Consider the following 218659-nt stretch of genomic DNA (forward strand, 5'->3'; position numbering starts at 1 on the left):
TCAGAAGTTGAAGTAAAATGAATGCTAAGCTTGGGACCAGTCTTTTAAGGAAAAGAGTATATACCTGAGTGCTGAAAATACAAGGGCAGAAGAAAGGGATCTGAGAGTAATTTTTTGTGTTTATACAAACTGTTCTTTTTATAGGTGATTACCATGAACTGTTTAATAAACCTTATCCTTCAAGTCACTTGTAGTGGTGAGAACTTGAGTACACTTGAGTTAACAAGCTGAGAAGAATTGGACAGTGGAAGAAAACTTGTGAGGTCCAGTTTAAATAATAACTCTCCTAAGAACTGTGATTATTATCCTTTTTGCTTTCAAACCAATGATCTCTAGCATTCAGTTGATTCCGTGCTCCCAACAGATTCCATAATCCTGATGTGATTTCTTACAGCACAGTTTGGACCATTTTCCAGGGCATGGGGAATCTTTCCCCAGTAAGAACTAAACTGTTCATGACGAACAGCTTGCAGTGTTGATTTCTCTTCAGTGCTTCCCAACAGCTTTTTAAAAGGGAATACTTTTGCATGTTGAGATCCAGTTCACCTACTTTTAAAGTAGATCAGAAGTAGGGAGGGGAACAAGCAGAGAGAATGAGATGTGTTTTTCTCAGTTGTTTCATCATTTGCCTTTTCCTCACAGGACAGGCAGTATTTTTGTAAAAATGGATTAGGTCCATAATGCCTTATCATGTGTTTGATGTGGTTTAGGGAACTGATCTCAAAAGCTTGCCTGCCAGCATAAAAGCATACGTCAAGAATAAAATTTCAAAACAGCTGAATACATTTAAAGTATCATGGGTGGGGGTTTATTATTAGTATTTTTCTTACTGTAACTTGCCTCACATTTGGCTTCTGTATTTGCCTCCTCCTCTGTTGTAAATGTGAGGCTTTGTTACTGGTTCTTCCAGCCTCCTGGCATCCTTGCTCTTCAAGCATTGTTGAGCTGACCTGTTACCATATTTAAAACCAAGCTCTTTTTTGAGCATTTCCATTTTATAGGATGACTCTGATGGCTTCTGTGTAGTTTAATAGGGGAAAGTATTTCAGCCAGATTTACTATGGAAAAACCATCACTTTATACATGTGTCTGTCCTTACTTTCCCTCAACTTTCAGAACCTACTGGCTAGTTTCAGTCACATTTATGTACTGGGGAGAGCAAGACATCTCGAAGATCAGGGTCCTAAGTAAAGAGAAGAGATAATGTAACAGACCATGCCAGAAAAGGGTGCTGCTCAGTTCTCCTTCTTGTTTTTCTCCTAAGGTTAGGGCCCCTCATTAGTTAGAAGCTTTTAGACCTCTGGTCACAGCCCTAACTCAAATATAGGATTGTCACCTGGATTTTCTTCATTCAAGCCCTGTGTCAATCAGCAGGACAGCACAACACTGATACATTGCCAGTGAGAGTATAACCAGTGGCAACTGGTCTGATCAGCAGCTAGAATCTGAGGTGCAGTTAAACAGGGTTTCCATTGTGTCCCATAGCTTTTTATGAACATAAGGCTGTGGTCTGTAGCCCTGCTGTAGGAAATATAGAGCTTGCATCTTAGAAATCAAAGCCAGTCAAGCACATGCTCCCTAGGAAATCAAATTCTATTCATTTCCCTGAACTTCTTCCTCTAAGTATGCAGTTACCAGAAAACATTTCAAAATGTGACCAGCTTGGATCAAGAGAGATGCCATGCTTTTGTGGTGACTGAAGGTTTGGCAGAGAGGACAGGAACAATAGGACAGTTCTCTTCGGGAATTATTTATATTGTGCTCACAAGTGGACCATGCTGTGCTGGTGTTGTGTAAGGCAGTCCTCAGGAAATCAGGTGGGAGTACAAACTTTCCTTTTGCTGTATAAACAGTGTGTTGCGTAACTGAATTTGTCTTTCTCCTGTTCTGGATGGTTTTTTCCATTTCAATTATTGTGTCCATATCGTCATACATATCAGCACACCCTGCACTAGCTGTTTTTTCCAGGACCTGTCTCTCCTGGGCATCCATCCCTTTGCTCCATTACATGCTGTTACTCTCCACAGGATGTCCAGGCATTGCAATGAGCCTCAGCCACCAGCAGGACCAAATGCAGCTACCCATCCTCAGGCCCCAGCTGGCTGCTGCTCCCTGTGTTGCTAATCTCACCTCTCCCAGGGACTGAATTGCTCAATCTTCCCCAAGTATTTGGCACTGGATTTTTTCCTCAGATGCCTTTGCTAGGGCAGTGTGATAAGTAAAGGATGTGCTGTCATTATGGGGGGGGTTGCCAGATGATGTACAATGAGGGCACTGCTGACCCAAAAACTTGACTTCAGGAGTCACGAGCCCCACCTTGCCCTGAAAGAGCTTCCTTTTTCCTTTCTGAAAAGAGGTTATGATTGTGTGTGTGTCTGTTAGCTTTTAGTATGTCTCTGTTGGGTGTCTAATGTTGAGAGAATCTTAGATGATGCAGGACATATACTGCTTCAGGCCTGCTTGCACAATCCGGCCTGCGTGCCGGACAGCAGGGACCTGTGTTCTCCAGCAGTAGATGTGTGTCCTTGAGCAGCAGATATCAGAAAGCTGCACAGAGGAAAACAAGGAAGGAGGTTGTTATCCAGGCTGTGAGAAACCAGAAGATGAGGGGGCCTGGAAATGTGCCTTGGCTAGTAGAACCAATAAAGTTATAGATATAGTGTGTGAAAATGAATGTAACCAATAGAAAGTTAGAATAGAGCGTGTGAACCCTGTAGGACCCTCTATAATGTGTGTATCTTTTGGAATAAAGTAGAGCATTGACTGTACCTCCATGAGGATGTGTCTTTGACTCTGGAGCTTCTTTTTTGCATCTTCTCGTTTTAGTCTAAACTACCATTTTATTCACACGCAGAGCACACAGTCAAGCCACAGCCACAACTGATGTCACACAATCAGTTCAGGTAGCAGCCATGCAATTTCAAATGCCATACTTCAGCAATTGTTCAGTATGTATCCCTGTTGTGGGAACCTCCTTATCACACGGAAATCACCTGCCAAGATTCTTACTGCTCTGCCGTAAGAGTGAAACTTAGGATCAGCTGTCATTTTGCTCATCTGTGTCAGGTTTTGGATCTGTCAGTTGCAAGCAATTGTCCACCAATGCATTTTATGTCCTTTCTCCAATAATACATGCACCTCAGCTTAGCTAGAAGATAGACAGCATTTGTGATTTTAGGTTTGCGTAGCAAATTCACTTTAGTGCCTGTCTTCACTTAATAGTTTTGCTTGATCTCTTTTTGTCTAGCCTACATATGAAAACACAGTGAACTGGGGAGAGAAAAAAAACTTTTATTGATGCTTAACTTCATCATGGACAGAATCTTTATCTTTAGATTTTGAAAGTTTTTGTTATATAAGCTTTTTCACATCACAAAAAAAAATGCATCTACACATACACATTCTCACGTACACACCCCTAACTTCCCAACATGTTTATATTTTTAGTTCCAATTTGCAACACTTCATCTCTTCCTGGGCAGTGAACATTCTTTATTTACATTCAAAATCCAAGCAAACAAAATTCCTTCAAACATCTTTCTGAATTAGAGAAGAAATGACAAGGAAAAAAAACAAAACAACTAAATTCTCCCTCACTTAAATGAAAATTTTACTGAGGCTTGTTTTGTTACATGGTGTTATAGTGAAAACAGATGATATTTGAAACTTGGCTTTGAAGCAAGCCTCTCTTCAGCCTCCACAGGCAACCAGACATTCCCCCTCTGCACATCACTTCCAACAGCTCTTTAGTGCAAAATATTTCCTTGTTTATCCTCCAGACAAGTTACAATTGCTGATCTTAAGTCATTTGAATACTAAGAAAACGATGTATTGTCAACCCCAGACCCAGCTCTTCTTTCTAAATTCTTTCTATCATAAAGAATTAAAGGAAACAAAGAGGAAATCCATTGCATTTCTTACTTTTCTTTTAAAATGTTGGGATGGCTTCAGTGGGATCAGCTCACCAGTGGACAGCACAGTGAGCAGCATATACAATTAGCCTGTGTAGCTTGTCCATTGCCCAGGCAGAGGGAGCAGAGGTTCAGCAGCACTGCTGACACTAGAAGAGCAAATCCTGGATATGCCTCCCCTTATCTGTGTTCTTTCTAAAATGACTGTGAACCATTTAGCAAAATGTTTAGCTTGTTTTGATAGCTGGACTAAATTGTAAACAAATGGTAACCACAAGTTATTCACAGAAGAATAATTTTGCTTTGTTTGGTTTTATGACAGCATTTACACAGTATTTTTTGCAACCTTAGTGACCTACATAAGATTTTTGTCTACGAGTACTACTCTTTTTCTTTAAAAACAAAGAATTAACAAAGTAGATTATGACAGGATTTGTTTTTAACCACAGCAGCTGGTAATTTGATGGAAACCCCCCAGTAAACTTCAGTGTTTTCAGAGATCTGAAACTCTCTTTCTGCTGCCCCAAGGGCCTTTAAAAATACTCAGGCTTGTTGAAGTTCATTAAGTCATGGAGTGATGGCAATACACATTGCTCTCCCTAATTTCAACTAAGTTCCCCTAATTCTTGCCATCACAAACCATTTTCTGGCTTCTCCTCACCTTGCTCTGAAGTGGTTTCTTTCTTTGGTTTATAGTGGGATTTGGGAAGAAGGGGGAACATTGTGATGAAACCTTCTTCTGTAAAGTCAGTGACACCATTACACCGCAATTACAGCTTTGGTTTATTTGCATTTAGGCACAAGCCAAGATCAGATGGTTCTAGATCAGGAAAGAAGAAATGGGGAAGGGAAAGCCACATAAAAGCTTTTCTCCTCCCTAGCACTTCCATTCAAGAGTCCCACAAGAAATCACAGATATATTAGGTCAGCCTTACAAAAATTGTTCTTTAACAACACACAAATGAAAAAATAAACAAGCCCCAAAGCACTAGGGTATTCAATATCTGAATTATTTTATAGTAAGGTTGGAAAAGTAGTAGCAGAATGGTTTTGTGGTTTGGTTGTTGTTTTCAAGACAAGACAGTTTTGTAAATTTGCATAAGAGGGAACAGAAACCTCATGGTTAGGATTTATAAATAGAAAACATCCTAAGGCTGCTGTCCCTTTCTTCTTCTCCTGGATCATTACTCTCAAGAAGGCACCTGTAATTCTCTTTGTAAATGATCTGTGCTGCATGTGAAAGGGGGAAGAAAGAAAGGGGGGGGGGGGGAAACAAAGCAAAAATAAACCAAAGATTTACTGAACAGAACATAGTAAAGTAAGTATTTTTGAAAATGTTTAGTTTTTCAAGGAGGGATTTCTCCAGTTTTTGGTTCTCTAGTGTGCGGGGAGGGGAAAGTTACAGCTGCTTTAAGCACTATCAGCTCCATTTCACTTCCAAGATGGCATATGTACATATTGAACTTATATTTGAACCACAAATATACGAAACTCCAGTGCTATTTCTCATCTCTGAGAAATCTCACCAGGGATTTCTCAGTGTTTCTCTGTGAGTTTTGTGTCTTATATGCAGATGCTTTTTCAGTGAAAGATAAAAGAATACATCATGAGCAAAGGCTTTCTTTCCCTCGTAGTTAAATCAGTCACTGAGATTAAACAAAGGCTTAAGTTCAGGAGTCTGACTTAAGAGTCCTTTTCACTTCTACTACCCTACTCAGTGTTTTGTCTTGTAGACTGTCATAATTTTCATTCCTGCTAAACCCTTTTTGTATGACATTCATTTGCACATACAGTCCCATGGCAATAGCAGGAATAATATTTAGCTCTCTAAACCAGAGTGTTCAGAGTGTTCATCCATACTTCTCAAAAGTACATCAATCAGCTCCGAGTGCAACTGGTCAAGATGCCACTTGAAATTCCTGCCTGTTCTCTTACACCGTGCTGGTGAATCCAATCTGGTTGCAGCAGCTCGAGTCAATTTTTGGTTCATGTTTCTTTCACAGGACTGACTGGAGCTCCCGCAGAGGAAAGATTGACCTGCTCCTTTTGCTTCCTCTAGCTCCTTCTCGATGCCTCACTGACTTACCTAGTACCCTCTCTCTATGTTTCTCCTCATCCCCTGCATCCATTTCTTGCAAAATGCCACAGAAGTATTTATAAAAATTTCGGACACACTTAGAGCAGATTTTTGGACCTGCCACATTCCAGCCATTGAGGCGAAATGTTCCAGACCAGGTGCCCTCTTGGGATGATTTGTTTCCTGAAACTCCTCATTCAAAATACCTTCTTGAGAAAGTTAGGGGGAGAAAATCAGTTGCTTTTTTTTTCTGTATTTTTTTAAAAATATTAGTTTTTAGAAGCTTCAGTGTTCTTTTGTTTAGATCAGAGGGAAAGCCTTTGCCAGGGAGCAGCAAGGGCAGGTTCCCTTCCCCTGAGGGAGGGCAAGACAGGAAATGAGGCTGGTGACAAGGCAGAAGCAGAGCTGGTCAGCATTGGCACAGTGCCACAGCCCCCGAGGGAGGAGAGCAGACAGGGTCCAGTGACTGGAGCCAAGTTTGACCAAAAGTCCAGGTCACAGGCAAGTCTGTAGTGGTGAGTCAGGTTTGAGGTCAGGTTGACTTTGCAATTCAGCATCCAGTCCAGAGACAAACACCAAGTCATTGCACATTCCAGTGATCACCAAGCATGTTCATAGTGTGGAGGAAAGTCTGAAGCCAAGCTAGAAAACCAGACCTGAGGATCTTCTTAAAGAGCTACAAGACTGGTGATTGTCCTCCTCAGTTGTCTCTCTCCTCCCAGTGAGGTCCAACCCCAGCAGAACTCTACAACCTTCAGTAAAATCTTTGTTAGTCCTATTTTTCCCCATGTGCAGAGTGAGGACAGTGCCCATGGTAGCACCCAGCCTTGCTCCCCTGGGAGCAAGAGGGACACAAGACCTGTGCAGCAGCCACAGCAGGGATTTCCCTGTCCATTTCTGCTACAACATTTTCTGCTGAGCTCCCCTTCAGGTTAAAAGCATTAGACTGCCATGTACAGGAATCATGGAAGTTGGTGTCCTGCACCACTGTCCAGGACAGATAATGAAATGAGAGGTTCCCTATGGAAGTACAGGGCATAACTGTAAAATTAAAACACAAATGGCAGTACACTTGCAGAGGAAGCTCAGATTGTACTATTGCACAGGTGGCTTAAAAAACTGACAATTTACACCTTGCATGTTTATGGGAAAAAAACCACATAATGGTCACAAAGCCCAGTTTTGGCTTAAAATTGTAATACGTAAATACAGCGGAGACTAAGAGAAGAGGGTTGACTCCTTCTTCTTGTGTGAGGAGGGATAGAGTGGAAAAGATACCAAATAACACCTAATAAAAAATAGGCAGTGATGCATATAAATTAAACGTTGGGAAGATGTCTGGTAAAACTTTATTTTTTGGCACTAATAACACATACCAATAGGCTCTCTGAATATTGGAGGGCTTTCTTGACAGAAAACTGAAAACTCCAATTGCAATAAAAGGAAATATTTTTCTGACAGAGCAGTAAAAAGGTGCAACAACAGATGCCCTGATAAATATATCCAGTTGCCACAGGCACCTACAACGCATCCTCTAAACACATTTTTTGGCTGGTGAAGTGGAAAAGTGGGCAAATCTAGGATTAAAGAAAATTCTATCCCACTTCTAATGTCTGGAGAATGCCCGAATGGTATAAATTGTGTATCTTGGCCATCTCCAAATATATAGGCAGGCACTTGAGGCAATGTGTTAGAACAGCATTTCCTGAGGCAAAACCCAGTCGCAGCCATCATTATACTTGTATTTTTCCATCTAACATAGTTAGTGACTTGGATTCCTAATGAGAAAAAAAGATAGTAGCAAATAATTAAACACAGAAAGGGTGACATAAGTCCCACATGGTAGCAAGTTTTCTCTAATTAGTTAGGTGGAACCATGGAGATACAGGTTTTTCCCTAAAAACAACACACACAACGAAACAAGCAATCTAGTAAAACGACTGCCAGTATGACTCTGCATCTTCTGAGCTCTACAGGGGCAGTAGCTTGAATTCCACAAATGCAAAGACGTTCATCTATGTGTAGATATTTTGTGTTCAGTGAGTTCAATTTATCTGACGAAGTGTATGTTTGAAAGATTAATGGAAATATCCAGAAAGAACACTTTTTAACCAGTTTTTTTGGTTTTGAAAGACTTCCAAGTACTTGGAAGGAGATATAATTGATTTGTATGAAACTTTAAAACAATGATTTTTGTCACAATCCCTTTGGAATATTACAAATCCTTATGGTCAGTCAGGTGTAAATCTGCTAAGATCCCTTTAATGAAGATATGATGTATTTTATTCTCTTTATGTTATACTGTGAGTTGTTTGGGCTTCCTTTTTTATCCCAATCCTGTCTTAAATTCAAAAATAGGAGTGGAGAGGCTCTTATTAGTTTTATATATGTAGCTTTTTAGATTAATTCATACTTAATCCAGAAGCATTTTATTATCAAAGAGGAATTGAATGCTCAAGACAGCCCATACTTTTTCTCATACTTAAAACATGCAAATAGGAAATATCATAGAGTCATAGAATCATAGAATTGATTAAAGATCATCTAGTTCAAACCCCTCTGCCATGGGTAGGGGTACTTTTCACTAGACCAGGTTGTTGAGAGCCTCAACCAGCCTGGCCTTGAACACTGTCAGGGATGGAAGTGTTACATTATATGTGTTATGTGATTTTCCCTATTTTAAAAGCATTGAGTCTTTCTAGTCTTTATTAACACCACCAGTATAAGATCTGCAACATCTGCTTATTGACTTCCCCAGCATCCTTGCAGTAAAGAAGGCCTGTACTTGCAAAAGGAAGGATTGCATTGCACACTGGAAGTCATTTCTAATTGACAAAGTTCTACTGATTATTGCATTCATTCCTTTTCTTGTCTTGTAGAAGATGATTTGTCACGTAAGGGAGAAAGACTCAAGATAAAAATGGGACTATGTACCCATGTTGCAGGTATGAACTTTTTCATTCTTGACATCACTTGCTCTGGTTGTATACACATCATGGCAAGACAGAAAGAGAGAAGACAACCTAGACCAGCATGATAAATGTCCTTAAGGTCCCCAATAGGTATGGGTAGAGCAGAAAGTATGACTTCCAGCTGAGAAAACCTTTGTCCTACATCAGCACAGGTGTACGTGTGGCCAAAGGGTGACTGCTCCAAAAATTTGCTTGGCATCACCTGTTTTAAAATAGCAAGTATAATAATGCCTAAGCTGTTGCAAAAGTGCAGACCTACCTAAACAGAAATTATTGTGTCTGAGTGTTTCAATATAGTTAGGTGAATATATGACAAAATATGAAATTCTAAATATCATGTGAGGCAGGGGCTTTCCTGCTGTCAGGAAACTTTAAAAAGATTTAACATTAAATTTTCACTTTTGTTTTCCTTAGATGTCCTAACTGGGCAGCATTCAGTTCCAAAAGTGTCTGGTTTTGGTACAAATGACTCATAAATAAAAACTTACTGTAGAAGTTTTAAAGCTGGCGTGTAGTTTTCCACTAAGCAAAATCATAAGGAGCTTACTCTCAAAATGGTACTGCAAATACTGGAGTAAATGCACAGGGTGACTGAGGGCAGTAGGATGAAAGACCACTTCAGGCCAGAAAGCTAAATTTAAAAGGTGGGAGGGGTTTTATTTATTTATTTATTTATTTATTTATTTGCTTCTATATTGCTTCTTTTAAAGGCAATCTGTCCAAAAGTGCTCAAAAATCACATTCAATTTAAACAAATTCCAATTTAAAATATTTACATTCCTTTGTTCCTGTTTGAATCACAGATACAAACCTTGGATCAAGGACACCTGTGGTGAAAGGTGCAAGCAGAAATGTGGCAGACTAGTCAATGAGAAAACTTTAGCGATAGGGAGAGAATGAGATTTTGCTGCTTTATGATAATAACTGAGGACTGGAAGCAAGCCTTTGTATAATTTCAGATTTTCCACATTTCAGACTTTTCCAGCCAGTTTATGGTTCCTGTACTCTGTGTTCTGCTAAAAATAACAATAATTACCTCCCACTGATTTTAATCCACCAAAGGCAGGAGAAGCTGGACTCCTCCTGCAGGCAGACTGCAGGGAGTTGCCAGATTTTTAGCTGCCATTTGGTCTAACTTGCAGAGAATAGAGCTATACCTGAGATTTATGGAGGAGTTGTGCTTCTTAACCAAGCTAAGCATTGTCATCAAGACACTGAAAACAGCAACAAGAATGGGAGGTTATAGGAGAAATAATGCCATGTGCTGCACTACAACAGTCTTTCACGCAAGTGATGAATTGAAGTTAGGATGAGAGCAGCAGTAAAGAAGACTGGTCTTTTTTTTTTTTTGTGGCCCCTCTTTGGGATTTTGTCCTTCTTGTGCTCAGCTTTCACAAATGACATGAACCTTTCTGACAGCTGGGAGCCCGCAGGTGTCTGTCCCAGCCACAATTTATGGAGCCCACTGGAGACAACCCCACGTAGCCCTCTGTCTGTCTCACAGGGGGCTGCCCTCTGCTCTGGTTCTCATTAGCTGCTGCTGCCAGCCATTCATGTTTTCTGCTTCTTTAAAACCACAGCTGAAACCTTGTTTTGGTGAACTAAGATAAAGTCAATGTAGCGTGGTTCCATCCTTCCTGCCACTGTTAGTCTGGCCAGACTAAATGGAGCGAATTACTCAAATTCTCAGCTTTTATATTTACTGATCTTTCAGCATAGTAACATTTCGAAAATACACTATGTAAACTTCCACCCATTCTTTGAAAGAAATTATGTACACAGTGCAAAATAAAGCCTGTTTCTCCAGGTAAAACATCAGTCGCCCATGAAAAACCTGTCTTATTCCTAAATTTCCTGCGGGCAATTTGCAATAGTCAATGACATAGTAAGGACAAAAAAACTGTGCTTCCGAAACGACATGCACTGGACCAAACTCAGTGAAATACTGAAGTGACTGCAGAGAAAAAATTGCTTTTGTGAAAAAGAATTGAGAAAAAATATTCTATAATTTAATAATTTAAAAATTAAAGCGATGTCAACCTGCAGATTTTGTCTGTCAGGAGTCTGGACAGTCTGTGGTTCTGAGGGTTGCTGTAGGTGACTAGTGGTCCACAAACTCTTCTTGGGAATCACTTTTCCAAACTGTAATTGAAATTATCATAGAATCATAGAACCATAGAATCATAGAATCATAGAATCATAGAATCAGCTGGGTTGGAAGAGACCTCTGAGATCATCAAGTCCAACCCTTAATTATGACAACTTATAACTCCAATTTGGCTTCTGTATGAAAGGCAGAAATATGATATTATTATGCAATTATTCTCGTGTTGTTTGGTTGGTTTCATTGGGGTTTTTTTATGTCTAAGGGCAACTGACATTCTGGTTTTTGTCCTGATGAAGGAGTGCAAATGAGAGCAATGTCTGCAGCTAAGATTAGGTATGGGTTTACTCGGGTATGGAAATACTGATGGGCTTGACTTTCCTTTGAAACCTGAAGAATGCTAAGTCAGCATTGTGACAGCTGTGCCTCTGCTCACGTTTTGAACAAACTTTGTTTTGGATTCCTGGGCCTGACTGCTTCTTAGCTTTATATTTATTTTACACTTTAAAGTTCATGTTACAAGATAGGTGCTCCTGCCTCTTTTTTCTCCGTTTTGTTATAAATAAACAATTCTCAGCATCATACAAAGTTCACTGAGGTTATAGTTCGGTTTTCTTCAGAAAAGTTCTTGGGTTTAGGTGTATTCTTTCAGAATGAATGGACTTTCCTGCCCAGACTGACGCCATTTGTTCCTCAAAAAGCCCAAAGTGAGTCCTGTAAGGACATCTTTCCTCTTTCATCTCACGAGGTGTAGCCTCGTGTTATCACCCCAAAAAACTCTCATTCCAAGGGAAGACTTTCCTTGGCTCTAGTAATAATTCTAGGGTATTTCTGTTCTAGGGTAATTAAATACTGGTGACTAAGGGTGTGGATTTTCATAAGTTTGTCACCTACCTTTCCATGCTTTTTTATGACTGCCTACAAGAACAAAAGTTGTGGTACTAAATGGTCTTGGAATTCATGTATCATAAGCAGAATTTCTTCACTGCCACTTCCACCCTTGTGCAACAAGACTGGAAGATCTGTTTTCTGAATGAGTGTATCAATTACTCTATTCATAAGTGATACCCTGTGCCTTATGAACCTTCACAACAGATGTAATCTGTTCTGAGACTGCAAGAAAGCTTATGTGCTGGGTAAGGGAGAAATGCAGCTGTACTCTTCAGGATGCCCTCCTAAACAAAGGCATGAGCTTTGAAGCCCATCTGCTTAGCAGCCTTCCAGGGCTTCTTCCACAAGAATATCAAAGCTTTGCTGTCCCAAATAGCTTTAGAAGACAAGATCTAGCAGTTTTGGTCCAGACACATGGAAGATTTTTCCCAATCTACTCTAATCACAGTATAAATCTGTAGAGTTTGGTTTTGCCATCAAATCTGATGTACACTGGATTCTGACTATCTGTTCTCTAGTTTTCTGCCTTCATCTAGTGTAATTTTAAACACAGGACTTTTTTAAAAAAAAGAAAATAAAGGGAGAAAACCATTGGAGACCATGTTATGAAACCAAGACAAACATCTACTAATTAAATAATGTCAGAAGAGGAGTATCAGCCATTACAAAGGACACCTTTGAAAATTTTCCATCCAGGAATCCTTATTGTTGAATCTGTATACACGGTCCAGAACTTATTTAGATAGTTCTGATTGGTACCTAATGAAGTAAGGTATGTTTTTAGAAGCTATTCCAACAGCCAGGTCAAATATGAAGTCACATATGCAGACTGGACTGACAAAGACAGTTGTCCAAGATTTCTGCAGCCTTATGAATGCTAAAGCCTTAACCTGCCAACTCAGCTGGGCATTTCAACACTGTTGCCACAAAGGTATCAGCAAGTTCTTTAGTGAAGCCTGTAGTTTTTGGCAGAGTGTAAATGAGCACAAAACCTTTTTTAGCTTTGCCTCTGGGTTTTCTCTCACGTAAATACTTATTTATCGGTCTTGATTTACATGAAGCACCATTTCTGGATAAGAGATTGGAAATAATGGTAGATGCAGTGCCAGCTGTAATCTGCTAATTAACCCAGTGCATCAAGGTGAACGGCCCAGGGCACATTGTGCCAGCTAACTCGATCTCTGTGATACCCTTACTATTTTGTCGTTGTATAGTACAGGTAGTTCATTCTTTTCAGGAGAAGCTCATTTTTATGTGTTGTTGCACAGCAGTGCACAGAACTCATGGCCAGTCATTCAAACATGCATAGGGTGAATGATAAGCACACATATATTTGTAGAACTGAAGACAAATTTTAGTTAATGCATTCAACTGCTTGACAGGTGACGACAAACAGAAAACAGAAATTACACAGACCAGCCTCACCAGCAACATGTGTGCACTGAGTACTTCAGGAGTCAGTAGATAAAAGTGTAAACCACTGATTACCTGCCTCATAAATTACTGTCAGCCAAAAATTAGTAAGCAGTAGGTTTTTTCTGCAAATATCTCTCGAAGGCATTGAGCAGATAGGCATGACAGGAACAGAATGTAATTTAAATTCAAGCAGAGTGGAAAGATTCCACAGGATTTTTATGCTGTTGAATGAGTCCTTTTGCAAACAGCCTTCTAAACATGGCAGATGCCATCTAGCATGGTTAGAAGGTCTTGTTTTCTTCCTTAGGATAAATTTAAGTACCCTCAGCCTCTACTCCTTCCTTCCAATGAATCCAAAAAGGGTGAGTGCTGCATAGCCCACTGCTCAGTCTGGTCCTCCATCTCTCATAATTGCACCATTATAACTCATAAGGAACCCATTAATGTGAAAGAGGTTTTGAAACCAAAGCCTCTCTTTTCAGAACCCTGATCTAGGAATGCTTTAATGGTATATGCCAGCTCAAGAATCAGATTCATTTTGGTTCTGGGAATCGAACCACAGCCTCTGAAAAACAATGGAATTCAGGAATTCGTGGCTTGTTCCAGAAAGTTAAGCAACAACCTTAGTTTTTTGCTAAAAGAAGGCTAATAAGGTTTGTTGTAACATCAGAGGAGCTAATTCAAAACTAATAACAATACTTGTTTTTTGGACACTTCAGCCTTAACACAAACAATTTCTCACTTCATAATTTTCCTTCCTAGGGCCTTCTTTTGAAATATCCTACAGGCAGATGTCCTACTTAACAGGAGACCCCTCATATTCTTCCGATTTCCAGCTATGCTTAAGTATTTACTGATTGAGAACATTTCAACCATTAGGCAAAGAATCCTCTCTTTCTGTGTGGGATGCCAGATGTCAGCTGTGATATGGTCTGCAGAGACACACACTGTCTTAAGGGTACCTGGGCAGTAGGATGATGGGCTTAGTAATTTCTGCCCTATTTGAAACAGCAATGTCCCTATTCTGAAGTAGATGTAAAGAAATAATGAGCTGTGTACAAAGTGTGTTATGTGCAGAGTTGAGTGGCAGAGGAGAACTAGTTTTCACTGTACCAGCAGAAGAATTACCACGAGCAACATGTAGAACCAAAAGCAGCAACTACCGTGACACAATCTTAAGGGAATGGACACTTCAGAATGTGACTGGATTTGTATTTCAAGTTTAATAGAATTCACTACAAAAATATTTGCTCCCATCACTGTAAATACAGATATAAGAAGTCAGAAGGTACTTTGATTTATATAAGCAGCCAGGAAATACCAGAAGCCTAAATCATTCCAGTTTGTTCTAGGATCTTACACTGCAGTCCTGATAAGGGCTGGTAGTTAAGTGCATGGGGGAAAACGATTACACCAATCCATATCCTTTAAAAAGAAGCAGGTTTAAAAACAAAGTTAAAAAAATAGTGTGGGAAAAAGTGACAAAAATTACTAGATTCCTGAAAGGAACTTGTACTGGAATTCATGTCCTGTTTGCAATATCTACTGTGAACTTCAGCCTTTATAGCTTCCTCCTTGTACCCTGCACAAGGTGTAGCTGTACACAGCCAAAACAAAGCCAACTCTGTGTGCTTCTCCATGTGCAGCATTAGAAAGAAGAACTCAAGCTGTAAATGAAGTTGTTTTAAGAACAAGTTTTGTGATTATACATTAATTACTAGTGAATCAGCTGGTCTTTGTCCAAATTTGTGTAAATCAAAAATCAGTAAGTTGGTTAAAAAAACATTTTACAATCCTAGGAAGTTAAAGGCACTGAAATGGCCATAAATAAACGTTAAACAGTAAAACTAGATGTTGAAAAACAGACTCTCCAGATATGTTGGAAAAGAGCCTATAAAAGCCTTCAAAAGAATTTTCTTCAAAACACTATGAAAGTTAACAGGAAACGCTCTATAGGAGATTTCATGATAATTATGAAGATGTTGTTTGGTACTTTCTGAATACTGTGTTCCTTTGTTAAAAAAAACAATAGTGACAGTTCGCAACAACCCAAAAAGAAATGATCAGAGTAGCAACAAATATAAGCTAAGGAGTGAGCTCAGATTAGCAATAATTTATGTTGAACAGTGGTTTAGCAGTAGACTAACATAATTGTCTCCTGCACTGAGTATTTAGTAGATGAGAACTAATTCCATAGGCTTCGCTGGATGAAGTATGACTGCACATATGATTGATCCTAATGCAGGCCAGTATAAACACTGGTAAGAAAAGCCATCTTTGCCCTTTTCTGCTGGAGCCTCTATCCTCCTGATCATCAACAGATGTTTTAAGACTTCATTATATATTATTTGGTGAGTGATCATTTACCTTGTGGCTCTTCCAGTTGCATAAGCATAGTTCTCTTCCCTTTACTTCTCCCCGGACCAGTACTGGTCCATTAGACTCACCATAGGTTTGTAGTTCTGCATCTGTTGTATTTCCAATTTCACTGTTTTTCTTTCCTGGTTTTTTTTTCTGTTTTCTTATGACTCCTTGAGATGTGTTTCAGCCATCACTTAGCTGCTGGGAGTGGAGAACCCATCCCAATCAAGCAAACCCTCCTTGCACCCACAGAGACACCAGTTTCAGAGTCTCCTACCTGACACTGGGGGCTAAAGAAGGTCACCACAAGCATCTTTCCTGTGTAGCTCATTCCTCATTGTTTCATTTTAGAGACTCTGTTCCTCTTCCTTTTGCTGTCAAAAAAATCCCCTGTGTTCCCTATAGGACTGCCAAACAAGCTGGTGTGTTCCCACCAGAAGCTGCATTGGGACCTTTACAAGTAAGCACAACCTCCTTTTAACCTAAAGTCTGAAAATCCATGGAAAGGGGAAATCCTCCTGCTGCAATCTGTGAGGAGGAACCTCTTCTCCAGGTCCTGTGACTGCAGTTACAATATAACTTTGCTCCTAAGAAACCTATCAGGGTATCGATCCTTAGTATCCAGAAAATGGAGGAAAAGTGCTTCCTGACCCAGCTATGTAATTTGTTGTCATTTGATGTAATTAATTCTTTGCAAGATAATAAAGGAGTCTTTCTGTTTTTCTTCATTTCCACTGAGGCCAGTGATAAGCAGCATGTTTAGAGGCAAATTCCTGTAGTCCTGCAGTGCTACCTTTTCCTTTCCCTCTTTTCTCGTACAGGGACTCTCCTCTTTCTTATCCAGTCTTCTCAGCTTCCAGTCTTCAGACCTGTTTCTGAGTCTGCATGCCTTGAGAGTAACTGATACAAATACAATACAAATACATGGGAACTGCTGGTTCTGAAACACGATTACATAATCTAGTATTGCAGATGATGACCCATCTCCAGCTCCTCTTGAAGAAAACTGAGACATCACTAATTCCTGTTATGTCATGCTGTTTAACTGCTAGTATGATTTATGGGATGCTTTCAATAACCCATCCATGGTATTGCTAGGATTTTGGTTTCCGAGACTTCTGTTTTTCCAAAACCCAGAGGTATGCACGAAGGCAGTGCTTCTGTTCTTCCTAGAAATCCATGAGAGACTTATCTGTCCCCAGTCCCGAGCTGAACGCTTGATGTCCAGCGCTATTTGCTCACTGAATTTAACTGAGTGGTTTGAGAGTCAATGCCCTTTCATCCTCCTACTCAAGAAGACTCAGTGGTTGGCAAGATTGCATTTTTACTTCAGAAATTGTTTTTTATTTGTCTGTTTGTGCATTTTTCCAGAGTGAATTTTTATCTGACTGTGCAATGAACAGTTTCCAATCCTGTCTTTCTTTAGTTTCCTCTCACTCCTCTTTAGTCTTAACATTGTTAAATATTTTTGCAACCAGAAGGTATTTTTGGAGTGAATATACTGCCATGACTCTCTGTTTTCAATGGCAACGCTCAGTTCTGGCTGCCACGAACAGACACAAGATGCCATGTAAAACTGCAAGTTGATTTTTAAAAAATATGATTATATAATGTTGTACCATTCCTTTTGGTTGAAATTCCAGGAAAGTAGAGATCAGGATTTTGTATTGCCTACCCTAAACAGTAAGCATGTTTTAAATTCAGTTTAAGACTAAAAACCTATACTAATACAATAATAGCGTTCAAATTTTAAAGCTTTTTGGCAAGGAGGGTACTGAAAAAATGTCAGCTTCACCCCTTGACAGCACTGGCAATCACCCTTTAAAATCTTCTATAATACTATAATTACCCCAAATATTTGGTTTAAACACTTTTAAGCTAACTAGCCATGCCAGCTGTACGCAAGATCTCAGTTGAGAGTTGATTTTGGTCTGCAGTCAGGTCAGAGAGCACCCATGACTTACTACCTGCATACGTTTAAATTCCCCAGACATCAAATTGAGACCACAAAATGGAGGAAAGTAAGGCTAATTTGTTGACTGTCACGAAGAAAGATGATTTCTGGAACAGAATCACAGAAACCACATCCTAATACTAACATACTAGGAGAACTGTTTGCCAACACAATTTGTGTGAATTGAGTATTAGGTAACACAGAAGGACAGAGGACAAAGGGAGAAATAAGAAATGGCGCCATCTCTGTGCCCCTGAAACCCATAGGAAGCCATGCCAATGGAAAGCTTCCACACTCCTGAGAAAACAAGTGCTTGCTGAAGCTTGGCTCCTGGCTCCTCAGTTGCTTCTAAGACTGTTACAGCTACTTCAAATCTTGCCACAGTGCCAGGATCTTTGCACACAATTGCGCTGAATTTCAAATTAAATGTTGTTAGAGGCTTAATCAGAACTACATCCTTTTGTAGCTGTGGTATCCATTCTGAGACCTCAAGTCTAAATACTTCACTTTGAACACTCTGTTTCTGTTTCCTCAGTAAGAAAACAAGTTGGGTTTAAGGAGCGGAAGCAGAACAAGCTGAGTCTTAGAGCTTAACGTCTCCTTCAAACTGCTTACAGGGAGATAACTTGTTTTCCAGATTCATCCCTGAGGTTATTCTGCTGACACCAGAAGCTATTCAGGAAACATCCCCAGGCTCTGTGAACAACATATGCGCTTGCTGAGCAGAGCAAGAAATACTGACAGTTAAAGCCAGTAGAAGGCTTGGAATCTGATATCAGTTAATTAAAGAAGAAGATCACTTTTCCTTCAAGTGAAGGTTCTTCTATTGAATTTGGATCTTCAAAGATCCAAATAGCTCTCTGTAAGAAAACAGGGAGGCATTTCTGAACATTACATTTTTCCCTGAAGAGCAAGACCTATGGTCAAAATCCTTTTTAAGCAGTAAAGATGAGATTTTGCGTGTAACCCTATTGAAGGTTCAAATGTGTACAAAATTATATTTATAACTTTTTAGAGGAAAAAAAAGCCCACAGATTATTGTATTATCAAAAACAGACCTTGGAAAAAGACTAGCAATTGTATAAAACAATGTTTATGGTAACCCCACAATAACAGCCTTTGTCTTTCCCAGGTCACCTATATGAATTAAATCTAGCACAGAATACTCGAAAAGACAGAGCCAGTCTAGAAATGATGGGACGTGACAAAGCCTAGCTGCATAAGACCTTGTTTCAGAACATTTGGTTGGGGCACAGTCAGTGTTTTTGAGGTATCTACACATTGGATGTTTAGGGGGGAAGCTGGTTGATTTGGACAACAAAAAATCCTCTGAATTGTAGTATTGTTCAAGAATTGTATCACCCAGTCACCCATGGACAGACAGAATATAAATAGTTCCATATTCTAGCTAAAATGAACAAAGATTTTAAAAGAGCCTTTATGCTCAAAGATAAAAGCAAAGGCATATATTATATCTCTTTAACAGTATTATTTCCTTTTTCCTGGTTAGAATTTCCCTAATCTTCCACAAGACCTTTCAAATTAACTTTAAGCTATTGACTTTTTGCACGGTTTCCACTTTTGCCAAGCAAAACAACACAAACCAAAACCCTTATAGCAGACACAATCTCCTCATACCAACCTGTCTCTTTCTGTCCATGACATTGCAAATTTTAGTGACATTTGCTGTGACCATCTTACCAAGCTGATGTTACTCTGTGCTGCCAACACTCTTCTTGCCATTGCCATAGCAAAATGCTCTCGAATAATTCAAACCAAAAGAAAAAACTCCATGCAAACTGTCTAATGTGTTTCAGTCACTTGATGCAGTTTGAAAGGCAGGAAAGATAACTCTTTGCATGGAGATCCATCAGCTGCTAATAAAAGCAGGGCTACAGAGATTGTTCCTGCAGATCTTATGATGAAATTCTAGATATTCATCAGAGAAACTTTCTTTGAAATGTACCTTCTACTTACAATGAATAAAATTATGAGTGTGTGTTGAGAGAGGACTTGTAGACTAAGAAGGTTCTACTGTGTTAAAGATGTCTGTAATAATGACATATTCTTACTTTGTCAGAGCACTTTCTATATTTTTTTTTTATCCATACAACATTTGATGGGAGTTTGTAGAGGATTATCCATGCTCAGTGTGGTTTATTTAAGACTGAGAATGCTGAGCTTGTATCGTTGCAGGTGAAATAATATTCAGAGGCCTGGATTATTGCTACACTTCACAGAGGACATGCAAAAAATGCTAATTAAATGTTTCATTAGGTAAGGAAATAAGTGGAAAAAAAAGGCATCACACATACACAAAAATGCATTTTTAAATAGATACAGCAGCTGCCTATGAATTTTTTTTACAACCTGACACATCACTCTTTCTGGGTGCAGACTGGCTGCAATTTTGAAATGTTAAAATCTTGTTCTTTTTATAGTATTGTTCCATGAAAATGCTCCATTGCAAACAGACAGAATTCTATTAAAGCACTGAATAAAATGCTCCTTGTAATAGGGTAGGAAAAACTTCCCAAGAGAAGTGGCTTAATAATGACAGTTGGATTGCAGCTTGCACCAGTGCTAACTGCAGCAAGTGGCTCCTTTGACTTAGACAAATTAAATTGAAGTTGCTATGAAACTACATGTTGCAGTAGCAAAACATATTTACTTAGATGAAGGCAGGAAGGAATGGCAAGGAAACTTAGATCTGACTTGTTTTCCACAAAGGCATAATAAAAAAATCATTTAACTGGGCCTCCAGACGACTATTAAAATCAATTAAAGCTACCTACAAAACTATTGGACTTGCCAGCCTGAACGTGGGAATAAACCCGGATCATGTGGTCTCCTAGTGCCATCTATTGTGTACAGGGAAAACTACAGATACCATGTGTAGGAGTTGCCTATTTTCTCCTTAAGATGTGAGAAATGCTCTTTCTGCATAACAATACCAATTAAAAAATGTAGCCAAAGCTCATTAAAGCCCTTCTGTTATTTATAAAATACACCAAGTATTATTATTTATGTGTATTTCAGCAGCATACAGGACTCTAACCACTGTCAGGCTTCATCATGCCAATACTGTATATATATGCATGTGTTGACCATATGAGCACATGCACATGCACAGAAATGCAGTGAAAGATGGATCCAACTGTGATGGGTTTAGTCAAAGCTTCAGAGATCTTATAAATTAAAACCTATTGTTACTTCCCTACATTATGTTGAATTTCTCCCAGATAAAGGGACCTTAGCTCATCTTCCAAGGAAATATACATTATCCCTTCTTAAAATGCTGCCTTTCACTGTTTCTTGAAGGAGAACAGCTCTTCCAGCTTCTTCCAGACAGAATATTTCTAATGGACATCGTAAACCACTAGGAACAGTTCACCAACCCCAAACACTGCCATCTTCAAGCAGGCCCTCTAAAACCTGAAGGCTTGTGAAAATGTGGTATCAATATTGAGACTAAGATTGTATTTACAGAGCAGTTTAAAATACCAAACTCTTGAATGTCTTTACAAACTTCATACCAGAATGTCAAAAATTCACTGACATGTTACCATAATCACTCTGCTCCACTTGAAACTTTTGCAACAAGTATTAGGACAAAGTAATAAATCCCCTGCCATCAAGATTATTTTACTACTGTCAAACATATGCTGCTGTCACACACAAGGCAGTGTGCAAACAGAGCAGATCAGAAATTAAAATTCAGAAGACCTCATGAGAAAAGCCAAAGGTGCAATATATGGTGATCACTGGCTTATCACACATAGGAAGGAAAAGCAGTGCCAGTAACAGCGTCCTAAGACAAAGCTGGTTTTAGGTATTTTGAGTTGACTGAGTTTCATCCTTACATGACATGATCTGGAACTGTGACAGGGACCACACCAGTGGCGTTTCATCCACAGATCAAGCTGCACAACCTAGAAAAATGAGCCTTTGCACTTTTGGAAGGGATAGAATGATTTAACATAACCACTAAAAATAACAGCAACTGTCATGTGATTTACTGTAGTTTACGCAAAAGGAATTTCTCAATCACTGCTGATGGGCTGACAAATAGAAAACACCATGCAGAGCAGATGATGAAAATATTTCTAGTATAGGTTCCAAGAAAAAATAGCTATTTATTGTTGCTAAGAAGTGGGAAAATATAGAAAAAGCAACAGAAATTTATGTGACATTATCCACACCAACCTGTAGAGATCACTTGCTTATAAAAAATGAAAGTGTATTAACTAACAAGAGTCAGCCACAGCTAAAATAGTGCACCTTGCTAGAATAATATTTTTTTGCAATTGCTTGCAACTTGTCAACTCCCCTTTCAGCTGAAAAAGTAATTAAGCTCTTGACTGAAAATCTGCCTGGAGCCAGAGAATAATCAGTGTTTTCAACAGTTGTTCACTGCACAAATAAAAAGGAAATAATCCATTGTCTCTATCTGCATGTCGATGCATGCTGATGATTTTGGCCTAACAAATTTAATAAAAGGTACACGGTTGGCAATGTATTCTTTTGGTCATGAGTATAGCTCTCATTAAAATGTATCATGATAAAGCTCAGAAAAAGGTGAAGGATTTCACAGAATCCCAGAATATGCCAAATTGGAAGGTACCCACAAGGATCATCGAGTCCAGCTCCTGGCCCTGCACAGGACTATCCCCAAGAGTTACACTACTTCATTCAGTAGTTTTTCAGTACTTGAATTAACACATTGATTTCAGCAAACAAGATTATCTTGATTCAGCCTGAACATTTTTTTCCCCCTTTAGGATATTGTAATCACTGTAAAGGTTGGTTATCATTTGCAATAAAAACTTCAAGCTTCTTATAATTTAGTTTATGAAATCTAGAAATAAAAAACAATAGAAAAACAATACATAGCGTAGTAAGAAATATTGTCTTTTCTTAACACGGCCTTCAAAATAACAGGATGTTAATTTTTATGGTTGATATACATTTTCTTTTGAGTATTTCTGATCTTCTCTTGAAAGAATGTGTGTCCCTTGCAGGATACCTAATCAGCAAGACATTGGTGCTTTATTTAGTCAGTACTAGGTTTGATTTTGAATTTGATTGTAGCTATAAACCTCTAAAAGATAACCTGATTACTATGGAAAGTAAATCTGCCAATGAAAACATTTTTACTCTTTTTATTTGGAAGAACTTATAAAGAAAACATTGACTCTTCATGTTGTGAAGCAGCTGAATTTAATACAGTTTAAAATACACATTAAAGAAATATCAACAGACAACTAATCTTAAAACATCACCGTCCAAAACACGCATCCGTTTTATTTCTTGGAAAATTAGCAACTGAAAATCATCAATATTTCTGCATAAACTGTGATAGAGCATGGCAAATGTAATTTTCAGAGAACTGAACTGACAGCCAAGTGGCTAATGCACTGAATGGAGGTAGCAGATCAGTCCACAAAAGAACTTTTTGCCTGCAGATACCTGTAACATCTGACTCCACAATTAGATCCTTTCCCAGTTTTTCATTACAGAAGTAAGTCTATAGCAGCAAATATGCCATACCTTCACTACAGTTGCTCTCCAGGGTTTTTTTTTTTCTTCAGTTTTATATATGTAATACTCATACACATAGGACCAAACACCTGAAAACTACTTGTTTTCCATTCATTTCCAAAGACTTTTTGGAGACCTTCTTCGTTCCATCATTGTAGGTTAAAACACAGGCTGGAAATTTCTGCTTTGTGTTAACCAAATTGCAGTAAGATTTCTCTTTAGTATGGCATGCATAAATGTAAATTTACTTTCTATTCCCACTTTAGTTTTAAGCTTCCTATGGCCAGCAGTGCATAAAAGGGAAAAAGGGGTAAATTTTTACATATTGCAGTGATGATCAGAAAACACCTTTTCAAGCAATATAGTTTAAACTTCTCCTAGCATTTGTATTTGTATACAATGCCCAGTATCAGAAACATGTAGCATACTGTTACCACCTACTAACTTTAAATTTCTAGTCTTGAAACAAAGATGCCCAATTCTGCTCTCAACATCTTCCATAGCCCTTGCAACTTGACAGAGTAGGAATTCAGCCTTAGTGATTTCCATTGCCTTTAGACTTTTCTAACTGTTTGCAAAATGTACATTCTCCAGTTTAATGTTACTAATTAGACTACAGCAAATTATAAAGTATGGATATGTCCAAAAGGGAAGATCTGAGGAGATCAAGTCCTTGAATGACTTTGCAGTGCTTCTAGGGATTGCTTCTATTACAGTATTTTTAATATAACAAACCGTATAAAAATTACAAAATATTACAAAAAGGCAGCAGGAACGTTGCTGTTTTTAAAGTCTTTTAGTGGATGCTGTTATGGATGTTGCAGAGTTAATGGCATGGGTTCTTAATACAATTTATCAATCCCTGTCCCTCTGCAACATTTTCTATGAGTAAAAAGAAACCTAGAATATTCATAGATATAAAATATTTTTACTTTTCACTACCAGGAGTCTTCATGTATTTCTGTTGATATCCTCAAAGAAAATCTCTAAAAAAAATAAAACAAGATCAGCTTAAGATAAATTAATTTTACGGTTCTGCAATCTAACGTACAAGGAGATAAAACAAAACAAAAGAAAAAAGTGTTTAAGTGAAATACATCCTATGGGAATTTTTTTTTAAAAAGGGGATGATTTTTCTTAATTTTTCTTATTTTTCTTAATTCCATCATTTTCTCCTATTTATTATGTTCACAATATTTATATATAGTTAAACTTTGAATGTTTAACACCATGATCAGAAGTAAAATTATCAACTGAAACTTGTTGATAGGTATTCTGAGGACTACAGCATTGTCCTATTAATATCCATCTCCAAGGGAAGAGTCTGACCCTTGATAAAAGAGATGCCATCATATATGCAGCCATCAGAGTGATGGACTAGCAATAAACACCTCCCCACAAAAGGGGGCATTAAATGATGCATGCATCTCTGAATGGTACTTCAATAATTCTGTCACTTTTAGAAGGCAATTATATACCTTTAAGATCTTGCATTGTGTAATTTTGAACAAGTACTTTTTTAAAAAAAAATGAAGCGCTTTTTTCTGATGAACTTGGGGGATTTTATTATTATTTAATGACAAAAAGCCCTACAGCTATGGTCTACTCAGTACTAAGTCAATTCTAAACAGACATAGAAATGTTTGCTGTTGGTTAGTAAAATATATGTCAACTCTGAATCCTTGGTTGCAAATTGATTTCTGTACAAAGCCATATACATATTATATAGAGGTATTAACTACTTCCATGCTGTAAGTGAAGAAGGAAGTGAATTAATTACAAAGTTTTACATGATCTGATGCCAAACTTTGGTTTTACACTAGAGGACATAGAGGGTTCTCATTATTTTTCCACCCTTCCCACCTCCACAAATTCTGGATATGTTTTCCAGCAATTTATCACAGCACCAATTTGTTCTCATATTCTACACTTAGGCACATACTTACTTGGATCTAGTTTTCAATCTTCTGGGACTTGAGTGAGGCAGTGCTATAAATGAAAGACCTACACATGGGGTATGAGACCTGCAGTGACTACGAGTGAGTCAGTTCATCTTTGTGACTGTGGTATAAAGCAGCAGTTCTCAGTAAGCAACAAGAGCTGGTGAGGCAAAGCTTGGGAAAGTAAGTTCAAGGCATGCCTTTCATAAGTCATATAAAAGTGGGTTTTTTTAACTAATCTAGTATTTTCTCTTCCTTAAATTCAGGCTTGATGCATCACCAGATCCAGCTACCCAAACCAGAATGTCTTTATGTCAAAAATTTTCCAAAAATTATTTGATATTTTTTTGGACTGTGAGGGAATGTCAAGCAAAATGTGTAATATCTAAAAAGAAAGGAAACATCCATTGTTGAAATGCATTGGATTATTATATAAAAACCCTCAGGTAGAAAGAAATGCAGTTTTAGTTGCATCATTTATTTTTTTATTACTTCAATATTATTATTATTATTCAGAGAGCCTCTTTCTCAAAAAGATTGGTAAATAAGTAGAATATATTAATTTACTGAATAATTGTCCACACCAGATACCTAATTAACTATTAAACGGAATTTTATGTTTTACAAATGAGGGGGAAAATACTCATTACATAGACAGAAATAATTTTTTACATTGGTAAAATTTGTTTTTGTATAGCTTTGGTGTATCTGTCTGACATAAAGAATGGTAATTTTCAATTGCATTTGTTATACAGTTCATAGCACTTAGTCACTAAATAATGCTAAAATATGTAGATACCAACCTGAAAATCTCTAATGAATGTTAAAAAGAAGAAGATAAAACCAAAGGCCACCGTCCATTCACAGATTGCACTCATAAAATGATAAGTGTAATCCTGATGGAATGAGACATAAAACAAATTTTCAAATGAAACAGCTAAACAGAATACATATGGAATGCTATAGACATTTCCTTCTGTAAATTCAATATAAGATTTATGACTCATCATTTCAATGTCCTGTTGTACAAAAGTCAATTCAGATTTTGTTTTTACAGAATGGTAAGTGCATCTCAAGTAAAAAAAAAAAAACCAAACCAAACCTCAAGGTCAAGGTATTACTAAGATTGTCTAACTTGTAAAGACTTATCTCACGGCTGCCTTGCCACTGTTTGGTTGAAGTACATCTGCCAAGTTTGCTTTTATCAAGCTTTTCAAGCAGAATACACTCTCTGCATTATTTTACCTGTTTTTTTAATACTTCGTTGTGGCAAAATTTGTCCAAAAATAAAAATTATTTTTCATAGTTATCATTCAACTAAAAGACCTAATATTGACTTAAGTGTGCTTCAGGTCAGACCCCAAATATTTATGGCAATAATAAAGACTATTTAATAAAGAATGGCAAAAAAGCTGAGAAAACCAATGTTGTAAAAAAACCTCAGAAACTTCAGAATCAAACTGGTCCGTTTTTGTTTCATGTGTAAAGTTCATTTTCAAGAAATTGAGGAAGTAGAACAACTAATTTCCAGAATATTTTTTTTTTTTTTTTTTACAGTGGGAAAGTTTCAAATGCTTGGTTAAAACGAAAATCTAACTCTCTAAAGACTGAACCATCCATTGCAAGTTTCCTTACCCAAGCCACATACACTTTTCTAATGAAAAGTAACCAGCATTGCACAAATCTGTTCATGATAATGCACTATTTAAAGTCTCTAAAATGTTTCTAGTGCTAGACACTTTCAGATAAATATAACAGCATTCCCAAAATAATATGATAGAGGGTGAGTTGGCTACCTACTAAGATTTTACCTTTTCACCTGGAGTCCAATCAATTTTTGTCATGGAAACCTGAGAAGCGAACACAATCACTGGGAAAAACAGTGTAAAGGAAAATTTTAGTGAGTAATACTGAAAATGTTTGCTAACAAAAAAAACACCCCCTCTTCCCCTTCCATAAAACAGCAGAACCTGAACAACCAGAATATCAAATCAAGATATTAAGAAAACAAGTAAATGAAACACATTATTACAAGGTAACTGATAGCAGCAATCAAAACACATTTCTGTTGGTTCTTTCAAAATACAGACGATAAGGAGAGACACTCCAAAACTTAGATCATATTTGTGATCAAGAACTGTGGGAGCATAGTCCTTCATTGTTGGAAGGGGAACTATGTTGGTTTCCACTGGTCCACAATAGGTGCTTGATGTATTTGTACAACTTCCTCTCAGGAACTGGGGGCATCTTTAAAAACACTTTCCCACCTGCTGAAACCAAAACCAGGCTATATCTGGCTGACTGGTGTGATGAATCTGCTGTGACCAGTTTTCAACACTGGCAGATCATCCAAAGCCAATGAAATTAATGGAATGGCCCTAAATTTCAGCATGCCATAGGAAAAGCCAGTAAGTGTGTTGAGTGTGTCTTTAGGGGAGGCAACTAATGAAGACTAGCACCAACCAACATGATCAAAATCACCTGCTTAGGCTTGAAGGAAATCTTGCCACCTGTATTTTATACATCTGTGTGTTTGGTTCATTGTAGAAGCAGTGCCTTCCTTTTGCAGGCCTTTCTTCCTTCTCTCCTTCAAATGAAGGAGGTTGGAAAGTTGGTCTAGCTTTATTAGTGTATGATCCTGTGAAGAACACTGGGGCATTGGTTTGAAATATACCGCTGAAATAAGAGATAAAGCTTTTTAGAAGACCCCAAACCTCATCTTTATGCTATTAATGGTGTCTCAACATGCTATATTATATGCATTAAAGAGCCCTAAGCAAAGAGTGTAACTTCATTTTCATCCTTTATCAACAATGTTTTAACTTAAAAGGAAAGTCATGAATGCATAAAGGGAAAACTGTGGGATACACCATAAAGGATACTGGGAACGAAAGCAATGCATGATATTGCAGATATAGCCATCCTTATGTGACACACAAAGTAAGAGTTCCATCGTGGACAGGACTTGTAAGAGATTATAGACTGAAGTGTAATGTATACAACACCCGAGCCAAATGCCACCAAAGCTCCTATGTCATGGACACTGGGAACAGCCAGCTCCTGGAAACAGAATCAGCATAATGGTTAGCTGCTACTATCTGAGTAGTGGTAGGAATCAATGAGGTATGAGGAGACAGCAGCCACATTGTGTTGGGCACACACAAGAAATGGGAAACAGTCCCTTTTCCAAACAGTCTACACAGGGAAGACAAAAGAAAATAGGAAAAGTGTAGCTCAGAGAAGTAAACTAACTGTGTCCAAAGTCACTGGGTCAGTCCTTTCCCATGTTCATGTAAAAGTTTAGATCAGTTTTAGTTCTGTTCAACAGTTGCTCTAATACCAATTAATGTTTTCACAAACAGGAACTGGCTTGTGCTTTTCTTGAAAGGTTCTTATACTTCCTCCTTCCCCATACCTTGACAGATTTTAACCCCATATTGAAATTCTAATCTGCATTTGTGTGGCCAGACTCTAATGGTAAAATTTCAAGGGAGCTGTTCTAAATAGTGACTCCTATAGCTCCATCTCCCACCCTCCAGTGGCCAATCACAAGGCTCCAAGAAATAAGTCAGGAGAAAATTAGTTATACATATATATATAAAAAATACCACTATATGTGGCCTATATTTTTGCAATACCCTGCCTATGGAAAATTCTCTCCTTTATAACAAAAACAAGTAGAATATCCAGTAGCAAAAGAGATTAAGATTCCAGAGAAATTACTGTATTCTAAATGTTTCAAAAACTTTTACAAAACCAAAGATATGGCACATTGGAATCCAGTATCAGTCAGGTAAGTTATGTTTAAAGCTCCTTTCTGTCACCAGAGCGTAACCAAACAGGTGCTATGAACCTATGAACTGACCTACTACAGATCTGTTTTCTTGATTCATGAAAACATATCTATACCCTTTCCTTACATATCTGAACATCTTTCCTGCCTGGAGGCCACTGTTTTCTTTGTCTTGTAATGGTGGTTATGTCCACATGGTCTCTTAAATTCTTTTTCCCCCGGCTTTTCTTTATACTCATTCATTTCTATCTCTCTGTATTTAGTTCTACCAGAATTTAAAGCATGTTCCTTACACAGATATTTAAGTGGCAGCTCATCTATACTTGCATTTTCTTCTCCTCTGTCCCAATTTTTGCCTCCCATATATACAGGAATGGCAGGATTTGGTATGGAAAGCATTAAACAAGCATTGCTTTTAGCCCTATACACAATATAGAGAGCTTTGCTAACATGGCTGTCGTGATTGCTCCTATCAAACTGTCACAGTTTCCTTTAAAAAGACCATCACGCCCAATCCCTACAGAAGCTGAGACCTGTTGCTACATGTGCTACAGCAAGCCTCCAAAGTTTTCCAGGCAAAGGCAGGAAGATCACTCTTTAATCATGTGTAATGTCTAACAAGCAAAACCAGAGCTGCTACGACCTGGGATTTCACTTTGCCTTGTTCATTAAGGACTACAGGGTTTTGCCTTCCACATCCAATTATCTTCTTAAAGCTAACCCTCCATTGTCTTTCATTTCTGTGTTTCAAGCATTGTGTTATTTAAAACAGAAAACAAACATTCACAACCATTTCCTATTTTCTCAGAAAATCATTTGCTTTTAAGGGAAACATTCTTAGTGTTTTGTCCCACCTTGTTCTTCACTTTACTAAGTGTTCAGACACCAATACCATTAAACCTCCATGCTACCTTCCCTGTCTCACCTTGAGGCAAAAAGGGTTAAAAAAATTTCTTTACAATTAATTATACCACTTAAAAGACTCACCACAAGTGGCACTAGATTGAGTAAATAAAAGCAAACCTCAAGTATTTCAAGTATAATTTCACACTGAAGCCTTTTTAGCAGACTAGGTATTTTGCTCTGGAGAAAGAGAAAATGAACTGATGCCCAGTAGTGTCAATCAACTCTACTACAGTACTCAGGTATGGTGTGAACTCACCTGCTGGGGAAAAATGAGTGTTAAGAAACTAACAGGTAGTGCACATGAACATAAATTTCCTGCATGACACAATGATTAGAGGGACTGAATACTAAAGAAATAACTTCTAATTCCAGCTTTGCTTTGATCTCCTGACCTGAAACAATCACCTTGAGCAAATCTCACGTCCTCTTCATGTCTCAGTTATTCTACTAAATGGGTAAATGGGGATAGGAATGTACTGTTCACTGGTTGTACACTATACAGTTAAAAGACTAAAGACTTGCGAGCCGCCATTTGCAGCTTCCTGGGCAAGTAAGCATCCTCAAAAATCAGCTAGGGAGATGCTTAGCGAGATTAGATCCTTACTGTGTTCTGAGCCCTTTCTACAAACTGCACTTAGCATGGAAAGCAAGGTCAAAGCAGAAAAAACAGAAATTAGGTAAGGAAGGAGTTTAAAACTGGCAATGAGAGAAAACAGAGATGAGATAAGAACGAATGTTATAACTGTCAAGGGACCCCCTTGGGAACATTAGCATCAAAGTTTCTGCTTCCCTGACTGTCACAATTATTTTGCATTCTTGAATTTGTCTTTTTCTTATTGAAGCTGAGGCTGTTTTCTATTTCAGTCAAGCAACGCTGTTCCCCATCATCTAACTTTTCTTTGTGTCACATATAAATCTTCTTGATAAGAGTACAGATTTTTAAAAGTAAAACAGTGTGCTTAGAATAGACTGCAGTGCCTGTGGTGTTTGCAATCCACACATACTACCAGGATATAAAACTAAAAAGGGTAAGGTATCAGTCTAAGGCAGCATTTTTGTCTGAAAATACCATGTCCACTACATGTGAGACTGTACTGGCTGCTGAAGCCCTGACAATCTTTATTTTCAATTCCTCTGTAGGTTGTCAGGTCACTGTATGAGCACACCAGTATTTACCAAACTGTTCCAAGGTAGGCCATCCTTTAAAAGAAATAATATAGCTGTTTCCACAGATTTAAAGGCAGTGTCTCAAACTACCTGCCAATTAGATTTTACTTGATTCTAAGCTGAACCTTTCAGTGCAATTGTCCTAATACTTCTTTGTGTCAGAATCTACCCTATTACACACTTCCTCACTAGAAAAGGTGAAATTAATAATCTGTTTCAGTATTTTTTGTCTCTATTGAATTTTCTTTCAGACACTGAGGAGTGGATTTTGATTTTTAATGAGATGTCAAATTCTTTCTGGCAAAGTAAGCAGTAATTCTACATGTCTCTATAAATAAAGACTTAATATGTTGTTATGCCATCTCCCACAGACTCAAAACAACAGGCTGATATTGTGCTCAATGTTCTCACCTGTCAGGTAAGTCTAGTTTATTCTGTAGAAAGTTCTGCTAGCTAGTGTGCCATCATTCAGGCAAAAATGCAGGTGCATTTGTTAGTCTGACTTACTTTGCCCTCCCTAACTGGAAGCAAACTAAACTTTGAATAGCAAAGCTTTTCACAGTCCAATTCTCATAGTAAAATATTTACAGCAAAAGCATCCATATTAAGTTGTTTTATAGTACAGACCTTTTACAAGACAAGCACACAGAAAACCCCTTATTGACATAACTGAACAAGCAAAAAATCTAGTATATAGGGAGAAAACAAATCTGTCTCTTTAAAGCTACTGAATAAAGGCAAGAGCAAGAAAGGCATTCCTACTTCATTTTCCAATTATCCACCTTGGGATAGTGTTAATTACTCTTACCTATTTGAAATTTTAACTGGTAAAACAACTTTAGTTTCATTTATAATATGAAATTTACGGTCATACCTGAAAAGTTGCAACTATGCCCATTCCAATACAGCCCATCAATCCAATACATAATGAAAACACGTTGCATGAAGACCTAACAAAGCGCGATGACTCATTTTGCTTCTCTATTAATAAATACCTGATGTACATTGTAATTACACCTGAAAAAAGAACAACCAAAAATACGTATTTTGTTCACTGATCATGTATTGTTTACATTTTAACATCTTTTCCTGTAACAAATGAGCATGCAGAATGAAATTATAACATAATACAGTAACTAATATTGCCTTTATATCTACTGGGATGAAGAAAAAAGGTAGTGAATTTCAGATATATTAATTTCAGATAAAACTTTAACATTATCTTAGTCTTAACATCACACATTACTGCTATCTAGAAATAACTGTACATCACTTCAAGAAAAACACCAATTTAAATCCCATTCTCCTGGGTATTTTGGGCAGAGGCATTGCCATTCTGCATTAGGAACAGATGTCACAGGGAGATGAACTATAAGATGTAAGTGGGAGGTTTTATTCTGCTCTGATACACAGTCTTTTATGAGAACTACATCTCCTTATAATGGATGGTCTGTAGAATCAATTCGTTTTTGCAGTCCTACATATGTGACCCCAATATGCAGTTCACTCCTGACAAACACCTGTACTGGATACGAAAATTATTCCATATAACACAGAACATAGTTTTAGTCTATCTACAGTTGGAAAAATACATCAGGTAGCTTTGTCCAGGCACTGTGAGGTTACATGAAAGATGCCAAGATAGTGTGATTGAATGAGGCTCTTAGAGAAGGTAAAATATGTGATTTTTACTTTGCCTTAAGGCCATGCTAGACTATACAGCTATCGATCCTCCATCCCCTAGAAGTGACTAGAAAATGCCAAACTTCCTGATTCCCATCAGTCATTTTGAAGAGAAGGAGGCATGTTGTGGAGAAAACCAGGTGTTGCTTCAACACAGTTCTTCCCTTTGCTGCATCATATTAGAAACTAAAGTGTCCCCATATTAGAGACAGAGTTTTTGCACAGTAATTATACCATCTTTCTTCCTCTTATATTTCCAGCCGTGTTGACTACTTTGCACTGATGAGGTGCTCTTAAGAGACATAAGTGCCTCTAAGCCTGCACTCACTAAGGACCTGGCCCTCTGGCTATTACATCTATCTGATACCATCATTTGACTGTGGAGTAGTTTTTCTGCAGAATACTGAATGGACTGCAATGTAAGCAGACAGCTTTTGCTAATTCTCATTTCTTCATTCTGGTCAAACCAAGTACTTTATACATACCTAAAAGAGCTGAAATATTAATCATAAAACCAAAGACACCGCTTTCTGGAGGTTTTGTTCCAGTGTCACTAAAGCAGGAAGAGAAAGAAATTAACAGTTAACTGAGATCTGTGAAACATAAATGAGATGTACACATGAAATCCCAAGAAAAATGTAACTTGTGTGAACTCTGTTCTGGGGATAAGGCATTTAAACATTTCTGCTGAACATGTAGCCTCCATTTGTAGTAGTGAATCTTTCTTTTCATAAAGTGTATTTTGAGAGCATACTGTTTGAACTGTATTTCTTCCTTTTCTGTATTCAACGTGCAGAGCTGTGACAGAGCAATACTTTGTTCATGAATGACATGATTACATAAATGACATTTTAGAAATGGCGTTTCTTTTATCCACTGAATTAACACTGTGATAGAGTAAAACATATCTAATGGCATCTCACATCTTAAGATGTGAGAGAATTTGGCTTAATTGCCTGATTGTCTCAAAAGGATCTTACCCCATGAGAGTAATTGTGTTCCAATGCCCAGGAATGTTCCTAGGAGGGGTTTAATTTGCTAATGTAGATGCAGCTTAAGAGTAGTCTACACCCAAGGTGTTGTAAGTCTCTTCTGCTGAAGCAATTCACCCTTATAGTGGATAATTAGAAATTCACTGGGATAGAAAGAGGGAGCATGAGTGTGAGAATATCTACAGAATTTATATACTTTTGTACGTGCACAGACATATATATGAAAAACACCACATATACAAAATATTTGTTGTGTAGAAAATGGAACACATTGATCACAGAATCCTTTTCTCTCTTTTCCCTACATATGTAAAAACACCCACCCCAAAGAATGTCCTTTCTTCACAAGATGAACATATGCTTGGGAGTATGTGGGCTCAAGTTCCCTCAAGCAGGACTCTTCTATAGAGGGTGAGTGCTCTGTTGAAGGAACAATACTGTGATGCTGTCACCTCTTTACACTATGTTTCTTGTCCAATGTCTATTTTTTCTTGTCCAACATACAATCAGTTGATATCTATTTGATCAGGCTCTGTCAGTCAAGCCAATGGAAAACATCTAGTTCTTAAATCTTTACATAATTTGGGTGTGAGCTGAGTTTTCAGTTACTGGGCAGCACCAGGAGGCACAATTGTGTGTGTGTAAACAGAGGCACCCAATGAACTCTACCATCAGAAATGTAAACATGTAAGGGATTCAGTTAATGTCAAAGTTTATTGGAAACTGAGCGAAGATTCTGAGACTTAACTGTTCTCTGAGGGTGGGAGTGTCAACCTGCTGGAGGGTAGGAAGGCTCTGCAAAGGGATCTGGACAGGCTGGATTGATGGGCTGAGGCCAATTGTACGAGGTTCAATTAGACCAAGCACTGGGTCCTGCACTGTGGCCACAACAACCCCGTGCAGTGCTACAGGCTGGGGGAAGAGCAGCTGGAAAACCGCTGAGCAGAAAAGGATCTGAGGGTGTTGGTGAACAGCAGCTGAAAATGAGCCAGCAGTGTGCCCAGGTGGCCAAGAAAGCCAATGGCATCCAGGCCCATATCAGAAATATCTCTATTTCTGATACAGACTAGCAGGACAAGGGAAAGCGATTCTCCCCCTGTACTCAGCACTGGTGAGGCCACACCTCGAGTGCTGTGTCCAGTTCTGGGCCCCTCACTACCAGAAAGACATTGAAGTGCTGGAGTGTGTCCAGAGAAGGGCAGCAAAGTGAAGGGTCTGGAGCACAAGTGCTATGAGGAGCAGCTGAGGGAGCTGGTGTTGTTTAGCCTGGAGAAAAGAAGGCTCGGGGGAGATCTTATCACTCTCTACAACTACCTGAAAGGAGGTTGTAGCCGGGTGGGGATCAGGCTCTTCTCCCAAGCAACCAGCGACAGGACAAGAAGATATAATCTTAAGCTGCACCAGGGGAGGTTTAGGTTGCACATTAGGAGGAAAGGGTGATAGACACTGGAATGGACTGCCCAGGGAGGTGGTGGAGTCCCACCATCCTGGGAGGTGTTTAAGGAAAGCCTGGGTGTGGCACCTCATGCCGTGGTCTAATTGATATGGTGGTGTTTGGTCCTAGCTTGGACTTGATGATCTCAGAAGTCTTTTCCAACCTAACTGATTCTGTGATTCTGTGTATGATGGGACAAGTAGGTACTAGCAAGATGTGGGGGTTTTATGTGATTCAAGAAGATGAATATTCTTCTTTCCAACAGTGAGGCTGGATTAGGTTTCAGTGCTAAGCTTCTGAACCTACCGCTGAGTGCAGCCAAAATGACAGCTGCTCAGCAGGAATGCTTGTGCTCTCAACATCCAAAAGAGAAAGCGATATCTATTTAAGCAATCATTCTTAAAGATTTTGACAATTTCGTTAAGTTCAAGACAGAAGGGTATGACTATCTCAAAAGACTTGATTTTCTTTAGGAATTAATATTTGCTCTCAAACCCCTTCTATGTACAGAAGGATTTGTGTAACCAGTTGCTAAGATGATTTACCAACAACAGGAGGAAGTTTAGGATAAAGGAAGGATCCTTTTCTATGAAAAACTGATGCAACAAATAGAGAAAATTAAAGCATTTATTTTTACTAGTTTGGTTCTTGTTGTAGTGCTTTCAGAAGACTTGTTTCAGCTTGTACTCTGTACTAGTCTTGTTCCTCTTTGATAGTGGAATTGATGAAAACGGTAAACTAGCTCTTTTTTTGTTTGTTTGACACATCTGAAAATCATTTTAATCCATGTTTCACTTAGCCCATTTTTTAACCTTCAACTTCACATCTTTTCCTCGTGTTTCTGGAGTGTTTTCATTAATATGACAAAGGACTCCATTTAAAAAGTCAGCCACTTGTGACAATCTTCAAGGACTTTTTCAAATCAGAAACCGCTCTGTGGTAAGTACAGGACTGTAATCACTTCAAAGCTTTTGAAGGACTTTAGGTGAGAAGAGAATGGAATTGGCACATGCATAGAAAGCCATGTGAAGTTCTTGGAACACATCATAAGAGCAATCCAAATAACCTAAAATTGCACTGGTCTCCATTTTTTAATTAAAACTTTTTTCAAGCTAAAGCTTTATAGGTGAATTTTGCTATTGTCGATTTTTAAACTCAATAGATGTACGCTTTCAAGAAATTTCATACCAAGAATACTATATTACATCTACAATCTATTTACAAAGTACTGCACTGGACCTTTAAGGACACAATCTTTTTAATGTCATATTTTCCACTGAAAAATCCCTGAAGCTAAATGAAGACTTAGGTTCATTTTCGTTTTGCTTCTGGTCTGTTGCTATGGAAAAAAAAAGATTAGAAAAAAAAGTATGGGTGACAGTCCTTTTCTTATTATGAAAAAGACAAAAAGCAAATGGCATATTTGAAACAAAAATGTGCTCACTTATTTGGAGTGGTGCATAGGTGAGCTCTGCCACCACTGAAAAGATGAGGAATCCTCTACTTGTGTCACCATCTCATGCAATAGAATTCTAAAACCAAACAATATTCTGAAGAGTGGAAAGACAAGAAGGTGGAGGAGACAAGTAATAAATATTTTAGGGCCAAAAGACTCATTGTCATCTAATTACTACATAGCCATCATAAACTATTTCTCTCCAAACTTTAAGTCCCAAATTTTTAAAATAGGAAAATTCTATTCTCCCTACAGGGATTCTTATTGATCCAGAGGTACACCTGATAGCAAATACCTTTAGGAAAATTCCCTTTATGCTTTCACTGAGAATTCAAACCATGAAACAGCCACCCCAGCACATCCAAATTAATTTGGATTTTGAGTATATTAGCAAAAGAACTAGTTTGGCCATAACCTAATTTTAGGACTCACCTGCTAGAAAACACAAAATCATGTTCATTTTATCTACCCAGAAATGTATTGACTTTACTTGATGAGACATTAGCACAGTTTCAATGACAAATTCAGGTGTGGTCTCTCACTGTGACAGCTGTTACATGGTAAACAAATAAAACTAATAAGTTACCTCAAGGCATACACAGGGTACCTGAGGAACATATATAAGAATTACAGAAATGTTGAACTAAAGTTTGTCCATATTCTTGTCCTTTTTGTAACTGGAATTTTCCCATACGAGCTCTATTTAATTTTTAAAGCTCATTTTAAGATATTGCACAACTTATATGTTGCAACATTCTTCCTCTTTTTTATGATTCTAATCTTTACTAAATCACATTCTTAATCACATGATTCAGATTCTTAGGCTAAAGCAATGACCTGCAAAACAAAATATGAACTATGGTATGACTATTGGCCTGAGTACTTAAAAGGAAATATCATATTACTCCCAAGTGCACCTTCTACAAAGATCTTATGCTTACACCATGTGCCTTTAGAATTATTACAGATTCTTCAAGAATAGCCAATGTATATCTTTAATCCAAATGTGGTGTTAAATGGATGTAAAATAAAAAAGACTTTTAAAAAACTTTACTAGTAAATGCAGAGGGCCTGAAATGTGACTGGCTATCACTGATGCAGCCTCTCAAGTCTTTGCTTTGTTTGGGTTCTTTTAGGGTATACTGACATACATTGTGATTCCGTACTAAAGGATAAGAGTGATTTTTTCTCTGTGATCTATTCTGTTAGACTGATGTAACTATGGCAGCTGCAATACAGTCATCAGAGTTATAGAGCTGTGACTTAAAGGTTTGGTCTATCTCTTTAAAAAGAAGACACAATTAAGATATTTGGACTGTCAAAAACTTAACTGAAAACACAATTATACAGAAAAAACCACATCCTGTTTTCTCATAACATTTTATTCTATGACATAGCTTAACATAAGAAACGTAATTTTGCCAAATTTCTCACTACAGGACCTCAAAATCCTTCTGAGCACAAACCATATACTGAGAATGAACAGTTATATCAAATGGGTTTTTTTCCCTTGGTTAATAATAGATAAATTACACTTATCAGAAGCGCTTTTGTGTCAGTAAAACTGTGTATGTAATCAAGGACGAGCCGTAAGGTATTTGTTCAAGTACAAGAACGAGGCTTTCCAAGAGTTGAGCCCAAATTTGTGCAGATAATCTTAAAAAGTTTTGCTAACATAAGCATGTGGCCCAAGTTTCTTTGGCTCAATTTGAATGAAGCTCAGCTTTCTTGTGGGCTGTGGTGTCATTTGCACTTGCCTATGATGACAAACCCTAATTTTCAATCAAATTTGCTTGTATGTGCCAATCAGGTTAGCAGTCTTCTGAAATTATGAATGTCCGTGAAGTCTTTCAAGGAATTAGGTCTAGATGTATCTTGAAAGATGTATTTGAAAATCTTGTTTAGATCTTCTGTATATCAGAAACACTCTTGGATATCTGGCTAAGCTTTAATTTATTAAGAGATAAAATCTAGCAATTTCATAGTGTATATTTAAATGTTAACATAAATCACAAGCAATGATTTATACAGAACTGCACTTAAGTGACTAAGGTTTTAGAAAAGAGATGCCAGCCACCTCTTGGGAAGTCTTTTACACTCATTGGTCCTATGCTGAAATTTTAAATATGCGTGTTTGTGGGGATGCATGTACTGCAAAAACCATCATAGGGTTTCAAGTCATCTGGTGCACTTTGGCCCAGTTCTGGAGTTATACAAACAAAGCTACATTTCCACCACTTGATTGTAAAGTTTTGCTATGATCAGGCCTTCAGGACACTTTGGCTCCAGCAGAAAACTGTTTCAGGTCCTTTCCACTGCGTCTGCCAGCGTTTGGGTCCTGTGGCTCTTGGAGAGGCCCGGGCGCTGGAGGTGTGATGGGTGCCGGGAGGGCAGAGCGTGCGCCCCCATCACAGGGAGGCCCTGCCAACACTGCCTCTCCTCCTCTGGGGATCCCACACCCGACTGGGAACCCCTCGGAACCGCCGCCTGTGTGTCACACACACACACACACGCACACACACACACACAGCTCCCCCTGCTCCTCGGGCGCTCCCACCGCGCTCCCGCCTCACCTGATGTAGGGGACGAGGGGCTCGACGTGCCCCTCCAGCACGGCGATCGCATAGGAGATGATGAAGGCGGCCGAGGACCAGCTGACGAGCAAAGCGGGGACGAAAGCCACGCCGGGCATGCAGCACAGCATCGCCGGCGACTGCCCTGCCCGGGGCACGAGCGGCAGGGCGGCAGCGCCCGGACGGGCTCCGTGGCGGCGCCCCGAAGTCACGGACCGTGACCGAGGACCCGGGGGACGCACACACGAGCACTCACACGTGTCTTTTCCCGCCAGGCAGGGGCGCTGCCGCCTCCAGCGGCCCCGGGGATCCCCCGCCGCCCGATGACTTCCCTTCACTTTCGGTTCTCCTCAGCGGTGCCCCGGGACAGCGCCCGCCCCGCCCGCGGGCGGCCCCGAGGGCGGCGGGGGCCGGGGACCGCAGTGAGGCCTTTCGCCTTTCACCCCTGCCCACACCTGGAAGCAGCGCTTCGGAGAGTTTCTGACCCCAGAAATCCTCCCCACAGCCCCGGCTCCGGCGGCTGCCGCCTCTCGGGGCCTCTCACGCCCTGTCGGGGCAGGGAGCGGGCGGTGCGATGCTGCCGGGCAGTGCTCGGCGGGGGCTGCGGGACACGCCGGCTTGTGCCTTCTTTAAAAGGGCTAAAAGAGTGGTCCAGTGTGCGCGTTTAGCGGCTCTTCGCCTCTTGCCGGCCGAGGGGCAGCAGGTCCTCACCGGGGCGCGGAACGGGAGGTGCAAACCTGTTCAGAAACCCCGGGGTCTGGAGGTCCCATTGTGGAGCCCTGCATGGTACACACCTCATCCGCCTGGGACTGTCATTTCAAGCACATAATGTAGCCTTGATTTGCAAATCTTCCGTGAGATTCACTTTTTCACATGCTTAGAGGGAAACCATTGTTTAACTCAAAACCATGCCATGTTCAGCATTTTTGCTTTGGCTTAACCTGAAGCCATGGACAACCTGTCAAGGTTGTTTATGTTTCCTTTGACTGTTCACAGTTATCTGCCTTCCAAACTAACATGTAAACGCAAGGTCACCATTCTGCAACAAAGACGTACATGTGCACACTCTGCTTCTCTCCCTGAAAATGTATTGGGAACCTTGCTTTAGGTACACATCCCCTGTGGTGGATGCAAATAAGGTGAGTACTTGGCAGGCCTTTGAAGGTATTAGGAAGGGAGATAGAAATTTAATAAAAGGACTTGCTTGGAACTGTATATCTTGGTGAAAGTACAGAAAAGTAATAAAACAAATTATTGTACCACTAAGACTGGAGGTACTCTATACCCTATGCCTTTTGGCAGTAGCATGTTGCTCGTATTCTTTACATACAACTTTAGTGTAATAATTCACTGATACTTCATATTTACAGCTGATTACTTAAAAAAAAAGGTCAGCCCCTTTTCATATCTGTACTACTCAGAAAGAGAGTATTTTATATATAGCAAAAGAAAGAGTTTGGGCAAAAAAATCAACACCAAAACACAAAATCATACTTAATATTTCCATAGCTAGTCTGTCTTCTAGTAATTTTGAGTGACAGAAATTTCTAGCTGAAAGAACAGGTTTACTTCTTTTTAAGTTAGAGGTGCAAAAATAATTGAATTAAACTAATACTTGAGATGTCTTAATATATGCTGGTTTAAAAATTCTTCTTTAATTAAGCCTCAGTATCAGGTATCTTTGTTTTTTTTTTTCCTTTGAAACAGAAAATCAAAGAAATACTATACAGGCACTATGTCTAGTGTCTTTTGTAAATAAATGAACTGCAGAAATGTCCTGATGTTTATTTTATGCATAGAAGTAGAATTTTACATTTAAGTATCAGTAATTTAGTATTCTGGTTTGGTTTCCTGCAGAAAGAGGAAGGGATTCACTTTATTTTACTGCATCAACATTTAAGTCACATTGTTGGAAAAATGTTTCATCCACAGTTCTGCAAAATCATTATACTAACTTTGGTTTTGTAAGTAGTAAATAAATCTCTCTTAAGTGTGAGTTGAGTATTTTAGTTCTTCACATGACTTTTTGAAATGCCTGAACAGTATTTGGAGTGAAAGAAAGACACACGTTTGGCTCAAGCAGGTGGCAAGTTACTCTTTGGTGATCACTAGGAAAGGCACTTGGTTGCTATGTAAATATTTATTAGAGCTCATGTGATGTTTCTTTTTCTTTATAATTTTATTGTAGAAGGTAGTCAGTAACAATATATAATTTGAGTGGTAATCTTTAATTGCTTGCTTTGGCTGTCATACACAGGCGTTCAAAACCCTAATAAAATTGAAAGTACAATTTTTATTCTAGCTGGTTACTTCCCTGTTCTCCAAAAACTTTTACCCCTTTTTTAAACTTGAAAGTTCTTCCAGTGTAGAACAGAAAACCTAAACATCTGTGACAAGTTTACATTTAGAATATAAAAACATAAGGTCTGCAGGTTTTGCACTCACAGATTGCTTGTTGAATTTATTTACATGTAACCAGACCTGGATATTCAGGGAACTTCACTATAATGACATACCCCTTGGAATGCACAGACTTACAACTGCTCATAAGCAGAACTTGGTCTTCCCAGGGAATAAAGTGAGAGAGAAGAGGAAGAATTTGTTGCTTGTAAAGAGAAAAGCAGCATATGGTGAAATAAGGGAAAGAGTGTGAGGGCTGTGCAGCAGCTGGCGATTGCTGTGGTAAAGACAGTATTGGCTGGAAAGAAGGAAACAGTTTCCAGACACAGGTTGTACCAGGAGTACATTTACAGAAGAAATCAAATACGCTACCTGTAACTTCTTCAGATTGCTGTGTGAAGAGTTCAAGATGGTTTGTGGTATCTCTTCCCTTCCTCTTTGCTCACATGCCAATGTCTTTAACCTCTCGGTAACAAAAGCATGTGTAAACTATTCCCACCTATGACATGAAGTTTGGAATGGCAGTACTAACAATCTACAACGTCTGTGAAGTCCTATGCTGTGAGGCATTCATGGCATGATGTTAATATTTCTAAAAAGAAATGTGATTTAATTATAAAGTAGTTGTCACATGTTACTGTTTAAAAGATGGTTTATTTTGCTCTGTTTGTTTTGGGTCCCTCTATAGCTATCTAGATTATAATATCTATCTAAATGTCTAACCAAAATGCAGGTAAAGAAAAAGATTGGACAATTCAAAAATGTCAAGTCAAATGACATGTAAAATATTGACAAAATCCTTAAGAATGAATAGAGGTAACTACTGGGTTGAAATTGTTTAACTTTCTCTCAAAAAAAAAAAATAGAAGCTTCTTGTGGTGCAAGACAGATTTGAATCAATCTCTCCCAATAATAACGAGATGTGAAAAGGTTTATTCCAGAATTTCTAGAGAAGATTAGCTCTCAAAATATATTTTTTGACTACTCTACTCTCTATTTTTACTTACTTTTTGGGTGGGTTTTTTTTCAAGTGTTTATTGGGAGAAATCTTTGTTTCCAGGGTGCATGAGCTGTAGACTAATGTGGGCTATAAAGGGCAAGGAAGAAACTGTTTAGCTGCAGATGAACCATTCTTCGGTGGCTTCGTTCTGCTTCACTCTAAATGAGTTAGGCAACATGTTGAAGCAATTAGTGGGAGAATCTGGCTTTAGGATTTTAATAAAGTTTGATGGTGCATTTTTGCAGAAGCACATTTTTAGTGAAAAGGAAATCATTCAAAGCGAAATGGGAGTTTTTATGTGGCCTTGCCATCTGAGAGAAGTACCTTTGCAGATTTCTTAGTGGAATACAGTAGCTGACACTAAGTTGCTTGCTGAAGAGTAAGAGGAAATAATGAAATCCATGATCAAAGGTACTAAAGCACTCAGAGCCTGAACTGAGAGAAATCAATCAGTCTTAGGATAAGCTATCAGAAATATCAGAAAGCAGAAGTGGCTAATGATGTGTTACATCCAACATAAAACCTCCCACAAATGGGGAGTACTCACTTCTGAAAAATCAGATCCTATTTCCATATGTTGATCTAGATCTGTCACAGCAATTTGGGGATGTTGGTTTGTCTACCTTTACCACATCGCTTTGCTAAATATAGGGCACTCAACTTTTTCGTCCTGTGTATACCGTGCTTTGCACATTGGGGACATGTAATTACTATTTGCTTCTTTCATAAACTTCCTTTTGTGCCTGGACACAGCTGACACCAAGTTCTAACAAGGCCAAAGAGTTTCATGTGCTTCAGGGTAATATTATGAAATCTCTTCATGTAGAAACTGCTTGATTCAAGCTGATACAAATGTAAAAAAATAGACTTAATTAGTAAAATGTAATTTTACAAAACCTAAATATTGTGTCCAATTTCATTGTTTCAGTTTTAACAAATTGTGCTTTCCATCCTTTCTTGGCCTTTGTCCATGTCCTTCATAGTTATTCTATTTCAAAGGTTTGTGCTGCATAGCAAATCTGTTAAGACCACAAATGGTATGGAAAAAAGGCAGAGGGATTGCTCTTATTCAGTAAAAATGCAGTGAAATCAGTATTATGAGGCATAAGCAAATGCTCAGCTTTGTAGCTTATCATGAGCACTGCGATAGCCTATTGGAGCATCACTGCTTCTTACTTGTTTGAGGAGGTTTGGATTGAGGAAAAGGTGGTGCAACTTGAGAATCCCAGAGAAAAGACCATGTGTCTTGCCCGTACCAGCCCCTTCACACTCAGGAATGGCAGTGACAGACAGAGGCATCAGGTTCTCCAGTGGTTTGAGTTGTGCATCTTTGTAGTCCACTATCAGGGTTCAGTGGGAGATGGGAAGTGGTGCCTTAGGCAGCAGCAGCCAGAGGCTGCCCATTAGAGCCCACCTGAGTGGGTCGCTTCATCTCATGGGGCCACCTGTCATCACCCCGTTAGAGAAAACCTCCTTGGTTGTTCCTTGGAGGCTCATGGGGCAGGAATTCCAGGTCTAGTTTTTCTGGGAATAGCCGAATAATTCACTGCAGATGTAGGGTGCATGAAAATAAAGAAATCGTGATGAATACCCATCACACATGTAAAGTTTAGTATGGGGGAATACCAACTAACAATAAAGTGAAAGAGGCACAGTATTGGTCAATAGGATGCACTGAGATTCTGGAGATATCCCTGGAGGTATTTAAAAGATAAGTAGATGAGGCACTCAGGGACATGGTTGGTGGAATTGTCAGTGCTGGGTTAATGGTTGGACTTGATTGTCTTAAAGGCATTTTCCAGCCTGAACAATTCTATGATTGTGTTCTGAAATAAAATAGATATGAAGAACAGTTAATATGGCTTTTCTAAAAGATCTTGTAGTAATTTTTTCCACTCTACTCTCTTTGTAGTCTCTTAAGCATTTTTAAACATAGAAAGTATATTTCTAAGCAACAAAAGAAATTGTTCATCCTAAAGAGATCCTTTATGTATTTCATCCTTCTATCCGATACTGTGATCCATTTCAGATGATTGAGATATAACTAACCGAAATTAGGTGTTCTTTTAATGTTCTGAGTCTCCATCTTACTTACGTAAAAAGTACCTGCTATTTGATACAGCCACAAAATTTTATTGACCACTGCTCATCACTAAAGGCACCTCCATTTGTTTCTGCTGTGTGCTGCTGAGTGGATTTAAAAGACCACTCTGCCTGTTCTAACCATCTAATCTATACAGTCTGTTCTCTGTGCTAATACAACTTGGCAGGATTAACAAAATCCAGCACTATGCTGTAACAATGGCCTCAGTGTACTGGAAACCCTGTGTTTCTAGTGTTAAAATAAAAAAATAACACATTTTTACTCTTTAGAATAATCAAACATTTCAGAGAACTAGACTTTACTGTGAGAAATTCTATTCTGTTATACTCTAGTCTAAAGTGATAATTGAATATCAAGGATAATGAGTTCTAATTGTTTATTTTCCAAAAGCATGATGAAATCTAATATTTAAAAAATAAGATTATATTTATAGAACATATAATTCTTAATATATATTTTATATATATCAAGTCATGGCCTGGGGAGACCGTCCAGGATCTTTCATCCACTTCATTAGGAACTTTAGAAACAGACATACAGATATGATTTGGCTTGAAGGCCACAGTCTATTTAAATTGTTGTTGACCATTGCTAACTGTATATCTCTTTAAAAAGCAAGGACTTACTGTAAAGGAAACCAAGGACAATAAATAAACCCCCACAACAACAACAACAATAAAACTCCCCAAAACCAACCAAAACCAAGAGCAGATGCCAGATTCCGCAGTTTCAAAAGGTTTCTTCTGGCTTTCTGCAAGCATTTGTTATTTTAGTTTGAAGTGCTCGGGAAATAACAGATCTTTAAGGGTAAAATGTTGGTGAATATTATGCTTAGAAAATATGATTGTGCTGCCAGGTGCACATGCTGCCTCAGCTCCATCTAGATGTTCACTTGCAGAGATTTTTGAAATGGCATTGTTCCAGTCCTTTGCTCTCTAGACACTGCTTTCTTGTCTAAGATATTACTGTTTTCCTTTTTTCTTTAGTTGTACCTCATGCTTACCAGCCATGATCTTCAATTTTTTGTAAATATTCTTTCTAGTACCTGCACAAATAAAAAAGAAGTGGAAAGAGTAGGAACTGATTGATGTTTAAGAGATAATAAATTTTTATTTCCTGTAGAGAAACAGGGTCTGAAGAAAAAAAAAGATTCTATATTCTGTCAACAAAATTTTCAAGTAACAAGTCATAAATGTTCCTTGCATACCTGTCCAGAGGCCTGGGAGCTAAACATCTGAGGATTTTCAAAAGTACTGAAGTATTGAGCACAATTTTAAAATTTCCACTTTTGCTGCAGTACTAAGTGAAGACTCTCACTAGCTGCATATAATTAGAATACATTTGCTCATGAGGCTAAAATTACTGCAGACTGATTAAGAGATAATCCATTACAAGCCAAGGCATCAAAGTCTAACACCATCTCTCAGAAACTAATCACTTGTATTCAATCTCTATTTTAGAGGTAATGTCAGTGGCATTGAGTCTTATCAAAGACTAAGAGCTCTATAACTGGTGAGTCAAAATGAGATTATGTTTTGAAGGATAGAATACTGCTCGGTCACTGTCTTTTTATCTTCTGAGTGACTAATGTGATTTAATTATTGTATTTGATAGATAGGGGTACTACCAAATTCACAGTGCTGTACCAAGCTATTAATTCCAATATGCCCAAGGCTACTGCTTTCAATTTTAGAAGCGTGGATGTTATAGGGTTTTGGGGGTGGAGGGGCAGGGAGAGAAGTCCTAGAAGGCTCTATTGTCTCCCATTTTCTTTCCATAGAAAGTGCTCATGCAGCTCTTCAAAATACTGACGAGCACACCAGCCTGTTTTGACTGCTGTTTAGGGCCTAGCCCTCTATGACGTCCTCTGTTGGCTCCTTCTGTGCACAGAAAATACAACACATTACAAGAGCGAGTGGGGAAATAATTGGCTGCTTTTTTCTCGTCTCCATTCTTCAATTCACGGGGGAAACCTGTTCATAGCTGTGTAGAAGAACTTCTAGGATTTAAAAAAAGTTCTTGGTACTTGTAGATCTACATAGTGAATAGGGCAGGAATAGAAATGACGGCTGCATCATTACAATAAGTAAATATAAAGTGGCCCTTATCTCAGCTGCAAAAGTTGTCTGATGATGGCCAAGTTACTTCAAACAAATTCTCCACAGGCAAGTCATTACTTCTCTGTTCTTAACTTTTTCTTGTCTGACTTGAAACACCTCTGAATGCTCTGAAGTTCAGAGCATTCACAAATGGAACCAAAGTCCTTAAGAGCAAACTGCTGAGCCTTCAGAGTACTACCAGTTAGCTCCTGTACTGAGAAAACTCAGCCCTAAAGTGGAAGCAGGCATCAGACTTGCTGAATTTTGTCTTTACCTTTGTGGTCAGTAATATTTGCTTTGCAGAGGTACTACAAGATTAATTCATGTTTGTGAAAAAGACCATGCAGCAATGAACACAGGAAACCTATGATGATGATGATAGTTCTCTTTGCTTTAGTGCAAGATTCATGCAATGTGCAGTGAATATTATTCTTGGCTAACAGGGAAGCTTGAGATACTATGTTGATTACTTCTGGTCTTCTACCTCAAACAAAGATAATTACATTATTGCCTCGTACATTTAGTTCTTAGCATTCTCCCTTCCCAGCAAATTAGAATGTGAAAGATTTGGAAAGAGCTGCTACTGGACAAGTCTACCATATCCAGTAGCAAATTCTGCCTTCCTCAAGCTTTTGAACATTACAGGATCTCCATTCCCATTGAGAGAAAGTAGATATTTCTTTCCTTTTTAAAGTAGCTTCAATCCCCTCTTAGAAAGGTCTAACTGTAGGGAGAAAAATATCACAAATTCAGTTTTCTAAGACCTAAGAGAAAGTGTGGGTGAAGACAACTTGTAGAAAATCAGGATCAAGATAGAGTGTGTTTATAACTATTTGACTGCTTATTTAGATTACATCATAATCCACAGAAGTCATGCCTTTGCATTAAGTGCTGCTACATCCATCTTTGAGTTAATACAAATACAAGTACAGTCAAGTAGATTATTCCAAGAGCCCAGTGGTTTACATGAATAATGACTTGGCAAGGCCCTTAAGTATATGCTGGATTGAAATGGCAGGGTCTAATTTTTAGATATCCTGACATGTAGTGGAATTTATTGCTTCAAGCAGAATATCTGGGTTCATCTGTATCTACAATGACTGGGGGAAATGGAGAAAGTTAAGTATCCCATTCTTGGATACAACAGCAAGGTTCTCACCTGCAGAACTGCCTAAGCAGTGCATTTGATAAAATGTGAAAAAAGAATTGGCCTGAGCCTGCCCCTTTCAGAGACATGCTTACAAAGTCAGCTGCAAAGTGATGCAAGGTCCCTGATCTGATTTCTGGTTTTGAGCTTGAAAATAATTTCTAGTGACAGCCATAGAAGAATCCAAGCAACTTGGAAAGATTGTCTCTAAAGGGATTTGAATCTGCACCTACTACGTGTACCTTAAGAGTTTGCAATTAATTAGCAAGTTGAGGATGGCTTTGTTTTCATCCATTTTCCATGCCTTGCACAGAATCACAGAATCATCAAGGTTGGAAGAGGCCTTAAAGATCATCTAGTCCAATTGCCAAACCAGCACCACCATAATCACCCCTAAACTGTATATTCCCAAGTGTTACGTCCAGACACCTCTTGAACACTTCCAGAGATGGTGATTCTAACACTTCCCCGTGCAACTTATTTCAGTGTCTGACCACTCTTTCAGTGAAATTCTTTTCTAATATCTAATCTGTACCTTCTCTGGCACAACTTGAACCCATTTTCTCTTGTCCTTTCACTTGAGATATGGCAGAAGAGGCTGACCCCCACCTCACTACAACTTCCTTTCAGATCGTTGTAGAGAGTATTGAGATCCCTCCTGAGTGTCCTCTTCTCCAAACTGAACAACCCTCTTTCTCTGTTGCATGAAATAACTAAGCCTTTGATGGACTGAAGATGGCAAGAGTACATGGGCCTATGGCAAAATGGGAATATAGGGGAACATCTGGAATATAGAGTCCTGTCTCCTATCACAAGCTGGCTCAGCTGTCTCTCAAAGCTTGATAGGTATTCCTGCTTTTCCTATTTCAAATATATTACAGAACTTGTTTTTCTCTCCTTTTGTTTTGGGTTTTGTTTTGTTTTAGATTTTGTTTTGTTTTCTTTTGAGTTTTCCTTTGTTTTGTTTTAACCTGGTGACAGTATTGCATTGTTTAAATACGTTTCTGATCTTCATTCCTGTGATGTGAACAAGTCAAAATCTTTTAGCATCTTTTCAGAAGGAAAGATCTAGTTGTTCCTTTCCATGCACCTATTTCAGTTTAAATATATATTTGTTGAACATGAGTGTTCTACAAACAAGGACAGATATAGTCCCATCATGATTTGTTCAGAGCTTTTTATATCTCTGTATCTACTGGAACACTTTGGTTGATACCTTATAAAATAACTTGAAGAATATGTGAATTTTAATGGCTTTATCACACCGGTATCATATGGGAGTGTTTGTTAGTCTGTGTAAATGTATCATCCCACACTTTGCACTAATTATTAATCTAGGTCTTGAAGTAATTCAGTTTCCCCTGACTGATTTTCTGCTTTACTTTGATGTTATGTCTCTCAGCTTCATCTCTTCAGCATATTCTACTCAATTTCTGCATTTATGCTGTGTTGTTGACCAGAAATTATATTTTTGTCATAATTTGCATATACACTGTACTTCAGTTCTCAATGAAAACCTCGCTCTGCTGATTCAGAATGCTAGGCCATTGCTAGTACTGCAGCCACAGTGCTGTAGGTGGTGGTAAAGAGATGCTGCAGTGTAGTAATAATAGCTGAGTAATAATAGTTCAATAATAATAGCACATTGCTTGAGCAGGAGAGGCAGGTAAGGGAAGTACCAGCAAATATGTACAGATTATATTCCCCCAGGGTAGTACTTTGGCACCTTGCTGAAGCCTGTGAAGGAAGAAGACGTGAGGAGAAAGTGCTGACTGTGAAAAAAGCTTAGCTGAGGCTTCTGCACAGTGAGACTGGAAGGCTGGGTTATTATGAAGGGCCAAATAAGTATAATCAGGCTGATACCACACAATAAGGAGGAGGAACACAGCACTGTGTGGTGGGCTCTGAGACTCTACAGGTAGCCCCTAATGAAATTGCCATCCTGTCCAATGGCCCATGGAGAAAGGAAAAATACTGTGACACCCAAAAAGTAAATCGGAGTGGGGCTCAGTGGCCTGGGAGGGCTGTGCTAAAGAGCCGAAAACTCTTGGACGTTTCTTAAAGTACAGCCAGGTGTAGTCCTCTCACACAACCAACTATATGTATATGTGTAAATATACTAGGACAAACTTCTGGAAGTGGTCAAGTACTGTTACTTCACATAGGGAAAAATAAGATCACAAGGGTGATGTTTGTTACTCAGAAAAGCCACTGCAGGGACTTTTAAGAAATACTCAGAACTTCTGGTGCAGGGATAGACTACCAAGATAGGTGCTACTGTCTTTAGGCCCCTCATGACACCACATCATTCTGCTCTGGTAACAAGAAGTGCCTCTGCCTGATGCAATATTTGTCAGTGGTGATACCAGCAGTGTCCTATGTAGATGGCTGAACTTCACGGCAGAAAGCAGATGGATGCAGATTAAGGATTTACAGAGTGTGCTGTCAGCTAGTGACTGCTAACTGGTTTCTTGATATCATGTTCTTTCCTCAAGAGCTGCTTTTGAAGAAGTCCACAAATAACCCTCTTTAGCCTACTCATTCCCATTCCATGAAGCCATCCCTGCACTTTATTTCTGTGCCAAAACATACAATTGAACATTTAAATTAAACCTCAGACTGTAGCTTGACTGTATCTTTATGAAATCCAAGAGTCACAGAGTCACAGAATTGCCAGGGTTGGAAGGTGACACAAGAACACATCAGGTGGGTTTGGAATGTCTCCAGAGAGGGGAAACTCCGTTAACCTCCCTGGGCAGCCTGTTCCAGTGCCCTGCCTCAATGCTGAGGTCAAACTCCTTGTGCTTTAGTTTATGGACATTGCTGCTCGTCCTGTCGCTGGGTACGACCAAAAAGAGTCTAGCACCATCCCCTTGGCCTTTGAGATATTTATATACATTAGTGAAATCCCTTTTCAGTTTTCTCTTCTCTACACTAAACAGGCCCTGGTCTCCCAGTCTCTCCTCGTAGGAGAGATGCTCCAGATCCCTCATCCTTTTGTGGCCCTCCGCTGGTCCCTCTCCAGCAGCTCCTTGTCTTCCTTGTGCTGAGGAGCCCAGAACTGGACACAGCACTGCAGCTGTGGCCTCACTAGGGCCGAGCGGGAGAATCGATCTGGTCCCGTCGATCCCTCTCAGCTCCAGACCCGTGTGCTCGGCAGCGGGTGCCGCTCAGAGCGGCGGGGCCGTGAGGGGCGGGCGCGCCGCTCCCTCGGTGCGGGGCCGGGCCGGCGGCACCGCCCCCAGGCCGCCGCCAGGGGGCGCCGCGGCGCTGCCGGAAGCGGGGCGGGCGCGCTGTGGGCGGGGCTCGTCCCCGGCCCGCGCAGGGCACGGGGGGAGCGGGGCCGGGCCGGGCCGTGCGGGGTGGCGGCCGCCGGCGGGCCATGCTGCTGAAGCTCCTGCAGCGCCAGACCTATACCTGCCTGTCGCACAGGTATGGGCCCTGCCTCTGCCTCGGCGGGCTCGTCCTCATGATCGTCTCCGCCCTGCAGTTCGGGGAGGTCAGTACGGCGTGGCTGCCCCGCTTCCCCTCCGTCCCTCCGTGCAGAGCCGAGCGGTGCCGGCGGGGGAGGCGCAGCCCCGCGGCTGCACGGCCCGGGGGGCGCGGGGGCGCTCGGTTCGGGGCTGGTTTTCCTCTGGGGAGCCGGGCGGTGGCGGTGTCTGTGAGCAGCGGGGTCCCCCGGCGGGCACCCTGTGGCCCGTGCGGTGACAGTCCCGCGCCCCGCCCGCCGGGCGCTGTTCGCACTGTGCGGGCGGCGCCGGCCGCGGGCAGGGAACGGCTCCATCCTGCATCCCGGAGGGAGCGCAGCCCCGCGGCAGCTCCCGCTCCCCGGGCCGCCGTGTTCCCACCTGTTGGGCAGCGGGGCCGCTCTCCCGGTGGGTGCCCCAAGGGGTTGTTAGGTGGGGTCTGACAGGTTCGGTGGGCCCCAGCGGAGCAGAGGTGACACAAACCAGCTGCTCTTGCCTGGTCTTGTGCAATTTTTTCCGCTTCCCTTATCAAGTGATTTATTAGTGTTGCGTTTTTGTTTGAGTCTCGTAAAACCTGTGCTGGATGTAACCTTCACACGGCGACTGGGAGTGACAGAATCTTTCCCCCTTCCGGAGTTTAAGTGGTTAAATGTATCCTCCCTCCAAGCTGCCTGCAGCTCATATGGGTCTACCTTACTTTGCTCGCTACTTGTTACTCAGTTTGTCCGCGTTCTTTTGTAAATGATGCAATGTAACTTACCCTTTTTCTATATATGATTTTATGCAGATGTAGATTTTAAAGCTTCGTTTTGTGTTGCCCTATGTCTTTGGGAAGTTATCAGTGAAAGAATGTGGAGAGGAAAGAACCCATTCCTACTTCAGTGCAGTGTTTGAGAATATAATAAGGTTTCAGGGAATTCAAGTATTTTTGTCAGTCTAAAAGGATGGCAGTGTTAAATGCAGATAGACTGGAATTTTTGATTCCTAAGTTGTTCTCTCTTATTTTTTCTTTTTTCTCTCCTTCTTCTTTTATTCTCTGTTCTATTTTGATGGGCTCTTTCAGATAGAGAGGGAAAAAAGAAGAGCCATAAAGAGTATTATCTGAAACTCTTGAGTGTGCCACAATCAAAACTTTATTTTTTTTATCAGTACATCTTCTTTGCATAAAGTACTTCATCTCTGCTTTCTTGCAGGGTTCACAAGTTCCCGGGACACTTCAAAGCCATCAGCAAATTAAGTAATTATGTAGTACTCTTAGGCACCTGTTCGTACATGATTATCAACTTAGATTGGTATAGACTTGTTGGTGCTGTGAAACTGAGCATAGTTTTGCATTTCTTCAGAATGGGGACTTAAACCCAACTTTAGGATACCATAGAACTTTGAAGGTTTTTAAAAATACTTCAGTAGTTGTCCAAGTTTTTGTTGATTTTGGTGAGAATCAATTGAAATCGCTGCTCAGAATTATTTTCTTACTAACTTTTACTTTGATGCTTCCAACCCTTTTAAAGCTATTTGGAAAGCTTAGATACTGTTTAGACAGTGAGCAAAAGAACTGGTAAATTCTTGTAGATTTTCCAAATTATATGTTAAGAAAAAAGGAAAGTGACTAGCAATGTTTAAAACAAACCAACCAACCAACCAAAACCAAGCTAAACCACCAACAAAACCTTCACCCTTTATAGAATGGCCATACAGGAATATATAAAACTCTCTTTCCCCCCCCCCCCCCATCCCAGTGATGCTAAATTAGCCTGGTAAAATATGTTTGAATGCATTTTGCTTTTTGCCTTTGTATATTGGTAAACAGTGGTAGTTTACCAATTTAAGGGAGATTAGGCTTGTGAGAACGAACACTGTTCACATCTTCTGACAACTGTAGTGGGAATGGAAAACACTTCTCCAGTACAGTCTGTAAGGCAGCAGCTAATAAAAAATATAAAACTGTTTGGAAAATGAAACCAAGAAGTCTTTCTAGAAATTAACAGCTCAACCATTTTTTAGCCATCTGTGGTGAACTCAAGCAATAAAAAGCAGTGTGAGGCACTGCTTATCAGACCCTGGTGTCTGAGCAGCATCTTCAGTTCTGCTTTTCCCCCACTCCCAGAGCCAGCTTTTTGTCATAGTAGGCAATATTAGATCTGATTTCTTAGATTCATGCTAATATCAGTAATATTGGTGAAGTAAAAATGGATGGTTAGGGCAAATAATCTGAGATTTGTAATGATGTCTTCGCAGCCAGAAACTGAAAATGAGCTTCCTTTCAAGGAAGAACTTGAGCTCAATAAAATACCAGGGTATTGAGCGTGATTCAGAAATATTTCTGCAAAAACATACAGGGTAGCCAGGTTGTAAGATGTGCTTTAAGTTTTAGGACAGTTTGGTTATAAAAACTCTTCTTGGCCATCCTTCTAAAGGTTGATCAGCTTTGTAAAAAGTTTTATAACCGGAACATGCCTGAGCCACTGTTATCACGTATCTGATACAGTATCTCCTAATAGACAGTGTCTCTCACTTTGTTTTTTAGTGTTCCCCTTGTGGTTTTATAATATCAGTATTTAAAATTAAGGCAGCATCCAGGCATTGTTTGAAGACAAATAACATGTCAGGAGGAAACAGTTGGAGGGGAAAAAAATGTATCAGGTAGGAAGAACTTAACTTTGTAATGTGTTTCTAAGAGATCTATCTTCTGTCCTTGAAGTTTGTAGTTACAATTACACAAATACCAAAGGCAAAGGCTTGAATGTTAATTTTTTTCTTCTGGAGAGCCATATTATTCATATAATATATTACAGTCTTACTCAAATACTTCTGTATTTCTTCTAGAAGCAGATCAGTGTGTGCCAATTCATCATTGTCAGTAGTAGCAAAAGTTTCCACGTGGATATGATCTTTCAGTGTGTGCTGTATTAAACCAGGTATTTGGCAGAAGGACGTAATGACTTGTGCATAAAAAAAGTGTAATAGTATGTTTTTAAGACAATTCTCGACCTTGGTATTTAAGGGAGGAGATTTATATGCCTTCCTGGGAAATATATGTGCTTTGTGTGAGGAGAATGGAAGTGTACTGATGTGATCTTGGTTACAGAGACTGTTCGCAGCTCTGGCAGGAATTGCATGTGCACTTGTCACCCAGGCACATGATGGAGCTTCTCTGCTCTCTAGAAGGCTTTAATTTGCTTTGCTGTCAATCAGGGTAAAGAGGAAGGTTTATGTTATGGCTTTGAACCCTACCTTAGAGAAATAGTATGTTTCGTAGTTCCTATAATACAAGAAATAAGCATTAGTAAAATTGATATCTAAGAAGAGTGGTGTAAATAACTATTATCCTTTGCTGGTTTGTAGATTTGGGTTTTTGTGTTGTTTTGGGGGGTTTGTTTGTTTGTTTGGGGTTTTGTTTTTGTTTACTCTCCACTATATACAAATATGTACTTACCCCGGTAAAATTAGTCACTGCGCTTTCTTCTCTAAAACAGCGCAAGATGCTTATATAGTTTTTAAGGTTGGGCTTTCACTTTAAAAGATACTAGCTGTGTGTTTGTCACCACCATTTGTCATCTGCTCCAACAACCAAGCAGAGGAAGATCAAGCGCTCCAGTTTTTGGAGGTTCATCTTTCTGTTGATTTAGCCACGACTTGGCTCACTGCGGGGTCAGGCAAACTCGTGTCAAGCTAAAGGGGGATGGCAGGAGTGCCAGGGGATGGAGGAGAGGCTGCAGCCTGCAGAAATACTGTGCTGTTGGGTTAGTTGGGATGCAACCTCTGTTGGAAAGAGCTGTTGTGTTTTAAGTCTGTAGCTGGGTGAATTCACATAATTTGATATGCCCTGGTCTGGCTGTTTGTTTGCAATGCTCAGGTTTCAGAGATGTGTATATTTCAATATGTCTTTTATGAGAATAGAAAGGAAGATGAGCAAAACTTTGCAGGTCTGTGTCTGTCTTATGGGTTTTCTGCTTGTATTGAAATATATTTGATTTAGGTCTCAGTTTTGGGAAAACATTCCTGAATTTTTAGAGACAACGGGGAGGTAACCTAAATAAATAGTAGTTTAAAACATGTTAGTAAATCATGAAATCTTTTCATGCAGAGCAAAACAAAGTTTGTTTAAATTAAGTGGGCTCTTCAGTTCTAAGTCTGATTACTGACTCAGTGTAACAACTTATTTAGGATTATGGTCTGGTCAGTTGTACATTAATGCATAGATCAATTAAAATTAAATTCATAGTGGTTAAACATTTCAAAAGGAGAAATTAATGTCTAACTTTAGAAGGTGGTGACATTAAGTTGTTTTGTTTGGGTTTTTTTTTTTCCTTTGCAGGTTGTCTTGGAGTGGAGTAGAGACCAGTATCATGTTATGTTTGATTCATACAGAGACAACGTTGCTGGCAAATCATTTCAGAATCGGTGAGCTTTACCTGCACTTGACATATCGCACAGTTTACTGTTCAATAAATTTTTAAACACTCAAGTAAAGTATTTGAGATGAAATAACATACTGTTGAGTGGGACCTTAATGTATGGGCTCTAAATCCTCCGCAAATTTTAAAGTTAATGGTTTAAAATTAGTGCACAGTTAGTGCATAATCTCCTATTTTGGAAGATGTTTGACATTTGGAAGCTGTAGTCATATAATGGAGTTTACGCTTTAAATGCATTTTAATCATCCAGTCTCTAATGAAACATCAGAATGGTGACAATGCTAACAATAAAGGGAGGACATGACATGTTTTCTATATTAAGACAGGAAAACATAAGTACTGTTCCTGTGTGCTTAAAATTCCAACTTACAGTGTTCTGAAAAGTTATTTTTCATTTACGTTAAGTTTTCTGTGGCATCTCGTGAGGAACGTTATTTAGTAGAGAATTCACAAAGCTAGTAAGAAGCTTTTAAAAGCTGAGTGCATGGAAAAAGTCTCTCACAGCAAGTTGGGAACCAAGTCATAAGGGTCATTTGTTTCAGTTGTGTTAACTGCTACACGACTTCCTGTGGCTTCATCATTTGTGTCTGAATAGCCTGGGGTCTGTTGCTCAGGAAGTCAGTGGACTGTGAAGTGGTAGGTGGAAGAAAGCTACTAAGGAGATATCTGACTCTTAACATTGATACACTTGACTGGGGAAAAAACCCAACCCTGAAAGCAGATGCTTTAATCTGCCTTGAGGTTTGTTGAGTCACGGGACAGTAGAAATCGTCAGATCAATTTGTCACGCTTTAGTTCGTGTGAGATAACTCCGTAAAAGTACGTTGTGTGGTGTCATTGAATACTATACACTTTTATAATCTCATCTCGTACCCCTCTCCCCTTTTTCCAAAGGATGACAGATGAAAGCAGAGTGATACAGCTCATGTGGATGATTAACTGCATATTTACATGTTTCAGTGGTACTGAAGTGAAAACATGGCAGTTTGTTCCTGTCAGGACTAAAATACCTAACTTTGTGATAATTAAACCGCAGTATTTTTATAAAATAGTGGACTTTGTCCAAAACAAAATCACAAATCCTACTGTTGCAGTGTAGGTATAGTCAGTTCCCATTTCTGCACTGTGTTTCCTTACTTCATTTGGGTTGTGTAAAGCACTCCTTTGCTACTCTTCACTTCTGTGGATTGTGAGCAAAACATCCAGTGCCTAGGAAGGAACTATCGGCTGCCTGAGCAAAAGCTTTAGGTTTTCTTGATGGGTGCTTATGTTATTTCAGTTCACCCATATGCCTTTAATACTCATATATCAGGCGTGACACAGAAGTTTTTTGGGATATTTGTGTGCAAATATCAACTTCCTGAAAAAATTAATATCAACAAAAAAACCTTTGTGGATACATACTTTTATGCATCTGTTAACTAATAGATGTCCCTTGTCAGGGGTTCACTTTATTTTTATTATGCAACTGCACAAATGCAGTAGTGGACCCTGTGCTGCAGTATGCATTTGTATCATGGTGCTTTGGTGAAGTTTTTAAGTCTGGTATCGATGCAGCATGTAGGGCTGTGCATAAACTGGGGACTGTGGACTTCCAGTTTTGAATCTACCTTATCCATTGATTTTAATCAGTTCTTATTTTAGCGTTAGAGAAAATTATTCAGAATTGAATAACAGGAAGATTGTTGGGTGGGAAGTAAAGCAGATCCACTGCTTCGCACAAAGTAGAAGCTGCATGGCCTTTAGGAAATATTAATGGATCTTCAACTGAATTTAAATAGCATTATTTTCTAGGAGCTTTGCAGGTAAACATTTGTGTGTAACTGTTGTGTTATAAACTTTTGTAGAGAACCTCAGTGTAAAATGTAGACAGATTTGTGTGTGTGGGCAAGCTCCTTATGATTATAAACTCAAAAAACTTGTCACATAAAAAGAGAGATGTTGAGAGCATCATTACTAACACCTGTTGAATGCTCTTCTCTACCAGACCAAGGAAGATTTCTTCTTTTGCCCTGAAGTTTAGCCATTGTTTTGGTTTGCTTTTCCCTCCTGTTGCCCACCCTTGGCATGTCAACTGCTGCACTTTCCAGGTAGTCACATCAGCTGCTAAACTTGCTACTTACACTGCCAGGCTCTTACACAGCTTGAGACAGTGGAGGAGAAATTCCAAGGCTTTTTACCCAGTCACCTCATCCAAAACCATTTTCGAAGACTTAGGTTTGATATGAAAACAAAAAGGGAGAGAAGGAAACTAAATAATGGAGTTGTGTGTACAAGTGTCTTGGATGCAAATCTCTACATGCAAATCCTGTATTTTAGTAAATGCTGAAGTGTAACTTTGCTATTCCAGGACGTGACCAAGTCATATATAAAACTCCAAAATATGTACGGAAAGAAAATGTGAAGGAAAAATCCTCAGCTTTTAAAATGTACAGACTGATTTCAGTATGTTCCAGCAAGTGAGAGCTCTCAGTGGTTGGCCAGCCATTAATTGTTGAGCTGAGTGAGGCTGGAGAGAGGAAAAGATGCACAAATTAGGGAGCAGGAATACCAACGGAACAGGTGAGTTGCTGTTGGTGCGTAGTTACAGAGCTGTAACAGGCAGGAGGGCTGGGAGATTTACAGTGAGGAGCTTAGACTTACCTTGTTCATAAAGAGGCTCAGCAAGGACCATATGGTAGCTTGGAGGAGATCCAGAACCTGCTGTAATCCTTCAGCAGCAGTGGGTGTTGAGACAATGAGGCTTGTCTTCTAGCTGCAATCTTGGCTGTAAGCATGGTTCTCGTGTGTAAACACATCATGGGTATGGAAAATATTTCCCAGCAGGTGTGTGTCCTGTCCCATCTGGGGGAGCTGGTGGCTCTGGCTCTGTCTTCAAGCAGGATCCTATTGATGTTTTTAGATTTGCAAGTAAGAAATGGGTACGTCTTTGAAAGAGAGAAATGTAAAAGACTATCCACAGCAAGCCTCAACTCAGTTAATTGTCTGGGAGTCTCCAAGGAAGTTTCCAAAGTCCACGTTTGCTGAAATTACAATCAGTAGCAAATGGAAAAACTGATGATTTTCTCTAGAAAGGTGTTAAGATAATTCCCACTTGAATCAAAGAGTGCCTTGATTTGCATCTATTGATGAACCAGAAGCTAGTCATCTCAAAAAGGGTAAATAGCTGATTGGAAGGGTAGTTGTATTTAGTAAATTGACTCAGCTCATATTGGGCTTAACCTGTTTGCCAGATTGGTGTTTGTGATTAAAACCAAATGTATAAATCCACATGAGGGAGAAACACAGCTACAGAATTTGAGGGAGAAAGTTTTTGATCTTTTCTGACCTTCAAAAGTTTGCAAAAGACTCTACATGTTAAAATAGTGTTTGAGAACCATACTACTGAAGTGGCTCTCCTGTTCCTTTTCATTTTAAATCAAAATTCCACTACATACCTGTCAAAATATAAACTCTCCATACTCTTTAAGAAGGCATGAAACCATCCAGAAAGCTTTGACAAAGCCCAAAAAGGTGAAGTCTTAATAGTGTTACTTAGCCTAATTGGAAGCAATAAATTGAATTTTGCAATATATGTTTTTTATTATTCTGTTTGATAAACTTTCTGAAACAATGTATGCTGTAAAAATGCATTAAGAAAATTTATTTGGGTAAATTTGAAGCAGTTGGACTAGTGGATCTGCAAACAGTTCACTTGTATTTTACTGGTCTATCTCTATTGCCACTGGTAATGAATAATGAGCTTGCCGTGCCAGAGTTAATTCAGAGTTGGGATACCTGCATCTGACCAAAAATGCCTTTCCTCTGGAATTCATTAGCGTTTGACTGTATGTGACAATAGCATAGCACATTATGTAGTTATATGTGCTGTTGCATAGACACACTTATAACAAATTATAAATTGGAGAGAGGCTTCACAGAAGTCAGAATTGCCTCATACCATTGAAAGACTTGGAGTTCAGGCTTTTATTTTGGACGCTATATTCTTCAGTGAAACCTACATTAATAAACTCTGCACTTTACCTAGAAGACTGAGGGTTGGGCATTTTTGAAATCTGCTGACTTGAGTCAGGTGCTTCCACCTGAAACACTCCTTTCCTAGCTGTAGCATTCCAGTGACTGTCAAACCAATAATTTAACTGATCACAAATGTAGAAAAGCTGGAAGAACTACTGCCACTGAATTTCTACTCCTGTGGAGAACTTTTTAGTTCAAAACATGCCTTATTAATGGACAAGAAGCTAGTCATTTCTGGGGAAAGAGGTGAAACAACTGATTAGAGGGGTATTGTATTCAGTAAATTGACTTTTTTTTTTCTTGCCAGTTGAGAGGGTAGCCTTCTGCACACTGTTACAGGTCAGAGGTGAGAGAGACTTTCTGGGTGGTGCTGCTGGGGAAGGCAGTGCTGTTGCTTAGATGTTCAAACTGTCCCAGAATGACCCATCATTATTCTTTAAGTGTCATAGCTCAGTTTGGAACAGTGGTAAATCGAGGACGAAATGTTCCTGTCTATTGTGCTGTGACCAGCTACTGGCTGACCTTTTACCAAATTTTGTGCTTCAGTTACTGAATCTGAGCCAGTAGAAAATGAAGCTGGGTGGAAGCTGTCTGCCTGGTGTGCTGTGCTGGGGAATGTGGGTGAAATATTGCTTGTAAGCTCTGTCTCGATTTGAATGCTTTTTGAAGGACACAGTGGGTGGAGAGGGAACACCTCTGGAAAACATCACTGCATGACCCCATGGATCTCAGCATTAGAGAAGTGTTCAGTGTTTGCTAGGCCATCTACAGTTTAGGAAGATATTAAATAGCTTGACACTGGAACTTTTGAAAATAATATTTGGAGCAGCCTCCTGCTTTCTGGGACTGAGAGGTTCATCTATGGCAGCAACCTGGAGTACCTGCTGACACAAAGCAGTGGGCCTTGGAGAGGAGACTATCATAAAAAAATAAAAAAAAGATACCCAAACCCCTTTCTTCTGCCTCGGGTATGTTAGGAAATCTGTAACTCTCCAGAAACAGTTCCAGGATATTCAGTTGTGTCAAGAACTAATTTGTCTGCTGTGTCTAGAGTCTGAATTCTTGTACCCAAATTAAGTTGTTGGTTTATGGAACACCCTGTTAATGATAACTAAGAGACATTCCTAGGATAGAGACCTGGTCCTGCTGAGATCTTATTGGCTCTGTGCAATTAAATAACAGCAAGTATGATTTAAGTCATTATGCTTCACGCTGTCCAATCTTATGTAGTTGGTGAATTAAGAATGTGCCTGGATGCTGGTGCTGACTTGTAAAATATTTGATGGGTTTGAAGGAATTGGGTTATAGGTTTCTGTAGGTGAAATTTGGAGCATAAAGCTAAGATTTTCTTTAGTTACTGAACTGTTACAGCCAGTTGGTGTCCTTTTTGGTTTATGTCTGCTGTTTTGTCAAAGGATTATGTATAATTAAGACTTGATATATATAGCTAAAGAGAGGCTTTTTGCTTGTTGTCTTGTTTGTCTTGTTTGCATCCCAGACACCAAGTATTTCTGTTGTTAGACAGAAATTGCTATTGTAGGATGCCAGGAACACTTGTAATGTAATATTAAACAGCTCATGTAGCTTTCCTTTGAATTATGTAGGCTGTGTTTGCCCATGCCAATTGACGTGGTCTACACCTGGGTGAACGGCACAGATGTTGAACTGATCAAAGAATTGCAACAGGTCAGGGAACAGATGGAGGAAGAACAGAAAATAATGAGGTAATGATCTTATGTATTTTTTCTCTTTAACCAACAGCAGCAATCTAATGCAGTACTAGTTCCCTTTGTTGTTATTTTTTCCTATGTTACTCAACATGAAAATTCAAAGCACATTTTCTCACTTCTTCATTTGATTATTCTCAAAGCCTTGTTTCAGTTCTACTTTTAGCTGTGAAGTACTGTGTAATAAGAAAACTGTTTAGATATAAAGCATAATAATTAGGGCTGTTCTGTCATGAATTTCTAAAATGCCATCCAAAGAACCGTGCGTTGTATATGTAATTTTGTATTGATTTCTCTAACTCAATTTGTAAACAATAATAATAATAATAATAAAACTATATCTCAAATGTATAACCTCTCTTCATCCCCCTTTTCTCCCCCCATCCCCTGCCCCAGTATTTCTTTTTATAATGGGCTTAATAAAATGCTAAGCATATGTTTCTTAAAGGCTTTTTTTTTTTAAGGTAGATTTCTTGTCTCCAAACACTGAAACTGATAAATAGGAAAATAATTTATTCATGTTATAATGGTATGAGTTGTGCTTTAATTAAGGAGCAAAGACCTGTGTTACTGCATTTGGTGTTGTAGATGGTGACATACAGTTCTGCATAATTACTGATCTAAGCCTTCAAACACAGGCTGCTGCAGACACCTTGGATTATGTCTTGCAACCATTGATTTGGTTCTTACTAATCAGCTTTGTTCACATGATCTGTTTTGGGCAGAAAATATGCTGAATGGAAGAACAACTTCATATTTTAAGGGTTGTAATAGTTTAATTCAGAATAATCAGAAATTCACAAGTAAGCGTGTTGATCTGATTTTTGGCCGATGTTATATTTTGCAATTTAGGTACCACTGATAATATGATCATAAGGGAAATTCTGGAATTTTTCTTTGCTACCTAAACAATGAAAATATTAGTAGAACTTTAAATCCATTGACCTTAAACATAGGCACGGTCTCTGCTCTGAAAAACTTTCAAAATTTGTGCTAATATTTCCTTAACAGTTCATATAGCTAATATTAGTGGGTTTAGCTTTGTCATCCCTCATGCTGTGATTCCCATTTTGGAAAGGGAAAAACACGTATTGTTTTCTTCCACAACTGATTTGGAAAGTTGATATCAAGCTTATGAGTAAGACTCAAATCCACGTCACATTCACTATCTACAGGGGCACCTGGTTCTTTCACTTGTAGGTAACTTTTTTCATGTACTTTGGAATCAGTGAGCACTGTTGCAGAAAGAGCTTTTCATAGACCTTATCAGAATATTTATGTTTGGCAAAACAATCAAACCAACCTAGTTTCAGGTCACTTCATCCTGGTTTCTTACCGGTGTTTTTCATATCAATATCAGTTTTGTTAAGTAATCTAATAATAAGCCCATAAAATCCTGTTAGCAAAAAGAGTCCTGCTGCCACAGCTGTCAGCACAACCATGAATTTATGAGCTCCACACTGCACCAGGGTGAGCAGTGAAGGGGACTTGTGTCAGCTTGTGCTTGCCGTGGCAAGGCCAATGGCAAGGCCTTGGCAGCTTTATAACTGGGTTATCAGTGCTTTTGCAATGTGTCACTGACTCAATTAACAATCTAAAATTAGACTAAATTCCTTACTATCAACTCAATGTTATTAAATATAGTTGTTTTAACTTTGTAATAGGGAAATCCTTGGAAAGAACGCAACAGAACCAACAAAGAAGAGGTGAGTTTTTTGTGGCTTTGGGCATAAATTGGAATAAGCGATAACCTGTTCATTGTTAGCTGAAAGCAGATGCTGGTTGGGGTGGTGGTTTGGTCTTCTGTGGTCTATGCATGCTTTCCTATGTCACCTCAAGAAAAGGTGACAGCATGATAATATATATATATGTTGAATAAAAGTAAAGATATTTTGACATTGTGCGAATGACCTTCTTATAACAATTTCTGGAGTTTGAAAAGCATATCCTTGTCACTGTTTAGGCACAGTCCCTCTTCCTAATATGAGTTTTTAAAGTGTATGTACCTGAAGTTTTATGATTCAAAAGCATGAACGTTTTTTCAGTGTTGCTTTCACCTGCCATTTGTATACATGTGATTGCCTGTGAAGGGTCAGGGCCACTTGTGGCTCTGCCGCCAGGAAGTGGCAGGACCTGGTCTGTCCCATTCATTTGGCTTGGTCCTTCTGTTATTTAGAGATTTTTATAAGGGCTTCTGTGTGGGCAGACTTTGAAATCTTGGAAACTTCTGAAAAAAACAGTTATGGCAATGAAATAAACACTGACAGTCAAATATTCCCCTTCTGCAGCAAAATAAGCGTGATTTCAGCAATGTCCCCCTGCCACAGCAAGCATTACAAACAATTGATCTGATTTTATAAAAACATCTCTGATTGCATCTGACATTGATTTTTGTCCTAAACTTTCTACTAGTGTTAAATATACCTTTGGTATTTTGCTGTAGCGAGAAGCAACTGGAGTGTTTGCTGACACACTGCATCAAAGTGCCAATGCTTGTCCTGGATCCTGCACTGCCTATCAACGTCACACTGAAGGACCTGCTGTCCATTCATCCTGCTTTACAAGCTGCTAACAATATGTTCTTTGTAGCAAAACCAAAAAATCCTTCTACCAATGTGACAGTAATTGTTTTTGATAGCCCTAAGGATGGTAAGAACCTCTTTGTCTGTTTTCTAGAGGAAGCTTTTTTGGTAAGCTGCTGTGAATTAGTTTTGGGTTTGTTTTTTTTTCTCCAATTACTGACGCTGCAGCTAATTTTCTGTTTGACTTTGGCAAGTCATTCTGTGTCTCTAGTCCTCAATCTGTTCCTCTAAATGATAACATTAATGATACCATTTGCTTACCTCCCAGACAACTGATTACAGATGATTAGAGTTCCATGCTTTAAAAGACTATTGCAAAACAGGTTTGATATCTGAGTATCTGTCTTGCACTGATAATCTCAGAAGGCTGAGGTTTAGAATGAGGAAGAATAGTTTTAGAAGTCCTCCCTTAATTGCTGTGAAGTCTAGTTTAAATATTGCACAATAAGTTCTGCCCTTGCTCAAAGGATTGCATACTGTGAAACAAAATTATTCATGTGTTAAGCATATATAAGCAGGGTCTTAGGGCAGGTATGAACTTCCTATTTTGTTTAACATGTAATGCCCAACCACTACCACCCACTAGCCCAACCACTGGTGTTTATTTTACTACCAAGAGTTATTTACTACTTACAAAGATAACTCTTCACACCATAAATATTGAAATCTTTTTACTTTGCAAAAATATATCTTGGTTAATAGAATATCAAAAAGAAATGACTTTCAGTTTTTGATACATTTTATGTATTCTATACAATACATTGATACGATACATTTTATGTATTGTAGTTGAAGCTGCCCATTCTGGAATGATGAAAGACAACAGCAAACAGATAGTATGGAGGGCTTACTTGGTATGTTCTTTTAAAATCTGCTGATTAGCTTTTGTATGTGTTAAACATTCTGTCTATTTTAAGAAAGTTTCTGGACTATCCTTTTTCCCTAACTCGCATGTAGTAAATAGCGAAAACTTTTAAAACAAACCTCATTGTAAGTGTAAAAAGATCTTCATACCCTATATTCTTCTTTTTAGACTACAGACAAAGAAGTTCCAGGTCTGGTATTAATGCAAGACTTGGCCTTCCTTAGTGGATTTCCAGCTACATTCAAAGAAACAAATCAGCTACGAACAAAACTACCAGAGAGCCTGGCCTCTAAAGTAAAACTGGTAAGGGTCTGGAAAAAACAGTACCTTACTTGTCTTGGTCTTTTGGAATGGCTTACATATGGTATCTCACTCACTGAGGAGACTTGGGGTGTTTCTGATAGTAATCTGGTTTTTTTGTTTGACTTTCCTGAGTAGTGAAGAGTAGCAAATAATGTCTCAAAGAGTTGCCTTTAGAAGACCAGTTGTTCATTCTGTGACTGCAAGTTATTGGGCATTAGATTTGCTAGCTTGCAACTGGTTAAAAGGTACCAGCCTTATCAGTTTCTCTCAGCCATTTGCTATAGGCTGTTGTCTTGCTGTAGGATTCTAGATCACTGACTTGTTTAATGTGACAGCAATTTGTTTAACATGTAATGTTAAACATTACATGTTAAACTTAGCTTTTTTTCTTCCCTCTTTGCTTTTAGAGGAATTCTCGTAATAGTGACAGCACCGAACACTGCATTTCTCTCTGCCACGTACTCTGTAGAGTCTTGAGCAAGTTGCACTTCAGTTTACCCACATGCAAGGCAGCAGATCACACAACTTGTGCGACTGTCATCCACTGACATTTAGCACCTCCTGTTCTTGAGTTACGCCAGGTTTAACAGATAGGTAAAAGTTTAAGAAGTTTGTTACAGTCATTGGTTTATGTATTGAAGAGAGATGTGATTCGTGGTGTGAAAAGGACTGAGGCCAAGGAGTTTGTGGAAGAGAAGGAGGTAGCAGAGATAAAGGAGATGGCAACCCATAGGTAATTTGTCTTCATTAATCTAATGTCCACCTGTACCATGTGCTAATTTACTTTATGGCTTGTTCTTTGTGCTCAAATGAGCACAAGTTCCTTTTCTTTTCTTTGGCAAGCTGGACTAACAACTCGTGTATTCTATTGCAGAAATTGTCTTGTGTAATCCCCTTCCTAGGCTGATCACACTGCAATATAATGCAAGCTGAATTTCTTCTTTCTTGTCTCAACTTGTGTTAGCTGACTGTGTTAGTCTTGCTTATGGTAGAAACCTTGCAAAGTAAACACATTTGTACCTCTCTTCCTACATTCCTACATTCATCTTCCTACTAAAACAGCTTAATAGAGCTTTTAAACAGCCATTTAAGCTTGAATAGCTTTTTTTTGCCTTTGTTTATATCTCTAGTGTCACAGGGTTAGACAACAGTGGATATTCATATGGCCAGTCTGCTAGTCTCTGCTTGTTTCATAAGCTGTGGGTATTTTTTTTAATCACTTTAAAGAAATGGTGTTTCTGTAGAGAAATGAGATTACTATCCAACAGAAGATGGTACTTCAGTTGCTAGGTTCTTCATTTCAAGTTTACATGAGGAACATTGCTAGTTAAATCCTTCCTGTCTTTGAGCCATCTGAAGAATCTTATTTGAGCACAGGCTCATCTCTTTGAGTTTCAAGCCTATTCTAGTTCCTCACCACAGCTTAAGTTACAGGTTCCTGGTAGTTTTAACACATTTGACTTAATGTATCTGAAGAGTTCGGAATGTCTTTGTATCAGCTCTTTACATTTGCTAAAATTGTGCTTTTAGCATTCAAGAAATCTAGTAACATGACATTCCTTAGTTATGTTTTTTGTGTTTCAATTTAAAAACTATTAGCTTATGTTTTCCTGACATGGGGTTATTTTCTAGGAGGAGCTCTTCTGTAATGTTCTCATTAATTACCAAATTGGTATATGAAATGATATTCCCTCTCTCAGTTCACAGATTATTTTGGGGGAAAGAAATCTGTCTGCTGCCACATCTGGGAATATATTGGAGCATCATCCCAGGCAATGTTTGTTGTCTGACTGAACATCATAGACATAGGCTCTCATAGTAACGTATGAGAAGAATGTTCTCCCTGCAAACAATATTTGGAATTTCATTTTCTGTCCTTCAGCAGGTGTTGCTTTATGCTCTTTTCTAAACTGATTTTGACTTAAATCAGTTTTTATCCATAGTACCCACTTTTTTATTTTTTATTTCTGGTGTCTTGTATCATTAACACTTGGTGTTCCTCTGTCAGAGTAACTTTTCATGTGTTTTTCTTGGACCCTTCAGTGTCTTTCTGTCCTTGATATTTTACCACCTTCTCTTCTTTCCTGTGATGTCTGTTGTCATGGCTCGTACTAATATTTTTGCTGCTAAAACACAGTACTTTTAGTATACGAATACCTCCTGTTGAGGGTGGGTTTTTTCTGGTTTTTTTTTCCTTGTTTCCCAACTCTCTGCAGATAATTTCTGTCTTCATTCGTTGTAGTTATTTCTCTAATTGCATTATCTGACTATTGTTAAAGTCAGTGTTGGTAGTTTTTTTTCCTTAATACTCCTGTATGGACTTTTCACTTCCAGCATTGAGAAGTTCATAATTGTCTCCAGGATTTCTGCTGTAAATGTGTCAAGCAGAGACCTTAGGCTAGCCCATGTGCTAGAATGGAGACACTTCATCTTCCATGGACACCTTTGAAGAATGAAATACCTGGATTTCTCCTAATTACCTTTGAGCTATCTGCTGATTTTATTATTTTCGTGTGGTCTTAAGACTTGTGGAACAATTCTGCCTGGACCTTAGTTTTTTGATTACAGTATTATTTTTTTTCATTTGATCAGCTGATTGCTTTTGTCATCGCTTTTTCCATTTCAGTAGGCTCTCCTCACAGTATTAGTCCAACAGAAAACATGACAGATTAATTCTTCCTGTGTTTCAATTGTACTACTTGTATCCAAGCAGCTGGTTAATCTGTTGTCTGTGCCCAGGCTGATCACCAGGTTAGCTCTTCAGTAAATCTTAGAAATACTATAGTTTCTCTGTGTTTTTTTCACTGCTGTCCAGATGAACATAAAGGCTGTATCTCTGGGTTGTCTTAGGTATATTTTTCCGTATCCATGTCTGGTTTTATGGAAGTGGCATCCCATGCCTATCATGTTTCTACATGATTTTTCCCTATGCTGTCTTGATTGTGTTTTTTTTCCTTGTCATCAGTCATGTGTCATCTATTTGTACTGGTTCCCTTTTCCTTACTGTGTTCTTATCTTTGCAGGAACAGTGCCATTGTGATCAACTCATTATCTGTTCCTAAGAATTCTCTTCTGCAATTTGGCTAGGCATATCTCTGTGTAAACACAGTCTTTTGTCAGGTATCCACAGCATTCTGCAGTTTCTCTTTCCAGTCATCCTTGCTTTCTGTGTTTCTTTTACTGGTGGTGGATGCTTTAGAACAATTAATTTGGGATTATTGTACCCCATGTGGCCATAGCAGTGAGTTCTTTCTCAACCAGTTCCCTACTCTTGAAAGCAGCAATTTTTGTATGTTATACTTCAAAAGAAATATATTTATATAAATGTAAGAAATGTTTTATTTGCATGCATAACATTTTTACACATGAAGCGTGGATGAAGTGTGTTGTTTCTATAGAAGCCTTTGCTAAGATCCAAGCTCAGACTCCATTCTTTCAATGGGTATTATAGGTAGGCAGTTATGGTAAACACAGCCAACTGTGGTTTTCTTCTTATCAAAGAGACATGCTAGGTTAATGCTACAGTTAAGTAGAAGAAAGGTTGGTTGTTGACAGTTTTCACTGAAATCTGAAGCAATTCCTCTGTGGTTATCATATCTGTTAATCTAAGATCTCTGAAGTGGTGTGAGATGCCTGGTGGAGAGGAAGAAAGTTGCGCCTGAGTTTAAGCCAGACTTATGTCTCATAGATGCCTTCTGATGCTTAATGGGTTTCTGCATGCTTTAAGTGGCTGTTTCTTAGTGCAGTGCTGGAAGTAAAGAAATTATGAAAAACACTTCCACCAATGCTGCTATTAGAAGGGAAGAGAAGTGAGAAAAGGAGGAGTATAGCTGTTGGTGAGTAGGAGGAGCGTAGCTGTTGGTGAACTTGTGTTGAATGTTGAAAATGCTGGTTTAGTTGGATTGCTTTAGTTTGATTCAAATCCCTTTTGAATCCAAAGAGGACCAAAAATTGTTCAGACATCTGGGCCAGGTGTTTCTTTTAAAAATATGAGAAAAACAGCTGAGCTCAACTAGAAGTGGTAAAAAGGTGAAGATTTATGATATAATGGTTTCATTTCCAAGGTGAATTATGTCTGTTATGGTCTACTGAATTTTTGTACTTATGGCCTACGCTGTAATGTAATGATATGGAATTTTATTTCCAAATGAAAGTTAATCAGCAGTGTGTCTGTTGGTCATAGTTGTTGTTTTACATTGTGAGTGTTATGACCGATGAGGTTGAAAATTATATTTGGCTGCTTTTTATTGTCTGTGCTTTCTTAACCGAGCGTTAACAAGCCACTAGATGGAGGTCTTTCTCTGGTTGTGCAGCTGATGGCTGCTGAGCTGTTTAAAAGACATTATGTTGGACCTCTACATGAAGAACAACTGAACATTTTGTTTTCACTTTCCCACCCCTTAGCTACATTTCTACAGAAAACTATTATTCAGTTTAAAGAGACAGTTGTGACTTAATTTTTAAGTCGTGATGTAAAGACTGACAAGGGAAGGACTGACTGGGCAAGGGAATTTTATCTGTTTGATTTTGGTTTTTTGAGGCTGTCATGCTAAAGATTTTTCACTGAGATTGTATATAGAAGTGAAAATTTTTGGAGAAAGTTGATTTTCTTTCAAGATTTGATATCCTGGTTGCCTCAAGGACAACTGAGATCTCCCTCTTTGCAAAACATTATCTCCTTTAATCCATATGCGCACACATATACACAAATATGAACAAGGTATTTTAGAAACTAAGGGCTATCTTAGTGACTTTGTTTTACTAATGGAAGAAAATCCACCTGGGAACCTGCAGGCACGGTGATGCTGGGTGTTTGCTGTCCACACTGCCTTGAGGATGAGGGGTCTGGGATTCTTACTGCAGCTTGTCAGTGTTGTTGGAGCAGGCAGGTGGCTTTAGGAGTTGGTGTTGTATGATCACACAGATGGAGTAAGTAAGCTTGGTGGAAAAAAACTTAAGACATTGCATTAGTTTTGGCTTAGAGATGAGCCTCCTACTGTATCACCTTATAAAGGGAACTTGTAAAGACATTAGTGTTTCATATTCATTAAGCTGTTTGTAACTCTTTAATACAACACATGGCCCCCTTGCCTTGCTATGTGGGCATATGAATTTTCCCAATATCCATATTGCAGTGTGAAAAAAGGAGCATCTCATTTCTTTAAAAATCAACTTTGATCATTAAGAAGATAAAGCAACCTAACTTAAAGACTGGTTAAGAGCCTAAGCCCTACCTCAGAAAAAAAGTGCTCAAGGCCTCTTACCTTGAGAAAATGGAAATGAAGGTGTTTACTTCCACATGGGATGTCTGAGCTCATCTAGCCTTTCTCCTAGTAAGCATTGCCAAACATGCTGGCTCCAAAGGAGAACCTGCATTTAAAGCTACCTGATGGAGAAAATGCAGTTTTCCTGTCTCGTTTTCAGGTGTGTGATAGAAATGTGCATTGGTGGTGTGGGCGTGTGCCTGCATAGTGTGTTTTCAGCCCACTTGTGTTAGCAGAGCCTTGCCTGGTTACACTGACCATCTACCTGCTGGTTTTTCTGTTCTATCTTTACAATACCTTTCGATCTGCTGACCTGCTTTGGCAGAATGATGATGTTCTGTAGAAGGTAATATTCCAAGGGAATGGACATCCCTACTGAGAGGAGGTTAATACCTGTGAGACATTAGAAAATCTTCCAGGAGAAAATTCCATTTTGAATATACCAGCAACAAAATGCTCAGATCAGAGCCTGCAATTTATTAGAATCTAGTTAGTTATGTCACCAGATGACTTCATTGAAATCCAGCTTTATTGATAGGTCTGCTTAGGAAAAGACTGGTTTCTTAAAAAAAGTATCACTGGAAAAAAAACACATAGATGTAATAAAAATAATCTATATATTTTAGTGTTTAGGTTAACTGATGCTGAGCAGTGGAGTGTTTTTCCACTACTTCTTGTTTGTGCTTGGACTATTACAAATTAAAAAAACTACAGCATATATGCTGTATTTGTGGGGGGAAGGGGAAGTGTTTGTAATAAGTCTAGTTAGGAGTCTGTAGTACAGGTTTGCTGAGTTTGGTGGGAACAAGTTAAAGAGAAACTGAATGTTCTCAAATGCTTTCAAAGCTTTAGAATGGTAATATTTTTGGTTTGTTATATGTATGTTTTAAATAACAGATTCTAGGGGACTGTGTGACGCTGTTGTATTCCTAAATAAAGCACATACCCAGTGATGGCAGCTTTGTAATCTGTAGCATTTCGATCCCGATATTTTTGGAGGTTGCTGGCTGCAGTCCGTAACTATACCTCAGCCATTTAGCTACTGAAGCCATCCTTTCCACCCATAGGTTCAGATGATTCCCTGGAAGGTCTGAGATTTATCAGATTTTTCTGATGGCAGGCCTCATAAGTCAGATTGAAAGATCTCAAATAGCATATGAGTCAAAGCATCAACAGCTTTGAAATGTCACAAGTGGAACAGCTGGTCTTACTAAGGGAAGGGCTGCTAACTCTGGGACAAGTGGTGGTTTAAAATGAGCAGAAAGGGTCACATTTAATAAAAAATAAAGAAATAAAACCACTTAAGGTTATTATGAAAGAAACTGATGGATTTGCTTTTTTTGAACTTGACATTATTCAAATTTTGATAACTTATGAATTGCATTTACAGATCTTATGCAACTGAAAACCTGGTTGATGTGGTTATTTGTCTTATGTTGCCTGAAGGAACAAAAATTAAGCATAGGCTCAAATGAATATTGTTAATGATTAACTGCATTTATTCTCAATCAGGCATGCACTTGGAAAATCAAAGTGCAGTTCTACTTTTAGCTTGATGGTATCTGCTAATGCTACTTCATATGGTAAACTCAGCATTTTATTGGGTTATGCCATATTACTAGGGAGATGCTTTGGTGCCCTGTCATTTGTAAGCCTCTATTAGCTGCTAGAGAAAGGGTGAGCGGGTGTGTAGTGCAAGCCCCTCATCCTGTGCATTATGAAATCTGATATACAGACTTACTGATGGCAAGAGATAAAACCAGCAAACAGATCAAACAGTCCACAACTAAGAAATGACCTTAACAGCATATTGGCAACCATCATTAAGGACTTGGAGAACCACATGGATTAGCTCTGGAGCCCTTTGTATCTCAGATTTCGGAGCTGTAGGTTGAACTAACTGTAAACCATCCTGAAAATTTCACACGTCTGACAGCGACGATACCTTGGTGCCCTTAATTTTCTGGGAAGATCATTGCTTGATTGAGATGGAAAAAAAAGGGATGATTCTTTCAGTCATATAATAAAGTTTTCATAAAACATGAATTTTGTTACTAGGGTGGGAGAGAATGGATGGGGACTTAGTATTCACTTGTTCCAGAAATATTTATAACATGAACAGCTTTACTGCTGACTGGATCATTGTGTAAAGAGAAATTTTCTTTGTAAAGTGAAAATTAAGCATCTAGAAATGTTCTGTATCTTTAAATGTTTTTCATTTCCCAGTTTACTACTACTTTTTGTGTTCTTACAAAATTATAGTTCTTTAAAAACAGTACTTAGCAGTCATTCTTATTAGTAACTAGTAAGAAAAATACAATAAAAATATGGAATTGGCAAAGAAAGAGTGCTGCTGGGCTGCCTGCCAGAAATTGTTTTCTCTGCTTGTACAGTTACAGCTCTATTCAGAAGCCAGCGTGGCTCTCTTGCAACTGAATAACCCTAAGGGTTTCCAAGAACTGAACAAGCAAGCAAAGAAGAACATGACTATAGATGGGAAAGAACTGATGCTTAATCCTGCTTATTTATTATGGGACCTCAGCTCTGTCAGTCAGGTAGGTGAATTCTGTTACAGCACATAAAGGTTACAGCATTTAAAAATTGCAAGTAGAGGCTAACTAGTCAATGACAAGGAACATGGGTTTTCTTCCAGAAGCTTGGAAGTATTAAGAATCAAGTACTTATGAGGTTGTGAGAAACATCACAAGAACACTGTCCAATTCTCAAGTCAGGGAGGGGGAAGAATCAAGCAGTGTGACATTTAATTGAAATTTTCATGTTCTCCACTAAGTGAAAAATTTTGCCCTCTGCACATGTTCTGATAAAGTTGGGTGCAGTCAAGTCCTGAAAAGCTTAACTGATACTGACTAACAGATAAGCAGGTTTCCTGTGTGGGGCAGATAAAGGCTTTTATTAGCAAACATGATTATCTCATTCCCAATATGTTTCTTAGTAATTTTTTGCTTTGCAGCATCATTTATGCTGAGCAAATGCTAATTACTTCTCTTCTGAAAACGTTGAAGTCCTGAAATACAGATAGATGTCGGTAAGGAAAGGAGGCTTACTATGAATGTTTTTGATACAGAAAGGATGGTTTGTTTAGAAACAGGAAATGAAATAACAAGGTGTCTATTCCAAAATAAGATTCTCTAAAATCTTGGGTTTTTTTCTCCTGCTGGAATTTAATTTTACAGTAAATGTCAAGTGGCATGGGTAAAGTAAATGTGCCCAACCTAGAAAAGCTTGCAGTGTCTTTATATCCTGTGAACAGGGCTTTTGGGGAACTCTTCCTACCAACCCTGAACTCAAACTTTATATTTCCCCATGTTGAAATTATGCATTATTTTGGGAATGGATACCTAGCCAATGGCTGCTGGTGTTGCTGAAATGTTTTCAGGTATTAAGCTTTTGATGATGTGAAAGCTGTGTTACTGTACATATCAGAATAGAAGGCTCATTTTGTGTCTAGCATCTGCAGTGAAAATGGTAATTGTTAGATATTTTCTTAAGTTTCCTGTTTCATTTGGACTTTAGAAATGTTCCTGTTAAGCAGCCTTAATTGTAGGTTTTAGAAGAGGTCATTAAGTTCTTATGAAAGGGAAAAGAAACGTGTTACTGTGCCATGTGACCTAATTTTGTTACTTAACTAATGAGTTTCTAATTGAAAAAAATTCTCTTTAATAGAAACATATGGAAACATTTAACTATTTGATAGTGAGTATTAGGCTAAGTTTTGTTTATTTTCTCCTGCTTAAATTCTTTAAAATAATAGAGCAGGGGGAAATTGCAGAGCTGCTACGTCATGACACTTCCAGTATACCTATATTAGGTGACCTTTAAACACAGTTTGTGATGCAATGTACTTGGAAGGTCCCAGCCTCTTGGAACTGGATTTCTGAAAGGTAATGTTACTGATTTGAAATGCAGGGGGGTGTTTTTTTTATTGGACTTCTTTCTATAAGAACTAGTATCACACAAGGCAGTGTCACCTTGCAGTGTGGTCAGCAGACATCCTAATGATACCAGGTGGTCAGCTAATGATGTCAGAAGACTGTATTGTTCATCCTGATAATTCAGAAGAATATGATCCTTTATAAGAATAACTGTTATTGATCAATGTACTTTTTATTTTTGAATGGCTAAGTCCTGAAGTGCTTATGCACCCGTGTGCTCAAGCACACTATCCTTACCTGGATCAGAACTTGAATGTTCTGTGTAGAATCTAAGGAAGGATTTCTTCTTTTTATAGTCCAAACAAGATGAAGATATTTCTGCCAGCCGTTTTGAAGATAACGAAGAGCTGAGATACTCCTTACGCTCAATAGAGAGGCATGCCCCTTGGGTGCGGCATATTTTCATCGTCACCAATGGGCAGATTCCTTCCTGGCTTAACCTGGATAATCCTCGGATAACTATAGTGACGCATCAGGTAAAACCCAAACAAAAGCCAATCGAAAAACCCCAAACAAAAATATCAGTATGATGCTGTGTTTGCTTTGAAATGGAGTTATCCACTTTCAGCTAAAGGCTGCATTTATTTGGAAGAATAAATTCCCTGTCTCATCCATGATTTTGTGTTTTAGCTAACCAGATAACTCAATATATGTCAAGCCTTTATTTAGTCCACTTTTCCAAATATTAAGGCTTCAGCTAATGTATACCCATGTCTAATTTCCTTATAGAGTCTATTTATAAAAAAACCTGGGGAGAAGAAAATGTAATCTGAATCCACAGACACTCTCTCAGAACCAGTAATAACCTAATAAGCTTGTGTTGAGACAGGATGGATTGCAATTACTGGAACTGAGAAAGTGGCTACAAAAAAAAGTATCTATGCATTCTAAAAGTGTTATTTAAAAAGAGAAATTCAAGCTTCCTGAATAAGTTAAACGAAAATACTCTAGTAGCTTATTATGAATTTGGGAGTAATTTTGGTATCTGGACATGCAATAGGAGCTCTGAGCAACCAGAGTGGTAATAAGATACTAATTCAACTTCTGTCACTGTCTGCTTATGAAGTTACTTGAAAGAGATGGAACGATCCTGATTCTTTGAATGCTGGAAGAGGTTCAGTTTGCTGGAAATTTTGTGCAGCCTGTACTTCATGAGAATTATAAATGTGTACACTGGGCCTGATCCAGTACCCAATGAAAGAGGCGTGTGTGAAAGTTTGTGTCTTTGTAACAAACCAGGTACAGTTTCTTAGTTAAGCAGCAGACTTGAAAATGGTTTTGTGTGGGAAAAATGAGATATTGAAGTCTTTATTTTGCTAAAATACTTTTGCTTGTTTCATCTCTCTTTGTTCTTTATAATTTTTTTAGTAGATAAGTATCAAATATCTGGTGTGCCTGACCTTTTATGGCTTGGGGTTTTTTGTTTATTTGTTTCAGCGTTGTTTTGGTTTTTTGCCTTCTGAAACTGTTTTTTGTTGTTGGTGACTTTCTTGTTTTAGGAAATATTTCAGAATGTGAGTCACTTGCCTACTTTCAGTTCACCAGCTATTGAAAGTCATATTCATCGTATCAGTGGCCTTTCTCAGAAGTTTATTTATCTCAATGATGATGTTATGTTTGGGAAGGATGTTTGGCCTGATGATTTTTACAGTCACTCTAAAGGTCAAAAGGTAAGCCATTATGAAAAGATATCTTACCAGAAGTAGATGTAGAACTTTCCTATGGTAATATAATAAAAATCACAGAAATGGTACTTTAAAAGGGAGAGCAAATATAAGATTATTTCCCTCTGCTCTCCACTCCCCCTTTTGTCTCAAAAGGTTCATTATTCTTAACTACACAACTGTTAGCAAAAGTGCAGAATGGGGAAGGCTCTTGTCTGTGATGGTATGTGTGGTGTGTTGATGTTGGGGTTGCAGAATTACTTTTTTTCATATTCACTGGTAGGTTTCAGGGGGTATAATGGTTCCTCTGTCAGGCTTCATGCTTTAGTTTCAGTGTTCTTCTCTAATTCTCCCACATTCTATTAGAGCACTGGTAAGACTGATGCGGTGTTTGGCAGCTATCAGTCTTCCCTCCTTTGAATATTCCTTTTGTTTTGTGGGAAATACTCAAACCAGAATCAATTCTTCTGTGGGAACACTGAGGTCAGGTGACATTTAAACTGGTCTAGTATTTAAATTTACCATTACCTCTGTTCCAGACACCAGGAATATCTTGCTCAATCTGTATATAATCATATATATAATTATTTACTGAAGTAGATATTGTTCCATGTTCATGAACACAAAGTAAATTAGTCTTTCAACAAACCTATTATCAACAACTGGAGTTAAGCAAGGAGAGCAGCCTGAGGAAACATTAGCAGTAGTTGTGCATAAAAAGCTCTGGTTGCTAAGAGAGTTTTCATCCATTAGCTTGATCTACAAGAGTGGTATGGAGGAAAAAGGTAAATATTTTTATATATTATTTATATTAAAGCAGTGAGTACACAAGGCACTGAGACCATTGAATTAAACATTTCATGCAGGCAGATCTGCACACTTGTGGACAAACACAGAAGGGTTGCACAAAATTAGTTTAAGCTACACTAAAATAGCTGTTTCAGTACTTGAGGATGTTAGGAAGCTTTTAGTTGTTTTAAATCTCTGAAGATGTAGGCATATAACTGCAAAATATATTGTTACTGCATTTGTATTGTTCTTCAGTTATTCATCCCAGTTATGATGGAGTCAGCGTAGGTGCAGCATTGTTTGTGATAACCTGATCAGCACGTGTTTCAGTAGGAAATGTGCTGCTAAAATCTTGAAACCATAAGGCCTCAAGGAAAATATGTGTGGTTTTTAATGGCTCCCCAGTTGAAAATATACACACCTACACACCTTTTTTTATCGTGGCAATTCTTAGAATTATTTAAGTCACAGGGTCAGATGCTTCAGGGATTATGTTCAACATGTGCTGCTTATCTCATGACTGGTTAGTAATGAGGAAACATTTTGAGTCAGGAGAACAAGTGAACTGCGGAGCTATTTCAGAGTTAAGTTCACCCTTCCTATCTGGCAAACGAGAAAATACTAGTTTTCGTTGATCTGTGGTTTGCAGAAGTAGATTTGGGAAGTCCTGCTTTCTATTTCTGGCCATTTCTGCTTGGCTGTGTGGCCTTGGGAAGTCTTCAATTCTTCCTTCTGTTTGAAACTGCTGCCATTTATTTCACATGTGATAGGGTTTAAATACTGTTTGTAAAGCTTTATGAAATCTTAAGGTACAGCACACAGGGAGGCATTATTTGAAGTCTCCATATTCCAAGAAACAAGCTCAATTGACTTCAGTTTTGCCAGTCCTTGTCTCAGACTGTAATATTGTTCCAGGTTTACTTGACTTGGCCTGTGCCAAACTGTGCTGAGGGATGTCCTGGCTCATGGATTAAAGATGGTTACTGTGATAAAGCCTGTAATAACTCAGCATGTGATTGGGATGGAGGTGATTGCATTGGTAAGACAGCAATGTTAAATTTAGAAAAAGTGAACTGTTTGTTTTTCCTTACAAGAATAATTCTGTAATTTGTCATTTTCCTGTAACTATAAAATTTGCCTCCTTTAATAATAATAAAAGAGTTGACTTAACGGTGAAAACCTTATTTCTTGCAAACTACAAATTTCTATGGAAAATGACAGGAAATAGTAGGGCATAGGAAAATCCTTATTTAGGTACCAAATTTGACTAGCTGAAAGGAAGGGGTTTGAAATTTATTATGTATTATTGTATAATGAATATACAGTTTTATATATTGTTTGGCCCCTTTTTAATTTCACTGATGACTGTTGAGTCTTCAGTCTAGATTTAACAATGTGGCTTAAAATGTGCCTTTCTTCAGTCGTTTGAAGTTCTTATTTCTGGTGGGGTTTTTTTCCTCCTTTTTCTCTAGGTAACAGTGGGGGTAGTCGCTATGTTGCTGGTGGAGGTGCAGTTGGAGGTATTGGGAATGGACCACCATGGCAGTTTGGTGCAGGAATAAGTGGTGTTTCATACTGTAACCAAGGCTGTGCTAATTCCTGGCTGGCAGACAAATTCTGTGATCAGGCCTGCAACGTCCTCTCATGTGGATTTGATGCTGGTGACTGTGGCCAGGGTATGTAAAATTCATCACTGATAAACTTTCTGTAGGGATTCTCTTGAGTTGCCTGACCTTTTTGGTTCAACATTACTCTCAGATTGTGCTAAGATGCCCTGGTAGCTGGTAGCAGCTGAAAAAGAAGTCAGGTGATTCTTGTACTCACTAATCCAAACCTGGATCAATATTATATACTGTTTTATTTAATAGTGACCAAGCGTGGGTGGAGGCTTGATACCTTAGAGAGCAGCAAGCATTGAACTGCCTGCCCCAAGAGACTTACATTTTAAGTGGAGAAATGACATTTCAGTAATGCAAAGTGTCTTTACCTGAATAAGGACAGTTGAATTGATGATGCCTATAGCAGTTAAAAAAATTAAAGAACCTCTCTGATGCTGACAGTGTGAGTTCAAGTCTGTCTCTGGGCTCCTGCCAAAGGCTACTCTCAGTCACCTGTGCACTTGTCAGAAGTTTATTTGGTTATGAAAGGCTAGCAGGAATGTGATTGAAGGTGCTATCTGTTATAGTCGGCGAAGAATTTGGCCTCTTTGGAAGAGTAGAGGCTCCTCTACATCTCAGCTCAGACAAATGTGTTACTGGCAATTCTCTTGCCGGCAGCGAGGTTTTGTTCATATGAGAGTTGACAGAATTTGTTCTGTTGTGCTGTGGGAGGGAGAACTTCCATTCAACCTATCTGACTTTGGAAGTTTCAAATCAAGATGCAGTGTAGCAGTGAAATCCAGTAACATTAGTCTCCTAAAATGTGGCAAAAATGTAATATGGGCAAGCTACTTATGACTGATACAGAATTTTAAGTGGCATGTGATTACAGGCCACTAAGGCTCTTCAGGTAGAGACTGAAAAGAATGATAAATTATACTGTGTTTTAGCATTAGCATAGGAATGTCTGATAGCTTTATATATCTGAGTATGTTCTAGTCATCCATTATTGAAGATAACCGAGCAAGAAACTGGAAGCTAGAGTAAGTGTTCTTTCAAAGAGCTATCTCCCTGCTAATACAGTGAATTTAGCTGGGCATGTTACAATTTAAAAAAGAGTGAAAGATAAATGTCATGCTGGAAATTGACAGAACTTTGTTTTGGTTTATGTTTTTGTTTCTTTTCCAGATCACTTTGAAGAGATGTATAAGGTGACACTTCAGCTTAATCAGACCTATTATGTTATTCCCAAAGGTGAATGTCTGCCCTACTTCAGCTTCAGTGAAATAGCCAAGAAAGGACTTGAGGGTTCATATAGTGATAATCCAATTATCCGTCATGCTTCAGTTGCTAACAAGTGGAAGACTATCCACCTGATAATGCACAGTGGCATGAATGCAACTGTGATCTATTTTAACCTTACGTTCCTAAATAAAAATGATGAAGAGTTTAAAATGCAAGTAGCTGTTGAAGTTGATACTAGAGAGGAACCAAAACTGAACACAACTTCCACACAAAAATCCAACTCTGATTTTAAAAGTATAACTTCAGTACCAGAAGCTGAAATGATATTTGAGGATATTCCTGAAGAAAAACGCTTCCCAAGAGTCAGGAGACGTCAAAATGGAACAAAAGAGAGTCTGCGTGAAGAGGTGATAATACCATCAGTAAATGTGTCTCTTCTTCCTGAAAATGTTCAGCTGGAACTGCAGAACCTGGACTTAAAACTACTAAATGGTGATATCACTCAGAAAGGATTTAATCTATCCAAGGCTGCTCTCCTGAGACCTTTCCAGTTCTTAGCTACAGTGAAGAACATTATAGGCCTGGAAAAGAAGGGTGTGCATAATCATTCAGAAGATCAGAAGAACCATACCAGCTGGAAGAAGCCTTATAAAGATGTAAATAATGGCAAAATAAAAAATGTGAAAGCAAATGAAGTTCCTTCAAGGCCTGTGGGAACGAAAGGGACTCTTGTGACAATGAATACAAATGAATCTATTTATAAAGAAAAGCCTAAAGCCACACTTCCCTCCCAGAGCATGGGGAAAAAAAATGAAACTCGAGAAAAAGTATTGAATGCACTCATATTAAGGGAAACACAGAAATCAAAACATACTGGGAATTTAGATACTGGAGAAGACGCACAGGGAATCGAAGGAGGAAAAGAGCAGGAGCAGGTGGATACAAATAAAAGGGAGGGGCTAGTGGGAAGAAAATTACAGTCTTATGCTGGAAGTTACCAAGGCTTTTTGCCATGGGAGAAAAAGAAGTATTTCCAGGACCTTCTTGATGTGAGTTTCTTAATGTCATTGCTTATTGGAATAGTTGCATCTTTCTGCATTTAGTGGAATACTGTTAATATGATCTATATATTTGGAATGTGTTTTGCCTTTGATGCAAATGCTGATATTTTTTGAAAGCTACTTTTGACTTTTCACATAAAATCTAATTTGTTCATGATCTGGGCCTCTCTTAGCTAGGGTTAAACCAAATAGCCATTTCTGTTCCCTTTCTACTGCCTTTCTTTTGGTGAAATTCACTTTTTATTCATTGTATGTTGGCTCAGTGCTATTATTCAGACATATCTAGCGCTATAAGAGAAAGCATAAATTTTGTTTTGATAGCACTTATGCAAATTTGGATCCAGTTTATGTTTTAAAAATGTAGAAAATAGGTATAATAATAAATAGTTATGTTCTAGTAGTGAAATTGAAAGCCTGTGAAGAAGCTGCATATCTCAACTCTGTCAAGGAAATGTGTAGGAAATTTCCTCTGCTTCCAGCCAAAGCATTTTGGCAGTTTTGAAAACCTCTAGAAGAGAAGACAGTCTGTGCTTCATTTGGTAGCAACTGCTTTGCCCTTTTCCAAATAGCAAAGGGGCTATGCTTTTAAAATATTATCTCTTTCTGTTCATCTGAGATTGAATTTTGCATGAGAAATCTTTATATTCATAGGATTTCAGTTTATCAAATATGGATGAATAATCAGCAAAAAAAAAGGGCAATATTACAAATAAATCTGATGACAAACAGGGACTTAGTTGTGTGTGAGGTGTTGGAGCATAAATATTAAGGACACCTTTTATAAAGTAGTTTTCCTCAAAGCATGAAAGCTTTAAGGAAAAGGTTCCCTTTTATCTTCTCTTTAAAAAGAGAGAACTAAGGAATGTGAAGAAAAATATTCAGAAGTTCTCTTCCCATTTTCACGTGTTGCAAAGAGTTGACACCTGGCTGAAATGTCATTTTTCCTGTGCATTTAATGTTTTCTGCCTTTTCCAGTAATGTAACCTTGATTTATGCCTGCCCTGCTCTTTAGGAAGAAGAGTCATTACTCAAACAAATGTCGTACTTTACTGAAGGGAAGCATTTTGGAAGGCAGCTGAAAGATACATTTGCTGATTCCCTTCGATATGTAAATAAGCTTTTAAACAGCAAGTTTGGATTTACATCTCGTAAAGTCCCTGCTCATATGCCTCACATGATTGACCGCACTGTTATGCAAGAGCTGCAGGATATGTGAGTATGGCTTTGTTTGGAATAATGTAAAACTACAAGTAATTCTACCTTTCTGTTGTTGCTTTGCTGTAGCTATTTCCAACGTGTTAATGGCCACTCGTTGCAATTATATTTTGAAAAAAGAAATAAGAAATTTGTTACCACATGATAGTTGTGCTAAAATAAGGAGACTTCTGAAGACCTTTCAAAATTGTAGATAAGAAATTATTTATAGGTAAGGAATGTTTCACGTCAAGGAACTAGAGTGCTAAATTAGTTTTTATTCTTATCTAGGTTTCCTGAGGAGTTTGACAAGACATCATTTCACAAAGTGCGGCACTCAGAAGATATGCAGTTCGCCTTTTCATACTTCTACTATCTTATGAGTGCAGTTCAACCACTGAACATCTCTCAGATCTTCGATGAGGTTGATACAGACCAGTCAGGCATCTTGTCTGACCGAGAGATTCGCACGTTGGCCACGAGAATCCATGAACTACCACTAAGTTTGCAGGTACTCTTTCCTTACCAGTTACTTTTAGAGTAATTTCAGTTTTAAAGTAAAACATTCTTAAAATAGAATGATTCAAATCTTTATTTATCCTTGCTTATAGTGTCTGTAACATTTAGCAGTTTTTAAATACTATGTGGAGCACATAACATCGTGTTCTACTTTATCATTGTTCTGTGGAGTCTGGAATTAAATTGAGTTATAGCAGCATCAGAAAAATGGCTCACTGGTATCCCAGCTCAAGAAAGCAGTGTAAGTTTGTCAGAAAAAATGTTCACTGTGAAGAGTGGGATCCTTCTGTGCTTAGTCTAGTTCCTGCACACAGTAAAAGATTGTTCTTGCCCTGAGGAACATGTGGTCTACAGAAAGAATTGAGCAAAAGGGTAGCAAAGAAGTCATGCTAGTAAACAGTATAACCATATACAAAGACTCATGCCTCTGTTTTTCTGGGAATCTGATAAACAGAGACACAGTCTTACTAAGACTTGCACTCTTAGAGATGCAGGTAAAGAATGAAATGTACTGTTTCTGCTTTACAGAGAGGAAATGGGGACAAACCAATAAGATCATCTCTTTGTGGCAGTGCACAAAATGATTGGCATAGCTGGAACACAGCCCTACTTTAGTGTGTTCCTGGCCTGTACCTTAATCAGGAAATCTTCCTGTCCTTTCAGTTTACTTTTCTGTCTGTTTGTTTAATTTGGGATTTAATATGCCAATGTTACAGTTTGGGTGTATAGGGAATCCCATGACTTAGCACTTATTGAAATAGGATCTGCTGAATATTTAGTCTTTTTGTGGAAATTTCTTATGTAGATAACCCTGGATTTTTAGAACTATGTCAGTGAGAAAACAGGATTATATATGGCTTTTTTCCTTCTCTTTCTGTTAGGATTTGACAGGTCTAGAACAAATGCTAATAAATTGCTCTAAAGCTCTTCCTGCCAACATTACTCAGATCCATGTTATTCCTCCGACTCAGGAAGCATATTATGATCCAAATCTGGTAAGAAACATTGGTCTTAAAAATACTTGTTTTCTTTGAGTATGTATTTGTTGTGCTTTAAAAGCTTGTTTGATTTCTACTTGTGTGTATATGAAGTGTTACAAAGTAAAAGTTTTACAAGCTACTTCCTAACTTAAACCCCCTTAATTTTCTTTAAAAGCAGAGAAAAACTGAGCTTTAGAATGTTATTATCATTGGGATTTAAAAAGTCCATCCTTGTTAGGAAAATTTACTGTTATGAACCAAAAAGATAAAGATCAGTAACTGATTAGAACTCTCTGATAAGTCTTTATCTGAATTATAACCTATATATATAAAACCAAAACAAAGTAAAAAAAAAAAAACCACCAAAGTACCAGCCAGACATCTGTAGAATTTGAAGACTTTAGACTCACGTGTTTTAATATCCAAAAATGGGCTGACAGGAACCTCATGAAGTTCTCCCAGGAGAGGTGCAAAATCCTGCTCTGGGAAGGAAAAGGCCCATACAGGAGTATTATACTGGGCACTACCCAGCTGGAACACAGCTTGGCAGAAAAGGGCCTGGGGATCCTGGGGGACACCAGCCTGAACACGAGCCAGCAGTGTGCCCTTGCTGCATAGAAGGCTAATGGTAGCCTGGGTTGCATTACACAAAGTGTTGCCAGCAGGTCAAGGAAGATGACCCTTCCTTTCCACTCAGCAGTGCTAAGGCCATATCTGGAGTGGTGGGTCTAGTTCCAGGCTCCTCTGTCCAAGGGTCACATGGACATACTGGATGGAGTCTCTTGTGAGAGAAGACAGGACTGAGGCTGTTGAGCCTGAGGAGTAGTCTCAAGGGGGGATCTCTTAAATGTACAAAAATATCTGAACAGAGGGCACAAAGGAGACAGAGCCAGGCTCTTCTCAGCGGTGCCCGGTAGCAGAACCAGAGTCACTGAGCATAGACTGAAACACAAGAGTTTCCCTCTGAACATCAGAAAACCTTTTTTTTTAATGTGAGGGTGACCAAGCACTGGTGCAGGTTGCTTGTTTATGGACAGTGTCCCTCCTTGGAGATATTCAGAGGCTGTCTGGGCATAGTCCTGAGTAACTGTGACCAAGTAACCCTGCATGAGCAAGGAAGTTGGACCAGATAAACTCCCAAGATCCCTTCCAACCTAAACCAGTGATTCTGTAAAAAACCGTGATTCTGTAAAAACTGAGGTCTTAGGACTAGATGTTCCTTAATGATTTAAGTTGTAAATTTCTATTTTAATGGTTAAATTCTCATCAAAACCTGCTGGAATTTAGATCTGAGCTTTAGATCTGATACTGATAGCTAAATTGCTTTTACAATGATAATTCCTGCATCAACCCATACATTTGAAAAAAGTGTGGATGTACTTTGCAAAATGGATGATCTTGTGTTTTATAGCTTCTTATAGAGCCCTTCCCAAATCTTCATTTGCAAAGCCTAGCCATGATGATCTGTCAGAAGGGTTAGAATTTCTGAATATTTTATTGAGAATGAAATCTAGAAGTTGCAATGTTTTTTGCCAAAAAATATCCATAGTTTTCATGTATTACTTGTATGCATAGGAAATTGTGATGTTATGCACCAGTATTTTTTTGTTTTTTCCCTCAACAGTTGATCAAGAAACTAATGCTTTTGATTCCTGGAGAGTAAAGCGTATGCAGGGTTATTATTTCTAACTGTAATACAAGTTTTTCTACAAAGCACATCTTTATAAGACTCTCTGGTTTTTTAGTAACCTATAATCTAAACAGTATTTTCTTGCAGCCTCCAGTAACCAAAAACCTAGTGACTAATTGCAAACCTGTGACCGACAGAATTCGTAAGGCATACAAGGACAAAAACAAATACAGGTATGTATGTTGTTGCAGTCCTATGAAAAGCTGTGTTAGGTTTTGTAAAGCCATAAGAAGAGGATAAATGCATACATAACCAAAGATTGTATGTGTATGCTAACAAATCTTAGCTTGATTTATTATAACAGTGGAACTAAAGAAATGTGGTTATTAATTTATGTATATTTCACTGTGCAGAATGATGTGGTTTGTTATTTAGTAGACTAAATATTTCCATGTTACTTGTGCGGTCGTGGGCCGTATCCTAATTTGTGTTTGTACAATAGTAAGCCAGAGTATGTCTAGATGGCTGTATAAACTGACTGTGTGTAATGAGTGAGGACAGTTAAAGCAGCATAAAAAGGAGGAAAGAGCTGGTCCTGTACCTAGAAGTTGTAAATCTACTTCATCCTTTCTTCGACTGAAGCATAAAAAAGAGAACAGAAAAAGCATTTTAGACCTAACTACCATGTTTTCCTGTCAGGAAGAGAAGCGATATGTAGGGAAGTAGATGAATGAGAAAAACTGTTCCATCCCCCTTGGAAAAGGGCAGAACAAACCACAGTCATGACCATAAGTTTGTTTGAATACTTGTATCTGCAGAGATTTGACGGAGATCAAATCTTTCAGGTTCTCTCAAATCTTTCTTCTCTGAAATGGGAAGTGGAGGGGCAAGTACCAATCTCTTTCTCGTGATCAGTGACGGGACTCAAGGAAATGGCATGAAGCTGAGTCAGAGGAGGTTTAGATTGAATATCAGGAAAAAGTTCTTCACTCAGAGGGTGATTGGGCATTGGAACACACTTGCCAGGAAAGTGGTCACAGAACCAAGCCTGTCTGATTTCAGGAAGCATTTGGACAGTGCTCTCAGGCACATGGTGTGACTCTTGGGGTGTCTGTGCAGGGCCAGGAGTTGGACTCGACCATGATGAGCCCTTTTCAACACGGCGTATTCTGTGACTCTATGAAACCTGCAAACCAGTTGCAGGCCAGTGAGGCTGTTTGCTGGCTGGAGCTTACAGCCTTGGCTCCTGTTCTCACCAGCAGCATTGGGCAGAGCCAGGTGATCTGCAACACACATGGTTGCCCCAGGAGTGGCTACAAACTCAAAACTGTAGAATGAAAGAAGGTTGCAGATGCTGCTTAGGGCAACTTTTGGACATTATTATACATTAATTTATGGAACATCCAGTTGTGCTGTAAACTTTGTAATTCATTCCCTTCCCAGAAGAGTTACCACTAAAACTGAAAAGCTGACCAACAAATGAGGTTGAAAAACATTAGGGTGGGGGCAAGGATTTGCTGTACTTAAACTGATTTATGGTAATATATTGATATCATTAGGGTATGTACTAAATGATTGTATTAATTTTGTGAGCTTTATAAATGGAGTAGATTGTCTCCATTGTCAGCAAGGTGTTTTCTTATATCAAGATAAGAAAGGTGAAAAATGTAAGTGTAGTCCCACTAGTAAGACTGTTAACCTGGGGTCAGATGCTCATAGTTTTTAAGCTTTCTGTTAGAATTCAGATCTTCAATTTATAGGTGGTTACTAATAAATCTACAGGAAAGTGATTCTGTGCAAGAGCATTGGCCAAAAAATGTAAACATACTGATAGAAAGCAAATGGCAAATTCTAATGAAGATTGGCCAGTCAGATTAGAAATGTTACTAATTTATGTTAAATTCAAGATTAATATTTATTGAACCAGACTTCAGGTTGTTTTATTAATGTATAAATATTATTTTAACATTAAGGTTTGAAATCATGGGAGAAGAGGAAATTGCCTTCAAAATGATTCGCACAAATGTTTCTCATGTAGTTGGTCAGCTGGATGACATACGAAAAAATCCCAGGTATCCTGTTTTGTGATTCATTGTGATGAAGTTGTGAGGTGGTTTTAATTTTCTCCTTTGACTGTTTAAACTTTTTGTGTGTTAAAAGAATAATTTATTGTCATATGTTTCTAAACAAAGCTAAGACCAATTTGAACCAAAAGTAATTCTGATTTTTTCTGTTTGACTGAAGCTAAGTGACTCCTCTCTCTGTTATGTTAGGGCGTATCTGCTTTGTGTAGGTATTTTATACTAAAACTTGAGTGTGTATTATTTTGTTACAAAATCAATTTTGCATATACATTGTGCTTTCATGCTCTTTTACAATATGGTAAGAAGTATTAATATTATTTTTTAATATTTGATGAGAAACAGGTAAAAGGTGAAAGGTAGTCCTCTGTTTTTCACTCTGCAGGGGTAAAAGGTTTAGGTACTCAAATCTGAGTAGAGTCTGTAGTGTTGAATTAGGCTCCTGAAATGACTGTGATAAATGGAGAAAATCTGTGTCCTGGAATAAATTGCACAGCAAGCATCTTGCAAAGCAAAGGGTGCTGTGTTTGGGACTCCAGTCTGAAACTGCTTCACAGAAGCATTTAACTGTAGACCTGAGTCTATTGCATAAAACTGGGGTTTGAGAAGACATTGTGAGATAATTTAGTAGCTAACTGTTTTAGAAGTGGGCCAGTGCCTCCACTTTTCTCCTCTCCTTCCTTCTCATGGTTCCACACTTTTATCTTGCATCTTGCTTCTGTCTTCAGAAAACCAGAGTTCTCTGCCAGTTTAACGAGTTTGGCCTCAAGAAGGGGTCTGACAAGTGTCAAAAGACAGAGCAAGGAGAAACATAGAACCAGGTACTTTGGGCCAGGGAAAGTGAAACCTGTTTTGGTCACAGCAAGTTATTGGGTAATCTCAGGTGCCTTTAACACTGCACCATTATTTGTATTTATAGATAAAGAGCTGGTTTTCACTTTCCTCTTGTACTGTACTACTTTTACCAGGTCATTCATTCAGAAAGGGAAATGCTAGTCTTGAGACATTTTTCAGCTGAAGGTGGTTTGTATCTATTGCTACGCCTTACAAGAGTGCCTTCTGGCCACATAACTCCTGCATTCCAGTTCCCACAATGACCCATTTCAAAGGAAAAGTAGGCAGTGCTCTAGCTCATCCTTCTGCTTTCTCTTTATTCTCTATTTCTTTGTCTGCTGGCTAGGAGGTTTTTTTTAAAAGTAGGTGTGATTTCAAGCCTTGTCAGGCCCAAAGAGGGCACGTGACGTGAGTTTCTCACCTTCAGTGTTCAAGTCCATGAGGTGAGGTTGAGTCAATTACTTGGGCTGTATTCCTACAAAATATAGCGCAGTACTCTAGTCATACCTTGTTAGCAAAGGAGAGCTGGCACAGTTATGTAGGCATGCCATTTCCTTCTCTTTGCTATCTTTTCCTTGCATATAAACCAATAATTACACCCAGTCTCTAAAAACAGATATTTAGTGCCTGTCTTGGAACGAACTAAAAGTATCATTCACTTACTGATCTGCTAAAATGTTTGATTTGCGTCCTTAAGGCAAAGTGAGCATTAATCATCTAGGCATTAATTCTGGAATATCCAAAGGAATGTCATGTTTGGTTTCTTTTGAATGAATTAAAACAGTCTTTCTGTTAGAAACAGGCTAATATCCTCATCACTTCCATGTACGGTGGTTTGGTTTGCTGTGTGTAGCAACCTCTCAGTCTGTAAACTGCATCTCTTTTAGATGAAGCTAAACAGGGATATATATATACTCCTGGAGTGCAGCTACTGCATTCCCAGGGCTAATGAGCTGCCAGTCCAAGGGACAAGGTCAGGGATAGTCCAGAGTGAACTCCCAAATAGCTTATAGTGTAGACATGATTGCCATAACCAGCTGCTTTGCATGGTATTACTTGATAGGGTAGATAGAGCCTGCTCACTTTTGGAGAGGCGTTTTTTGTTCTTCTCAGATGTAACAATTCGAATGACTGTTTATCCCCTGCACGTAACTGTCTAGAGCAAAGTTAACAATTATGCCAGATTCAGGACATTACCATTCACTGGTAATTCCCTGTGTGGCCTGCTACACATGCTATAGGGTTCTGCTTATATCCAGCCTCATGTAGGAAGTCTGAACTTTGCTCTTTGAAAGAGCATACCATACTATAGAGAATACAGCTGACCAGAACTACTTATTTACAAAGGTTAGCAATGACAAGGCATATGTCACCAGATATGATTTCTGCCTCTGGGGAAAATGTAGGGGTCTTGTATCTCACAATATAAATAAAGCACATAACCTTGCCCATATGTGGCAAGCGGAATTTTTGTGGTTGAGCACCAGGTCAGAGTGGCCAAGGGTACACGGCAGTCTAGCACACTAACTGCTCCTTTAGTTTCAGGTTTTTTGCAGTAACTTAAATAGTTGCATGTTTCATATGTGAGAAATAACTCTCTGCAAGAGGCATTATTGGGAATGTGCTTATTCAGTCACAGTGATTTCCATATAAATTCTATCCAGATTGTTGTTGCTTGTATTTTGGTTGATTATACAAGTCTAACTTTGGATCTATGATTCAAGCCATGTCTTCTCCAATTTATATAATGTTCTCAGTAATCCAAAGCCTGGGGACCAAGCTTTGCCCTCTCTTATACAGTCTTCTGTAGTTTTTATGTTGACTTTTTCTAAGGAATGCAGTATACACAGTAAAATATTACTAATTGAGTATGTTTACCTCCTACAGTGGAGCTCACTTTGTTATTTAAGGTACTTTACTCATGATAATTTAGAACTATAAAAATCCTTACACAAATCATAATGCTGTTTACGATGGGCATACTCTGGTGCCCATTAGATGGCAGCATTATATAACTAGAAGAGAAATGTGGCCTGTCACTGGATTCCTCAGAGGTTTTGACTTGCTGTCAACCTTACTCCTCTTAGAATTAAAATCAAATTAATTTAAAATAATGCAACAATAAAAAAATAGATCAATTTGGTTTTAAAAGGATACTTTTTAAAAAAAGGATTCTGTATTATTGGTTTGCCAATACCTTTGCCGTACTACTAAAGAAATATTCTAACAATTTCATCTTGTTTTCTAGAAAATTTGTTTGCCTAAATGACAATATTGATCACAATCATAAGGATGCTCAAACAGTGAAAGCAGTGCTTAGGGATTTTTATGAATCGATGTTTCCCATACCTTCCCAGTTTGAACTGCCAAGAGAATATCGGAATCGTTTCCTTCACATGCATGAACTCCAAGAATGGTATGTTACACAAGTTGTTTCCAAGGTGTTGTACTGCAACAGCATATAATTTGGAAGATATTGGTACAAGCCATTTTCCCCCCAGTATTGTCATGAAGGAGTTAACAGTGAAAAAGATTTGGATAGACTAAAATTTGAGGTCTGCAGGATTTGGGTTTTTCTGGTGCTTAAATAGTCATTAATGTTTTATCAATTGGCCCTAATCTACTGCAAAGAAAAAGTGTTGTTTTGTTTAAGTAATTCAGGAATTCTGGGTTTCTTTAAATGTTAAAAAATCCCAAACCATCTGGATAATAATCAGTAAAGATATATGTGTGTCTCACTTGTACATAATATGTGAAACTTTTGTGTGTTTATCTCTTGCCATTTTATAAATAACTTCAGAAATTGGGGTAGTTGACTTGAGAACACAAGCAAAAGATTGACAGATACAGTGACAGAAATGAGACAAGACTAATATAGTAAATCTGTTGCTGATCAGCACATTATGAAAAATAGCCATTAATAAGGAAAGCTAAAATATTAGAGGAACTGTAGAAGGAATCAGAAGGATTGTAGGTGACAAGAACAGGTGGGGATTGTAGTGGCAGAGGGAGCAGGGGGCAAACCCATTTCAGCAGTTAGCTTTAGAAATTTGCACTGGAGGAATAGACATATTATTGGCTCCCTTTTTGAGAACCTCCATCAAGACTTTTTGTAGCTTCAGAAAGACACTTCGAATTGCTTGTAGTCAAAGATGAACCTACCAGGATGGGTTAAAGCATGCTGAAGTGCTGGTGGAAATCAAAATGTTTTCTGAATCATAGGATAGCCCAGGTTGGAAGGGACCTCAAAAGATCATTTGGTCCAACATTTCATGGGAAACATTTCATGTGTAGATATGGCACTTGGGGACATGCGTTACTGCTGAACTTGGCAGTGTTCGCATAATGGTTGGACTTGATCTTAGAGGTCTTTTCCAACCTAACTGATTCTAAGATCTCGCACTGTGACCAGTCACATCTTGAAAACTTCCAGTGGTGCAGACTATACCATGTCCCTGGAGAGGCTGCTCCAGTGAATGATTGTTTTCACTGTAAAAAAATTTCCTCATGTCAAGACGAAACCTGTCCCAGTCCAGGTTGTACGTGTTGCCCCTTGTCCTCACCATGTGGCTCTTCGTGAAGAGAGCCTCTGTCCTCTTTTTAGTCACCCTTTAAGTCCTGGAAAAAAAACTTCCTTTGCATGTTTCGTGGAAAGTCTTTAAAGTTTGAAAATTTAAATTTATAATATATGAAGCTGTTTTTTCTCTTTCCTTCTTTCCTTGTTCAGGAGGGCATATAGAGACAAGCTCAAATTCTGGACCCATTGTGTTCTAGTAACACTTATTGTATTTACAGTCATCTCATTTTTTGCTGAACAGGTAAAGTTAATGTATTATCAAATTTATATAACACTTAACAGATTGTGGAATCTTCAGGATAACATCAGATGGATTTTTTTATATAGGTTTTGAAGAGTAGCTAGGATTTTTTCCTTCATAAAAGAAGTAAAGATGTTATATGAATAATGATTAGCTGGCTTCAATTTTTAAGTCATCATGTTGAGAGTCCTTGAAAAGAGAGTCGTATGGGGGGAAAGAGTGGTGTTCCCTTCTCAGGTGCCTTGTGACTGTCAAGTTCATCATCAGTGTGCTAAATTTGGAAGCTTAAAATCAGTATTTGTTTTTGAAATTCTTGGTCTATTAACATACATGTTGGTAAAAGTGCAAAGTAAATTAACAGGAAGGGAACTGAAGTAATAGTGATACTATAGTCCTGAAGAGAATCTTAAGGTATTTAGCGGCCTTTTCAAAATCTCTTCCCTATGTAATTGCAAAGACTCCTGTTGAATTCAAAAGGTTTTTAATCTGACTCGAAGGGAAAAAAAAAATGCCACTTCTGCAAGCTTAAAATGGCTTTCTTGAACATGATTAGTCCTGCTGAACTCAGAGGGAGTCAATGGAACAAATCATATGGGTAATTCTTTGCAGGTTGGGGCCTTAAGTAACACTTTCCGTGGTCTGATGAAGAGGGTGTAATTCTTGAAAGGTTGGCTTTTGATTATTATTTTTTTCCCACCTGTGACTTTTGCATGACTCTTTCCCTTGATTTTCAGCCTTTTGTATATATTCCATCAGTAACTTGGTTTTGGAAGGGGATACTCAACTCAGCGTTACAGTTAGGAATATAAATACTGTTTTAAGATGCCAACTTTGTGTTGATCTTTTAGAAACTGAATGGAGCCCAGTGTTAATTTAAATACACAAATTTCCTTTAAAATAACCAGAATATAGGCATACTGTCTGCTTATATTCTGATTATTAGGAAGTCCAGTGGAAATGTGCAGACCTAATAGATGAATTTGAGCAAAAAATATTTTTCCTGTGCAATGGAAAAAAAAAAGTACAGTATTGACTAAATTACTATAGATGGTACCGGTTTTATAGTTTCTAGGGTGAAAACCTGACCAGCTGTGGACCTTTAGCCCAGCAGAGAATTACATATTGTATTTTTTCTCTCCTCAGCTAATTGCACTTAAACGAAAGATTTTTCCAAGGAGAAGGATCCAAAAAGAAGCTGGTCATGAACGAATCAAAGTGTAGAAGAGCTTTATTTTGGAGATCAGTCTACCTCAAGATGTGATTAAGCATTTTAAATCTCTTTCATAAGTGTCTTTTCTGGTTTAACATTTAACTATGTTGATATGAAGAAAAAAATCATGCATCTACAGTTAGAATCTCTGCAGTACTTTCATGATATAAAAGCTGTTGGAGCTGTGACAGTGCAAAACAACAAAAAATAATTGCCGGAAACCTGTACATAGGCAGTTTTCAACAGATCTTACTTTATGACTCTTAGTTCCATGGCCATGTTATCCTTTTTTATAAAAAGGGTTACCTAAATAAATGTAACTGCATTTATTGCAGTGGATATTGCCAGTGAGGTAAAATGTTGGAAAGAAATGTTGTTTGGGATCAGCGTAACAAGTCTTTGATCTTGCATTCCAAAGCATTTTGCAAATTTCTGTCATTGCTGCTTTTTTTAGACCTCTGGGGAAATTGAGAATGATGTAACTTGTCATTTAAATTTAGTATACATTTATAGATGTTGACATTCTTTAGAGCACAGTGACAGTTCATCTCCCTATTTGTAATATTTAACTGGGATTTGGAAGAAATGTATGCTAATAAAAAAATTACACAGTAATAAAACATGTAATGGTTATTTGAAAGGTATTTTATATCTGGTGTATTCTACTCCAGCGAATACAATGATGTTATTTCTTGCCTTGATTACAAAGAGAGGGTTGTAACGCAGTGAAAATGATCAAGGAATAATATTTTACAAGCATTGTAAGTATAAAAGCAAAAGTGCCTCTCTCTATGAATGGGTAACAAACTTTTAAAGTAGAAAAGTATGGGAGCAGTATTTCACTTCGGAAAACAATATTTGTACTGATATACAAAGCTTTGGTGTTTTTAAATTTAACAGGGTTTGGCCCTGTGTTTTGCTGAGACGTCAGAGTAACGTGGTTTTATGTAGGAAAAGGTACTGAATTTTTTCAAGCAGAAACTTTTGGTGGTGTATCTTCAGTTAATTGTGTTAACAGTATTCAAAAAAGCATTAATTTTTGTAATCAGATGATGTACAAAATGTATGTGCATATGTATTGTAAGATACTTGGTTTGCTTTGAAATTAACTAAAATGTGATGAAAGTTTTGTCTGTTGTTTCTGTTTTAAAGTAAACAAAAACCCTTTTGATAAATTAGCCAGTAATGTGTATGAAACCTTATATTATTTTTCCCTTAAAAAACCCCTAACTATAGTAATTTAGTATTATTTTGAAGCATGAATCTGTTCTCAAAGTAGAATCAAGCTTTTAAGCATTATAAAAATGCAAGCACTTTTAATTATATTTCATGGTAGCAATATATATTATGCTGAAATGTAGAATATAAATAAGTAGTTTAAATCTGCAGTACTTCAGCCTAGCAGAAAATGAGACATTTCAAGAAATACAAGAAAGCTTTGATAACTTCTTACACTTGAAAATATTAGGTAGATTCGAGTTTGACTGGGATTTTTTTTTTTTTAAATTATATTTGACGTTCTAATCAAGATAGTTGGAAAATATTGTTGAAATTTTCAAGGCAGTTTTTCCTAATGAAGTTATGTATAAATAAGCAGATTGCATAGGTAGCTCATCTGTCACTGCAATTCCTTTTTGTTTAGGCAAAGCTTCTTTGTCCCAGCCATATGTCCCACCTTCCCACTGTGTTCCTGGCTGGGGGGACAGAGCAAGACTTGGGATGCTGTGCAGTCCTGCAGCACCCCCAGGACTGCTGTGAGGAGAGTCAACTCCACCCCAGGGAAAACTTAAACTTGGTCAAGGATGTACCAAGTAAAATTTCTCAAGTGGTTGGGGTTAATGAGAACACTGGAAATTGAAATAGCGTTAGGGTTCTTCTTTAATTTAGATTTGGTTTTCCTAAGTAAAAAGCAGAATACCTTAACTGGCTGAGGGCAGGAAATGAGAATCTGAAACATAAAACATGTGGCAGAAAAAATATTGCCTGTTTACAGTGATTTATGGAAAAATCCTTCTGTGATACCATACCATAGCTACATACACCAGAATACTTTCTGAAGGCATTTTGTTATCTGAATGATAAATTAAAGCTATTTCGGGCAAAACCAGGTGAAGGTAGGTGAGCCTTAAACGAGTTTAATGCCGAATGAGCACGACGTGCCCGGCCCGGCCCGTCCCGTCCCCTGCTCCTGAGGGCGCCGAGTGTGTCCCTGCCGCGCTCCGCCCGCTTTCCCGCCTTTTCCCGGGGGAGGAGGCGCTGAGGCGGCACCGCGTCCCGCCGTGCCCCTCAGCCTTTGTCGCCCGGGACAGCCTCGGGAGGAACGTGAGGGCTGCGGGGGGCGCAGAGGGGCTTGGGGCGAGCGGAGTCCCCTGCACTGCGGGAGGGTGCGAGGCGCCCTGTCCCTGCCGGCCGCGGGTGCCCTCGGGGTGAGGCGGCTGAGGGCCCGAGTCTCCGCCGCTGCCCTGAGGTGGAGACAGGTGGGTCCCCGCGGTGAAAAGCCCCACGTAGGAAATTCACAGAAGCCCCGTTTTGTTTCATGTCTTTTTTGGGGGCAGGGTGAAAAAGAGAGGTGAGTTTCTCAAAAAAAAAAAAAAAATTACACAGCTCGGGATTGAAGATCCTTGAATCGGCTAAAACAGATACACAGCATTGAACGAGGGCTGCGAGGGGGGCGAGGTCGTTTTACGCCTGTGGGGGGGACTGGGGAGTCCTGCTTTGTAAACTGCTTCTCAGGACAAAGCATCTGTATGTCAGATAAAATACGTGCTTGCAGTAAAATGTTGAAGTGTTTTGGCAGCCCAGAAACAGGCACAGCCAGATGCCGCACCAGGACTCTCCTCTTTATATCATGTTTTCAACAATCACAGTAGTTGAAAAGCAGATCGAGTGTTGAAAATTCTCTCTCATTTGAGGATAATTTTAATGCAAGGACTTTTGATTTGTCCATTTAAAGAGGTTTTGCTTTTGTTTTCCAAGACACTTGTAAGGTCTAAAAATCTTCGTACCACAGAGAGAAGTATCAACCTCAGAAAAAGCTGGGTATTACAAAGCAGTGTTCCTTAGCTTAGCGTGTTCATGTTACACAGATCCATTTAATGTGTGGTTAAAAAATATTTTCACAACTGTGGACAAATAATTAAAAAAAAACCCCACAGAAATAGGAAACTGAGGTGTGTGAGAGCTGTTAATGTTGGGGTGACTTCACAGTCATGGAAATTCAAAAGACCTTTACTGGAGTTCCCAGTTCCACTGTGTGAACTTAATTTTCAGATCCGTCTGTGCCCTGGCTTGTGGAAAACCTACGTATATTTGTAGCTGTGTTGAATTGTGTCTAGAAGGAGAAGTTTACCCACTACTGAGTCATGTCTTGCTCAGTTTGGAAAACAGGGTACTAGCAGCTGATATCTTTCCATATTCCAAGGAATTCTGTTACTTTTAAAGAATTTTTAAAAGGAAATGTCATGTGACGACTTGAAATACCTCATAGCTCTTGCTATGAGAAAAAGATAACAAGAGGAAATATTTCAGCAAGGATTCAGTAGCTTTCTATTTCCTGTTGTATTTGTGTATTATTGCTATTGCTGATAAAATGCTAAGGGAAAAAATACTTTGTCACTCATGCATCTAGTGACTACAACTATGCTCTTTCTCGTCTAAATAGATTTTTTTTCTTCTTGAATATTTATAAAAATATACAGAATATATAAAATTACTGTTACTGAAGTAAATCAATTAATATTTTTTAAGAGAGTAGCGTGTGTGTAAAACGTTTGCCAACATAGAAATGGCATTAGTTACATTACAGAGTGCAGAGGCATAATAGCTATAAAGAAAGATAATTCAGAAGCTGAAAGTTGCCCAGGACTTTTAAAAATGGCATAAGCACTTGTATATTTGTCTCTATAGTGCGGGATGGCTTGTAGAATCACGTTGTTCTTTATGGTTTACCATTTCTATATTTTGTAAAATAGAATACTGTCATAGCTTTTGGGTAATGCAGTACTGGATATGACAAAATGTATAACAAACATGGAAGGTGAGCAGGCAGGCACCTTAAGAAAATGGACAATTTACTTCTTTTTCAGCAGATTCAAGTGTGTTCCTATTAGCTCTGGCATTTTTTTGTATTGAGTTCTTAAAACACCCCTGAACACCTCAAAACTAAACCAGTTTGACTGCTTACCTATCCTTACAGGTGGAGACTGTTACAGAGGTATCCATGACAGGTCCATATAAGCATGAAAACGTATTTATCTTCAAATTAGTGTGGGGAAAGTTATGTAACAAATACAATATGCTGTTTCAGCAGGAAAAGATCTCATTATGGCACCATCAGGAAGAAAGCATGGAGGAAAAGCTGCTAAACCAGCACCGGAAGAACAGACCCTACCTGCCTATGACTTTGAGGAGGATAGAAAAGAACTGAGTGGATCAGAGGAAGATATTAGAGAAGGTGCTTATATGCCCTTTTTTAGCACATTTTTAAAATGTGAAGTTTATCACATTCCTGACTGTGAATAGAAAGACTGTGTCAGCCGGTGTCTGAGCAAGCAGGGTTTATAATGCTTAAGACAACCAACCTCCTGCTGTGTGCTTTTGATTGGTAAGAGGAGGGAACCCAACAGAATAGCTCTGTGTAGTGCACTGTTATGTCTTGAAATTACAGGTGGAGTCCTCAACAGAGTAGAACGTTGCTACATGATTATGTTACCTCATTTTAATGCCATATCCTTCTGTCACCTGGCTGCACAGAACACTGTGAGAGCGGGACAGAGCAAAGAGCTCTGCCTGCTTGTATGGAGTACTGAGTCAGATAAGGTAGTTGGGAGTCTGGCAGGTTTAAAAGCACTTCAGGAAGAATCTGAACCAAAGAAAAGAAGAAGTAGAGAAAGCTGAGGCAAAAAGAAAATAAATCAGACAAGGGATTCTTGTTTAATTTTGAGGGAGTGTCATAAAAAAGTGGACTTCCTTAAAAATACAGTTCTCATTCATCACATGCTAGTTTTTTGTAAAGTTTGGTGCAACTCCACTTCTGAATTTTTATCTTTCAGCAGTTATCTCTGTTTCTTATTAATTTCTCCCCTTCATTTGTTTAGACTAAATTCCTGTCCCACTTATCCCCGCCTTTAACAGAAATCTGGTAGCCAAGGATTTTTTTTTTCAAAATAATATAAATATATATTTGTGATTTTGCTTTTTAAAAGTTAGAGAGAATTTCAGTGCTCATTGTACAGTAAAATTCTAACAGGTTGGGCTTTTTCGATTTTTACGTTATTTTTACCTTTCTGGTGATTGTTATATTGTGGGTTGTGACTAATGGGGTAGTAGGGGACAGGGAAAGTAAAACAGGTTGGGACCAGTGTAGAGGAACTCAAGGCAGTGCCTGCTCAAATCTGGCTTTGCAGAATAATTCACCACCATCTGTCAGCTCCAGAACCAAAATTTTAGGAGCTGCATGTGTTATTGACAGGAACTGAGACCCATGAGACATGTTCAGAAAAGTGGCATTACAGAAAAGTAACTACACTTTTAATAACTCCAACCACCCGCACAAAACAGAAGGTATTGTTGTAAGTATTTCTGTAATTTTTCTAAAGGCGACACACCAGTAATGGACAAGCATGGAAAGAAAAGACCTTTGGCGCCTACTCACGTGGTTCCAGATGATGTGGGGTAAGGTTGGGTGTCTAAGGTGGGGTTTTTTTTTTCCAAAATAAGCAAGCAGATACCAATTTCAGTTATTCACTATGCTTGTTTTGCTGTGTTTGTTTTTGGTTTGGTTAGTATTCGATTCAAAATCAAGTGACAGACAATACAGCAGTGGTAGGTAAAAAAAGAAAATGTAACATTTTAAAATGAGTAATTCTGCAGTTTCTCTGTAGATATTTTTGAACGCAAATGAAAATTTGATATATTTGTGTGAGTTTTTAAAATATTTATTTCTTTTAAAAATATTTGTTTTATCCTAAATTGTTGATAATTTCATTAAATTCTGTTATTTTTTCCTCTGATTTTAGTTGCTTGAAGATATTACCAGTACTTTGAATGATCCAAATATTGCAAGAAAAATAAATTCTTTTTACAGATGAATCTTATTAAATTTAATAATTATGGGCAGTGTAAATGTCATAAGAAAGTGTATTTTCTGAAATAGTTTTGTAGGAGATTTCAGCTGTTGAGTTGAAGATACTGTTTTTACTGTATTGTACCACTGCCTCGCACACTGGTGTTATCATCTTAAAGGTGCTGTAAAAAGAACCTTGATATTATTTACCTTGGATTTTTCTTACTGTGCCCGTCATGCTATCTGGGATGGCACAGACTTGTTTCATTGGATGTTCCAAATACTATTTGTGTTTTCTTTTTGTCTAGGGAATAATCAATCTTATTTACTGAATGCCCTCACTCAAGACCCTTTAAATGCCTAATAGTGTCTTTTTACTGGAGCGTAAGTTAATAGATTCCAGTATTTTTTTTTAAACAAGCAAATCAGTCTTAAAAAGAGACCTCTCACAGGAGGAGAAAAGGAGTATAATTATATTATCTTGTAGAGCAGTAGCAGCTCTGTGACTGCTTACAAGTAATAGGCACGTGAATAAAATTAGTTTTAAGCATATAAAACAGGTCTTACTCTAATTTGCCCAGAAAATGGGCAAATAAAAATTTGAAATGCTGTTTTCTAGGGGTGAAGTACAGAATATGCTGGAAAGGTTTGGAGGTAAGTACATTTACATTCTAATAAATTTAAAAAAAAAATTGCAGAATTGGCAGTAATTTCTTACCATAACATAACTTTCAAGACTTACGTAAAATGAACAGTCTTTGTAGCATTTTTCAGCATTTCTGAATAAAGCCAGTTTTCAGGAAAAAAAAAGTTATATCTAAGTAGAGCAAAGAGAAAGAAGAAAGGGGAATAACTGCACATAAAGTAAGTATTATGTAGGTAACTACAAAGGAAAAGGGAAAGATGCATGAGTGCTTTTGATAATTCCAATTTTAAGATGAAGTTTAAGAGGTAGTGAATATAGAGAAAAGGGATGATGATAGCTCTTGTTCTCACTCATTTTTTTGTTACACTGACATGGAGGATACTGGAGATTGCGGGACTTGAGTGAGAAATAAGGGGCAGGTAAATGTGAATATAAGCAGTTAAGTAGAACAAATGGTTCTAATTCTAGACAAGCAACTTTGGAAGTAAACTTGAGCTGCAATAGAGAATGAGAGAGTAGCCTGTACTCAGCACCTTCAGAAATTTAGAGAATAGGGAATCAGCACTTAAGAGAATTTTAGAAGTCATGATGAGTATGAGTTTATAGAAGAGCCAAATAATGAGGGTAAGTAATGCCAGTCACCTAGTGATGAGAGATTTATGCATGTCACTTAGTAGGATTTAGTATAGTCATAGTCAGATCCTCAGATGGCTTTACTTACAGTTAAATTACCAGCTGAATTCTAGATAGCTGATGGGTTATAGAAAAACCACCTTTCATTTGTAAAGAATGTGTAACACCTATCACAGTGTAAGAAAACATCAAAAAGCCATGGAAGGAAGGGAAACCACCTTAATGTCAGTATTCCATACTCAATAGCTGATTAATACTTTCATTGTAGGTAATAAAAAAGCTGTACAGAGTCATTACTTGCATGTCAATCTTAAAGTGAAAGAGGAGTTAAAAGGATTCCTTAATGCACGAATTAAGACCTTTTGCTGTCACAAAATTACATATTTTGTATTATATAATAGAATACTATCGTAGGTCTGGCAATTTAGATAAGAGGAGGATGTTAAAAAGTTATGATTGCTGGTAATTTAAGACTTAAAAAAGGAAGGAAAGGAAGGAGGGATGGAAGGAAAATTAATGGATCAGAGAGAAGATGCTGTCTGCACAAAACAGTAGGTTTGGCATTAGAAGGGGCAGATGCCTCAACAAATTAGAGAGGTTTGACAGGTGTTTCCTGAAATCTATAGTGAGATGGAAAAGAAATTACTGTATTAACCTTAAACTATGACTTAGGTCTCCAAATGTAAATTAAAGTGAAACAAACACACTAACTTATATTATTAAAAACTACTGTCTCCGAAGTATAAATTACACTTTGTTGTTCATTCAGTATGTTCACAAAGATAGTAGCCACATACTACCTTTAATTTCTTTCTGAAATCCAAGTAATTTGAATATTACTCTGAAACAGGTGTGGTTTTTCTAGGAAAAATATACTTAAAGTGTCAGCATAACGAGGTCCTTCAGACCTTGAAGGTCTGGAAACTCTGAGCTAGCACCACAGTCACGCAGCTAAACTCATGAAGATTTTGATGATGTTACTAAAATATCCTGAGATACTAAAGAGGAAGTTTGTGCAAGGTATCTCTAGCTTTGAATGGAGAATTTACAGGCTGTGAGATGTCCAAATACAATGTGCCTACGCAGTGTGAATTGACTGGGTAGTGCTTCCAGTGCTCCGAGAATGTGTGTGTAGTCCCTGCGTAGGTGATACCTTGGAAGTGCATGTTGGACCACAATAATCAGTAGGGAAGGCCCCAGTCTCAGTGTACCAGAATGGAAGCACTGCAGCTGCCCTGAGTTCAAGGCACTGGAGTTTGAGTTCCCTGTGTGTGTCAGTTCAAAGCCAGTCTGACACTGGACCCACCACTGGCCTGACAGAATCAAAGCAGCTACAGCTGAGTCTCACATCACAGTGGGTCCTGTTTGGTCTGGCGTCTGAGAGAGGTGGCACTCAAAGGCAGTGCTACACTTGTTGTGGGGCTGGGCAACGTTTCTTTCCCTTAGAACACACCTCATTTGCTTCTCAGTATTTTTAATAAATGGCACAATGTATCCACTGTGCTTAATTTCTAAATATTCTTTGACTTTTAGCTGACATTAACAAGGCTCTCTTAGCTAAGAGAAAAAGATTAGAAATGTATACAAAAGCCTCACTCAAAACCAGTAACCAGAAGATTGAACACGTTTGGAAAATGCAGCAGGAGCAAAGGTAACATTTACCCTTGTTTTTCAAACCTGTGGAACCAGACTGCCTTTTTTGTCACAGCATGGATAGTTATTCTGTCTTCTTGCAATTAAATGTCAAGTACTGTATCTTCTAGTTCAATATCTGCTCAGGACCTCTGCTGCCTTCAATTGTGTCCACTTTGCAAAACTGACAGTAATAGTTTAGCATATTTTCTTTTGAGCAGAGAAACCTAAGAATTGGAATTCTGAGAGCAAGGTATGTTAAAGAGCTGGTTTTATTTTTATGGAAAGTGACCTTTGATGTTATTTTTGTCTTTTAAAACAACGAGGAGGGTTTTTTCCTCTTTGGAATTTTCTGTTTCTACCTGAAAACTTGAAAAAACATTCAGTAAAACTTTAATGCTATTCAGGTTAAGAAAGAAAATAATTTTCACCCTACATAACACTTCTCTCCCCTCCTAAGACATATTTAATTACTACATCTGATACTACAGGTAGAGCAAACTGAAAAATGAGACAGCTAAAAACTGAAAGTCAGCAATACTTACAACTGTCTTGTGTTGTTCTACATATATATGTGTATATATATATTTATCTAAAACGTCTATGGACAAAATTTAAATTTCCATAGAGAAACTTAGATCATCATAAACTCATGAATAAGCTGATCAACTTTGCGTTAAAAACCCCTTAAGTTAAAACAAAGATCTGTAATTGGGTTAGAAGAACTTGGTCAGAAAACCTGACACTGTTAGGAAGAAAAGTTGTTATATTTCTTTTTAACCTGGGTTTTGTATGTGAGTGCTGTCTCCTTATATGTATATAATCCATATTCACTCAAAGTGTGCGTGTATATGTGTGTTCAGTTTTTCAAAACACACATTATTCAATTAGGGTCAGATGTCTAAATAATCCTGTTTCTTTATCTATGTCAGCTTTTATCCTACTCCACGTGTATGCTGAATCTTAGCTTTCCTTGTAATTCTTGATAGTATTTGTCATACTTACAGATAGTGTCTGTTTATAGGCAGAAGCTCAATCATGAGTTCTCCCAGCAGTTCCTGACTTTATTTCAGCAATGGGATGTAGATGTGCAAAAAGCAGAGGAGCAGGAAGAAAAACTAGCGGTGGGTTTCCAGCGTGGCATGAGTTTCACTGTATTTTCACAAGAAGGGAGTACTGCTGTTTAGACACTCAAAAAATGTAAAAACACTTCATGTAATGTAAACAAATATATGATTATGTTTTACAAAGAGAGTTGCATTTATAAACTTTATTGAAAGTTTATAAATGGCACTAAGTGATGCCCTAGGCCAGCATATGGCTTGAGAAAGAAAGATGTGTGCCATTTATGGAGAAGAAAGATGTGTGCCATTTCTGTGCATCCACAGCCTTTTGGTTCAGGGAACAAAGGAATAATGGAAAGTAGTTTTTTCTTAAAAGTAGTTTGCTTAAAAATATGCCTGGATGTAGTAAATGTAAGAGAATTTGATAACTGAAAGGGAATAGGAACCATGCCACGGAATGTAATAAAGTGATGCTGCTGTATTTGTTCTTCCAACACATTTGCAAGTTTTGCTTTTCCCCAGGCAGCACATCTAGGCAGCACACTAAGGAGCTGCAGGGGATAGCAAAATCCTCATAGGATTTTACAAGGGTAATTCAGGTTGTAAGGGACCTTAGGAGGTGATTCGGGGCTTAATCCAGTCTTCATCTTACTTTTATTACCAAGAGCAAGGGTAGCTTTCTGGGCACAGATATTCAAGGCGCAGATTTTCCAGTGAGGGCAGAATCTCTGATTCTGGAAAATGACATTGGTGTGCTGTCCAAGTGCTTTGGTTAACAACTAATGCAATTACGTTTTCCTTTTGCTTCTACTTCAGAATATGCTTCGTCAGCAACAAAAAGTTTTTCAACAGGCAAGAATAGTTCAAAGTCAGAGACTGAAAACCATAAAGCAACTCTATGAGCAGTTCTTAAAGGTACAGTAAATTTTTTCCTTGGAAGGCAGCTGATTCTTGTCATATCACTTAAGAAAGCTGTAGTAATTTAGGTTTTTAAATTATTTGGTATTTTTGTAACAAAGTAGCTACATACTACACAGCAAGCAAAAAAATATTTTGAGTATAACTCCACAAAAATTTTACTTTTTAGTTAAAAAAAAAGGTTTTCCCCATTCATTTTACACCAAGAACAAAACACTTCATTCCCAGAATGTTCTTCCCTTGCTATTTTTCTAAGGTATTTGAGAATTAAACTGTGAGGAAAAATGAAAATACCCTAAATGATTGATTTTATAATGAATGCAAAGGCACAGCACCGTAGAATCACTGAGGGACTGAGGTTGGAAGGGACTTCTGAAGGACATCTGGTCTTGCCAGCAGACAGTATAGGAGGGCTGTCTAGAGCTGGTTGCTTGGGACTTACCTCCAAATGGTTTTTGAGGATCTCCAAGGATGGGGACTCCACAGCCCCTTGGGGCAACCTGTTCCAGTGCTCAGTTACCCTCACAGGAAAAGCATTTCTTGACACTGAGAGGGAACTTCCTTTGTTTTCAGTTTGTCTGTCCTTCCTGGTCCTGTCACTGGGCACCTCAAGAGCCTGGAACCAGACCCAGCACTCCAGGTGTGGCCTCGCCAGTGCTGAGTAGAGTGGAAAGATCACCTCCCTCGACCTGCTGGCAACACTTTTCCTAATGCAGCCTAGGAAACTGTTGGTTGCCTTGCTGCAAGGGCACATTGCTGGCTTATGTTCCATTTGGTGTTCCCCAGGACCTTTTCTGCCAAGCTGTTTTCCAGCTGCATGGCCCCCAGTATATGGGCTGGATTCAAGTCCATCAGTTTCTGATAAACTTTAATTTATTCTGTTCAAGTCATTTTCTAACTGGTCCCATTTTGAAATTTCAGTTAGTTACAATAAGCTTGGGGTTTGGTTTGGTTTGGTTTGGTTTTGGGGTTTTTTTCCAAGTCTGGTAGTTTAGGAAAATAAATCTGAAATAGAGCAACTCTTAGTTTAAGACAGTCAAAATTTATAGAGGATATTACAGAAGCATTAATAACTATTCCAAAATGTCAAAAATGTCTTCATCAAAGAGGAAAAGCTGAATAGTAGGTCAAGTATTACTTTGATTTTTCTCCTCAAAGATCAAAAGGTAGAAGTCAAGCCTCAAATATGCTTAAGTAAATGTAAGTTAAAGAACATGCAACTAGACACATACACAGAGGTAGGCATAATTGTAGGTACAAAAGGGAAGATAACCAGTGAGTTTTATTTGGGGAGAAGTGTGCAAAGACATGTAATGGGTTTTATAATCCTTACTTCAAGTCCCTCAAGGTTGCCATAATATTGAACTCCTAGCATTCCTGACAGATGTCTGCTCAAGTTCTTCTTGTGGAACTCTTAATTAAGATGCAGAATAACTACCTAAGACTTCACAGAAACTGACTGGAGGGCACCATTTCCTTCACAGGGTCCACATTGTTAAAATAGGAATGTAGGCTGGAGTGTGAAGTCCTGTATGATTCCTCTGTCAAGTCTGTGACAAAACTAATCAATTACCAGTGATCGCTGTAAAAATTAAATTGTAGTAAGAAAATGAATGATTGGTTTGTTTTAAATTAACTCTTTGAAACACTGAGGAGTTCTGAATTAAGATTATCCTTAACTTCAGAGCATGGACGAGCTGGAGAAGAGCAATGAAAATCTTCTGGCAGGTGCCCAAAATGAACTCCGCAAAGAAATGGCTATGTTGCAGAAGAAGATTATGATGGACACCGTAAGTATCAGATCTCTGAAGTTAGTTACATGCAAAAATAGAACATTCTATTAAAAGTCATTTGACATTCATTTAATTCAAAGGACTCATATTGATATGGCATTTGTTCAGTATTATCTCCTTTTCTCGTCACAGCAACAGCAGGAGATGGCAACTGTTCGCAAGTCTCTTCAGTCCATGTTATTCTGATGGCTCAATGGAGAAACAAGTTGTACCTAAGTAACATGACACAAGTACAGGCATTAGCCACAGAGAAGGATGCTGAGCTATAAATGTTTTAAGGTTCCTATTAAAGGCTTTTTCGGATTGTTCTAATCTTGTGTCTGATAATGTTGTAAGCACGTATATTATTAAATTGTATTAATGGGGGGGGCAGTATGGACCCCAAACTGTCTGTCCAATTAATTTTTAACTACTTAATATTAACTTTCAATAGCACTGGACTGTTAAAATTGTTTCACTTTTTCTAATGCCAAATTGTTACAATGGGCAGAAGTAATAAAAAACTACAATAGCCAGATTTTACATATTAACTTTAGGCCTTTAGGTAAATTGTGCAAATAGAAGCATTTTTCACAAGATGCAGATTTCTGTAGTTTCAGCATTTAGTCAGCTAACATATCAGCAGTTATAAGTTCACAGGGTATTACATAGCTCATGTAAGATTGTTTAATGATGTGTATTACAGTAAATTAAAGTAAATTTTGTTAACTCCTTTGTTACGCTAGGTATTTAAATATCCTTGTATTAGTAAGAGGTTTATGAACTGCTGTAATTTGTCCAGAAAACACTGGGGTTTTTTTAGTTGAACGATGAGCTTTATGTATCAGCTCTAGTAAGCATAATTGAACATTATGCATTTGGGGGTATATACTTCTTGTAGAGCCACTGCAAGAAGATGGGGTAGATTTACCTTATTTACTTAGTCCAAGCTATTACAAGCCTTTGAGATGGAATATTACTTTTTGCAATCCCAAATGACTAGCAGTTTAGGGAGGCCTGAATTTTAAGGGTAAAGCATTTGTCTTTCATGTATCTCATTGCAGTAAATAAGTATAAATTAAACAATTGGCTTAGTGTGCATGCAGTTTGTTTCTACAGCAAACCATTACACCTGAATATCCACTTTCACAAATTAGGTAGCTGCTCACACATTTAACACTTTGATTTCATACCACAGTAGATAAAACAAAAACCATCCACACACCCACACACACAAAAATGGGATGTTTTCATAACAATATATTTCAAAACCATATCCTTCTCCTCAGCTTACTAGCATTTTTAGTTCAGAATCAAGTCAACTGATGGTTCTTCAGTTCTGGAAGTCGGATTAGAGAAAAGTAACCTACAGAAACTTCAGCTATCAGGTTGCAACTGAAGTTGAATAAGAAACCAGTATTGAACTCCTTGTTCTGCCCCTGCTAGCATTCAGGGAAGGAGCAATTATGGAAGTTACACTGTTACAATGATGCAAAGGCAATATGGGCCTCTCTTGGGTACCAGTAACTAGGCCGATTTGTAACTATGCTGCTGGGTCTCAGCCCTCTAAGGACAATTAGATGCTATGAAATAGTTAACAGATTTTGCTTCCTATCTTCAATAGGTGGTTATTTGTTAGTATTTCCTCCTGTTTCTGGTTTTATTTGTTAGCATTGACTCACATTTCTGGTTTTCTAAGTGATTCCTGCATTGGTTTCCTGTCATCCACATGCCTCAATCATATCCTTAGAATTACTTACACCTACTATGACATGACATAGTTTTGACCATTGTGGGGAACCAAATCATCTCACTCTAAAGAAGGTGCCTGTGTCTTTTCATCAGGTGGTTGTTTACAGTATTCTTTTCTATTCACCCATGGCCTGGGTTCAGGCTAACTTCATGTGTAGATGCTGTGTCTCTCCCAGTCTCAAACAGGAGTAGTAGGATTCATTCAGAATTGATGTGAGTCACTTAAGAGTTCCAGTCCTTTGGCAGTAACTATTACAGTTATCCCTCAAGAGTATCAGTAAATTCTTGTTAGTGTGGTAGATGCTATTTTATTCTCTCCAGATTAGCAGACAGTACACCCTGAACACCTCAGGAAGTTGTTCTGAATTAGTGTGCAGCCTGGAAGCTGCAGTGGTAGAATTTTTTTAAAAAAATCACAGCATTTTTTATTGAACAGTTCAGGAAGGACTTCATGAACTCAGAGCTCAGATACATATCAACAACTGAAAGTAGTAATGGACACTTACATTCAACAGCTTTTTACATAAATCGTATTCAAATAGTACCTCTTTAAAGGAGCTTAAGGGGTTTGAGTGCAAGTCCTGATTTGTCCATGCAGATAATAAGCTACTTTTCTCCAATGACAACAGCCCCGTAGTTAGGCACATTATGTTAGCCTGTGGGTCTGGTCTTAAAGAGACAGGCTGACAGTGGGTCTGACTTCCTGGTTTGGAGTTTTACACTGTGGTTTAGTTTTGTGCTGTTTTGTTTGGATAAAGTACAGCGGTAGCTACAAGAAAATTAGATCGATTATAAGGAAGATGAACACAGTAATAGCAAAAATACCACACAGGGAAATACACACGGGTGGGTTGCATTGCTAGAGCTGCAGTCATTTAAGTCAATGACCTTTGTCATTTGCTTGCACAGTTTCACAGATACACATTAGGGTAGCTAAAGTCAGTATCCTTGAATTATCTAGTCCAGATAACGATGAAGTGTAATGAGACAAACCTTGTTATGACTACGAGACTGGCCTTGAAAGAAAGTACAAGCTACAGTTTTATGTAGTAGCAGTAATTTATGTGCTTGGATACTAGAGAATGCATGAATCCTAAAGGCACTCGTAACAGTACTCTGAAGCAGAATAAAATTTTCCTGAACTCTACCTCCTTCATCTACTGATCCAACAGTAGATTGGATCCTTAGAAATACCAGAAGAGAGACTGAGTGGTTTTACCTCATGGCTGCCTCATTTTACCAGTCTTAATACTGCAGTACTGTATTTAATTGGTACATCTGACTACCACTTCAGAGCACTTCCAAGAAAACTTTAGAAACTAATGCTACAACATTAGTCACTTGGTCTAGGGAAATGTGAAATTCCTCTTTAAATTCTGGTTGGTAGCACCTTGGTTTGCAGCCTACATTCACCAAAAGAGAAGTACAAAATTGAAGTTACCTAACAGGAAAGGGCAACATTTTCAAATGTGGTATTGATGGTCTGAAATACATCCTGGTTCAAAAGTATTGATCACAATAGCATCTGCAGAACTTTGTTATCTACTAATTCTAATATCTGGTAATGTCTGGGATACGGTGAACTTTCTCATAAAACTGTTTTCTTCAAAAGCTTAATCTGTCTTCCCAAAAACAGAGGGGCTGCTTCATTCAACATTCCCCTAAATGCTTCTTCTCTTGTCCTTGACCTATTTAATCAGTCATTATGGTTTTGAACCTGTTCAGGAGCTTGATGAGATGAAATTCTGAAGACATGTATATGAAGATGAGCAGCAATCTGTAGGCACACACCAGTGGCATATCTCAGCATATCAAACAAGGATATGAACTTCAAAAAAGCAAAACAGAACAGGTTAAAACAAAGTCCAACCTTTTTTTCAATTTTCCCTACTATAAATATGTTATACTTTAACCAGGATCTATCCATGTGACAAGTGTAACAATCATTTTAACATATGGCTACACAGTGGTCTAGTTTAGAAAAAACCAAAACCACCCCAAAACCCCAACACCCAAACAGCACTAAACACTTAGAAAGTCTGATAAACAAAGGTTAGTCTACAGTTCACAGAACAATTTAAACCCGCATGGGCTAAAGCATAATTACAGGAGAGATTTGTAACACAATTTACTTTCACATCTCTCTTCCAAGGAAAGAAAGCCAGTCAGCTCCCAAAATACATGGTACCCTGGCACTCCCTCCACAGCAACAGCTGAAATGGGAGCAGGTCAGAAATGGCAGAGCAAAATTACAGGGATAATTCTCAATCCATTCCTTTAACTATGGTCCAAATTAAAAGTATAAAACACTTACCAATGCTATCCATAGAACAATATATTCATCAATGAAACTGTTGAAGTACTGGTCCAGAAACAGAAGTCCTGGCCCAATAAACGCAGAGTCCTGAAGAGAGATTTCACTTTTTGTCATGTGAGCCACCTATGTCAAAAACAAAAGCAAACGGGTATGACCTCCTTGCACAGCCGTGTTCTCTCGTAAGTTACACCTGTACCAGCGCAGGGGTTTCCCCACTCTTTAATTTCTCAGTGTTGTATTCAAAGGGGTAAGACTGTGCAATTGTATTACTGAAAACAAATCCTATCCACTTGAAATGTTGTTTTCAAGTTTAACTTGAAAATATTGGCTTTTCCTAGCCAAAAGCTAACTAAGAAGCAGGCTTTTGCTTAGGTAACAAGACTTGTTCTCACTGTTTAGTAAAGTATGCTCAGAGACACTTTACAGACTGACCACGAGAACATTACTGAGGGCAAAGGGAAGAAATCTGTTCTCCCCATATTTAGCACTCTTAGAGACAACTTGAGCTCACCTTTAACTAAGAGTTCTTTGTAGAAACTTGGTGACCTAATAAAAGAGATATGAAGAGTTCGTACTAGGAAGCTTAAAAATGGCAAAAGGAAAGGAGTTTAAGTGCCAAGTCTGCCATAAGAAATCATCCTGTCATTCCTTAGTTCCTTCCTTGTGGATACTCGGCAAGTATGAATAAAGTATCGAGAAGCTCTACTGAACAAAGTGGTTTCTTAGCATAAGAATATATCATGTTCAACTCCATGCTGAACAGCAAAATTCACAGAAAAGCCTGTGAGTGTTCCAGTCTAAGGACAAACCAAAAACACAACCAGGGCAGAAGCTGACAAAGGCTTCCACACTAAGGCAGGCAAGGATGCATCTGTCCTGCTAGCGGGATCTGCTGAAGGGAGCAATTCCTGGCTGACATCTGGAGTGGTGTGCAAGAGCAGCCCTGCAGGGTTAGCACCCATATTGTAGCTCTGGCACATCCACAGAAACTGCACTGATCTCAGCTGGGCCTCCCACCAGGTGACACCTTCAGTTTTTACTGCAGTTTGCTCACTCCAGAAAAACCCACAAAATCCTCTCCCCACTACTGTTACAGATTTGTTCCTGGAGCAGATTGTCCTTAAAGCTACACATAAGGCATCCAGGGAAATATGGTTTGCTCAGCAGTGCCCATGAATGAGGGCACATACACACAGGGGTGACTGCTGGTTACAAGGACCCAGGGCTCCTCCGAATGAGCAAGGAACAAACAAGGCAGTTCATCTGCTTGACAGAACTGCCTCAAGTTCAGTCTTAAGGCTCAGTATTCCTATCAGCATTCTCTCTCTTGAAGAGGTGATAGCTCACTAGGTGAACACCTGTTTAGCAAAAAAGTCTGTCAAATACCTGTTTTCTAGTGCTGGAAAAATGTGATGCTGGGAGAAAAAAATGAGCTGGCTGCATTACTGTTATTAGCAAATATGTAGTAAGGCAGATTTTTTTTAAATTTTTTTTTAATCCATGATGAGATTTTTATGTATAAAAAAGAAAAAGACAGGAAAGTTTCTCTCACAATTTTAATGGTTAAAGTAAATTAAGTAAATTCCTCTTTTAGATAACTAAATCAGAAGTCACAGCACTGTTAGTAAGGTTTGAGGGACCAGAGTTAGGATGTTAAAGATAGACAGTATATTTCTAGGAGTAAATTAAACAAAACTGAAAGTTCTAATCAGTACATTCAACAGGAAGTATGCAGCAGTATCATATAGAATCTGTCTGTAGGACCCTGAGTATAGTTCAGTGTCTTGGTCATAATGAAACTGGCAGAGCAGAATGGGAAAATTTGCATGAAGCCTTCTGATCTAACAAGTGTTAAGCCGAGAACTAATTTAGTTTTAGGAGGTTAAGGACTGAAAGAAAAATTCTTACCACTAACTTCTGTGAGATTTTGGCATTCACAAACCCAAATGTTAAGACATACAGGCAAGCATGCTTTTCAAACAGCTGAGTTGTAGACTTTTTATAAATCATAATGGCCAGTGTGATAAGTAGTCCAATGTGCAGGCCTGGCGAAAGAACACTTGTTCCCTGAAATGTAAATGGACAGAAAATTTGTCTTAGACTTCAGTCACACAGTAAGGTCCAGATTTTACACATATTGCAAATCCCATTAAACAAAACCAGAGTTGCCAAAACTCGCAAAAGTCCATTAGCATTAGGCCACTGCTGTTGGTATCCTTTGCAGTGACCACTAATCAATTTTGTAAGAAAACTCATTGCTGGCTCCCACAACAGAAGAAATCTAGTAACAGGCTGAGAGAAGTTAGATAATACAGTCTTTACTTTAGCCATTCAACACTCATGTGCCTGTCTGCTTAAATGCTTAAACAAATAAAACCCTTATGATCATCATGAAATGCAATAAATTACGGGCATAAATTATTCAAACCTCATTCAGATTTTTAGAGCAACTTACTGCTATTGTGGATCCATTCTTTCCAACCCCTCCACCAAAGATGACACGGAAGTAATTGAAAAAAGAAAGTGCTGTTCCACACAGGATGCCAATAACTGCAAAGAACTTCAGTTCTAAGCCCACCAAAGGGACCTTAGCAGAACACAAAAAAACAAAAACAAAAAAACCACAACAAGACCAGAGAAAGATATCAGAGGTTAAGCACAACACCTTTTTTAAAAAGGGATTATAGAATCCACTCACACCTACTAAACAAACACATTATTTCAACTCTCACTTTCCCGGGAAAAAGCTCAGGACAACGGTGTTTGGAATTTGTCTCCTTACTAAGGAAACAAGAAATATCTTTTGTAATGTTTAAACTCAACTTTTGAGTACTTAAGTTCTGTTCTTGAGATTCAGCTAGATCTTACTCTGTTCCTCCTTACTATGTTCTTCAAACACTTTTACTACATAAGCAAAAACTTGACACAGAGTACTGCATCACCATGGTATGGGAGGGGAGAGGAGGGGAGTTCCTTCTATTTCACTGGATAACACAACACTGAACCACAGGAAACACAAACACCATCTGCCTGCTGTGTGTTTTGGTAGGTTATTTGTATGCTGTATCTTTGCATATCATGAGACTATGCTGAATAGTCTCCAGATACAAATTTTAATTAAACAGTTACCTTTTGGAATCAATTGCAGTTTCAAGGAACCTTCCAAAGGCAGCAGAGGATTAAAAAAAAAGTAGTAATAAATTGAAACCATTGACTATATTTTTGAATATAGAGTGTTTTGAGATACAGCATAACTACAACAGATTTTAATAGTGAAGGAAAAAGAAATTAATCATAATTAAAGTCTAATGCACCTACTTTATTTTCCAACATTAAAATAAGCTTTTTGAAAACAAACAAAAAATATCTTGCAGTATGGGGAAAGGAAAAACTTTAGCTAAGCATTTCTTAATTGCTGAGTAAAGTTATGAATTTATTCTAATTTCTTGGTGGTTTATATTTAGGTTAATTTGTATTGGTTATCAATAGTATGGAATGGTTTCAGCTCTTCCTTGTGCTACAGCCAAGCAGAACTATAAATTTCTGAGTAAAGACCCTAAAAAGGATGAAGATCTTAAGTTTCATATACTTCTGATACTGTCCACTAAAGTGCATCTCTAAAGATCAGAATAAAAGTCAGAGACAGAAAGCAATTCTATAAATAGAGATATTACATTTATGTGGCTGGGACGTAACTGTTACAAGTCAGTGTATCTGCATCAACACAAATATGGACTAACTAAAATCCCCCTGACTTCATCCCATGGTTTCATTAGATTAAAACATTTCCTCCTTAAATTTTAAAGTAGATCATTTAACTGAAAAGAAATGTATGTGTTACAATATCCAAAATATATCAAACCAGAACAAAACCTATTTGCTGAAGTGTAGAGTATTATTTCCAGATCAGAAGTTCATATAAATGGCAGATGGGGTCTTTTTTCCTCTGTGTGGCTCTAAATTGTGCATAGGGAGTCACACCATTATATCTAAGGTAACTACAACATCAAAACAACCTGCATTTATACAATAAGCTAAAACAGAACATTAGACAACTGGTCGGTGTCAATGGTACTTGCATAGGACAGCTTCAAATACCACAGGAACTGTGAGCACTTACAGGAGCTGAATGCTCAACAGGAACTCTGAACACTTAACACACTTACCTTATAGTCCCATATTGCTGTTCCTGCATATGCAGATATCAAGAGCAGCATTGTTATGGCTATCTGAACTTCAGTTACATCAATTCTGTGAAGCAAAAGAAGAGATTTGGTTAAAGAAAAGGACTTTTTGCTGTGTGTAAAGTGTATGCGTGTGGGGGGGAGGAGAATAAAACCCCAGTAACTATGCTTCAAATTATATCAATGTACATAAATTACTTTCCTTGATTGAGAAAAGTACTCTATATGTAGGCACACATCTCTGGCTAAGATGTAAAATTAAAGCTATACTCCTTATCTGGAGCAAGCTGCATATCATTTTAACGGAGGAAAATCTTCAATGAATACATTGTTAACTATTTGAGAATTGTGTACAAATTTACAGACTTGTTGGTAGGTAAGTGTCAAATCAAAGTTTAAGGGAAGCTTACAGGTAAATGCAATCAACCATTTCCAATAGAAGCAGAGCACATAAAAGCAGAGACTGTAAAGAGCAGGCTGGGACAGAAGGGATTTCTTTAAGCCAGCATATCATAAACATCTGACAGATACAGCCTGCAGGACATAAGGGAGGACTGAGTCAAAGGATAGCTAAGCATCTGTCCCATTTCTGAGGACATGTAATTGCTATCTTGCTTTTTCTTCATAAAAGCTGTTTTAAAAAAGGTGGCCTTGTATGCCCTATCAAGTCTAGACTTCCAACTTTTTTGTTCTCAGACAACTCTTTAGTACTGCCTTAAACTGATGAAATGTTATGAGAAGAACTCATATATAAAAAAAGTTAAGCAGAGAGGCTCAAGACAAAAAAAACCCTAAAAACTTCCAATAAAGCTTTAAAATAAATAATAATAAAAAAAAAAGTTGTGCACATCAAAGGTGCCTTTTAAGGTACCAAAGGTTTTGAGACAGGTACCTGATCTTCATACTGAAGCTACCAGCAGTGACAATAAATGTTCAAAATACAAAATATCTTTCAGCAGTTAGAATAAATTTGCTGTTTTAAGATATGACCAAAGTCAGTGTGTATTGTTACTTACTTAGCATGTGAACTGTTTGCACAGGAAACAGTGTATTTTTAAAGGGAGAGAGCAATCAACTCTTGGTGAACAGAATATTCACCTGAACTTGATAATCGTGTTAACATTAAACTCTCTTCTTTCATCAGAAAGATGGTGATAAAATATGCTAGGTTTAAACTGCAGCTAGGTAATAAGCTGAGGTGCTTGTCACTACTTAAAGCTGTTAGAATGGGGAGTCCTTGTCTTCCTACACCATTGCATTCCTCCAACTTTACCAGCTGTAGTGCTCATCAGACTCCAAGGTGAGCCAGTTCAGTTTGCCAGTCTAGTGTAGGCTTTTCATCTTCTGCCCATTTCATGAAATGGCTCGAAGTCAAATGACAGTCTGTTATGGGACAGTGGTGCTGGGAGTGGGCTCTTCCCTCTCTGCCAGGGATGAAGTGTTACATCTACCCAGTCATTGCTGAACTTGTTGGTTACATCATTCAAAAGTGTCCATGTGCAAGTGCAAGTGTTCACAGGTTGCACTCTGCACTGTTAACACTTATTTCTAATCTGTATTGGCTTTGTTGCTGCTGGTGGTGGGAGGAAGCTTGAAGCTGAATCATTATATGTGCCAAAGTTTAATACTCAGTTTTACAGAGGCTCAGACTGTTGGTTGCAACAGAGCCCAAATCAGAGTCCAAAGACTTTAATCAGACACTGTGCAGTATTCCACATAACCTGACAGTGTTACATTGTTCAGCTCTCTGATCCTTCCTGGCCATCAGCAGTAGGAATCTGTGATTCGATTTCTAAAATCAAGTGCTGCTAATTTGGGAACAGCATCAGTGAAAGCTTCCATCCATGTTATTATGTATTACCATGTTTAGAACACTATACTAATGCCTTCTTCATTTAGACTCACACCTCTGTTCTTAAGAGAAACAAAACTGCAAGCCTTGAAAAAACCTGTGACCTGTTTTCACTGAACAGAAATGAGTTATCTTGGAGAAAAGTTTTGTCTGTTTAACTTCAAACAGTAAGCATGGAACACCAGGCCATTCTGAACTGTATGTACTATGCACTATCACTGTGCTTAAGCAGAAGTAACTGAGTTTTTAATGATGTAATTTTTATGTGGTATAGGAGTCTCAGTGCCTTCCTGAGGTGAGGAAATCATTCTCACACTTTATGCAAGAACAAAAGTCACAGAAAAGCAATCATGTCTGCAAAATGCCAGGGCTCATGGCACAGTCCATCTCCCTTCAGTCACGCACAGAAACGATCCTATTTCAGCCATCACTCTAAAGCACCTATTTTTGTTTACAGCACAAGATGTCCTTTAAAAATTCAGGATGTGCAGGCAGGCAGAAGAATTATAGTTTGCGTGGTAAAATGCATTATCAGCAAACTAAAAAGAGCCCTTAGCAATATCCCAGGGACAGCCTGCATTCGACGCAGACATCGAACAGTATGCGAGGACAGCTGGTCACCAGCCTGTGTGCCCAGGGATGCTCAGATTTGCTTCTCACAGGTCAAAGCTAAGGAGGACTATGAACAGGTGACTTGGAAAGTGACTGGGATTAGCAGAAGGACAGCCTTCACCTATCAGTTATTTCCCATTTTGCTGCCATGGAAGTCTCTGATCTTTTCCTCACTGAAGTGCAGCTCATTGCTTAAAAACAGCAAAAGGCCATGGCCAGGCACCACCACAGCTACAGGAGGGTGCAGCAATCCCCACACTATTAGCAGTTAAATTGAAATCATATCTTCTACATGAAGAAGATATGACTTCTTCATGACTTTTCCTCCTATGCTGCAGCGAAACAGATGAAACTTCTATCAGGTCATCACAGCAATCTCCAGAACTGTGACCTAAAACAAAACCTAAAAGACATCAAAACCAGCATGAGCCAGATTAAAAGCAAGGCCCCCACATAAACGTAGGGTAATTTTCAAGCACCGCCATAGCTCTGTGGAGCTCCTTGCTGAAGGATGCAATGGATGCACAAAGTTTGTTCCAAGGAAGACTGAAGATGTCTATGAAAGGGAAACCCATTAGCAGGGGAATATATCTAAAAATGTATGTGGTTCAGAGTTCCCTGGGGCTGAAACTGTTCTGTGGCTGGGAGATTACAAAGGTAGGTACTGCACATGCTTGGTCTGTCCCTACTCCTACACAGAGCACTTGTCTGCAATGTAAACAAGACGTCTCTGGCCTGAGCCTGCACCCTGCACGGTGCTTTTATGGGTTCTGAGAACAAATCTGCAGACAGAAGAGCCAAATGCATGCAAACAAAGTGTATACAGCTAAAAATCAGCTGCTAAAAGAACAAGTCCTCAGTATTATGCAGAGTTTAAACTTCTTGCCAGGTAAAACACAGGAGTAGAAGGTAGATGAGAAAGAACGTGAGAGAAAGAGAAAGCAGGGAGTAAACCAAGAAGAAACTGAAAGCAGCTAGCAGCCTAGACATAAGCCACATGTGCTTCTAAAGATACCTACTTACTTTCCAAACCTTAGTATGCCTGATACATATGTCTGCCAGTGAGCAGAATAGAACATGAACAGTCCCACAAAACAACAGAAAAACAACCAGTCAGGATTTGTTCCTAGTCGGATTGCTATGCAGGATCCAAGGACAACAAAAACTGAAAAGCAGAAATGAACATGTTAGTTATATAACCTCTTTGCTTGAAATAGAGAGAAATTACAAAAAATAAAATAAAAATCACAGGGCATTTTACAATCACTCTAACAAAGTAATGCTATGACTGATACTTTACTGAGTAGCTAAGCTGCTAACCTCAGGGAGAGTCCTGGCAGGAGAGGCCAAAACACAGCACTTCTTTTCTGCCAAGTGAGGGCCCTGCCTTCTGGGGTTCTCCCTTCTCCTAGCCTTGTCATCACCGTGTTCCCTGCAACACCGGCAACTGAAGGGCTCAGCTCAGAGACTGGCAGCTGCACTCCTCTGGGAAATGAGGCATAAAGAACCTACTAACTCCCAGAGCAACTGGTTTCAGCCAGTAAGCTTTATAGAAGGCATTGGCACCAACAGCCACTAAGTTTTGGAAAGTGAAACTGAGCAAGGCTTACTTCTTAAGGACTCACAACTTCTTTAAAACTCATTCTTCTATGGAATTATCCTTCTTCCAAGTGCCAGGCTGGATGTCCTATTACCAAACTGATATTTTGGCACCTCACTCCTAAAGTTGAATCTTTAGTTTCACATGCCAGCATCAGTCTTTTATATCCTTCAAATACTTTATTTTGCATCACCTGTACCCTATGGAAAACACAGGCTACGCAAAGGAAAGAATTTGTAGGCATGCTCTTATGGAGTTCTTTGTTCACCATCTAGCTCATTCAAAGAACATTGTATGTGAAGGTGCACAGTAAATAAGACCAGAATGCATCTTACCCAACACCTGCCAAAGGAAGTTCTGAAATATCCCCCCTGATACTGGACAAGGGTGCAAAGGTCAGAGGCAGACTTGGCTGCATGGGCCAGGAGATGGAGAAGTTATACTAAAAGATGGGAATATGCTGACCCTGCTCTGAGCAGGGGTAACTTCTATAAACTAGGATGGGTAACAGTAGGTGAAGGCTACCTGTGGAAATAGAGTCGCAACCATGATCAAAGAGTTCTCCTAGAGGAGAACTAGTGTTTGTTCTTCTGGCTTGCTTCCCATCAATGGCATCCAGAGACTGGTAGATAAAAAGTCCTAATGCACCCAGGATGTATGCCCAAGAAGGTGCCTGAAAGAGATTCACATAAAAGGTCACTAGGTAGTTCCCAATTTCTTAGCTGATAATCTGTTTCATTAAAGGCAAAATGATATTATATTGTGCTATTTGTTACTTAATTAACAGGCAAACCAAACACCTTGCACTAATTTCTATGTGAATTGTAGTAACTACTGTAATGAACTACTTCAGATACACCAGTGGAACACAGGTCCTTCTATTTACTTTTAAAAAACCCAAAACTTTATGTTCTCTTCTGCATCAACTGGTTTCTTTTTCTACCTTAAAACCACCATATTTCTGTAATTATTTGCATTCTTTGTGCTGAAAAATGTTATAAAAGTAAGATTAATCTTTAAGAAAGAAAGCAGTGGCAAAGCCCTTACTAAAGCTCTCAGCGTTTTATGTGATAGACACTTAGATGATTTGCTCAGATTTACAACATATACATATAAAAACCTGTTACGTTTTTTACTAAATAAAGACTTCAGCCTCTAGGGAAAGGTATTTTTTCCAACATAGAAAAATTGACTACATAAGCACTTTGGACGGGGTTTAGAGAAATTAAGTAATTCACTAGACATGCAGGAGCAACTATCTACTTAATCTACACTATCAGAGTTTCAAAATGAGCTGTGAATTAGTTACATTAACACCAGTCTTAGGTTCAAAGGAACTGTTCTGCAGTCATTCCTTTCAAAAGAATTATTTTCATATGCACAGTCAGTATGACTTTGTCTAGGAATATGACTTTGTCTAGGAATTAAGTTTTGCTAAAAATTATTTAAAATATCTATTGAACAAAGCACAGGTAACATTTTTGCCTCAAGTAGTGTCAAGTGGTATCCTTAGCATTTAGAAGCACTGTTCATGAAAAGTCAGGTATAAATGCTGGAAATGCAACTTGCAGGTTGAATAAGTGAACACCCACAGGGCTGGATCCTTTCTGACTCCCAGGTAAGGGACAGCTGCTGTGGCACTCCACCTCTGCAATTCCTCTCCTGCAGCACACATTGACCAACACGATTTCATGTATTCCCTAAGTCCAGTAAAGGCTATTAAGCAGATTTAGACAGATCAGATCTCGCCAATATTACCGTGAAGTGCCACAAAGATAACCTGCAGTGTTTCACGAGGCGTCCCTGCTGCGACACACTTCTACCGGTTATGAAACGACTGAGATCTATCAAAACTTGTCATCCTAATCCCTGGATTTTAGCAAGTAAACAAGGTCACGCTTGGCAATTCTGCACAGGACAACACTGGCTTTTTGGTTGCATTAGGCTCCCCTCCTTTTGCAACCATACACCTCTAACTGAAATAGATTTTAGCTTGCTTTAGTTATCAGGTTCTCCACAGCACAGACGAAAGCAGACTGTATCCAGTGCTAAATATGCCAGCCAAATTCCTTAGCCACTCGGCATTCACCCCAGCGTGAGGCACATCACCAATGAAGTCAAATGCCAAAGCATGGGCACTTTCTTACTTAACTTGATCATTTCCATCACTGAAACACCACTAAGGAAGAGAAACGTGTTATGACACGTTATCATTAGCTGTAGTGCTGTATGCTGCATGCACAGCATCAGCACAGTCTTTTTAAATGAGAAATACAGCCTCAATTCTAACCAAACCAGAAGGCCTGCATGTTGGTCACTGTAGTCAGTTTATGAAAGTTTCCACAACCCACAGAACATGATGCAAGAATTTCTGTCCAAAGTAACACTGTCTACATTTATCTTGCTGCAAAACAAATGTAATACATTAAATGTAAAAATAAACAAATAAATCAGCTTTAACTCAAACTTCTCTTATTAGATCTTTTTGACAAAGAAATGGCTTTTGTCTAGTTGCAAGCTATAATACAGGTATAATCATTCAGACTGCTGATCCAAATCTGTTTGCATTAGCTTCTACTGGGACAAATCAAAGCAACAGTCCTCCTAGACTCCAAAAGTAAAGCACTCTTGATCTGGAAAGGCAGGGAGAGAGTGTTCACCTTCTTCCCAAGGATCATCTGTATCCATTAGCACCTGTAGCAGGTGTATCAGTATTCCCACAGGTGAGGAGAAGGGAAAAAAATCCTGGTTAAGAACAGGGGAACAGGTGTCAGAGAGCTTAGAAACACCATCTGGAGCATTTCATCCCCTAGCTGTCAGTTCAAATTTAACCCAAAGTGGTAATAACCAAAATTCATTTGTGATCAACTGTCATTTCGCATATTAAATGAATGCTCTAATGTTTTAATCAGTAAAAAACAGTTTTCCAAATCACCAATGGTAAACTGAGGTTTCCAAAGTTCCTAATAACGACGGATTTTCTCTGCTATTCACCCTCTCAATACAACTACAGCTGCTGTCTCCTCCGCCTTCTCACATGCCTGGCTCTCCATCCAGGGATGTCCCCTGACAGCTTCCCACGCTGGACCCAAGTAGTTCACAAATTAGACAAGTGGGAACATTTGAGAATGCTGACATGGCTGACAGACTGAGCAGAAAGGTCAGGAGGCTCCCAATAATTATCAGCTTTTCACTGATGAGGTGTTTATTATCTCTGCCCGAAGTGATATCCTGCCCAAGCAAATGTATTATTTGGCCAGAGCCAGATGCTATTCTCACAGAACTAGAAGAGAACACAAACCTGGGTGAAGGAGGCCAGCAGTGGAGGAGATGCTTCTCTACTTCAATTCAAAAGGATGTCCGAAAGACCATACGGCCCCAGAATCTTGTCACACACAGATTTGATACAGCAGGTTCGGTCATCTACTGAACCAGAGGGTGCCAAAACAATAAGCCATGTGCATGTTGTGTTTGACAGGTATGTGTGACATGCCTCTCCTTCAGAAACAATGGAGGTAGAACAGCAACCATTCTCCTGCGATTCCACCTCACAAAAGTGCACACAAAGCTGCAGAAGACTATATGTGTCAGGGAGATCCCTTACGACTTGTTTCAAGCAAAGTCCAAGTCCAGAGGGTTCAACAAGCCAAGCTCTTGCAATATTCAGAGATTCAGTTCCCCTTAACTATTCATCACATTTAGCCATAATCTCACTTCCTCAATCCACAGCTAATAGTTTTGCCCCAGTTTACATGGCCCCTCTTTGGAACAAATCCAGAACAGAGAAGGACATTTTGACTGGACTCCCTCCCTCTTCCTCCCCAACATGGATCATTTCCCTCCCTTCACTGTGTGCAACTGTACTAACAGCAGGAGAAGGGAGGGGGCTGTTCAAACCTGAACTACAGCAGGGGAAGAGGGCAGGGTTGAAAAAAATAAAAAAATCATAAAAATAATAATAAAAAAATCATACTGCAGTCCAAGTACATGCACACCAAGGACTCCCTGCATTCCTGTAGCATCCTCCTCTCTCCAACAAGCTCTCTGAAAGAGCTCATTTCCTTCAAGTGTCAGGATTCCTGGACCTTCACTGTCTTATTTCATGCCAAATAACCTCCTCCTCCCATTCTCAACTGATTGCTCTGTTCCTCACTGATTGGTATTGGATGAATTTCTCACTCCACTCAGTGCTTCACACTTCTCTACACAGTCAGGGGATTCGTCCTTTATACTCTCCCCCACTGACACACACATCCAGTTCATAGCAGCTTCTCCAGTTTGACCTCTTTTACTTCTCTATTCTCTCTCCCAAAAAGCTCAGTTGTGCCCTTGCTGTTTACATAATATCATGCCTGTGAATATCTTCCCCTCGTTTTTCCCTCTGGCAGGAAAAACTTCAAGATAATCCCTCTTTCAGTTTTAAAGGTGGTTTGTTTGTTTGGAGAAGTTTGTTGGGTTTTTTTTAAGAAAGGTTTTTAAAAAGAGAGAGAGAGAAGCAGAGACAGCACCTCACCAATGTTCCTCTCCCTCCAAGCAGTTAATCGTAGAGATAGCTGGAGTCACCTAGACCCTCCACTGCTTTTCGGTCTCCCTAGGTGTGTGGCTTTCTAAACAGCATGTTTCAGCAAGATATGACATCCTTTTATAAATTCACTACACTATTTCTTAAACAATTCTGTGGAGATAGCTATCACAAGCCTCCCTTCCTTCCCTCTGCATGAGAACCCTTGAGCCCCTGCCCCCTTTTGCTATAATTGCCTGAACTGCATATCCATAATCCATGCTTTTCTCTTCCTGTGTTCGCTCTGTTCCAAGTTGTTTGCTTACATCCTGCTGTAATTGCTACGAGATTTTTTTAATAGACATATATTCAATACAAAGTAATAATTACAGTTAGTGTGCATGTCTGTCCTAAAATTCCAGCTTCCCAAACCATTCCAAGATTCTATGACTCTATAAAAGAGGGTAGATCTAGACTAGACATAAGGATGATTTTTTTTTTTTATGATGAGGGCTGTAAAACACTGGCACAAGTTGCATAGAGAGGTTGTGGATGCCCCATTCCTGGAAATACTTACAGTGAAGCTGGATGGGGCTCTAAGCAACCCAATCTAGTTGAAGATGTCCCTGCTCATGGCAGGGGGGTTGGACAGAATGGCCTTTAAAGGTCTCTGCCACTCAACTGTTGTATGCTTTTAGAGAGACCTGTGGCTGAGCTTGAAGGATTACCAAAGTTAGGCCCCTCCATGAGCAACCATGACAGTAGAGGATCAAAGTTACCTTTCTCCCTTTTAGAAATACCGAGAATTATCTCTAGTCAGTTCTCTTTTCAGTTTTACCCAGAATGGGGAGGAGTACATGAGATTCATCTGCAAAACCTAATGAACTGACTGCAGCTACTTCAGAGAAGTCTGCTGGCAGTGGAGCAAAACAATTCACTGGCAAATGGTGAGGATAAAATGGAAATCCTCACCTACAAAGCGCTCCTCCTTGCACTCTAACACAGCAAACACACGTTGCTCATAGTTAACATCAGCAAAACTCTTCATTCCTAATATTTTATAATTAGTGTCAAAAACCCCCAAACAACCTCAAAACAAAATATAACCCAGGTTGCAGTCACAGTGAACCAGATATTTCAGCCCTCCACAGAAAATGAAATGTGCAAGTGACCTCCTCACCACCACACCTGTATATTATTTTTATAGATTACTCTCCTAAGTTACAGAGGGTAGGAAACGGGACACACTCAACAAAACCACACACACATGGATTTTGGTTACAACAGTGCTTGAAGGGTGCTAATGGCTTAGCTGCAAATAAGAAGGCTTATGTTGAAACGTGCATTTACAGGAGGCAGTGAAACAACCCATGTTCCTGCTAGACAAGAAGACATTCCTGAAGCAGACAATATTTTATAAATCCAAAACATACTGTGTTGGTCAGTAACAAACTGGCTTTTAGTGGCTACTGATGCCGATGAAGACAAAAAGAACAGTGTATAGGGAAATAATGTCTCTACATTAAGAGACCAAGGGAGCATTGTATGGTTTGAGAGATTAATTGCATTGGGGTTGGGGGTAAGCAGTACAAAATTGTGGAAATCACTGCAACATGACATAATGGAAGCTGAAAGAACAAACAGGTTCAAAACAACTAATTCAAAGGGCAAAATCATGAGGTGGAAAGTGTCCATGGGGAAACAGATCCATCAGCTGCTGTTCTAGCAAGTAACCCAAGCAGAATCCCCTGCGAAGAAACTGCTAAACCACAGTCTTGGCAGCTGGAAGGGTGTATTGGAGAAATATGTCTTTTCCAAGCATCCGTCAGCAGCTACTCTCTGAGGGATTTCAGCTACCAGTCTTACTTGTTTTGGACAGTTTGTACAAACATCAAGACTTCTGTGTTTTTAATAAAGGCCTAACAAAATGGCTCACTTAAAACTGGTTAGGGAATAAAAAACAACCACACAAACCAACTCAGAACCACCCCCTCCCCCCCAAAAAAACAAACTCAAACTGCTTGTTATTTTATCCAAGTCTTCTATCCAGTGCACCCACTCTTCCATCAAGAGAATAGAACAAGTTCTTGTTTGTCCATCAGGTAATCAAGACTTGTTCATGAATGGAAGAGTTGCCTAGGCCATATGGAGAAGTGGTGTTGAAGTTCACTATGATATGAGTTCAGTCTGTGATTTCAATCATCTTTAACATCATCTTCAGTTCCACCTACCCCCTCCAGCCTACACCTCCCAGCCAAAACTACAAAGTAGATATTACAAAAGCACGAGCACCTATTAGTGTTGCAACAGTTTTAGCTTTTTCAAAAAGCCATCCAGAAACATGACCTCACCTTAGGTGGAAGACAAGCTGAGTCATTAAACAAGCAAAGGAGAATGATGCTTCTAAAGTGATGCAGCAAGAGAAAATCAGGGCTACTCTCAGCAGTGCAGAGGCAAGAAACAAAACAACAGGATGAGTCTGGCTTCACAGTACATATTTATAAAGGATATACTGACATCTGAACAAAAAAGTGTAGTCCAAACTGTAGGTTCTTATAAAATTCAGCTTCCACAATAAAAAAAACACCCCAACACCTCAAAACCCACAAAACCAGTAAAGTTCCTGAAACCTAACCTAAGCTTTCTTGGAAGGAATAATTCCCTGGATGTCTGCAACACAACTTTTTTCTTTTGGTACAAGAGTCTTCAAGAGAAAATAACTTAAAATTTACTTTCTGCTTTTATATTTGAATAGCAAAGAGAAAAAGTTAAAATGAACATCCAGACACATAGCTGGCACTCAACTGATATTTTCATCACAAAGCTAAGCTAAAGGTAGCAGTTCCACAAATATTTTAATTCCAAAAGTGCCAGTAGAAGACAATACGTGGTTTCCAACCATTTGGTATCACCTCTGTTCTCCCTTCTCCTACTACCGAACGCCAGAGTGCCTGGTGATGTATATCAAGGCAGTGATTTGGGCAAGATCAAAGCAAAATAAATTTTGATCTGCATCAGATTCCTGATATGTCTGTCACAAACACCTCTGCTAGCACAAAGGGCAAAGCAACTAGAGAAAAAAGAAATGTTTTTCTAGCACGAACGCTCACCAAAGTAAACCTGTGTAATTAAAAAAATGAAAAAAACCAACAGTCAACCTCTGCTGTTAGGATTTAAGCCCACCAGAATACAAGGAAAACTGCCACCTTTCAAGGTATTTTACCCACATAAAACAACTTTCCCCTGATAATTGCTACCCTAACTACCATAAAGAGACTGCAACGGGAAACTTCTAACAGGCTGTGAAGCTGACAGAGCTCCTTAAATTGTCAGAAGAACTGCAGGCAACGCAGTTCAAGTGACAGCAGCCCCACGCTAACAAGCCTGTTTTCCCTCCAGAAGTTAAAGCGATTAAATATTTCCCACACGAGGACAGGAAACATTTAAGCTACTATCAGCTAACACACCTGCGACATCACCGAGCCGCAGCTGTGAACCAAGCGATGCTGAAGGGGCAGGAGCCATATCCCAGGGCCAGCTCCAGCCAGCCCTGCCCCGTTCCTGGGCACATCCCGCACTCTCTCTCTCCTGACCAGCAGCTGGTTCTGCCTCCATGGCCCCTGTGTTACAGCGTTCCCCCGAGCCCCTAGGGTTACCTTTCCTACCCAGCAAGCTGAGGCACACACGGGATATGATGGTCGGTGGAGGAGTCAGGGGTCCCACGCACCAGTGCGAACCACACCGTGCAGTGCAGGACGGTGCCCACCGAAGGCCCGGCCCCGCGGGGCCCTCTGCTCAGCGAAGGGCCGGGCAGGAGAGCGGAGCCCACTGAACCTCACAGCATTTTGGCATTCAAACCTTAACATCCATCTCCAGCTTGACCCCTGCTGCCCCGAAGTGTGAGCCTCGCACCGCCGCTCCCCTGATTTCTCAGGACAAACCCGCAGCGCTGCCTCAGCCCCCGTTCCCACGGGACGCCCGGTGCAGCCGCCAGTGACGGGGCACCGCACCCCGCGGGGCACGGCCCGGGGCCTCCGTGGGCGGCCACGACGCACCAGCGGGCACCGGGACGCGTGGGGCGGTCGGCGGGGAAGGGGTCGGGCTGTGCCGGAGAGGCGGCGGCCGCGGCTGGCGGTACCTGCTCGGCGGCGCTGGGGCAGCAGGCGATGAGCGGCAGCGCCGTCAGGCAATTCAGCAGGAGGCCGCCCATGGTGATGGCGTTGGGCGCCAGCCCCAGCGGGACCTGCTCCACCAGCCAGCCCCAGTACGGCTGCAGCCACGGCTCCAGCAGCGAGCGCCCGGCCGCGCTGTAGCGGTGCTGCTCCAGGCGCTTCAGCTGCGCCGGGCTGAGGGGCGCGGGCAGAGCCCAGGGCACGGCCATGCCGGCACCGCCGCACCGGACGGCACCGGGGTCACGGAGCCGCCGCCGCTCGGGGCGGGGCCGGGCCGGGGGCAGCGGCGGAAGAGGCCGACGCCCAGCAGCGGCCTGGCCGGAGGGCAGCGGCCGCCCCCGCCCCTGCCAGCGGAGGGCAAGCGCCCTCACCCCCGGCGCGTCTCAGGCTCCGTCGTCCCGAGGGCGCCGCGTTCTTCCACCACCGCAGCGGGCACGGCCCCGCCTCGCCGTGCTGGGATGGGGATCCCCCGGCGGCGGGGGAAGTCTTCGGTCGTGGCGGGGGTGCGCCCCGGCAGGGCCCATCCATCCCCCGGGCCGTGGGCAGTCACGGGCCGTGCTGGTCCCCGGGCTGATGCGCCCACCTGGATGCGGGCAGCGTGGGTAGAATCCCCCTTTCCCCTGTGATCTTCCTCATTCAACTTATTTTATTTTCACGCGTTTCATCGTGCAGATGGTGGCCACAGTGGGGGCACGTAGAAGGTGGCCGGCAAGGATTTTTACTGGAGTAAAGTATAAGGGCAGGAGGTGACCTCCCTGCAGCAGCAGGACAGGGCCTGCAGGGAGGTGACCCCACTGTCAGCCAAGGGTCCTTCCACCACCCAGAGGAGACTGGAGCGTGGTTTGCCTGGGGAGTTCTGGTCTTAACATGTTGTGGGACACCCAGACACGGTGTTAGCACAGGACTTAATTTACCTCCTCGGCCTGCATAGAGAAAGCGCTTCAAAACAAATACACTTTTTCAGTAGTGGCACATCAAATTATTTGAATTGGTCATGTGAAGAATTTTAGATGTATCCCTGAATCTCTAGAAGGGTGTGTGGTTTCTGAGGGAGGCTGAGGAAAGGTGAGCCCTGTGTAGCTGTGTGAGAGATGAAGTAGCAAGTGTAAAATGCATCCTGCAATGAGTATTATAAACCCAAATGGCATCTTAGTTTGGAATTCTTTTTTAAGTTACTCCATTATGAGCCAGAAGGTGCAGCTTTCTGGCCAGACAAAGCCACTTCCTGTTATTCAAAGGGAGCTGATTCACTTCAACTGATAAAGTTAATATGTTTTTGAGTAGGTTTCTTTACTGCAAGAGTCAGGCTAAAGGGTGGTTTCAAAATCCCATGAGGCAGTATGCACGTTCCAAGTGCTATGTCATTCATCAGCTGATTTAATTTACAGATCACTAAAAAACAGTATGGTACAGTATGGTACAGCAATTGTCATTAGAGGCCAAAACGTAGAAGAGAGGAACTGCTAGCAAAAGAAGAGGTAACAGCCAGCTAGAGAATGGCTAAAGGGAAATGCAACAAATTCACAACCAGACAGATCCCCAGTCCACTGGGATCACTGGGAATAATGTAAAACTGTCTTTCTTTTAGTACCCTTTGCTTTACTGTTGCCAGTGAACATAATGGTACTGGTATTTATGGAGAGGTTGCTCAAGCTCTTTGTGATACCAAGAGTTAAAGAAGAGAAACTAGGGAAAAAAGTGGAGGGGAAAGTAAGTGGCATAAAAAGCCACATGAGTAGAGGAAGAAACAGATTCCCTACTGAATTAGTCACTGGGCTTGGAGAAGGGTTTGTTTTAATTTAAAAAATATTCAGGAACTAACTATAGAACAAGAGCACATAGATTTAAAGTCCAATGTGTTTAGACTTCCACTACTTCCTCAGTATTCAGGACACATTTTACTTCCAAATGCTCTCTGCTTCAGCAAAGCAACAGCTTCACTTGTCAGTCAGGAAAGCAGGACATGAAAATCAAGTGACAGTAAGTACTCTGTGCTTAAAATAGAATGCCTTTTGCTCCAGAATCTCAAAATGCAACAAAAGATTTTCATAAAGTAAGAGTCCCTTCACAATGCTCTGTAAAAGGTAGCAATATTATACTTTTCTTTTTCCCATTATAAAGAAGTTCAGGAAGCTTGAAACATTTTTTTATAAGAGGAATATTTTTAAAAATTTCTGACTCTCCATAAAGACCTCCTTATAAACGGCATATCCCAGTTTAAATAAGCTTTACAAGTTTACATGTGTTTTTTTACTCCTTCCCTTCCTGTATTTCTGAGATTGTTTTTGGTGAGGGAAAAGTGTGCTGACAGTGGCTACAATCTTGCATTGCAATGGGTAACTACAGTGCCTGTATCAAGCTCCCCATACAGCAATTCAAGAATGGATCTGTGTTTATACAACTATAACATTTATATGCCAAATGCCCTTCCATGGGCAAGGAGAGCAAGTTAAAGGAAGACAAAATATTTTCCTCTGACTTCCTTAAAAATGACCCCCTTTTTTTAAAATTAACTTTGATTCATCTTTGTGTGTGTGTGTATCTATGTGTGTTTACATGTTTGGGTCTGCCTTCTTAGTCCAAGGATTGATGTTCCTCGGCTTATGTACACTAAGGCAGAGCTTTCAAAAATACTGAACTCCTACTAGGTACAGGAAAGTGTGCAGAAAAGAAAAATCTGATTAAAGATTCTACTGAACTATAACCTCAGCACCTACTAGTTGATGGAGACTGTACATAGCAAACAGGTAATATGAATAATGCATCTAGCTGAAGACTTAAACTGGTTTCACATATTCTGAGGCATCAGGGAACACAACATGCTGCACAAAACTACTGCTAGTTTCACTGCTTCCTTAGCTTTTGCGTTTTGTTACTTTATCTCATATGACCAGGTTTTATTTGCTGTCCTCTGTTACTCCTGTGTCTCTTTCAGGTTCACTAATTACCTGAAAATTCCATGTGACTTTGGAGAAATTTATTCTTCAGAGCATTGTGCCGCATCTTTTACAGCATGATATTCTGCTGCTTCTATTTCACCATAAGTTATTTTGTCTGTACTTGTTGTTTTTGGCACATCTTCATTCTCCTAAACTGGTATTAGCTGCAGATTTCATTAGCATTTTCTGAACTCTGTGGGTTTGGTCACTATTTCATCTATCAAACATCATCCCTGGAGAATCCCATTAAACAAATCTTCATAAATCAAAAGTTTACCTTTTCTTATTCTCTCTGTATAAGGCTCTGCAGCCTGTTTTAGATCGACTGGAAGTCCCTTTCCTGTCCCACCCCATTCAATCATTCCTGTCAAAGTCAATTAATCTTTAATCCAGAACCTTGGCTGCTCAGCGTAGTTGGTGAGACCATGAATTTATAGCACACTAATGCCCACTCATCTCAATTCCACCCACAGCTCGATACCCAGCACTTCCTGCTGCCGTGCTGCATCTCCAGCCCGAGGGATGGCCAATGGCAAATGCTGGGAAACGCAACTGGGGAGGAACTGAGGGCATCTGAGTGTAATGCTTACGTTCACATGGGGAAAAGTAGCTTAGTTCAGCTTGTTGTTTAACACTGCTGGCATCTGGTAGAAATTAGAGCAGTTAATTCCATCATCAGTGGGCCTACAGGAGCTGAGGTTTATGCTGGCTTCCACTTTATTATGTGTGTGTTTAGGAGGCAGATAGACACAAACTCGGAGCTGTAAACATCGTTGTGTACAAAGCGGAGATGGTTGTGTGCATCGTTTTTGGTGTACTGACAAGCACGAACTCACAATAACTGTAGCTTTTTGGGCTGACTATAACAGGCTGGTACTACCTTAAATGAGGGCCATGTGCTTAAATGCTTAAACCTCCATGGCATTTATTCAAACTGACCCGCTCCCGCAGCCTTCTGTGCTTCAAAATAGATGGAGTCCCAATTCACTGGTGATATACAGAATAAACAGAAATTATTAATCCTTTATTTATATCTTGTCTTACTAGATGTGTTGCTTTCTTTCATGTGTAGGCGTGAATGAATGTGTAGGAGGGTATTGATTTTGGCAGGAGCAGGGTGAAATGCAGGTTGTGTGTGGGAGGGGGTTGTCCAGGATCGCTGGAAATGCAGAATGCTTCCCTGTACAGATAGCACTACTGAAGGAGTCACAAAGATAGAAAGGACGGAGAGAAGTGAGTAAGTAAAATTCACAGAACAACATGAGAAAATCCAGATCCCCAGAGTGAAAGAAGAGCTAATTAAACTGCAAAACCACCAGTTCAGCCGTGGCGGTTCGTAGTAACACATTCTTTATTATTGCATAATTACTGACTGCTGAATGGTTGAAAATGCACTAACATCAAACAAACGTCTTGTAAGGTACTACTGGTCTAAGTAGAACTTTATCTTTCTAAACTGTAATTGGAGATCAATCATTAGCCAGTAAGCACATAACCTGCCCTGTCTGCATAGCCGGAGTGAGAACTGGTAAATAAATGACAGGGCAATAGGGGATTGACAACCCGGCCAAAATATGTGTGACCTTGTGTCTCATGTGCTTCAGAGTTTGCTGGAGACTTGGGGACAATCACCCCCACTCCTAAAATATTTGGAAGTTAATGATGCCAGAGTTGGAGAAGTAATGCAGCTGTTTTACCCTGTCTCAGGCACTTTTGCCTTGCACAGTGAACTCACTAGGGCTCTGGTCTGAGTCCCTTTTCAGATATGATACCTAAAAAGCTCCACGAATTGCTGAGGAAAGGGAGTGAATTCACAATGATGAAAGGCATTGTGATTGGTATTTATAACATTTAAAATATTGAAATATGTATATGTAAGAGGAGACCGGAAGAAAACCCATAAAAATGGTAAACAAGAACTTAGTAGATCTTGAACACTTCATATTTATTGTACATTAAATAAAACAATTTCAGTTAAGTTGAGAGACTGATGGGTTGGATTTAGGAAATCAAAACTTCTATAGGAAGATATGTTCAGCTTAAATGATCATTAAGTACATACGTATTAGTTACATTATAGTAAAACCATATTGTGTTAAACAATTCTCAGGTGAATCAGATACATTATCAAAGAGGTATGTATTCCAAGGGTCTTATTGCACAGCTACTGGCTAATCCATTTACTTCCAGTCTGAGAAAGATATTCTTTGTGCCAGCGAGTACAGGCTCCGACTGCCTCCTCATGTTTATTACACAGTTTCTCCTCTTTCCTCATTAAAAAACAGAACACAATATCAAACAGAAAATAAAGCTGAACATTGCAAAATGTGTGTTGTCTTCGGTTCATTTCATTTCAACCCCAAAGCAATCCATGCGTATTCTTTCTTTTCAGTAAGAGCAGATAGGGAAAACAAAAGAACAATTAAGGAAAACAAAAAAAAAAAAAAAAGGGGGGGCAAAAAAATAATAAAATCTCCAACCGCACTTTTTTTCTGTCATTGCAAGAACTCAAATGCTGTTACTCTGCTACCAACTTCCAGTGCAGTGGGAGAAAACACTGTGAACGGACTCTCACTTGGCTTCAGTTTTGTCTGCCTGTACTTCGCGCATATACGAATCAATGATATGCGGAGGCACTCCATCCATCAATAGTCTGAAGAATGAAAGCCCACCTACAAACAAGAAAAAAAGATAATCTTCAGGTTGAAGGTCCCTGGAGCAACTGCTTTAGTACCTTTATTTTCTGGCATAAGTGATAAGTTTTAGTCAGTCCATATTGCATACTTTGAGATGTGGTAAAATTCAACCCTGTTCAAAAGTCCAGCATAAGACTTAACCATTATTTAGTGGGTGCTATACAGGCATTTCCTGTCCTCTTGCACAGGGTGAATTTCACTTCTAGGATATCATATATTCAGTCATTTATCTCATCCCATGCAATAGTCCATGATGAGCTTCACTTCAAATGACTCTCCTGGCTTTCCATCGGGCTGAGTGGAGTAGGATCAGAGATGGAAGTCAGTGCAGGGGGAACAATATAGAAAACACCTGACTGTGGTGAGTTGTGGAAAACATGCAGAGATACTCAACTTATTCTAGTTTTGGGTCTTACAATGGTTTATATGTACTTAGCAAAATATTTACCATGCTGCTTGAAAATAACAATTGGAATGATGTATGTGAAAGAATTGTATGGGAAAAAGCCAGGATTTTAGATATAGGTGCCTTTAGCCTCCAGGGAGAGATGATGAAAGTTGAAACTTTTATCTGCTGGGAAAGTCTGAAGAATCATTTTGGGTTTGCTTTTAAATTCACCTTTGAATTTCGCTTTTTGTTGGGGTTGTTCAGCCTGGAAAAGATAAGGCTCCAGGGAGACCTTAGAGGGCTTTCCAGTGCCTAAAAGGAACTTACAAGAGAGATGGAGAGGGACTTTTCACAAGGGCATGTAGTGATAAGGCAAGGGGTGATGGCTTCAAACTGAAAAAGGGTGGGTTTAGATTACATACAAAGAAGAAATTTTTGACTGTGAGGGTGGTGAGGCACTGACACAAATTGCCCAGAGAGGTTGTGGATGCCCCATGTCATTGAAATAAAGTCACAGAAACTAAACACGGGGGTATTTCTGTTCATTTAATTGATATTAATTTCATGGTTTCCAAATGATATTTGGAAGAAACAGGGAAAGATATATATTTTGCTAAAAACTTTAGAATCTGCCCCTTCTCCAGACAAAGAGTGTCTTTATTTGCTTTATTTTTATTTGCTTTATCTTTATTTGCTTTAAAAAAAGCTAAATACCATTACAATTCCCCTTACAACTCTGCACGAATCTTGTGTTCTGTAAGTTGCAAACCACCTGCTGATAGCTGCACTTACCTTCTGAGCTTTTTCTGGAACACACCAAAAGCTTTAAAGCAAAAGTACATTGCCAGGATGAAGATAACACTGTCTCTGAGTGCTTCAGCTAAATGCAATTGAGCTGATACTTACACACAGCATTTATCCCGTGTACGGATTTTTAAGAATTTATACCCTTCATTAACGCAAGGATTATCCAATTAAAGTGCTATTAGTTACTAGTGATTATGAGACTGCACTGTCTCATTTAACACCGTCATTGTGGTAGAACTGCTCGCTCCCAACCTTAGGTAGTTGCAAAATACAGACCAAAAAAAAAAGCATGCTTTTTGGCATTCTTTCAGCTCATGGAGTGCAAGTTGTGATACAAATCATTCATTTTTAAATGAAGTTAACTGTGGAATAAATATTTTGTTCATGTAGAGGTATATTCCTATAAAAAATAACTTACTGTGAATGCAAAATGCTCTTTTATTACTTGTATTTATTCATGCTAATTAATCATGCTAACTCATGCACTGTTAAATTCCATTGAAACATGTACTGTTAGAAGATAGTGGGATGTACTGCTAAGAAGAATTACTGTAACAAGCAATTATTATAAAACCCTGAATTTATATGCATTAAAATTATCATGCTACTAACTGTAAAAAACATTTTCATTAAGTGACATAATGAAAATCATGCCATACTAGGCAGACATTGTATGACCTGTAAACAGACATAAGCTTCATATGCAAGAACCATATGAAAGCTTACCTTAGATGACAATATACATTCAAAAATCCTTACTGTGGGATTACTAAGGGAGAGAGAGAAAGAGAAGGAACAATTTAATTGCAAACACAAAAGTAGAGAGAAAAGGTTGAGTGAAATTATTATTACAATTATTTCAAGATGATAATTTAATCCTTAGTCATGTAAAATATGTAGGAATAGAAGCACATGAAGAGTAAAAGGTAGGGATCCAGTTCCACTTCAACATTATCATTAATATGTAAAAGTTATATTAATATGTACAAGTAACTATAAAACCTGTAATTAGTCTAAAGTATAGATTGGAACCAAATTATGCAAACTATATTTATGATAAAAGTTTCCAAATGTAGCTTCAAAGAAGCTAACACATATATATATATAATATTTTCCACTAGGGAAAAAGAACACACACAAAACACTGAAGGATATATATATATATATATGTTGAAACTCTGTAAGGCAAAATAATCAAGTACAGACTAATTACATATCTGTGCGCTAGAATATGTACTTTGTCATATATCCACATTTACATTACTTAAAGCATGCTATTTACTCTGTAGGAGCCCTTACCTTTAATTAAACATTTTGTATCTATAAAACAACCATATATATACATTTATGTATGTGTATGTATGTAAAGGCACTCAACTTTGTGACTACTGTAGCCTTTTAAGAAAAATACCCTAATACTTCAAAGCTACAGGAACATTATCTACTCTGATATCCTAACGTGTTTTAGGTTTGGAATTGTAAGTTTGGATGATAATATACAACAGGCTGGTTTCTGGGCATCATTATAATTTTAAAACTGCACTGTCAATATTCTGACATTTGGGCAAGGTTGCAAGAAAACACATTTCCATAGAAAGAGGAAAATCTCTGAACCCCACTGAACTTGAATGTAAAATAAGTTCTAGAAGAAATAAAATAAATGAAGTAAAATGTTCTGCTTGTAAGTAATTGAATCAAGATTTCATCCTTAAATTCAGTAGGTTAAGCTCAGGTATGGGTTATCATTCTGAGCACTAATTTGTAACCAAAAACTAATCTGTAATAAAGAATGCCTTTTAAGCGCAGCAAAGGACTTTATGATACTTCTGTTCTTTCGATAATTCTACAAACTAACTGCGAGATGGCTTTTTAAAATGCAAACTTCATTCTCCTGGGAAGGTCTAAGTGTAGTGGTCAGAGGCATTCACAGTCGTTAAATAAATTCTTTGTAGGTACAGGTAGTTCTATGAAATATGCCTAAAACCTTAGTAATTCTGGTGTCAAATACCCATATTCTTGATTAATTTAGCCTTCTTTGCTCATGTGACATAGACAATGTATGCCATGAGACACTAGCTAGTTTATTCAAAAAAGGAAATAAATACACACTTTGCATGCAGAAAATGCGTTTGCATGTGGAAAGAGAGGAAGGGAATGAAATGGAATGTCCAGAGGAGTATGCGCATTATAAACCTGATTATTCCCCGCCAAGCAGATTGGTTCTCCTGGGTTAATTACTCCATGATAGATCACTGCAGAATTAGAATATTTATAGTGGTATTTATTCGCATTTGAAAATCTTCCCAGTTGATCTTAACACCTTTTAAAAAAATATTTCTTATACAGCAACTTTGCTATAACCAACCTGTCAGAGTGATCAGCAACTTGGATTTCACTTTTAAGATAAAAGTCCTCCAAAGCCATTTTTTTTCATGATAAAAGAAGTACTGCACCTTATCTAATTCTTTTCATTGACCTCAGTGAGACTGATAAGGAATCAGTTCCTTACTGCTTCTAATGTGAGATTTAGAGCCAAATTTAGGGATCTACCTCAATAAACTCAAAAAATATATACGTTGTTTTCTGTAGTAAGATGAGTATGAAACATGCAATGAGATTCTGTTTATGCATTATCTTTCAAGATAGATGAGGTAGAGTTATTCTCTTCTCTAAGATCTATTACATTACTTTTTACAGCACACTTATATTTACAAAAAAGGCCACTGTATGTGCAATTGTACAGAGCAGCTCATATAACTGCCATCTTTAAGTTCACCCAGCAAAACTTAAAACTGAAGAACGAAATACTGTCCATCTGAAATAACATCAGTACATGCAAAACCTCTTTTGAGGACAGAATTAGCTTTTACTGTTTCAGTTGTTGTGCTTATAAGTTTCAGGAAATTAGAATTAAATTTAGCAATGACTAGGGGTCATTGCTTTTATACCTAAAATAATGTAAGCAAATGGCTAAAAATGTAGAAATATGTAGCATCCTGATAACATTCATAGCCAAAGTGTTCCTAGCTAGTCAATTATTCAAATATTATGCAAAATCAGAAATGCTAAGCTGTTCTGTGAACATTCCTGGGGCTGAGCATATATATGCATGATAACTTTCAGATCTCCAATACGTCAGAGATTGATGGCTAAAAGTAATTCTAGCCAACATAAGGAAAAATAGCTTGCTACAATATATACTGTTGCATGGCATAGAGCTCTTTAGCACGACTTACTAGTAAGTAAGTAAGTAAGTAATACCTACTATTTGTAGTAATAGCATTTACCTTGTGCATTCACCAGATAGGTAGCACAGCCTTGAGCCTGTTAGTCTTATTCAGGCAACAGTCAACTATCTCATCATCTTACAAATCCAGACCTTGATTGTTACTTGCTGGAATAAAGCTGAACCAATTTAAAGCTATACAAATGAAAACACAAACACACACACACACACACATGCTGCAATTCATTTCCAGTGAGCGAGAAATCCGCAGGTCTCTGCTCTGTATCAGTGTGATGAGCAGTCATCTGAAGAGCCCTCCTAAATGAACAAACAGGCTGGGAAACTTAAAAGAATGATAATTCAACATGTAAGTCAGTAGAAGAGAGAAATAAGATGTAATTATGTTTTTATATTCTGGTTATTTAATAGTAATTTGCTATATTTGCATAGAGCAAACCCTGAGCCTACCCTGGTTTGCTAAGCCTCAGCCGCTGTATTCAGTTAATCCTGTTCCCCTTGAATCCATCAGTTGAACCATGAGCTAGGGAAGGTGGGTTTTAGGTTAAGGAAGCAGCCCATTATATGGCTAATAAGAGATAAACAACACATTATTTTCTGAACATCATATGCAAAAAACCTCTTGGTAAAACAGAGGACGTAAATAAACATCTTGTATTTAAAATGTAGTATTTGACTGTACTACAAGCAAAGTGCTGAAGACTAAAAAGCTACAACTGAGTGTAAAGGTGCATAAGAATCTTAGGGCTTGGGAACTTAAAATGTTCAATGAAATAACAACCTAACTTGGCTTTTCAGTATAAAAAAGATAGACTAAGCAACCTTCTCAGATGATGAGGTCTTCTGTTATGCTGTGAAATAGAGAGTTTGCTTGTGATTAAGTAAAACGATCATTCACTTTACAAAGACATCACCTTTTAAACGCAGTATCTTAAAAGATAAAAACCAAGAAACATATTATGCATATTTTCATTACATTAAGTGTTTAACTTCATAGACCAAACATTTACTGAAATGTCTTCTTGTTGGCAAATTTGAGCTGTGGGACAAGATATATCAGAAAATACAGAAAAAGGAAATTGAAGTAAACACAATACAATCCATACAAATATTAAATGTGGTTGTCATTATAGACTAGCATGATGGAAGTTATATAGATAAGGCCATATTGATATAATCTAAATTCCCTCTAAATTCCTTAGTTAGACACCTCCTATTAGCTGGCTTTAGGCAGCTTTCCTTACTTATAACCTCAGATTAATTTTTTTCAGAAATACTTTGCTTATTTGACAATTGAAACTAAAGCCTTAGGTGGGAATTAGTCTAGCTAAATATGACGCTATCTTTTCCTAGGAAGTAATTTTCTGGGAAAAAAGGTCGTGAGAGTATTCATTAGTAGTCCAGTCTAGATCCATTTGCCATTCATGATATCCCAGTCAATTCTAAACTACCTGAAATTCATAAAATTTATCTGTTAATGAAAACAAAAATAGCACTTCAGTTATAGAAGGATTTTGCAAAATCCATGGGTTTGTATACTCTGTTCTTAAAGCAAATGAAGCAATATCAACTAGTTTGTGTTCTTGGGAACAATACTACTTTTTGCTACATGATTTGCAAAGTTCCTTGGAAGCAAATATCTGGTTTGTTTAATAAATAGTTTTAAAGCAGACCAATTCTACCCTGAACTAATCTTTCTTCTTTCTCTCCTTCTCCCCTTGCCATTTGCTTCAGAGAAATGCCTCTTATCTGAGATGTTTTTCTTAATGTCTTCCCAGAGAGCTCAATGACTTTTACTGAAGTGTCTCAGGTAAATGGCACAGCTCTGAGAGTTACAGTCTACCATTCTGTCACTTGTGAAGAAGTCCTTGAAATCACTGAAGATGTGAATCGGCATTGAGGAAAATGAGATATAGCATAAGCATAGTATGTTGGTCCTCAAAAATAAAACAAAGCAAACAATATAGTTTATTTTTTTCCTTAACAAAGTTATTATTTGAATACAGGAAGGTAAAAAAAGCTGTTTGAACTCCCTTTTGGATTGGCCTTATGTACTCTCAGCTCCAATTCAGACAAACAGGGCCTTTGCAATATTTTAAAGGCCTTACCTTTTACTTCCAGTTTGCACTCCACTTCTGCCTCTCCAAGTTCATTGACTGCTCGGCAGGTGTAAGTACCTCCATCATAGGGACTGGGTTTGCGGATCTCCAAGGTACACACACCTTGGTTGCTGAACATTCGGTACCTTGGGTCATTCATTATAAGGACTTTGTTTTTCAGCCAGGTTATTTTGGGCTGTGGTAAAAAAACAAACAAACAAACAAACAAAACAAAAGAAAGCCCACATGCACAAATTGTGAACTGAAATATTTTATCACTTCTTTGTGTTGTTCAGTTAAAACAATCAAGAAATGATGGAAAACAGATGAAGTAGTGATAGAAAGGAAACTGTAATTCTTTTCTCAAAGATAAACATGGGCTGCATCATACATCTGTTTATAAGCACGATTTTTTCTTCAATGCAGCTCCTATCACATAATTAAAGTCACAAATTTAAGCCTGCTATCAATACAACAAGGACTGTGTAATGATAGCAAACATCTGAGCACTAGCTTTTGACACCCAATTACTCTGAGTTAACAAGAAAAGCATGTTTTTCTGCAGTAATTTGCACAGTCAGAAACTGTGAAGGTGAAGAGTGAACAGCAAACATGTTCTTAAACACTCTGGAGTTCTCATTTTACTGGGCCAGTTCAGCTTCTCACAATAGAGAATAGATCACAAAAAGACACAGTTCAAAAGAAACCACAAGACACAATGTGCAGTGGGTCTGAGAAAAAAAATGATCCCCAAAGTATTCCTGCAATGTGCTTACTTAAAGAATAATTAGCTTTTTATAAAATAATTATGGGTTGGTTTTTTAATAACCTTTACTGATATATTAATTTTACAGCTGTTGTCAATGTAGGTCCCAGTATAGCCCAACCTTTTCCTGAGGTTCTGCCCTTTCACTGAGTTATTTGTGGATTAACTACTGTAGTGCCGATAGCACGAGTAAGTAGGTCTTTTTTTTGTATTTTTGCCTTCAGCCTGGCTTGTGAGAGAGACAAATGGCAAAAGTGGTTTTATAATTTGCACTGTCAGGTTAAACTCTCTCATGTTTTAAGTGCTGTTAGGAGCTGTGCTGTACCTTGGGGTTGCCCCGGACACTGCAGTTCAAAGTAGCGTTGTAACCAGCTATGGCAAAGGTGTTGACTAGAGGCTGAGTAAACAGCGGCCGTTCACTGAAGTCAAAATCATCGTAAACTGGATATTTGTAGACTTTACCTATGAAATGAAAATAAAACATTTTTGAAAAAGAGTGTTGGCATGTAGATAAATACCCAAGCATCTTAAAAGGCTACAAGGAGTCGGTTCTGATCTACACTGTGACTCTGGTAATTGCAGTCGTAGGGGAGACTGGAAGTGCACCTGCAAAGTGACTACAGCCCCTGCCCATGCTACAGTGTTGATGCCTGAGAGCTTCTCTTTATTTCCTGTGTAGGTTGTATACAAAATAACACATGTTTATTCCATGTCTTTGCTTGCTTTCCCTGCATGTTATAGAATAGGACAGATCATGAGTGATGTACTGCAGGATGCCTACCTTTGACAAGCCTTGTTCACTTTGTTGACAATTACTTTTCACAGTTTGTTCTGCTTACAAACTGTCTCTATATCTGGAAATCCATTTTTCTTTCTGCTTCAAACAGTATACTAATAATACAGATACCTGAGGGGATGTAGTTTCTGTACAAGGAAAACATGGTAGTAAAATGTGTTTTCTCACTGCCTCTTTATCCCTGCTCTGCAGTGGAGATTACCATCAATAAATCTTCTTCAGCCACAAACTCAGCCAGCATTTAAAACAGCTGGACAGGCAGACATCTATTCCTGTGCAGAGGTATCATCAAACATCATTGTTTCACTGAAACCTGATCCAAGCTCTCATACTGACTTCAGTGCAGTTTAGGCCTGATACTTGCTCTCATGAGAAGGGCAAGTAAGCTGTGATGAAAATCAATTTCTATAGCCATTGTTCATGACCCTATTTCTAAAAGAGAGGACCTTCAGTTCTTCAGCATGGCAGTGTGGGTTTTACAGGTTGTCTGTCCTCTGCATCATGGCAGTCATGTATTCCTTCCTTTCAGACAAACTGAGGTGATCTGGTTTGATTTTCTCCCTGTGAGCCACTTGTTTGTAGAATTCACCCTCTGTAAATGGGCAGGGTTTTTTGTCTGGTTGGGTTTTTTTAAAGTTTACAGTACCATTTCAAACTGCCAACTTCTGAAATGTCAGGATTTTTGACTGCAGGATCAGAGTTTGTCCAGCCCCACCCTCAAAAGATGTGAAGCAGGAGTTATGCTTTCCTATTGGATCCTGCCTGAAATGGAGGGAGCACTTGCACAGCTGATGCCAAGTCTCCACTGGGAGGCAGTGACCTGCTGCTTCTAACAGAACAGCTGCTTTAATCCTCTTCCAGCTCTTGTCAGCTTATGTCTTGAATCTGAGATCCAAGACCATAGGACAGAACATGGGAAAAAAGTCCCACTCCTGACTAAAACAATGCCTGTGAACTATGTGTACAAATGAAGAAGTCTTAATAGGAAGCACCCTAGCTGTTGGTGGCACCTGGTCTTGGGGCTAGGAGTGCCTCTGAAAGCTCTAGAGATATGGCCTTTACCTCTGATCAACCTCCAGCCTCTGAGCACCCCCCTTCCCTTTTGACAAGGAACGGATAATTAGCTAACCATCCTTTGCAATCAAAGCACTCTCTTTGGTCATCGTTGCATCCTCGCTGAGGCCACACATGTTCTCAGCAAAGACCCTGAAGTAGTACTCGTTTCCTATGATGAGCTCATTGATGGTGGCACTGGTGCGATGGTAGTGCTCGATCACTGTGAACCATTCCTGAAAGGCACAAACACAGAGGGTGAGCTTCCCCACAGCACCCTGCACCTCGCAGACATCAACTGGAAGAATCATCAAGCTTGTGGGAGTAGATTTTTCTTTGAAGGGAATGTTAGTGAACGCTAAAGTAGTGACGCTGACAATAATTAATGAAATGAGTGATGATGAGAACACTGCAGAGCTCAGTGATGAGCAGTGAAGGCCGAATGGAAAGTGAATTCTTCTGAATTGTTACACTCTGGTAGCTGGAAGGTTTGTTTCAGGCAATCCAGTATGACAAAGGTGGTGGTGTGTGAGCAAGGCAGGCACCCTCATTCCTAATTCATTCTGCTGACAGAGAAAGTACAGTTGCAGATAAGAAAACTTCAGCTTGGGGGCAAAGGCAGTAGCATGTGCTATTCTGCAGTAACATGTACTCACAAGAGACCGCTACACTCATCTACCCTCTCTATCACAGGCTGAGTGTTCAGGAGAAATGTAGTTTTACGCCAGTGATCCTCTGATATCTAAAGGCTCATATGGGGAAGTGGGTTTTAGTGCTTTGGTCTTGCAGCAGTAACAGGACATGTGAATTCTTTCCTAGTACACAGTGCTTAAATAACAATCTGAGATGAAAGAGGTCAATGCTAAAAATGCAATTAATATAAAGTGCAATATGACCACAGCAATGTTTTTGCTTTTCTTTACTCTGCCCTACATAGTTTTCTTGCTTTTCTCAAGATGAACTTGTGCTGAGTTCCCTGTACCACAGTTTGCACTGCTATTTGATCAACTTTAAGAGCCAAAGTTCCTTTGGAAAAACAGTTTTCCGTAGAAGGCCAGCTGTGCCAGAATTGCAAAATGCACTGTCACAGATAATGTGAGGAAACTGTGACCTGAAAGATCCATGTCACAGTGGACCCTAGATGCTGCTGTTGTTACTTTCTCCTTAACACAGTAATTTAGGGAGAGGGGACATTGTTGTGATTACTGTAGCAGAGACCATATCTTCTTACAGTCTCAAGAGAAAAAAAAAAAAAGGATGGACACAGGAAGAATGAACTGATTAGACCATGAAGCAGATAAACACATTAATGCAAGGAGTTGGGGGGGAAGACACTAGAAAATTCTCTTGGATAAGGTAACTCCCAAAATGTTCTCCTAGATTTCCAGTGTTTAAATTTACAGTAAATGTTAAATCTAAGAATCTGTCTTTTAAGGATGCGAAAAATTCCTGTTAGTTTAATGAAAATAATGAACATTTCTATATTACACTTTTCATCTGTGAATCTCAAAGCAGTATAGGCATTAATATGTACCATTTTGTCAGGGGTAGTAAGGAGTGGCAATGATTCACAGTGTGACATTACAGGTTTGAAAACAGCAGGACCAGTACAACAGTTCGTTCTAGTAGCAACGTACTGACTTTAGAATTAATAGTTTTGAGGTTTTATTTTCTCTACTGAGACAAGGGAAAAATGCAGAATTACTTCTCTCAAATCCACCTGTCCCTTTTTAGTCCTCTTCTTTGGCATAATTTTAAAACATTTTCATTTGTAGGCTTTAGTTATAGTGAACAAGAGATTTTTAGAGGTTTTAGAGATGCCTTACAGATTCTTTGAATGCTGATAAATCAATGCTTTGTCCACCTACATAATTTTAAGCATGTAATGCTTTTTGTTTTTAAAAGGGAGAATTCATGAGTACATCAAACTTTTAAACACTCATTTTTACTTACCATACTCTTCTTATCTGCTTTTTGAATAGTGTACCCAGTAATGGCAGCATTTCCATCGTCCTTTGGTGGCTTCCATGACAAATTTACATTCTCTCCCCAGACATCCTCAATAGTTACAATCTCTGGTGGGCCTGGGCGATCTGTAACAAAAATATGGCAGCTGACATTTTCTACTCTTTGCTTTCTCTATCTTTTTCCTACACACATCTTCCACTTAGTTTAATTTCTCTCTTTCCTACAACACACACATGCAAAAAACCTCAAAACCAATGTCAAAATGAAGATTGCAAAATAAAACTTTCCAAAGTTAAGACGTGAGAATTGAAATAATATCTAAAGTTGTGCTACCAGTTTTGACTACCATGTAAAGAAATAGATTGGTAAAAATGAAAAGTAAGTGTGTTTTCTTGCCTGTCTTTCCTACTTTCATGTGCTTTCAACATTTAGGATTTCTTCTACACTACAGTTGTGACAAACTTACTGTGAATTTGCTGCTATTTCTGGCTATGGGTACCACTCAACAGGAAAAAACTTGCATCCTGGATAGGCAAGAACATGAAGGGGGTGACAGTGAAAAAAGAGACTGACATGTTCCAACAAGCATCTGCTATTATTTATGGAGATTATTACTTAGAGTCCACAATTCTATAGCCAAGTAACTGGATGTGGAGAGTTACCACTATCAAGAAAGATGTTCTTTGGGATCCTTGTTTTTCCTATAGGCTTGGAATTTCCTATAGGCTGGATTTATTTCTGTTTCTCAAAACATACCGACAATCTGAATATCTATTGTAGCTTTGTCCACCAAGTTCTCTACTTCCACTTTCATATCATATTCTCCAGAGTGCCCCCTCTCTGCCTTTCGGATGAAGATGATGGTGTCGTTTTCAGTGTTGCGGATGTTGATTTCATTCTTGTCGATTGGAGAACCGTTTTTCTGCCATGATACTTTTGCCCTTGGTCTTCCCTGAAAGAAGCCAGGAAACAATTTTTATGTGAATTTTGGAGAGAAAAGGGAAGAAAAGAAAACAGGTTCATTTCCCCATTTTTCCCAAACAGGAAATAAAAACTGTCCGGAAAGAAACAAAAAATTCTTTTTTAAAAGATACAGCATTTAGAGATGCAATTATACCAATTCACCTGAAACACAGCTTTCTTTCCTTTTTTTTGCCCCGGGACATTGAAAATATTTGCACATTCTGGCTATATCGAGCAATTATCTTTCTGGCTATATTTGACAAATAACTTCCAGTTTTCTAAAATAAAAAGGAGAAAAAATAACTCACAGAAAATACAGAATAAAGTATTTCACCCTCTGGAAGTGCTTACATTCTCTCCACTGCCAGTGAAAGAGGGAAATAGTAGACTAAGGCTCTAGGGAACCTAAACTCTCTTCTTTCATTGCAAAAGAAGTTGGAATAGCTGTTAGGTAGGCTGGATGATGTCTTTTGTGTGCCATTTTTTGTATGTCTAAGTGCCCAATTTAGGTACTTAATTTAGAGTGAATTCCACCTGCTTTACCATGGGATTTGCCTTCCAGAGGCAGTGTGTAGATGCTATCTGAAAAGGGTAATTCTCACACTGCTTTGAACACCTTATCTTAGAAAATAACCATAGACTTTAATCTCTTTAATTAACCATAGATTTTAATGTTCCTTTAATTTCTCAAGAGAAGTATAGCTTGCAGTGTATTGCTGATCAAGCTTTTATAAGGTGAGTTATGCCCACCCATATCTGTAAGTGTGCAAACATGAAATAGAAATGAATTCTTCCTTAATTCTTGTATCCAGAAGAAGGACTCTGCAAGTAAAGAGACAGTCACTGTTGTAAAAGGTGTGGGAATGAAGGTTAACATGACACTGTAGGAAAATATGCTATATATTTAGAAATAGTCATATTTGTGATCACAAGGATTTAAAAGTTGCAGTCTTCCCAGTCCTCCCCTCACTTTTCCTCTCTCAAGAAAATTATTAAATGCTACTGTTCCACCCATGATAACTATATCTGACAGTGTAAGCACTTTGCATTGTGCTAGCAATTATCTCACATGTAACATCTACTGCAAGGATTAATAAGTGTCCTTTGGATGACAGATGACCAATCAGTCTGTCTGATCTAGCTACCCAATTCATTACTTGGCTGAATATAATTTCTTTGAGATGTCAAAGCAAAAGCTTTCAAACACCTCTGTGCTTCAGTGTGCTTCCACACTGCTTAAGTTACAGAGAAGTAAGTTAAAAAGCATCAGTATAAAAACAAACAAACAAACAAACCACAAAAAAAAAGCCCCCAAAAACTAACAAATGGAATCTTTTTAGCTCTTACCTGGAAAGGAATAACAAGATTCACAGTTTCTCCAACTCTTCGAGTATAAGTTTGTTTTAAGTGTCTTGGTAGACGAATCTTAGGAGGTTCTGGAAAAAAAAAAGGCTTGTGCATTACATTTATCTTCTTTTCTAACTGAGGCAGCACTGGTGGGCATCAGTATAAAATGGAGACTATGTGGTCTACAATTCCCAGAAGTGACTAATGTGTGAAGTATCTTAAATTTCTTAGTCCCACAGTGTTACATTTAGTACACCATCAGGTTTTAGAACACCAAATGCTATGGTGGTAGGAATAGGTGAGAAACTTAGTGCAACTTTAAAAAAGGCACCACCAGTTTCAAATTCTGCAGAAAAAAAGCCCTAAAAAACTGAGAAATAAAGGCTCAGAAATGAAACAAATAAAAATAATTATGACATTTTTTAAAGGTGGTTTCATAATTTCTAGCCATAACACAATGGCTTTGTGAGACGGTATCATCACTTTCCAACAACAAATAAGTATTAGCCTTAAAAAATCAGGTCTCAGTATGGAAACAGTGTATTTGTGGGTTAAGTGTAGGCAGGAGGATCTTACCTATCACTTCCTTGACTAAAATAGGCTGTGGGTGGTACCTGGGCTCACTTTCACCAGCAGCATTCACAGCTTTTACTCTCACAAGGATTTTCGAGCCAGTGGGCAGGCCATTGATTGTAAACTTCGTTTTGTCTGTCAGCTCCGGGTTAGCCACGATCCATTCCTCGGCTAGTTCAGGGAAATGGAGGGAGGAGGACAAATCGAAAGAACAGGGAATTATAAATACACCCACTGCATGGATGAGGAAAATTACAAAACAGTAATAGATACATTAGATTCTAATGAATAATTCTGGTTTGTTTTTCTAATAATGCTGTAACACAATATAGATTCACTTTCATACATAGAAATAATGTTTTAAACCTTAAGGGGTTCCTGATGATTATATATTTATATATAATGGTACAAATGTTATTAGAATATGTCTATAATTTAATTTTGGCAGAAAGAAAACTGGTTAGTTTTCTAATTCAGCTGGTAGAAAACAAGGGGGACAAAGAGTATATTTCCAAAAGCACTCATAATTTCTTTAACAGCTTCCTTGGAGAGAAATGGGGTTTGCAATTAATCTCAGCCGGTATGAGTAGCCTTGAAAGTAGAACTGAGAAATAAGAGAAACACAGAATATTTACATATTGCAATGAAATGCCATCTCTCCTTGTGCCTTTAAAAAAGGAAGGCTGTGTCAGAATTATCCACATAATTACATCATCCTTGGATTTTTAATCCTACCCCTAGGCAGTTGCATGTAAGTCATAGAGTGATCCTAACAGTACAGTCTTTCAGAAGAGCTTCAATTACAAATGACACTTTCTTATCCACTCTGTTGTCCCAACATAGGCTGCTCTAACACTGCTGGCACCTGGACATTGGAGCCAGGTTTATGAGCTAGCAAGTCAGGATCAATACTTTCCATGTAATATGAAGACAGCATTATAAAATGGGCACAGAAGACAAGAGAACTACTATAAACTAGAGAGCCCTGCAGATTCAAAGTATAATGCTATGATATTTTTTCATAACTGCGTGTCTTACTTTTAGGAATAAAGTTCTCCTTCAAGCTGCTTCTTTCAGCTTCTAGCAGAAAAGGATTGCAATCGATGACTGTTTCCCAAGAACCTCCCCCTCCCCTTATACATGTACTACAGAAAATTCTGCGGACTGTTGCCCCTAAAAATCACTCTCAGGAATTTATCTTTGCTTTTATGAAGAGAGTTTTTCTTTTGTTAAAGAAGATTTATATCCTTTGTTGAATACTGTACCTTCCAGGTTAAAAGGTGGCTCCAGCAATTCCTCAGACAGATCTGTCGATATACCTTGTGAGAATCCATCTTTAAAATTAATCAGAGACACCCACTTTCACATAGATGGAGCATTTTGTCAGTGGTTAGCAATTCCTGTTAGTAAGTATGCAAAGATAGATGCTGGGCTTTAAAGATTTAGAGGACCCATATTTAGGGAGACTGCAGGGAGAAAAGACATGGGAAGAAGGCATCTAGATCACAGCATAGTTATATATGATGCCCACAGGAAAGCTAAAGGATAAAGGAAGAGGAGGAGATAAGTTTGTATATTTTTCTTTAGGTCTGAGCACAGCCCTAGAAATATGAAAATGAAGAGACAAAAGGAACATTTGGAAGAGAGAAATGAAACAAAGTGATGATAGGAAAAAGTGTAGAAGGAGAAGAAAACAGATCATAGAAGAGATAAGAAATTCAGAGATAAATTCTGAATAAGAGAGACAGAAAAAAAAGGAGGTCTTGGAAAAAAACTTGAGGAAACAGATGAAGAGAACACATTTAGCTAAAGGCAACACAGAAGATTAAAGAAGACCAAACCCACGGATGATGACAGATATGACGTAGACCCTAAGGCTTTATTTCCTGGACGAAGCTATCACTGCCCTGGATTTCCTGTAATCCTGGAGTTGGCTATTTTCAGGATAATAAAAATATTATTCTAGTATCTGTGCATGGTCCTGGATGAGTATACTGGCAAAGATCTCAGCCAACAGACACTCTCTGAAGTGCTTATTTAGTAGCTATGAAAACAGATCATCTGCAGGTACAATAGCCCATTAAAAGCAGATAAACATAGTGTCCTAGGGAACACAGTGCCAAGCTCGTCAGGCTACCCTTGAAATGTCCCACAAGAACCAGTCATCAGCATACTTTACAAGTAACTGACTTCTCCAGTATCAACAAGATTTGGTCTACTCCACATCACCATAGCAAAAGGTTCAAGTTGGACGTTGAAAACTGGACCTGGGGAGTTCTATATTCGTGTTAGTCACAGCTATGCAATTCTGGATCCAGATACTCATGATGAGACTCTAGTTCGGTAATAAACACAGAGAGCTGTCAAAACTAGTAAGGAAGTCCAAAAGTCCACCGCAGTGATCAAGTTATGAGCTTGAGACTAAAGGGAAATACCAATTTTTGCAAAGCCAAACCAATGCTCACGATACATTATTCTTTTGAATTATCATGATATAATTTTTGTCTTTCTCTTTTCAGCTTGTGATTTTTCCTAATGATTGCTATGCTAAGGAAGACTCGAAAAAGCCCTCTTCAGAAGTATTTCAGTGACAATGAAAGAATGGAGAATGTAAAGACAAATGAGTTTACAAACAGATAACTAAGAGAACAGAATATTAGAATGAATATAGACAGTCATAAAAAGTACCTTGAAATTAAAAAGAGTTATTAAACATTACAGAAGAAATTAGTTTGAGGCAGAACAGGCAGTAAAAAGACTGAGAAAAGGAGGCACTGAGATATTGCAAGAAAGGAAAAAAGGACTTTATGGAGAGAGAAAAATTTATAATCCAATAACATGAATTAAAATTGGTATTTTCTACTTATCTTACTTCTTCCTAAACATTTTTATAACATATATACATAATGTCAATTGTGTATATATAGATGTATATGCATATGTAGGAGGCATATATAGATATACGTAAAACACTCAGAAAACTATGTAAAATACATTGTACCCATTGTATTTTAACTGAGGTGGGTTACAATAAAATGGCAGATGACTGCCATTTTGTTGTATCTTCGTATGTTTTAAGCCTATCTGAAAAAAAAGTAAAAGAATTTGTTCCATTCAACAGGTATAAAATGATCTTCTATCTAACAGTCCTTTAAAGATAGTTTAGGAAGATTCCTCTGACAGACATAGTTTGAATTAATGTATTTATATTTTTCATTCTCTCTTGTCACCTTATTTGGATATCACATACTGTAATGTCAAGGGGTTTGTGACAGTAGCATATTACAAGCACTTGTAACTTTTCCCTGGCAGTCTACCAGTGCTAAACAAAGCAGAATATAAAGTATACACTGAAGTCCTCACATTGACAATTCCCTTTATATTCCCCTACATCTGGCCTGTGAATGGAAACAATATAGGAATACTGCATCTTAATGGAAGACTGCATGCTTACTCGTTCTGAGATGTTCCCGCAGCTCCCTCCCAATACACAAGGAAAACCCTTCCTACCATTCCAGCTGTGTTTGCCTTCAGGTGCTCTTCTCGAGGTCTCTGAGCTTCTTGCAGTCTGTTTCTGCTCCTTAAAGATATTCAGCTAAATACTACAAGATGCTGAGTGCTCCTGAGAAAAGCCAGTGGTTGTTCTTCACACCCTCTCCCGCTCGCCTGAGAGAGAGCTGAGCATACTCTTATCCTGTGGGATCTGACCACTTTTATGAACTACTGTTTTCCTGGGTTGTCTGAATCTGAAACGTGACAGTGTGAATGACAATGTCCTCTACCTCTTGTCTCCAGGCTGTGGACTGCATTCGTTAAAAGGTTTCATTGAAACAAATGGCTTCATGAAAAAAGTTATGTAAATCATAACTTGATTTACAGCACAGTTGAGAGCAGCAGCTAGTGGAGCTGAAGATATCTGTGTCCCATTAATCCGCAATGTTGCTGCAGTTGATGGTGTTGGCCTACAGAGGCTGGGTATTGCACATACCACTCCTATTTTATACTTACCCACGTGCTGGTGGATTTTAGTTTTTGAGAATAAACTTCATTTGATGCCAGTTCAGAAAAAAATCTACTAGAAAATACTAAGTTTCTGCTGCTTGATCACCAAAGACAATATTTACAATGTATTAATTGTAAAATGTATTTCCCTACTCTCAAATGTTTATGCAATCTCTGGTATCTTTATCTGTCTCCTTCAGTTCTGTATCAACTTTCATCTTAGGCAGACATAGTTGAAGATCCCATATAACACTGCACTGAAACATTGGAGAAATTAAATATCTAGACACAAATTTTGCATGTCTACATGTCTACATCTCCTACAGGAAACTGTAGGAGAGGCTGTCTGTTCTTAGTATTGGAGACTTGTGCTTGAAGTAGCCAATTAGTGATATGTCAACACAGGGATTACCACACTGAGGACTTCCTGTCCCTAAAACCCACCTGAACATATTTTGGACCACACTCATTATTTTTTATACATTCATGCATCCATCCACCCTTTGCTGCCTTGACTGTCACTTAGCTTCTAAAAGAGGGTAGCTATTAACACGGTTCTTGGTACACTGCAACAGATTATATGGCTTTTGATTTGGATTTCAGATCAAATATAAGATATGTTGAACTACAATCAGTGAGTGGGATCTGGAATACAAACCAAAGGAAGCCTGAACAAAACCCTGCTGCTTGAGTTTTTCTGACTGATTAGTCTCTGCCTTACAGTGAGAGCACCTGATACCTGCAGAGAAAAAATGGAGAAAGTCTCACCTACTTTCACCATGAGTAACATACCCCAGGTGTTCCCACTTACTTCCTTCAAAGCAGTACTCTACAACATAGCCGTCTAACCCTGCCGCTCCGATCTGGTCGGGCGGCCTCCACTTCATTGTCACCGAGGTGTCAGTCACTCCGTCCACTGCCAGGAGAGTCGGTGGGCTGGTAACAGCTGAAGCAAGCAAGCAGCAGGGAGAAGGCAGAAAACTGTGTTACAATTATGGGTTTACACTTATGGTCTGTATTCCTCTAATTTAGCATCACGGGTGACTGGCTAAATCCTGCCTACCAGGATGATTTCAAATCATCCCTGGCACATCTTTCTTTCAACTAGGACCACATGAGGAGAAGCAGCTACCTCATCCCATATCTACTCACAGCCTAAGCCAGAGATAAATTCCTCCTGCTGAGGAGAGAGAAGGACAAAGAGCTGTGGAAGGTAGAGCAGAGAAGTTTGGAGCAGTGTATTCTACCATAGCAGGTGTTTTCTGTCAAGAAGGGAGCTTGCTGTAGCAATAACAGCCACCTTCTTCCCTCTCCTCTTCATTCTGGGTGTGCTGCTAAGCGAGGTGGGAACCTTTCCTGGCCTATAGAACAAGACAGCACTCTTTTACTGGGACTTGTGGTTGTCACAATAGTTTGAAAATCTGCTTCTTTATATGAAGAGGCAACGCAATTAGTCTGTCACTAGGTGAATGACAAGGCCTTCTAGCTGTTACATTAATAAAAAGCACTAAGATGACATTTAGAATAGTGTAAATCTGGATTGTCTGCAAAAGGATATTAAAAATATGTGATTCCTTTCTGGGAAAAAAGTCCCTGCTTAAGCTAATGGGGAATCCATGAGGCATAGAGTGAAATTAGGGACTATTCGAATGTATCTTATCCTGTGATTAGTTGCAAAGTTGGGCAAATTTTTTTCCCATGGGTTTCTACCTTTATGACCTGTGATTCTTTAAAAATGGAAATGTATGAATTATTTGTGACTACCTGTACATTTTAAAACGACAAGCTACTGTGTAGCAAAGCCTAAATAGTGAAATGTGAAAGAAAGCCTCATTTTCATACAGTGCAGCCTGCAAATAGCGATCTTTAGACTTCTCATTTTTCCTGACCATTTTTGGCCAAAAGCCAGTGATTGCCTGTGGTTCATCATCTTTACCTATTCTTGAAATTGCTGGTTTGACTGGCAATAATTTGACTCTATTGATTCAGGAAGTGTTTAAGATACACAAAAATGTGGAACTATTAGTTCTGGTCCTTAAAACACATTGACTGCAGTACTGACCATATCAGGCTCACCTATAGTAACACTGGTTTATTTTAGTGCACCGTTCCTCTGTCTATGCTTGTCTCTTGTTTATAAAAGACTGTAGTTCCAGGGATAGACATGTACTTTATGAAGCACCTCATAAAGACAGGTCCTGAGCAACACAAGTGCCACGAGAACTACAGTTATATAATTAGAGGACCATAATAATGTACTAATAATTGTGTTCTAAATGCATGCCTGTCTCTGTGCTCTTTATTACTTACCTAAAGGAACAAAAGACTTTGAAGGCATACTTGGTTTGGACATGCCTATTGCATTAACAGCAAATACACGGACCTCGTAAGCAACACCTTCAATCATCTTCTTTGGCTCAAAAGTTGTTTCTTTACACAGTTCAAAATTCAGCCTCATCCACCTGGAGCTTTGTTTCTTTTTCCTCTCAATGAAATATCCTATTGACCAAACAAAATTTTATTATAGTAAGTGATGGCATAAAGGTCAATCGTGAAGGGTCTGGGTTTTGACTTCCCAATGGCATTTTTTTCTGGATACACCTCCATATCCCCTTCTAGCCTCAGAGTGATTTAGGGATAATTGCTAGATTTTGCTAATTGCAAGCTATCTGACAGTCACCTGCTTTGCTTTCATGGCCACATATGAGCATTTTTTGGACTTCACATACGACGCTGCTGTGTTTAGTTCACAGCGAAAAGGGCCTGAGTCTACTGGCTTCTGGGCCTTTCCTCTTGGTACAGTGTATTAGAAGATATTCCAATTTACTCAGTAAATTGTTTCTGAAATTCCTTCTAACATTCAAACAGGCTAATAACAGTTCCAAGTTTTGTTTTATAGGAGATCGTTTTTCAAGTAGGGAGCTTGATAGTGTGGCAACATACAAAATGACAAAATGCAACTCATTAGAAAAACAAATTTCTGACAAAGTCAAAGAGAAGGTAGAACATTCTTGCAATTGGATACTCCCAGTGCAACCCTCCAGGGCCTGAGCTAAACTCTGATCCTATTGCATCCATTATTTGGAGTTTGTTTCTTTTGTCTATATTAGAACATCACCACAAGAAAAAAAAAGTACCTAAGATGGGTGATCCACCATCATTTGCTGGAGGTTCCCAGGTCATAATACACCAGTCTTCACCCACCTCAGTCACGTTTGGTGCCTGAGGAGGATCAGGGACATCTGTTGTAAACAAAGTAAATATTACTTTAAAAAATCTTCTTCTTACTGCATAGTTTGAATTAAAAATGTAAAATAAGAAACAAATATGAATAGTTTTTGATGTGCAACAGGAATTCCTAATGAAGAGAGAGAAAAAGAAAGTTTGTGAATCCTGTCTGGTGTTTGGGAATGGATAAGTGCCAAGTTCTTCATCACAGTCAAGACACTTGAGAGGCACTTGAGCACATGTGGTAAGACAGAGCCCACAGCCACAGGGAGAACGGAGAGCAAAGAGTGATAAGGGCAGTCTGAGGGAACTACAGAAGTTTGGTCCCTGCAGCCTGAGGTGACAGCAGAGTAATAATTAACTCCTACTTAAATCCCTTGCCAAGCTCCTGTGTCCTTCAGTAACACTGAGCCTTAGTACCCTTACATCTCAATTCCTCACCTGACAGTGGAGACAAAGAGGTAAATGGAAGTTTTCTGAGAATCTGTAACAGTTTGGTAGCTGGGGAGGACAGCATCTACAGAAGAGAACCTTCAGATAGGAGAATGAGAATTTGTCTCCTGTTGGAGTGCATAAAAGTGTGGGTCTTCAAGGAACATTTATTGACAATGGCTGTGATAAAAGACATGGCTCATATGCACAGTTCCACGACTTACCAACCACTTTGATGTTGATTAGAGCTGTGTCCTCTCCAGCCTCATTCTTTAAAGTTATTCTGAAAGGACCTGAATCTTCCCTCTCAGCTGTATCAATGACCAGGCAGCTGCTGTCTGGATATGTTTCTGCCCGTATTCTTCCGCTGTCCGTGATCCCCTAGGAATCAAGGTAAACAGAGGCAAAAGTCATGTTTTCTATATTTGACAATAAAAGACAAAAATCAAAATTCAAAAGTAGTACAGTACAGTTCAGAAAAATTCTTAAAGCAATTGTAAGAAAAACCACAGTAAAATTCAGAATTTTAGTCACCTAATGATGACAAAAATGACAAAATAACTAACATAAGTACAAATAAGTACAATGTGGTAACTGCTTCGTACTCAGTTCAGCCATTGCACTATAAAGGATGAGGCACTAGGCTTACTTGTCCTGTGAGCAAGAACACACTTTTTTAACACCATCTGACATTAATTTGATGGAAAAAGAATAGTGGATTCTTCCAAAAGTGAAATAAAAATTTAATTAATTCACTTTAAAGGTCAGAGTGATTGTAATGGTCAGTAGTTTGTCCTCACAGATTTCAAATGCTGTCACATATTTTGGAGTAGGAGCTCTCTTAGAATAATTCCCTATTTGGACACCACAATTAATTTTCAAATTAATATTTGAAAAATAGTTGTCACAGATTTGACCAGACAGGTCTGTTGAATGTAGTAGTAATAACGTGTTCCAGCTTCCACATACCACAATGAAAATTTATATGTGAAAAGTGACTTTTTTTGTATTTACACAGCAAGGGATTGATCTGTGCAAAAGTTCTGCATTACGGTACCAGATGCAAGATGCCAATGGCCCAGCACATTGTTTCGTTTGAGACTTGACACTCCATTAGAATTTGTCATTCATTTTCCAAAAGCAGAACATATCATAGCTTCCTGTCAAAACCTGGCAGCCATTCTGGGCAGTATGTATAGAAGAAGTAGCCATTTGGTAGATTTTTTTTCTAGGTTTTTTCTACATCTCATATATCCTTCTCCTTTACTATTTATTTATAGAAAACCCATATTTTTTCATTCATTAATTTCAGCCTTTCCTTAAAAAGACTTAAAAAATACTAAATAATATTTATCTATTTTATCCTTGAGCGAGGAGTGTTTAGATAAAGGGCATCTTCCCCTTATTTTCTTCTGATAAAATCAATGTATTCATGAGGCCAAAGGTTATTTTTTGAAGAAAAAGGCTCCTTGTTGAGCTAAAGAAATGTGTATGATGACAATGTACCTTGTCACCTCTACTCCACACGACTTTTGGAGTTGGTTCACCGGTGATAGGGATCTCAAGTCGTAGTTTGCTTCCTGCCACTACTGTAACAGTGTTATTTTCCCCAAGACCATCCAGGTGAAGTTTAGGAGGATCTGAAAAAGGAGAGATTGTCCAAATCTGTCATTCAGCTGCTGCTTTGAGAGTTCAGTGACCTGACATAGGTCTGCAACATAAAGAAACATGCTCTATGTTTCACATTTTCCTGTTTTTTCTAGGCAACTGAATTTTTATTTGGAAAAAAATTTGTGAAGAAAATATATTTAAGAAAATAGTTATCTCATGAAAAAGAAATCATGGCACCATAGAGATTTTGGAATAGTAAGACCATATAGGAAAAAAAATGTTTTCCTGCAGCAGAATTATGTATATTCAGGTAACTTCTGAGAATGATTTTCTCTAAGTGGCTCTTGAGAATTTCCATTGCAGGCTTTTTACCACACTTTTACCATGCTTCAGACTTCACTATTCTTACAGTTATAAAGTTTTCTTAACCCAAATCCTTTCCTGAAAATGAAACTATCACTCTTATTGTACCTCATGTGTATGGAGAACAACTGATGAATATCCTCTTACAATTTTTTTTAACATGTTGCAAATGTAGTGGTGGGTGTTCCCCTCTAGTACCACTTCCCTTTTCATTCTCCCTAAATTTTAGCAATACTTATTCTAACACAGAAATCCCACTTCTTTCAGCTTCAATTAAAGAACATGTTTTCTAAAACTTTGGTCATTTATATTGCTCTCCTTTTGACTTCCAAGTTGCTGGTTGCAATTAGAAGCTGGTGAGGTATTTTTGTGGGAAGAGTCAATGCCTTGTTTTATTTTTGTTTGAAGGACTGGGATCATTAATAAGCCTTCTGTTTTACTGAATGAATGAAAGCTGGCTGGAAACTTTTTTCCATTTAGATAGCATTTAATGTATTCAGTGAATAGGTAAATATGTGCTTATTCTGCTAATCTTTTACCGAACTAAATCATATTTTGCAATGTTAGTGAGACAGTTCTTCAAAGACAAAACAATATATTTGAGAAGTGAATAGCAACAGGTATTTTACACAAACTTTTAATAGTGGTTTAAATTCAGTAATTCAACATCAAGAAGCCTTCAGCTCCCCCCAGTGTGTAAACTATGAGCAGGTCCTGAGGACAGGAAAAGAACTCTCCAACCAGCTCACTTGCACTTTGCCAAAGCAGCAGGTCTGTTTTCTCTGGTAGATGCCTCCTCAGAGGATACTAACTGATTGTAATCAAGGATATTTCATGCTGCTTTTAGTTTCCAAAGTTCAGAGAAAGAGAGGTCATGTAGAAGTTGTTGTGCAATATACTTACCTACAATATGTACTTTGCATGGAATATTAATATTATAGGCATCTGGTACAAACATGTATTCACCCTCATCATCAACAGCAGAAGCTGGTATAACAAATCTGTGGATTCTGTAAAAAAATTGAAAAAGAAATCAACATAAATTATTTCTGAAGACTGCTTGAAGCTGTAAGGAAAAATTTCTGAAAAGTGTAGGAGATCTGTGCAAGTGTACAAAAATCCTTTTATGGTCACTTAGTGGTATTTTAGCTGATTAAATACTGCGTGACTTGTACGAAATGTTATTGAGACAACCACCAAATAATGTAACCAATTCTAATATTGTTTGTTTGAACAGAGAACTAGAAAAATATAGGAGTGTAATACTTTTGACACAGCGATTCTGTGCTGCTGCCATTAGATTGTAGTTTGGTTGTTCAAGAAGAAATCTGTAGGTGATCCCACTGTGGGAATAGTCTGACTTCTGTTGAACTATGTTTTGACAAATCTAATATTTGTTTGCCAGAATAAAAAATGAGTGAACAAATCATATACTGCTCTTGCTGTCTGTGTCTTCCAGCTGATGATATTTTTGTTCTCCTGTGACCTGCTGTGCCTTATCTTTGTTCAAGGTAGGACTCCACTCTTTGTCCTCCCTGCTCCCCTTTCCTTCACCTCATACTATGAGCCTGCATGAGTCGTGGGGAGCTCCTTCACCTTATGTCAATCCAAGAGGCCATTGCACAGCTGGCACTTGACACTTACTGCTACTTAGGGATTGTTAGGGAGTTGTTGCAAACATTTCAAAGCCGGTTCAGGAGTGCCTTCACAAGAGCAGTTCCCAGCTGTATGAATGGTGAAGGGTGTGTAGTTAAAGGTAGGACCTGCTTTGGCAGTTTTGAGGTTTGTTTGTTGTTTGTGGTTTCTTACTTCACATGAAAAAGGACAGCTTATAAAAGCAAAGAAACTTGACATTTCCATAAACTTTGAATGGGCAGAGTATGCCCATTCAGGGCATATAAAGGAGCTATGAGAAAAAGAGGCATTTAAAAGCTACGTGTTCTTAATAGTGTCTAACAATTATTTTACTTTACTACTTAATATCCCATGCTAACAGCAACAGCAATGTCAAGAAAAATTAATAGCTTGAACTTAGATGGATCAAGGACTTGATTATTTTCTTCCACAGCCAGAATACCCAAGATTAAAAGAAGAAAGGAGACATGGCTTTTAAGATGATAAAAATATATGTTTTGAGGGACAGAGGTTAGCTTGATTAGCAAATAATTTTCAGTGAAATAACCCACATATTGGCTCATCTCTACAGTGTCATTCCATCAAAAGCCAAATCAATACACAACAGGCTTACCTTCCTTTGTGATAAAGCTTTACACGGTCACTAGCTTCAATCAGCTGTCCATTTTTGTACCATTTCCCTTCCACGTTCTCAGATATCTCACACTTTAGGTGGATTTCCTGTCCAAGCCTCACAGTCTGATCTTCCAGTGCAAGTGATATCTTCAGTGGTCTCACTTAGGAAAACAGAAGCAGAGATATTAATGGTGATAACAAACAGCAGCTCCTGATTCTGTCACAGAGCTTATGCTAGCCAGCACAACAGACTTCAAAACAGAAAAATGCCTTCAATAATAAAGTTCTCAAGTTGAAATACCAATAATATGAACATGTAAGCACCATAAATTAACTCTCTTCATGTAGTTTGATGCTTTAGAAAAGATGATCCAAAATACCCTGACTGGGGAAAGAAACTCTGTGGATGTTGCCAGCAGAACAACTAAGCCCAGGAGCATAATTTGCATGCTGGCCCCTCTCTGATGTTTGGGTGCTGGAGGAAGGGTGTTTCTATCCCCCAGACCCATAAGAAATTTTCAAGAAGTGAATTACCTGGGTCCCCAGATCTATGCACTAGAAGGAATTACAGCCCACCTTCCCTATGATCGAACTGCAATCAAGCCTGTGGCAAAGGCTGACTGGCCAGTAAGCTTAATTTCATATACTGCTTGCTCTCATGTTTGCTGAAGTGCCTTAACTCACCCTATGAACGCCCACAGATATTACTGGCTTTTGTAAAACTTGAGTTTGAGAGCTGGTACCCTAGCACACTTCCACTTTCTGGAAGATTAGATGCTGTAGAGCAGAGTCCAGGCTGAACATACAGTACAATCTGTATGCAATAAATATCCCTGGCTATAATCTGGCATAGAAAACAAAGAGTGATGGGAAAGGCAGTGTTTTGTAGAAAGACAGTTGGAAATTCCTCAGAAGTTGCAAGAAAGGAAAGGTGATTGAGCTCAGTAGCCCTGGAGGATAATTTCCAACTTGATAATAAAATAGCATGAATTTGTTGGGGTGCCAATTTGTACAAAATAGTCAAAAGCAGCATGAGTATTAAAAAAAAAAAAAGTGTAAATTTATGCATAATTCATGATAACTTTAGAGGACAGATAGATACATTTTGTTAAAAAACACAGATATTCTAAAGAGATATTACACAAAGCTGAGGAGGCTACATAGTCATGTGTTTGTGCCTAGGTTTGGCTTTCCTGTGAAAACCTGAAAGGATTAAGGGAAAGAAGATACTTTCCTTGAAAATTTCACTTTGTTGACCTATTGTATCTTTGGATGGATTGCTTTGTTTTCCACCTTAATGGAGTGATAATAAGTTATCAAGCAGAACTAGTTCATTGCTGCTACTGCAAACAGTGTCTAAAGAGAAGTCACTGTTCTGGAAATTTGCAGCAAAGAAATTGGTGTGAAGGTTAAGTCTCTCTTTAAACCCCCAGGGAAAGGCAAGCAAATTATTTATTTCTGTATGCCAGCAAACTGTGATATATGAATTCAGGAGCAAGATGGATGATACTCACAGTCAACTGCAAGCTTGGCTTCCGATTGCCCTCCAGTTGTCATAACTGAGTATGTTGCAGTGTCATTTTTTGCAGCTTCCTCTATGATCAAAGTGTGTTTTTTACCCTCAACCTTGATTCGATACCGAGATTTAGGATCATTGGTAAGTTCTACGCCATTCCTAAACCTATGGAAAAACAAAGAATTATTCATTTTCCGATAGAAGTCCTGTACAAATAAGACTTCCATAGACTGAAACTCCCAGAGAAGACTTTACAAGACTCTAAGGCACTAGAAAAGGGTAAACAAATGCATCCATGAATATATAAGGATATTTTTACCATTGGTACATTTTTGAATAATGTTTTATTGAGATTTTCTTGACAATTTTCAGGTTTACTGGTGTAGAAAAAGCTGCCCACATTTTTGCCTACAATTAAAATTGTCTGTGTTTTATTCTCAAGGAAAACACTACGTGTGGCTTACCATTTCACATTTGCATCGTCCTCAGATACTTCACAGCTCAGTTCTACTCGTTCACCAACGTAGCTAGTGGTATCCTCCAGGCCTTTGGTCACCAAAATTGGAGGATCTTTGGAAAGATTAAGTTACAGATTTATGATTTGAGAGGGAAAACTAAGTGAGAGAGATTTCCTAAATCATGCAGTAGAAGGTGATACTACTTTAAAATTTTAATATGAGTATCAAGGCAGCTCTTTCTGTCTTAAATCAGAAAAGTGTTTGCTCATTAAGATGATAGTAGGGAATGTGCTAAACAAAAATATAATATTTGTTCCTATTAATACCTGCCTTATATCCCATTTTGTTAACAGTTTGTCCAGGCAGCTTAACATGAGAAGCTGACATTCCCCTCTTGCCTCCCACAGATCCCTCTCATAAAACTGAGTTTTTATTAGGTCCTATAGCCCATTTTGCACAATAAGATGACCTAATTGAATATCATGGTGACCTTACTGGTTTAATCCATTCCTGATGTCATAAGTCAAGTTTATTTAATAGCGAGAGACTGTACAACAGTTTTCCTATGCTGCTTATAGGTGCAATGGACTCCATTATTTTAAAAAGATGTTTGAAACATTATATGATTTTTTTTTCTCTCACTGAATTTTTCTGTTTGTTTTGTTGTACACAATGTGATTAATCAACACCATGGGAGCAAAGAGAGTGAAGATATGGCCACCCATTCACAGTTTTTGATAGTCTTCCCTTAAATTAGTGCAGGCAGAATGAAAACTAACTGCTAGAAAGCCTGAACTGAGAGTACTATTAGTTGGACTAATAGTATCAAAGTCCTCAGGTACCTAAGTGTGGTGTAAGGGAAATATTATGACACACAAGTCTCCAAAATGGCTTAAAACTAATAAGGACTCCGCAAGCCCCACTAGATCCCAATGCACAGTATAAAATCAACCATATCCCTATTTCAGGGTTTTCACTAAGTTCCTGAACGCGGGATGAGGAAAAACAAAATGTCCAGGGATCACAGAAATACAGAATAATCCTAAGGGCTGCTAATACAAATACGAAAACATACTGAACCAGATCCTCCCTGTTAATTTCTGTTGCAGCCAAAGGAGCCACATCAATTTATGGCACGTGAGAGAGCATCAGGCTGACATAGTTACCTCTCACAAACAGTTCTGTGGAGCATTTCTCATCACCAGCTGTTACGTAATAGCGAGCATCGTCTGTCATCGAACAGTTGTTGATGAATAAAATTCGCTGGTTGCCTTTGTGCTCAAAAATGTATCTGTTTGAACAAGAATGCAGCAAAGATATGTTAGCAAAACTGCTGGGCCCCTTTCGTTCTATGTAGAAAGTCCTTTAAGGATTATTAGAGGCAAAAATTCTGGAGTTTGCACAGTAATGGAAAAATTGTCCTTGGAAGCAATTTCCAAGTTTTAACAGTGCTGTCATAGACTTCTAGCAAAAAGAACTGTGGTGTAGAGTGACAGTGAGCTCCTTCTGGCTTGTTCCAAAATCCCAAGCTTGGGTGATATGAAAAAAACACAAATTAAAAAAAAAAAAAAAGGAACAGGCATGGAATGATAGCAAATAGAGTCTGAAACTCTAGATGAGTAAAGCTGAAAATAACTAGTAAGAGGACACCATCACTCATTCCAACATTTTTGTGAAGTATAATAATAGCCAAAGTTAAGAAGTTAATATTGTTGGTAGGCCAGATGGCACAAGATATCAGTAATGGGATATGGGGTTTTGGTAATGGAGCCTTTCACCTTTATGTCACTGGTTTAGATCTGCTCCAGGTTTGTAATGACCAAAGCGCATTAGCGTCTGACAGCTGCTTCAGCAGCCTGGTTGAAATGCATTGGAGCACTCAACCCAGGCCCTTCTGCTGGAGAGGTATCCATAGAGCTGCCTGAAAAACGGTTCTGAGCTGTTCGTGGCAGATAAAGGGGCTAAGAAAACAGTGCCCTCTTTATTATCCATTTTTTTTTGCCAATTATGAAGATTAATCAAAATCCTTCATTGACTTTTGCATCAAGAGAATGAAGGAAATCTGCCCTTTCTGTCAAAGAGGGCCGTTGTTATTTACTATTTTTTTTTCACAGGGCCAGAGGAAAAAGTTCCTAGGATTTTGTGCTGCTGAGAAATGTTTGAGGAGCATTACATTGTTATGCACATCATCATTCTGAGCTGTATCTGACTGTGGAATGGGGTTTTCTGCACCAGTTGTAAGAGCTGGTTGCACCCACAGGAGGGACTGTGCTCAACTTCCAGCCATTGCTCTACAGGTACTCAAATGTCTACACCTGAAAGACCACTTCTTCTAGGTAAGGTCAGAGAGTAAACCAATTGAGGTGATTACAGATGAAGAATCTTGGGTACACTAGACCTGTTGCACATGACTGATAGAGAACATTGGTGACTTCTTTGTGTTAAAGTTAACTGGATAGAAGAAGATGAGACAAATCTCACACCCTTTTTGCCAGGTGGTTTATGAGCAAGGTGTATGTGATCTCAAACATCTCTCCTCTTAGCACACAATTACTGCAGAAAGATTATGTCCACCTTTGGATGTAGGACTGAGGACCAGTTCTTTATTTACTCACAGTTCTTCCTGATTTTTAAAAAACTACTAAGTAGGAAATGGCACCATGGTTTTTTGAGGATCTCTTGAGACAAAGGAGTCAATCTGCACTACATTTAGCCTACAGTGGACTGTTCTGGGTCATGAACAATATAGCATCATTTGCATAGTCTTCACATCTAATGAAATCCAGGAATAAAATTGATGCAAGCTGAGCGAAGAGAGAGATCTAAGCAACACTCTTGTCAAGGAAGTACACGTGTATCCATTTTATTGCTTACATATGATAAAATCACTTACTTTGCACTTGGTCGTATTTCTTGGCCATTTTTATACCACTTGAGTTCCACTGTTGGGTCTGCAAGCTCCACCATGAATCTTACTTTACCTCCTTTGTCCACCTGATATGCAGGATCGAGACCTTTGGCAAAAGCTGTTATGGAAGTGTTATTATAAAATGAGATCAGAAAAAGAAGACTGAATGCTGAAATGACATTGCCTAAATCTCATCAAAGCTGTGAGAATACTTGCACACAATGTTATGCATCACTCTATATTCTTACACTAGTCTGCATAGAATCAGATTATTTTCTAGAAACACTAGAATAAGTACAAAGCTATGCAGATCTGATTATTCTAAGTTCAGGCTAGCAGCTCTTCACGACTTTGCAGTGTGACTGTATTCTAAATAGGGTGGGGTAGATGTAGCTTTAACAGCTTGCTGTAGGCCAAGTTGTTGTGGCCAAGGTAAGGCCATATGCAACTCAAATATTTCAAAACACTTTAGAATCAACATTTTGACACTGACAGACAAAAAAGTCAGGCCCAGAGAGCAGATATCTGTGAGCCCAAAATAAATAACTAAATGGTACTACAAGCAAATTGCCCACAGCTAAGTAACCAGTTTCTGCTAAGGTTTATATCATGCGTATGTTTGATTACAGGAGACAGAATGTATCAAACACAACAGGAGTAGAGTTATTAAATACGAAAAGGATTTTTTATGTATCTTGTTGCAGTATAAAAGTTTCCAATTTATAATAAATGTGGCGTGAGGGGAAAAATGCCCTGGTCTCATCCTGTCACTACTATAGGCATTTTCCCCAATATTTGGAGCCCCTCCTGTAGGGAAAACCCTGTTCACTGAAAAAAATCCTGTTTTAGCTGGCAGCTCCACCTACTCAAAAGGGAATGGGGGAGAGGGGTTGGACAGACTGGTCACAGATGCTGAGAGATGCCTCTTTCCCAGGAAAACATTCAGGCATCTCTATGTGATGCACCTGGGTAGGGAGAAGCTCTTCCTCCCAGCCACACAATTCCTGTTCCAGCCTCCGGACCCACTGACTCTCCCCTCTGCTCCAGACTCCTGGGGGAAGACAAGGTGTTTCCTTTGGCTTCATCTTTACCGGATGCATAGAGAGCTTTACCAGATACAAAAACTGCCCCAGTGGCTCAGCCAAAGCCCATTGACTCCATTCCTCTCTCCCTCAATGGGACCTGAATCAAATATACCAGCAAATGAAAAATACAAATAAAAACTAATGTGTAGTAGCATAACACGTTATGATGTGAGGTAATGGATAAGAAGAGAGCGTGTATCAGGAAGCTGAATTACAGCTGGATTTGTGGAGGACTTCACCTACTCACAAGGGACTCCTCCAGGAATCCAGTGAAACAGCAAATGTATATATTGCATCCAGTTCTGAAATGCTGTCCAGGAACAAGCAGAAGCCACAACAACATAATGGACAGTGTGTAGTATTTATATGTATGTGTAGATGTATTATGTGACATATACATATATATTTTATACACACACACATATATATACATACATAGAAACGCATATTTATATTTCTGTATATAATTACACCACTCATAGTATTCAGTAGGGTAGATGGTGAAAGACAGGCCTGAATATCCCCACCCAGTGCAGAGTGCAGGGTTTTTAGTACTGCTGGGATTTCCAAGGAATGTAGATTAAGTGCAAAATGAAACTATGAAGAGCAAACAACATGTTTGCAGTGACCTCTATTTGGAGCAGAAGATATTGATGATAGCACAAGGTCTAATTTCCATATTGTTTGATCAGATGACACCTTTCCACACAACTGAGGGACATTGCTCCAGATGGAACTAATGCTTGTCTGAGAGGGAAGGATGCTTTTGGTAAGCACTGAATGTGACAAGATGCTTATACTATCCACAGTGGAACAAAGCAACTGTCTGATTAACTCCCTGAAGTAATGAGGCTTGAGTTGTAGTTTGCAAGTTCCCTTGTGTGGAAATGAAGCATATTTGGGTTTTTAAGGTAGATGTTTGACTAATGAGCATAAGAATATTCTCCCATATCCGTACCTGCACTCTTCTTCACCTCCCTGCGCATCCGCTTGAGGCGCTTTAACATTCCTCTCAGGTCAGTGATACCGTACTGAAAAGCAATCTTCTCATATTCGCTGGGATTCGCGTTCTTCAGCAGATCCCACACGTCTACCTCAGGTTCTTCCTCTTGTTGTTTAACCTCCCTAACATCAGCAAAATAAAATTACAGGTGAAGAGTTAGTGGTTATCATGCCATAAAAATAGGTGAAGCTGAATCTATGGTGAGGCTAGAAATGTTTTGACTGAAATTTGAAGGCTGCCATCTTATTTTTTTATTTCACTCAGAATGAGTAGAATAGCTCAGAATGGCGTTCACACCTGACTTTATACTTCTTCGAGTGAGAATTTAGATATAAGTTTTAATTTGGCCTTTTCTGATACAATCAGTTATGAGGATTTTTATATTGCTTCATTGCTTCAAAAAATATATATACTTTGAAAAATGTAGTACTATAGTAGCATACAGGCTAATCCCACCTAAATCAGTTTTATCTTCTGTAACTTGAGTAACTTGAGTTACAATTTATGATGGCACCTCTGAAAGCTGAGTCTAATCTGTACATGTCATAATTATGTAAAAATGCTTTCAACCCTGAGTCCCTGTAACTGCTACTTTGAGTCACCAATGAAAGGACATTGGAATACAGGAGAATCTGTGTCTGTTTATAGTTATACCAGTGCTTCTCAGCATTACTTGAAGTTGTCATATGAATAGGAAGTGGACATTTCCACACCAGCTTGGACTTGAAGGATGGATCTGCATCTCAGTCTTAAGAACAGGAAAAGTTTTCAGAGGCATCACCTTTACAGAAGTTTCAATACTGTGTTTACTATCTGCAACTCCAGGCTAAGATGACCAATAAAGAGAAGTAGGATTATTTTCACAATGGCAACCATTAAATGAGAGAACAGTGATGATAATTTTTCAGACTTAAAGCTTAGCTCAAAAAAGTTAACTGCTAGGACAATCCAGGAATTAGAGCAGAAATCTGTATTTTTCTTCCTGTAAATTCACTAGGATCCGACCAGTATCATTCTGATTTGATCTAGCTGGTCTAGAACAGAGTGAGAAAATAAACTTTTGAGAAATAAAAAAACACTGAGCTTTGCTGTGAGACACTGTTAGAGTTGAGCTCTATTTAGTCTGGCAGAGGATTTTCTTTGACATATACAGGAATAGCACTAGGGATCCCTGAGAATCCCTGTTGGATGAGGAACTATGGAAAACCACTTTGCTGTTTAGTCCATGAGGTTTTTTAATTTTCATAATACGTCAGAGTTATTTTAAAAAGGAAGAAAGCTTCTCCCTGAGCAGTCTTCGAAATATTTTCATTGCTATCTTAGAATTATGGTTACACAACCTCAGGTATATAATTTTATATTTTGTTCCTGTCACTTTTATCTGCTTTTATCTCATGCTTTCTGGAGGGTGACTATATACAGCAAACACTGGCATTTCAGTGAGATTCCTTCTGCATGGCAGCAAGTTGAGATCAGCTTGCAAACATATATAAAAGCTGACACACCCCATGGGGGGCATTCTCCTCTCCCAGGGCTGGCCACAAGCCATGCAATGCCTGTCCATGCTAAGGAGAGGTGATCTCTGTGGGAATCGAGATAATGTACCCCTTTGAATCAGGCAGTGGTTGAGAAAAAGGATCAGTTAGAGAATCCTGATTTTTAACCAGCTTGAAACGATAATTCCAGGCTCATTTTCCTCTTGCGTTACTGGAGAACAAATTTTGACACTTTGTTCTTAGACCTCAGTAGTTTCTGCTGAGGGTAGGGGGAAAACAGTGCTTGGTATTTTCTAAGCAGACTGACCTCACAAGAACACTTTCAGATCTTTACCCTAAAAATGTGCATTTTGTTGAAAGATGTCCCTTTTTTTTAAAAAAAAAAAAAAAAAAGGGGACCCAAATGTTTGAGTGTTTTTGAGATCTTGTGCCTTTTGGAATGTTGTGCCATTACTGATGCATTGCACTGATGAAGCGTAATCAATCATAGAGTGGCTTACTGAGATAAGAACTGGGTTTTCTGCCTGCCAACTAGCACGAAATTAGAAAATATTATATCAATTCTATGCATTTAGGTTTTTTTTTTTTTTAAAAAAAACATGTTTCAAGTAGTATGCACCAAAGGTGAAAAGTTCTAGGTCCTTCCTTGGTTATATAACCCAGGGATGCACCTTGGTACAAAAGAGAAGGAATGCACCTCCAACATTGCCTGTTGAAAAAATTGGAATGAAAACATCTATTTGTCTTCATAATAATGGATGTTAATATCCACACACATGGATATTAATATCCACAGTGTGGCTTAATTAACAGTTTCATTCAATTAAGCTCAGAAATGTGAGGTTGCATTTCAGTGCCTGAAACAAGGAGGTGATGAACCAATTTGACTGATGTCAAATAATGGTGTTTAAAAACTAAACATTTGCTTTATCCATTAACCACACAATAAGTATACTATGTTTATAGGGCTATACAGTATTTATCTTACAAAACATACGAGTTACTTGTTAGTGAAGTGTTAATGCCTCTTAAATCTCATTTCTCTTTCCAGAAAAACACCAAGACTTCTTACATGCAACTCTCATGTTGCTAATAAATTACCCCACAGGCAGTCATGAGAACTGGCATGGTAAGTTGTATTAGTATGTAAAAAGTCAAACTGAAGATCCTAGTTAGGGATGAGAAGATTAAAAAACCAAAGACCTGGTGGATTGGAATTGGCTCGGGTAATTCTTTCCCTGTCCACTTTTACCTTCAGCTTTTCCTGTTTGCTTTAGTTGCTTAAATGCTATCCTCACCCTCAAAGCCAGTGGGCCTGCTGTGAACTTCTAATGTAATTAATACTGCATATTGGGTTTTCCTCTTTCAGAGTAAGTGGTAGATGAGATAAAGGATTTAGTTCCTTTTCCAGTTCTCTGTGGTTAATTGCCATTGATTTCCATGGCACATAGGATTTCTGCGATAAATTTTGAAAAATTATGAACTATTTTGTCTTAACCTGGTAAAACTCTAAAGTGGGTTTAAGATCTGAAATAGCTAGAGATACAGCTATCATAACACCAGATTTTCAAAGCAAACCAGAGAAACAAGTGCCCAGTTTTTTCTCCATCAAAGCATTTAAGTTGAATAAAACATGACTGAGCATTTGTGTGCACATATTGAAACTAAAAGCTACAAAGAATTAATACCAATGCTTATGGCTTGGAAACATGATATATGATTTTTAATATCAGGATACTTATAAAATCAAATTAAGATGTACCTAAAGATGTAAATTTAACCCTTGCAGTTTTTTATTTTTGCACCAGACTCAATTTTCTGAACTGCTCATCCCTGTGTAGGAAATTTCCCCCCGCTCCGCCTTCCATGCAAACACAAAATAAATAGCAAGTGAATTAAATGTTATTTGCCTCTTTAGGTCGTGGCTCACTTTTTTTCCCAGTGCACTTAAATCTGAAGTTTCTTTTCTGCACACTTAAAGGTAAAATTAACTGAATATTTGCATATTATAATATGAAAGTAATAGTTAGAAACATTAAAAAAAAGAAAGGTCAGAAAATTCTTAAGAAGTTATTAATGCTACACCTGACTCTTTCTGTGTGCTAACCTAATGGTTTGCAATCCACACCTGCTCACTGCATCACTTGGTTCTCACCTACGTTTCAGGAGACCACTAAAGTCAAGTTCTCCTGCATCCTCTTGTCCTTCACCGCTGTTATTAATAGAAAAAAGATCAAATCTTTGTTTAATACAGGAAGACTTAGACAACACACATTGGAAACAATCTACTGATCTCATATACTCAACACTGTCCAGACACACAAATAATTGTATAAAATCAACACAAACTTGTATCCTTTTTCACATCAATTTTGTTTCCGTAGGCACTTGTGAAAAATAACACAGAGGTTTGTATTGTTTCTTATTATATTTTGATGGCAAATTTTTGTAACTGAATACATAAATTTGCCAAGGTTTGTGTTAGATTTCAGTAACACAAACAAATGTGAGCTAGTCAACACAACCAGCTTTGTTTTTAATTTCTGTAGTGAATGCGTATAAAAACAAAGGGCTTGTGCTGAACTCTTGCTATGAATAGAAAACAAAGATTTGCATTGCTTGGTGGTGCTTTTAACAATGCATAGCTGTGTCAAATACTGATTGAAGAGCATTACTCTTTACAGCATTATATTTAGATTTAATCTTTCTCTAAATGAAGGGAGGAATCAGTGACAAAAAAGAAGAAACAGCCCGTTGTACATTTTTACAGATAGAATCACAGTTCTATGAAGGTGCATTTCTTTCTAAAATGTGACCTTAAGCAGGATTGCCTTATCATAGAGCAAATATAGACAAAAGAAATGCCCTTAATATTTGTAAAAAGGGCAAAATACTGCAAATCTTAACTGAAATGATGCCAATATTTCATCCAAATTTTGCATGCAAGATATTACTTAGAAAATCAGAAAATACTCAGATACCTCATCTGCTTGGTCAGAGTAGTTATTGCGGGTTTTTTTAAATGTGCTGAAGAAAGGAGTGCACCTTGAGTGTAATATCTCTTGCATTTTCTCTTTAAATTAAACCCCTCTAAATAGAAGTAGATACTTTGGAATCACAGCTTTACTTGTAAATTAACAAACTGCATTCATTTTCTGTTTGTAAAACATTTTCATTCTGAATATTTCTGTATATTTCTTTATATTTCTTCACATATTTCAACATATAAAGATGACATCTATACTGGTTAGAGTTGCTATTTTATCAGAAAGGTAACAAAACTTAAGACACAATGCTTTATCTTACATTCTCTGTAACATAATACATTATATTGTAGATTTTATATATATAGATGTAATATAGTAATGATGAACTTTACTGTTTATTGTAAGATAACATAAAACCAGGTCCTGTCTTCTTGAAATCAGTGTGAATTTTTTCTCTGCTTTTAATCAGTACAGGGCTGGGCCCAGGATCTTTCATATCGTAGCTGACAGCTTCCAGGAAACATTCAGTAGAATATTTTAGTGAATGAAAGCATATTTTTTAAAACTGCTAAAGAAACATATATTTAATTGCCTTAAATATGCATTCTTTCCTTAAAGCAATGACACTGTAATTTCACAGTAGAGTATTTAATATCAGATGTACTATCTATGTGTTGTGACTATTTCATTCTACCCACTATCAACTACCTTAAATCCCACTTCTTTAATCTGTATTTACAAAACAAGTTTTTTAAAGTACTTGATACAATTGTCTGATGCAAGTTCTGTCTATGCTACCAGTATCCATTACTGAGGAGCTTCACGGCATCACTGTTTGAAGTTACCTTCTTTTGAAAGCAGATCTGATGTCAATGGATTGAGCAGCTTGGGAAGATTCTATGAAATAATGGTAATTCAAGAATTAAAACCACAATTTAAAATTCGTGTAATTTATATAATCAGTGTAATTAGGAATATGAAATTTGTTCAGTTTCCTGCTAAGTGCCCCGAGTTTGTGCTTCCCGTTTAAGTTCTCACTAAGATACTAAGTTCTGATGAAGGCAAAAGTGCTCAGTGCTAAGCTAAGTGTAATTAATGTATTTCTCTAAACTACTCTCCGCAGTTCTGCATAGGAGACATTTCTCTGATGTTTCTCTCCATTCCCCTTCTTACCTTATACACAGGCTCTGATCTTTTCATCTTCCCATTTCTTATGCTTTCTCTCTTGCCTGCATCTTGTGCTTTCTCTGTACACTCAGCATCAGAGGAAAGAGTTTCTTCTACAGCTACAGACTCACATTATTTCTCAGTTCAAGGAGGAAGCCCCCTTGTGGCAATTACCCATTTGTGCCAACCTGAATCGGATTAAATGTTCTGATCCACAGCCAGTGAATGGCTGCAGCCAGGCTGCCCCTGCCTTGCTGACCTCTGAGTACATATAGGCATGTACTACACCCCTTGGGCTGTCAAGCAGATATCAAATGTCTTGTGTGCCAGAGCCCGATTTGAACTCCATATTAGTTTTGCCTGCCAGCTTTTCTGATTTTTGGATAACTGTCTCACATGTTCCAATGTCCAATCCCAATGTTAATTTAAACAATAAATTACAGACATTTAAGAAAATTCTCTGAGCTCTATGCTGAAAATGTTCACTTTAGCATTACTCCATTTAAAGGTTCTAAACAAAATGAAGTTGCACTTCAAATAAAAAAAAAAAAGAGATCTTTATAAAACTTTACAGACACAAGTGGAACCTTACCAGTGACTTCAAGGTCAAAAGAGCAGCTATCAAACTTGTCCTTGTAAGATACTTCACAGCGATAGTTCCCTGCATAGTTTTCTTTAGCTTTGATGATATGCATCTCAAATGTGTGAATCTAAAAATCAAATATAATTGTTAATTAATGTGGGGGATACATTTGTACAAAGCAAAAGTTAAAACATTAGTCTTTCAGTTCTAAACCAGGAGCAAGGAATAACACAAATAATGGATTCTGAAAAGAATCTGGAACCCAGAAATGGCAACTTTTTTTCCCCACCACTACTTGCCCTGCACTGTTAGAGCAGAAAAGTCTGCTTCTGTGCAGGTTCAGAGACCATCACTGAAATCTGTGTGGGGAAGCCAGGGTTAGAATCCACTGCTCTTGAGCTTCTACCTGTTGTCTTAAACCGACCTTTAAGCTCTCTTTGGAGCTTCACCCCCATAAGAAGGAAAAGCAAAGACATACCTTGGTGTGACGCTCAAAGGACTCTTTCAGCTGCAGGTGCTTCCCCGCTTTACTGGCCAGGTCCATCCATTTTCCTTTAAACCACTTAACATTTGGCTTTCGGAGAAGATCTTTGGCTTCCACTTTGGCTATAAATGTAATATTCCCACCTTTTAAAAAGAGGAAAGAATAATGCAGCTGTTGAGGAACATGTGGTTGGTCATTTACATCTGTACAGGTTTCTTTCACTCCTGCTCCATTCGGTCTCCATGCGCTCTACCACAACAGTACGAGTAAGCTGGAGTCACACAGACTATGAATGTACTGCAGAGATACAGACATTGGTGGTTCTGGGTCTGGAAGCTTTCTGTGCCTGTCAGTGTGGAGCTTAGGACACTGAGAAGTGGGATAAATCTGAGGTGAAGCTCCATATTCTCATGGGTGAATTGTTCCTAGTATTTGAATTTCCTTGCTCAAAAGAAGCACAGTTTCTTTTGAACCATGTAGCTGTGACACAGATAAACTCCAGTTTGGAAAAGAAAGCCTGGAGTGGTTCATGCATTTTTATCATCAATTATTTAAGCTGAGAAGGTAGAGGAGTTTTCTCTAAACAGCAAATTGGGAATAGTAAATGTTATCTCAGTTTTCAAGAGACCACTGCACAGTCCCTGATGAGTTTCCATCCTAACATTCATCCATAAGAGAATACAACCAACTCCTTATATTTATTTGTTAAATAAATCCTCCTCAAATCCCCTTTTCTACACAGAAACTGAGAAAAATAAGAGGCATAAAAGAAAAATCTCAAGATTTTCCCACATCTTTGTGCATCCAATGAAATAACAGGCATATTAAGTAACCTGCCCTGAACTTCTCATCATTACTACTAGAAGTGGCTACCTTACCATGGCAGCATGGCTCAGGAGTGCAGTTTGGAAGTGAACCTCCTAACTATCCTCATTTACTGTACTGTGGTTCGCAACACAGAAAGTCCTCAGAGTGCTTGAACTCCGAACCAAAGCCAGTCCAGAGCAAATCCCCCAGAATGGTTACAGTGGGCAGCTGCTCCAATTAGGCTACTTGCTAATTTATGCACAGCTGTAGGGTACAGAAGATGATCTGTCAGTCTCCAAGGTATGTTGCAGATCTTTGGGAGATCTTCCTCATATATCCGTAAGAGTACAGCCAACAGTGTCACAGTAACCAGCTCTCTTATCCAGAAACTATACCTCTTACCATTGTGCTCAGTAAACTAATAGATTTTGAGCTTGTCTTGAATTAAACGATTGGGGTTTGCTTCTCTCTGTGCAGTCCTTTTTTCCTTCAGAGTGGAGTTCACATCCAGCTAAAACCAGCGGCAATACTTGCAGCTGAGGGCAGAAGCTGAGTGTCACAGGAATGGCACCCACCGTTCCCAGCTCTGCCTGTCTCTCTGGGAGTTTTTTTGTTTCTAAGCACTTACCGACACTCACTGTACCGCTCTGAGGTTTTTCGACGAATAAAGTAGATCTTTGGGAGTCATCTCGTTTTTCTGACTCTTCTGGAGCTCCTTCTCCAAGAGACCATACTGAGATGCAGAGAAAGGGGGAAATATCAATCATCTGAGTTTGTTTTACTCCCTTCAAAGTACACTTACCTGAACTTACTAAACCCTCTAGCCCTATCACCTCTCTCTTCAGATGTCCTGAAAGATATGTAAGTTTTTGTTCACACTGACATCCATTGCTTGGCTGTCACATTGTGTACAGCTCCTGCAAGAACGCTACCTCTGTGGTGAGAGAAAATGAAACTATCAGGGAGGAAGAGAGGGGAACCTGATCAGCCAAGATGGGTACTGAGCAACTTGAGCATTCAACCATGAGTGCTTTACAGAGGTGATGCACAAAGGTCAGCTCTTTGTTTTTCAGAAGAGATGGAGGTTCTGAAAACACAAACAGCTACAAGAACAAAAAAACCACATACACATTGTTTCAGTGGGTTTCTATCAAACTAAGTCAATTATACAAGCTGGTTCTTCCTCTTTGTCTGCAAAATAGGGCAGGTATGAAGCTTACTTCTGAAATTTGTTCTCTTCTAATGATGTCTTAAAGCAGAATCCTCTGTATTTTAAGTAGAATTCTCTGTATTTTTAATCTTTGAGTCTTAAAGCAGATTTCGCTGTCCCTGCCCTTCCTTTGATCTCTGTTGCAGATGGAACCTGATGGTATCATTCTCACCTTTAACCCCTCTTTTGAATGTAAGAAGATGCTACCAGGAATGTTAAGCTGATGTTCGATGTTTATGAGAAGCTTTTGTATTTTACTACCTGCTTGGCAATTGTCTGAGAAGATCACATCTTTGGCACTCAACCTGGGGTTCTGTGCGTCCTGAACTGAACTTTGCTCAAAACTGAGTAGGGGCCACCTCCCCACATAACCACCAGAGACCCCTGAAGAGGCCCACGCAGGCACAGTGACACATAAGGTTGCACAAGCTAATCAATTATGCAAAAGGTAGGCGGTAACTACGTATTAGATAGGCAGGTTTATGTAGACTTCAATGTATAAATTCTCTTGCTTTTTACTCCTTGGTGTGTTCCATTTGTCGACTTGCAGTCCAAATGCCACATCTCCTTTCTGTGAGGAGTTACCCCCAGTGCACAGGGGAAACTGAGTGCTGCCATGGTGCTACTGAAGAGCAGGGCAAATGAGGAAAGGCACAGCTGTACTTAATAAGGGCCATCTGTCTCTTTCAAAACAGAGCTGCCTCTCCCTTGTTTCCCTCCAACTTCTAATTGTTTCAAAAGTGAAATCAGCTTTTTATAGTTTATATAATGCTCTTTTAGTTTTGGCTTCATAACAAAGGTAAGTGAGGAACCAGTCATACAACACTTCCCACTTAGTCAAACCCTGGTCTTGAAATTAAAAGTTCCTTTCCCTGCTCAGTGTTTTTTTGTAGAAATTCATTTGCCAGAAGTCAGAATTGTCTTTCTATTATGTAGAGATTATTGCTGTGGGAACCTTTTTAACTCATGAAAATTTCCTTCACTCACAAATACAACACAACTCATGATAACCATGAGAAAATGCAACCAAACTGTTTTTATTATCCTAAAGTCTGTTAGGAATGTTAAAGGTATAGAAATTCTAGATAGCTTTGGTATAAAATTTTTGTCCTTCAGTCCTTCAGTCAATTTTAGGTAGTGTGCCCATATGTCTACTTGTACAATATTTCTCATAGGTAAAGACATTCATGTGTATACACATGTATATGCACATATATGAAAACACACATACACATGTATGAAATCACATACACAGACATACATGAACACAAATATATATATAGATACATGTCTATATATAGTCTCTTTATAGTATAAATGTTTAGATTATGCCAGTATTACATGGTAGTATATGGAAACAACATAAGAGCAAGTGAAGGTTACTGATGGGAACAGAATGAAGTGATGATGCTCAGTACAGGACCTGGTCACGTGCAGTAACAAACCTAACACACCACTGGGTGAAATGGAAAAAGGATATTAATAAATGGAAAAAGAATATTAATGAATGGGAAAAGCATACACAGAATCATTAATTTGGTACCACATAAAAGAACACCTAAATATTATCATCACCTTTATTGTTAACATTTTCCTAATTATTAAACAAACAGAACAGAAGGCAGGTTTGACGCTGGCTGAAGGGACTGGCATAGGTGGCTATGCCAGGTCTATAACCATGGTTGAAGTACCTGCTGCTCAATTTGTTCCAGAGGCTGCAAATCCTGCCAGGGTAGGAAGAAAGAGGTTATGATTTTGCTACATTTTCCTCACTGTCCTTTTGAGGTGTGAGCAGAAGCCATTCTCTTACAGTCTCCTAGGACCCGTGTTTGGGATTCAGGTAAGCCACTGTCACCCTGTAGGCTGAGGAGGAATGAAACAGCTATGTATCTATCTATACAGAAATAGATATAGATAGATAGGTATGTATGTATGTGTGAAATACTGGTACATGTCCTGTCCTGTGCAGAAGGGCCTTCTCTCATTTCTGGTTTAGCTGCCAGAAACCTGCTTGCTCTTCTACTTAGAAACATTTGAACAGTTATAGTTTGCTACTATCTAAGCAACGAAAATAAAATAAAGTATTATCTTTAAGAAATTCGGAATAAATAATATTTTTATTATGTAATTTTGGAGTCTTTCATCGTGTTTTTCAGGAGGTCTCACCTGAATCTTTTCTTTCCGCTGGCTTAGACATCCCATCTGAAAGGGAAGAGCAATTTAGGTGATACCAGCTCAGAGATCATAGCTTAACTGACCTCAGATCATTATGGTTTCAAGAACATTGATTCTTCATGAAAGTTAGACTAAACATTTAGGACCATATCCATGAGAAACTACTTCAATACCAGAAAAAAATGAACTACTGAGAAAAAAAACCCCAGAAATCTTCCCCCTTTTTGTGTAGGAAATCTAAATTAGTATAATTCCCATTCAAGATTTCCTTTTTAGTAGTTTGTATTTAGAAGGGTTGCATGAGGCTGATGTTTTTTCCATGATTTGTGTAGTTCCAGGTAACAGATGAATTTATGTTCTTCAATATTTATCTGGGGGGCAGTGCTTTGAATTATTTAAATAGTTTATTTATTTATCTGGAATTGCTTTCAGGTCTACTAACCAATATTTTACCTTCCACTGGTAGAAATTCTACCAAAAACCTCAAGACAGAACTGGAAAGGGACTTATCTAGTATTAAAGTCTTGTACCTCTGAAGAGAGATTAATATAATGTAGGCCACTCTAAAAACCTTTTTCTCTAAGTAGTATGTTTTGAGTTCAGTCCAGTGGTTTGGACTCGTTCTTCATTAATAGTCAAGAGAAAAATACATACATACATACACACTCAAAGCACTATCACAGTCCTAACCTGCTGGTGGAGTACTAACTGAAGTGTCATCTTCATCTGTGAAAAGAAATACAAATAAAAAGGTACATAAAGAAACTGAAAGCACAGACGATCATCTGCTTTAAAACAACTACGTGAAAATGTAAAACCTGCAAAAGAAAGGGAAAGAAATCACAATATTCATAAGCATTCACAATGGAAGCTTCAAACTGATGAGGAAAGCTTTGCATAATTCAGTAGTTGAAATGATAAACCTTAATGTTTCAAGCAAGTAAAAGAAAAATGAGACGTGGACTGTGATCTGTTATTAAGTCATGAGTTTATATGAAAGCTGCAGAGTGATTCTGTTTGTTAGAGATGTAATCCACAGTAAATACAAAAGAAAAAGCCACAATGAAATGAAGGTCAATCACATATCTAACCTGAGGAAGATGCCATTTCTCTGGTGACTGTGTCTGCAATTAAAATGCGCACCATACATGCATTTAGCATTATTAAATCAAGATATGCAAACGTTAAAAATAATCCCCTGTATTTTAACTTTGTAATTTCTGTATTAGAATATAATTTTAAAATGCAAGGAATAAACGACTCATTTTTTTCCACATTATAGGAGAATAATTTAGAATAAGGAAAGAACTATTGTCATCATGCTGGACTTTCCTTTTAATCACACCAGAAGTTGACTATTATCAGGTATTAAATCACTACAAGTAATTGGTAACCATATATTTTAAAATTTTTAATCACAGAGAGTACATATTTACAGAAATCAAAAGCCTGGAAAAACATGAAACTGTCATTAAACTGAAATACTGTATTCATGATTATTAGAAAACGAGAATAAGGTAAAGACTATTTTTACAGGAGTCACCTACATATCTTTGAATTTTAGATGTTGACTAGAAAACTCAGTTTCTGATAAAAATAAGCAAAAAGTCTTAGTGTCTTAAAAGCCTAATGGTAAAAGAAAAGAAAATTACCAATGTATCCTTTGAAAGGCAAGAATAAACTAGATATATTTAGTATTTAATACATATATAAGATAAAGATAAAATGTTTTTAATACAGTATCAGAAAATAATCTGAAGAATACTTCAACATGGAGAAGAGAGCTAGAAAGGAGCAACCTCATATTTAAAGGTACTTTTTGGGGGGTCATATTTTTTTAGATTTTTAATTTGGATTTCCATAATCAAAATTTAAATCTGAAGTTATCCTTTGATTTTGACCTTTAAGTTATAACTTGTCTATATTTTCTCATGGACAAATGTAGCAACTATGACAAAAGCACAGATAAAGTATAGTTGCATTTTTATAAACACTGGTGATACTGATTTTTTGGGGTTGTTTAATTAAAGGTTAATTAAAAGTCTGTTAATAGAATTTAAGTACTTAGCCATAACATTTTACCCATTCCTTTTTTAATGATTCAGCAAACTTCATTTTAGAAATCTCTCGGGAGGAGAATGAGAGTTGTAAAAGGTATGCCTGCACATTAGGATTAATGTGTTATCTTACAAAATCTTTTCTTATTCTTAGCAAAAAACCCCACATTCTTTTAATAGAAGAGTTCTCATGACCTGCATCATCCAATGCCATAAGCAGATGTTGAAGATGTTGATTTTCAGTGAAAGCACAATAATGACAAAGTCTTGTCAGAGGTTTTAATATACTGTGCTAGCAACTAAATGAATGCAAGGATTAGTAATTCCACTGTAAATCTTTCTCCATATATCATGAGAGCATAAAGTGTACTTTCGTCTCTTTTTGTCAATAATGTCACCATTTTGATTGATGATGGATGGAAGAGCCATCTGGTTGGAAAAAAATAATTAAGAGCAGCATAAAACATTCGATGTAATGCATCCTACATGATGATGTATGATAATCATGTTATGAAAGGACCACTCTGACTTTTATTTTTATTTAATCATTTAAATTAAAATAATTTAGAGCTAAAAACCACAAAAGATATTATTAGTTTTGCAGGGGGATTGCTGGGGTTTCTCCAGGGTAACCTACCATTTTTCAAACAAAATGTTAACATTGAAGACAAACAAACTAACCCAAACAAACCTTTCAGAAGCATCAAAATGAAAGCACAATTGAATGTGTTAGAAATGCAAAGAGCATGAAAAAAATAGGATTGTTTCAACAAATGGGTAATTAACAATCCATCACTCCTTATATCTCAGGCTTCTAGGACAAAATAGACCAACTACTGGTTAAACAGCTACGACCGATTTGCTTTATGTGATGAATGATTGTTTATGTTGGCAATGAATTACATTTAAAGATAAACAATTACCAAAAATATCAAACCTCTCAGTAGAAATATGGTCATTAATTTACTATCCTTATCTTCTGCAAGTAAACTTTTAATGGAGTATATTTAGTAATATGTTTTATGCCAAGAGTCATCCATAATAGGTTGATAAATGTATTACTCTATAGAGATCTTTCTTCTTTGTCTATGGTACATTTTCATTGACAAATAGGGTATTTATAGGTTTTGCCTTGTATCTAAATGATAACATTAACTGAGGACCAGGCTGAGCTTCTGGTTGGACAAAAGAACTCTCCATATCTCAGAAGTACCTAATACAAAAACCTTTTTATACTCACAGTTAGTGTAACCTCAATATTAAAATTTCTGAACAGTGACACGTAAAATGTAGAAAAATCTGACAGAAAAAAAATGTAATTACTGATCTGTATATGAACTGCTGGTAACTAGAATTTTAGACCTACTTTCCCCTGATTTGAAACCCACCACACGAAGTGGCAGGTGTATGTATATGTGTGAAGTGATGAACAGGGGAGACACACTGTTTTGCACCTGCAGGTGACTTCAAAGCACCTTGAAATTTATCTGTGCTACTGCCCCCTGGAGCCGGTGTTCAGGGCTAAGGCAGGAGGCAGGTAAACACCACAAAGTGTGAACTTCATGGTGTGTAATAAATACAGAGTAAGTCAAACAACTAGCTGAATAATTTTGGTTTATGCTGAAATTACTGAACGCAGTAAGGCTGAGAGCTTGAAATTTAGTTGACTTCAATTACCCATCTGATTTCCAAAGATTACTCAGCAGTCCCATCAAGGGGACTTGGCACTTTGGAAATGGTAAATGAAATGCATACATATAGCAATGGAAGTTTTAGTAGAGAGATGAATGGATAATTGCAACCTGGAAAAATACAAGGGTGACACATGCAAACATTTTAGTAGATGGTTGGATGAAACCTAGAGAAAAGGTATCAGTAAAACATGCAGAAATTTTAGTAGCTCTCTTAATGGCTGGATGGGACCTAAAAAAAAAAGGAATGAGCAAATTGATATTAAAATTCTATTATTATTCCAGCAAGTGGGAACAAAATAATAACAATATTCAATCTGTAAGATAATGCTAAAATTCAAAACAAAGGCATAAACATTTAAATTGAATGAATATAAGATAACATAGTAAATTTGGAGGGATTTCTACTGAGTCATTTCTTTCTCTGAAAATAAAATGCATGATCATATAATCCTGAATTTTTACAATATTATTTCAGATATTTTTTAACTAGTTTATTCTATGAAAGAAAATTTTATGTCTAATGCTCTGAGCTACTAGTTTATACTGTAATAACCACAAGATACAAAGAATTTATTGCACTCTTTGCCATTTCTTGACTTTACAGTGAATACAAAGGAACACAAATTTGTGACTTCACACAGACAGTAGCTACCAAAAAGAAATAGAACAGCAAAACAGACACACAGACAGTTATACTCTATCTTCCTAACTTCTGATCTTAATTTTGTCTTAGTAATGAGGTGAAAATTATGGGCTGTGGGATTTACATAGACTACCAAATTTTCTTTCCTAGATATGTATATGATTTTAGACAGATTGGAAGAATGGAAACTTTTCCCATGTTGTGAATTATGCTCACCATTGAAAAGATTTTCTTCTGGCAGACAAACATGAAGAAATCACTCTAAGAAATCACTCTAATTTCAGCATATACCTTCCCTTACTAGGTGATACTCTGCAACAAAACAGGAGCTAATAGGAATAATTGCACTATAACTAACTTTTCCCAAAAAAATTACTACTGAATGCCTGACAATGACATCTACATTGCTTTGCAGAGGTGACAGTTTCACTGGAGCATGGCAGGCGGTCATCTACATACTAGTATTGAGACTTTCACTGGAATTTTTACTGAGGCAGCAGCTGCCACCATGGACTGAAACTGGAAACATTTTCCATACTAGGATCCCAAACAATTTTTTTTAGTAGTAAAATCCTCCTAGCACCAAATGGTTCCTCTTAGGAGGAACAGTTTTCCTGTTATTAAATACTTGTGTCCTTCACTAACTTCAAAACATAAACATAATAATGTAGAAGGTAATAGAAGAATTTGATAAGTTACCTACCATGTTTTCTTTTTTATTCAGTAAAACGTAGGCTCATGAGCAGTGGGGAAAACACCATCCATGTTCAGTTTGGGAGCAAACATTTCTCTCATGTCAAAGTTAAAGCAAGCAGAACTAACTGCTGGAATAGCTTGAGGCAAGACCTTCATCTGTTTTTCCTATCATTAGGCATGCAAATTATTCCTGAATTGCGTTTCAGTTACCGAGATGACAGATGTGATTACTCACACAATACTTTGTGTGTCAAAATAATTGCTCAATGCAAAGATAACTGGCAAAATAACATGCACTGAATCTTGGTTCAGCGTTTTTATTTTCAAAAGGGTACTTTAACCACACACTCTCAGTGTTTATATTTTTACTTTAGTGAAAAAAATAGCCATGCATGCCTTTGCCAAACGAATCTTCAAGTATCAGGTAGGCATCCAGTCTGTCTATAAGACAAGGTTTTGTCTGGAAGAGGCCAAAAGCCAGAACCCGTTTTCAAGCAAGACATTTATTGATTTGCCATGAAAAAGCATAACCGTGCCAAATGAAAAGCAAGCATTGCATCAGTTATAAGTATATCTTGGTCTGGTTTATCCTTTTATCAGAATGAAAGAAAAAAAAGATCATTAATTTCAAAATAAGCTGATGGGGTGTTTGATTTCTACTTTGGCGGGGTTCCTACAAAAACGAAAGGAATTTAGCGCAGTTTCCTCAAAAATTATCTTAGTAACCAGAAGAAATGACAACAGAGCTGGAGTCTAATCTTAGCAGCACAAAAATATATATTAAAACTGGAGCTGATTTTTACATGCATTGCTAGTGGAACAGTTATCTGTTTGTTCACAGCCGCCAGCCCTCAAAGACATTTTTCAGAACCTGTAATGAGCTCATCTGTTGGGTTCCTAGTGAGGACAGAAAGATGAATGTGTGATTTCTATTTTCAGATGAAAAAATCTATAGGGCTTTTTGCAAAATAAAACACACAATATCAAGTTTCTGTGATAGAACAGAAACAGCTTAGAATGACAGCAGGAGACTGTCCACTTTATTTAAAAGCCATCAATGTGCACAATATCTGAGTTTTTGCAAGCTTGGTCAGTGGCAACATCCAGGCTCATTTAAACATGGCTTTCTGCTCATGCAAATCACTTGTAATTTGATCTATTAATTAAACAATCTGTATAAATACTGTTGCTAAAGTGTCAGTCTGGTTTGCAGAATTTTTGAAAATATAAGTATCGTAATTTCCTTCTGCTGGCTAAGTCATGCAGAAAAAGGATCTAGGAAGCTTCACATCACACTTCTGAAATAAAACATCAAAATTCTGAATTAAAGCTCAAGCAATTCAGCCTCAGAATTGCATTTAGAAATGTCGCCTTTACTGCCAATTTTTAAAATATGATTTCAGACTTACCTTTACCCTTTTCATTTCCACCCTCCTGCGGTGTTGTTTGTTCTGTGTAGGAATTACAAGTATATTTTTGAGAGGATCTTAAAGTAAAAAGAAAAACTTACACAGCATTAAAAAATGCAGTCATATTCTAGCTTCTGCTAGTATTGAAAAAACAACACTATAGAATGATTGATGTATGTGTATATGTAATATACAGTTGCAATCCCCTAAAGCACTTTTCAATTGCATTTATCAATGCAATTTCCATGTTTTGAACAAGTCATGTAAGACTGATGTTCCTGGACTCCGTGGAAGAAAAATACTAGGTTTTTTAGAAGTAACAATTGTTAGTCTCTTGTTCTTGGGCTTATTTGTAAAAGCTTTTGAAATGAGTTACATCACACTGTTAATTTGAAAGGCATTGGATCAGACATGAGATACTGCCAAATACTAATGGTATCAGAGCTCCATCACACTAATCAGTTTATCCTTAAGACAAAGTACAGAGAGAGTGTACTGAGGGGTTTCTTAATTCTTTATCATCATCATCATCATCATTATCAACAGTCTTTCCTAAAATACTATTTGTATTTAGTTTTCTGAATCAGAACCTTGGACTGTACTTTCAAGAAGATAAAAATTTCTACACTTTCTCTATTTCAGGATTTGACAGGATTCCTGTTCTCTTTGGTTTCCTACCTCATTCAATTTGCATACAGGGTCATCTAGAATCTTGTCAAATCCTATGAACTGTGCTGTCTCCAAGGTATAAATACTCAATATCCGATTGCCTGTGAACAATGACTTTCTGTAGCAAACTTACTTGTCAGCTGCCTGACAGAACACGGGTTTGGGTGATGGTCAATGGACTAACATTATCAAGATGGAGCTTAGATAATATTTATTCCATGGAGGAAACATTGGCAAGAGCCAGCTGATATTGTGATTACCCTGATTTCTTGTTCACGTGTGTGTAGCCATGGTAACTATGAAAACAAAACTTGAAGTTTAGAAAGCAAATCCACATTCTGAAAGTATGACAGACTTCTGGATGTTTCTGTCCATATTTCCTAAATTTCCAAGCTCCAATTGTCAGGTTGTCCATCTTGCCTAGATGGTCAAGCCTGTTCCTTTTTAATGGGACTTTTGCCACAGTAACACTTTCTTTTTCCACCAGGAATTGGGATTAGGAGAATTCACTGTTCTTGGCAGGTGGTAGAATGTCTGCCTCTCATCTGAAAACTTCACTAGGTCTAGTTATTCCAATATCATGGCTTGACATGGAGACCTATAAGGAGCACTCACAATGGTTTCCCATTGTAAGTGGGTGCAGTTCAAGATGCTGATTATGTCCAATAAACTATTTATACGTTACAGAATTTGGATTCTTGAACAACCAACTTCCCTCTTTGTGTAATAGCACTTGGTAATCCAAGATGACAACATCTTGAGTCAGGCAGAAGAAAGCTAGAAGTGACTGACACTTCCAGCTTAGAAATATCCCAGTTTGGTCTGTGCCTAACCATAAAGGCCTGCTGACACCCTACTTACGTTACTGAAGAAGTACAGGTATGAGGAAAAGAAAGGGGGTTATAGAAATCATTTTGTATTTAATCCTGTGTTTTTAAGTAGAAACAAAGATGTTAATGATTTGAAAATGTTAATAGATGTTAATAGATGTAAAGCTTTGTATACAAAAAGCTGTTTCTTATTTCAGTTCTACTTCCAAGTTAAGATTGAGGAAAACCATGAATTCAAGTACAAAGTACAACAGCTAAGAGCCTCAGTGTGAAATTAATTACTTTAATGTTAACTGTACAAATTTGACAGTTGAGTTAAATACAACCATCATTAATGAAATGTCAATTAACTTTCCTTACAAATATATGCAGTATGAAAGAGTTCATCACATAAAAATAATACACGGATTATTGAAACATGAAACTCTTTGTGGCAAATGATACTACTACCTTTGTCACTTTTTAATGAAAGCGTGTATTGTTGAAACAAAAACATCTTGAACAGCCTCTTAAAATGCCAGTTAACAAGATTGTAAGTAAATGAAGGTTTAACACCTGTAGAGTATTTGTTCTGTTGGGAATTGCTATTTAGGTAGCTACAGAGAGAATAAAACTCACAAAGTGGATAAATTAGACATACATAATGTATATATGTATTAACCAGTATCTGGCAATATAACTCAAGTTACTCAATGCCACAAAGCAAAGGCTTCCCTACCTTTCCAGCTCCCACTAAAGAGAATGCAGCAGCTTTGCACAGATCTTCAGCTTCACCTGAAGCTCTAGTCCTTATGAGCGAGTTTCAGGTCACCTAATTTTGTCTTCCTGGAAGTTACCCACTCCGTTCCAGACAATCAGGCTTCTCAGGACAATTGCCCATATGCAGATGTCCAGTGACATTTTTGATAGGTTATCCAGGAAATGCCCATTGGATGAGCATGTATGACCCAGGATCTGCTCCACTGGTCATGGGTGGAGCACTATGGAACTACTTAGACACGACACTTTTTTTTCAAATGGCTAAAACTAAGTGAAATGAATCCCATAATTGATTCTGTCAGCTTTATTCACAGTGTACTTTTGAGGAGAAACGAAAAGGAATAATTTGGTAATTAAATGCTGTCCAGCATCAAAGAAGGCAGCATAATTTAGCCACAGAATTTAACATTTACCTGTATCCTGAAGGACCTGTGCAATATGAAGCAAACAACTAGTCTTTCACAAACAAAAATTGAGTCTGAAAAATCAACATTCAGGCAAAATGAAGTGAGAACATTTTACTTGGGCAGGCTTTCCTAGTTTCTCACTGTCCTCTTACTTTCAAAGGGACAATGGACACAAATCATATTATGGCCATGCAGTATCTAGTCTAATGCAACTGTTGTTTGGGTTACAGCTCAAATTAGTGTTTTTTACACTAACCTGGAGGTGGCGGTGCACTTTCATTTTCAGTTTCTGAAAAATGAGGAAAGAAGACAGATACTGAGCTTCAAATAAAAGCAAATATTTTTCACACACTTAATATGCGTTTGTTGACTTTGGACATAGTTTGGGTTCATTTCATATTTTCATGCAGTTGTCAAATTTTTTTTATTTTCATGCATGGAATACATGACAACTTCGGAGTGACAAGGTCAGAGGTCTAAAGCTTATGCTCTGTGAAGATAGGCTAAGGAACTTTTTCAGTATGGAGATATATAATATTCATAGAATCATAAAATTTTTTAGGTTGGAAAAGATTTTTAAGGTCATCGAGTTCAAAAATTAACCCAGTACTGACTAGTCACCACTAAACCATGACCCCAAGCACCACATCTACACATCTTGTAAATATCTCCAGGGATGCTGACTCCACTTCCAGTGCTTGACAACCCTTTCAGTGAAGATATTTTTCCTAATATCCAATCTCAGCCTCCCCTGATGCAATTTGAGGCCATTTCCTCCTGTGCTATCACTTGTTACTTGGGAGAAAGAGGCCAACCCCTACCTGTCTACAACTTCCTTTCAGGTACAGCTTTCATGTAGTTGTAGAGAGTGATAAGGTCTCTCAATTGCAAGTCAGCTACCCGCATGTATCTGTATTAATTGGGACCCAGTACATTTCAGGACCTTTTGGCAATTATAGTTAAGGACAGTTCTGGAATATCATGGAATCCAAATTGAATTTCAAGTTTGGGTTTGATTTATTTAAGTCAATTGAGCTTGAACCTATGCTTAAAGGTACAACTTACCACACCAATATGTTTCTGTCAGATAACACCTTATGTTTAAGGAAAATTTCCACCAATATAATATCTGATATGACTTTAATAGTGAAGTGTAATTGATCCATTAACTTAGGAGGATCATGCAGAGTGAATCCAGAGACCTTTATCTCATTTTCACCACACCATCAGATCTAGAGATCAATGTTCAGAGCAAAAAAAATCAGTTTATCTTCTCTGAGTAGGACCTACAGTATGTTTGGGTATTCTTTCTTTCAGTTATGGTTTTTAATATAAATCACTTCCCAATCAGATGTGTGATAAAGAAACCAGATTTTTTATCCTATTTAAATGTTATCCTTTTGGGATGACATATTCTCCCATCTAAAATATAAGAAAAACTTATATTAAAACATTAGAGGAAGCTTATTTCCAACATTTAAAAGCTTTGGGACTCTAAACTATTTGAAACCAGCAATATTTATTGGAACTAGTTCATTGACTTACTGTTTAACTACTTAGAACAAAGCAAAGATTTAAAAGGTTGAAGTCTTTAACTGTAACAGTAGGTAGCTCTTACTAACCTTTATCATGTTATAGGTATTAACCTTTGGGATCCCACCTCAGGTCATATTCAGGAAATAAACTTTCAATCTCTGTCACACAGAAATGGGGGTAAGGCTATTCCTCTACACTCAGGTCTAAATATAACTAAAACATGCTTCTCATTCTTAATAAATCCATTTAAAGTTTAAAAGAGAAGAATATTTTTAGTGCAAATATAATTTTAAGCTGATTGTGTGCATTTGATGTGATTTAGAAACTTTCAGTCACATACACAGATACAATAGCAAATCCTTGTAGAGATTCCAAAGAGAAACCCTCGCTATGGGGAAAGAGCTAGTGTTGTACATTCTGGTCACAGCACCCATCACACAGAATGAAAGGCAGAAGTATATTAAAGACCAACACACAGAGTGTGATAACAGTAAAATATCTTAGGTTCATAGCAATTTATTTTTTCTGGTCTAATTACTAACATACTAAGTGTTGTTTTGTGGCCTAGAAAAATATGAAAAATTTTCATATGAAAATATGAAAATTACAACACAAAAAGTATGCCTTGGAATATATTCACTTTGCTGCCATGACATTTCTCACTACTTCCACTGAGAATAAAATAACATCTCTATGGCGTGGAAATATATTTCTTGCATGAAAAAGTCGTAGCAGAAAATTATTGACTGCATAATTTTCCATGTGAAATTTAATAGCTAGAAACAGGGAGTATTCTTATGAACGCTGAATTAGAAAATTCTCCCTGGCTCACCAGTATAAACAAAAGCTCAACAAATAAAACACTTTCCAGACTCAGATGAAAAACTTATGAGATTTCTGAGGGACTTGCCTAGAATTTTTCTTACCTTTTGAGAGGTGTTTCATGGTTACATCAACACAGTAACGTTGCTCAGAAACAACACATCTTTCAAGTCCTGCCTTACTCAGCAGTAGGCACAGATGTTAGTCAAAATCTCTGGCACAAACCAGACCTGAAACACTATTATTATAGTCTAAACTTCATCTTATACATGCAGACACAAAAGGAGAGATTCAAAACCTGAGTACTCTCAATGGCAACTGCCTCGAGTTGACCCTGTTCCTAGAAGGGAGGTCGGACTAGATAATCTCCAAAGGTCCTTTCCAACCTCAGCTACTCTGCAATTCCGTGATGGGATGATGGCTGAAGCCAAACCAAGAAGTCAGTGGTTTCTTTCCTAAACCATAATTCTAGACTGTTTGGACTATTGCTAAGGAAACTGAGGCAAGAACTGAACTCAAGGAAGAGACCTGATGTATAGTATGGGAAGAAAAAGAAAGGGGAGAGTTCCAGGCACTGGGTGTGACAGAGACATGGGTGATACTTCAACATAATCTTTTGGCCATGTGCAACCCCTTTCATGGTCATGCTTGGCTTACAGCTCCATTCCTGAGGACAGCCAGGAAAAAACCCATTAATAGCACGGAGTGGTTTCCACTTCCCCAAAGAATGATAGCCCTCTCTGGCTGACCTCTGCAACAGGCTTGTCAGCCAGGAAAGGGCTCTGTACACTCAACCAGCAGCTTATAGTTGTGCTCCTTCCCTAGGAGGCATGATCGCTGGAGTCCCCAGATGCCATTCCTGACAGCCCGTTGCCTAATATGGTGCTCTGTTGAGGCATTGTCAGGGGGGCTGGTGGTGGAGAAAGTGTTGCCTCCAGCACACAGTTCTCAACCCCTTTGGAGAAGAAGTGCTGTTCACTGGGTTGCAATGATGGCTCTTGAGGTAAAGGGAAAAGAGGTTATTGAAAGTCCAGTTGCCACTGAACTGATACCACCATGTCCACTGGACCTTCTAAGACATGAGGTCTCTTCTTTACAGTTTTTTGTTTGAGAAGCCAAGAGTGTTGCATGTCAGTGGGTTGTGTCATGCTAAACACCAGCCTTGAGTTAGTCATTGGTTGTGAAACTTGTAATGCATCTGGCTCTGTGAAATTCTTCAGAAAGAACAGGAATTAACGTAACAGTCCTCTCTACATGGCTACTCAAAAAGGAGAGTATATTAAGAAGTGTAGTTAGCAAATAAAGGGAAAGCACAACTGCCACTTAGATAACATCTCCAGAAATGCTTTCATGCCTTATCCATGTCATGAGATGCATTCAGGATCCAGTTTGACATTAGATATGAACACCAAGAGCCATGACATTTTTATTTGTGATTTATAATTATACATGTGCACATACACTCTTGAAAATCGGCAGGAGATGCAATTTGACCCATTACCAACAATTTTCTATCACTGTTTCACATTTACTATGTTCAATTTTTCAGACAAAATAAGACTTAAAATATCTTGCTATGTATATAGATAACTAAGCCTAAAATTTCCATGAGATTACCAATGTGTTTAAGTTATGGAAATGCTTAAGAACCATGTTAAAGTGGGACCATCATTATTTAAAATTTCAGTTCCATTTTAGGTCTGATTGCACTGACATCTGACCTGCAGCAGCCACAAGAAGCTTTGGCAGGGAACTGACATACAGATGTCAGTTTGTGTGTGGTGGCCAGTTTTCAAGGTCTCTGAATTCCCACTTCCACTGGCTTCTCTGACAGCACCAAGCATGGAAACTCCCTGACATCATATATATTAATTTTCACACTGAAGTGTAATCATAATGAGGCATGTTGACAGTTCTAAAACAGTCTCCAGGTCCCACCCTACTACTGTGCTGGATGCAAAGCACCTTGGAGACTTGAAGTTCAGACCATTCAAGAACTACAGCTTATCAGCAAGCATACTGGGAATGAGGTCTGCCTGGATAACCCTTCTCATCTTACAACTCTCTACTCATGACCAGGTTTGTTTTGGGTAGGTTTAGGAACTTTCAATGATTTTGGAAAATGAGTAGTGGGTTGGTTTTGGGGTTTTTTTTCTTTAGGTAAAGAAAATGACCTTGAGCATGAAGTCAGGGCTTGCAGAAAGATATCATTTCATTATCACTGGCCTGGGGCATTCACAGGAAGGAGGAAGAAAGTCTTCTCCACTAATTTCTGCCTTCAGTTTTATATACAGATCACTTATAACCCAGTGAAGAATAGCCAAGGGATTCAGAATCTCACCCAGTCTGATCAAAGGACTTATCCCCCATTTACCTGAAAAGGAAACCAGGACTATGGCTGCACCATCATGGATACAGGTATGATATCTGTTTGTGTAACAGCAGCATATTAAAGATACTTTCATATGTCAAAGAGCATGAGGATAGTCAGTGCTCTTTGTCACAAAGACCTGTCAACGTCAACTTGTGTCAAATTTAAGTAGGTGGATTAAGCTTGTGGACATAGCCTCGAGGGATCAGACAAATATAACTATTACGTAGGCATTCCCAAAGTGCTGACTCTGCTAGTCAGACAAAAATAGACAAAATGCTAGTTTGGGGAGAGAGCATGGCTCACCCCAGCCCTTGTGCAGTTGTTGTGTGTGAGGATTGTCTCCTGTGTCTGATCACTGTAAGACACAAGAACTGTCGTTGTGGCACAAGGCTCTCTCAGGGGTAGATACTCCACTGAAATCGGTGGGCAAGAAAGGACCAAGGATGTGGAAGAGTTACTTGACAGATCTCATGCCTAGATCATCAGTACACAAAAGCAGTGAGGCTTTTTCCTTTCATTCCTTATATTCCCCGAAAAAAAAAAAAAGTGCTCTGAAGAAGAGAAATGGCTCAAAATGGTTTGACTATTTTTTGTGGGTCACTTCACCCAGATCGATATGGAGTCACAGTGGCTTCAGTGATGTGATTAAAAGCCAGAGCCACATCTTTTAGAAGACAGGAACTTGCTCAACAAACTATCGAGATTACCACAGCATGATGAGTACTTCATTGGGAAAAAATACTGTTAATTGATTTCAGATTAAATGAGCTGGAAAACACAGGTCTTGGTTCAAAGTAATTTGTAATCATCATTCTGCAAAACCTAAGCACAGTCATGAAGGCAGGGTCTGCCCAGTGCCTCATGAGCCTCTATTGCTCACTGAGAAATAATCTGATTTGTGAGCAACTTCTGCAGACAGCTCCCAGTCTGAGTGGAAGCGAGAAACTACAATGCCAGCTGAAATCATTACCTGTTTTTATGAATGTCCATGGACATTTTCCATGTTACATTTAAAAGACGTACAGCTACAGAAACTGTTCTAAACAGATTTCATTCCTAAGTCCTGAGAGCAAAAGTCGTTCTAAAGGACTGAAGTAAATAAGCGCTGGTGCTTCGGTGGGTAGCCAAATGACTATTACTGTTGTCAACAGTGTGATAGAGACAGACTGATAAATTTATTAATGTATTTCTAGTTTCTGTTTCCTGATGGAGCAGACAGATAAGACTGCCTGTTTTGACTCATGACTCTTTATGGTTAAAGATTAAAACAGCAACCTCAGGTTAAATACTGTCTTTTATTATGACAAAGTGAACAAAGCAGCATGTTCACTGAAGCTGAAATTATTTTATATTCCAACAACTAAAAGTGTCACAGTCTGGTGATGCATCTCTAGGTAGGGACTGGAGAAGAAATAAAATTAACAAAGAGTGCTTAAAAAATTAGTTTTCCATCTGATTAAAATTCAAACCCATCCCTAGTGAATTTCAGTTTGTAGAAAAAAACCCCAAGAACACAAACAAATCTGAGGATAATAATTAGTCCTAATTAGGATAATAATATAATTTCATCAAGAGTAGTCCTGTTTCAGGAATAACCTAAATACTTTAAATTGTAAATGATTTTATGGGCCACAGGAGCCAATCAAACCATCATATGCTGAAATGTTCCCTGACTTAAGGACTGAAAAACTGAATGAACAACTGGAACAAAAGTCTGGTAATAGTGAATTCTGCAGAATGGACTATACACCAAAGAAATAGTTTACAAATCCACTCAAGTGCAATTGGCGACTCCAGATTTTGTCGTCATTGTCATCCATAATTACGGAAGTGCAAAAAGCAACCATTGCTTGTTTAGTGTGTTTTCCTCGCTGTTCCCATTTTCCTAAAATGATGCTATTAAATCAAATCTGATGCTATTTAATCAAATCTGTAAGGTTCCACATCTTTTTCATTTCTTATGAGAACTTTGCTTTCATGTAGGAATTAATCTCTAAAGAACACTGTAACCATGACCTTGAACAGAAGTAATTTAATAAAATGTATGTTTATATGTCTATATTCTTCTATGTTTCTTCCTTTGCAGACTTGAAGTTTCATGTATACTGTAACTGGGATCTAGAAGACTGCCAAGCACTGACAGTATTTAAAATAGATAGAGAAAGCTAAAGTTGGTGGCTTCACTCTGGTTATCAAGTTCCCATGCATTCTTAAACTCATTTTTAACCTGCTCAGCCCACAAGGCACCAGCATGGAGTAATTAAATTCCATTTCTATTTCCATGGTATCTTTCTTGTCTTACTTTATACCACAGAAAATAATACATAAAAGTTATTTCCTGAGTATTTAAGTGTCTAAGAGTATCGTACTGGTATCTCGTATTTCACAGACCCAGCAGTAGACTACAATTTGAGTGCCAAACTTCATCAAAATTTTTTCACTAAATCTTTTTCTATTGATCTTTTCACAATTGCAGTTTTCTAGTTCATTCCACAGTCAAACACAAACAAGCAACAAACACTCGTGGGGGTTTTTTAACTTCCAAAACTGAAATTTTGTGACGCTATCGATCCTGCAAATTCTTGAAGGTAAAGTTTTACTGGTTAACCATCTGTATGACAGAAGGATTTTGCTGAAATGCGTTATAGTGTTTACCAATGTGACTTGTACTCATAAGGTAATTCAGCTTGCTGTCATTACTGCACCTTTATGAGAAGGCTTTTGTCAGCACAGCTGCACTTGCAGAGCCTGAGTCTCTTTATGCCGATATTGATTTATCTTTTATTCCACGTCTTGATGTATTAACTTTTGTTTCCATGTGTGGAAATAAAGGCATTTTATTTTGAAATATCGCTGCAAAACTTGTTATAAAATATTGCTGAAAAAATTCTTAGTAGGCATTTTCCTCATAAAATTTACATAGTGAAAATTGTGGAAATTCCATCCAGAGTCAGCTTCTTAGCACAGATGACATAAAGTCTGAAATTTTCCTGTATTATTGCACCATCTCAGTTTATATGCCACCAATTTAGCATAAGTATGAAATGATTTATGACTCCTGCCATTCTGTGTCCCTCACCTAGCTGTTCACAGTCATCTGAGCCACAATCACATTATGCTCTACATGATTCTGGCTCCAGTTAAAGAGGGGAAGGAGAAAACTGGCTGTTTATATATTGCCAACAAGATGGGTGCTTATGTCTAAAGGGCAGAAAGAGTGCTACTATTTAAAACCAACAACAAAACAGTCCTGAAATACCTGATCTGAACCTCATAGATTCACCAATACAGTGTAATACTTGAAAGCCCCTGCTCTTAGCCTGAGCACTCATCACAGGTTCCTGTCTTCAGTGGGGGCTGTGGGTGTGACAGAAGCTCTGCAGAATCACTCCTACTGTGCTGTAGCTCAGCTGTGATCATTCATTCCGTCTTTTTTATACGTAAGAAGGTCCCAGTGAGGTCAGGGCAGAGGATCCCACCGTGCACTCGCGGCCGATGCTCTGTGGTGGTGTCGCTCCTGCCCCGTGGGGCCGCTGCTGGGCAACAGTGACACCAACCAGGCTGCAGGTCCCTCATGTAATGTCCAGAGGGCAGGGAGGACTCAGACTCCTGCCTTCGGGGAAAAAATGAATGGTCTGGCTCATAGGTGGAAAATCAGCGTGTTAGTATTTGCAGGGACAAGAGGCAGCCGGGCACAGAGAGCAAGGTATTTATTGTTAGTTCCTTCACTCCAGAACTGAACTGTGTGAACACAAAAGGCAGGAGCTCGGCATACTTCAGATTTCTTTAGTTTTTAATATGTTAAATTGCCCTTAAAATAACATGGTTTATTTTTGGCACTAGGTGCTAATGAGAAATCAAGTTTTCAAAACTACTACTAGTACAGCCAAGTGCAATCCTTCTTTAAAATGACCCAACTCTAATGAATCTTTGTTATGTATTTACTAAAATCACTTAATCCACTCATCAGAATAGTTTAATCCCACGTTAAAAAGTATGGCAAAACATAGACTTTATTCTCAGTTTCCTATCCTGCTTGCAACAGTTTGTTAATAATTTTTCGCTGGAAGTAAATATTTTCATTGAGCCGAAGAGATTCCCTAGAGAAAATTGAAAGCAGAAGACACCACAATGTGATATCAGAGATAGCAGTACACTGACTAATGGTAACTTCCTTTCTGAAAGCTGCAAAATATAATAAAGTGGACCACATTACTGGATAAAACACTTCATAAACCACGGAACTGCTACTCAGGAATGATAGTAATTTATTCCTCAAATTTAAGAATGTGTTTTCAATGACAGTTGCAATTCTAATTTTAGAGTAAAAGTCAGCAATAAAATTGAAAGGTCGTTTATTTCCAGAGATGAGTATTTAACCAGTAACGAACTTCCTTTCACATTGTCCAGATAATTTCCAAACCAGCTCAGGAAAGCAATTTTACCAGTTAGAAAAATATCTTCACTCTTGCTCAGTCCAAATTGTGACAGAGTTGTTTTGCTGAGCTCTTCTGAAATATTTCACTCTGAGTCAAGGAAATTGTATTATTTTATGAAAATCACATTATGGACTGGATACTCTGCATGACTGGAGTCAGTTCCACAAAGGAGTAAGTCTCCTATCGTTCAGTGCATTCAGGTTAGCCCTGAGAGCAATGTGATTATGTGAAGATAGCAGGAAATAATTCCGCTTAGAGAGATTGACTCTTAGGGAAAATGATGCATAAGACCATGGTGGCATACATTCATGAAATCTAACTTATTTCAGCCAGTTATAAGGAAACATTTGAGACATACTGATAGGCTTCATTTAAACCAAATTTCAGAATAAAACATTTCAGCAATTTAAAATTAAATCCTGCTGGTATTCCCATTCCGTGGTTTTTGAAATGTCAACTTCTCTTTGAGGGTCAGGGCAAAACTAAACGTGCACATGTTGGGATTTCTCAAGAACTGAATTTATCAGCTTGTTATCAACTCTTTGTCAGAGTAATATATGCTACAACTAGGCATAAACATTGTCATGACCGTATTCAAGTACCAAATAAGAAAAACATTTGCTTCAAGTCTATTTGACAGTGGGTGACAGATAATCTGATACTCTGTGATCTTTTCAAGAAGGAAGAGCCTTCTCAGGCTTCCTTCAGATAAGAACACTCCTGTCATCTGCACTTCAGTCCTCAGCCTCCTCTTAAGAGACAATGTTTTACAGAATGGATTGTAACAGGAGTCCAGACTCAGGGCTGTCAGGTGCCTAGGTGGTTAGAGATTGTTTTGAGTAGTTAATCACTAATAATCCATTACTTATGTCACTCTGAATTTTTTACCCATCACATTCATGGAAAACAACTCACTCAAGATGAAAAACAGGGCAGTAGCATCCACTTTTTAGTTTACCAAGAGTAAACGCAAATTTATGGGCTGCAAAATTCAGTGGCTGCTACTTTTTGTGGGTGCTGATGCCCAAGTACATGCTAAGCAAAATGGATTTGTAATTTATTTGGAGAAAATTAAAAAAACCCCAAACATAACTCTCAATATAGGAAAGCGTTGTATCAGAGTTGCAGTATTGCTGATAGTAAACACTAACAATCAGCAATTACCCTAAAACTCAGAAACTTACTTCTTTGTTAGGATTTCTATGTACTGACTTATAGAGTTCTCTCTTTTTGTTTGCATATAAATATTTGTTGTAGCTCAGATTCCTGGGATTCAGCATTGTATTGAAAAACCTTTAGGAGTATTTTGCACAAGTGGAAAGAAAGGACTCTTTCTGTAGGTGAAAATTTAGGAGATCTAATGTGCCAGAGACCTACAGTACTAGGCAAAACTTTGGTGGGTCCTGCAGAAAAAGTCAAGTATGTCCCTTTGTGGGTGTTCAGCATACAAAATTGCATATATCCCTCTGTGTTAATACTGTTAATATCTTCTACCTCTCTATCTCATTCTGCATCAATGAAGATAACTGTGAGAATTATAAGGCTTCACTTTAAAAAAAAAAATCACTTAGCTTTGCCTTTAGGGAGTGTTTGCACACAGCGGGATGTTTGCAGACAGACTGTGGGAGTTCAATAAGTGATATGTATGAAAGAAAACTCTTATAAAGCATGACAGCAAAATGCATTTAAGATGCTATTGTGAATTACAATCACAGCTCATGGCATATGGTTTCTCTCCAGCTAAAAAAGCTCTTGGGTAAGAGAGAAAACTTTATTGCAAAACATGGAAATACAAAACAAGGGCAAAGAAAAAAGGGGCACAGGACAGAGGTCAGATTTCCCCTTTAAAAATAGGGCTAAGGAAAGCGTAGATGAAAGATTAGTAAGGCTGGAGGGAATGCCATGGAAAAAATGTCATCAGACATCTGACCCTCTGTGCCTTCACTAAAGTCTGCATCTGTGGAGGAGTGGCAACCACAGTCTCCGCTGGAATTAGGCTCTTCTTTTGGGTCTAAAATAAGGGTTTTGGCCTAGATACTACGTTCTTATAAAGATACAAGATACCAAATGTGCTACAGGGTGTGCATGTGTATCTCTATCTACGTGAGTATCACAGGATGAGACACAGAAGCTATTAGTCCATGAATTACTCCATCGGCATGGCATTTCTCATGTGGTTGTTCCTAGATATCTCAAGCCACAGATATTCTCCACATCACCAGGGATAAGTGGTTTGTATAACTTTTGTTAGGAATAATGTTTTAATGGTACTGAAAATTAATAAAGCTGTTGAAAAAGGATAGAAATGCAATGTCGAATACATCGAGGTGTGCAAATGGTTTGAAATGTTTCATTTCAGTTCAGAAAACTCTGAAAGGCCCTACCACACATGGACAATCAGCTCAGACTGATAAGAGGAAATTTTTTTTCCTTCTAGAACTGTTGGAACTGGTGCTAGGTGCCATAATTTGTGCATTCTTTTCCCCACAGAAAAGATCTTGTGGCAGAAAGCTATGAAAATAAACACAAAAATATCTGAAGGTTGGAGTTCAACAACTGTTCAACAACTATGTCTTACTGCTCTTTCTAGTCCACCAGCACACTGGATTAGGTGACTACCAAGGATTAAGTTCTGTCTCATCAACTGAGCCAATAAACTTTTATTTGGAGTCTCCTTCAGTTCTAGCTGCATTTGTATTCAGTTTAATTTCATCACAAAGTCAGACCTTTGAGAGAAGAGAAAATCTGGAATAGGCTTTTGGACTGGATTTGCAGGCTGATTGAGCAAAGCATGACTCCCCTTCGAGAAAAAGTACTTGTTTGTGCTGGTTTGTGAGTTGCTTTTGCTCAACCGCTGCCCGTTTTGTTGTGTCCAGTTGGTTCAATATGGGGAGCAAATGTCTCTGAAATTAATGTCTATGCACAGAGCTAGGAGTTATAAACAGAAATCTGCAGGAAAAGGGAATTTTCATCTATGTCTGTGGTTGACTTCAAACTACTCTTGGCATGTATGACCAAAATTAGGAAGTTATTCTGAGCCTGCAAAGACACGATGAGTGTATTTTAATACAGATCCGTCTCAGAAAGCAAAAAACTACTACTGAACAATTCTTTCAGATGCTCACTGAAACCACCATTTGATCCTACAGAGAATTAAATTAGAACAGAACTTTTTGTAATAATCACCTGATCAAAATAACTTGCTGGAGCCATCACATATAAGGACAATCACCCTAAGAAGTAGATCACATGCTATTTTCAGTTAGTAATAGGGCCAGGGAGAGCAAATTATGTAAGAATTATTTCCTAATCTCCAGGGAAGGGAAAGTAATGACTGTCTCGAACACATTCCATTGCTTCAAGATACAGCAGGACTCCCTTCTTGATGCAGTGTCTGCATACTTTTGGGAACATGGAGATGGTACACAGGCAGAGGCAGCAGCTCTAAATCATGGAATGAGTCACCCAACCATGCTCCCAGGTCCTGGCACTGCACAACCTTGCACTGCATAGAAAACACATGCAATGACCAACCTGCAAGTTATCATATTTGTGAGGGCCTTTGCTGAAAAAAGTGACTTTATTGCAAGGCAGACCATGAAGCAATTTTTAAGATGGTGGATTTATTTTTTTAATTTTTGAAGTTTTCTGAGACTGCACTCTATTTGACTTTCCGTTCAGCAACCCTTCAACATTATTCCAGGAGGTCAAATATCCTAAATTAACCTCCATCTATCACTGAAAGAAGAGAGCAGGGTGTGCTATATCCCAGTATTATGACATCTAACACCACCACGACTAACTGCAGCAGAGGCCACATGTTATTTTGTCACTTTGAACTGAAAATACACATAAAGACACTTGGTTAACCAGTAGAGAGGAAGTGGGTGTTATTGGTCTTCAGAAGAGGCTGTTCTAAGGCATGTGGATGTAAGGCATCCTGCATCACTTAGCCTAGGTCCCACTGGCTCCTCTGTGGAGACACTATTAGCAACACAGGCACAGGCAATGGGTGAGGGAAGTCAGAGAGAAACCACTTTGTTTTGCGTATGCTGCATTTTTTAGGTTCTGAGAGTTGTCTGAGTAGAAATCTATCTTCATACTTGAACCCAGAGGAACTTTCTGTCCCTACAGCATCTCAGGAAGCAGTAAAAATTGACTGAAACTTTTCCCAAAACATACTTGCTAGAATGGCTTCCTAGTATATAAAATCCTGTTGAACACAGAACTGTCTTCTGTGAGGTCCTTCATCTTGGCTGAACATCTGCTAGTTCAGTGAGCTCTAGGAGCTAAAGCCACATCTAGCAAATTAGAGAGAGTAAATTCCAGAAATGGGAATTCACGGAGATTCCTAAATCGACATGTTTTTTGTTGAACATTTCATAGAGTATTCAGAAACACTGTATTATTTAACATAAAAAGGTCTTACTGCTCACAGGTACAAAGGTCATTGATGCAACCAGTCATTCATCTAACAGCATAAAGCCATTGGAGGAAGTGAGAATAAGCTTGAATAGAAAGGAAGTAGATAAATTAGCATTAATTTGAATAGGAATTCATCTTTCTGTTTCCTCTCATTGATGTAAAGTAGTAATTTAATTTTTCATTGATTTAAATGCTCAGCCATGAAATAAAATATATTGACTTAAAAATAATTGACTTAGAAAAATAAAACAAGTAAAAGCATCAGATCCTCCCAAATAACAAAAAAAGGCAGTAGAATATTTTTATCATTATTATTTTATTTTATCGATGCATAAAGCAGATTACAGATTACAGAAGGGTGCAAGATGCTCAAGAGAATCTGGGCCTAAGGTACTTCTTTATTTATTGAGAACGAGCATCTGAATATGTAAATAATGATGGAATGTAACTCTCTTCTTGTCTTCTTGTAAAACTACCCATTGCAGAACATCCTTGAACAGCAACTGAACAAATTGTAGAGGACAGCTCTGCAGCACTATCCTTACAGTACTCAGAAAAAGGGAGGCATATGTATGTGTCTATAGCATGAACTAAGGGTCCAAGCTGCCATTATAATCAATGGAATTAGATTTTTTTTTCACCTTAAAATAGCTGCTTATGGCTTAATTAATTTTCTTCATCATAGCTGATCAATGACATTCAGATCCTGGAGTACAGCCTTTTTTTTCTAGCTGCTGCTTCGTGGTGTTTCAGACCTCCTACAGGTCCTGAGTCATATCTGCCAGCCCATGATGGGTATTCTGTGTATCCCAAGGCATCTTATATGGCAGTAGGGCACCTATGTTTAGGCAATTACTGGCTGGTCAGCTGAGTAGCAGCAGACCAGGAACCTCTGACTTTAATGAGCTGCTGTCCCTGACTCCTCTGGGAGTGGGTACAACAAGTTCACTTGCACATACTTCCATTTGGGTATCTGGTTCCTAACCCAGAGATTTCTGTGACGGTATAAACACTATTGGTTGATTTCTAGGGTTGCAAAATTACCAAAATTTTCAGTGATCTAAAATGGACTTTCATGTCAGACCACTCCTGGCTTCCCTAACTCTTAAAACACCAACAACTCTTCAAAGCAAAAGAATAAAATCTCACAGTGTCATAAAGTGAATGATGATGAATTGATGGAAAAACAGCTTCAAGCACTGGTTCTCTAACAACAGTGAAAAAGAGAAACCTTTGCATCTATCTTGTGTTTGAAGTCTTCAGAAATACCACTTCAGTGATTGAGAGCAGAAGGAGAGGGCCGGGTGGGAAGTGAGAGTGGGAAGAGAAGGGGGTGTCTCTCAGTCACGCAGTTCCTCAGATTGAAGAGACAAAACTGCTTGCAGGGGGTATGAGAAATCTCTAATGATGACTAAAGTTCACAATCCTATCCATTTGCCTTGGCCTTTATTTTACAGATTTTTACATTCAGTGCAAAGTCACATTAGTGTCTAAATGAGAACTTTTTTTTCTGTTTCACTGTAGAGCAATTATTAAATTAGGACTTCCAACTTAGATGAATCTCTACATTTCCATGAGTGATGAGTCTAGTATTTGTTCCTATCCCAAGGGAAATTTCCACAGGCAGTTTATTCCTAAACTTGATTTGCTCTTCCCTTTCAAGGAACACTCTGGATGTCCGCTGATGAAACCTGAAATATGTTCTACAACTTATTTCCAAGGACCACTGATGTGTGGGGCAGCTACTAATGTCTTGACAACTGAAGTCTCACCAGATCTCTCTGCTGTTGTTTTGTTATGTAACCATCTTTTTTGGCAGATCTCTGAAACTAATATGAAAAAACTCATCCAGTTTTTCATGGAACAGAAGAGTACTGTAGCATGGTTGGTTTTTTTAGAGCTCTCTCAAAGTGATATATTTAGGAGGTATGAGGGGAAAGAACTGGGCAGGCCTTTATTTATCTTCCCAACAGGTGCAGTATAGAGAGGCACAAAGGCAGCATTTGCTAATTTCAGTTTTGCAAAGTACAAAGCACCCTCTGATCTGCTAAAAGACCATTCCTTTCTTTCCTCCTAAAAGCAATGATCTTTTTATTTTAGAGTGATAATATTAAATATTTTTCCCTGTACATAGATGGACTGTTTTATACACAGTGTGGACAAGCTTTTCAAGTAAGAATAACCTTAAGTAAGACAGGTCAATCTTCCATTATCCTCCTACACGAGTATTAAAATAAAGTCAATGCATTGAATAAGAAAAAAAAAATCAATGTAGTGCCTTCAATCTACACCACAATGAAACAAACAAAACATAAAAGCTCAAAAGTTGATCAAGGGGATTTTTCTTTGCCAGTGTAGGGGGGTTTTAATCAAATTAATTTCATTGAAAAATTAGTCTGAAACTTAGCAACGATGGGGGTGGAAGGTCAAAGAATAAATCTGAGATGCTCTGGTATCTTAGAGGGAAGTGTGGGAGCAACACTGAGAAGTTAGCAATGGGAGGGCAAAGGCAGTCTAAGAACAACTCAGTTCCCAGCGTGCAACACGATCTGAGCAGGAGGACGCTGCTCTGTGGGGCTCAGGACGGGAGCACAGCCCACCCTCACAGATCTAATTACAACAGTTAGGCGTAAGTTTGCTTTCCATTTGTGGAGGGATTTTAATTTATTAGCTAGAGGTGATGAACAGAAAGTTTCTAAAGAATTGAGAGGGAAAATAATTTAAGGGGTTAGGGTTTCATCCTTCCCTCATCCACCAAAACTCATTTACCTGTGACTTGAATACGGTGCTTGGAAATTATATATATGAGCCTGACTTGGAGTGTGATTTGGCTCTGAGACTGCAGGAAGTTAGAAATGATGGGAATGCATTTTACAGTCAGTGTTGCAGATGAGGATGGCAGAAGGTGGATGTCTGTATGCTTTTCCCTCACTATGCAACAAGGAGAGCAGCAGCTGCACTATCCAATGTGGTGCCATATGAAATGATTATACAGGTCCAGTCTCCTGCATGGAAAGCACTAAACAATGTTATAAAATGTTCACATGCTGTGTTCCTGAATTTTCAGGAAAACTTTCCATCAGCATTGTTAATTTTGACACAAGCCAACTCTGTAGTGAAACAGAATTCCCATTCAACTTCTTTTTCACCTCTGAAAAATTGCCTAGCCCTGAAAATATAATATTAAAAGGAATTTGACTTTAATTAGCTCTTAACCAATATTTATGCTTAGATTGATTACCTACTGGAATGCTGCTTTTATGCATCTACCTGTGTGATTTATATGACTAGGTGATTTGTTTGACAGTTTCTATTATCTTGATACACCACTGTGGTATTGCTTAAAATATTTTAAATATAATTCAAATTTGGTGATAGAAAAAAAAATTGCACAATGAAAAAAATTAGTCATGTTTAAAAGCCAATAGAAATAAAGTTTGTTTCTACAGGGCATCTACAGAGAGAACAACGTTACCATATCTCCAACGGAGTCTCAATTGGTATGTCTGTTTAACTCCTATCACCGATTTTTTCATGTTTTAGAGATTGTTCTTCTAACAGACAATATATGCACATAGTTTCTTCACAACTTTTACATGCATCCTGTTTATAGATCGAATAAAGTTTTACTAAAACTCTGTCTAAAGTAGACGCACTGACTTTTAATTTTGATTCCTTGCCAATATGTGGATGCTCCAAGGCAATATTCAAGCAGACCTCGCAAACCCTTACAAAATAAAGTTGGCAGACAGTCAATAAATGCTTTGGCTCAAAATTTGGAATGGTCACTTAACTCATGGCCATGAGTTATTTCCTAGATTGGGGAGAATAAATAAGGCAAATTTACAGAGCTGCCTACTGGGGACAGACTTGCACCTGTCACTGTGGGATGATGCCCACAAATAGTTTGAAAAGGTTGCTCTTGAGAGACTTGGCACTTTTACAAAAGCGTATCCAAATGCCATGGCCTGTGACAGCTTAAGAGGGCACCTAATTAATGAGCAGCTCTTATGAATATTGGTTAAAGGAAAGGGGGGAGAGGAAAGATTGACTGAGTGATTGCAATAAATTACAGGAAGTAATTATATGGGGGAGGGTTATTTTATTAGTCACTGAGAAAACTAAAGGCCGTTGAATTTAAATGCACTGGTAAAGGTTTTTGGCATCACAGTTGTATCCTAGTCATCCACTGGGATCAGTTAACCCATTGATGTAAACTTCACCTTGCAAATAGGATATTTTAAACCAGCTAAGACAAAACTGTCTTATAACAGCATGACCATCTACTGCAGAGAAGCCACAGCTGATATTATATACAGGACTCAACTTTTTAGGAGTATCATAAAGGCCTTAAATCATTAGTCATGGAAGCCTGTTTCTACAGTGACAAATTCCACCAGGCTGAAGCTTTCCAGCAACCTTCTCTAAGCTGAGTGGTGTGTTTAATTTGGTGATCTATTTGTTAAGAGCACTTTGTGAGGCTACACTCTCACCAAGTCAGGAAATTTCTCACTTTGTTAATCTAATAATCTTAAAATAGCTAAAAAGATCATTTGGCCTGTAAAAAAGCCTGTGAGCTTGCTGTAGCAGTGCCTCTGAAAAATTTAGTTATGCACTCCAGAGACTACAGAGATTAAAAAAATGCAAAGATGAGATTTTTTGTAACATTCAGGTGTTGAGTAGTTTCTAATTTCTCAGCTGCTTGCTCTTGTGTGTTCTGTTTTTAAGTGCAGGACCTATGGGAATGGGATAATTCAAGTAGATTGCTTCTTTTGGAAATGTCAGAAGAACACTGCTCAGGTGCTCATGTGATGCAGAAGTCTTAAGCCTCTTTTTTTCCCCTCTGCTTTCTATTGTAGTCTTCCAACAAGTTCATCAAAGGTTTCTCATAGAGTCCTTCCAGTGGTACTTTCCAGAATTAGTCAGTCCAAGGTTGACCTTCATTAATTAATTGCCTTCAACCCTTCACACCTTGGAAATTACCTTGAGAACAGTCATTTGATGAACATGTGAGGTTCTGAATTCTTACTGGTAGACATAGTATGAGTAGACCTAATATGAGTAGTAGCAGTGGTATTGTATTATTATTGGAACCAAATCCTCCTGCCATTAATATAATAAGTACTCATACTTACTATACAAGTACTGCCACCAGTTCAGGTGAGTTCTTGATGAACAAAAAAATCTTTAGGAAGCAACTAATCTCTTAAGTACCATAATATAAACCTATTACTCCACTGATCTACTGGCTGCAAACAAACTGGGTGCAACAAGGAGCAACCAGCATACAACCCAATTGTATCACTTCTCCAGAGCTCATTACTACTTGTGAATTCTAGCCCTATCAGGAGAGAATAATTCAATATTTTAAGATCCTGAATATTGACTCATCAAAAATCACATTTATTCCACTGTCAATATAATGTTGTTCAGAGTTGCTAAACTTATTTTGTAACACAAACACAGAGCTACATTGTTAATCACTGCATTGTAAGAACATCTTTGAAACAATCTAATTTTAAACAGAAACATGAGACTCCGAACTAATTTTCTTCAAAGCACATATCTTTTGAAAGTGCATAAATATTTTAGTGGATTTTTTTTTTTTGAGTTGGCAGCCACAGAATGCATTCTGATTAAAGTGTGTAATATGCAGTCAAATAACAGATCAAATAAAAAGGACACTTAATACATGTGTAAATAATTTGAATTACAAATAAGACACTCTAGAAGGGGCTTGGCTCTAGGTTTGATACAGAGGATTAGGCTCTTGTATTAATACGTGCACTTGGTGTAGCTATTTTCAGAAGGATACTTCATCTATCATTGTCCTCGAGCACTAAGGAGGGCCAGTAAGTAAAGCGATCACACTGGTCTGTCAACACGGCTTGCTTAAGACTCAGTCGTGCAAAAAGTTTAGTTTTCATATATCCCCAACCAAAGAAGGTGCTGAAATTGAGTAACATTCCTGACAGTTGCTTTGCTCTTCACAAAACCAGAAAATATTTCAAAAAGACGTTTAAAATCAAGTAAATGTTATTGGTAGATCAGTGTTAAATCCAATGTACCTAAACTACAGACATGGGCCTAGCATTTCTTTCAGAATTTATGGGAAATAAAGTCCATTTAATGACTTCTATTCTTTCCACAAGATTACCTTAATGATTAAATTCAGTTTTGCATTTGGGAGTGCATTAGAGAACCTGTCTTTATACCTTTCATTTGCCAATATCTGCAAAGCATATACAGTTTGTGCATTCACAGCTTCACAAAAGCTATTTATGTAGTCAATGTTAGAAAACAATCATCAAAAATTCTTGCCAAAACATCTAAACTTGAAAGGAAAATACAGCAAGGGCTATAGAAGTAATGTAAATAGAAGAAGCTTATTTAGTTTAAATTTTCAAAATGGTAGAAAAATAAATTCTAGCTTTCAAAAAGTTATTAATTAATAGACTCCGACCACTTTACCCCTTTTTGTGCAGCCTCCACTGTACAGTTCTGCAACTCACTAGCAGACTATATACTCAGTTTCTTTGCTATGAACTTAACAGCACCACAAAACGGGCCAATATTACTGCCTTTAACTATCCTTCTGAAACATAAAAATAATAATTTCTGTAGTGTGGCAAAATGAATCATTCCAGTTCAATTTGTACAGAGGAACTTACTACATTCTTCACTTATGCATTAGATGTGTAGAATATATTTTTATCAGAACCTTAACACTGTTTCATGAACACATCCTTTCCATTCAATAACTACTAGAAAGCTGTATGAAAAATATATCAGTGTCCTGGCTTTTTAAACCACAAGAAACATTTATTCCCTCTTTTCCAGAGTCTAGTTAGCTTAAAACAGAGAAACCACAAGTTGCATTATGGAAATCCTGCATCCTTGAAAAAACACAGCATTTGCCCAATCAAGTAGTTTCTCAATATCTGTTCGAAGTCATTGTTTCTTTTCTAAAACAGTTTTGTGCTATATCCCTGCCTGAAAGTAATTTCTTAGTTTAAAAGGATCAGTGATATCTAATGATATAATGATGCTACACAGCTATTGTTCTTAGATATTATTTGTGGCTGATATATGCAAGATGGTCTAAAAGATGTTTTGTGCGTGTGTGTCCTCATAATTCCTGTAATTAAGAAATGTTCAGGTAAGGTTTGCTATGCTTACCATCTTTCTTGGTGGGTTCCGGCATTGTTACAAGAGTTCTTTATTCCCAGTGAGTTTCAGCCTTTCAGATGCAGTAAGTAGTAGCCCCAAGTCCAGCTGAGAGAGTATGCAGATCAGTATGACAAGCAGAGGGTAAGAAGAATTCCTCTGCTTTATATACCGCGGCTGAAATATCAATCAAAATAGCACCTCCTCTCTTTTCAATGCAAACACTTTGAAAATTGACAGTTATGGGAAACCCTCTCACATCTGTTGTCTGCAGCCTCTGCTCCCTTGGCTTTTGGAAGGAATCTCTGCTGCATTGCATGGGGCTGATGAGAACATCTATAACTTTCTAAATTCAGCTGCAGAGCTCGCTCTCTGTGTCCTCTCTGCAACATGCAGACACGCATACACACGCAGATAGAGGTTGAAAAAGTGACTGCCATGCTATTAAAGGACCCCTCCTGCCTGCAGAACTTGTGGGAAATGCCTGTATGCATTTGTGCCTTTTTCCACAACATAAATGTGATAAGTACAGACAGTATGCCTGCAGTGAAACCTCATTTTCTTCCTTTAAGAGAAAGCTGTGTGCAAAGACAAAGTGAGAAATACTTTTCAGTATTAATGAAGAAAAAACTGTTTGCAGCAGTGAAGAACCTCCATATCTCCATTCTGTTAACACTTACTACACTTTCTTGAGTCCTTTTCCTGTAGCCACCCTCATTTCAGCTTTGGTAGACAATAATAATGTTCCTTTCAGCACGGCTATCTCATTAACTGGAGAGATCACTGCTGAGAGTTGAGATACTCTCTTTTCCACTCAACCAGGAGATCCAACACTGCTTGCCTTTGCCAAGTCAGGAAACTAGACAGAAGGAATGGAAATCCTATCTGTAGTGCACGCACAGAGCCACTAAACTAAGCCACTGGGTTGCCCTCCTCTTAAACTCCCACTTAAACTATGAACATGTAGGCAATAGAAATGCAGGTCAAGTTAATCAGAGGGTACTGGGATTTACTTTCTTACTCTCTTTTACAATTTTGAAACAAAACTATTGCGACTGTAGCACAATAGATGAAGTGGTCCTTGAAGGTTTCACGCTGTTGAAACACATGTTCACGTCATTAGCACATATCAATAAGAACTAGGCTACTAGAAAGACTACTCAGTGTATGAATACACGCAAATGTTATGGAAAATATATCTTATATCTCTGAATAGGAGTTGGAGATGTAATAGTGGTCATGTGCCTGGTTATTCTATAGCAAATATACGATACCTTCCTCTGCAATACTTTGCTTCCTATCTATTTAGCCATTTTACAGACATCTTATGAAGGACGGGCATTTCATTCCTTCTTTTTTTTAAGAGACCAGACCACCATCTGACATTTTCCTGCTCTACTCATTGTGGTGTTTATTATTTGACTGATTCAGTCAAATACAGTATTTTTTACAATGCCTGTAAAGTACAGAGAAAAGGCAATATTTCTGTCTGCATGAACTTAAACAAGGACTATTAACACTATTTTTCTCCTTTTTTTCACATCACTATCTATGTAAATCTCCTTATATCACTGTAATAATTCCTGTCTTTGGAAACCTAAGAGTGTTGCCCTGAAAAGGTAACTGGGGATTTTGTCCCTCTGTTGTGAGGTGGCAGTGGGCTGGCAGAGGGGAATCAGTGCATGAACAGACTCAATAACATTGCAGAGATCACTTTTTCTTGTTCCCCTTTCTTCTAATCGCATCCAGGCACCAAATACTGTGATGGCTTGAACCAGAGGATGAGGAAAAGCAACTGTTGATGCTCTCCAGCATGGTGTTTCCTTAGTGGCTCTTTTGTAAGGGCTTTACATTCCACCCATCTTGTGCCAAGAGGTGCTGAGAACTATGCCTCTGGAGATCCCTGTTAATACAAAGAGGATTAAATATGGTCACACTCTAGTAGTGATGGGTTAGAGAGAACCTCCACTGCAAACTTACAGCGAGAAAGAGTTTATGGCAGGTGCTTATCCTTACAGGCTAAAGGGCTTCCTTTACAGCAAGAGGAAGAAGGATATTCAGTAAGACAGAATCTCATTCATAGTCAACCTTTATGCTACTAAATAAATCAGTACTGAGACCATTCACTGGACAAGAGGCCAAGTGAAAGTATGTGGTTCTCATCTGCACAGCAAAACTCCTTCTCCACCCTTAAACTGTGAGATTGCAGTCAAAACATATACAGGGAATGGTTGCTGGCATGTGCCTGATTTGTGATTAGGCATAGGTGGGAGAATGCTAGTTGGCCCAAGCCAAAATATTACCAGGGAGAATGCTAATCATCCCCCAGGATTATAATCACAGGATAACATTGGAACCCATGCTCTAGCCCTGCTTTATCTACAGGTACAGACATAGCTAGAAAAATGAAATTGTCTCTGTAACCTCTGCTAGGCAGCAAGGGATGAAGATAGATTGTGGTTAGAAAAAAATAATGAAATACTATAGTTGCCTTTGTAGGCAGTTGAAAGATTTGTTCTTTTTGAGGTCTCTATTTTTTAGGGGCCAGCTGCAAGTGCAAACTGCTCTTCAGTCGCACAAAACAAATAGTGGAGTGGCAGCCATACGAAAATTTGCTCATCCTTTCACTCTTTTCTACCCTTACATTATACTTGCATAATTCATTGCATTTCACGTTATGTTCTCTTTTAATCTGATAAAACATTCCTGTGTTGCAAGTTTTCTGTAATGTAATTTTTAATAGAAGCTGCCGCTAGGTTAGATTTAGACTGTGGTATCTCAGCATACCTTAGCACTAGAAGTGACAGGGAAAGTAGTTTATATCCTAAGAAAGTAATCCATATTTATATTTGTTTCAGTCTAATTCCCAGCTGAGTCCATTCCTTAACACCTACAGATATGTCATACTCCAATCAAAACAACCTAGTCATATCAGTTTATTTTTCTCCCTGCACAAATATCATCACAATGTTGACTCCCATCTTGCTTGTGCTGCAAGAATTAGTACTTCAGTGCTATTGGGACTTTCATTCTTATACTTCTGTTCCACATATGCAGAGTGCATGGTAGTCATCAAGCTTACCTTATCACTGAATAGAAAAGAGGAATTTATTTTGGCCAATAATTGTCCAAATTTCTTTAAGACTGCCTAAAGAAGAAGAAAAAAAACTGTAAAGAAAGAAACTCCTGATGGTCATCTCTAATCTTACAGTTCTTGAATCACAGGGATGTCTAAACATACCTAATATTATACATCCACCCAAACTGTATACCCAACCTGTATATAGTTTATTAACCTCTGTTTATTAACTCTCTGTTAAATGCATTTATCTATTCATTCTATGAAGTTTAAATTTTTAATCATATTTGTCTGCAGTCCTGCTCTGCTTCCCTGTATATGAAGACCACTCAGCTTCTCTGTGTAGGGACATCACTGCAGCTCATCTTGTGAAGGAGCTGAACCAGAAGAGGAAGCAGTTAGCTCCTCTGTGCTGACTTCTGAGTGAGTGAAAGGGCCATGAACCATCTCTGGACTCAGCTGCCAGCCTTCTTGCCAAATGACTGAGCCAAACGCTTCACAGAAACTGCGAGGTAGAAAGAGTTGAGCTCCACCTTGTTTCTAGCCTACCTCCTGTGCTTCAGTCAATAGAACTAAAGGCTGTGCCATCCCCAGGCATCCTTTCATTAACTTATCCTGTTGCTAAAGCACCCCTATTTGCACAGGCTGCCTCATGTCTCTGGATAGAAACATCCCTTCTCATAACTTGGTATTCTCCTTCCACACGTTGGCTTGTGACCTTGCATTTCATCCTTTCCGTAAAGTGAATGCCTTATGAACAAAATTTATCTTTGTCACAGCATGGCTTTTGTGTACCACCACAAGCCCTCTTCTTCCACCACCTCAGAGGCCAAAAATGTGAAGCTCTCTGACCCTTTCCCTTCCATGCCTGCCCCAATTAATCTTCTGTGGTCTCTTTCCAAAGCATGAGTGTCCTATTTAAACTCTGTTAGCTCCTTGAGCAGTTTCCAAACAGCAGCTAATCAAGGCGTCAGATAATTAAATCATTCTCTCATCTGTTTTTAATAAATTCCTTTGGTTAAACATCCAAAGCCCTTATTTGCACTTGCAGCTGCTAGATCTGCATCAATAGCTGCATATTTGATGCTATTTCAAGGGCTGAACTCTCTCACTTACTTCAGTCTCTAAAGTAATTGTCTGTTTGTTACCAGAGAAAAATCTTCATCTTGTCACCAAGCCAAAGGATCAGGACACTCCCAGAAGACCTCAGAGACAAGTCTTTAACCAAAGTATTTAAACAAATGTTAGTCATATGTTTTAATTTTAGGTAGTCCTGTGAGGAGGAGGGGGTTGGACTTTGTGATCTTTATGAATCCCTTCCAGCTTGAGATATTCTACTTAAAATTTTTCCACTGAAAAGTTTAAGTGATACTGAGAAAAGCTGATTAACTGAGATAATAATGCAGGACAGAAATGACCTGTTTAGATGAGAATGGGAAAGGATTCCCAGTCTGCACAGAACAAAATCTGGAAATAGCACCCAAAATGCTAATGTGTCTATGTGTTTATGTTACAAAAATAAAAAGCATCTTGGTTTTGTTCTTAACAAATGATGCAGAGTTTTGGGATCTTATATAAAAGAAAACAATTTTTCACCAGCCTTAATATTTGGAGCTTTGGAGCCTTCAGGGAACAGTTATTTACAGAGCCCAAGAATGAAGGACGAAGAATAAGAAGCAGTAGCAGATGGAGTTTCCCTTCCCATCAGGAGGAACACATGAATGCGCTTCTTCAGGAGGACACTGCAATGAGGTTTGACAGTGCCCAAGCCCCATCCAAGTCCGACATCCTCTCCCAGCAGGCCTGAAAAGCCTGTTCTTCATGTTAAGGAATACATTTAGTGCAGGTAGGTCTGTGTGCAGCTGCAGTGCCAGCTGCAGGTTGAGCTCTGGGTGGCAGGAGCCCGAGGCAAGAGGCCATAACCTGGTGCTTACCCTTTGCCTAACAAGGGGCATGGGGACCTGTGGTCCCAGCCAGGTGACCAGACACAGAGATACAGCAGAAAGAAAGGACTCAGCTGGAAGACCACGGACTCTCACACGCTTAGACTGTGATCCCAGGGAATCCTTGGTTTGGGTCCCTCCTTGGAGGCATCCAGTTCAAGCTGTTATTTTGTTGTGCCCTGATTAAATTATTTTAAGGATCCAGACATCTGAGACTCTGCTACGGGAAACCTGGGGTCTATCCGGTGAGGAAACCTTGTCTGACTGTGTGAGAGTGGTGTGTGTAGGGAGTCAAGCAAGGTACCCATCGCTCACTGGAGGCACCTGCTGCAAAGGTCTCAGCTCAGGTGGTGAGGGTGTGACTGCCAGAGTGGCTCCTGGATGGTCAGAAAAGAAAGTTTCCTTAACACTCCATGTCCACAGTAGAATTTCATCATAGTGATGACATTTTGTGCTCAGATTCTGCCTTAGTCTCATGAAAATAGGACAATAGAGTCTGGTGAATTTATTTATTATTATCAGTGGTATTTGATATCACTGATAATCTGCAGAGCATTTTTTTCTTTTTTTACCTCTAAAAATAACAAATCTGTTATTTCGATTTTAACTATGCTGGCAAGAGGAAAGCTAAAAACGTACAAACAAAAACCATGGAACTTCTATTTTTGCAAGGGAAGAATGTTTTTTATTTGTATATCTGTTATTTTTTAAGCCTCCATCTAATTTGTGAAGGCAGTCCTTTTTGTTTGACATCTTTGCTGAACTTGTCAGCCTTGATGAAAGACACCTGGATTTACCTGTACAGCTCAATTTAATCACAGACTTGCACTGTAGACCTGCCAGCAAGAAAAAACTTTCCTACTCTGTCACATGCTCTACTTTTCAGCCATGTAAATGACACATGACCTTTGCTGAGAAGTGAAGAGAAATACTTTCTGTATTGATGTAGCATCCACAAATGGGGTCTTACTCTATCTAGCAAGACGAGGGAAGATTAAACTTTAAAGCCTACACTGCTTTTTTTTTTCCAAGGCAGTCGGCTTGGAGACACTTCAAGGCATGTACAAGATGTCGTTGACAGATAAACACCACTTCTCAGCTTTACCTTCTGCCTTACAATGACCCAAAGGGTGACATTACTGTGTAAGCAACACATGCCCCATGGTGTCCTATAGCAGGCAGAGTGTTTCCTTTCTGGCAGTAAATTCCAGCGCACTGAGGCACTCGGCACCAAAGTCAAGAGCCAATTCCTAGGTCAGGGCAGCAGGCAAAACAGCAGGAGGAGGAAAGAGAGCAGCTTCTTTCTGTCAACTGCTTGGCTGGATCACTCAGAAAAAGTTAAGATGAGGGTTGCTAAGAAAGGAAAAGTGAACTTTGCCACTGCTCTGCAAGAGATCCAGGGTTTGTTTCACTCTGGTTTTAGGAGGAAATGTGAAAGACGACATTGCAGACAGGAGAGGAGAGAGACAGGTTTTTGTTCTTACTTCTGCAGGTGAAACTGGGAGCAGCTCCTCACCTGAGCTATGTCTAGGTAAGCAAGATCCATGTGGGGTTTACGTGCTCCATTGTGCTGGAATCTGTTTGTGAATGCCTAATGCAGGAGGATATCAAGCAGAGGTTTCTTTGGCCCTGATTTGACCCCTTCATTAAGCATGGGAAAGTTACCTCAGCAGCTTAAAAAGAGCACAAGATTTGACCCAACAGATTATCATGTGTCCCACTGGTACTGTGTCACCACCACTGGCCAACGAGGCCTGGGATGAGAAAAATGTCCCTTCATCATTATGAACTGAGGGCTCTGATCTTGGTTCCTTCTGAGAATTGCATTTTTTGTTGCTGTTGTTTTTTTCTGAATGGTGAATATAGCATTTCACCATTGAGGCTGGTGGATTCATTTTAAATTACTTTTGGTTCATTTGATCTATCTTATTAGCAGTCTGCAAAATTTCAAAAACACGGCTGTAGAAATTTAGCCCTGAAAATTCCTGAAATCCATAACTATCCCAGCAATAGCACACATTTTCCCAAATTCTTTTTTCTGAGTCCATTTCCCCACTGGTTACAAGTAGCATGTTCCAGTTTCAGTATGCTGCAGGTACCTCTTATACCCAAAGATTCAAACTCTCTGTATTATGGGAAATACCTGTACAGGGCCTCCAAATGAAAGTATTAGAAATACATTGATATTAAAATACTCATTTTGTCTCCTTCAGAATTTTAAATATTGTAGTCTTACAAGTTTTAAGACTTCATTGAGGTAGATGAGTATTTAAAAAATTCAGAATAAATTATATAAATCCAAGTGTCAAAGTCCATTAGCATTCAAAGAAAAACATCCAAATCCCAACATGAAGGGACTGAAAACTGAAATCAACTATTTGATAGCCTGGAAATATTGTGAAAGTAACCGTTTCCATTCAGATTATCACCATCTAAGGTTACTCTCACATTATAAAAATCCTATGGAGAGGTTTAACAGAAATATAGTCAGTTCCAAAATATCCAAAGGAGTTCACACACATCATCCTAGGTAGCTTCCTTAACTGGGACATACCTCAGTTCTCTCTTTGTAAATTGGGGTTGATAGCCCATTCTTTTACCCTATATCTATCATCATACCTTCTTTGCTTCCTCAGAGAACCTATGGAGTGTGCATGGGTACTGGTTTGCAGAGTGAAACCTTAATCCTAGTTGCTATTACGATCTATTATTACTATTTACAGTGACTAAAAGATACTGCTGGATATGAAGAGATGGAATGAAAGGTGTCAAGTGCTGGAGCTGGTATTATCTTTTACCTATTAAATCACTTGTTCTTAGCATAACCGCAGTATAATTATAACGGTATTATATATTAGGCTAATTTGTTTGACATATTAATTGTATAGTTTCCTGAGACACGTAATCCAGTGCTGCTGTGGATTGCTGCTGTCAGGATGGGTCCATTCTCCCCTCCCTTCTCTCTTCCTCTTTCCTCAGCCAGGAGGCATTGTTCCCTTAGTTGTGCTGGCCCTGTGCAGGATGAGTCAGTTCACCTTACTGATCTGAGTGGATCCCACTCTTTTGGAGCAGGAGGTACACTATTTCTAGTGGATGAGCTGGCTGAAGCAATGCCCTCTATCAGCTCTGTGATTGCTGGATGTGAGGCAAAGGGAACACACAGCAGGGGAGTGGGACTGTCTCTCTTAGCTGCAACCTACACATACATAGTGTTAGGTTTAACAGGAAATTATACTCTCGTTGTGTCCGAGGTCCACAGTTTATAAACATCCACTTCCCATTCTGGAAGATATTTGAGATACGTGTGAATTACTGCATATCGATCTCTTAATTCCAAAAACGTCTGTTGTGTGGAGAGATTTTCTTTAATTTAACCAAATCTTTTTTCCTTTGTATTGGATGAAAAAAATCAAATTCCTTTCAAACTTCAGCAGTCCCATTGATTCACTGAGGAGAGTGAACATGGCCTGCAGGGAACATGGCTGAAAAGACAGGACCATCCACTGGGAGCACAAAGCAAACCTGCAACAATTAGCTGTGAATCTCTGCCTTGGTGGAGGCCTCCACCTTCTCACTAAGAAGGGAAGTTTATTCAGTTTTTGTCACTTGCACTATGAGCCCTCCTAATTTTGTGGTTCCCCTTGACCTTGACAGATGGTGATGAGGTACCTTTTTAAACAGGGACAAACTTTGTGCTCGTATTTCTGAAGCCTTTGTAACCTCTGTCTACTCTGAGTCAGCAGTGAGCTGGATATTAGTGACATCTTTTAAATAGTGATGAGGAGATTTCTTTGGGGAAAACCCTGTGTGTAGAAGATCCTGACTTGAAGTTTTTGGAGATCATCCAGCATTAATTTTAAAGGGAGGCTGTTTCTCAAAAAGCTATATGAATTGGTAAGATTAAATATAAAAAACACTGTTAGAATCAGTTAACAAGGACTTACTGCATTAATTAAGCTTCACAAACAGCCTGGTTAAAATAGGCTAGAAAGAATATTTTATATATAAAGGAATAAAAAAGACAAGTAATGGTATTTGAAGATCCATGTGAGAATATCACAGAACAGGAGCTCGGAGATCTAGTTCTCAGTCTTTTTCCTTGGCTCATAGTCTGAGGTATATGCCACTTTCTGGATCTTTGAAACCTGGAAGAGAAACCCCAAGGGGATATATTTCACTTTTGCCCTGGGCTGCACATATGACATTCAGAACAGATGCTTTTGGCTTTTGGTGTGACATCCTTTGTGCTTAAGTTTTAGTGAGTGCAGTGTCGGCTTCTGCATCTGACCTTATCTTTCCCAGCCATGCAGTCAGTGGAGTTTTGGTCAGAGGTCTCAGTTGAGTTACTTGAACATGATCACATGAAGCCATGTGAGAGCACCCCTATCCGTCGTAGCCTCCCATTGCTCCTGCAGAGCATATGGGTGACCAGCAGGTCTGGTGTCAAAACCATCTCTTTCATATGACTGAATAACTGCAGGCAACTCCAATGGCACTAAACACCTATCTTTAGGGAGATAAACTAAGCCCTTATCACATGGGGCTTACATGGCAATGAAGAAGTAAATTTTAGGATAAGGTATTGCATATTCTGGAATTCAGTGGTGATGCCCCTTACAGTGACCAGCCCATATGTCAGTGCTCCAGTGTAGATTTCCAGAGAGCCCTTCTCAATGCATCTTTGACAAGGATTAATGATTATGAGAGATTTTTAGGCTCATAACTGCAATAATATATTGTATGCCCAAAAGTAAGCCCTCTCATGTGCTCTTCCCCTCTCCCACCAGCTCCTCACAGCTGCCTCATGTAGCAAACCACAGTGTTTGTGCAGCTTCTGCCTGGGTGGCCACAGTAGATCAACTCAGTTTGGTGTTTCACCCTTGCAGTGGTGGTGCACCCACAGAATTGTGTGTGAGCCAAAGTCTTTCATCTGTGCATACATGAGCCACTCAGCTCCATCTCTTCTCCACCTCCTGGATATGCTGTTGTCAGTGCAGAGCATCTCAGTGTACAGACATTACGGTCTGGCTCGTAACTATTCCTATCTCAATGGTACAATGATGTTTTGGACCATTTTTTTTAATTTAATTTATATGGTTTATAAAAAAAAAAAAAAAAGGTTGGTATTGCAGGCACTCTTCTATGGGAAAAATTCTTCTTCCAAAAATAAATCCTTCCGGCTCAAGTTAGAGCCTGAGGCTTAGGGTATTAGCAGTCTGGAACCATAACAATACAAACTTATGAGAAGTCCAAAGAGGGCTGAACAGCCATTGTGCACTATGCCATCACTGCTTTCTTGTTACTACTTCAATAACTCTTGTGGGATTGCTTCCACAGGATTTTTGGCCTGAATATTGACTACATAAGCAGGAAGACTATCTAAGTGCTATCTACTGGCACCTTAACAAGTGTGACAAACTTTTTTCTTTCAAGTGCTAAATTTAAAAAAAGTTCTGTGACTTGAAAAATATCAGCAGTAAACTGATCATTTTTATGGTTGAAAATGCTTTTTTGTATACCTTTCTCAGGCAGGCAGTGTCAGTCCATCCCTTGCCCTGCCCAGAAAGGACCAGCCACAGTCCCACTTGCAGTGCTTCTTCCTCATGAGTCATACAGCAAACCTTTCCTACGGGTATTTTGACCAATTCAGCTGGACAGTGCTCAAGACTCCCTCTACTGCTGCCTTCTCACAGGTACAGGGTAGCAGTTTAAGCAGTTACTGTCATCTCAGCTAGTTTCTTCTCACCCTTCCTTGGCTTCAGCACTGATTCGAGCTAGGGATGCTAACTGCACACTAAAGCAGACCAGGAGCACTCTCGTGTTCTATTTGATACTCTCAGGCTGTCTCAGGCATTTGGGACTACCTGAAAATCACCTCTTCTCAAACCCTTATGCTAGTTCCACCAGCAGCCATCTAGCTAACATGCTGAGGGACTTCCAGTGTATTTCAAGAGAGACTGTTATTCCTGCTCAGTCCTATCTCCTGTCTCAAATCTCTCACCCTCTCCTGTTTCTTCTGTTACTGTTCTGCAAATTGTCATCTGTCATATGCTTTTGCCAAGGATCAAGCTGCAGAGAACTATAAAAATAGAGGAAAAAAATCAAACTATCAGATTTCTGCAATGTCAAAAGTATCAGCCAGTAGGTTCTGTGTAGCACTATCATTTTCCCCTGACATTAAACATTATGAACAGGGATAAATGTCACATTAGTGAATGTCACATCGTTTTCTGAATACGCTTCTGTTTGGTTTAAAAAAAATATTAAAAAAAAATACAGCATTTAAAGGTGGCTACCAAACCCAATATTCAAATTTTAGTCTAAATTTCAGAAGCCCTAAATTGTCATGAAGAGCAGCTGCATTCTATGCAACACTGTTAAAGTTCATCACAGTCATCTAAATATGGGCTTAAAAACCAAAATTCAGGTTTCTAGTTTTTTAAATCCTAGTTTTATTTTACTGAAAATGAGCAGATATGCCAATGGAGTTAATACTATATAATAATGAATATACAGAGCAGAATTTCTAAACCCATCCTCTATCATCCCCCTGAAGAAGCCAGGGTAGTGTTCATACCTAAAGAACTGAGGAAAATGGGTGAAAATCTCCATGTCCATTCGCCAGTGATAATGAAAAGCGTTAGCTGGGAGAAGTTGGCTTCTGGCTTCCTCATCACGGAAAGCCACTAGGCCCAGCAACTGGAGTAGACATGGCATCCTCAGGAACTGAGCAACATATACAGTGAATTAGAAAGTTAAAATCCTACCTACCTTCTCCCTGTTGCCATGCAGGTCTGTGGAACACCACACAGGTCAATTTTATCCTCATTTTGGAGTTGTATAAATCTCAGGGTGACGGTCTTTGTCCTGACAGTCAGACATCTGTAAGACGGCTACTGGCACACAGTCTTAATTCAAAGGGAGTTAGTCTTTTCAGGACAATAAGAACTTGAAGAAGATTTTAAACAAGAAGATGAAAGACTTATGAACTACAATTAAGATGTAATTCAGTTTCTATAAGACATCTCAGAAAAAGAGAAAGAAAATGTTGTGATGTTGTGATAGGTAGGATGAAGGAGATGCAAGCAAAGAAAGCTAAGTCTGGACTATGGCACCTTCAGGGTTTGGAAGAAGGAGAACATGAAATGCAGTGTGGCATGATGGAAAAAGAGAATGCAGTGAAAAGATTCAAAATTATGTGAAGTACCAAACGGTGGAGTGATTTTACTGATAAACCTTTCTTGAATTACAAAATGAGGTTAAAGCATAAGGGGATATTTAGTCTGAAGATGATATGAATAATTGAATAACTGAAATAGCTCTAGTATAAGCCACAATTCTGCCAACCAACATGTTTGATTAGCCATACTCATTGATGCAGTTATGATGTAAGAACAAACTTGCACAGAGGTGTGCTTCTCCCTAAGTACTTATCCCACTGAACCT

The 218659-nt window shown here is 38.6% G+C and overlaps 5 protein-coding genes and 1 long non-coding RNA gene across 17 annotated transcripts; 3 read left to right on the forward strand and 3 right to left on the reverse strand.

The window, feature by feature from the left end:
- Positions 1–22850: 22850 nt before the first annotated feature.
- On the reverse strand, positions 22851–39530 carry DRAM1 (DNA damage regulated autophagy modulator 1). The gene is made up of 7 exons (XM_032688506.1): positions 39173–39530; positions 33202–33269; positions 31908–32050; positions 28050–28227; positions 26979–27037; positions 25971–26063; positions 22851–24213 (listed from the first exon to the last, which is right to left on the reverse strand). Exons 1-7 carry the CDS (start codon positions 39301–39303, stop codon positions 24166–24168), a joined length of 720 nt encoding a protein of 239 aa, XP_032544397.1. The 5' UTR covers positions 39304–39530; the 3' UTR covers positions 22851–24165.
- LOC116787152 lies at positions 31007–34815 on the forward strand. Its single transcript, XR_004357190.1, has 3 exons — positions 31007–31056; positions 31405–31451; positions 32977–34815. It is a non-coding gene; the product is annotated as an uncharacterized LOC116787152 (long non-coding RNA).
- Positions 39531–51267: 11737 nt separating the features above from the next.
- Positions 51268–95118, forward strand: GNPTAB (N-acetylglucosamine-1-phosphate transferase subunits alpha and beta). Of its 3 annotated transcripts, XM_032688498.1 has the most exons (22): positions 51274–51421; positions 55708–55793; positions 61429–61548; positions 63216–63257; positions 63995–64200; positions 64923–64987; positions 65167–65301; positions 72959–73120; positions 74815–74994; positions 76018–76188; positions 77887–78010; positions 78444–78647; positions 79758–80863; positions 81888–82087; positions 82361–82580; positions 83470–83583; positions 85346–85431; positions 87172–87270; positions 90362–90529; positions 91841–91931; positions 92541–92598; positions 93075–93186. In XM_032688498.1, the coding sequence occupies exons 1-21, from the start codon at positions 51305–51307 to the stop codon at positions 92586–92588; spliced, it is 3744 nt and encodes a 1247-aa protein (XP_032544389.1). In that variant the 5' UTR covers positions 51274–51304; the 3' UTR covers positions 92589–92598; positions 93075–93186. The 3 variants fall into 3 exon arrangements, with proteins under 3 accessions (XP_032544388.1, XP_032544389.1, XP_032544390.1); XM_032688497.1 differs by lacking the exon at positions 92541–92598 and having other exon boundaries at positions 51268–51421; positions 93075–95118; XM_032688499.1 differs by lacking the exons at positions 51274–51421; positions 92541–92598 and adding an exon at positions 58158–58369 and having other exon boundaries at positions 55709–55793; positions 93075–95118.
- Positions 95119–95399: 281 nt separating this feature from the next.
- On the forward strand, positions 95400–106969 carry SYCP3 (synaptonemal complex protein 3). 5 transcript variants are annotated; one of them, XM_032688511.1, is made up of 9 exons: positions 95400–95463; positions 97451–97594; positions 98739–98814; positions 99825–99859; positions 102018–102135; positions 103141–103240; positions 103997–104095; positions 105784–105888; positions 106024–106969. In XM_032688511.1, exons 2-9 carry the CDS (start codon positions 97465–97467, stop codon positions 106075–106077), a joined length of 717 nt encoding a protein of 238 aa, XP_032544402.1. In that variant the 5' UTR covers positions 95400–95463; positions 97451–97464; the 3' UTR covers positions 106078–106969. The 5 variants fall into 5 exon arrangements, with proteins under 5 accessions (XP_032544402.1, XP_032544398.1, XP_032544399.1 ...); XM_032688507.1 differs by lacking the exon at positions 95400–95463 and adding an exon at positions 95470–95710 and having other exon boundaries at positions 97448–97594; XM_032688508.1 differs by lacking the exon at positions 95400–95463 and adding an exon at positions 95470–95710.
- Positions 105121–127143, reverse strand: CHPT1 (choline phosphotransferase 1). Of its 3 annotated transcripts, none has more exons than XR_004357189.1 (9): positions 126827–127143; positions 118713–118860; positions 117611–117752; positions 114106–114190; positions 112395–112526; positions 111848–112006; positions 109937–110062; positions 109064–109450; positions 105121–106103 (listed from the first exon to the last, which is right to left on the reverse strand). XR_004357189.1 is itself a non-coding variant. In XM_032688503.1 (9 exons), exons 1-9 carry the CDS (start codon positions 127067–127069, stop codon positions 106059–106061), a joined length of 1191 nt encoding a protein of 396 aa, XP_032544394.1. In that variant the 5' UTR covers positions 127070–127143; the 3' UTR covers positions 105121–106058. The 3 variants fall into 3 exon arrangements, 2 of the variants coding, with proteins under 2 accessions (XP_032544394.1, XP_032544396.1); XM_032688503.1 differs by having other exon boundaries at positions 109340–109450; XM_032688505.1 differs by lacking the exon at positions 109064–109450.
- On the reverse strand, positions 115532–206322 carry MYBPC1 (myosin binding protein C1). 4 transcript variants are annotated; one of them, XR_004357188.1, is made up of 30 exons: positions 206204–206322; positions 185685–185717; positions 182764–182805; positions 173508–173612; positions 172067–172215; positions 171598–171715; positions 170684–170735; positions 169007–169063; positions 165311–165477; positions 163253–163385; positions 161526–161650; positions 160366–160471; positions 159900–160066; positions 158384–158546; positions 157039–157145; positions 155668–155801; positions 154386–154542; positions 153639–153743; positions 152812–153000; positions 151313–151447; positions 146503–146670; positions 145927–146015; positions 144373–144568; positions 143602–143741; positions 141725–141884; positions 140125–140261; positions 139043–139229; positions 134417–134459; positions 131766–132471; positions 115532–115543 (listed from the first exon to the last, which is right to left on the reverse strand). XR_004357188.1 is itself a non-coding variant. In XM_032688502.1 (30 exons), the coding sequence occupies exons 1-30, from the start codon at positions 206226–206228 to the stop codon at positions 132371–132373; spliced, it is 3519 nt and encodes a 1172-aa protein (XP_032544393.1). In that variant the 5' UTR covers positions 206229–206322; the 3' UTR covers positions 131720–132370. The 4 variants fall into 4 exon arrangements, 3 of the variants coding, with proteins under 3 accessions (XP_032544393.1, XP_032544392.1, XP_032544391.1); XM_032688502.1 differs by lacking the exons at positions 115532–115543; positions 134417–134459 and adding exons at positions 176256–176291; positions 176955–176990 and having other exon boundaries at positions 131720–132471; XM_032688501.1 differs by lacking the exon at positions 115532–115543 and having other exon boundaries at positions 131720–132471.
- Between the last annotated feature and the right edge of the window lie 12337 nt (positions 206323–218659).

The sequence above is a fragment of the Chiroxiphia lanceolata genome, chromosome 5 (genome assembly GCF_009829145.1).
Source record: "Chiroxiphia lanceolata isolate bChiLan1 chromosome 5, bChiLan1.pri, whole genome shotgun sequence".
NCBI classification, from domain to species: domain Eukaryota; kingdom Metazoa; phylum Chordata; class Aves; order Passeriformes; family Pipridae; genus Chiroxiphia; species Chiroxiphia lanceolata.

Excerpts from the sequence above, each read along its gene's own strand:
- DRAM1 (XM_032688506.1), bottom strand. The coding sequence starts at position 39,303 with ATGCTGTGCTGCATGCCCGGCGTGGCTTTCGTCCCCGCTTTGCTCGTC. Across the intron at positions 27,038-28,049 it reads ATGCATTGCTTTCGTTCCCA|TGATTGTGTTCGCTTCTCAG; the intron begins GTATCCTTTATG and ends TGTTTTTCCCAG. Across the intron at positions 24,214-25,970 it reads CATTCATTAGAGATTTTCAG|AGATTTTCTTTGAGGATATC; the intron begins GTTGGTATCTAC and ends TATTTTTTTTAG.
- GNPTAB (XM_032688497.1), top strand. The coding sequence starts at position 51,305 with ATGCTGCTGAAGCTCCTGCAGCGCCAGACCTATACCTGCCTGTCGCAC. Across the intron at positions 61,549-63,215 it reads GAAGAACAGAAAATAATGAG|GGAAATCCTTGGAAAGAACG; the intron begins GTAATGATCTTA and ends ACTTTGTAATAG. Across the intron at positions 82,581-83,469 it reads AACTACCACTAAGTTTGCAG|GATTTGACAGGTCTAGAACA; the intron begins GTACTCTTTCCT and ends TCTTTCTGTTAG.
- SYCP3 (XM_032688511.1), top strand. The coding sequence starts at position 97,465 with ATGGCACCATCAGGAAGAAAGCATGGAGGAAAAGCTGCTAAACCAGCA. Across the intron at positions 98,815-99,824 it reads GTGGTTCCAGATGATGTGGG|GGGTGAAGTACAGAATATGC; the intron begins GTAAGGTTGGGT and ends GCTGTTTTCTAG. Across the intron at positions 104,096-105,783 it reads TCTATGAGCAGTTCTTAAAG|AGCATGGACGAGCTGGAGAA; the intron begins GTACAGTAAATT and ends CCTTAACTTCAG.
- CHPT1 (XM_032688503.1), bottom strand. The coding sequence starts at position 127,069 with ATGGCCGTGCCCTGGGCTCTGCCCGCGCCCCTCAGCCCGGCGCAGCTG. Across the intron at positions 117,753-118,712 it reads TTGCGACTCTATTTCCACAG|TTTTTGTTGTCCTTGGATCC; the intron begins GTAGCCTTCACC and ends TCTGCTTTTCAG. Across the intron at positions 110,063-111,847 it reads AAATCTCACAGAAGTTAGTG|GTGGCTCACATGACAAAAAG; the intron begins GTAAGAATTTTT and ends TTTTTGACATAG.
- MYBPC1 (XM_032688502.1), bottom strand. The coding sequence starts at position 206,228 with ATGCCGGAACCCACCAAGAAAGATG. Across the intron at positions 172,216-173,507 it reads GAGCGGTACAGTGAGTGTCG|GTGGGAATATTACATTTATA; the intron begins GTAAGTGCTTAG and ends TCTTTTTAAAAG. Across the intron at positions 139,230-140,124 it reads GTGTCCGGGGCAACCCCAAG|CCCAAAATAACCTGGCTGAA; the intron begins GTACAGCACAGC and ends TTTTTACCACAG.